Source organism: Anabas testudineus, chromosome 18, assembly GCF_900324465.2.
Source record: "Anabas testudineus chromosome 18, fAnaTes1.2, whole genome shotgun sequence".
NCBI lineage: Eukaryota > Metazoa > Chordata > Actinopteri > Anabantiformes > Anabantidae > Anabas > Anabas testudineus.
This window is the reverse complement of record NC_046627.1, coordinates 25,248,671-25,498,038: the sequence shown is the minus strand read 5'-3', so window position 1 is coordinate 25,498,038 and position 249,368 is coordinate 25,248,671. Positions and strand designations below refer to the sequence as shown.

General features: G+C 40.3%; 16 protein-coding genes, 2 long non-coding RNA genes and 7 other non-coding genes across 42 annotated transcripts; 18 read left to right on the top strand and 7 right to left on the bottom strand.

Annotated features, from left to right (window-relative positions):
* Positions 1-5,660: 5,660 nt before the first annotated feature.
* On the top strand, positions 5,661-19,874 carry hspa12b (heat shock protein 12B). Its single transcript, XM_026352987.1, has 15 exons — positions 5,661-5,768; positions 5,864-6,099; positions 7,927-7,990; positions 8,497-8,579; positions 8,900-9,024; positions 9,105-9,291; positions 9,495-9,599; positions 9,802-9,918; positions 11,460-11,637; positions 15,137-15,223; positions 16,332-16,436; positions 16,517-16,775; positions 16,946-17,049; positions 17,457-17,647; positions 17,721-19,874. The coding sequence occupies exons 3-15, from the start codon at positions 7,945-7,947 to the stop codon at positions 18,192-18,194; spliced, it is 2,061 nt and encodes a 686-aa protein (XP_026208772.1). The 5' UTR covers positions 5,661-5,768; positions 5,864-6,099; positions 7,927-7,944; the 3' UTR covers positions 18,195-19,874.
* On the bottom strand, positions 19,570-24,629 carry cct7 (chaperonin containing TCP1, subunit 7 (eta)). Its single transcript, XM_026352988.1, has 12 exons — positions 24,572-24,629; positions 23,335-23,418; positions 23,153-23,222; positions 22,964-23,070; positions 22,634-22,812; positions 22,289-22,460; positions 21,997-22,161; positions 21,708-21,896; positions 21,430-21,527; positions 21,179-21,311; positions 20,505-20,711; positions 19,570-20,392 (listed from the first exon to the last, which is right to left on the bottom strand). The coding sequence occupies exons 1-12, from the start codon at positions 24,575-24,577 to the stop codon at positions 20,162-20,164; spliced, it is 1,641 nt and encodes a 546-aa protein (XP_026208773.1). The 5' UTR covers positions 24,578-24,629; the 3' UTR covers positions 19,570-20,161.
* A 1,275-nt stretch (positions 24,630-25,904) lies between these two features.
* Positions 25,905-32,466, top strand: krcp (kelch repeat-containing protein). Its single transcript, XM_026352368.1, has 13 exons — positions 25,905-26,122; positions 26,434-26,595; positions 26,680-26,761; positions 27,022-27,081; positions 28,164-28,392; positions 28,663-28,761; positions 29,835-29,966; positions 30,069-30,256; positions 30,355-30,551; positions 30,629-30,723; positions 30,836-30,890; positions 31,098-31,195; positions 31,615-32,466. The coding sequence occupies exons 1-13, from the start codon at positions 26,061-26,063 to the stop codon at positions 31,851-31,853; spliced, it is 1,698 nt and encodes a 565-aa protein (XP_026208153.1). The 5' UTR covers positions 25,905-26,060; the 3' UTR covers positions 31,854-32,466.
* Positions 32,467-36,385: 3,919 nt separating this feature from the next.
* On the top strand, positions 36,386-82,867 carry mark2b (MAP/microtubule affinity-regulating kinase 2b). 13 transcript variants are annotated; one of them, XM_026352934.1, is made up of 21 exons: positions 36,386-37,858; positions 53,575-53,742; positions 55,296-55,349; positions 57,295-57,343; positions 57,569-57,634; positions 58,118-58,188; positions 59,201-59,257; positions 60,924-61,160; positions 62,403-62,522; positions 63,284-63,386; positions 63,539-63,651; positions 64,879-64,917; positions 65,221-65,287; positions 65,694-65,842; positions 67,257-67,351; positions 70,227-70,370; positions 74,652-74,918; positions 77,205-77,231; positions 80,040-80,078; positions 80,846-80,955; positions 81,617-82,867. In XM_026352934.1, exons 1-21 carry the CDS (start codon positions 37,808-37,810, stop codon positions 81,964-81,966), a joined length of 2,376 nt encoding a protein of 791 aa, XP_026208719.1. In that variant the 5' UTR covers positions 36,386-37,807; the 3' UTR covers positions 81,967-82,867. The 13 variants fall into 13 exon arrangements, with proteins under 13 accessions (XP_026208719.1, XP_026208714.1, XP_026208711.1 ...); XM_026352929.1 differs by having other exon boundaries at positions 36,387-37,858; positions 64,879-64,953; positions 80,043-80,078; XM_026352926.1 differs by having other exon boundaries at positions 36,387-37,858; positions 64,879-64,953.
* LOC113157448 lies at positions 82,450-83,001 on the bottom strand. The gene is made up of 2 exons (XR_003298482.1): positions 82,864-83,001; positions 82,450-82,742 (listed from the first exon to the last, which is right to left on the bottom strand). It is a non-coding gene; the product is annotated as an uncharacterized LOC113157448 (long non-coding RNA).
* Positions 83,002-87,302: 4,301 nt separating this feature from the next.
* Positions 87,303-100,704, bottom strand: rcor2 (REST corepressor 2). The gene is made up of 14 exons (XM_026352940.1): positions 100,505-100,704; positions 96,643-96,768; positions 94,696-94,752; positions 93,380-93,460; positions 93,106-93,158; positions 92,764-92,925; positions 92,535-92,659; positions 91,843-91,909; positions 91,372-91,611; positions 90,804-90,881; positions 90,452-90,509; positions 88,901-88,968; positions 88,594-88,755; positions 87,303-87,665 (listed from the first exon to the last, which is right to left on the bottom strand). Exons 2-14 carry the CDS (start codon positions 96,764-96,766, stop codon positions 87,321-87,323), a joined length of 1,620 nt encoding a protein of 539 aa, XP_026208725.1. The 5' UTR covers positions 96,767-96,768; positions 100,505-100,704; the 3' UTR covers positions 87,303-87,320.
* An 8,322-nt stretch (positions 100,705-109,026) lies between these two features.
* On the top strand, positions 109,027-109,108 carry trnal-aag. Its single transcript has one exon. It is a non-coding gene; the product is annotated as a tRNA-Leu (tRNA).
* An 834-nt stretch (positions 109,109-109,942) lies between these two features.
* Positions 109,943-121,194, top strand: naa40 (N-alpha-acetyltransferase 40, NatD catalytic subunit). Its single transcript, XM_026353238.1, has 8 exons — positions 109,943-110,279; positions 113,558-113,653; positions 115,539-115,591; positions 115,788-115,883; positions 116,241-116,399; positions 116,498-116,581; positions 116,732-116,809; positions 117,778-121,194. The coding sequence occupies exons 1-8, from the start codon at positions 110,274-110,276 to the stop codon at positions 117,923-117,925; spliced, it is 720 nt and encodes a 239-aa protein (XP_026209023.1). The 5' UTR covers positions 109,943-110,273; the 3' UTR covers positions 117,926-121,194.
* Positions 121,195-121,511: 317 nt separating this feature from the next.
* Positions 121,512-124,804, top strand: b3gat3 (beta-1,3-glucuronyltransferase 3 (glucuronosyltransferase I)). The gene is made up of 8 exons (XM_026352438.1): positions 121,512-121,646; positions 122,038-122,145; positions 122,541-122,721; positions 122,802-122,985; positions 123,112-123,273; positions 123,402-123,488; positions 123,613-123,816; positions 123,988-124,804. Exons 2-8 carry the CDS (start codon positions 122,052-122,054, stop codon positions 124,084-124,086), a joined length of 1,011 nt encoding a protein of 336 aa, XP_026208223.1. The 5' UTR covers positions 121,512-121,646; positions 122,038-122,051; the 3' UTR covers positions 124,087-124,804.
* A 4,302-nt stretch (positions 124,805-129,106) lies between these two features.
* sb:cb1058 lies at positions 129,107-133,026 on the top strand. Its single transcript, XM_026352369.1, has 3 exons — positions 129,107-129,180; positions 130,555-131,332; positions 132,272-133,026. Exons 2-3 carry the CDS (start codon positions 130,652-130,654, stop codon positions 132,419-132,421), a joined length of 831 nt encoding a protein of 276 aa, XP_026208154.1. The 5' UTR covers positions 129,107-129,180; positions 130,555-130,651; the 3' UTR covers positions 132,422-133,026.
* Positions 133,027-134,992: 1,966 nt separating this feature from the next.
* Positions 134,993-139,562, top strand: LOC113157694. Of its 2 annotated transcripts, none has more exons than XR_003298517.1 (15): positions 134,993-135,009; positions 135,601-135,637; positions 135,871-135,910; positions 136,191-136,235; positions 136,418-136,469; positions 136,655-136,702; positions 136,973-137,041; positions 137,308-137,355; positions 137,540-137,592; positions 137,950-137,995; positions 138,293-138,385; positions 138,726-138,766; positions 138,973-139,011; positions 139,185-139,240; positions 139,414-139,562. It is a non-coding gene; the product is annotated as an uncharacterized LOC113157694 (long non-coding RNA). The 2 variants fall into 2 exon arrangements; XR_003298516.1 differs by having other exon boundaries at positions 138,721-138,766.
* On the top strand, positions 137,109-137,173 carry LOC113157942. Its single transcript, XR_003298542.1, has one exon. It is a non-coding gene; the product is annotated as a small nucleolar RNA SNORD29 (small nucleolar RNA).
* Positions 137,401-137,470, top strand: LOC113157943. The gene has a single exon (XR_003298543.1). It is a non-coding gene; the product is annotated as a small nucleolar RNA SNORD30 (small nucleolar RNA).
* LOC113157936 lies at positions 137,666-137,791 on the top strand. The gene has a single exon (XR_003298536.1). It is a non-coding gene; the product is annotated as a small nucleolar RNA SNORD22 (small nucleolar RNA).
* On the top strand, positions 138,826-138,896 carry LOC113157934. Its single transcript, XR_003298535.1, has one exon. It is a non-coding gene; the product is annotated as a small nucleolar RNA SNORD31 (small nucleolar RNA).
* Positions 139,043-139,115, top strand: LOC113157933. The gene has a single exon (XR_003298534.1). It is a non-coding gene; the product is annotated as a small nucleolar RNA SNORD31 (small nucleolar RNA).
* On the top strand, positions 139,273-139,347 carry LOC113157944. The gene has a single exon (XR_003298544.1). It is a non-coding gene; the product is annotated as a small nucleolar RNA SNORD31 (small nucleolar RNA).
* Positions 139,563-139,969: 407 nt separating the features above from the next.
* On the bottom strand, positions 139,970-142,840 carry arl2 (ADP-ribosylation factor-like 2). Its single transcript, XM_026353293.1, has 5 exons — positions 142,751-142,840; positions 142,293-142,403; positions 141,611-141,773; positions 141,302-141,382; positions 139,970-141,101 (listed from the first exon to the last, which is right to left on the bottom strand). The coding sequence occupies exons 1-5, from the start codon at positions 142,813-142,815 to the stop codon at positions 140,967-140,969; spliced, it is 555 nt and encodes a 184-aa protein (XP_026209078.1). The 5' UTR covers positions 142,816-142,840; the 3' UTR covers positions 139,970-140,966.
* Positions 142,841-144,515: 1,675 nt separating this feature from the next.
* Positions 144,516-151,696, top strand: batf2 (basic leucine zipper ATF-like transcription factor 2). The gene is made up of 3 exons (XM_026353504.1): positions 144,516-145,590; positions 146,766-146,885; positions 149,118-151,696. The coding sequence occupies exons 1-3, from the start codon at positions 145,501-145,503 to the stop codon at positions 150,249-150,251; spliced, it is 1,344 nt and encodes a 447-aa protein (XP_026209289.1). The 5' UTR covers positions 144,516-145,500; the 3' UTR covers positions 150,252-151,696.
* Positions 151,697-179,489: 27,793 nt separating this feature from the next.
* Positions 179,490-214,762, top strand: ppp2r5b (protein phosphatase 2, regulatory subunit B', beta). Its single transcript, XM_026353343.1, has 13 exons — positions 179,490-180,910; positions 195,120-195,316; positions 197,313-197,414; positions 198,262-198,354; positions 198,570-198,700; positions 199,749-199,808; positions 203,881-203,989; positions 207,494-207,547; positions 208,635-208,685; positions 208,941-209,060; positions 209,278-209,405; positions 209,991-210,092; positions 210,928-214,762. The coding sequence occupies exons 1-13, from the start codon at positions 180,718-180,720 to the stop codon at positions 211,154-211,156; spliced, it is 1,569 nt and encodes a 522-aa protein (XP_026209128.1). The 5' UTR covers positions 179,490-180,717; the 3' UTR covers positions 211,157-214,762.
* A 976-nt stretch (positions 214,763-215,738) lies between these two features.
* LOC113157598 (glycoprotein hormone beta-5-like) lies at positions 215,739-217,514 on the top strand. Its single transcript, XM_026353174.1, has 3 exons — positions 215,739-215,801; positions 216,535-216,736; positions 217,143-217,514. The coding sequence occupies exons 2-3, from the start codon at positions 216,536-216,538 to the stop codon at positions 217,329-217,331; spliced, it is 390 nt and encodes a 129-aa protein (XP_026208959.1). The 5' UTR covers positions 215,739-215,801; position 216,535; the 3' UTR covers positions 217,332-217,514.
* A 1,550-nt stretch (positions 217,515-219,064) lies between these two features.
* gpha2 (glycoprotein hormone subunit alpha 2) lies at positions 219,065-219,704 on the bottom strand. Its single transcript, XM_026353431.1, has 3 exons — positions 219,632-219,704; positions 219,336-219,520; positions 219,065-219,169 (listed from the first exon to the last, which is right to left on the bottom strand). The coding sequence occupies exons 1-3, from the start codon at positions 219,702-219,704 to the stop codon at positions 219,065-219,067; spliced, it is 363 nt and encodes a 120-aa protein (XP_026209216.1).
* Positions 219,705-225,121: 5,417 nt separating this feature from the next.
* LOC113157195 (membrane-anchored junction protein) lies at positions 225,122-232,524 on the bottom strand. 3 transcript variants are annotated; one of them, XM_026352518.1, is made up of 10 exons: positions 232,440-232,524; positions 232,092-232,204; positions 231,148-231,190; positions 230,811-230,886; positions 230,476-230,586; positions 230,025-230,050; positions 229,733-229,833; positions 227,419-227,479; positions 225,904-226,091; positions 225,122-225,344 (listed from the first exon to the last, which is right to left on the bottom strand). In XM_026352518.1, the coding sequence occupies exons 2-10, from the start codon at positions 232,190-232,192 to the stop codon at positions 225,305-225,307; spliced, it is 747 nt and encodes a 248-aa protein (XP_026208303.1). In that variant the 5' UTR covers positions 232,193-232,204; positions 232,440-232,524; the 3' UTR covers positions 225,122-225,304. The 3 variants fall into 3 exon arrangements, with proteins under 3 accessions (XP_026208303.1, XP_026208305.1, XP_026208304.1); XM_026352520.1 differs by having other exon boundaries at positions 229,733-229,827; XM_026352519.1 differs by lacking the exon at positions 232,440-232,524 and having other exon boundaries at positions 232,092-232,430.
* Positions 232,525-232,700: 176 nt separating this feature from the next.
* Positions 232,701-235,716, top strand: zgc:101765 (aldo/keto reductase). The gene is made up of 6 exons (XM_026353061.1): positions 232,701-232,852; positions 233,308-233,581; positions 233,902-234,047; positions 234,460-234,599; positions 234,721-234,879; positions 234,990-235,716. The coding sequence occupies exons 2-6, from the start codon at positions 233,334-233,336 to the stop codon at positions 235,167-235,169; spliced, it is 873 nt and encodes a 290-aa protein (XP_026208846.1). The 5' UTR covers positions 232,701-232,852; positions 233,308-233,333; the 3' UTR covers positions 235,170-235,716.
* A 297-nt stretch (positions 235,717-236,013) lies between these two features.
* badb (BCL2 associated agonist of cell death b) lies at positions 236,014-242,043 on the bottom strand. 3 transcript variants are annotated; one of them, XR_003298498.1, is made up of 5 exons: positions 240,678-240,862; positions 239,861-240,007; positions 238,885-239,105; positions 237,683-238,612; positions 236,014-236,769 (listed from the first exon to the last, which is right to left on the bottom strand). XR_003298498.1 is itself a non-coding variant. In XM_026353063.1 (4 exons), exons 2-4 carry the CDS (start codon positions 239,997-239,999, stop codon positions 238,475-238,477), a joined length of 498 nt encoding a protein of 165 aa, XP_026208848.1. In that variant the 5' UTR covers positions 240,000-240,007; positions 241,924-242,043; the 3' UTR covers positions 236,014-238,474. The 3 variants fall into 3 exon arrangements, 2 of the variants coding, with proteins under 2 accessions (XP_026208848.1, XP_026208847.1); XM_026353063.1 differs by lacking the exon at positions 240,678-240,862 and adding an exon at positions 241,924-242,043 and having other exon boundaries at positions 236,014-238,612; XM_026353062.1 differs by having other exon boundaries at positions 236,014-238,612.
* Between the last annotated feature and the right edge of the window lie 7,325 nt (positions 242,044-249,368).

Here is a 249,368-nt window from a genome sequence, read left to right as displayed (position 1 = left end):
TAACACTATATTTCTGATTTAAGCAACATTACAAAAGCATGTGAAAGAACTTGACAGTGCTCCAATGTTGTTTATCACAGTGCAACTCTTTCTAATGGACGATTAGATTATTATTTGTATTGTCTTTTCAGTGTGATATATGAAGGTTTACGGTGAACTAGTAATGTTAAACTACTGTGACATTGTCGATATCAAGAAACAGGCTCAAGACAACAGCATGAGTTAGTAGCTTTTTAACTGACATGATTTACACTTAGCCCTTTAGGCTACTCTTTCTTTCTTTCTCTCTTTCTTTCTTTCTTTCTTTCTTTCTCTCTTTCTTTCTTTCTTTCTTTCTCATAACAAACAGCTAAAGTAGCTTCTTGCTTTACAGACTCACCAGTCAACTTCAAATGCAAACGGGGGGGGGGGGGGGGGGGGGTGCGCAAACCAGCTGTCGCGACGAAAACGACACTTTTCCGGTCTCCGGTGTCACAAGAAAAACCCCCAGTAAAGGTTTCTCTCCGATGTGCTAAACGAACACTTGTCGCCTTTGTCGGTTTTCTCGTGTTAATGGCTAAAAAAGTCGATAAAAGCGCAGTTTTATGGCTAAACGCTGAGAGGGAAAACCGCGGCGTCGTGGTCGTGTTTGTCCAGCTGTACAGTTCACTCATTGGTCGCAGTGTACGTCCGTCATGGCTTTCTGACGCTACTATTGGTCCAAATGGCTGCATGCCCCGCCTCATCCCTCCATTCACGTAGGTAAACAAAGTGTGACCAGTTTGTCTCACTCCCCTTTAGTAATCGATATGAGCGGTTAATAATTAATAAAGGGGCTGTAATAACTAGGTCTGGCTTTACTTAATGGACCCAACACTAGCTTTTTGTTTGTTAAGGCCGTTTTGGGTTTAGAGACGAGCAGACAAGGGCACTGTGAAAGTGAATGCAAGAGTTGAAAATGTGGGTGTGAGCAGTGGTGTGCACATGGGAGCGATCAGGCAGCTCGGGCCTCATGAAGCCTCCAACCACAGCCATCACTGAAGCAGCAGTAAATGACAACCGCTGCTTTGTTTTTGCACAGAAGCCCCGTTAGGAGCTGTAACAGACTTTGGGCAGGTGATCAGCTTCTCACCTGGGTTTGGGCAATTTATCCCCCGAGAGGTGTCTGTGAACTGTCATCTTAATGTGTCTGGGCCCATCCAAGGACCTCCAGTCCTGTCTGACCTCCAGACCTCAAGTCATCGTTGGGACCCTAATCTCAGGTCCTGCAGCCCCTGCTGCTGAGAGTCACCCATATAGCAAGATGAACCACCATGCATCAGTGCAGGGATGAGTCCAGAATATTCAAAGTCTGTGTCATTGGACCAGATAACCCTTTTCCTCATGCACTCAGAGCCAACTTTTTTTTTTTATCCAGACTGTTAAAAAAGTCTTAGAAATATCTTCAGAAATTAAATGTCATTATATAAACCGTTATAAAGAAACATTGACAGTGCTACTGATCCAAATATAGAAAATGATCAAGCGGAGCTGTGCCAGTATGGCATAGTCAGACAAAACAGCCACCTCATTTGCATCAGAGCCTTTTATAGCCTCAGTGACGGCTGATTTTTTCTATTTTCGATCAGAGCACAAAACCAAACTTCACCTGTTCAGTGTTTGAGAGCTGAGAAAGTTCTTAGTAATGAAAGTTCATCTCATCTGACACAGTTTCTCATTAAGAACATGACAGTGATGTGTTTGTTGGTGTCTGCAGAGAGAGATTTAATGTTCTCAACCATTTCACCCATTTCACCAAGCAGTAAACTTAGTTAGTTAGAATAATAGTAAACTGTAAGTTTACATTTCTAGATTTAATTTCTTAATCAGCTGTACGAAAGAGGGTGCATTACCCTAAAACCACTGTGGAGGGCGACTAGAGCACACTGTGTGGTTGCTGGGCGATTATGGTGTATCCGCTGACAGAAACATTAGAGTGTGGTAAATGTGGATCCAAGTGGTTTTGCTAAAACTTAGGATGCCTATACTGCACCCTGATCCCACTCCCGAAACCACTAATGTCTTTTAAAGCACAGAATAACACTAAAGTACTGCACAATAGTAGAGCAGTGAAGTGATTGCTTTATACTGTATACATGATTACTGTACATTCAGTGAAACTGGAAATATGTGACCATGCTGCATATTCTTGTTTATATTGGACGTTACATCTCTGCTAAGTCTTTTTAGGCAGTTAAGTCAGAGAAGCTCTACATCACCCTCAATCACCATTCCAGCAGATTTTCAGCTTGCTACGTTATTTCCACGTTGGATGCAAGATACATGGATGTGCATATTCAAAAGGAGGTGGGGATATTAAATCTATGTTTAAGAATGCCAGATATTCCTCAGAGCATCAACATAGTTGCGTATGCGTGCACCTCCTCACCTGATTTATTCACACTGATCTGGGATACCTCTGCTTGGGAAAGAGCTACAGTGCCTGTTTCCACAGAAATATAATGCATGAACACAACATAAACTATTTTCCCCTCTTTCCTTCTCCCCACTTCTGCTAGATGACGTCCCCTTCCGTCTTCTCTCTCCATTGACTATAAATTTCACCCCGTGTCTTTGCTATTGAATCATAAATCATAAATTCCCTTCCTCTCTCTCTAGCTTTCCCTCTCTTTTTATTACACAATAGCCCAGACCTTATGTCAGAGGGCGGTCATGTTTAAAATGTTTGTGTGTGTGTGCGTGTGTGTGTGTGTGTGTGTGTGTGTGTGTATCTTCTACCCCAACCCTTCCTGTCGCCCTGTGTCCCCACCCGAGGCTGCATCAGTAGGTTTGTCCAGTGTTACACTCACACACGAACACACATACATTCAGCTAAATGTGCACACACTGGATTAAGCCAACACACACACAGACTGCACAGTACGTACACTCAAGGGTACAACAGTGAAACCTAATACTCCTGCATGCACCAGTGCTTATAGTCTGATGTTCTGTTAAAACTCAGCCTGAAAAAGCTACAGGTCCACAATATGTTCACTTTTAACAACGACTGTGTTGAACATTTATTCCTGCTACACATTTGTTCCAAAAGGTTAAGTTCATACGGCACAAACAGATTCATTGTCACCTGATTGTGTAACTACAGCCCTGTATGTTCAGACTGTGGACCCCTCACATGTTTCATGCTTTAAAATGTTGGCGGGAGATTTATCTTAGGTGTAGACAGTAAGTATAACCACTTTATAGAAACCCATGCTAACACGCTGTACATGGATTTGCACTGTTGTGACCGTTATTCATCTTAATGAGAGAAAACAAAAGAAAATACATTTTTCCATTCATCTGTGCTGTTTAAAAGAACCTAAGCATTACATTTTATTTCTTGACCTTAGAAACAGCAGGTCACAAACCAAACTCAGCTTTAAGTTTACTTTCTTGCTTATTGTGTGCAAATCTGTGTTGTTTTCATGGAATTGTGCATTAAAACCTTTACATTATTTGGAGAACCTTCACAATTTCTCATCTAACTCTATACATTAATTCTTTCATCTGTGCAAAATCAAAAGTGTGTACTGCAGTACAAATTGGGGTTATGTGACAGGCTAGAGGGTTTTCCCATCTCTAGCTAAGCTAAGGTACAGTAACCATCTCCTAACTGTAGTTTCATGTTTAGCATACAAATACAGTTATTAAAGTGGTATAGATTTTCTTATCTAACCCACAATTAAGTGTATTTAAAGTGTATTGGCCAAAATGTCAACAATGTTTTTAAACATGCACTAACATTAATATAAGTTAAGCTTTTAACCTTAGGAAACTCCTAATATTGTCACTGTATGAACAGGTTGTCGAGACTGTGGGCTATTTTAAGGAGCCGTGTGGAGACCAGCATCTTGGATTGTGTGTGTGTATATGTTATGGGTGTGTTTCTGTTGCTCGACGACCTCCTCAGTCTCAGCGAGGAATGCCGCATAGAGGTTTTTTCCTGTCACCTGACCCCATCACTTCCTGCATTGGGCTTCCTGTATCAGGACTCCCAAGGAAAAAGGGTGAAGCTGCACCTAGACAGCGACTCAAAATCTATTTCATGATTGGGCCTCTCTGAGGTGATGGAGAACAGTGGAGCTTGACTGCAGCCTCCAGTTGATTTTATGCAGCGCTAACAACTAAACAAAGATGTCAGGCAAATGCCCAAATAAATTAGTGAACCAAATCTAACAGCAAGGCTCTTGAAATGTTGCCACACCACTGTTAATGTTAGTCATTTGAAAACTAACTGGAGCAAATTAATGCGGGCAAGTGATCAAATGAAATGGATGAAATAAAACAACATTAAAGAAAAGAACAGAGAAAAAGGGTCGAGGCAAGACACATGTGTAGCACAATAAAAGAGGCAATAAAGAGAAAGAAAGGAGAAACAGAAAGAGAGAGGTGATGGCAGGATCCATGTGGGGCCTCTTGGTTTTTGGACAGCAAGGGGAGACATGCCAGGTAATGGCTTCCAGACACACACACACACACAAGCACATACACAAACTCTCTAATTGAATTGGAAATCTGACAGCACAAAGAGATTGAGTGTATGTGGATGTGTGTGTATATACCAGAGGCCTTTTCTATTGCATGTTCAAGAGATCTAACTTCCTCTGCCCATTGGGAGCAGGGCTGGTTGGTCTCATGGTGTACGTATGCGTGTGAGTGTGTGTGTGTGTGTGTGTGTGTGTGTGTGTGTGTGTGTGTGTGTGTGTGTGTGTGTGTGTGTGTGTGTGTGCACGTGCGCTAGGGGTTAATGTATGCTTTCAATCATAGCTGTAGTGGGGAGAAATCAGATCCCTGCAGCGTTAAATCCACACACATACACAAATCTACACACACAGGGCATTAGAAAGCTTATAAACATCAAAAGAGTGAAGCAAATGCATTTATCTATGATTTAACTATTAACCAGACAGATATTATCCAGAAGGGAATAGTTTGATATTCTGGGAAATGTGCCTATTTACTAGCTAACATTGACATGAGAAGACTGATACCACTCTCATGTAGGAGACATAAGAGCTTAGCAACAGATATAAATTAGAAATAACCGTAATAAACGGAAACATATGAAAATAGTATCAGTGCTATTATTTAGCTCAACAAGGATGCAAAAGCACATATTTCTTAAAGCCAGAGTGAGTCACCGCTTTTCCTCCCTTTTATCAAAGCACTTTCAGAGGTGTTCACTGAAAAGATGAAGCGGTGGAATGACGTTTATTTGTTTTAGGTTGACCCATCACACCTGGCTGCTTCCTGCTTTTCTTTGCAGAGTTAGAAGGCTGTTCATAAATGTTAACTGAGACGCTATCTAGGTATGAAAACAAACAATCGGAAGGAGTCAAACAGAGGAATGAGCAACAAAACGAAGCAACAAGTGAAGAGAAAAAGGGAAATGCAAGATTTAAAGTTGTGCGAGATGAAAAAGAGAAGCGGTGGGGAAGACAGGAAGAGCTAATTAAACAGAGGAAGGATAGATGGGGAGGAGCGGGAGGGAAAGGCGAGGTCAAGATGACTTAACTGGGATACACTGCCCACTCAAGATTACTCCACCCTCAGCAATTTCCCTGTGAGGTAAACCCTCCAGCACCCCCCCCCCCCCCTCCACCTCCTATGTGCTGTCACAACCCTCCCACTCCTGCATATGTGCGTGTGTGTGTGCGTTCATGTGTGGGTCACCGCTTTTCCCTGACATTCCTGTGCACCAGCGGAGAGACGGGCTGCAGATCTAACTCAGAACTTCATTTGGAAAAGTAAGGATTTTAAAGATAAGACAATGAATCCTCTTCCTTAAAGCAGCGGCTCGTCCGTCCATTCATCACCTCTCACTGTGGTTTCTTTTCATTAGGGAATTCCAGCTTTAGGAAATCCGCCTACAAATCAGCTGGGAAGTCTTACATTTCTAACAAGGGGTTTCTAGAAAAGCATCCCCTTTCTAGGCACAGTTTCCTCTTGTTTCTTCTAGTCTCCATCCCTTTAACTGGAAGTGGGTGGAAAAGAGTTTAGAAAAGAGTAGAGGTTGGAAATACATTTGGAGAGGCAACAAAAGGACAAGGTCGTAGTGTTGCAACAGCAAAAAAAGAGGTGAGTTAACATTAAAGAAAGCTATTGCACTCATAATGTTGATGACATGTCGTTCTTGTACTGGTTTCTTTTTATTTTCTTAACTATAAACTTGCATTTTTGTACATTTATGCATGTATGACTTTGCTGTAACTGTCCTGCCAGTAAATGCATAGTTATGTTTACAAAATGTCTCCGTAAACTTCAACGGGCAAGAGTTCTATTGTTAATGGTGCATAAAAGTGGAGCGTGTTGCCCAGTCTGTCCCTAAAGTCTAATGTAACGTCTCGTGGGAGTTATAGCTGATTCTTGGTCTGATCTCCTGCTACATGTCTGACAAAGAGAAAAATTAAGAAAAGGTTGCGGGTGTAAAACATCTATTGCACATCAAGCTTAAAGAGATGATATATAAGAGAAAATAAAGTAGCCCGTATGAAAGAGACATAAGTGGAGAGATGTAGAGTTTCATGCTCGAGGTTCTGGTTTTAACATCCAATAGTAAGGACAGCCACTAGGAAAAGAATACAAAGGACGCACACATGCACGATCAGACATTATATTTGAATGTTTCAGCTGCATGCTTGAATAAATGCACACAGATGTTGCAATGCAATTTACGTAAAGAGAGGACGTCAAGCGAACTTATGGTTCCTTTGTCTGTCTGTCTCTCTCTCAATAGACACACACACACACACATTTACGCACAGGCACTCACAAGAACGAGATTTAAACAAAACTCATCTTTGTTTCATTGCACTCGTGTCTTAAGTCTGCTCCTGGTTCAGATCACAGAGTGATGCGATGATTCCCAGTGCTGCAATTCCATACAGAGAAACACACGCTCACAGTGCTGCTTTCACTGTATATACAAGGACACTCAAAGACAACAAAGTAGATTATATAAACATACAGAATAAATGCACACACATGCGCTGGATAAGTCTTTACTAATTGTATGTTGTGTAACAACACAGAAACATGCAGCTTCTCTGACTTGTCCACATGTTTCTTGTTATGGTCTTGGTTTAATGTGATATTTGGCAGACATTCCAGTTCATAAAGTTACATCTGAAAGCTTCCATGGGCTGACGGTCATAGTAGCTGCAATTTAAATTCAAGTGCACTGTGACATTTGCTGTGAAAAATGGTTGGGGTGTGTCTTTTTGACTTCCTCTCCCTGGCTGCTGAGCATCTTCGTCCAAAATTGTTTCTCTCTTTACCATCTAATGCGCTACGTTTATTTTCCAGCATTATGTTAAAGGGTCGAATTCTACACTTGTTGTTGATACAACAAATAAGTCTTTAGTTCCCACTCATTAATCTTAATTTACTGTTCAATATAGAGTGCTTATAATGTTGAAGATAGTGAACGAGGAGATCTCTGAGGACACAGCACAGGTCATAACTGTGTGCCTGTGCAATGGCTTTCTCTATTTGTCTTTCTCTTATTAAGATTATTGTTTATTGGTATCTATTTACCACTCGATAAAATAATCATTAACTTAAAGGTGCACTAATCAATACTTTAATTCTTGCATTGTATTACTCAAAGTTATAATAAGCAATTTAGTACTAGCATGAGACACAAAGTCAATCCACTCTGCTCCTCCCTGCTCTGCAGTTCACCTTAGCACCAAGCCACATTTTGGTATCTTTCATCTGTTTTGGTTTGGAGGCCCGACAACTATTGTGCTGGTTCACTCTAGCTCAGAAGTAGTTCGTTTTATCAGAAGTGAAAGAGACCATCAAATTCTTTCTCTCTGTCAAACCGATAAGATCATTTATAAGACACGAAGCGACGTTTTCTGCATAACTGCGTCATGTTGCTGTCGGTGTGTTTCTCTGCAGATCCTGGCTCCTGTAAAGATGGCTGACATGGTGCAGCCAGACTCAAACAGCCTGCAGATACTGGGTGAGGCACATCCACCAAATTACTACGGCAACACAGTTAAAATGATTCACTTCTCCTTTATCTTTTGGAGCATGAACACGTTGACCTTTCCATGTGCCTCTCCCACTTGGGAATATTACTCACATCAGATTCCAGTGACATTCCAGTCATTCCACTTCATTACAAATATTCAACTTCAGGTCTTGTGTGTGTGTGTTTATGTCTGAACCTCTGTTTGTTTTCTATGTTTTTGTTGCGTGTGCACTTATATGTGTTATGATCAGGCGTCTGATGACAGTAGTAGAGAGTTTTCCAATGGCTGCATATCATATTTAACCAAACAGGTTATTTGGCTATTGTGTTCATTTTCCAGTGGAGTACGTGTGGCCCTTTTCCAACACTGAAACACATTTATAGTGAGATGTTAATAGTTTAATGCAGTTTTAAAAGCCACCGTTAGGTGCTGCATATTAGTTTTATATCTCTCTTCTTCTCTTCTCATCTCCTTGTACTGAATTTATTTCTAGGTGATGATTCGTCAGTCCCATCATCGCCTGCCACAGTTAGAAATGACTGCAGCATCACACCCCTCACACCTTCACCCTCACCGGTAGCTATGCACACACACACACACACACACACACACACACCACAGACATTCCTCTGCACCCTTTCTACTTGTTTTTCTTTATATAGCGCTCTTAAACATGACCTACACAGCCACATCCACTTCACACTGTCATTAGTGGTTTATAATAACACTTGCAGTATACTCACAGTTTAAAGTGATGTGTAGACTTGACGCATGTACCCAATAACTCTGTAGTAGAGAGATATAACAGACCATTTTAGGCATAGTTTTTGAATTTTCCTAAACCTACTCTGCATTGAATCAGATGTACTCTTTTTTTCTGTCTCTCTTTCTCTCAGAGGGTGGAAGTTAGACCCAGGATGGCGTGTCCATTCTCAGTTGTTGTGGCGATAGACTTCGGGACGACCTCCAGTGGCTATGCTTTCAGCTTCACGCAGGACTCGGAGGCCATACACATGATGAAGTATGAGTTCATATTCCTACATTCACTTTAGCTCCTATTTTTATTTTCAGATGATTGATTTTTTCCTTCAATCCATGCAGGCGCTGGGAGGGCGGTGACCCTGGAGTGGCCAACCAGAAGAGCCCGACGTGCCTGCTGCTGACTCCTGAATTGCGCTTCCACAGTTTTGGGTTTGCAGCCAGGGATTTTTATCATGACCTGGACCCAGAGGAGGCCCGGCACTGGCTCTATTTCGATAAATTCAAAATGAAGATCCACAGCACAAGTGTAAGAGAATGAGAGAGGGGACAAAAGTTTACATGATATATGCAGATTTAAAATTGCACTCAATTGTAATGTAATCACTGCAACAAGATGAAAAATGACATTTCTACAGGTTAAAAAAATAAGAGTTAACCACTGTCACACTTAAAGCAGAAGGACAACTTTGCGCAGCAGTGTTTCAGCAAATGTGGTTGTTTACGCTGCAGGACCTCACCATGGAAAAAGAGCTGGAAGCAGTCAATGGTCGGAGGGTCAGGGCCATTGAGGTGTTTGCTCACGCCCTGCGCTTCTTCAGAGAACATGCTCTAAAGGTCAAGTTTAAAACTCTAACTTACATTATCGTTGCTTTCATATTTGCATTCAGACTAATGAAATACAAGATTGATTAAATCAATACTCTACAGTATGTTGGGGGGTTTATGAGTTTATGTTTGAGTCCAGGAGAAAATAGGTTCATATTTGGATACGTTTTTTAGCAAATGTCACTGACATTTTCATTAATTCATGTTACAGGAGGTGAAGGACCAGTCGTCATCAGTGCTGGAAGGAGACGAGATAAGATGGGTGATCACTGTTCCTGCTGTGTGGAGACAACCTGCCAAACAGTTCATGAGAGAGGCTGCATACCTGGTAGGGACACACGTTGTACTGCAACAGATAGGTGGATCCAGGCAAAGTAATTGTAAAGCTCCTCCAAATCATGTCATCATCATGTACAGTAATCACTTTGCTCATACTACAGAGTTTGTAGTCTTTGTTGACCTGCTCCTCCAGACTCTAGATGACATAATGACAAACTTTAAACTGATGATGTCATCTCCAGAAGAGTGTTTCTTCTTGAAACAGAGAGATATTTTAAAACAGGAAACACTGAACTAGACCCACAGAAAGGAAGTTGAAAATCACTGAAGTTGCCCTTTAAGTTATTTTTAAGTTTCCAGTGAGTTCAGTTCAGTTTTAGGTTTTGGTTTTTATAATATTATAACTATTATATATAAATTTTACTTCTTTTGCACAGTTAATTTTTACATATTTATACACCCAAATAAACAGGGTTGTCTCTCTTATCTCATGAAAAGTGATTGGAGACGCATGGTTTTGGCAGTAATGATTGTCCAAAGTGTGGTCACCATCGTGTTATTTGAATAAAACTTTCCACAATCAGAGGACTGAGAACCTAGACTCAAGATATCCGCACACACATTCACACGGAGGATAGCTGTACACTTGCATGTGTGAGTGTGTGTGTGAGAGAGAGAAACAGACAAAGAGGAGCATGAGATAAGGGACTTCTGATTAATGTTCCCATGAAGATCACTTACTATACACACACAGTCCTCCTCAGTGTGCAGCGCATGTTACAATGACTTGTGGGAAGTGTGCGTACATGGACAGGAATGCAGGAGTCCTGTCACAGTGCACATGAATGAGAACAGACCAACCTGTGTCCATGAATTTAAATCCAGTTGTGCAGTGCACATTTTTCAATTAACGCCATACATTTCCTTTTACTTTTTTATTCTCATTCACACACACTCACACACAAACACATCTATTATCATGTACGCCGTCCACCGTGAACTCACCATGGTACACACAGTACATAAATAGTCTCGTGCATGCACACTTTTACATCCACAGACATACACACACACCCTGTGTTGTATCCTGGCTGTCGGGGTGTGAGTGCTTCCTGGTGATGATGTCATCAGGGGTGAACAATGAGCGAGACTGGCGTACAAACACAGGAAGTGGAGCCCAGACCCGCCCTGCAGACACACGCACGCACACACACATGCTCACACACATGCACACATCATTTTAAACACTCTAGTTCACTCCTAACGAGTCAAGACCAAAGCTTCTATGCTGTACATCTTCTTGAAGCCTGTTTTTTATAACCATCTCTAATTTGAGTCAGTTTCTCTCCCTTCTCCACCTTTCGCATCTGTTAATATTCCTCCATATTTTTTTTATGTTGCACAGCTGGCCATCAGGGCATGCAGGTGTTTTGCTCCATGAGCCATCTTCTATTGTTTTCATTTCCATCTCCTCCTCTTTAGCTCTCTTCTTCAGTCCCCTCAGTACCCCAATAAAAATAAGAGAATAACAGGATAGTAAAATGCTGCTTGTAAATGTTTCTCTCCCTCTTTGTGCTTTGCCCCATCCAGGCTGGTCTGGTGTCTCCCGACAGCCCGGAACAGCTCCTCATTGCCCTGGAACCAGAGGCTGCATCCATTTACTGCCGCAAGCTCCGTCTTCACCAGGTTCTTGACCTGAGCCTGCAGCCAATCACCAACGGCCTTGAGCTTGATGAGTCCCGGCCCTTTGACTCCAGCTTCAGGCAAGGTAGTGAAGAAAGAGACTGCGTGTGATCCATCTTGTAGATGTTGTGGTAGCATAGGCATGAAACCAAACTGTGTTTCTGGAAATGCTGTTGTTTGGTTTCACTTGGGGATTGTGGTTTTTGCAAAAGATGGATCTGTGTGCGTCTGAGAGAAGCAGAGGCTTGAGAGAAGCGAGATCACTGGGGGTGAAGATCTGATTTCTAATGCTTTTCAAAGTATTGCCTCAGATGACTTTGCAGTTGTGTATGTGTGTGTGGTTAAACCCAGGCCCGTATGACCCTGGACAGGCCATATGTGTTATGTAGAGCAAACAGAGAAATGGGGGGAGATGGAAACATGAACAGTGGGAGAATGAGGAGGAGAGTTGTGTTGTAACAGGCCACAGAAGGACTCTTTCTGCAGGACCAGTTGCCCCTGAGTGGGCCAGCTATTTTCTTCGATAAACTTTATACCGTGCAAGAAATGTTATAACACTTTCTTCAGTGTTGCAGCTGTAAGAAATGTTATGTTTTGCAGAATCAGGAAGAGAAGAAAGATATTCCTACAGCTCAGCAAAGAACTACCAGGGGAACAAAAAGAGGAAAATATGTCTTAAACACACTGTATCTTCAGACACCAACTTAATTTAGCTTAGTGGCTCTGTTTCAAATGAATCTCAGCTGAGGTTTGGAGTGCATTTTGCACAGAACGAGGGCTGTGTGTGTTGACACTTATACACACATTCGACAGAGTGTGTGTAATTTACACAGGCAGTTGTAGCAAACAAGAGCTACTTTCAAATACACACATACAATATGTTAGTATTGTATCAAGCTTTAAAAAACCCAAATAATACCTTTAATTGGTTTGTGAGCAATGAATAAAAATTTGAAAAGTTGAAAAAAGTTGCATTCAACTATGATAGAGCTTAATCTGTGTATACACGTATTCACGTTTATTTTAATGTGATAATTATCTGATGTAAAATCAAATGAAGTGCTCCAAAGAGCTGAAAGATGCTACAGTGACAATTCTCCCCAGGTTCATTTGATCCATTGCTAACATTACGATTTTGAATGGAGTAGTCTTAAAAAAACATTTTTGGGACATTTTTTAATGAGGGAAAAACAAATCTACCAAAAGCGAGTGCACGACAAAAGTGTGAACTTTAAAATATTCTAATTGCCTGATTGGTCTCTCAGACATATTGTCGTAGTGTAAGTGTAAAGTAGAGCGGCACTGAAATCAAACAGTTCTGCTACAGAGAAATGCCACTAAAATACAGCACTGGAACAAAGAGCAATTTCATGCTGGGGAAAAAAAGCAGGCCGATGCATAATTCAGCGAGCAAACACGCTGTCCAAAATCCCCTGCACAGGCCCACTTATACATATGCAGAGAGTGACACACACAAGAGGCACACACTCAACACAGGATATTGTAATTGGAACAAGGTGCAGGGAGACTATGATCTCACCACCTCCTGCCCTCTCCTTCACTCACTTTCATTTTTCATTCTTTTCCCTCCATCTTCCTAACATTTGTGCTCACGTCCTCTCACACTCTCTCTCTCCTAAGCTTTGTTTTGCCAGGTTGTACTCTTTGCAACAAGTCTGCAAAAACAAGCCACACACACACACAAATACACACTCATGGAGACATGTTTGCATACAGGCTCACATTTGGCATCACAGTCAAGGTTTTTTACTATCTTTAGCTTTTCTTCCACCCCATTTCTTTTCCAAATATAGCACCGGGGAGCCATTAACACACACACACACACACACACAAATGCACAGTGGTTGTCTTTTTCTGCTGTTTCATGTAAATGGTTTCCAGATTTGCGTTCCATTCATCACCCCCATACAAACACGCACACACACACACACACACGGATGAAATCAAGGCCTGCATGATTGTGGTGTTCTTTGTTCAGCTTCATTTACTATCTACACACACACACTCATACATTCACATACATGCCGTCCTGAATCATCACAGGCCTTACACAACTGTAAGAGAACTTTCTTTCGGCCTAATGTAGGTCACTGTTGCTCAACAAGTCTATAGCTGTTATAATTATTCGGTTCTTTCTCTCCTCTTCAGATTTTTGCGGTGTGTGTGGCGCCCATGCGATTTGATGAAACCGAGTAAAAAACGCTTTTACTTAAATCATACAAACACTTTGCTTCAGGCTGTCAAACCTATGATTTACAATATGACTTCCCTACTTTAACATCAGGGCCAGCACTGCCCTCACTGCGTTTGCAAACAGGGTGTTCAGTTGCGTGGATGGAGGCGTATAAGTGTATCTGCTCTGTCAAACAGGCTGTCAGGTATTTAGTATTTCTGTCAGCTTTATTTGAATGTGTTCTGTTTTTGTTGGTCTCCAGCCATAATATTAACCTGCCAGTCAGGCACTTTACTTGTCAAGAAGAAAGAGACAGTTGAAATGTGAGTGTTTTTCATTTCCAGCATATTGTTTCCATCATGCAGAAACATTATGACTCTTTTGGTACATTTTCCTTGTTTTACTTGGACTGAAAGACCTACACTTGAAATGAGGTATAGTAAAACATTCATCTTGTAAGTTGAACTTTAAAGATGAGTCCGTTTTCGTTTAAGCAAGTTTGCAATGGGCAATAACTGAAATGTTTGAATAAGAGTAGAGCAGTGCAAGGTGGTGAAATGGTGATGACTCTGAGGACCTGCAGTTGGAGAGAGTCCATGAAAAGTCTTGATGAATCATTTTATTTAGAAAAGGGGGCCTAGGGGGGCTGTGCCCTCTGAAGCAGTCAGTATGGAGAACTAGAAGCAATAGGCACATGTTTTAATTTAGGCTCACTTGATCTGAACTTTTTAAGCAAAGTCAGAAATACTGCAGGAAACCAATTAGCTTAAATGAATCATGTGTGTGAGCAATATAGCTGCAATAACTGATATATTTGTACTGTATATACAGTACCCTGCAAACTAAACACTGACGCGTGATCACCTTTGAAGTTGTTACAGTGAATAGTTTCATTTACACATCAAGCAGATATGGAGCAACATAAGTCGTCCTTTAAATTCAGGGTTAGCCAGTGACGACTTTACTTTAATTTTATTTCCACCATCTCGAAAGACAAACTGTTGCTGTTGGTGCTAAGTAGGTAGAGTGTGGATCTTATGGCTTTTATGAGATGATCTTTAGTATAAATAAAAATATTTCTGTTCTTTACCAAGAAATAGTTTCACCAATTTGTTTTTAAATTTAAACATTTAAACCTCACATATATGAACTAAGTAAGACAGGACGCTGTGCTTACTGTCTGAAACTTGAACCTTTTGTGGATTATTAACATTATTGTGATTTCCTTTGAACTGCTTTCAATTCATTACAAGTGCATGTGAAACAAAAATCCTATCCAAATATCAAAGGGATAAAAGCTTGAATATGCTCTGTGTTTGTGTGTATTTATCTTGATGTGTGTGTGTGTGTGTGTGTGTGTGTGTGTGTGTGTGTGTGTGTTTGTGTGCAGCGCGGGAGCAATTGAGGCGATCCAGACACAGCAGGACCTTCCTGGTGGAGAGTGGAACCGGAGAGTTGTGGTCAGAGCTGCAGACTGGTAAGGCTGAGTATGTGTGTGTGTGTGTGTGTGTGTGTGTGTGTGTGTGTGTGTGTGTGTGTGTGTGTGTGTGTGTGTGTGTGTGTGTGTGTGTGTGTGTGTTTGAGACAGACTGAAGGACCACACATGTTTGAAATGTTGATTGATGACCCTTTAACCCCAGCCGGCTGACTATGGGAATCAGACACACCTACTTCCACACATTTCTACTGACCCTGTATCATTTCCTCTTTCTCCTCCATTCGCCGTGCTCTTGATCGCCCATATCTGCAGTATCTGCACACCAGTTTGACTTGATGTGCTCAATAACAGATCACACAGCTTGTTGTTGTGGTTTATTTAACTGCCTCTGACATGGGAGCGTCCTTATGCAAATCATAACACCTGTCACTTATGATATTGTCATACAACAGAACTTAAGTATGAGATCTGACGTGGGACACAAAGGCCTCTTAAGTTTTTTAAAGTCATATTGCAAGAGAACTACACTACAACACTACACACAACTATTAGGGACAAAATCTGGACAATCCAACTCTTCCACTTCACTGATTTCACACAGTCTTTTCTCTCTGTTGAGCTGTGACAAAGATTTGAAGCGCCACATTCCCCTGCAGACCCTGTTGACCTGCAGACCCTTTACACCCTGCTCCCTTTCCTGTCCGCACAACCACACACACTCTTGCATTTTCTTCTCTCAGCTCATCACTACCTGTATTTCACGGTTTTGTTCATTTCTGTTCGTTGCATTCGTTCTCTTTTCAGTCACTGGCATACTCGCTCTTACACTGGCGCTTAGGGTGTGGTCAGTTGTACCAGGGAAAAACGTTGCAGATCTTTATCACACACACACACACACACACACACACGCTCACAGAAGGGCGCGCAGTAATCACCGATGCCTGGAGGTTGTTTATGTTTGACAGTCTGTTTCAGAGGAAACACACACACACACACACACATTCTGAAAATATGACTGTTAGACATGCCACAGAAATTAAAATACCTCATCTTACTGCACTGCATAAACAGAATCTATGAAAATACGAAATGTTTCCCGAGCACATGAGCATCAGTAGATTGTGTTTTTTTTTCTGCCATGGTTTAGGTGACAGGTACATTGTTGCAGACTGTGGAGGAGGAACAGTTGATCTGACAGTCCATCAGATTGAGCAGCCACAGGGAACTCTTAAAGAGCTCTACAAGGCTTCAGGTACAGTATTTCACATCACACGCTAATACACAAAATTCCCAGTTTCCAGCAGTGTCCAGTGCCATGTTTCTCTCTCCCAGGTGGACCCTATGGCGCTGTCGGTGTAGACCTGGCCTTCGAAGCCATGCTGTGCCAGATCTTCGGTGAGGACTTCATCCAGAGCTTCAAAGCCAAGCGGCCGGCAGCCTGGGTTGACCTCACCATCGCATTTGAGGCGAGGAAGCGGACGGCGGCGCCGGGCAGAGCCAACGCCCTCAACATCTCCCTGCCCTTCTCTTTCATCGACTACTACAAGAGGCACAGAGGGCAGAGTGTGGAGGCCGCCCTGAGGAGGAGCAAGTGAGTCTGTCTGTGAGAGATGTGTGTGTGTGTGTGTGTGTGTGTGTGTGTGTGTGTGTGTGTGTGTGTGTGTGTGTGTGTGTGTGTGCGAGGGTTGAGTTTGTGATGGAGTGATTTTACCAAAACTGCGTCTGTAACAGTGTCCGTTCTCACTCTCTCGTGTGTGTCAGCATGAACATAGTGAAGTGGTCGTCCCAGGGGATGCTGCGTCTGACACAGGAAGCCATGAACGAGCTCTTCCAACCCACCATCGTCAACATTGTCAAACACATTGGTGAGAAATATGCAAACGCAGTTCTGCACATGCACAAACGCTGACATGCAGATATTAGCACAGACGCAAAGGTGTGTAAAACAAACTGTTCTCCATCTCACTCCTCTTCCTTCCCTTTCTCCCAACATTCTCCTATTTTAACTACAACCGCTCAACCCTTAAATGCAAAGGTACAGAGCAGCAGGACAGCAAAACATATTTAACACATTTTTTATGGTTTACAGACGAGCTGTTGTCTATTTACAACAAACAGCAGCTTTTTTTAGGGTTATGTTTCTGTTTTTATTCCTGATGGATAGTTCAAGCCCAGCATTGGTCACTTTGTCTTCACTCTGTTTTCATCTGACCCTCGTTTTAAGAGCCAAAGTGAACTTAATAGATCTTCCTCTTTCTCATTCCTCCGACAGAGGAGCTGATGGCGAAGCCGGAGGTGCATGGCGTGCGCTTCCTCTTTTTGGTTGGAGGTTTTGCAGAGTCGCCCATGCTGCAGAAAGCTGTCCAGAAGTCACTGGGGCAGACGTGTCGCATCATCATCCCCCATGACGTTGGTCTGACCATCCTGAAGGGCGCTGTGCTCTTCGGGCTAGATCCCACTGTGGTGAGGGCTCAGGAATAGCTGTTAGTGTGAGGGTATCTCTTCAAAGCATCATCTAACCACCTCTCTGCTGCAGGTGCGAGTGCGTCGGTGCCCCCTGACGTATGGCGTTGGCGTCTTGAACCGTTTCATTGAGGGGCGCCACCCTCGTGACAAACTCCTCATCAAGGATGGCCGTGAGTGGTGCACCGACATCCTTGACCGCTTCGTCTCCGTCGACCAGTCTGTGGCTCTGGGCGAGGTCGTGAGGCGGAGCTACACGCCAGCTCGTCTTGGACAGCGAAAAATCATCATCAACATCTACTGCAGCGCCACAGACGATGTCACATACATCTCTGACCCTGGCGTCAGGAAATGCGGGACGATAACTTTAGACTTACCGGAACCGTTGCCGCTTCCAGGCGCAGTGGGAGGGGCAGGAGGAGGAGTCCCAGAAAGGAGGGAGATCAGAGCGACCATGCAGTTTGGAGACACGGAGATTAAAGTCACAGCTGTCGATGTCATGTCTAACCGCTCTGTCCGCGCATCCATAGACTTCCTGTCTAATTGAGGGGGAACAGGAAGTGGACACAAATGTTTAAAAACACAAAAATAACTGACTCCAAAGATGATGATTTTAAAAAAAGCGGTACTGGGCCCTACATTTTTTTTTAACTCACATCTAAAAATTCTGATTTTTATGCTTTACATTTACTCATTCTCAAAAGATCTTGAGAGAAAACATTTTTAAAGTCCTGAAAAGAGCTTTAACGGACTGAGCAGTAAGGATGACCGGGCTCTGCACAGGAAAAGAAGAAGTGAGTTTGTCTGCCTTCTGGCTCCAGTAAAGAGTTTGTCATGTCACGCCACATAATGCGGTCCCAGGTATTTCCTGCCTAAAATATCTTCAGAGGAACACTTGCCTGAAGCCAAAGTCAAGCTGGAAGCGAAATACAACTTTCTAGTGCAGTGAACGAAAGAGATCCTGCAGAATACTTCAACCTGGAAAAAGCTAATACTACCTAGAGTGAGACTCACTCGTGTCTAGTGCTACAGAAACTGTTATCCCTGCCCTCACGTTATTATTAATACCTCGTTTAAATCCTATTCCACTATCTATATATGAACTCTCATTACCACTTGCACTGTGGCCTTATGTAATGTGATTGGGATAGTGCGCCCCCCAGTGCAGAATGAACTGAACTACAAGCTGAAAAACAGTACCACATCAGAAGATCCTTTGCTCGTCCTTAGAAGCACTGTTTTCTTATTACATCATTTGAGTGTCTCTAACAAAGTCTAAAATAAGGAATATTTTATCCATTTGTCTGAAATAAGACTTAGCAAATGTGTTATCCTGGGAGCCTAAACTGTACAAACAACAGAAAAAAATATTAAAGCTGCATTGATTAATTTTTGTGATTTGGGGAAAACAAATCAAAGTGTAAATATTGACATTAGTTGCCTTGTCTGATAATTCTAGGTAGGTTCATCAAACCGAGCACCACCCTTCACATTACACTTGACTAAGTGCAGCTTTAAGGTGAATTTTTGCACCTGGAGACATGATATATCACATCTAACCCTGTGACTAGCTTTGTTTAATCATGTGTATGCTGTAGTAAACTGAAGCCATGTATAGAGTTACAACCAAGGTGAGAACCACACCACCTTCACAGTGACTTGTTTGTTTTGACCTCATCTCTGTTTTGTTTTTTTAAACTGCACTGGTTGCAAAGAGAAAATGTCTTTCCTCTTCTTGTCTAATACATGGCTATACAGTTTTCAAATACATATAAATAATAAATTCACTATTTGTGACTGAGCCATTTTTAATAATCACATTCTTCTTTTAACAATAAAAGAAGCATTTACCATACACCACAGATAAAAAACATGCATTGTCCCACCTTTACCATATACACATAAATGACACGAGTCAACAGTATGATTTAAGCTGTGAATTTATTGATAAGACTGATCCAATAAATAGCTTCACACAGCGTAACCGATGATGGTCCAGAACTGCTCCACATCCTATCAGTGCTTTACTTTTCATGTTACAGAACTCATATGCAATGGCACCTTCAGCTCAGAGAGGACAAGCTGACCTAAAGGGAGACGAGTATTTCAAAAGAGGGAATGATTTCAACATCCTTTTTGTGTAAAATGGCTACAAGTGGAAGATACAGAGCTTGAAATGTTGAACAGACAATACCATGTCAAAGCCTAAGTAAGAAAAAAAAAAAAACTACAGATGAAAAACACAAGAAATGTCAGCCATTTTCGACAAAGTCAAGAATCTGCCTTGGAACTGTAAGATGCACTCCTCATTTCCCCCTTTTGTTTGTTTCATTACACCTGCCATTCGCAACGTTTCTATCCTCACGTTATCCAGAATTCAAATCCAAATGCAGGTCAAACGTGCTAAGCTGCATTCAACACAACCTTCATTTACACATAGCCGTAGACAAAAATCATCAACCTACATTTGGATTTTAATCCCAGTTAAAAATGGGGTTTTGTTCCTGCCTCGTCTTAGTGAGCGTGGGGTCTCCCACGGCCTCTGCCCCTGCCGACACCACCCGGAGGTGCATCCACAGAGCTCCGTGGGTTCTTGATCGTTTCATCCACCGATAGGATAAGGCAGGCTGCCTCGGACGCCGCTGTTAGCGCATTGATCCGCACAACGGATGGTTCCCAGACACAGGCAATGAAGTTGTCTGCAATGTCTTCATTATTGATGTCCACACCGTACCACATACCACTCTGCAATAAGATGAAAGAGAATAGACACATTTCTAAAACTGGTCCATAAAAGCACCTATACACCAAATGTGCTTCAGTCAAAGTGTTGATCAGGACTAATTGTGTGTCCTACCTGTGCGTGTTTGGCGCGCAGTTTGTTCAGGATGTTGGTGGCGTCAAAGCCAGCATTGTCACACAGCTGTCTGGGAATGACCTCCAGGGCCTTGGCGTATGCTCCAATCAACAGCTGTTGTTTTCCAGGGATGGTCCTGGAATAATCCCGCAGGTACTTGGACAGCTCCATCTCTATGGCTCCTCCACCTGCTACGATGGAGTCGTTCTGGAAATGGCGTTCACAAAACAGTCAGCGCCTTGCATTATGTTAATCAATTGAAAGCCAAAACAATAAAAATCTATATGGTGGAGAAATTAATTTTGCACACAGTACAAATAACGTATCTATGTTCCTCCGCTTATTATGTTACCCACACATCACTATCTAATAATATTAATTTTAGATAATATTATTAATATTAGATACTAATATTGTTGAGAACACAGACACTGCCTAAAACGTTGGCAGGTGTATCTATCAGTGTTTAGTGCTTTTACTGTGGGCTATATTCAGAAGACACAGGTTTTAAGCTGTTCATTTCAATAATAAAAATCTAAACATACTCAAAGTAAAACTTTTATAGATGTGTATGCTTAATGTTTGGGAATAGTCCTGTTTTTTTCTGGACAACTAAACTGAACACAGAGCTCTCACGTTAGCTGCACACAATAAGAACCCGGCTGTCCACTGACCTTAATTGCTCTGCGTACGATCATGATAGCATCGTGCAGTGAGCGCTCTGTTTCCTCTGTGAACTGTTCTGCCCCACCCCTCAGGATGATGGTGCAAGTCTTTGCTTTGGGACAGCCCTTAAAGAAGTTATACCTGCAAGTACCCACAAGGTAAAGAATGTGATCATAAAGAAGACATTTAAAGTAACAAATAAAACAGATTAAAAAAAATAACATAGAATTCACGTCAGATGTAAATTTGTCCTCCTAACCTCTCGCCTCCAACCTGGACCTCCTCAAAGAGTTCACATTGTCCCAGGACGTCGTCAGTCAGTGCTCCTACTGAGGTCTGGATGGAGCCTCCACAGGCCTGCAAGTCACATTACACACAGTCAAACTAGGATGATCATTCTTTAAAGTACCCAAATCACTGCAGCTGCGTCTGGATTTATAATCACAGAAGTCAATTAAATCAGGCAACAATTTCTTTAAACTGAATCTCATGAAACTAAGACTGGTTTAACCCTATTTGTCTGTGCATGTCTCCTACCATCATGGTCCTCCTCAGATCTTCCTCCTGCACTCTGCCTGCACAAAACAGGTCTCGGTCAGCGAAGTACTGGGTGGCCACATCACCAATGGGCAACTTGGACAAAACCACCTTAGCTCCTGACTGATAGATCTTCTCCAGTTTGTCATACAAAATGTTCCACTCTGCATCCACAATGGCCTGGTAGTCCTGGTACACAGATACAGCAGGGAATGAGGTAAACAGACTCATTACAAACATTTCAGACATTAGTTTGGCATCTTAATCCTGTGATATGATCTCCTCATACCTCCACGGATTTCACGCGGACCTCAGCATTATCCTTCTCAGCTTTCAGCTCCAGCTCCACATTAAGCAAAGCAATCTTTGGATTCTCGTAGTGTTTTGGCTGCATCTCAAACCCAGCATAGGAGAAGGTCTTCTTGAATGCAACCCCAGAGATCAACTGGGAATCCTGCATGGTACATTTTTAAGAGGAATTTGAAATAGGGGGTTGTGATGTTTTTACTTCTTGTTTAACTTTCTTTTTAACTTTTCCTCATTAACAACCAGGTCTCCGACTGATGAACTCAAACACCAACCTCGAGAGCTCCGCCTTGGACCTTCTTGATGCCAATCATTTTCAGGGACATCAGCTCATCTAGAGACATGACAGCATCCACCACCATTTTGGAGAAGAAGTCTTTCTGTCCTGCAATTAACTTTGAGTTCAGGGCTGTGGCTGCACATTTCTCCAGCAGCTCCCTCTGCTCTCTGAGAGGACAGAGAGAGAGAAAAGACACTTATAAACATGTTCAACAACATCATTGATTTTATAATATAAAATGTAACTATCCATGGATATAAACCAAACATCTTGCTACTATGACACATTGAGTTTTGTGGCTGCCCTGTAAATAAATTATTATTAAAAACTCAGCACTCACTGTTTGTCATCTTTCTTCACAGAGACAGCGATCTCCTTGATCTTGCTGACAGCGAGGTTGGTGGCAGTGCGGAACGCTCTGATGATGGTCTGAGGGTGGAGACCCTCTTCCACATACGGCTTCAGCTGCTTCAGGAACTCAGCAGCCAGGAGGGTGACGGAGGTGGTACCATCTCCAACCTAAAACATGTTACAAAACATAAATACATAAACAATAACAATATTTAAAATTTTAACAGGTTAAAGCATTCATTTAGAGATGTTGTACTGTCCCTTATTACCACATAACTAGTATTAACCCTTTACACAAACACCAACACAAACTATTCACCTCAGCATCCTGAGAGCGAGCGATGTCCACCAGGGTTTTGGCTGCAGGATGAACCACATCCAGCAGTTTCAAGATGGTGGCTCCATCATTGGAGATTACGGCTTTCCCTGGAAAACACAAAAGGTTTTATAAGGGAATTTCAAACCAAATAATATTGTAATCCATTCACTGTTCAACACTGTCTATCACCTCTGCCATCCACCATCAGTTTGTCCATTCCTCTGGGCCCCAGGGTGGTCCTGACAGCCTCGGCAATCACCTGGGTAGGAAACATGAAAAGCATATTCAGACAAACTTTCTCAAAGAATGTTAAAACGCCTGCTACAAATAGGACATCTACACTTAAGAGAAAGACAGGGTTGTTTTCTGACCTGGCAGGCATTGATGTTACTGACGAGCTGGGAAATGCCCTGAGACGTGTCTGTCCCTTCCTTCAGCAGGATAATCGGTGTGGGCTGGAGGGGAGAAAAGGGATGAAGAAAGAGAGAAAATAAAAGTTTAAACAGAGAAACAACTTAAAATAATTCACATACACTTATATCACAATAATATTCTGAGTAACGCTTGTACACTTGTGCAGTGTTAGTTTGCTTCTTCAGGACAATAACAAAGAGAATGGTTAAAAAAGAAGAAAAAACTGTGAGAAGCTTTACGAACCAAATTCAGTTTTAGTGCAAGCTGCAAAACAACTGTTGTGTGAATAATGTGTTTTTCATTGATAACACCACATCTGAGACATACACCGTCTTTCAATAAAATTAATTTGTGACGTTTATTATGATTATTATGATGTCATTATACAATCATGACATCTAATAACCTTGCGTGACTGCTTTTTGTACAGCATCTATCAAACTTAGTTAACGTGCACAAATAAACAACAAATGTGATTCACTTTTGAACTTAGAAGTACTAGTTTTTTTTATGCTGTCAAAGTAAATTTGACCTTCTTTCATTTACAGTTTTAGGTGTGTGGAAAAACACTGACTGTGATGCTTCTGTTACCATCAGACATGCAGCTCTGTGTCACTGTCAAGCATTAGCTCGTTCAATAATACTTGTACCTTTACTTGTCAAACACCTTTTAATCGTGTATCACCTTTTTCTGATTATTGCTTGGCAGATCTTTAATGGCCAATGTTAAATGTTGCATTATTTATAGATCTGTAGCAGTCCAACACTGATATTTCCAATGCAGCTATTCATACAAAGAGTTTTGGCATTACAGCTAATTCATCACGTCACAACACCAATGGACTTTATTTGAACTCATAATATAAAAGTAAATGTCTTCAAAATACCGGTCCAAAGAGTTATCAACCGAATGCAGTATATATTATCTACATCGTATTTGCTGAAACATTAGCTAAAGTCACCGTTAGCATCGTATACGCCCATTGATACATGGTGACGCTAAGATGCTAGCAGTGTCTGGTTAAAATTAAAATCATTTTAAAATATTTTTTCACGGGAATACTTGCTTCGTAACACTATCAACACATGGTCTGCTAAACTAAGAATGATCCCAAAGTAAATGCTCGCTGAAAAAGTGAAGGATGGACATGGATTGTAAGTTAGAGTTCAACACATAAATGCTAGCTCACTCACCATCATCTTTGCAGTTCCTTCGAGAAGCTTTCGACCGGCATCCTATCCCACAATGCTTTTCGACAGCGACAGTCGTTGGGGATATGTTCAAGAACATACTATAATATTTTATCAACGATTTGAATTTTCTTTGTTTTCGTTTTCTGCACTAAAACACAGTCTTACTAATGAACAACCAAACGTGTTTAGTCACTAGTATGTGTTCAGTTGCCTATTAAACAAACGGTATGGATTAAGTTATCATGTGGGAAATGTAGTCATAAAAGAATGTGACCAATTTTTTCTTAAATGCTAAAATCTTTTTACATCACCTCTGATCACAGAACAACATTTATTCTAAGTGTCATCATCACTCTGGCTGTGGCTGGCTGCCATGTGGTCCGGAAAAGGGACCTGGCAAGTAAATTGGACCCTACAACATAACATAAAAAAAGACTTTTGAGGACACTGTGTGTCGTATCGTATTTTAATAGGAGTAGTATTAGTAGTTATCAAGGATGTCAACGTTTTATAGGATTATTTTTATAATCTATGTCCATATGTAACTGCGTTCTTTGCAGATCACAATCTATTGTCTACTTTTGCTGAATTCACCTTGTGCAAATGAACTAATACATTCAGACATGCTACAAATAATCATTAACACTGAACTCATCATTACTTTTCTTCATCGTTTTATTTATTACAATTCAATTGTGAGATTATGTAGAAATATTTATTTCAAAATGAAAGTCTATTACATGATGACGGATTTATTTTCCACAGTTTCTTTTTTATTGAAATGTATTTAATAACGTCTTCTTTGTTCATGTAATACTGAACACTTGTGGTTCTATTACACTGGTACTTACATAGCTCAATATCACACACATGCCATGAGGCTTTACAGTCTGGTCAATAAGCATAAGGACAAATGACAAATATCCATATCATCATACTGTGACTTGACATCATCAATTCTTTCATGAGCAAACACTAAGTGAAAATACTCTCTGCTAATATAATATTAAAAACAACAGCATTTAACCGAAATGAGTAAAATTTTAAAAAAGAAAAACAAATGGTGCAGCTGCACAGTAAATCCACAAACGTCAGACGGTGTTGTTGAACGCAGCCTCTGTTACGCTTCGCAGCGCAGCTGAATGCAGCCTCTGATTGGCCCACAGCTTGTGACTGACACCCTGCAGTGCGCTCGATTTGGGCGTCGGGATGCACCAGGCGGGCGGAGCTCTCGTTTCCCGTGCATGCGACAACGCAGACTCCGCACGTGCGGACAGAGTGATCCGCAAAACACGCGCACACAACGTTTCACCGGGGACAGAAGTCGCGCGGAGTTTAGAAGCTGTACACACTTCTGTGGCGGGAGACTTTGGATGGAGTCAAAGGGAAATAATATCGTTATTTCGATGTTTGAAACGGTGCCAACTACAGCAGAACTCCTTAATTTGCTTTGAGAAAAAAAATTGCCTTTGTTAGAGGAAAACGCGAAATGAATGATTTCGGAGTTTATGCGGTTTTTGGAGTAAACGGTCCGCCTCAAAGGCTGCTGGGGTAAGAGTAACATCACCTGCGTTAGAGCAGCTAACGTTCATGCTAACTTGTATTTCACCTCGAAACATGAATTCTCTGAGCTTTAATGTGTATACGCTACTGTGGTCACTGTGGTCATGTCTTAAACCTTTAGCTATCTAGCGTTACTGCTCGTCATTGGCGCCTCTTTAGTTTATCTGTGTTTATAGCGATGCGTACGTCGTTTATCTTGTCTGTTATTGTGGAACACACATCAGGAACGACTTGTCTATGTGTAAATAGTTTGCTGAGCTGCAAGAGACCAATATTTCACCAGTTGTACGTATTTTCAGTGCCGATGGGTCGTCCAGGGTGTGCGTTGCCGTTCCGCCAAGTGTCCACCAGGTGGTGCTGTTCAGCAGCGGGCAGTGGGGGGACAGGCTCTGCGTCAACGCGGAGCTCAATGATGCTGACCGGATCCCCATCACCATCGGCAAACTGACTCCCTATAACAAGTGGGTTCACGGTGTCAAGGCAAGAGACGCTCTGTCTGCTCAGATGCATTTGTAGCCTTTCAATGAGTATACTTTCTCCTCCAGGTGTCTGTCGTGGGAGCAGTGGGAAGAAGAGACCTGGACAGACAGTGTGACACTACATGTCTCTCTGGAGGGAGGAAACCTGGTAAACATGTTAATAAACAGACCTCTCAGCTTTAGGATTAAACAAAGTGTTTCTGGTTAAAAACCAAGTCACATTTGGAGCAGTGACCCAGGTGTCACAGTAAAACAGCAGTGTTGGTGGAGAACTTAGATGTTATCATTACTTATTAAAAAAAGGAAAGCCTAAAATCTAAAAGTTGGTTACAACCCAAGGCTTTTATTCATGGACGGAGTCACGTGTTAATGTTATTGTTTCTGCATTTGTTCCTTTTGCTCTTGTAGATGAAAGCAGATTGGTCAGAACCAGAAGTCGTCCTCGCTGTGAAGGAATACACGCCAAAGGTAATCAGATTATTACTGAAATAATCTTTTCACTAGTCAAAACCCTAAGGGAAAACAAATCTAACATTCATATTCTACATGATGGTCAGTATTTGTCAGAGGCTTTGAATTAAGTCTCAGTGTGTTTCCAACATTTTCCTACATTAGTTGTACAGACTTTCTGCACATTTGGTAGTGCAGAAAGTCTGTACAACTAATGTAGGAAATTGTTGGAAACACACTGAGACTCAAGAAAAATCAAGAGCAGAGTGAGAGTTCTCTCTTGTCTTGACTTCAGAGGGTACATCTCAAGTCTTTAAAATGATTATTCTTTGATCCTCACTCAGCCTGGAACTCTCTCTGATCCTTTTATACCAGCTCTTAAGAGTGAAGAGAGATGTTTGAGGACCAAAGATGCACAAGGCAATCTATCACAGAAGTGTTTTAACCAGTAAACACAGCTGTTTATTGAAAACCTGTTGACAATTGGACACTGCCTGCCACTTTTCAGGCTCATCTGTGCATCGTAACACAGTTAAATGTTATAGATCTGCATTCTGTTGGTCTGAATGAACCACAAGCCACTACATTTACTAGAAAGTCTTTCTACAAGATCTGTAATTCGCTACTGTGAGTAAAACCTCTGTGTGTCAAATAGAAATTGTGCTACGTACAGTGTAATAGAACCTACATAATTTACATCTGTCTAAAACATCTGTGCTAATAATTGACTTGAAGTGGTAGGACTTTGTAATGGTAACATGGATTATACTTTTAAAAATGATATTTACAAACAAAACATTGCAGATCCCAATACAAATTATCAGATTAATGTAATTATTATTATTTTGATTATTATGTATTATTATTATTACACACTATACACTTTTAGGCATAGGCAGACTGGAAAGAAATGACATGCTGTGTTGATGGTAGTAAATGTGTTTACAGACTATTATTTAGACAGTATGTACATTAGCAAATACAAATTTCAAATGAACATAAGTCACCGCAAAACCCACTGAGCAGCACACACCAGAGTATCACCTTAAAATAATGTTTCAAACTATACTAAATACTCATTGAACTCCTGTCGCCTTTAGGACACTGTGGCTCACCTCACAGCCCGAGAGCTCAACGGCAAGAGGAAGAGAGAGCGAATGGCAGATGAAGACAGTGACAGAAAAAAGGCCACAAAGACAGAAGGGGAAGAGAACACGTGTCCAAACAGTTCTCCGGAGAAGACCACACCTGTACGAAAAGGCAGAGGTCAAGCCAAAGGGGGACAGAAGCTGTTCGCCAGTGGAGATCCCACCAAGATGAAGGGAACTGGTAAGAGAGACTATAAGGAGAATGATAATTCTGTTTATTGTCCTAATGTCCTAGTGACTTAATTTTACTACCTACCAGCTGTGTAAAAAGCAATTTTTATTTATACATGTGATAAAAGATGTTTTTGGATGAAATGTGGCCAAAACAACCAGATTTGTGCGGGTGTGGACAAACAGAATAGTATTGCTTATAACAATTAGTGCTAAATACTCAGTGTGGAGGAGTGAAGCATCTCTGTGTCCTGTTTCTTCTACCAAATCTTTTCTTCAGCTAATGAAGCAGAAGAGGCGCAGGGGATTGTGGGAAGAACGCCTCCTCAGAGTGCAGCCAGGGCGAAGAGTAGGCAGGCCAAGACTCCCACACAGGCCGGTGAGTTTGTGCATACACATTACATACCATGTTGGCTGTCTTTTATCTTTACTTTTTGTCATGTTTATTCACTTGTCAGTCCCATAACTGGTACGAGGATGCTGATCTGATCGCCCACCTGAGTTCACAGAATGAAGTTTTCTGTTTGTCTGTCTCTGGCAGTGAGAAGTGTTCAGTGCAGGAATGTAACAGATGTGTGACTCACACAGGTCACGGCCTATCAAGGTGTTTGTAGGTAACAGATCCCTGGGTAACACTGTTGGCTTTATACCTGTAAAAGAACAGTTCTGATATTTCAGAAAATCTGTTAGATGAGAAACCTGTCTCTCTCTCTCTCTCTCTCATGTCTCTCCAACATATATTTAAAACTGCACCCTAGAAATCACAATAAAAAACTCTCTACCCTTGACTTGTTTTAATACCATATCAGGACCTGTATTTATCAAGCTTCTCAGAATCACTCCTAGGAATTGCATTCGAGCACACTCTCACCAAAACAGCCATCATATGTTGCATTGATGACGCATTTTCTTGTGATGTTTTTGTCAGAGATCCATCAGAATATTTTGGCACTTACGCTACAAATGCCTCCAAACCCACCTAAACAAGTGGTTTGTGCTAACACTTGTGATCCGATTGCCCAAGATGCATTGTAAAACCAAATGTAAATAAGATCACTGCAATAAGATAAAATGTTTTTGTTTTTTAAAGGCACGTTGAACATGTAGCTGTATAAATGTCTCAGTCTAATTGTCTGGTTTGTGTTAGCTGCCTTTATGTGGCATGCACTGTAACCATTTAGCTACCAAGGCATTAACCAAGGTCCAAATAGTATCTTTAAATGAGCTCCTAAGCAGTTAGGTAATCTTCAGAGCTGTCCTTTTGTTGGAGATGTAAGTGATTTTTATAATGTTGAGAAGGACCAGTTTTGAACCTCACTTTGAATCTGGTGTGAATTTGCAGCGACACTTATCTGAAATTTGAAACTCCATTGGATGTTGACATTCAGATTGTTATTCTGAGGTTGTATATGAGGCATTTTTAGGTATAATACATCTCTGGTTGTCCTGCAGTCCCACTGGTCAGCCCATCTGGACGCTGGGGTCAGACACTATGTCCCATTGATGCTCAGACAGCAATTCTTATTGGAGGACAGGGAGCCAGGATGCATTTCTGCAAAGATCCCATGTGGAAACTCTGTACAGGTCAGTCACATTACGTTTTAAAACTTAAATATTTGCAGCCAGTTGGGAACCCTATCCTCTGATGTTTATGTCATATTGAAGTGTCTCTTCTCCGCTACACAGAGGACCTGTCCTGGGTGGCTGCAGAGACCTTAGCAGAGGGTCCGACTCCTGAAGCCAGAATTGGCCACACAGCCATTTATGACCCTCACTCCAAGCGGATCTTTGTGTTCGGAGGCTCTAAGAACAAGAAATGGTTCAATGACGTTCACATCCTGGACACGCAGAGCTGGAAGTGGACCATGGTGGAGGTATGTATGTCGACTTTGTTTAAACTCCACACCTCTTTGAGGACTTGTTTTGTTTAAACCCCTCTCTACATGTCCTGCTCCGCACTTGTCTCCCGCAGGCTCAAGGTAAGGTTCCTCCTCTAGCATACCACAGCTGCAGTATGTTTCGTGGTGAACTCTTCGTGTTGGGAGGGGTGTTTCCTCGTCCAAACCCGGAGCCAGATGGTTGCAGTGACTCACTGTACATCTTCGATCCCCACCTCTCCATCTGGTACGAGCCCATTGTCACAGGAGACAAACCCTCCCCACGATCAGGGTAAGACAGCTTAATTTGAGCATCATCGCAGCAGTCAAGCTTTCACAGATCACTGATTCTCAGTGTTTGTCTTCCAGTCACTCTGCATGTGTGATGCAGGAGAGGAAGATTTACGTCTTTGGTGGATGGGACACTCCTGTATGCTACAATGACATGTACATGTTGGACCTTGGTAAGACGAACACACATGCACATACATTATCTACAGCATCTGTACATACACAGGCCTGCACATCTGTCTAACAATTTACATCAACATTTTTGTTTACTTGTTTGTTTCTAAGGTCTGATGGAGTTTTCTGCAGTCAAAACAAGTGGAAAAGCCCCCTCCCCTCGAAGGTACTCGCACATTCATGTCGTTAGCAAACCACTGATTTGTTAAATAATTTATTTTAGCAAACAAGAGGTTTGAGATTCAAAAGCTGCCATTAAATGTTTTTTGAGGAACCTGCATATATCATATAAAGAAATGCTGAGCTACTTTATGTGAGTTGCAGAACTTGTTTTTGTTTTTAAAGAATTTACATGTATACATGTGTTTTCCAGCTGGCATGGCAGTGCTGTGCTGTCAGACACAAAGTTCCTGATTCATGGAGGTTACAACGGAAACAACGCTCTCAGTGATACCTTCATCTTTGATACCGGTGAGAGGCAGCTCGCCATTACAAACTCACTTAACACATCCTAGAAAGAGGCCTGCTAGAACCTTTGTTGTCTAGCTTAGAGCTTGATAGATAGATAGATTAATAGATAGCTTTTTCCATAAGTGTCCAAAAAAAAGTAAAACTTCCTCATCTCTTTGCCCTGTTTTCATTTTCATTCATGTTTGTGTTTACTGTGAAGGATAAGACAACCAGACATCGATCATATTTAAGAAATGTTCCTTTGCCTTCTCAAAAAATACCCTCACTTCTTCAAAGTATCCCACTAGTTTTCTGTACATTGTCAGTTAATCAACTAGTGGTTTCTGCTCCCACTGTACCAAACCATTACATTATCCTACATGTTACACTTTGACTTTTACATAATTTAAGGCATGATGTGTTTCACTTTGTCGATTCAGACACCAACAGCTGGACAGAGGTGACGCTCCCTCAGCTCTCTGTCCCCAGAGCGGGGCACTCCATCATCACTATGGAGACAGCAGGTCCCCACCGTTTCTCAGAGGAGGATGAAGACGTGGATATGGACGCCGGCCCCGTCAGCAAATCGCTGCTGGTGTTTGGAGGCGGAGACAACGAGGGCAATTTTTACTCCGACCTGACGACTGTCAGTGTGGGGGAGCTGCTCTCTGCTATTTAAAGAGAGTGAGTCAGAGGTGAATCCTCACTTCCTGACTGGATGTGAAGCTATTTCAACAACCACCTTTATTATTTATATTCCTACAGTTTGTGTGCTTTTCTTTTGTGGAATGAGCCTTTTCTTCTTTTGTCTTTTAAAGTATTTGTGTTTGGAAGATCTGCGTTCAAGTTGTGTATATTTTGGATATTTTCTTGAATGCAGATTCTCAAAATTTCAACCATATTTCTCATGTAGTGCAAACTGGTATTAATAAACCTTTGCTGATTTCTAAACAACCCTTTTCAAATTGTAATAATTATTTTTTTTACATCAAAATCAGGACTGATATGTCAGACTTTCTGTACATAGTTAAACATTCTTCCTCAGGTAAATTGTATATTTTTATTCTGGAACATCAATAACTGGGGCTATCACCATTTGAAATCTGTTGCCTTTGGACAGCTGCAAGTGCATAAACTGTTTTTATGTCTATCCTCATGGTCAAAGAAATTTTGTATTTGCTGTTGTCTTCAAAATGATGTTTGTGATTTAGTATAAAAGTCTATATTCATGTTTGTGTTCTGTTCCATTTTGCACTTGGCATCTGTTTTACTTAATAAAGACATTTATTGCGGCCCTGTCTCTGATGTGTAATCTTCCACTAAATGACATTTTTGCATGTTATTCAGGTTATTACATCCCCACAAAGAAAGGAAGCAAATACACAGAAGCAAGAAGCACAGTTGGCCTCAATTTACAACATTTTCAGAATAATTAACCCATCTTTTTATTCTGACTTAAAACTAGGTAGCATCATACGGATGTGAATTAAATTAAGTTTGACACTAAGTGGAAAAGTGCATTAACATCCCAGTGGGTCCAGGAACTCTACACTAACATGAGCTAATGTCAGACTATCAGAGTAACTCTGATGTTATCTTAGCCAGAGCTAAAAGGAGACTTTTAAATAAATGATTAGCAGAATATCTTCGTTTCCACTGAAATTGCTGATAATGATGTCATGAATGATGTTTTTATTGGACTAAACAGCCAGTCTGAGATAATATGAGGTCCACACAAATCACAAAGTGCACCTTTACTTCATGTACAAACAGGCATTGTTCTTAGTGCTTCATGGTAGAACTGTCCCACTTAATACAATGAATAATATATATAATCTACTTGTTTTTTTTTTTTTTTACTTGTACGTGTGACTACTTCAAATTTTAGTCACGTCCCTGTTTATGGAATAATCACTCCTCACTGCTGTCAGTGTTATATGGGGATAAAGATTGTCATGATCATGATCTTTGTGTGTGATTAGATCTCTGCAGAGCACGGCGATGCCTGAGTGAGCTGAAACACACAGAAACTGAAGTGTATGTGTGTGGATAGTTTCTAACTGTGACCTTCTGACCTCCTCCACTTCTGCAGAAGCAGGAAAGGCAAAAGACAAAGGGGCCCTGGCAAAAGCAAGTAAACTGTCAAAGAAGAAGACAGGCAAAGTCTATTCTCTATTCTGTCTTGTTCTAGAAAACAGATGGCCAAAAATCAGATGATACTGTTTTCACTTAGTCCGTGGTATTTCCTCTGGTGATACACAGGAAAGTCTGGCTTCCTCAGAAATCCAAATAAAAAAAGAAATCAGCCTCCTCATTTCCTTTGATGACTTCTGGATATATGGATTTTTCCACTTGATTCTTTCACTGCGAATCATAAAATATGCAACGCACTTAATAGACTTCATTACTCTTGTCAGAATTACCCAGTAACATAGCTGCATTCATCTTTTTTTTATACGTTTGAAGAGTTTTCAACCCTTCAATTAATAAAGTACACATCATTGCACCTCCTGTGACTGCAGCACAGTCTGTACAGAAGCCTAATTTAGGCCTTGCTTCTTACTTCCTCACTAATTTAACCCACGCTGTGAGTCAGCACCTATCACGTTGCCAGGTTAAGCAAAGATTTTCACCCTTTCGGACTGCTAGGCCACAGATTAGGTGAAAGACATACGATCCATACACCGTGCACATTCACTCCTTTGTTTGCCCGTGTGCTCCGTGGCTCTTTGACTTAGATTGGATCGTCTCTTCACTCCACATGTTCAGTACTTGTTATTTCACCATGTTAAAAGGCAAATGTATACGTGCGCCTGCTGCAGTTAGGTAAGAGTAGCTTCTAGTGCAGCGTATGAACAGCTGGAGAGAAAAATCACTTCTTCTAATGGACTCCCTACAATATGGAGTGGGCAGTATTTGGCAGTCGTGGCCTAAGGCTCAGTCAGATGAGCTCAGATATGTTCATTTATATATTATATTGTGAATATGTTACTACTGCAGAATAACCAGCAGTACAAATGATGCATATTCTAATGGAGACGAACTGCCTGACTTGTATCAATGCACTAAAAGTCTGGTGGTGTGAATAGCTTGCCAGCCTCTACAGAGACTATTCTTGGCCTACATAGGAAAAATAACAATTATTAAAGGCTCAATCTGGCTACATACATTTGGCACCATGAAATAGGCGACTTCAGATAAAAAGGCTAGTTTTTTATTGTTCATCCAATGGGACATAAAACACAATCAAGTAGGCTGCAATTAGCAGTCTGTAGTTTACCCTCCTACTCAGTGTGTTGTTTCTTCACCAAAGCAAAGATAGATAGATAGATGGATAGATAGATAGATAGATAGATAGATAGATAGATAGATAGATAGATAGATAGATAGATAGATAGATAGATAGATAGATAGATGGATAGATAGATAGATAGATAGATAGATAGATAGATAGATAGATAGATAGGCCTCTGTAATATTTGCAGGCGTCCTGCAGATGGCGACACTTGAGCACATTTCCTCCAGCATCACACTGGACTCTGATGCAAACAGCTTAGTGCAAATCTTAAAAAATGCAGAGTCACTGAGTTCACGTGAAAAACTTTCAGCGTTATCAGTTGTGGTATTCAATCACTGTGATCCACCATCAAATTGCACATGCTCCAGGACACTGAGAACAAAAAGAGGACATATTTGTCCATGTTATTTGCTTTGGTTTGTGGGTCTACTGACATATAAGTTGCCTCACATGCCCGGTGAATAAATAAATAGACCAGTTAAGTGTTTGTCTCCAGTAACAGTGTACACACCTATGACTACACTCCCTCCATCATCAGGGATGTGATTCATGGAGAAATCCTGCCAGTTGGATGCACTCCCAGTCAACACTAACAAGCCTCTTATTCCCCCTCATTTCCTGATTTCTTTTTTATTTTTCCCACCGTGGGCTCACGTTGTTATGTGTAAATGGTGCATTTTTGGTATTATGACTGGGATTCGCACATCTGCTGACTGACAGAGTTCAGACATCCCCAACAGCAGCCATATTATCTTTGTCAGTCCATGGCTGTTGCTAAGTAACTTGAAAATGTCTCTGCCAGCTGGTCGGCATCTCATAGCCACACTCACGGATTGTACATCTTTTTTTTTTATACAGCTGTGGTGGCAACACATAACAAAGCCGGATCAGGGCATAGTTTTATAATTGGCTATGGACTTAGATAAATTATATACAAAACAGTTGGGATTGCAGAGAAGAAAATTATATTCTCCTCATAAATTCTCTGGCGTTAACAAAAGGAGGAGTTGTTTTATGGTGTATAATAGTTAAAGCGTGGGATTGCCTCTGTCAGCAAAGATTCATCCTGTCTGTCAGCAAGACACCAGCACACGCTCTGCTGATGAAAATCCTATAAACAGCATCTTTAAGTTGGACAGGAACTGGCATATACTGTCGGTAATGAGTGGGAGAAGCCATAAAACCGGCTGCACCTGATATTTGCTCTGATGTGCTCCGAGTTGTTCGACATGACACCATGAGTCTGGAATATGTGTAAAAATCCTCTGATGTATGAAGAAAAAAAGGCTGCGTATGCCAGGTGAATGGATATGAGGGTATGACTCCACAGTAGAAATATCTGTCAGCTCCTGCAGATCACGTGTTTCACCGGCAGAACTGGAGTTTCCAGAGACACGGAAAGAGGAAAAAGAGTGTGTGCACACAAATGTGTGTATGTGGAACTAATTGCAAGAGACAAACAGATGCTTTGTTGGAGATTGTAGCCTCTCTGAAAGGCTACAGACACTGAGCGCCTTTATTGATCCTACTGGGGATGTTGGTTTTCTCCACCCATGGGCCCCTGGAATCACCATTTTCTCCCCCGTAGCTACAGCAATAGCCTACTACACAAGACACAACCTCTCTGGGAAACTGTTGGTCATTCCCATGTAACATTTAAAGTTGTATAGTCCAACAAGTTTAACTGCATCTACAAACAATGTACCTCTATGAAACAGGCCACAAGTTTAAGTAACACTGCAGGAGCCAGGTGATGTTGTGTGTTAGTGATGTCAATTTGCAAGCAAATGATCAAAAGCAACTCCTACACAAGTGGCCTCCGGGTTCTGGGGGTTTAGCTTCAGTGAGACAGTCTACATCTAACATCAGGAACATGCTGCAGCTGTGAAGACGTCCTGCAGCAGTGTTTGGTGCAGACCAATGAAATGCGGGACGTTTCCCTGGAAAACCCTGAGTCCCTGGAGAGACTGCACCTGCTCGTCACCAACCTGGGAGAAAAGCCTTTTCAGTAACAGGTCGGAAAGAGTCGAGTGGAGCCGAACAAAGAGCGAGCCATCTCCCTCCCGAGTCCTCCTCTTTCGTGGTGCAAGCAGCCATGTTGCTGTGAGCTTGTTCCGGTATCAGGACAGGATCGTGCGCATAGACTGCATTCGGGCGCAGCTCCTCGTCTCTCTCCCCCTGTCGCCCGTGACACGCAGCTCCGAACAACAAACCCCGGTTCACCGGTAATAATGGATTTTACAACTTGATGATTGCTCCTTCCGTCGGCTGGTCGCGGGAATATTAGCAGTCGGTGTTCCGACAGGACGAAGTGGTGAATCGCCACACTGCAGTGCAGCAGCGGTGAACGACCTCCTTCCAGTCACGCAACACAAGGAAGAGCGCCGGTGATTTCCGTGGATTTTGAGTTTTGTGGGCTGCTCTGTGGCAGTCACCGCCGCTGTGGCCGCTGGAGGAGAAGCTAACTAGCTAGCTTTGCTTCGAAAGAAACGCCGAATTGGCTAGCTACATGGGCTAATATCGGCCAGCCAGATAGCTAGCACAACACATAAATTCGTATTTCTCACCTGCCATGTGCGCATTTTACACGGCGCTGCTTTTATTTTTCGGATACCAAACCCTCGATATATCACTGGGAACATTTTGAATAGTTTTGCGTGAGTTGGGAAGGTCGAGACCTCGCCGGGACTAACTTTGGCCTGAAAGTTTGTAGACCTCAGACCTGGTTTCAGCCCTGAAAGGAAACATCTCTGCCACTAAACAGAAAGATAAGTGACGACGCTGCGTTGTGAAAACGACGCTGGATAAACATTTGTCGTAGATTTCGACGACAGCCGGAGCCTCCTCAGACGACACTTAGCTACCTACAGGTTAGCATGCTAGCCACCTAATTGAACCTCGTCTTGATAAGTACAACCATTGCCCAACTTTTCTTCAGGCCAGCTCCAGCAGTCAACTGCCAATAACGTCGCACCATCACGTCGATATTTCTCCGGTCGCCACCAGAACTGATCAGTGATATTTGGGAACTGGATGTTTTCACATTCAGTCCGAAGCTAAAGACGATATTTGGGTTTTCCTGTTTTGTGCTTGTTGACAAACATGGGACGTGCGATTGCTGCTAGCTAGTTCTAGCTAGCTGGCTAATTCGGCTAGCCGCTGATGTGGGATTCAACTTGTTGATTCACAGGCTATCTGTCGTGCTGCTAGCTGGCTAGCACTGGACATCTGTTGGAAATCGCCCTCTGCCACCAGCTACCCGGGTTTTAAATGCACAATAGACCCTGAAGAATTGGTTTTGTTCCACTGCTCCTTTCCCTCAACGCTCTTCAAAAATGTCAACCAGGACTCCATTGGTGCAAGTCATAGAAAATTCGGCTGGGCCGGTAAGATGTTTCTCTAAAACTCTTCTCTAAGCCCCACATTTGCTTGATTTGAGAAATGTTCACAGCCGTGATGTGAGGCTCTGTTTGGCTTTACTGGGTTTCTGGTTGTCTCTTTGCTTTGCTTCGCTTCTGAGTCTGTTGTCTTTGCTTCACAGCAGTGATTCATCAGCTTGCCTACGCACTCGCACTGGATTTCCCACTCCTTGCAGGATAAGAGAACAAATTTAGGTTTCTGTTCAGCCTGTGTGTTAGGACATGTCCTCCTCCTGACTTTTGACCACTTTGACCTATTGCTATACGGACAGCCCTGTCAGCCACGTGGATAATATGTACTTAACAGTACAGAAGCCACTTCCCCCCATATCACCTTCATACATTAATGTCTAGTTATTGTACACTAGTGAGGAAGAAGTTTTCATGTTGCTATCAAAAATTAAAATCAAATATTGAAATCAATCTAGTTGTATTGGTTATGAAGTTATATTTTTCAAAGTGGAAAGAAGATAGACTATAACTGAAGACTTCTACGAAATGTATACTTGACTTGCACAACTATTGTGCCTCTCTGGACAGATGGTCTATTTAAATTACTGCAAAGTTATAGTTTTAAGTCTGCTGTTGGAAAGCAGCAGCCTTGGTGGCTGTTTAATAACATCAATGTGTTTTAATTATTTTCTAATTTTTGGTGCAAATACAAACTTGGGGCAAACACTGTGTGTAGTTCTGTGATTAATCTATTAAATGTACACAGAGGTCCTGAACAGACAGATGTCAACCTAAATTCTGATGTATTTTCTGTCTCTTAGACATCCTTAGTTGCAGTGGTGATTTCTGTGTGCAGGGACTAAAACTCCTGGGCCTACCCAGAGGCAGGAAGGCTTCTAAACAAACTATAAATACTATCTTCATTAATACATGTGTCAAAATACTTCTGTAAGACGGAGACTTAGCTTTAGGTTTCCATTCAGTTACTAGAGACATGCTTTTGCGGTGTCCTCAGTAGTTTAAAAGATAAAGAAAGCCCTTGTGTGTGTTCTGTAATTCATTATTAGAAGGCTGAATCAAACCCCATGCTTCCAATATTATAGTATGTGTCTTAACCCTGTGGGCAGCTTTATCTTTGGATTCATTGTAATTATGAAGAAGACACACATGCTCACATGAAAACCAGTATAGTTTCAAGACCATCTTCAATTGCTTGGGCAGCTGTTGACAAGCATCATGTGGTGTGCCTGTCTTTGAATGCAAAATAGCCGGTGAGTGTGGAAAATTTTGTACGTCTCCGTGTTGACATTGTACCCAGTAGATGATGTCTACTGGGTACAAGCTAAATCCATGTTTGTATTTGTATACTTGTATTCTGAGAATATCTATAGGTAGATTAATGTAGCTGGAGTGACAGGTTGCTAAGTGGTTGGTTAGAAGTTTTGATAAGTGCAAACATATAAATAGAGTCAACTCCAAAAGAAACCTTGGTTAAAAGCATTCTGAACGTGTCTTTTTTTATTCTATCGCAACAACTACACTCCTTGTTAAACAGTTTTCTACCAGAAACATTTTAAGCCCATCCCAGGTGTGTAAATGCCAGCACTTTGACCAACCAGACTGCAGATCAGCTCTTATCAGCCAGTAGGTAGAGACTTGGTGGAGGAGACTCAAAGGTTGGAAAATTGAGTCTGGTTTTGCATGTAATACAAATAAAGTGCTGACGGAAGTTATCTGTTGATACCATGATCTCACTGTATGTGTGTCTGTGCGTATGCACATGCTGGCTTGTCTCACACAATGGATTACTGCTTTTATTAGAAAAGAAAACAGATCAACAGCTGAACTGGTATGTAAGTAGATAGCGTAGGTGTAGGCAAAAACAAAATACACATACAGTGAGACATTCATATTCTTGCATGGCTACACCCTTACCTGGAACAGAGGTCAGAAACAGTACAGATGATTATGTAAGTCATCCACTAATCCAACTAATGCTCAGAGAGCCCCTGTTTCCAGTGGATTTTAAGGTTAATATTATAGTTAAAGTTTTGTGTGCTCTGAACATATTGTAACATGCAGTTGTACAAACACATTAATATTCACCTTCAAACTTAACAGACTTCCCCATTGAGTTCAATGAAACCACTGTCACTGTGGATGTTCTTGGCAACAAAACAGTAGCCCATCAAAAAAAGTTAGACCTGCCTTTGCTTTTGCCTCAGCACAGTGAAATATTATCCAACAAGACACTGAATCAACCAATTCAATGTTCGCAAGTGTATCTGTCTAATAAAATACCATGTAGTGTGTAGCATTATGCCACAAGCCACATGAAGATGGAAGGCAGATACGCTGCTGCAGTAACTTTTCACAGTTGTACACTCGAGCTCACATAAGTATACAACTGAAGTGCATTATCTTGATGATTAATTATCCTATAACTGAACTTCCCAGTAGGCCCTGTTTGTGTACTGTTTAGCAGCATGTCTGTAATAACATAGTCCTTTGTGATGTTGTGCTGTAGTGTTGTGGCTGGTCTGAATGGGACTTTACTCATCCCACATCTAGGGAGGCTTTAGGGGTAGGAGAAAAAAGTTTGGGGTCATGGCAAGTGCTTTATTGGGTTTGTAGGCAAAAGGTCATGGATGGAAACTCTCACACAGTCTGTTTTAAAGGCCATGTATAGAAAGCCCTTGGTGTCAGGTCTCAAGATGCAGGACCAAATGGCACCAGACATGAGGACAGACTAAGTGTTGACACGACTGTCTGTGTTCCTGTCAGAAGTATGTATTTGGATCTGATTTACATTTACATTTAGTCATTTGGCAGATGCTTTTATCCAAAGCGACTTACAAGTGAGGTTACAAGGTACAAGGCAGTGTAAGCATAAGGAGGTCTAGCCTGAGGACCCCTAATCGGGGTAGGCCACAGCTGGTGTTCGAACCCTGGTCTCGGGTGAGCTTACCACTACACTATCCAGCCACCACTGATTTGTTGATGAGCATATTTGTCTCATTCTCACCTTGTTACTGCAGAAAAACTACTTGATAGGAATAGACAGGCAGTATATTTTAATATTAATATACTTGACTTAGATGAAAAGTTTCAGTTTTTTTTTTAAATTTATTTTTTGGCAAGTGTAGCTTTAAGTTAATGGGTATAAAAGTCAATGGTGTGTGTGGAGTAAAAGTTACTGACCAAGACAGGCTGCTAATCCCAAACAATGATGAGGCACGTATCATAAGAGAGCTGCCAGCTGTAGAGGAGTGACTTGTGACATCCTTTTGCTGGTGTGAAATGGCAGAAATGTTGTGTCTTAAATGTCTCTGAAATGTTGACATGTTACACAAGTTTTTTTTTTTTTTGCGCTTGCTGTTAAATTGAGGAACTTCAACATCAGTGTGATACAATTTCAACGTCAGATACCTGGACTTTGTATGCAATCGGTTGTCAAGCAGAAACCTTTCTTTTAGATATTTACTTTATTACATTACTGGTGCACATTTGTTCAAATGGAGTTCTGCATTATTTGTATATGTGTACTGCTGTTTGCTGTGGGTTTGTACTTTTTGTGGACTTCCCCAGACATGGTCACTTGCTTACCTTAAATGTTTTTATGGAAGTTTTTGAACAATTAAAAAAAAAAAAGAATTTGGCCATATTTACTTCAACTATAGCTGGCAGTTCTTTTTTTTAATTTTCAAGTTACACTTGTGTGTGGAACATTGTAAAACTTAGTGCCACATATTGATAGTTGTGTTTGCATGTCCTGTGTGATGGCATGTTATAAAAAACATGACGGTATCCAGTTGAAACTACTTTAGTGCTATTAGTGCTTACAATCTCCTAATACATTAAATAATTATAATTAATATAAAAAAACTAATTGTGCGGAACATCAAGAATTAAATATAAGAAACCAACCATAGCATGCATATCATTTGTGCAACGGAAAAATGTAGGAACAGTGAATCTTTATTATGTGGGTAAAGAACTCTCTTCCGGTTTGACCTTTGTAATATTCACCGGGCCTGAAATGGTGACGGTTGCAGATTGAAGCACCATAAAAGACAAAGCAAACAGTTTTGGAAATTTGATCATAGCTGAGCACAGTTTGATATATTTCACATGACACCTTGGGAGTGCAAAAGCCTGGCAGAGACTCCCATCAAGCTGCTGATCTCAAATTCAATATAGATGGGAGAGGAGCACCGGATGTGACTGTACCGATACAGATGTGTTGGTCAAGACGTTTTTATATTCTAGCTTTCACCTTTTTGTCCGTTTTCATTCATGATCCTCTTCAGTGAGTCATTGCATACGCAATCAATAACACACATGCACATGTACACGTTGCTGTTACGCCCAGGAAACCATAAATTATGCCTCTCTCCTTACCAGAACAGTCACTAGGCAGATGAACAGAGAGACAAGGCTAGCCAGGGCCCTAGCAACAGAGAACCTGCCTCAAACACACACACACACACACACACACACACACACACACACACACACACACACACACACACACACACACACACACAGAAAATCCTTCACTCCTTCATGTTCACATTTGTTCATACCAACACACACATAAGCCTGTCATTTTCCCATCAAACACAGTCCACACGGCTAGTTGTTAATTAGATTGGAATTATATTTTGACTAAATTAGTTCTGTTGGCCATTTATACATTGAATTCTAGTCGACATAAATGTAGGACAAGCAGGTTCTAGCTGGGTGTTAAACCCAACAATGCAGTGAAGTTAACTGCTTTGTGTGTGTGTGTTGGATTGTCTGAGGGAGCAGGATGAAACAGGCCTTTCCAGTTGAGCTGAGTGGTAGGTGTGGCAGCTAACTGCAGTCCTTCGATTTGAACGGTTTGACGTCATTCAGGTGAAGGAGTGTGGATTTCTCTATTAATGCATTGATGTAATTCTTTCGGTTTAGACATCTGATGTCCGTGTATGATTTTTGTTTCCTGAAAAGAAGGATATATTATATATATAATTATTATAATATTAATTATATTATATTATAATATTATATGATTTATATATATATATATATATATATATATATATATATATATATATATATATATATATATATATATATATATATATATATATATATATATATATATATATATAATATAAACGCTTGCAACAATTTTGGTTATTGTGAAATTTTCATGGCAGTCACCATTCAAGCTGCCATTATTTGTTCACTAAAGTTGTGCTATCCATGTTGTACCGTAATAATTCCTCTATGATAACAATTTGTCATATTGCAGTAATAACAATATAACTGCATGATGATGTGTGTCCATACCAAGAGGCACCATGCATAGGATGGATTCAGGTGAATGAGGAACAAATGGATCACAAATGGTGCAGGAAGGAAGGAAATAAGGAAATATCATATTTACATCTCATATTCTATTTTTAGTTTTTCAGTTAGTTTAATATTTGTAAATGTTTAGGCATATTATTTAAATCAATTATCCTATTTACTCAGAGCTAAAGTCTGTATGCTAATGTGACTTATGCCCAAAAAAATATTGAATTGTACTATTGTCATTTCGTAACTAAGACTATATCACTCACCCCTAATGTCCACTCAGTGCTGTAACCACATGGTAGTAATGGCACTAATAATTCAACATGTATTTCTCTAGGTTAAGGTGTGTGTGTGTGTGTGTGTGTGTGTCAGAGCTGTTTATTGTGGTGTATCTTACACAACTTGATTTTCCTTTTTTTCTGTCACTGTCTTTCACCATGTCAACATCAGAAATGTGTAAGGCACATTTTAAAGCACTTCCTTTTTTTTAATCAATCTTTTACATTTTTTCTAAGTCTATGTTCTTGGGTCTAAAGTATTTCTGAAGAATATAGAAAATAATTTCAAGTAAACACATCTCAATCAGTCCAGTGCTGTTGGGGCAGCTAGTTACTACTCATAGAGCAGGGATTACAATACATAAACAATTTTGCCTCTGTTCTGTAAACTTTTCTAGTCACATCTACATGATACAGATAAAAATAGAAAAATATAGTAACACTGAATGACACTAGTTTTGAACTGAAGTTTTCTCTTTTCCAGTTTCTTCCTGTAGGCTCTTTTCTGTACTCCTTATAAACAAAGCTCCTTTAATGCACAAGTGAACGTGCACCCAGTATAAACAGGAACATGAATCTTGTGCAAGGTTCACGTGAGATTGTATGTGCTACTTGCACTACGCTTCTGCCATAGACACGGCACTAGAAACAAACTACATTAAAATGTTTGTCAGTTGGTGCCCAATGTGATTCTGAGGCTTTTTGTCAAACGTCCTGTATGCATTGTTTTCCATGTAAGTCCGCACACTGGTGGCGAATTGTCAGACTACGTCCCTGTCCTATTTTATGGTGATGTGTGTCAAAAAAGCATTTGCTCTAAGGATTGAAATTTCACAGCTTTCATACCTTTACTACTAATTAATAAAGAGCATGACCTCTACCTTTGTATTGGTTACAGTCACATTGGAAGAAGAGAAATTTGTTATTGAGATCAAGGAAAAGCTGTTATTATTATTATTATTATTATTATTATTATTATTATTATTATTATTATTATTATTATTATTATTATTGTACATTAACACATTTAAAACTCAGTTTTATGCTTCAGATTTTTTATTCTATGTTGACGTATGCTCTGTTTATTTCTCACTTTTCTGTACTAAATTTGTTTTTTTACTTTTTACAGCAAATGGATCAGACTTTTACTTAAGCCTACAGTCAAATAGAAATATGCCAGCAGCTCTCATATAGTGAAGGCTCAACACGAGGAATGCAACAATTTAACAAATGATTCGACTGTGCCTCATATACTGTGAATCTGTGTGACAGTGTACAGATTTAAGTGTACAGTGCATTTTGTCATTAGATCCTGACAGATCCTGTGTCTGTGGAGTAATAATTAGCCTATACTGTAAGTAGCTTGAAGTTGCAACTGTTGGGTGTTGGTGTGCATTACAGTTCTCTCATTTTGGAGATGTTCACACGAATCCTTATGCTGAGTGATGACTACAGATATAATCATCTAAAAAAAACAGCTGCAAACAAGCAAAACCTCAGTGGAAGTTGTTTTGGCAAAACCTGGATTACAAGTTTTTTATGTTGTCTTCTGCCAAGCCATACATGCACTCACTAGTTTTTCTAATTATCCACCATGTGAAAGCTACACAGTCCTGTTTACCTTGGTGTTTAACATGTGTTGCTCCCACATACAGAATGCATAGCAGCAGATAGAGGGCATGCAAGGAAGTGCAGTGTGTCCCAACTGTGACAGCAAAACCAAACTGAAGCTTTGAATTGAATTGAGACACAAGCACACACACACACATACACATACACACACACATACCCTGGGAGTCTTGCTAATGCAGTTTTAAGAGAACACACATAAATAAATAACAGTACATTCACAGCACTCAGTGTAACACTAGCTTGCTAAAGTAAGGGGCGTCTCACAATTTACTTAGCCTTGTATGTCTGTGGCTGAGTTTTTATTACTAGTATACATAAACTGGCTACAATATGTATTAACCCTGCACAGTTATAGTTGAGGTGAAAAAAGAGCATGCAAACAAGAAATTGAACTGAACTATGTAGTATTGTCTAAGTCGGAGATATTAAATTACTTTTTGTCCTCGGTTACAGTGATGCTGTTAGAGCTGAGCTGTATCCCAGTTCATCCGGTATACACCTGGTCTACTGGTTGATCTGGTTTATTGCTTGTAATTTCCTGTGCAGTATGACTCTTTTCACATACTGCTTTTCTGTCACATAGCTGGTCAACAACTGTAATACTTCAGTAAGCAGATAATTGCATAATACTGTTCACCACTAGAAGTTGCACATAGTGTGTGGAGAGAATTCAGTTTTCTGTGCCTCCCCTTGTTGGACACTGTTATGTTATAACATGACAAATACTTACCCACAGCTTAACTGTTGTTAACAGTGAATGCACCATGGAATACAGCCTTTTGTGACACATGAACAATTAGTAAAATATTGATAATAAAAGTACACCTAAAGGCATGCTGCTTCTAGCCCGCTAGCTAGTTAGGTAGCTGTTAACAGTTGGGAGAGGCAAGGCTATGTCACATGTGACTGGAAAAGCAAGTGGAAGAACTCACGCATGCATAAAAAACAATATTATATACATAAAATATGGTGATACTGATTAGATTACATTGTACGGATTATAAATGTTATATGTAAAGGCTACAATCTTTGTAGGTCAATCTAGTGACCCATACCAGTAGTTTACACCATCTACCCTTCATCACTGAAACAGAGGCATGATAAAATAATGTTAATAACAATGTCTTCAAAGTTATAAAGGGGTGTGATGACAGCCTAGTGAAAATTGTCATCTCAAGTGCTTATGCTGCATGTTACACAGTTTAAATAAACAAACACAAACCTGGACTGTGTTCAAGTAAATAAAAGAAGGTCACAGAGGACTTTGTGGAAACTGTTTGTGTGGCTGTTGGTTAAAAACTGCTGCTCATATTGTTATTTTTTTTCTCAATTCTCTGCCAGAACTGCACTCCTGAAGTTCGTAGAATCCCTTCAGGCGGTAAAAGCTGCAGCTCAATCTTCTGTCTTAATTCTACTTGATCTATCTGCAGCGTTTGACACAGTCAACCACCAGATCCTCCTTTCTACACTTTCTGATTTTGGCATCATTGGGACAACTCTGGATTGGCTTAAGTCCTACTTTTCTGGACATACCTTCAAAGTGTCTTGGCAGGGGCAGGTTTCTAACTCACTGCCTCTACACTGCCATGCTGCAATTCTTGGTCGTCTACTCTTTTCCATTTATACTACATCCCTAGGTTCCATCATCCCGTCGCATGGCCTTTCCTATTGCTATTCTGACGACAAACAGCTATTCCTGTAAATTTCACCGGATGTGATCTGGGGGTGATCATTGATGATCGACTGAGCTTTACTGACCACATCTCCAAGGTCTCAAGAGCATGAAGATTTGCCCTTTTCAACATCTGAATAATCAGACCCTACCTATTGGACTCTACAACAAAACTCATTGTGCAGGCTCTGGTCATACTGACAGGATTATAAGCATGTACCATCAAATCCCTCCAGATGATATATAATGCAGCTGCACGTCTCACTTTTGATCAGCCAGAAAGGAAAAATTACTACTACACACCACTTTTCGAGATCTAAAAAGTGGTGTAACAAGTCCTTTTTGGCTGATCAAAAAAGACACGTGTATATGTATCTGTGTGTGCGCGTGTTTATGTATGTATGTATGTATGTATTTATGTATGTATGTATGTATATAATATAGTGTGTGTGTGTGTGTGTGTGTGTGTGTGTGTGTGTGTGTGTATGTATATATATATTGCACTTATACCCTGAACCTGAAACAGCTATGTCTAGACGTTACACTTGTCAAACGAGTGCAGTAGCATTTCTATTAGGTGTTTAACTTATGCCCTTTTAATTTGCCTCTCATTCAAGCGCTTGTTTCACATAAGCCCTTCTGGGGTTTCCATGTCATTAGCTAGTTGTTCCAGTTAGTAGCTGTTGTTGCAGCCCTAATTGGATTTTATGTAGGAGTTCATATATACAGTAGCAAGCAAAATATGTTAATTATAAAGACAACAAAATCTGACTGTGATAAGTTGGTCCATCTTCATATGCCACAGTATAATGTGTGCTACATGCTCACACTTAAACACAGCTTTGTCACTTGTTTTTTTTTTTCTGGAAACCCATCTTGGCATTAAGAGGGGAGTATAAATAAAAACAAACATATGAATAGCAGGCTGGGAAAAAAGCGATGGTAGGAGGGAGCAAAAGAAAATGAAGGAAGAATGAAAGAGATTCAAACCAGTATCAAGATAGAGGGCAGGATTCAGCAAGCGACAAATCTCCATAGCAACACAGTCATCACGACCTAGACTTGTGAGGTGTGTGTGTCTCCCACCCACAAATTTCAGTATAATGCTGCAGCTTTTGTGTGTTGTTATGTATTGAGTAAATACCCTGTTTGTACTGAGACTTGTTCCTCCACACATAGCTGTGGATGCTAAATAAATGGAAGAGAAATATTTAAAAAAGATACAACTGAGGATTAAATACTTGCATTTTGTGTCATAAAGGTTTTTTTCAGGCAAAAAAATAGAATTGCATAATAGCTATTTTTGCTACACTGGATCTTACAATAGTTCATATAGCTACCCATTTTTGTAGTAGTGCTACCCTTTAAATAGTTTGCCCATGTGGATGGAATTAACAATTAAACAAGATTCAGATCGAGTGTAGTTAACAAGGATCACATTTTAATTAACTGCACTCATTTTTCTAGCAGATTACCAGAGGGACGTGGTTATAGACAACGGGCTATAACATGTCAGATTATTTACACAAAGGCAGACTACAGGCTTGATATCACTGCACCTCACGTGGTCTAGTTGACGTCGTGGTTACAGTTTTCCTGATTTTCTCTTAAATATACAGGATTCTAACAAGCACTGTGCATTCATGTCAGTGGTTTCCTTATTTCTTCTACATCAGATAGGTGAAAATCTTTACAGTTCTGCCATAGACCCATGCAACAACACCAAAAAATACCTTTAAATGGTCATCATCTTTATTTAGTAGTTTTTTTCATAATTGTTCTTAATGTAGAGTTCTTGTGTTTAATGCAAACGTAAACATTTTTCCCCTTTGGGAATCCAGTGCTGTTGGGGCAGCTAGTTACTACTCATAGAGCAGGGATTACAATACATAAACAATTTTGCCTCTGTTCTGTAAAAAGGCATTTTGCATAAACATATTGTAATAATAGCTCTTGTCGCTCTGCTGGTGCCAATTTGGCAAAAAAAAAAAAAACTCACCATATTTTAATTGTACATAACTGGTGTAATAATAGGTCTGTGTAATTATACCTCATATTTAAGAAATGAAAAACTCATACAAAATGATGATACATTTTGCACAACACAGTATTGTTTGTTGTCTCACCACCATCTAAAAAAAACTGGTAAGCAATAATAGACAAATGTGATTTCCTATTGCTATAATTAGGTAATGTGGTTTAAAACTGGTGAAAATTAGACCATATTCAAAGCTGACAAATGATTTATTTGATACATACATAGCTTTATGTGTGACTCTTTTATAACATTACTTTTTGAAATTTACTGTGGTGAATTCTGTTTTGTTGTATCTGGGTGCCCCCCACCTTCTCAACAACTCAGATTAGTGAAGGTCAGTGATAATAAGGTCTGAGTCAAAACACAACCAGTGCTGCTTTGGATTAACATTATTCCTTTGTATGTGTGTTGGTCATGTGCACATGCTTGTGTTTTCAGTTTGGCAGTTAAGGTTTCTCAGCTGCAAAAATCTTGTCAGTGGGTTTTTTAGTTTTTGTGTGTGTGGTGGTGGGGGGTGTCTGGATATAAACATTAATACTAATGGTCCTGCCACACTGTAGGCAATGGATAAAAAGATCTGTCCACATGACATGCTTTGCAAGTATCTAAGCTGCCATTACATAAAGATCAAATCAGATAAAGGAAATATGTCTTGAGATGTTTGTGTCCTCAAATTATATCTATATATACGTATATTACTTAGTAGGAGATTCAGCAGTTTGACTTTCTCAGTTGTGATGCTGATACCTGGACTTTGCATTGGTCAAAGCACAGTGCCAATCAGATACGTTAGTTGAATTAATAAACTGTGCCATGTGAAGGCACCATCTTAGACTTACAACATGTCTTTCCTAGTTTTGTTAAAAAAAAGTTTAACAACAATTAACAAATTATGACAGACATAATAATAATAATAATGTCTTTAATTCACTGCTGTCCGAGGGCCCAAAGATAACTGGCATCCACTACTACATTTTCAACTTTTTGGAATTATATATAATATGTAATAACAGGTCAAAGATTCATTATTAATATCGGATAGATGTTCCTAGTCTTTAAATGTGTTTTTAATTTACTACTGTTAGTTCCACCAGAAGTCTCCATCAGGAGTGGATGTCTTTAACAGATGCCTCACTGAGTAATTATTCAATTTGGTATTTAACTGTAGTTATGCAGCCATAAATAAGATTTTCTCAAGTATATTGAAGCCCTAAGTTAGCAAAATCTTGTAAAACTGCGTATGCTAGCAGTTCTAAGTTAGCATTCATGAGTCACACGCAGCATCCAAGAGCAATGTGAGAACAAAACAATGATGTCACTTATTGTCCTCCGAAACATCTATAATTATAACTGAGTGGAGAGGTGGGCATGCGCATTTGTATGTGTGTTTGTTGGGGGAAGGGGGGTTGCTTAGCATGCAGCTGCCCAAAAATGAAGGAAGAATCACAAGACAAAAATAGTTGGAGAGAAGAAAGACTAAAGTTGAGTTGAGGAGCGTGGAAGTAGAAATTAATTTAAAGGAAACATTTTAAAATGTAGCTTGTTGCAGTCTGGATAGAACGTTAGGATACTACTTAATAAAAAGTAAGCTCTTGGTTCTCTCTGCTGACCTGCAAAAGCAAAAAGTACCTCTGGTGTTTTGTTACAGGTTTTAACTAGTTATGTATAAGCTGCTGTGTTTATTTAATTTTGCCCTCACATCTTTTATCAGATGTGAGGGCAATGCTTCCCTCATTGCACCTGTGTGGTTTGAAGATTTTGCTGTCAGGCTGACAAGATAGTCCTTCAGATGGTTGTTGTGTCATTGTCAAGTAGAGCTGCGACAGTTGATGAGTTGGCGTGTGAGTCGACAAGACAACAAGTTGACTTACATTTAGTCATTTGACTTGTTGCACTTTTTTTCAGCTGCATCATTGTAGATGGAGTGATGCAGAAGCAGCGCTGTGACGGGCCAAAAACTGTACAGACGTAGTCTTGTGTCAACCTAAGTGAATCACAAAGCTGTGATGGAAACTGAGTCAAGTATTGGAAAGAAATATCACCACAATGCAGGGCAGCGTGACTTTTGCTGCTCCAACCTGGGTTGGTTATTAAACCCGCATCATGGATCCATTCAACTACACCGTGTATATTCTGTGAGAAGTTGAATAAAACCTGATTAGGTGTGTACATGGCCAAGAAATCCACTTTTAGAGGACATGTGATATATTTATATATCTGATGGGATGTTTCTTCAATCCTCTACCATCAGTGTTTTGTGTGTGTGTGTGTGTGTGTGTGAGTGTGTGTGTACAGAAAAGGTAGAAACACTTCCTAGAAGCCCTTGGGGAAACTCAAATGTTTACATCACTGCGAAGTTGAGCGAATGACAGAGGGAGATTGATCACATAGACCTCAGGCTGCTTGATCTGAAAATCAACTTTGTATAGTCAGGTTGGGTCTCATTGTCTCCAACAGTTTCCACATATGACATATTGTCTACCTCCCTCTCCCCCTCTCCCACATGATCCAAAAATAAAAATGATTTGCCCCCACGCCACTCACACAAGGCCACATAAAGCCCTCCCCCTGCTCTCTGAGATTAATGTAACCGTCATTTGTTTTTAATCCCAGTTCCCCCACTTGTGTTCAAACTTAATCTGGCCTATTACACTTGATACAGGTTTGCACTGTCAGCATTAAGGATGTGGGTGGTGGCGTGGATGCAGACATTAGATCATACCATCTGGAACAAGAAGCACACGAACACAATGAAGCAATCATGAGTATCCTTGTTTCCCATGGCCCACAAAAGGTAATAGAGGGAGGAAGATGTTGATAAAAAATGTGGTCTGTGGGTCACAGAGTGAGCCTCTAATTTGTTCAGGCCAGAGAGATAATTAGGTGAAAAAAGAGCAGCTACTGCTAAAGGGAGAGAAAAAGAGAAATTATTTGTGCTATCTCCACCTCTCCACCACAACAGTGTGATCGTTGCTGTACTGGTCTATGGCTTTGGTTTCAGATCTCTGAGAGGTCTGTGCTGCTGCGTATGTCTGTGCACATCTCTGCATACCACCACCTTTGTATACACCAGTGTATATTCTCGGATCTGTGCCCTGCTGTTTGTGTCACAGCCCGTGTGTGTTTGCGTCTCGTCACCCTGGAGCCAGTCGTCCTCTCTTCTGACCCTGATCTCCGTCACCTGTCCGCTCAGATCACAGACGCTCATGCGCACGCGCACACACACACACACACACACACACAATTGCTGTGACCCTTTTCTGGAGTTGAAACCCAATCGCAGTTGACAACCATGCAAAACTTGCTAGCACAGCAAGGATTTTTCTTTTAGTGGGTGTGCGTATGACTCGAAAGACCTACTGTAAGATGAACGGAAGTACTTTTACTTACATAGACGGGCTAGATATTATTTTATATATTGATTCACCTGAAACACACTTCTGAAAATGAATGATGATCAGTGTAAAATGTTAAGCATAGCAAAGCAGTGACTTTGTGAAAATTAACACAAAGCTTCTAGTTACTACTGCACCTGCAAAAGTACAAAAACATTTAGAAAAAAACCTCTACCTGTGATATCAGACTGTTTGTGTTTCAGTGACTTTTACTGATGTGCGCATATCCAGATATTAAGTAGCAAATGTTATACGTTTTTTACAAGGAACTATTAAAAGGAGGAACACATGCAATCCATCAGTATAATTGGTAGTCAGATCTTTAACTACTAGTTCATAAAACAAAACAGGGAAGAAAATTGCAGCTTTTCGTGCAGCTTCACTAAAATTTAGAATCGGTGCTTTTGCTCAGATCATTCACAGCTTTCTGTGTCTAAAGCAGTGAATCTGTTTGCTTTCCCCAAATGATGTTGTGGCTAGTCAAATAAGTTTAGACTGCAACCTTGAAGAAGAGATGTAGATTTTTGGTTACGAAAGATTTAAATTTGTGTAGCAATGTTAAAAACAATCCTGTGTTCAATACACTTATTAGTATCTTCTTTAGCCGTTTAGGTATCTCCAGAATCCTGGGAGATCCTAATTGTTATTGGCCATCTGCATCTTAATCTTAACCACCAGATTAAAATGCTGATCTTTTGACATCCTACTATGGGAATACAGCTTTAGCCCCACGCGCCAGATCTCTGCTGTCTGCTTTTAATCAGTATTTAAAGAGACTTATAAAAAAGACATTTGGGCCACTGTAATCTGGACCTGTAGACCTGTATTCTGTTTAGTTTTTCTGTCTAGTTTTAGGTATAAAATAGAATACTGACATTGTTTAAAGTAGTGTTACTCCGTTGTTAAACATTGTGTGCACTTTTGATGTGCCTACGTTTGTCAGAATGTGTCTGTTTCCACTTTTTATAATATATTAGATCCATTAGTTACATTTTATAATTTTTAAAAGCTTAAACAATAATAACTTCAAAAGTGCTGTATATGTAGAGTCTACATAGTGTCAAACCCATTCTTTCTTACAGATTATTATTAATCATGTTTTGTTACTTGTGCTTGTATGCTCTGGAGAAATGGACCGGTCATTGGTCACCGGCAATGAATGGCTTTTTAAAAAACATATCTGTGCTTATAAGTCTTGAATATCTTTGTTCCTTTTATACCAAGTGTTCAGGACAGATGGAGTAGCAGCACTTTGGAATGTAAAACCTTTCCTTCATTTTTGCTCAATCACATTTTTCCTGTCAAGTTCTCTCTCTGCCCACACGTCATCGTGTCCTCTTGTACTTACATGCTGCCTTTACTCTTCATAGGACTCCAAGCCATCTAGCCGCTCCAGCATGCAGCGATGTCGGAACTCCGTCACCACGACCACATCAGATGACCAGCCGCACATTGGTAACTATCGGTTGCTGAAAACCATCGGCAAAGGCAACTTTGCCAAGGTCAAACTGGCACGACACGTCCTCACCGGAAAAGAGGTAGGCATACATGCAAACATGCTAGATTTGACTGAAAGTTTTAATCTTATCCTTTAGTTCCACTTGCAGAGTCACCCTGACTCTGTGAACTTGGCTCTTTTATATTTAGACTCTTTAGTCACAGTGTAAAGCTTTACAATTGACTATTTAACCAAGCTTTTCAGTTTTTCAGTTACAAATACAGACTTTTTAGGGAAGAAGAAATACAATACAGCAAACTAAATCCTTTGTCTCACACAACAGTTTCTGCTTTATACCAAACACCATGAGAATTTTTTTTAGTAGAGACAAATGGACTTCATTTATTAGGAAGAATTTAGTCACCAAAACCTTTTAAGAATAGAAAAAGTCTTAGATGGTTTTTAATTAGCCATAATACTAGAAATACTATAAATGTTTAGCCCATGTCTAAAAGTTAATCTTCCTTCCTGGTTGCTGAGGGATAAGGAAGGTTTCACGCTGTGATACACAATAGGTCTGAGTCTGAACTGAGGCTCGCGTGGTTTTGGAGACGGTACATCTGCTGTAGGAGATTATATCACCATTGTCAACTTGAACAGAGAAGCCTAAATGTCTCTGGCTTACTGCAAATTCCAGATGTGATGTAACATAGCAGACTGTACCTTTAAGGGGAAAGCTGGGTCTGCAGTGAGCCCATGCTGCGCTCAGTCCGAGGCCCAGGCAAATCCCCCTTTCTCTCTCTCTCTCTTTCTTGTTCTCTCTTTATCTCTGTGTGTGTGTGTGTGTGTGTGTGTGTGTGTCTGTGTGTGTTAGAGAGAGAGTGTTTGAGAGAAAGAAAAGGGTGGGCACGCTCTGTCAATGTGTGACAGCTTTGTGCCTGACACCCTGATAACACTACATGTGACTCGCCAGCAAACACACATACACACAAAGAAAACAAGGGAACGTCAGAGGGCATGAAAGAGTCAGACAGACGAGCACAACCAGAAGAGGACTGGAAGAAAGGAGTTATTTGACAGTGAAAGACAGAAATGGGAGAGAAAGAAGTAGTCCTCCCTTTTTTGTGTGAAAGATAATTGTTTGTTACCTTGTCTCTTCTCTTTATGTCCTCTTTTCTCGTGTTCTGTTCATCCCTTTTTTCTATTTCTCACTTTGTACCTCTCCCATCTGTCCTTTTCTCTATTTATATTTTCTTCTGCTTCTCTTTAGATATCCGTCTCTCTTTCCTTTCTGTGGTCTGATCTCTTTCTTCCCTTGCTGGTGTCCACTGTTGGATTATGAACTATAGACCTCATTATGGCCTCTGTATAAACCATGTTTTGGCTGTGTGTCTCTCTGTGTTCTGTCCTATTATACAACTGTCGCCTGCTGTGATTGTGTGTTTATTACTTAATACTGTGAGATTGTATCTTGTTGTGTGTGTGTGTGTCTGTCTGTGTGTGAATGTGTTGTATCCAAAAAGATAGCAGTTGGTGTGTGATTGTGCTGTTTTTGCAGGCCGTGAAGGTCTGTGTGAGATGCTTCAAACCCACTGCACCAAGTGTAATAAATGAATAAAAGTATAATAATGACTGAATACATTCTTCTTCCAGGTGGCTGTAAAGATCATTGATAAGACACAGCTCAACTCCTCCAGTTTGCAGAAGGTGCGTCTGTCACTCTCCTTCATACAGGCACAAAATTCTTCTTCTTATCCCTTTTCTCAGAAGTCATTTTAAAGTCACTCTTCTTTTGCTCTCTCTCTTGCACACACTCTCTCTCTTCCCCCTCCTCTCTCTCCCTCTCTGTCTTTCTGAAGTGGTCTAGTTTTCAGAGAGAGTTTTAATTACAGGAAACAAGCTGCAATTACTTCCTTTGATCGTGGCAGGGTGGGGTCTGTCCACTTACACGCACACTCTGTCACCACGTATGCTTGCTCACTGAACACATACACCAAACGCTCATGCATCTACCATGGACATAAGACATAAAAAACACACTAAGCACAAGTCAAGTAAATGTTATGATACAGCCAACATGTAAATCTACTAGTTAATACTCTTACACCCTTACATTGAATGTCAGGAAGCATTCCATTGAAATTGGCAGGGAAGTCTTGATATTACGTCCTATAAGGTCTTACAAAGATTTTTTCTTACTGTCAACAAATCTACCTTAGAGGCCAAGACCAACATATCCTGGTCCTGTTAGCTGCACAGGCAGTCAATTTAGGTCAAAGAGATAAATGTATTGTTTGTTTTGCACCTGTTGTGAGCACTTTATGGGTAGTATGAATTGTTAGGATCACCAGTCCTGTGTTTAAGCCAGATTTGTAGCTGTGCATTATTCAAGCTCATGATAGGTTAACTGTTAAGATGTTGATTTAGTAATATGTATTGCACAAGTGAGTGTTGTATTTTGGGTTATTTGTAACTTTAGTAGTTACAGGCTTGTAGGTTTCAGTGAGTGCAGACTGTGTGACTTGTACCTAATTGACCCAAAAACATCCAGTAAGCCTAGTTTGATGGATGAACAAAGAGCTTGTCCTCATGCATTTACCATGGCAATAGATTGGATTAATTTTAGGTACAATTTAGTTGAATTTGTACTTTGTATGCAAATTTTCAAAAAGCTAAAGGCAAATAAATTTAAAATCTCCTTGCAAATAATCTTTTCAAGTTTGTTTTACTCTGAAATCCTAAGTTGTAGCAGACCGTGGATATAAACCTGTACTACCTCAATCTCTGCTGTTATGTCATCACAAAGCACACTTTCCTTCAAGCTATTTGGTCCCACATGCTCACAAGGAAGAGAATGTATGTTTTCAGTGTCATTTAATCCTATACAAATATTGATTGTGGAGTCTTGCAACAAATAAGGAATTAGAACATTGAACTGAAATATTTTTTTCTTTTCCACCCATTTCCTTATGTGCACCTGCATTCATATCAAATGTGGAACAATATACAAATAGCCTGCTTTAATCTAGCTTTACTCTGTTCTTCTTGAAACGTGCTTTTGTAGACTAATGTCTTCAACTAGAATCACAGGTATTTTTTAATCTTGCAATCAGTCATTTTATGAGGGAGGAAGTACTCATTGTACTCTGTTATCGCTGTGTGCACCATAATGAATTTGCACATGAGAAAGAAAAGCCTATTTTAACAAAGCAGTTCTTTAATGTCCTTAGGACCGTAAACAACGAACTAATTGTATTTTACCCAAATACACATTGAGAAGCCACATCACTTCTGGAGAACATCCTTTAGACAGATAACATACAGATAACAGACAAAATTAGAACTTATGTCACATCAGCTAAGAGCTCTGATTCAGAAACATTATAACTCCTCCATCAGGACAGGGACCCAAAACACACAAGCACTGAGAATTGAGAAGAAAAGACTGGATCATTCCTAAGTGACCTGCTAAGAGTCCTGATAGCCACTTAAATGGAACTGTGGCTGATAATTGATTTTGTCAGTTTCAGTTTATTTCACAAAATTGGTGTTTTTTCTTTTAAGAGGAAGGGTATTACCACAACTGTAACTTAAAGCACCCACATCTGAAAGTGTAATTGACACAGCACTCTGTGTGGCTTGTTTCTTAAAGCTCTTCCGGGAGGTGAGGATCATGAAGATGTTGAATCATCCCAACATAGGTGAGTCACACTGAAACGTGAGTTTACACTCTGTCGTCACTCGGACTGAGACAGAAACTTAATTTGACCATCAGAGTCATGTAGTCAAGCCAAATGGTAATAATCCTTCTGCTTTTATCTCTGTTTTTTCGCTTTCACTCTTGCTGTCACTGCTCCTCCCATCTCCCCACACTTTACTTTTCCCTTCTCTTATCCTCTGTACTCTGCCTTTCTCTCTACCTCCAGTCAAGCTCTTTGAGGTGATAGAGACAGAGAAGACTTTGTACCTGGTAATGGAGTACGCTAGTGGAGGTAAGTGCGTGTCACTGTGAAACCATTCCCCCTGTGGCTTGGCACTCCGTATTTTAGAATCACATGGTTCCCCACAGGAAAAAAAAAAAAAAAAAAAAAAAGCCTCTTTAGTCATTTGTAAGTGATTTATCCACAGGGTTGTTACTGGCCTGGTTTTATTTTGTTCATTTGTCTTACTTGTTGGCAACTTCCCTTCTCTTAACATGGGAAAACTCACCGTACAAGCCAGTGCCCATTTCTCTATTAATACCATTCAGATTTTTCAGGCAGCCGATACATCATACAGCTGTAGACGAAATGTAAAATTACATGACACTAGGACAACATTGAAATTATGAAAAATAACAGTGATCATTTTGGGGACATTTTTACATTACTATAAAAAAAAGTTTATTGTGCCATTGACCCAGTATTCTCCTTAAGTAGACAAGTATCAGTTTCCAAGACTGAATCTGTTCTCCTCTTCTTTCTCCTGTCTCCCAGGAGAGGTCTTTGATTACCTGGTGGCTCATGGGAGGATGAAGGAGAAAGAAGCCCGTGCCAAATTCAGACAGGTTTGTGTGTGTGGTTAAAAATGTCAGTGATAATATATTTGAATACTGTCTGCATTGTGTGTATATTTTAAGACAAATTGGACCGAGATTAAAAGCATGCTTCCTATTTAATTCATTCTGATCAGCCACAACATTAAAACACTGAGAGGGGAAGTGCATAACATAGGACAGTGAACTGGTACCCAAGGCTGATAGATTTTTGTGAGGAGAGAAGGGTAACCCATCTGATGTGGTCTCACAGAAGAGCTACTGTAGCTCAAATTACTGAATCATAATCGACCGATGTCAGAACATACAGTGCATCACAGCTTGCTGGGTGTATGGCTGCATAGCTGCAGACCAGTCAGAGTGCCCATGCTGACTCCTGTCTACCTTCAATGGAAAACAGACCACAGAACCCATAATGCATCCTGCCACAATGCAGAAATTGTTCAGGAATGTTTGGAGGAACATGACACGGAGCTAAAGGTGTCTCCATGGCCTCCACATTACCCAGATCTCGATCTGATCAAGCATCTGTGAGATGTGCTGGAAAAACAAGTTTGATTCATTGAGGCCTCACATCACAGCTGATAGCACTTAGGAAGGAAATACTGCTGACGCCTTGGTGCCCACTGGTAGAATACACTATCAGAGTCCATGCTCTAATGGGTCAGAGCTGTTTAGGCAGAACAAGGGGGACCTACACGATATAATGCTTTTGTTTTAATGTTATGGCTGATTGGTGCATTACTCAACTTAATACCCAATGTATTTAGTTGGTAGTTTTAAGTAAAGCTTCAGAACCATTTAAAAGGTGCAGTTTGTCATTTATAGTTTTAATTACTGATTGTTGATCATTACAGTGCTGCTTAAACTTTGCCTAGTACTTCCTCATAGCTCCTTCCTGATGAAATCCTAATGATGAGATCTCAGGGTCCTTTATTTATTGTCTAACCATTTCAACCTCATCTATCTTGTCATCCTTTCTCTCCCCCTCGTTCTCTCATTCAACCACTTTCTCACTCTCCAGATTGTGTCAGCGGTGCAGTATTGCCATCAGAAGCATATAGTACACAGAGACCTCAAGGTGAGAACACACATGCATTATGAGTGTCCAACCACAAGCCCGCTTTCTCTCACTCTTTTACTAACTGAATACACAAAACATGATTTGACTTCGAGACGAAATCCTGCCTCCACGAATAGGACACCCAAAGGTTTATCAGCAATTTCCCTCATCCAGTCATGGGGCTTAAAACATGCATTTGTGCTCAAATTGTGCATCAGTATTTTTTTGCTATTCATCTGTGGGACTCTTCTCTCCTTATGTCTCTTTATTTATTGCTGTAGTCACTTGATTAACATTATTTGCTGCCAAAAATGAAATGCAACACACAGTTGCAGATTAGATGTTTCCGGGTTATTTAGATTCATAGTATTATGCAGAGTTATAAATTATCTTACTTTGTCGGAAGGCAGACCTGTAGACAAGACATTATTACTGTAATAGTAACCACAGAGGAACCTGTATTCTCTGTTGCTTTCTCACTCATGGTTATTTCAGTGTTTGACCAAGGTCAAGAAACTACGGTTCTAGCAGGTTACAATGATTGTCGCATAGTCAAAAGGCTGCATGGGAAGTAAGAGATTTCTGGAGGACAGACAGTTCTCATTATTGTAATGCGTACTATCCTGCACATTATCCTAATCACTCTTGATCTGGGGGCTGTAATATGAAATCCGGCACAGGCTTAACTCTAGCAGGTCCTATGTTGGAAGAGCTGATTTTGATGAGTTTGCATTTCACACGACCCAAAATGTCTGTTATCGTGCTCTATATAATGTTTATACTGCTTTACACGCATTTATAGTGGTGACTCCTTTTACTCTCTAAATTTAATTTTATCATGTTTCCAACTTAAGTTTTTTTTAATTTAGCAGAAAATAGACAATTTAATCTGCCAAAAAAAAAAACAAAGAACTGGTGATCATGTGTTGCCTAGGTCACAGCCTAGAGATGATGTCAGTGTAAATGGATTTAATGTGCACACACACACACACACACACACACACACACACACTCGCTCAAACACACAGTAGCTGCAGAGTATTCAGAGCAAGTAAAAAGGAGAGTTCACCTGTTGCTAGGCAACCCCAGCCTCCTTGCTCACTGGCTCACTTTAGGTTTAAGGATATACACACACACAGGACTAAACTGGTAGCTCACTTTGCCCATTGTGTGCTACTTGTAGGCCCCAAGCGATTACTCTGAAAGCCCCCTCTGTCACCCAGTACGCAGATAATTATTTTATTTATTTATTTATTTTCCCCCCCCCCCAAAGAAAGATGTGTTAGGCAGCAGTCAGGAACAAGGTGCAATGTGTTATCTTCAAAATAATTTCCATGTCAGACAACTTTTGATAGATAGATAGATAGATAGATAGATAGATAGATAGATAGATAGATAGATAGATGACAGGGTAGTGTTGTTTTGTTCAAGCTTTCTTTAAACTTTATATAGCTCTGACCTTGTTATGTAAGAAAACACACAGTATATAATGTATGTATATGGAAAGAAATCATCACATCAAATGCAAAGCATTTGTTTCCTATCTTGGCCCATTTGGAATCCTTGCAAATAATCTTTTCATTTAATCAGTCTTTTTCTTCTTGTTTACCTCTCCATCCTTCTGCACTCTTCTTCATCGGTATGGCTTTCTGCCTGTTTCCTCTCTCTTGCACACTGTCTGCAGGCAGAGAACCTGCTGCTGGACGCAGACATGAACATCAAGATAGCTGACTTTGGATTCAGTAATGAGTTTACCCTGGGGAACAAGCTGGACACGTTCTGCGGTTCCCCTCCCTATGCTGCCCCGGAGCTCTTTCAGGGCAAGAAGTACGACGGGCCTGAGGTGGACGTCTGGAGCCTGGGGGTTATTCTATACACTCTGGTCAGCGGCTCGCTGCCCTTCGATGGACAGAACCTCAAGGTCAGAAAGAGGAGAAAGTGTGTTTGTGTTGATTATGTAAGCATATGTCTGTGTTCTGTGGGTGTTCATAGTATTTGTTATGCTGGTTTCTGATCCCCACAGAATGCACAAACTGAGCTCAGGAAAAAAGTGAATGTGCAAAGTGATTATGTTGGAAATGCCAGTCCAAGTACTTTGTTTTCAGATGGGGACTTGGTGGTGTGATCCACTGAAGCCTGGTACTTTGTTTAATTGTTAAACAAAAGCTTTTATGCTTTCTGCGAACTATGGTTATTCACACCACCTATCACACTGCGCGTTCAGTCAGTATCCTCATGACTCATTCTGGAAGTGCAGACACATTTTGGGTGGGCGATATGACATTGAATGTGATGATATTGATATATTGATATTAATATGCCTGCGAACAGCTATCTAGGTCTATCGAGTGTGCCTTTGCAGTGCCTCCTGCTCTGTGGTGTTTTGTTGAACACCTACATTTCTGATTTTTACTATTTATTTAACAGTTAGGATGTTCTCTATGTTTCAGTCCTTTGTGCTGTGCTGGGTTGTTACTGTAATTTGTTACAGCACAAAAGTGCCAAATGTATAGCTAAGACAGTTTTACTTCAATAATTTAGTATTGCTTCAGTATTGATTAATCCGACATTTGAATTCGACTGGCTTCTACTATTTAATTTATTTTTATGGAAATTGAATACCTCACTGTAGAAGCTATTTGAAAACTGTTTTGTACACTAGTAGTAAAGCCTGTCACTACATGCATTTGTCCTCCATTGAATAACTGATAATTAAAAGACCCATCCAGTGGAATGAGCAATGGTGAAGAGGTTAATTGTGACTGATGGTGTATGAATATTGTGTTTTGCTGATATCATCCTCATGCTACACTATCATTGTGTTTTAATTGCAGCTTTTTGAAAAGCTAAGCAGCTCTTGTTAAATGTGGTACTTGGTAACTAAACAATTAATCATTTTGGGGTGTAACTGGATCTAATGCTGGAGCTTGGCCAGTGCAAGCCATATCAAATTAGTCCCTTTACAAACTGAGTAAATGAATATAGATAAGACAGATTTTTTTTTTTTATTATTATTAATCTAAAAATATCCAATATTTGCACAAATACACAACCTGGCAATTGATCAAAATAGCGAATCGAACACTTCAGGCCATCACTCTGTTTCTTTTGTCAAAATGTAATGTTGTATGTGTTGACTTCCCATGTCCTTCTTGATCTCCAGGAACTGAGGGAGCGTGTGCTGCGTGGTAAATATAGGATTCCTTTCTACATGTCCACTGACTGTGAGAACTTGCTCAAGAAGTTCCTCATCCTGAACCCCTCCAAAAGAGGCAGTCTTGATGTACGCTGCACTTCACTGACACATAAACACAAAAAATACAGATGTTTTAGCTATTGCTGAAACATCTAAATCACCATTTACTTAAACTGTTGTTTGTGTTTTGTGAAACTGAACAATAATTTAAATCCCTTAAATTTAACTCTGTAAATCTTGCAGATATTCTGTGTGTGTGTATAATTGTGCTGAAACACTGAAACATTCACCATCTATATGTGAGTCTCTTGTTTAAGTGTAAAGAGCTTTTTTAAAGCCATAGTCAATCCTTGGAATTTACAGTCACTAAATGTGGTTGCACTAAAGTTAGAAGCATTGTAACATGGGCAGCAAGAGAAAAACAATCATGATTACTGTTTTCATTGATTTTGCACTTTATAGATGTTACTGATCAGTATTCTAATTCATCTTTGCTTTGTCTTCTCTATGCTTGACCTGCTACATTTTAAAGTGGTGCAGCAAAAATACTTTAAATTTGATTGTGTTAGAAGTGTTAGAATTCAGACCAGTAACTGAATTTGTGACTGTTTAGCACAAGCGTGCATCTCAGTCTTTCATTTTGTTTACATCTTAAACTATAAATAGGCAAATCTACTTGCTCATCATTTATGTTTTTTGTGTCTGAGGACACATAAAATAGAGATGTTGTACGCCTCCATTTTTTTCTTTTCTCTTCCCGTAATGTTTCCTCCCTCACTGCTTTTCTCCTTTTCATTCCCTGTGAGGTCTCATGTCTCTTTATATCTGTCTGTTTGGCTTTCTCCCAGCAGCAGATAATGAGGGATCGGTGGATGAATGTGGGCTACGAGGAGGATGAACTCAAACCCTACATTGAACCCCAGCCAGATTATAAGGACCCCAGAAGGACAGGTAGGAATGCGTCAAAAGCAGTGCATTTGTTTGTTTCACTTGAGCACAGATGCTCTTTTTTTTCTACTCACACACAAAGGTAATTCATCTTACGGAGTGTTCTCTACCTACAATGGGCTCACCTAATTATAAACTGGTTTTACTCTGTGCAGACATTATGCTGCAGATGGGATTCTCTCAGGAGGAGATTCAGGACTCACTGGTGAGCCAGAGGTACAACGATGTGATGGCTACGTACCTGCTACTGGACTATAGGAACTCTGAGGTACACAGCTTTTCACACCTACATGCCTTTTTTACATACACCTACAGTATTGTGAGCTCCTATAACTGTAGTTAAGCTGTTGTTATACAGGAAATTTTAAAGCAATATAGCATATATATATGTTAAATAAAAATGTAGGGCTTGACATATATTTTGCATTTAAGTCATCAGAACATTCAAGTTGGTGTGATCTTGGCAGCATAAATTTATTTTCTAAACACTTCAGTAGTCTCATAAAAACATTATACATACAGTGGCCAGAAAAAGTATGAATGTATGTGAGCCTTTTGGAATTTTGTGGTTTTCTGCATTAATTTGTCATAAAACATGATCAGATCTTCATCTAAGTCAAGACTATTAACAAAAAATATGTGCCTAAAATAATATGTATGTCTGTAATATGTAATCTGATCTTTAATGTCTTTATTGAAAACAACCATAAAAATATCATAGTGCTAGTGGAAGTAAGTATAGGAATTTATCTTATCCCCAATCACTGCAAGCTGTCATAGACACCCTGCTTGTTCAATGTTTTGACTCATGACCACAGATGTTAGCCAGTTCCAATGATGCCTTTAAATCTTTGGCTGTCCCTCTGGGTTCTAGTTGCTTCTTTACCTCAATAATGAGTGTTTTTTGTGGAGGAGCCACTGTCCCAAAGTGTCTCCATTTACAGATTGTTTATTGTTATCTAACTGTAGACTGGTGAATTTCTAAAGTCTTAAACATCACTTTGTAATCCTTTCCAGCTTTATGTATATCAACTATTCCTGATTGTAGATCCTCTGAGAGCTCCTTTTGGTGAGGTATAGCTCATATAAGTGTCTTCTTCTTGTGTGAAGCAAACTCAAAAAGTTGTTTTTTGACAGTCAAAGTAGCTCTAGTCCACCTCTTCAAACTAATTTTCCCAACTTATGCTAGCACCTGACTCCAATTCGGTTTTTTGAGGTCTTTATTCCAGTGGTTTAAATACTTTTTACTAGCACTAAGAGGTTTTTATGGTTATTCTCAATAAAGACATGAAAGATCAAATTTTTTTGTGTTATTTTAGGCACATCATATTTAATACTCTTGACTTAAATGTTTTATAACAAATTAATGCAGAAATTCACAAAATTACAAAAGGCTCACATACTTCATGCATATTCTACAGGTTCACAATTTAGTTATGTGCAATCTGTCTCTGAAGCAAACATAATAAGAACATTTTTGTCTTTTCCTCCTCAGCTGGATGAAGGTTGCATCAAGCCCCGGCCAGGAAGTGATGTAAGCAACATAAACGCCCCCTCCCCGCCTCATAAGGTACAATAATAACATCTAATGCTAGCTAACACCCGGTTTGATCATGAGTCGTGCAGGGCACATGAGAAAACTGACTTTGCCCTAACAGAAACACACTATTGGAACCTGCTTTGATGTAGCTACCTTTTAGGCCAAGATTTTTCCCTAAAATACACGAGAACAGATCGAACAGCTCTTCTCACAGGTCACTTACATCCCAACGTATGTGAATACAATCTGTGACATGTACAAACACACTGACCTGTGTGTCTATCTTACCTCTTTAAGGTACAGCGCAGTGTGTCATCCAACCAGAAGCCTCAGAACCGCAGAACCACTGATCAGGGTGAGATTGGTGTGTGTCACAGAAAAAGGGGGTGAAGTATGAAGTGATGTGTGGTAGAGGGTAAGGTAGGAAGAACACAATCACACAGGGTTTAGGCATGATGGTCAAGATTTTTGTAAATAAACCTCACATATATTTTCTAGTGGAACTGTGGAAAAAGCGAGAGCAGACATAAGATAAATGGAAAAATGAATAGAGCAAGGTGAGCTAGATGTTGGTGGAAGAGGGGTGGGTGGAGTTGAAAGAGGACAAGATTGATTTGAGACAGGTGAGCTGGCATATTGAATAAAAGGAAACCACAAAAGAAGGATTCTATTAGAAACTGAGTGAGAAAATCTGGCAGAGCATAAGGTGATGCAGATAGGAAAGGTTTAAGCACAGTGATAACCTTTCTGATACACTTTTTCCCCTACAGGCTCCTCCTACTCTAAGAGGGGAGGTCAAGCAGATAACCGCACTGCAGTGGAGGATTCTGGGAGAAAGGGTTCATCAGGCAGCTCCACCACCAAGGTGCCAGCCAGCCCTCTGGTCTCTGACCGCAAGAAGAGCGCCACACCCTCCACTGTGAGACCAAACTGCCACACTGCTTAAATGACGTTTTAAACACTGAAATGTTTAACAAAAAATCTAATTATTTATTCAGTGTATTCCACTAGACAGTTTCTAAATTACCAACATGAAGTACTACAGACATGTTGCCAAACAAACTGTGGTTCTGGTGAATATGTAGTTTTTCCTATGTTTGAGGTGTACAAAATTTTGAAAAGTTCAAAAGAAGACTTTATTTTTACTTGGAAAGTCATTGTTGCTCCTCAGTGTAAACTGGTGTGTCAGCCATATTTGATTTTATGCTATGGTCCAAAGATCAAAACAATTACTAGTTACTAATTAAACTAAAAATAAATCAACATATGACTATAAAGATCTTCTTACATGTTGTAAGAAAACATAAACCTATGTATCCTGTTATTCAGTTACTTGGTATGCAGTCTGTTTGTATTTTTGTTTATTCTACATACCATCTTTTTTTGTTTTATCACTGCATAACAGTGAAGTTATTTTAAGTGTTTTCACTTGTCACAGGAAAAGTACAGGTGTTAGTTAAATTAACGGTGGGTCCATTTTGTTTAAGGGTAAACCATGACAGTCTGACAGCATGTCCAATATAAAACTGAAGCATCCAAATGAAATTAAACTATTTACTTTAGAACTCTTTTTCATTTTCTCAGTATCATCCAGTTCTGTCTTCCACGCACCAACTAACAGCCCTTACGCCTGTAATTATAAGTTACTGAACAAGTGCCTGTCACCAGTGTCAGCCAACAGAGTTATATAAAATGGATGAAAGTATTGGTCTGAAAGTCTATTGTACCCATGCTGATTTTCTGATATATTTCATAGTTTATCTCACTGTTTTCTGACACTCCATGTGGTATCAATGGTGGGTAGAATTTAATGTGTGCAGTTTACTCCCAACACGTGTTCACTTAAGTTGTTTTACTTAAGGTTCCTGATTACAGTTTTTCTGTGTAAATGTATTGATTAGGGCAGAGTAGCTTTTTAATTTTATTTTAACACTACTTCACATAGTCCCAGTGAAGCTCTGCCCAGCCTCAGGGCTTATTTATAAGGGTAATGGGAAACACCATGTGGGTTTGCATTGGCTTTAAAAGACAATTAAAGGTGGCTGTCGTCAATTGAAATGGATTTGTAATTGTAACTGTGCAGATAATTCTGATAATCTACAAAGACGTTGCTTTGTTACATGAAATACAGTTTTGGGATAATGAGGTGAAGATTGAATTAGTTTTGTTCTTACTGATCGGGAAGATTGGTCAAGACTGTTACAGGAATAATTAATCACAATTAATGTTGTTTGTCCATCCTGTCCACTGCTCTGATCTCTCACCATCTTATCTCTGTCCTCAGCCTCAATCATTTTTAACAGTCTTCTCATTGTCTTCCTCTGTCCCTACAGAATAGCATCCTGTCCACCGGTACAAGTCGCAGTCGGAACTCTCCACTGACCGAAAGAGCCACGCTGGGACAGGGCATCCAGAACGGCAAGGACAGGTACAAAAACACACACTGTAAAATAAGAGGTGTGTTCAAAAGGATAGGGCAGCTGCACCCACATACAGTCGTTCTCAATTTCACTCTCGTCACTGGCAACCCAAGTAGTTGCTGTGAACACACACTTAGTACAAACACACTCACCATGGTTTGTGAATGAAGCTGGCCCGCAGCTGTCTCAGTGACTGAATCCCAGACCTTGGCTGGTACTCTCCAGAGCTGTGCCAGCTGGCTCAGGGAGGCCAAGAGCCTTCCCCCAGGGTGGGGTGAGATCTCCTGGACAAGGAGGCTCTCTTGGGAATTGAGGCGAAACCTTCAATAGATTGCAGATTCCCCGAGATGGTCTAATGGAGGCCTGCCAATCGGAGCAGAGCCAGGTTCACAGACATACTTACCTGCATTCACACATGCAGAATAACACAAGGCAAACTTCATTTGTTCTTCTTTCTAAACTTATCTTTTCTTCTTTTCTCGTAATAAAGTTTACCTCTTTACATTATCACAGAAATAAATTTAAAAGATGCAACACAAAATCAAAATCTTTCAACAAAAAAAGTAGGATTTACTAAAAATGGAGTTTCGAACTATCTCTTCCTCTGTACTGGGATATTGTGGAGTGTGATATTTCCTCCTTTATCACTTTTTATTTTCAACCTGTCTTAATTGCAATTCATCCTTCCAGCTCTCCTTTCTTCTTTGAACACACAAGGCAAATTCCCTAAAGTCAACACTGCTGCAAATTTCTGCAAAACGTTACCTTCTGGCATTGAGTACATCTGATACACGTACACACAAATAGCTCCGTGCCCATCACTCATGCTTAACTAGCTTTATACTTTGTGTGCCTTTTCTCAAGCATTAAACATTAAGCCACACCATAATCCCTACTATGTTGCAGTTTTCATTGTGCATTACTACTTTATCATGTACTCCTTTCAAATGACCCCCTTGTTCCCACAGCAGCGTCTTACCAAAAACATAAAAGTAGTTACCATTTTGTCCATGCTTGTTTCGTCATTTATTCCTATCAGCACTGCGTGGTGTATAAAGGGGTCATCTGAAACAGCATTGCTCTTTTTATTACTGTGGGTCTGTTAGCCATGGCAGGCTCTGCTAACTTAGTGGTTGTCATCTGCTTTGATTTTAAAGTGACTTTATTTGATTATCATTAATGCTTTGAAGTTTGGGCTTTTGAACTTGTTATACCCCCCCACCCAATTATTATTTTCTACCCTTTTTATCCTTTTCAAATTTTCTTATTTTGTTGTTCTTTTATCTCCATCTGAGCTTTTGTCCCTGTGGAGCCCAATTCACTCACATTTCCTTGGCACCTCCTTTCTTTTCCTTTTTTGTCTTTACATTAATCTTTCTTCTCTTTCTGTTCCTCCCTTCTCTGTCTCAGGAGATTAGGAATACTTCTGATGGAAAAATTAACTCTTTAGTGGCACTATTTGGCCCTTATACATGCCTCTTAATAGGCTTAAACACAGAGACGCACACACACCTACGCACACTGACTCCAACTCATTAACACACACAAAGCTTAAACATACATGTCACACATGCTCAAGGTTTTGCCACACACTGGGTTTTCCAGTGAATGCTGTTATTTTTCCATCACTAACTAAGCTAATCCCTGTCAGAAAGTGTATGTTTTCTTTTGGCTCTGTGTAATTAGCAGCTGTTTTGTTGAGCTCTCTACATGTCCCTCTTTCTCTCTTCTGTCTCTCGTTGCTTATTCCTCTGATATTAGTTTCTCTGTGTGGATAAAGTCAAGTTCGAGCTGTCAGTAATGTGCAGAGCTCTGTAGCCCGTAGCAACCCTGCTGATTAAGAGAGAGTTCAGGAAATAGCCGGTGTTGTTTTGCTGAATTAAGTCAATAAAATGTTCTCTGTTCCTGATATAGTCTAAACTCTGTACAGTGAAACAAGATTGATTGGAGAGGAAAAGTCAGGCACTTGACAGGCAGCAGTCAGGAGGCGTGTGAGAACTATAAAATGACAAGCTCACAGGTCAGAGTGATTATCCCATAACAGGAGTAACAGCTTTATATCCGGGCAGACATGTACATGTCTACATGGAAGACTTGCAGCGTCTTACCTGTCCAGTTTAACCTGAAAAATAGCACAAGTTGTAGGACTGCAACTAACAGAAACTAAAGATTATGTGGAAAAATAGAAAAGAAAATAGAAAGAAATTCAACAACTTGTTCTAATATGGAGCCCCGCTACAGATATTTTAGTCCACCAGTGAAGTATGAAGTAGGGTTTCTCATTCTTTGTCACAGTCATCTGGATGTTGTTGCTTTGCACATTTCGGTCTGACTTTATCTATCTATTGAAGCATGTTTTTAGTCTGCCTTAGCCAGAATAAAAATGTGTGTTGGTCTTTTGTGCACTGTCTTCTGTGTCAGGTAGGTTTTTGTACAGAAGTACAATTATCCTGTGATTGTGGTTTGTGCTTTTTCAACCATGATGACGCAGTGATGGCAGCAAAAAAGACCAACTTCTCCTCTTTGTTTAAGTCGTGTTGCTTTAAGTGTTTTCTCTCTTTTCTGTCTACTTCCTGTGTTCTTTCTCCTGTATTTCTGTTCTCTTCCCTCCTCTCTTCCTCACTCCCCCCCCCCAACCCACCCCCCTTACTGTGTTTGATAAGTGCTGCTTCTAACCATGCTTCACCTCACCTCCCTGCCCACCCACACACAAACCCTGCCCGGTGTGTTTGTCTGTCTGTTAATGTTCGAATGTATGTTTGATCGGGTGATTTTACAATGGATGTCTCTTGTGTGGCTCATGTTTATGGGTGTGTTGCGTGCGTGTGTGTGTCGGGCGGGGCACTCCTCCTCTTCCTCCCCTCCTTCCCTCCTCCCCCCCAGCCTAAACACTCCGGGCTCCCGTGCCTCTACTGCCTCGGCTGCTGCCGTCCTCTCCTCCTCCTCCTCCTCGCGTCCCCGCCACCACAAGTCCCTGTCCTCCTCCAATCATCCATGCCCCTCTGACCTGCACGCACCACGGCCCAGGCAAGTCTCTCACTCACCCTCTCTGACATTCACACACACATACACACACTTAGGCAGACATACCCTCTCAGCTCCATCAGCCTCTTTCAACACACAGTACTTTACTCAGCACAGATCATCATCCTTCACACAATGGACAAAGAGGAAAAGGAGAGATGAAGAAGGGATAAAGTGATTTGTTGGCTCTGAAACCTTCCTAAGGAGAGTGAACCACTGTTTTTGAAAACATAAAAGATACTCACTGACTACCTTTTTATTCACACACTGACCGATCTGGGCACACAACACTAAACTGGCTATTATCTGAGCCCAAATTGTTGCATCAATCAGAGAAATGATTGATTTCCTCCCCAAAGAGTTTTATTTAACACAAACTGCCAACAGACACCTCAAACCATTCACATTCACTTGAGCAAAGATAAGTTTTCCTATCTTGAGTAATTTCTGTACCTTGTGTTTTCTTTAATGTTTTATACCCTTTGGTTTGTTGTCTTTTAATTGACTAGAATCACATGCTACAGTTCATACAAGTAATACTGTAACAACAAAAGTTTCTGAAATGGAGAACCATTGAATACAAGGGAATTTGGCATTAATATAGTTGCAAAGACACTACATGATGCTGCTTTATCTAAAGGCAGGTATGTTGAGGTATTGTTCAGTTATGAATTCTTTGATTTGGTCTCTCTCTCCCACCTCACATTTACCCAGTGGACCATAGCTGAATAGTCAGAGGTTGAGAACAAGATAAGCAGGTTTTTCACTGTGTTGTTCCTTTGACAGACTGGTGGTGTTGTTTTTATTGTTTTGTTTCCTGGCAAGGAAAAAAAATAAAAATTTCACACGAGGTGTTTATGGACTAACTTAGGTTTCCACACTCAGTAATTCACTCAATAGTTATCAACTGTCTACAAGTTGAACAGATTAGTCCCTAAAAACATTACAGGGAAATAGTGTTATATACTTTGAGCATGTCAAACATGGATACATCCCTCTTCAGTTTCTAAGCCACTAGACTGAGACTATGTAATATTTTGCCCTTTACAGGTAAGTTTTCAGAATGCTAACTTGTCTGACCTGCAAAATGATGTTAGTGTGTTAGTCAGTGTCACTGTTATGTTGGTTTAAAAAAAAATGCCTGCTACCACTTCAAATTATTCCACATATTATAAAATTCACCTATTTATGTTGATAGTCATCAGCATAAATCGTCATAATTGCACAGAAGGTTGGTGCCTTCATGAGGCCTACAAATATAAAAATGAACCTCTCACTTCTCAGAACGTTTCTGTAATGCTGCTTTAAGTAAGAGTGTCAAACATAAATCACTCACATCATATAATATCTGTGCAGACATTTACAATAGGCTTTGGTTTTTGGTTTTATTTGCACACATGCTTAACACTGAAAAACACAGTTTTATAAGGTTCCTTCAATTGACAACTATACATGTTTGAACCTATTTAATAATCACATTGATGCAGAGATTTCCGGGAAAAAACAGACATAATGCAGTTACAATAGTGTTTATGCATGCTTCTGTGAAAATGCATGTCTATGATCTGTTGCATGGCCTTCATAGATATTTTAATATTATCCTGTATTGGCTTTTGTTGACAAATGGGTTTTCCCTGGCTTGTGCAAGTGAGTTTCAGTTCAGTGTGAAATAAGTAGTGTCTTTTAAGGTTTCCACAGCCTCGGTTTTTGTTCTCATAGTCTCTTTCTGTTTTGTAGAACCACCTTAGTTATTGTGCCACCCGGGAAAAGTTTTAACAATGTTGTAAAATGTCTGCTTGAAAGAATGAAATGAACCAACGATCTGTATCTCATACATCATCTGTGTGAACTGTGTGCTTGATGTGTATGTGTTGCTTTGTTGGCTTACTCCCCTGCTTGACAGTGTTTGTTTCAAGGGCTACTTTGATATTTGAAGCGTTACTCCTGCAGGATATATGGTCTTTGGATATACCATGTTCCTCAGCCAGCTTCGATACTGTGAGGCTGAACTGCGCCACTTGCACAGACAGACCCCTCCCTTCACCCTTTGTGGCAGTTGTTTAATAATAATAAAAAAAAAAAGAAAACATAAATGTCAGGCTAAAATTGCAGAAGAGCAAATGTCAAGGTGGCCCTCTGGCTGTATGTGGGTTTGTCTGCTCTATGTTGAAGTCTTGTTCTGTTGCATGCATCATTCAGCAGTGAGCTTGGGCTGTTCAGAACCTGGTTGGGAACGCTGGAGAGAAGGTACCACTCAAACACATAGACTGTAGCCTGAGTGAGGAATAGGCACCTTATCTCTCAGAACACAGTCTGTGCCCTTCCATTCCTATTTTATCTAGCTGTCCTCAAAATACCCCTCTAAAAAACTTAAATACCATCCAGATAATACCAAATACCATTATCATAAATTTACAATACTTCCAGCCACCAGTCTATAAAGCGAGCGATGCTGAGCACACGTAGCTTCACATTCTTAGAAGTAGAGGTGTAGTGTAAATCAAATGTCTACCATGAAAATAAAAATGACCCAGCTGCACTATAAAGACACGTCAGCCTGTATCTGGCTTATAGCACGCCTTCTTTACAATCTACCGCTGCATTATTTTTAAATCTGTCACAATAAACGTCTTTCCACACACTGAAACACGTCTGAAAATAATGATATTTTCCTCTTTGCAGTATGTATTCCTTTCTAATCAATAGTCATCAGCATTAACTATGAAGTGTCACGCAGGTCGACATTAATCTGCCTGATCCAGCTTTTCTTTCCTTGAATCTGTATCCATAGATGAACTGTATTTGTGCGTGTAGGCACCTGTCCTCGATTTAGGACATAAGCATATCCACAGTTAATTATGAGGACATGCTTCATACAGCTCCACTGAAGCTGATTGTCTTAGAGTCAGCACAGGACAGGAGAATTGTATACCTGCCTGATCACAATGTCCATGACCTCTGCTACTGTTACTGCTCCCACACATTTATTAGAAACTGCATATAAAACCTGCATATGAAACTGTTTGCTTTTAAATCCAAGATATGTTTTAATGCATATTTCTGCACATCTGAAATAATATCAACACAGTTATTTAACTGTTAAATAAAATATGAACTGAAAAGCAGTCTAATTATGTAATATGAATTGTAGAAGGCAGTGGTAGCAAGTAACATAAAAATGTTTTGATTCTTGTTAATGTGGTTAACAAAAAATAAAAACAAAGTTATGTAAAGCTAGACCTCAGAGCATCAGAGATACTGATACAGATTAGTTTGCATGGCAGATGGCAGCTTCTAATGTAAGTGACATTTTAACAAAGCTTTTGTAAGTGTCTACGTCACTGGTCTAAAATGGAAGAGATTACAGTGGAAAAAGAGAATAACTAAACTTTTGCGAGTAGAATATGGTCAGCTCATCTGCAGGCATTTACCTGCCTTTTGCAACTTAATAGTAATGACTTTTGCTACCCTTCACTCTTTGATGACAATATTGAAGTGTACATTTATCCTGCACCAACAACCATTGTGTGGATATGCATGCCCTCTGTCCTGTTGCTGCTTTCTACATAGAAATACCCTCATGTATTAATCACTAAATGATTCCACTCATTCATCTGTCTTGTCTTTAACTGTTTGCACTTTGTGCATTTGCCATGTCTATTTTTTTGTGTGCGTTTGCCATCTGCTGAGGGTGTGCAGATGAAGATGCATGCTCACATCCTTATGAAGCAAATGCAACCTTTTAGCTCAGTGTATAGTTTGTGTGTGGCATGTGTGAGAAGGAGCTGGGGGCCTTGTGATTCTTTGCCTTCCTACCAGGGTGAAGATGATTAACTTTGGGTGTGTGGGTGTGTCTCTCACTGACCTGATGTGGAACCTATGTAATACTGACACAGTAAACTATAGGGTTTATAGGAAACATCAGGGCGAGAAGACAATGAACAGACATAGGTAGTTGTATGACTTTACATTGAGGTAAGAAACACTTCAGATTAATTATGTTTGATCAGTGTCTAATTGTGTGTTTCCTCTTCACCTCTTTTTGTTCATCTACCTCTTGTTGTCTTTCGCTTTTCATTCCATCTTCTCCACCCTTTTCTTTATTTTTTGCTTCTCGTATATCCCATCTTCTCCATCTTGAATTCTTCTTCATTGCACCTTATCTTCCCCCGCCTCTCCTTCTATCACACCTACAAACTTTTCATCCCGCTGCAATATTTTAACACCTTTCTTTACCATGCCTCCTTCCATTTCCCTCCTCTGTCTTCTCGCTCTGCTCTATAGCGCCCCACCTCAGCGGGCGCCTGGTGCCTCCCCATCTGCCCACAACATCAGTAGCGCTGCTGTGTCAGACCGTACCAACTTTCCCAGAGGAACGGTGATCCGGAGCACGTTCCATGCAGGCCAGCAGCGGACTGCCCGGGACCAGCAGGGCTCTACCTTCACCGGCGGCCCTGCGTCTCCGTCACTGTCACACGGTAACAGCCAGGCCCGCAGGACACACGGTGCCACAGGGATTTTCAGCAAGTTCACATCCAAATTTGTACGCAGGTGAGTAAGGCAAAGGTGACTCGCATAAAGCATGGGAAAATGGGACGGCTGAATTGTCAACATTATATTTTGTGTCCGTTAAAAAGCAAACAGGAAGGACATAAAAGGATACAGGACAAATGAATATAGTTTGTTGGTTTGTAAATGTAAAGCAGTCACGATAGCAGCTGTTATTATCCACCTACTTTGTAACTTAAGTGTTGTTTGAAGGTTTGCAGAGTATTGAGGTTTCAGTTTAAACTAGAAAATGAGTAGGTTTACATTACCAGTCATATCATGTGCGCATTTCCCCTCAGGAACATTTTACTGTATGTCTATGTGATCTCTGGCTTTCAGAGTATTTCTTTAAAAGGGCTGGTCTCAGCTCTTCCGTATCACTAAACCCGTGCTGATCTGTAACTCTGCAGAGAGTAGAAAGGGAGAGGAAGGGAACAGCTGCGTCTTCTCTGTAATTTAGTTTGAAGCTGTGGTGACTAAGGAGTAATTCTGGTTTTGGTTCTACGTCTGGCCCAGTTTTCATCTCACTCTTCAACTGCAGGTTGCAGCAGTTAAACTGCTCTCATGGGTACCTGGGTTGTAATGAAAGCTGAAGTCGTAAAGTGTATTTATAAATATCTATAATTTATATATACATATAATATACTGTATATAGTGTTTTTTTTAATAAAGAGGTTAAAATTACAAAACAGCAGGGCAGGACACAACATGTTGGAGCAAACACAGCAGAAAGAAGTTTCAGTTTTGTGTTTTTTAGAGGGACTATTTGTGCCTGCCGATTAATACATGTGACCCTATATACTTGTCAGTTTGGACTTAAATAATGTGAAGGTAAAGGTGATGAAGTCTGTGCTTAGTGGATAAGACAAAAGGAAAAGAGCACTGAGCAGACAAGAAGAGAAGAAGTGAGGCTGGTTCCCATATTATTATCAGAGGTCACTGTCACATTTGAAGAGAGGAAGTATCATGAAGTGAGAGTTTAAATGTGGCAACAAAAAGTGAGCAACGAAAGAATGAAGAGCTTAGAGGGCAGGTAAGGCTCAGGTTTTCATCTTCATTCACACCAGCCATCCCTCAAGGTTCAGTGTACGGTTATATTTATGGTGATTTTGTTTCCTTGAAGACTGGGATTACGAACAATCAAGTATCTTGACTGCATTTGTGGGTGTTGGTGTAGAGTTTGTGTGTGTGTGTGTGTGTGTGTGTGTGTGTGTGTGTGTGTGTGTGTGTGTGTGTGTGTGTGTGTGTGTGTGTGTGTGTGTGTGTGTGTGTGTGTGTGTGTGTGTGTGTGTGTGCGCGCGCGCGCGCGCGCGTGTATAAGAGGCGGAGGTACGTACAGGCACAGAGACTCTCCAGGCCTCCCACTCAGAGATACTGTAGCTCCGTGGCGACAGTATCCATGGTTACACCGGAGATATCACTTTTCCCTCAACTATAAATACCGTTACTGGGGACACCTTGACACACACACACACACACACACACACACACACACACACACACACACACACACACACGTACACGTGTTTGAAGGACAGAGAAACATCACTCTCCAAAGCGGGAAAATGCTGTTATATGATATGTTAATAAAACACACACCTCCACCGGTGTGTGTGTGTGTGTGTGTGTGTGTGTGTGTGGTCAAACTGTACGAACGCAACACAATCTCTCTGTCTCCACAGCTTCGACTTCCTACCAGCATGCCAACTTGTGTGTGTTAATAAGATTAGAGTTCAATACGTGTGAGTGTGTGTGTGTGTGTGTGTGTGTGTGTGCTAGTTAAAGATTAAGTTGTTGCTTAACCTGTACTTTCTCATGTGAAATGCGTCTTTGTGTGTATAGGAGGTGTGTTTTTTTTTTTTTGGTTTTTGTTTTTATGTTTATCACACTTGTACCTTTCACCTCACAAACCCTTCTTTTCAGGATCACCCAGGACTGCTCTGAAAGTGGAGAAACATTTCATTTTATGTTGGCAAAGGGGGTGTTCAGTTGTGCATTTAATAATATCTGTTCACACGTTCGCACCGATAATCCCCAAATTTAATTGCTCTGAGATTAAAAGTCGACAGCAGGAACAGAACTTTTTTTTTTTTTAATATGTTGCTTTGTGCTTGCTGCTTCAATCCTAAGTGTGTCTTGTACTTTGTCTTGGACTTTTTATTTCTGAGAGTTTGCTTTAAAGTTTGGTGCTCAAAGGACAGCTTGTCTTTTACAGGAAAGTCATAAATATATACATTTTATACATGGTTTTTTTCTCTTTCTTTCTTTATCCCTCTTTTGTTTTTGTAGAAATCTCTCGTTCAGGTTTCCGAGAAGGTAGGCAACCTCCCCAAAGTTAAATATAACCCCTTGATATATATATATATACACATATATTCTCTTCCTCATATATATTTTATACACACACATATATATATATGTATATATATGTCGATATATATATATATATATACATATATATATCTCCTCCCCTTTTGGTGTTTCATGCAGCGTTTTGTTGAAATCTTTCGTGCCTTCAGCCTTATCTTTACTCCTATTTTTTTCTGTGGTTGCCCCCACCCCCCTCCTTTTTTTTTTTCATTTGAGACTTCTGGTTTCGAGTGCCGTGTTTTGGCCCATTTTTGATTTTTATTTATTTATTTTTACTAACTCACCCAGCCACCCACTCACTTAACTCACTCACTCACTCACTCCATCATCATGCAGCATAATAACACCTCAATCCTCTTCGTCCCTCCATCGTCCCTCCCGCCCACTTGTACTTCATCCTCATCCCCACTTTTCCCTTTATTTACCAGGTAGAGTGTGTGTGTGTGTGTGTGTGTGTGTGTGTGTGTGTGTGTGTGTGTGTGTGTGTGTGTGTCAGTGGCCGAGCGAGCTTGTAGCATCCCAGTTTTAGGTTGAGACTTAATGATGTGATAGATCAAACGACTCCCTGCTCCTAACGCTTTTGCTTTCTTAGTGGCAGATGCAGGTATATTGTTCTTCTGTTGTGCACCAGAGACCTTCCTCTCCATATGTTAAAAACGGGTGAGGTGATGTAGCAAATGTCATCCTTTTGACCAAACTATATTATTTTCCTCATTCTCTTTAGCGTAAGAGATTAAAGTAGCACTAGGATCGGATATCTTTGTTTTAAATTGGATATCATTATAAGTATAGTTTTGTAATGTTGCTAACCATAACTCACGCTAACGCCATCTACAAAACCCTCTAAACCCATCACCCATCTTACCTTTTTGTTTTCATCAGTGTAATTACAATTTCCGTAACAGTCAAGTTTCTGGACAATCCCTTGGGGAGGTAGCATTTACTAAGACGTGTGTGGCTGCAGTTGTGGACTGAGGTATAGAAGAGGGAAAGGACCCAGGAGGGACGGAGCAGCAGTGTTTCTCAGGCTGCACTCCTTTCTTTCACTGCTCTCTTCTTATTCCCTGGCACTGACTCTTAACAGCAGCATCAACAGAACTGGATGGCTTTGACCTACTCTCTCTGGAAAAGACCTTTATGCTGTGAACACACACAGAGATGACAATCTCTGCACAAATATGTCTATTTGCACGAACACACATTTATATTTGTAAATGCTAAACACGCATTTCACAAGCACATTTCTCTCACACTTCCTGAGTGTGTCGGCTGCTTTTCATCATCAGGTAGAGCAACTTCCTTTAATGTGGAGCATTGCACCACCTGGTGGTTAGAAGCTGTACTACTAATTTATTGTCACAGTGTTGTGATTGAGTTTTTTTATATAGAGGCTATTAAAAGATTCTCATAAGCAATTAAATGCGAAATAAAATCAGTAAAACTATCTGCTTTAAAATAATAATGGTTAACTGGGAGTCTACATTGCTAAAAAAGAGACATATATTTGGGATTAAAGGATCATCTTTTAGTCCTTTGTTTTTCCGTGACCACTTCACTGTGCCCCTTCTCTGTGAGCCATTTTGCATCCCATCATATTTACCTAAATCACAACTGGGCATGCAAAATGGCACAAACTTTTATTATTTAAGAAATTCTTGTGTACCTTTATTTTTGTCCCCTCCCCCCACTTGTCATCTTCCATGTGCTATATTTTAACCATGTTTCTGTTGCAGGAGGCATCATACATGTTGTGTTTGGTTATTTGTTTAATGGGGCAAAACAGGAGTGACACATTTTCCCCCGACAAAAAGGATTTAAGATCACAAAACTGTTGAAATTCCTTCATGTTCCTTTCCTACCATTGTCTGCATGTGTTTTTGTTGTCGTCTGTCTTAGCGTTTTTTTTGTTGTTGTCGTCTGCTTTTCTCCCTTCCCGTTTATCTTTGTGCGTCATGTCCGCTGGTATGTGAGAGAGTATTTCTGTGTGTGTTACATATGTGTTGCAATGGCTGCAGTTATAGTGTTGTTTTCAGGCAGTGTGTGTAGGTCCAGTGTTACTAACACAGGTCTAAATGCAGTGGTGGGATCGTAACGCTCCTAACCTTCTTTAGCCACAGGACTCGCCCTCACCATGCCGACCGTTCTGTTCCAACCCATTCCATATTGTTCCACACACCTCTTTCCATTCTGCACTGGCTCATGTTGTAAACGCTCCAGACCGGTTCCACCTCCACTTGGACCATTCATTTCCAACGAGTTTTGTTTTCACAGCTACATTTAATACAAGCTTTCAAAAAACCCTCATGTTTGGAAGTTATGTAAATGTTTAGCAGCTTTCACCGACCGTCCTAATGCAACCGATTTAATAGGTCACTAAATAGAAATCACTGCATTGGAAAATGGTCCCTAAGACCTTAGGAATGACTTCATACATCAGGTTAGAGAAATGTTTTTAAATACATGGTCCATCTTAGTTTTGTTCTCCATACATCTTTTCATCTGTTAGGACGTCTGCTCAGTGGGGAGCTTGGAACCTGGAGCATAGAAATGCACTGTGGACTGCGAAGTCTCTGGAGGAGCAGTTAGTTTGGAATATTTGGCAAAAGCGTTTAATGTGGTTGGATTGAAACATTCAGGCAGGCATGACGAGCAGCGGGACTGTGTTCAGCCACCTGATTTATTATCTGTGTAAGAATCCAAAATGTTGCGCCTGAACCTTAAAAAAAGACTAAACTTGTGTTGATTTTTCTCGAGGAGTCCGTATGAGGGAGAGGGTCGGGATGAGGGGAGCAGGTGAGATACAGAACAGCCCGAAAAACCCTAGAACCCTAAGAGTCTACCAAAGCCGCCTGTCAATCAGTAGACTGGAGCCAATCAGTAGATGATCTCTGAGCTTGTTGTGAATGGTCGGGAGAGGGGGGGAGCAAGGTGGGGTTATAATTGGTGGTGATGGTGATAATGGCTTGACCAATCAGGGGACGGGAGGTTAGCAGTGAATGGTAGCATCCCAGGGAGTAGATGGGGTGGAGGTTGACTTGCATGGTGGAGTGTGGCTGTGTGTGTGTGTGTGTGTGTGTGTGTGTGTGTGTGTGTGTGTGAGTGTGAGTGTGAGTGTGAGTGGGGAAATCAGATCAAAGTACCCGAATGTGTGTTTGTGTGTCAGTAGACACGTAGCTCGCTGTATCTCGACAAACACACATGAAATCCTACACGTCTTTGTGACCTAAGAAACGTGCACACAAACACACGTGGGTACTTAAAAAAATTTGTTTGCTTTTTGTCTTCATCCATTTCCACAACCTCATCATCTCCCTCTTCCTCTCCTTTCTTCCCCCGCTTGTTTCCTCTTTTTTATTTTGAAACGATTCACTCAATCTCACACTTTTTCTCTCTTTGCTCATTTCGTCTCTCCTCTTTTCTTTGTCCTCCACCTTCCTCCTCTCCTCTCGCTCCTCTCGCTGCCCTCTTCTCTTCCTACCCTCTCTTCCTGTCCTCTGTCCTTTCTATCTCTTCTTGCCCTGCTCCGCCTCTCCCTGCACCCACCCATCCCTCCACCCCAGGTCCATGCTGAGCAGCACAGTTGACAAGACCGAGAAGACATCCGGTGGCGTTCTCTCCTCCTCTTCCAACAATGATGAGAACAACTCCTCTCCAGGATCTGGTAACACTGGTACGTCGAGTTTTGTCTTTGTTTTTTTCTATTGGTAGAAAAAACAAACCCGTCACCTGCTGTGTTTCATGAACTCTTTTATTAACGGCCAATAGAAATGTTTCTCCAATATTGTTTGCAGTTAGATAAATAAAGCGAAATAGGTCTTTACAGACCTTTGAGCCACTCTGTATCCCACACTGGCAGTTAAAAATGAGAACAACTTCCTATTTTACCTCAAACTTTACAGAAGCATGTTTCTGGAGCACTGCAGCATCTTTAAATCAGTTCATCAATAATGACAGCGCTCATTAGCTGCAGCTACTTTCATGGCCTAATTCAATTGTTCTTAATCCAGCGACGGTGCCGTTCAGATTCTGATTATCAATTCTCATTATTGTCTTGATGGGGTTTTATATCGGAGGTCACTGTGGTCATTATCTGATGCCTTATTTGTCATTGCTCTTTGCTCCTGTCTTTCCATTCTCGTCTCCCTCTACACATCTGTTTTTCATTCCTCCTTCTCTTCACATTTATCACCTCACGTCTTCCTGTTGCTGGTTTTTATCCTTTATCGCCTTGTGTAACTTAATAATTGCGTCTTTCCTCCTGACGTCAGATTTTTCCCTGTAGTCTTGTCATGACTGGGATGTTTCACCCTCTCCCCATTTCTCTCCCGCAGGTGGTACCGGCACTCCCCCGGCCATTACCAGCCAGAAGGAATCGGCCAAGCCGCGCTCACTGCGCTTCACCTGGTCCATGAAGACCACGTCATCTATGGAGCCCATGGAGATGATGCGCGAGATCCGCAAGGTGCTCGATTCCAACAGCTGCGAGTACGAGATGCGTGAGCGCTACATGCTGCTGTGTGTGTCAGGAAACCCGGCGCGCGACGACTTCGTCCAGTGGGAGATGGAGGTGTGCAAGCTGCCACGGCTCTCTCTCAATGGCGTGCGCTTCAAACGGATCTCGGGCACGTCCATCGCCTTCAAGAACATTGCCTCAAAGATTGCCAACGAGCTCAAACTGTGAGTGCGGAGGAGCAGCGAGGAGAGACGAGATTAATGGGCAGAGGTGGGAGGGTGAAGGGAGTGATGGCGGGAATGAAGGTGATACTGTAGGTGGGGTGGGGGACGCTGTGGAGGTCACGAGGGAAGCTCCAGCGTGGGGTCACTTTAAAAATAACACGATTATTCCGGTTATCTGGACACAGGTCTGAAGTAGGGCTGTTGGTTGAGTGAGACTAGAAACGCTCTTTTCTAGAAGTTTAGTTCCTCCGTTCCCGAAGCCCTGCAGTTGAAACTCGGAGCTGATTTCCTCGGAGTTGTGAAGTACTTACAGGCCGACGTCTTCTCTCCCTGCTGGGTTTCTTTGGTCACGTTCTACTTAGACGTTCCACTCTTCTGCATGTCCAATCTGCTCTGTTTTTTAGAATTCACACTTTGATCACTTTGACCACTCCTTTCACTTCTTCCTGCTATTTATTCAGTTCCTCTGCACGGTTCTGCTGCCAGGTTTTTGTTTTTTGTTTGTTTGTTTTTGCTAGGGGGGAAACCAGGTGAACACGGAGACTTGGATGGAGGACAAAGAGAGCAGAGGAACGCTGAAATAAAAGTTGTAGTTTGTCTCTCAATGATTGACGCGATGTCTGGAGCCTTATTTTGCTGGAAAACTCAAAGGAGTTTTGATTGAGTTTGTTCTCATTGTCCTCCAAAACTGAATGGACTCCTAACTGAGCCAGGACTTTGGCTGCTGAAGCCCACTCCCCACACACACACACACACACACACACACACACACACACACCCCTACACCTACAGATGGATTTTAGATGGATGAACTCTTGCTGTCATTGGTTAAAGGACCTCCACCTTCCACCTGCCTGCCCTGAAAGGAACTCCTAAAAACCCGTCTGATCCATCCTTCCACACACACACACACACACACTCTCAACCACCCTCTCCCTTATAGTTGAAACCGAACTCGGCACAAACACAACCATCTTCTCACCACTTCACTCCTTTTTTTCTTTCCTTACTTTTAATTTCTCTCTCCATCAAATCGAAGAGGCCAGTTAAGAGTGGGTGTGGTAATCGATCGTACGGACGACATCTTTCAAGTCTGTACTTCTTATTTTTATTTTTTTAAGGTAGTTTCTTCTTTTATTGCTTTTAAAGAGTTGTGCACTGGAAAAGTGGGGCATATTGGAACCTGGGGAGGGGTGGACGAGGTCATTGATGGCTTTTATGTTGCTTTCTCTTTTCTCTTTGGAAGAAATACATTTGGGTTTTGTTTTTGTCGCCTATGTCAGCACATAAAATGATTTGTCCCTTTTTATGTTGGTATCACTTCGGTTGGCATCACGCCTTCATATTCAGAATGTCAGCCCTGAACCGACGCTTTTCTTGTCCCTTTTTTTCCCCTGCACATCGCCCCCTCTGCTCCACCTGTTCCCAAAGAGCAAACTCACAACAAAGGTGTCGTTGGAGTATGTAACAGTGTGTGTGTGTGTGTGTGTGAGAAAGAGACAGAGAGAGAGAGAGAAAGAGAGTGTGAGCTAGTGTGTACTGTAAGAGATCACTGGAAAACAAAAAACAAAAAGAATCGACGACGAATGGTGAATTACTTTCCTCTATTTTTGATTTGATAATATTTTTGTGTCGTTGGAAATTTTGGGTTTGTACAGATTTGGAGTTTTTCTGTTTTTCTGGACGCGGTGTCAAGGGTCATGTAGGATCATATCATTGCTGCCTTTTTGGTGTAGTGCACCTTTAAGACACACGCACACACACATAGCTTGTAGTGTATTGAATTAAACACAGACCCCCCCCTCCCCTCCCCTCCTCTCCCCTGAAGTGCAGGAGTTATCAGTGTATTTAATGATGTGGATGGTGGTGACAACTACTGCTCATTTTTGGCCATTTTTATTTTTCTGTGTCTTGTTTTTATTTTGATATATATATATATAAATATATATAATTTTTTTAAAGGCCTTATCTGTCCCGAATGGCTTGAAGCTGAGAGAGAAAGCAGGTGAGACTTCTTTGTTTTCGTTCTCATGTCGGAGGACGTGTTCACATTCAAAACCACAAACCAAAAGAAGTCGCTTCCTCCTCTCTTTCTCTGCGTTTGATGCTTGTTGAAGCAGAAGAAAAACAGCCAGAGACACGCGGGGTTAGAGCAGGGGGGACAAGGCTGGGTCCCGTCAGCTGGTTGTACTAACTTAACACTTTTCTTTCTAACTATCACAATGACATACTGTCGTTTTTATTTTAGTTCTTTTTTGGTTTTTAATACGTCAGATTTTCCTTTAAGAGCTGATCATTGTATTAAGGTGCTGGGTATTGAATTCTAATTATTATTCTGGCTGTTGCTGTTATATTATCTCTTTCAGGGTTGATTTTATTTTACATTATTCAGTTTTACATTGCTGTAATTTACATTGATTTTAAATGTGTTTTGAGCAAACTGTAACTGTAGTGTTGGGTTTTAGGGTTGGGAGGGGTGATCGACTCCTGAAAAATGTATTATTTGTTTTTTGTTTTTTTTTGTGCAAAGACAAAATGATGAAAAATTACAATGATAGTAATAAAAACAATGATATAATGATAGTGTGGCTCTGAAATCCATTATGTGAAGGTACTCTGTTGTGAACTAAATCTCACCCTAACGTTCGAGTAGCTGTTGTGAATTTGAGCTTGATGAAGATGTTTAAACGTAAAACAACAAATCAAATTGGTTCAAAACACAGAGCATCGAGACAAAGTGATGGGAGAGAAAGTCCTTGTGCTGGGACAGTCGCTCTGCAGTCACTGATTTGTTAAATACTTGTTTGAAAACAGACTCCACTTAAACTCATCATGTACCGTGAAGCTCCAGTTGATCTTTGCACGTTTTAAACTTCTGAGCATCTCATAGCTATCGTGGTGTGTTGTTTCCCCATGACCCTGTAAACTTTTTTCTTTTAACCTAATTTCAGTCAGGTCACACAGGTACAACCCAGCAAAGCTGCTCATGTCCTCAGCCCTGGGGAACTGCAGGAGGCCAAACCTGATTTGGCATTTGATGACGGATGATACACTGCAGCTTTCTGGAATGTGTTTGTGCACTTTTGGTTCATGTTAAACACGTTGCGTGTGGATTAAACCGCGTCAAAACTCAAGACAAAATACTATTCAGTCATTTCTTTATTCTAAAAAACAAACCATCTGTCAAACACAAATAGTTGAGTTTCCACAATGTAAACATCTTCTCACAGAGTACACACAAGCAGTTTTTGGACAACAAAGTGAAAAACAAAGAAAAAAAACGAGAGCAAAGCAAAACACGAGCCACGTTAAAGCCAAATGTAACGACGAGCTGCTTCAATTCTCACACAGAGCTGCGTTCAAGTGGACTGAAGGCCTCTGCTAACTGTGTGAGAGCAGCAGCAGTTCACAGCAAAGGTTTGTGATCAACAGGCAACTGGAATGTGAAGCCAGCAGATTATGTCCAAAAGAAAACAGAAATGAGGTGTTCGGAGAAAATCATTGTTCAGTTCTCTACATTTGTGCAGTTGGCCCGACATCACCTCATTAGGAAGCATCGAGTGACCCGCGCTGCAGACGCAGAAACTGTAACAGGGCCGAGAAGCTAAATGCAGCATTTCTTAACAGTTCATTGACTAAATTAATCAGCTGACTGACATTACAGCAGAAACGTCTTCCAGGTGCCCTCTGACCTCTCTCACCTCCCTCTGTAGTGTCCAGGACTTTGAGCCACCAGGCAGACGACTCAGTAGGCTGTCACCACGTCTCTGTAATTATTCTCACACACTGGCTAATGGAAGAAAAAGCTCAACAGACCAGTGCTAGTTAATGTGTCCTGTGGAAACGTTAAATTAATATTTCTGACATTATTCACTGTTGGCCTGATCCAACACGCTTAAAGCCTGCTCATCAACACTCAGGAAGTTGCTGGTCCCAACTAAGAAACAGTCCCTAAAACATTGTCAAAGTAATGTTTTGACAGTTTTTAAAAACGAGTCCGGCTATTTTCTCATTAGCTTTATAACTAAATCACTTTTCATCTCGTTAACTCGGAATAAGCCAATTTCCCAAAATGTTGACCTCTTGTTTTGACTCCTGTGTCTGACAGGTAACATAAGCAAACAGTCAAATGTAAAAATCAGAAGAAAAATCCCTCTTGCTCAACAGCTAAATGAAGACAACACGTGGATCAATGTGCTTTTAAAGCAAGAACAGACTTTGGCAGAGTAAATCCTCTTCTTTATCTTTGTGTATATGAATCTGCAGGAGGTCTCATTACATAGAAACTGATGTTGCTCTATAGATCAAACACTTCTGGTGAAAAATAACAGTGGGACTTTACAATGAGCCAGTGACAAGACAGGTTGTGAAAAAAGGACTTGTTGAAACATGAGTCCAGTCACACGCGTTAACAAGCTCCTTTTCTCTTTAGTGCTCAGTCAATAATCAGAATAATAAAGTATGCACTATCTAAACTACGTGACTAACCGCCTAACTAGCACTAACCTTTAAAAGTCTAGTTAAAAAAAGGAAACAGCAATCCAGTTAATACTAGTTATACATGGCTATGAGAGAAGAGGGAGAGGGGGCATCTCTTGCTCTTCTTCTTTTACTTTTCTCCAAGTCTGAACCAAAAGATTCAACTAAACAAAAGCCATCAACAACTCTGCTTCAGTCAGAGCCTGGTTTCTCTCGAGCTCCTCTTTGAGGGCCCAAGGTTTAAAGCAAAGCACATAAGGGAGAGGTGTAGTTCTTCATCATCGTTTACGAATCATTCTCAAATTCCCACGTCTTCTCAACAGGAGCAGGTTCCTCCGTCTTTTCTTCCCCTCATTGATTCGTTTTTCCTGAAGGCTGTTTGAATGATTTGGTACCTGCTCAGTGGAACCTATAATACACACACACACACACACATATATAGGTGTGCGTGTGTGTGTGTGTGTTCGTTCAACCACACTCCTCCACAATCCAGATGTTCAACAGTTGCCATGGAGATGAGCAGGGGGGGTTTGCTCTGTGGTTTTTTCAACAGTTTGATGATCCAGTGTCTCGTCTCGTTTTGTTTTGTCTTTATGTTTGTGAGTGCGTGTGGAGGTAGGTGTTTGTTGGTGTTTTAAAGAGGCTCCTGTTTTACACAGTGGACCCTTTTGCTGACACGCTGTAAAGAGCTGTAATGTGTTGACTGAGGACGTCCAATTGATCATGTTGACATGTGATAGTTCCAGAGCCGAATGACTGGAGCGACAAAGTTGCAAGTTGGAGGAATTCTCTCTGAGAAAAGACAGTGTATTGTGCGTGTGTGTGTTTATCTACATGCTAATTTGTGTGTTTCTACTCCTACTGTTGTGTGTATGTGTATCAGTGTGAGTTGGGCTGCTCCACTTTCAGCCCGACCAGTGATGGAGGCATCTGCCCTGCAGTGGAGGAGCAGGAGCTGGGAGGAGAAGCCCTGAGGCCGGAGCTCCCAGTGGAGGAGGTGGTCACCGCAGGCCGGATGAGCGGAGGTGGAGGGTGGTTGTGGGGCGCTCGGTTCTGGAGCGGGCGAGTCTGCAGAGGAGGAGGCTGACGGAGGAGACTGGGGGGAGCAGAGGGAGGTGCAGGGCGCAGCAGTGGAGGAGGCTGTGATAGAGAGGAGTGGGTCTGAGTAGAGGAGGTGGGAGACGAGCTGCTGGCGACATCTGAAGGAGAGTTCTCCATTTTGACCTGAAGGGAGGAGAAGGACAAGCAGAGAACAGCGGGATAAGAAGACAGCTGGATGGCAGATGTGAGTAGGGAAAGAGGTGGGAGGGGACGGGGACACCTGTCCTGCTCGCTCACTGACCAAGAGAAGACACACTCAGATTTAAACCCGAGCAGATGACACTAAACATTACAAACACCTGCTCCTTCTGTTTAATAACCACAGAAATATGATGGATGCATTTCACATTAGTCACAAAGTGCAGTGCAGAAAAGCATCTTCAACTAGGGTTTGGAAACTCCGAGAGCTGAGTCATGCTGAGTGTCAGATCATGGTCCTTATAATGACATGGACCTACTTTCTTGTACGTCTTCCTCGTGGGACTCAGGTTTCATTCAACTGTGAGACAGTTAATTAACTAACAGCTATTTTGTGTCTCAAAGTGTTAAATAACTGTCCTTATTAAATTAAACTAAACAAGTCACACAGAGTTTTTACTAATCACAATATTTACTATTAAAAGATTATGTATTTATCTGTAGCCAAATCAATGCTGAACTGATCGTTCTGTCTGTGTCGTCTAAGCCTGGTGTCACTGAGTCTGTGCCAAAAAGCTCCACTGTTCAAAACCATTCAAAGCACACGAAACACCTTAAACACGTTTGCTTTCTTGTGTGTTCTCATAAGTCACATTAGATTTAGTAGTATGCTAATACTAACAATCCACCTGGCTGAATAGGAGACCTACGTTGGTTGTTATCAGTAAGTCTATAGACTTTGGAAGAGAATTAAATACTCGGTCTAAAAAGTGAGGATGGAGAAGAAGAGAGAAATTTAAATATACTTTCAAAATGTGGTTTTAATGTGGTAGTGTGGTGGAATATAGATTTTTTTTAACTCACAGGTTTGTACCCCATTCCTTATAACTACACCGTGTCCATCAGGCCTCACCTCTTCCTCCTCAGCAGCTCCATCTGTAGCTGCTGCCATCTCCTCGCCGCTCCTCCTGGGGTCTCTCTGTTCTCGACTGGTGGCCACCTGCTCAGCTGCCCACTCCCTCAGCACCTCATCCAGGTTGAACCTGCGCCGGTAGCTCACGAAGAATGAACTCACCTAACCAGAAAGAGACGGACACAGTTATTGAAGTCAAAGTGGTGCTGCATTCAAGAACACAATAGCTGAAAATGGAGGGTAGAAGAAGACAAATGAAAAAAAGCTGACTGGCTGAGGTCAGATCCTCAGAAATCAAGATGCTCACCTGAGCTGGCGTCTTGGTCCCTATCACCTCTGCAATGGCTGAGAAGTCTTTACCATAGCGACGGATAGCTGGTAAGGAAATAGTAGAAAAACCTCCGGTTAATGTGTCTATACATCACCCACAATCAATTCATTGCCGTCAATGAGCTGCAGAACAGAAGGTACTTCAGCTGTGTTGTTCAGTCATCCCTCTGTCACATGTCTGATGGAGCTAATACACTCTTATTTTAATCACTCCATCTGTCCACACAACCTGTGGAACGGCTCGGTTTAAGCGTCTAACTGCAGCCTGAATAATATTTTTATGCTTCAATTCTACGACACGGCAACTGTGTATTGGGCTCTGAATGGTTCCAAAACACGAATGACCTACACTCTGCACTGTACCTAAACACCTCCAGCAGCTACCGCAGGTAGAAAGAACAAAAAGAGTGAACATGGAGTGAGCAGACATGTTGATGTGGGTCTTCTGTGAGGTCGCCTGCACCTGCTCAGTTATAGGTCTGACCGGCTTCACACTCACTCTTTACACACTTTCATGTCTTTCAGCTTCTGTTTGAACAGGTCTAGTGTATTAACAATTATAGGAAACTTGACCTTCATGTTTCATGCACCGGTTACTGTTTGTGCTTATGAATATAATTTTTGCTGAGCTAAGAGTTCAACACTCCTCACTCCTGCTACACTCACAGTGAACCCAAGAGCAGGTTACAATCCTTGTTTAATTTTAGGAGCAAGAGCAATCTGGTTTTTGTTACTACATCAATCATTAGTGTGCATTTTTTTTCTTCACCTGTCGACTCCAGTGTTTTGATATACTGTAATACCTGTCATTCAGACGTTATCACTTTATGCTGTTGGGAGTCCATAACAACCCAATAATAGTACTTACAATACTCTGACCCATTAGTTTTTCTATAACAAAGTGTCATTTTTAACATTCACGTTTTCTCTCTTTTCTGCTATTTCCCAAGAACAGAGTAGATTGGATCAATTCATCAGATCAGATCAGTAAAGGTGTTTAAGATGCAGTTTTCACACACCAGGTAACAACAACAAAGAGTGATAGCACTGTTCTTGCTATGGCTGAGAGGTCTTTACCATAACAACGGATAACTGAAAAGGAAATAGTAGTAAAAAAGGAATTCAGGGTAATGTGTCTATACATCACCCACAATACACAGTTTCTGTGTCATAGACTTGTATGAACTGTTAAATGGATTAGATATAAGGCATAACATCTGAATGCAAAGAGACATACAGTCTCCAAAAAGACTATTTTCTGTGTGTTCTTGTTATTTTTTACTTTAAAACTTTACACATCTTTAGACTCACGAGAAACTTACTTACAATACATTAAGCATCTCCCTTTACTGCTAAAATGCAAGTCAGGTCCCTGTGGTGGAAACTGGATAACGTCTTATTTTAGACACTGTCTGTAATCTGTGTGTGTAGAATATGAATATGAGGTGAATGTGACATATGTATGGAGTTCCTGTAAAGTGAGGTGACTCTATAGGAAAGGGAGGAGGATGAAGAAGCCTTTACTCACCCTGCACAGCCAGGAGCTGCTCCTCTGTGGTCCAACGAGAGTTCATCTTAGGGGCAGGCTGAGAGAGGGGGAGTGAGGAAGTGGGTGGTAAGACAAAAAAGGAGAGAGGGGTGAAAATGACAGCATGAGAGCAAAGAGCAGATTAAGACTAATCTCAGTCTCACAAGGGATGAAGTAATATCTGGAGGGAGTTGGGGAAGGACAGAGTGAATAAATGACAGGAGAGGGACAAACTGAGCAGAGATCAGAGACAGAGAAAAGTGAACAGAAACCAAAGTCTAAACAGGGTGTGAAGAAAGGAAGGAAATGAAAAAGTGAAAGTGAAAAAACTAAGCTGTACTAAAAGACTTACCTCAGCAGGTCTGAAAACATCGACCCCTTCATTTAGACTCTGTTTCAAACTGCTGTTGTTCTGTTTAATAGACTGAACCTGAAAAAAAGGGAAGGGACAGTGTAGCAAATTCTGGCCTCAAAGTACATGAATACACAAATAATCTTCTGCAGTTAGTAATCAGCCATGTTCTACTGAAGCTGAAAGCTGTTGCAGGTTCAATATATCTCATTTTATAATTTTTCTGGTAATGTTCCCACCAGCTCGTCGGGTTCTCGTGAAGCAACATTTAACTTTGCCAAGCTCCTACTTACAGTAAAAAAAAAAACACCAAAGCATACCTCTCAGACATGAATTCATTGTCATGCATATTTGTTACAGAAAATGTGACAATTTATTATGACGCTGCTGCACCTCGAAGCTCTGGGGGTGGTGTTAACTTGCACAGAATAAATTGTGTTGATGTTCTTTAAAACTACCACTGCAGGTACAGTTTATTGGTCACATCTTATGGTCCATATACATACACATACATGATCACAGATGTGATTAAATGCCAGATTAAACAAACATCAGATAAAGTTCATACCTGTCTCTTGAGCGAAACCAACTGTGTGTCCAGCTGTCGTACAGTTAGCACACCAGCATCGTGAGAGGCTGACAGGGACATGATGTCTCCCTGCTCCAGGTGCATGCCTTTGGGTGGCCTGCGGCGGGCTCTGAGTGGATGGTGGCGGTACTGAGCCCCAATATTCTCCTTCTTCACTGGCCCAGAGCGGCTGGGGGTGGCCTTGTCAGAGCTGGTGCTGCTGGGGTTCTGTTTCACTGCCTGTGTACACAGCATTACAAAAATATTATAAAACAACATTAACAAGAACAGCAAACAAAACCAATACAACAAAAAGGCACTGTTATAATAAACAAAGTTGAAATTCAAGGATATTGCAAGCATTGTTTGGGCTAGGCTATCTCCTCAGGAAAGTACGACTAATAAATCACAAAAGTTTGTTTATGTAAGATTGTACACACTCTGCCAGTCACACTGTTTTCTACTGCTCACCTCCTTCTTGGAGTCAATCTCAAAGTCACTGTCACTGCCGTGTTCGCCTTCCTCCATGTCATCATTACTGCATAAAAAACAAATTAATTCTTCAGCATAGTTAAGCTTTGTGCCCATTCTGCATTCTTAATTTACACCATGATTTAAAATGATTTCTAAAATGCATATCATTTGGAAATGACAATAAATAATATCAAATAATCTTGTATACATGAAACTTGTATTGTGTTGTTGTGTTCCCCAGGATGACATTTCTACCATGCCTTATTTCAAAGGAGGTTTGTAAATGTCAGAGTAAATTCTGGGAACTTAAATTCCCAATAAGCAAGATTTGGTACTTTTGCAGTTTAACTCATCTCGTCTGCAGTTTGCCTGCTTACAGTGTGGTTGTATTAGTGAGGTTTTTATTTTTTAATCACAAATTTGTCTTGTCTACAGAGGTTTAACCATCAGTTAAACTTTCTGATTTTGGCAAAGGTAGTAAACTTTCTAATGAACACATCAGGACATTAGAACTTCTAAGGAGTGCTTTTTAGTTGGTTGCCGTTTGGTAGTGGTCACGTGTCCAGGCTGCGGACTATAATATTTAGTTTTCCCTCTGTCCATCCCTATATCTGTCCCAGACTTCGGTCTCATCTTTCTTCATACCCATTTTCCGCAAGGGATTATTAAAGTTTCACAGTTCTTCATACCTGTCATCTTTCTCTCTCTTGTTGACCAACCTCCTGGCCTGTCGGTCCATGACTGAGGTCCTGGTCCTGGTCTTCTTCCAGCTGTAATAGTACTTTACCAGACTGGAGATCAGCTTGTCTGGAAGCTACACACAAACAGAATGAAAACAAGAGGAGTTAAATATTAATAATGTTTCTGATAACTATAGTGATTATAGTGAGTGTGTGTGTCCTTTCCCACATCTCTTACCATCTGCTGGATGCGGTGGAAGCTCTTGCCATGAAAGCTGAAGGCCTGTTCGAACAACACTTTATCCTCGACCGTCCACTCGTCTGGGAAAGGGGTGAAATTGGCGAGGTCGGCCAGGGAACGCTCCACATCATGTTTGTGCCACAACAACATGCCAAGAGCCTAACAGACAAAAAAAGATATAAATGTTAAATGCTGATGCTAATTTAATCAGCATAGCAGAAAATGAGGCTAGACCTTATTACTATGTAGACGTGTCTATGTCGTTTTATTGATATTTTTAATAAAGCAATTGACTCGTGATGAAAGAAATGAAACAATCCTTCCACAAAATGCAATTACCTGCTCCATGTTGTATCCATGTTTCTCTTTAGCCATAAGGATGTACTCATCCACTAGAATACAAAGAGAGAAAATTGGTTTAAAAGAAAGGAAAATAACAGTAAGAGAAGGAAGAATAAAATGATGGAGAGCAACAAAAAGAGGAGAAAGGCTAGGAGCACAGTAAGGGAAGGGTATGACATTAACACTAGGTAGAGAAGGTGAACAAAAAAATAGAGCACAAAGACAAAAAGACATAGTAAGGAAATCTGTACACATCGTGTGGGGAACTTACACATTGCATCCGACAGCTGACCGTTGGGACACCAGACCAACATGCTCCTCTGGTCCTTCTCATTGTAACGGGAAGGACTGTCTGTTAATGACAACAAAAACAGGCATTAGATCTATAAAATGTAGGTTATGCCAACTGTATATTTGACTCTCTCTCTCTCTCTACACACCTTTACATCATTTCTGTGTACCTCCCAATATCTCTCTCCCTTGTTTTTTTAGTTCCAATCTACTAAAAACATCAAGTTAACTTTTACTCCCCTCCACCGCCCTCTTTTGCATGTGTTCTCCTGTCTACACTCCATTTTTGACTCTCCACTTCGTAAGGAAAAAAAATGAGGAGACAACGACAAGTCAGTCTGGGATTTTTTGGGGGGATTCAACACCTGTGCACTGACAAATTGCAGATGCTAAAAAAGAGGGAGGCATGGTGAATGTTTTCCCCACTGTTCAGCTACTTTACATGTTCTACTTATTCAAGGTATCAGAGTGTTTCCCTCAGAACATCAAGGAAACTGTATTCAACTAAATGTAACTGTTCTGAACCATTAAAAAAAACTGTATTTGAGTCCAGCCTCTGTTTGATGGGGCAGACATAATAAATAAAATAAATAGTCCGAATATTGTAGAGCTAACCCTTTTAATTATTAAAAAAAGACTTCCAATCTCAAAGAAACTTTTCACTGCAATGTCACAAGTAATACTAATTAATTAATTAACCTTTACTTCCACCTTATCTCTATCTGATTAATTTAAGTTGGAGTTAAATAACTTGCTGGCAGATGAATAATAATCACCCATTCAATAATTATCCAGTGGATCATCTTACTTTCTTAGTTAAATCCAGCTGGTCACTTTTTTTCAGACAGGCAGTGTTTATGAACCTGTTAATCCATGTTGTGTAAAAGAAGCATCATTCATCTGTTTTTGATTTTGATTATGATTTTGTATTTTCATTGACTGAACAATGATATTACATCTAGAAATGTCTACAAATATTTTTTTTGAAAAGTGTAAAGTGTTTACACTTTTCAAAAAAGAAAAAAAACCACCTGATTTTTTTCTGTCTGAATGGCCAAACAACTGATGATTTTAAAATTAGTCCGTTTTTTATTTTTATTCTCATATTTTTCCTTTATTTTCTAATTCTACATTTCTCTCCTTCATCCTTTTGACTATCCTCCACACCTCTCTTCACTTCTATGTCTCCTTCTGACCTCTGATTTCCTCGTTCTCTCCATTTATCTTCCTTTTCATTTTAATTCATTTTCCTCATCATCCTCTCTGTTAGGTTCTCTCATGCTTTCTTGAGCTTACCTGGTTTGAACTCTGGAATCTGAGCCTGGTAGTCTCCTCCCACTCTGATCATGCTGTCTATAGAGAGAGATACATGATGAACATCAGTTTCTACAATAATTACAATAACAAGAAAGTAAAACGTGTTCCCATAAAAAGTCAGAAGTTTCACAACAGGTTGCAGGGCTGGATCAACAGGATCAACTGAAAGATGACAGATCACAGAAGTTATGTATAGACTTAGCAGACTAAACAATTAAGAATGATACGCACCATCTATTTTGCATGGGTTTTACAATTGGTAACTGAAGGCTTTGCCTCAGCAATATCAAAACCTCAAAACTGGAGTCCATTCAGGTAACGTGTCCATACACTGCATCAGCTTGATTATTGGAGTACACATTGGAATAACACTGCTTCCTACCAAACAAGGGTACCTTAAAAAGCCAATCCCGTCACCCAGTTCAGTACTAGTGATTTGTAAGACTAACATCTATTATGTCTAAATGTTTCCTAGGTTTTAGTTACCTAGTTAATATTTTCTGCTGAAATATGCTTATTGTGTGATCAGGCTTGGCAGAGTAGATAAGTTCTGCCAACCAAAGTGATTTTTTGAATCACACATAAGCAGCTGATTGTGACCAACTGAGCTGTTTGTCTCCATTTTTAAAACACTTGAGTTTAATTTCCCTCTATTATGATGACGTTATGCACTGATTAATAACTGTTAACTAAACATATAATTTGATCAAGCTGAATCTGGCAGATCCTGACACTGCAGTTCATTATTAATCACTACGTGACAGTAAAAACAATCACTTTTCTCATTAAATGTGGTCTTGTGTCGAGTCACTGCTCAATTTCATATTCCATTAAAATATACAGTAATCATTTATTTAGTAAAGATGCTTTTTATTACAGATGATAACCACAACAAAGAGAGTCTGGTTTTATTCAACAATCTAAAATACAATAGTTCTAATGGTTTAACACAATCAACAAATATCAACAATTGCTGATGATACATATAGCTACATGTGATATTTTAATTATAATAAAGTTTTCATCCAAGTGAGAGAAACCCAGACAGATGGAAGCAAAGGATACTGAAGTATGACTGCTGATGGGTTAATTGGTGCTGTTGTGAAGTCAGCAAGAGATAGAAGAGATGGAGAGAGGGTGAAAGGCGAGGAGTGAAGAGAGGCAATGCGAGAAGAAGCAGACTGGGAGGAGGAAGAGACAGATTACTGCTTCCTCAGGGACAGAAAACAGGAAGGGAGGAGAGGGGGTTGATAGAAACTGGAGTACATGGCAGAAATGGGAGGATGGAGGCAGGATGAGGAACTGTAGAGAAAAAAGAAAACTGGTTATAATGAAAAAAGGAGGAAGAATAGGACATGCTGACTGAATGGAACCAAGAGAGCAATTAAACAAAAGGTTGAGAAAGATGGGGGCATGACTGGAAGAATGAAGAATGGAGGAGGTGGAGGCTTGGATGAAATTGGTGGTTGCAATAATCTGGATAATGCCTTCTGAACAATTCATAACTATTCTAGTTAACTGCTGTGATCAAAATGTGTGTCCCTAGGCCATGAGTGAGATAATAGTTCTGAAATGAAAGATCAACAGCAAGTCAGTGGGTGAAGGAGAGAATGGAGGAAGGACAGATGCATGTGGGCAGAGGATGACAAGGATGAAGAGTGTGGGAAGGGGGTGGAGGAGAGAAGGAGGAGACGACAGAGGAGAGCAGTGTGCAGGGACTAAAGAAACACTGCAGCAATTCAGTGAATGCAAACAGAATACGTCTATATGGGTCTAATGTAAGTACACTTTGCATCATGTCAAACAGCAAACCCAAACATTAAGTAGCTAAATCAACCCCTTACTTAGCCAGGGAATGTAACTCAGATAGCGCAAACTATACTTTAATACGTGTGTGTGTGTGTGTGTGTGTGTGTTTTTCTCTACCGTGAGCGTGCTCCTCATCGCTGCTCTCCTCCTCAGAGTGTGGTTGGCTGTTGCCGTTGGTTACGGTCTTGGCTCTGCTCCTCGATAGGACCCCGGCCCCCGAGCGCTCCATCACTGAGGGCATATCTGCAAATAAATAAATAAAACACAAACACTAGATATAAAATTTCATTACTTACTCCACCATTCAACAACATTCTCAAGCATGATTCAGTCTTCCATAAAATCTGTTTTAATTAGCAAGTCAGCTGCTATTTGACTTCATTTGAAACCCTATAAAAACCTACTTCGCTCTTGTAAAGTCTAAATGCACCTTCTGCAGCTACCTTGGAAGTATTCCCATAATTTTCCCTTGAGCAGAGTTATTTTTCAAACGGGTCCTCTGAATGAGGACTCATTCACACTTGACAACTGTGTTATCTCACCCTGACCTTAATGATCACTCATCTGTCAGTATCACCTTCTAACTAAATATGTTTCAAATCAAAATGGCCTCTGACTGGCACATACTGAGCAGGACAAAATGTGATGAAGATGCCATGACATGGCCTTGACTTGTTAGCTCAATGTAATAACTAGTTTCTGGCTCATGTTTAAATTCTAATCTTCTTCCACTATGTACTGTCCTCAAGAGCACTTCCACATACAATCTACAGGCGCTTCTTCATCTTGCTCTCCACTGAACTTAAACTGATTAACTCAAGCCTGCCTTTGTTACTTCAGCTAACTAAAAACATGCTCCTGTTATGAGGGTGCCCACAATAAACAGAACAGATAACTATTCACTGTTCTCGCTGTTGTTTAAGAAATGGAAGAGCTCAAATAAGTCAAGCAACAATAGTTAACAAATGTAATGATCAATTTGGGGTGAGCTGATTTGACTTTTTCACTTTAATAAAGATTTCTGTCACCTAAACTCAATATCTGCTCATACTGTGCATCCAACCTTATTCAGTACTGTCTTTTTACCCAGATTTGAAATCTCCATTGCTCAATATGCGGAACTCATCTGAGGTATTTTTTGTAAGGTAACAGGGTACCAGGGATTACTGTGGCACTAAAAGCTGAGTTAACAACCTGGCATGACTAAAAGAATGTAACAGTGATTTTATAGTAACATTAATGGAAAAAGGTCCATTCAGTGTGGCTTGATCACATCATGGCTGACACCCAATTAGCTTAGTGAAGTCATTATCTGTGCAGATAGTGATGAGGCATATTGGAACAGTGCATATAATCAATCCAACTAATCACTTTTCCTAACAAAAAACTTTAACATGGTTTTAGATGGTTTCTGTTTCTCATAGTGAATGATGGCAAACTGAATATCTTCCAGTTTTGGACTACTGGTTGGACAAAATAAGCTGTTATGAATATGTTAAACTAGACTGCGGTAAAATGAGCATGTGAATTTTTTTGATATTTTGTTCACAAGTCGATTAATTGATGAAATAACTATTAGATCAATACTGAAAATGTATAATTGATTGCATTAACAGTTCTCTATCTGCACAAGACAAAAGTGCATAAGTGATGTTGCTTTGCCCTACTCTCATACTGAATTGTCTACATATATATAATTTCAGTATCGAGATGTCCAAATGTAATATACTATTTTTAGCTTGACATAACTTCCGGTCTCCAACATGAATCTATGCATCATCAAAAGATGTGACAGACTGTGGTGGATGTGATCAATTCATGTTCCTCTTCATACATGCCAACAAATCAGAATCTGTTTTATGTATGCAAACATACTTGGCCTTCTCCCCACCATTCAACATAGAAGACTAAAATAACAACAGAAAGAAAGTAAGATAATAATAAATAACTAATAATACAATAAATCACAAATAAAGATCAATAAAGACAGATGTAAAATTGGAAAAACAAATTGTATTAGTGGAGGTCAGTTTGAACATGATATGTGCAGGGATTAAATGAGGGGTGTGCAACAAATGAATAAATACCATAATAGTGGAGGTTCACTAAGAAAGCCAGAAAAAACCTTGCCAAAGACGTATCAACACACGAGCAAACAAATGACTGACAAGTGGCTGCACGTGAAAAACAACGTGGAATAAAAAACGTGGCATGGATAACAGGAGAGCACTCCTGCGTGAAGGGGGCTCTCATTGTAAGTGTCATCCACAGTCAGTGCTATGTTATTACGTGGCCGAGCCTCGTTTTCTCCCTCTGTGGAGTCTCACGGCAGCACAAAAGACGACACGGTCTGTTCAGGACGCTGCTGCGCACGATGGAAACCTCAACTCCTTCCTTGTATATGAACAAGGTGCGGTTACAAACGACAGGTGAGCCCGGACATGAGGGCATCGATATCCCTCACACATCGGAGGACATGCGAGAGTAATCTGCGCCGCTTGCACTTGTTTTCTTTACCATCACATCAGCAACTTCATCTCCAGTTTCCTAACTTGAAATGCGTCCAAAACAAAGCAGCGGCTCGGAGTGGCTGACTGGCTCATTCCCTCATGTTAAATAAGACCAGTTTTGTTACCGAAGGGGGGGGGGGGGGGATCTCTGCAGCCCCACAGATTAAATCATTTCTGCCAAACTCCGTGTAGACAATACAAGTGTCTGAGGCTCTCTGGGGGTCTTTGTCTGTCGCAGCACCCGGTGGCCCCGCAGAACCACAACAGCTGTCCCCTCTAAGTTGACTGAAAAGTCACTTCATCCACATCTATACCAACATCTCTGTCTAGCTTAGCCTAACTCGGTGAACTGAAGTTTAGGAAACCGTGGGAGCGCCAGCTACGATGAAATAGAAGCTGTATGATCCCGCCCCGGGTCACTTTCAGGGAGAGTTGCACAGGGGGCTTTGGTAGCCTCGGACACTGCGACGGTAGCCTCGATACCATCCAGAATAATCAATACCTCTGAACTATACAAGTTTATATACATATATATTTATATATATATATAAAATACATAACTCCTATCCCGGCAAGGTGAGGTCTATTTAAAGTAGCCACACAGTTTTTTGTTTTAACAACACCGCACATGATCAGCATATGGAAAGCTTAATTTATGCCACTTTTTATTACTTAAAGCACAACATAAAACAATGCATGCCAAAATGACGACTGGCTAAGGTTTTCTGTAGGCTTTCACAAATTTCAAAATAGGTAGTCAGACTCATCTTTCCTCTTTGCTGCTTCATATTTTGACTCATGCCGACATGTAAGGTTGCCAGTAATGGTCCATAACTGATTAATAATAATGTGTACATGAATCTCAGTCAGTCGTAAGTTCAGTGACCTTACAGTGCCTTATTGTGTTTGTTAAAAGAAACTCCATGTGTGCTGTTGTCTGATAATAATCTGATAAATCTATGTGCGTATTCTAAAAATAAACATTATTTTATCCATTAATTATCAAACTTACAAAAAGTATGAGGTGGTGGCTTTACACTCCGTGTTTTATCTGAGCACATTTGTTAAATAAATCTATATTTACACAGTTTTCCTCGGCCGTCATCTGGGCTCTGTGTCAGACTTTGAAGTCCTTTTGTTTTCCCCACGCTTACGTTGCTGATACTACTACTACTAACGCTACTGTCTGCTGCTGGCAGGGAATAAAAAAACTCGCTTTCTGGGTCATAATAAGTCAAGTTGGCGCTCCGTTAAGCTCCATTTTGGTCCACTCTGGACCCCTGAAGTAATTTCTGAATCCTGGACAACAAAATTGAGGCCACATTTCGCCCCCCACCAAAGTGCACTCTGAAGTCACATCTAGTTGGTCGTTGGGGTGCTAACGTTAGCACAGTTAGCTTGCGGCTAGTACGCTCGCGTTACATTAGTAACGTTAATAGTTGGAAGTCGAGATAATAGTCACGCCGTACCTGTGTTCCGTTTCTCTCCGCTTCCCCGCACTCAAAACTTATGTGCGTCTTTGTCGGCGGTTCAGAGTCCCCTCCGAAGTGCTAAAAGACAACTATGGCAGCTCCAACGCTTTAATTCTTGCCTAATTGATGAGCTCCGTCAGTACAATGAAGTGAACTGCACGGAGAGATGGAAGCAGCCGGGAGAGTGTGCCAGGGAGGCGGACAACACCCGGAGAAAAGGGAGGTGGACATCCGCCCCGATGCGTTCGCCTCTCCCAACCAACCAGCCGTTTGGATTGACGAAAACTAGTCCTGTGAAACTATCAACTGCGGCCCGTTGCTCAGTTTGGATTTTTCTTGGTGACGTGTAGTCTGACACATTTCAGGGCTTCTTTTGCCTGTACATAACATTAAAATGCTTTGGTAAAAAAAAAATTAATTAATGAGACAAATCAAACTACTTACCTAAAATTATTAAGTAATATTATTTTTTAGTTAATCTTGTTTATTTCACGCGAAATACGAGCCTGTTTTAATTTATAACAGAGTAGCTGTTATCAACTCTTAATCTGCCGTCTATCAAAATCCCATAAATTAGGGACTACTTGCCAGTGTGTCGGCGGAGGGATTCGTCAACTGTGCATCCCTGTGCTGAGGCAGGCTGTCCAGACTTGTACTGATGTATGCATGGTGGAGAAAAGGGCAGGAGAGTGTGGCACAACTGAACCGTGTGTGTGTGTGTGTGTGTGTGTGTGTGTGTGTGCTTACGTGTGAATGTGAATAGGAGAGAGTGCACGTGACTGTGTGCATGAACTGACAGTGACTCAGATAAATAGCCTCAATGTACCTTCCTTTAAAAATGCTGAACAATTCAAAGAGTTGTGCCTGGTGTTTGTGTGTGTGTGTGTGTGTGTGTGTGTGTGTGTGTGTGTGTGTGTACACGTGTGCATCAATCTGTGCATCTGTGTGTGAGTGCACAGGTGGATGGGAGCTTGTGTGTGAGCAGAATAAGGAGTGTTTCAGGATTTGTCTCACCTGACGCCGGCAATAAACACAATAACCCCCCTCACACACGGACAAACACACACACAGTAACACATGCACGCACACAAAACCTGATGTAACCCTCACAAGTGCCTGCTGCTGACATGTAACAGCCTGTTACGTACTCCGCTTCCTCTCTTTTCTACTTCCACCTCTGTTCCCCACCTCCTCTTCATCATCCCAGTTCTCTCATTTTCGCACCTTATCTCTGTATCCACTGTGATCTCTCTTGCTCCTTACTGCACCTCTCTTATTTGTTTGCTTCCTATCCCTCGTTTTAATTTCCTTCTCTTTGCCTTCTCCTTTTTCAACACTTTCTCCCTATCCCTCCTCCCACTTCCCCCTTCTTTCTACATTCTGCATATCTGCCCTAATTCTCCTCTTCCTCCCCCTCTTCACTCTGTTTGTGCCCCCCCCCCCTCCCCTTTTTGTTTGTTTCTCCTCCTTTTTTTTTTCTCCCCCCTTGACTCCCTCATTTCTCCTCATCTATTTCCTACGCCTCCTCAGCTTCCCTCCACTCCTCAATATTTCTCCACCTCCCTCCTCGGCTCTTCGACGCCCCTCTCACCACCTCTCCTCAGTGATGACTTCTCTACTGTATCATTCTTGCCTCCCTCCCCTCCTTCCTCCTCTTCATCTCCTTTCTTACCCCTCCTCATCCTCCTCCTCTTCCTCCTTCCTGTCTCTCTCATGTCGCTTTGAGTCTCAACAGTGTGTGTGCGTACGTGCAAATTCTTCCCTTCCCCTCCCCCCATCCTACCCCTATGGTGACACAGTGAAGCAGTTTCGCTTCGCTCACCTCCAGCCCCCCCAAGCCTCCCCCAACCTCTCCTCTTCCTCTCCATCTCCTCTTCCTCTCCCTCCCCTCTCATTTTCCCCCCTGCCACCTCCTCCCTTCCTCTCCTCTCCCCTTGTCTCCTCCCGTCCTCGCCTCTCATTAGTCAGTGTCCATGAAACTCACCATTCCACTGTCTCTCCTCTCGCTCAGTCCTCCAGTCCCTAACACATCCTCTCTAATGAACAACTGCTACTTCTCTCCCTTCCTCCCCCTCTCTCTTCACCTCAAAGCTCTCCCCTTCCATCCTCCTCCTTCCTCTTCCTCTCTCTGTCCTCCTCCTCTGTCCTCCTCTCCATTCATCACTCTGTCTATCTCTCCTCACCCTTACCTCCTCTTCTCGCTCGGTTTCTCTTCGATCTTTCAGAAGTGAGTGTCCCTCCCACTCTGCCTTTAGCTCTCTCTTGTTTCCACTTCTTTCCTCACCCCGTCACCCCTCCCCTCCCCTCTCTTCACCTGTCTTATTCCTTCGTCTTGCCTGTCTCTCTGTCTGTCTGCTCTTCTCACTTTTGCCAAGGTAAAAATGTGTCTGTCTCCTCCGTTGTTTCACTTCACAGTTTCTCTCCACATAACTCACCCTCCTTTCCTTGCACCTTACCCTGACTCCTATCCCTCCATCGCTGCTTCCTGTGAAGTCTGAAATCAGTAAAGACTTTCTCTGTTATCTGGGGAGATGCATTAGTCTAGAATAACATGTGATAGAAAGAACTCTTTGTGCACATTCCTCACTTCAATTCAGACACAGTAAAATGATTGCCTTTGCCACTGCCAACTCATTATCTTATGTTTGTACAAGTTTGACCATATGAAACACACCATATGACTCATTACACGTCTAACACAAGAATTAAGAATCTAAATGGATCAGTGCGTATTTATAAACTGAAATTATGTAAGAATTTAAAAGATAATGTCACTGAATTAATCGGTGTGTCTGTTGATGCTTGCTTTTTTCATGCTAGATAGCCATGTGTTTGAAATATCACAGGTTGTACAAAAGATTAGGAGACAAATGATATGGCACCAATACACAACCTTGTAGGGATGTTTAAGTCTGTGTTGTTCACACTGGAAAATTAACAAAATCCACTATAATAAAAATGCATACTAACAAATAAATAAATTGGTGTTATGAATTGTGTCCCATAGGGACAAACACAACATACATGACTATAAAACAGCCTCTACTGTAGAAACAAAAAATACTATATTGAAATATTTGGTGACTTCAGTGATTTAGACTTCCTTTATGGTTTTAGTTTGGTGAGTAAGTAAACGAATTGTATTAAATTTCCCTCTGTTAAAATGTCTCTCTGCTTCTAACTGAAAACGCCCTTCAGATGATGTTGTCTAGAAGATATTTTCAGTTCAGAGTTCAGAGGATGCAAGTCAAGACTACAACCTCTGTCAACCAGATGACATTATCGGACCTGACAAACTCCTCCTAATTAAACCCTTTGGAGGAGGTTTTTGACTTGGAGGCAGGGGGCTTGTTAAATGTATGAAAAACTGAGGCAGGTTAATACCAACAAACTATGACCATTGGCAGCAGATTGAAGTCGCTCTTTAACTGAGCAACACTATAAAACAGCAGCAGCAGCATTGACAATGCACAACAGCGTCCTGTATGTATAAAACGATTAAGTATGTACTTTTTATGTAATAATTAAAAAAATTAATACTAAGGATATTAGTATGTAGTGCATACTGCATACAATTAGTGCAGACAGGGATTATACAGCAGAAATGTGAAGGCCTTGTGGAGGCCCACGCAAGATGTAGTGTTGAACATGACCAACACAAAACAAAGGTGTTTTAAAGAACAAACAATAAATTGACAAATTTTCTGGGGGCAAAAATATCCTGATTCCTCTTCTGGGGATCATGAATAGGCTATGCTGTGCAAGCATCATGGAAATCCATGTTTTGGTTACCTTGTTGTGGTAATATTTTTCATGGCAATGTGGCGGGTAGCTGTTCAGATCAGCCTCAGAGCATCATCACAATCTCACAGTAGGTCTCACTGCTGGCAGTGCACAACAGCGTCCACATTATCAGTATGTTTGTCTCACTGCAGCTATTAGATATAGATATAGATATTCTGTGCTTCAGTGCCCATTATCATCAATAGGCATTTTCTCCATGAATTGTGCTGTGGATGGAAAGTCTGAGAAAAAGCATTAAAACTACAAAATGGGCCCAAAACTTTGCATTTAATTTCAGAATATTTCATTTATTAAATTTTTTTCTGTGTTGATGCAGACGACGCTGTGAGGCTCATCATGTAAAATCCACAGCTTTAATATATGCAACCATAAATGATTTCCAATTATTGCACAGATATACCGTAGATGTACAGCCACAGGAGACAGAAACAAATGTAGGCCAAGTGCACATATACTGCACACTATGACATCACTGTATAAGCAGCGTGCACGCCCGGTCTATGTGGTATGATTCTGCACTGCAGGACTTGCTGTGTTGAGACAGGCCTCATCCTCATCCACCATTCTCTGGTTCTTTCCACACTGCATCTGTTGATTCCCTCTCCCAGCCTCCCTCTGCCTTACTTTTCTCATTCATCTACTCCCATCCCATCCTTCTTCATCCTTCTTCTCTGTTCTCCTAATCCTCTTTCGTCCCAATTATTTTTTTCTTTTTTTTTTTTTTTTTGGTCTGCATAGCTGAGCTCAAGCAAGGGAGATGTGTATATCTATGAATGCATGTGTCTGTGTGTGTGTGTGCATGTGTGTGTATACCAGTATATGTGTGGGTGGAGGTGGGAGGGAACCAGCTTGAATTTCATTATCTCATCTTAGGAACAAACTCTCTCTGGAGAGCATGTACAGAAAGTCTTACATATCTATAGAGACAGATAATCAAAATGTTGATAAAAAAAAAACTAAGAGTTGGTTGTAATGGTTGTGGTTTGTCAGTCTTGGCTGTGTGCAAGGACAGAGATGCAGAGATCATCAGGCCTCTGGAGCAACTCTTTGGGCCTCATCACGCCCCCTTCTGACACATGAAATAAATAGTTTTTCTACCAACAGCTGAGAGACAGATTCCTGCAAGACAAAAGACTGTAGGCGGGGTTTAGAGACTGGGCCATCTGCGTGCTGGGGAGGGCTGCTCTGTGTGTGCGTGTGTGTGTGTGTGTGTGTGTGTGTGAGAGAGAGAGAGACCCATTATACAAGACATTTATTTGAATTATGAAAAGTGGATAGGCCTGTGAAGGTCGCTATCTCATATCCCACCAACTCTCTGTCATATCAAATGATCTATAGAACAATATTCAACCATGGTGTGAGTCCTGCTGACCCTCCTGCTTAATGTGTAAAAATCTATTTAATACCCACAAAATTAAAGACTGTTACATTTCCTTTTTGTTTCCCTTCTCCTGTTATTACAGTAAAACTCAATCTATAGAAGAGATTGGAAAGCTTAACCTTTCCTTTTGCCGCAAACTGATTAACAGTAACATACATGCACATAACACAGTGCTATCATGTTAATAAGGAGATTATGTACAGACTATGTACAGATAAGAATATATTGTATTTGTTCTAAAAATAGTGGAACGACAAGTCAGTTCATTTGTATTTGCATCATTAGGGCTTAGTATCAAAAGATTCAAAATGTTTATTTTTTTATTTCCACCTGGCATTCTGATTTCTACTACTGAGGAGAGAGTTGCATTTTGTCGTATGGCCTCTGTATTTCTGGTCATAAAGTCTTTGAATGGGGGAATGTGATAACCTCATCCCCGCTCTGTGGAAATTGCAGCTGACTGGTTAGCGACTGTTTCTTGTGTGTTCTTTCAGCTCCCACAGTGACTTTGTCAACAGCTGATGTTGATTTGCTTTACAGCGAGTCCTGTGTATGTTGCTCTGTACACCAGAGGTTTCTTTCTTTTACAGGACTTGTAATGGCTATACCCAGTGTTTGTGCCTCTGGTTAATTCCCCGTTCTTTCTCAGATTCACTTAGCCTTGCTCTTCTCCCACAGATGCCTCTCTGGTCTAGTTGAATAGTGCAGTCTTCACAGGTAAAACCCACTTTTAAAACCAAGAATGATCTTTTACTGTTGGAACATACCTGGGCAACAATTTGGGTGATATGTTTTATATTGTTTCATGTATGTAAATGTAATAAACAAAACAAAACAAACAATAAAAAAAAATTCAGAACTTTATCTGAATTCTTGTTCTGGACTGTGTGGTGGTATTATCTCTGTTTGGGATAAACATTTGCCAGAGAGGTCTAAACTTCTGTTTTAGCAAATTACAAACCCCACAAATCGTCTTCTACATGATCAAAACATCATTAGTCCAAAATGTTCATTTCCATGGGTGAATATGGGTTATACACAAAAAATAACCCAGCTAGCAAATACTGATACTCCCAGCTTCTCACATGGGAGAACTTTTCTTTGATTCATAATAATAAATATGTTTGTTTGGATTATGGCATGTTAGTCAGAACAAGCAATTTGAACACAATTGTGATGGCATTTTGTAAAGTATAGACTACATGAGTACTTAATTATGTACCAGCATAATTATGCATTATGCTGTTAGCTGCAGCTCTTCTGCAGGACTGCGTGCAAATTAGGAAGGTTGTATGACATAATTTTTAATCCACAGAAATATTATGACATTTGTTTATTATGTCATATATTCTTGTAGAGGTAAAAGTGTACTATTACGACATCAGCGATACATGCTTTGATTCTTTTTATTTGACTACATTTGTTAGAACAAAGAAGGGTAAAATGTAGCCTAAAATGGAAGCAGAGGAACTAAAAGTCCAAATAAAAGCCTATATTTTCTATAGCTTCTCATTATGTGTCCTGTCTGGTGCTTAATTGTAGGTTTGCTAAACTGGGCCTCTCTCAGAACTGAGTGATTTGTCACTTCACATTGCCACCAAGTGGTAACTTGCTAGTATGACTACTACTACTTCTACTACTACTACTATTCACTGCTTCTCCAGTTGGGAATTGCAGAAGCCAATTTAACTCTGGGATTTTTAATTGCGTTATTCACTCACCAGAAATTGTTATATTTGAGTATAAACTACACATCTGGGAATATTGAGCTGCTTCACATAAGATTTGTATATTTTACTGAAACCATGAAATGATCCTAAAACATACTGGCAGCTAGTGTAAGGAAGCTAATACAGGAGTGATGTGATCGTATTTTCTTTTTCTAGTTAAGAGTCTTGCAGCTGAATTCTGAACAATCTGGAGCCGATTAATAGATTTCTGGCTGAGACAGGTGAACAGACTGTTGCAATAGTCAAGGCGTGAGGAAATAAATGCATGTAAGATTACTTCAGTGTCATGAAATGAAAGAATTGAACGTATTTTGGAAATATTTCTAAGATGATAAAAACATGCCTGAACAAGCTTTGTGACATGATGCTCGAAGTTAAGTTTACTATCAAACCAAACACCAAGACTTTTTGCAGTGGGCTTAGAATTAGCTAAGAGAGAATCTGTGCAGGGCAGAATATGTTTGGCTATACGATGTGGACTGATAACAACTATTTCTGTTTTGTCAGAATTCAGCTGCAGGAAATTTTGAGCCATCCAGTTTTTTATCTCATTTATGCTTTAGTGCTTTTGCTGGTCTAACAAAATTTGGTGGTCTACTGTATCAAAAGCAGCCTTAAGATCAAGGAGGACAAGAATAGAGCACATACCAGCGTCAGAAGCTAACAGAATGTCATTATTTACCTTCAGTAGGGCGGTCTCTGTGCTGTGGTGTTTGCGAAAACCAGATTGCAATTCGTCAAAAATGTTATAATTGTCTGCAGCTAGAAATAAGTGTTTAGACACGTACTTTTTGTAAGTATTGAAAATAATCAGGAGAGAGGGAGCAAGCGAATCAATGATCGAGATTAAGAACTTAGTTGGGATGACATCAACTGGGCTGGAAGATGGTTTCATTTTAGAGACAGTTTGTAGTAGCTCAAATAAGGTCATGGGAGGAAACTGGCTTAAAGTGCATTCTCTAAAAGGGTGTGAAACTATGACTGGTGAGGAGTTGGGGATGACAGAAGCTCTGATTGATTCTATTTTATCATTAAAATAGGTTAAGAACTTCTCACACTGATGGTTTGGACCACTTAACTTCAAAATATACACAATATTGTGTTAAAGGGAAAATCTACGATAAAATATGAAATATTTTTAATTTGCTGTATGTGAGTCTCTCTTTGCTAAACAGCAACAGGTTTTCTAGAGACAGTTCCTGCAGCTGGTCCTTGCACAGTGAACAACAGGACTACTTCAACATGGAAGCTGTAACAACATAAACCTGCAGACATAAGGGCCTATAATCACCACAAAACCTAGGCCTAGATGGGCCCACATACAATGTAACTGAGGTTGTTGGAACCAAATGAAAGTAATTATGTCGCCTAAAAGACACTGCTGGTTAGGATGATGGGTTCAGCAGCTTAAATTATAGTCTGTCATAGCCAGTGCAGACACCAGAGCTCCTAGTGCAGCGTGTTTCCGGACCACGTACGACGCTCGAGCGTCTGTCGTCACTTTCCAAACAAGGAAACGGTATTCGCGCTAAAGTGGCGCCGCTTTCACGTGCTGTCGGAATAATCACGAACACATACTCAAAACACACCATGGCTCTCCACGTGGTAGCGTGGCCGAGCGGTCTAAGGCGCTGGATTAAGGCTCCAGTCTCTTCGGGGGCGTGGGTTCGAATCCCACCGCTGCCAGATGTTTTTCTTCAACTCGAAACAAAAGGAAACCTTTTAATGGAAATACTCAATTTACTGTGTATTCAGAATATTAATTATATTAATGATGTCGCAGGATTATTATGGTTTCCAACTTTAATAGTTATTATGTCCACAATTAGGATACTGATAACATTTGGTACATTTTCATTTTATGATTTGTTTTTAGGTGTGTGAGTTGTCTAACAATACAAAATATAATTTAGTTATCAGATTTAACTTAATTTTACAATCACATGAATGTCCAGTTTTATGATTACTGTAGAATCTAAGTAGTGCTGTAATCACTGTGGTTACACTTTTTTTCTAGGGTACATGTATTGACCACATTTCTCTTTAGGCTACCACATTTTACTGACAGTGGGAGTGTTGATTTATACTGTGTGTCTTAAAATGATTTAAAAAACACTAAAAGAGGTTTTACCAATTGTAACTACACCTCCTGTTAATACTGACCTATAAATGACCATTCTGTAAAAAATAGTAACACAATTAGTTAAAAAGACTACATCTATACAACATATTCTGATAATGCAGTTCGTTCAATCTTAATTCAAAGTGGAAATATTAAATTGTTCGCAATCAAAGCTTTAAAGACATATATTTTGCACAGAGGGAGGGCTGTGAACTGTGGTTTTATCCCCAGAGATTCGTATCATTTGGAGGGATCTCGTAACGACTTGTGTGGACACTGAATGATGACAGAGTCAAAAATAAATAAATAAGTAAAAAAAAATAATAATTGTGAAACTTCCCTTTACATTGTTAGAAAGGCCACTCGGAAGTGAGTCTCAAACGTCCGAGCTCATGAGGAGCAGTGAATGCAGCACAGTTGGACGCGACGGAGAGCAGAGGAGAGAAAATGGCAAGGAAGAAGGAGCTGTAATAAATTCAGCCGCACTCTTGGCGCCAATCCGACTCAAAGAGGAATAAAAGAGCTACGTTTTCATTGACGTTTTAATCCAAACTGCGTCTACACGCCGCTTCGCTCGCAGCTATCGGCCGGTGATTTAGCCAGCTAGCCTCGTTAGCAACTATCTATCATTGTCATATTAATCTGGCCCCTTGTCTGTAGTCACGATAGTGATCACAGGAACAATAGAGGTGTGTTTCTCCGGGGGGATCGATAAGACACAGCTGCAAAATGGGGGTGAGTTTTCTCTTGTTGTGTTAATGCCTCGATTCACGAGGTGTTGCAATGAAAGGTGGATGTTTGAGCTGGTGGATGCGTGATGGTGAGAGGAGGGAAAGAAAGAAAGAAGGAAGGAGGGATAGAGAGAGAGAGAGAGAGAGAGAGACCATGGTGGATGCGTGTAGCTAAAGGTGTTGTTTGGCAGCGGGGCTTGTCGGGCTGCGTTAGCCGATTAGCTCCCTCCAGATAGCCGCGGTAGCGTTGTAATGTTTGCCTTGGTTTACATCTAACCTTATAGGGTGTATTCAGCGTTAATACTGCGCTGTTTTTTTACCGCCGTGCACAGTTAGCTAACTTCTCCTGTGCGTTAGCCGCTCAGGAATGCCATGTTAATGACGAGTGCTTTGCTAGCTATTAATGCTAATCACTTGTGTGTGTGTGTGTGCGTGTGTGTGCGTGTGTGTGCGTGCGTGTGTGAATGTGTGTGTGCTTTTCTTTACCAACGAGCCACACTGGGATGCATTAGCCAGGATTGCTGGATGTGATTCAGCCAGACCCGCACTCCCTCTAGAAACGAGTCGGTCTCTGTAACTTTAGCTAGCCTCTGTAGGCAGACTTGACTTCATCCTCCACTGTGACTCCAGATAAACCAGTCCACGTGTTTCCACAGTGTCTGCTCAGCCTGCAGCCTCTCTGTGCTTGGTACAGAGTTAATGCTCTGAGCTAATGTTGGCAATTTACTGCATTCCTTCTCATAATAGTTACCTCCTCTGTTCAGGTCTGGATCTGATGAAGTAATTGAACTATTTTCTACATGTTTGTGTAGAATCGGTGCATTATACTACACTGTAAATATGTCTCTGAAAACGTGATGATGCAAGTAGATGGGCTTTCCTAACTTGGATATAGATGTGTATATACACTAGCAGTAGATGTGTATATACACTAGCAGTAGATGTATATACACTAGCAGTAGATGTATATACACTAGCAGTAGATGTATATACACTAGCAGTAGATGTATATACACTAGCAGTAGATGTATATACACTAGCAGTAGATGTATATACACTAGCAGTAGATGTATATACACTAGCAGTAGATGTATGCTACTGATGATTGTTTTCCAGTAATGATTAATCAGTTGTTCTGAGAACTGCCTCTCAGTCCACTTATTAATTGACTAACTAGAAACAAGTAACCTGTTTGTTTCACAAGTACGTAATCAAGTAGATGCAGCGAGCCACACAGCTCCTGATGCATCGTGTCCTGTGGTGGGATTTGCAGACACACTGTTTTTTTTGTCATGAGGTTGTTTCCTCATCTAAAACCCCTAAATTTATGTGTGAAAGGCCGCTCCCATTGTGAGTGAGCGGCTGTTAAACGTCTCAATGAATTACAGGTGTCAGTTAGTGGCAGCTAATAGTTTGTTTGTGATGGCGCCCAGTCTTTGTCAAACACACTCGGAGCAGATGTTGAAGGGTGCGTTCTCTCTGTGTTGCAAGGCACAGATGCAGTTACAGTAATTTCTGTGAATTATGGCTGCAGCACTGCTGATACCAGCATTGGACATCAAGCCGGGAGCGGGATAAATTAAAGTCTCTGAATTTTTCCAATACTCTAATCCCACACTGAGAGCAATTATGCAACATCAGCGATATAAACAGTCCACAGTTTCACACAGCAGAGACAAATGGTGGTGATAACATTTACAGATCTGAACACGAGTGCTCTTTTTAAGCCTATTGTTTTCATAGACAGCAGGACGATCATGTTTAGAATAGTAATACATTGTCGTGTTGTGTAACGAAAACCATTTGTTCTTCATGACTGATCTTCATCTTGTTTTGATGGTTCTGGTTATTCTGAAGTTTGCCTGAATATAACACAGAAACACACAACACTGCTTGTCAACCATATACAAGGGTCTGCAAAAAGTGCTAAATCCAGGTGCAGCTAATTTCGTGTGCTTCCTTAAATTTAGCCTGAGGTCATGGCTCTAACAGGAACTGTTATATAAATATGCATAAGGCTGATGTTCCAGCATCTTCTTTAATCACATTTTCAGCAGCTGGCGAATGGCTATTACTTTTGGCCCTTGACATTTTTGTAAGTTCTCAGTTGTACCCTATCTTCTAACAAGGGCTGAGGTGGTAGAAGTAATAAAAATGACATGCTTTATTGATCCGCATGGGGTATACAACGTTGACACTCAATTAAAAGTGCAAGTACTTGTCTAACAAAGTACTCCACTACAAGTTAAGGTACCCATTCACATCCGCTAGTTAGTTAGTTAATTAGTAAGTTAGTTAGATACTCTAAAATGTACTTAAGTAAAAAAGTACTCTAAAACAACAATATATTTTAAACAATATTGAATTTGATGTTGTTCATGTTGTGACTGAAAAGTCATTGTAGTTATTCAACAAACCAATGAAAATTAGGGCAAATAAATAGTAATTAAAAAAATATGTTTGAAGATCTGTGTTACTATAGCAACTGGGCGTGGAACAAAAACAGCAGCTTGTAAATGTGGAGCTGTTCTCGAGTATAAGGAACAAAAAATGAAAATTATAAGTACAAATATGTCAAAATGTACTCAAGTACATAACTTGAGTAAATGTACTGAGTTACTTACCACCTCTAAACCTTGGTTTGGACTAGTTGATCTTTGTCACTGGGTTTTTAAGTCTTCTTGTTTTTTTGTACCCACAATACTGGAATTCCTTTTCACTGCAGTACTACAGCGTTTTATCAGTTAAAATAAAGGCACAATGAAGAACCGTATCATGCTGAATCTGAGCCGGTGAATAATAAATGATGCTTACAGCCCTACATTTGATATCCAGTCAGGAGGTATCAGTTTGAATGTATGACTGACCATGTGGAATAGAGAGGGGGATTGATTAAGTAGCAGGGGGAAAAGAGAGAATCCCAATGAAATGAATTGGGTATCACAGTTGTTTGTCTGGTTTGGAGGATTATGTACAGATCAGATTTTATTGTATGTAGAGTGTACGTAAGTCTACACACACGTTTTAAAATTGCTGCACATAATTCATGGTCTGTCAGTAAGATGTGCCTAATGAGAGATTGTTGGAATAAGGAGTAATGTGGAAAAACGATCTAACTCTGATATGTTGTTTCTTCTCCCCCTGTCCTTTGTTTTCCTCTATTGTTCCTTTTACGTGCTGTCATCATTCGTCCTGTCTATTTTCAATTCTCCTGTTTCCTTCTTCATCCGTGTCTGCTTTTCTCTTCTCCTTGTCTGCTACTGCCTTATGTTCCGTGTTCAGAGGAAGTCCAACAGAGCAAAGGAGAAGAAAGCCCGGCGTCTGGAGGAGAGGGCAGCTATGGACGCTGTCTGCGCCAAGGTGGACGCAGCCAATAAGGTAGGAGAGGCAGCTGTCATCAGATTGGAGGATGTTTTATGGAAGGTTGGGGGTTGGGATTACAATTTCGGTACACAAACACACACACACTATCAAATTGAAGAAGCAGATTGAGGCGTGAGGCTGCTCGCTGACTGCTATAAAATGAGAAATATTCTGGTTGTGTGGTTCTGGCAGTTGATAATGGCTTTGCATTGATGTTAAAAAAAATGCACTCTTTGTGTTTGTAAGTGCTTCACATGAAGGAATCACTACTTGGCCCTTTTTTACTTGCCGTTTGAGGCTTTCCGGTGGATTCATATTGCGTATTGCACTTGAAGCCTCCACTGTGAGCTGTGATTGTTATCTTAACAGTTACAAATGAAACCAGAACCTGGGGATGCCCCATTTGCACTTGTAATTGATATGCACATGACAGGAAAAGCCAAACAGACTGCCATATGTGTCTTTATGCATAATTAATTAGCATTATTAATCCCTACCCATCAAGCAGAGCACAGAGCAGACACCTCCTGCAGCTCAGAGATGGGCTGGAGCATTAGTAAACCCTCCTGAAGACTGGAGAAGAACAAAGGCCACGATCTGAGCTGTAGCTGCTTCCTCAACAAGCTCTGAACAGGCCCGTCTGGGCTTGTTACTTTTCTGTGTCACTTTGTCCCAAAATGGGGCACTTTGTGTTTCATGCTGTTCTCCCCCCCCCCCTTCCCTCTTCACTGTTGCCAGCAGGGAAGGAATGCAAGAAATTCCCCCAAAGTAACATTTATTTTTGTTTGTGCTGTTTCCAACAGTAATGAATACTGACTTGACTATTGTTTCAAATCAACAAATGGGACATTCACTGCTTTAAAAATAGAAAGTTCTCCTTGGCCTTGAAAAGGCAAAGGGGCATGGATGATTTCTCTACAGGTCTACTGAGCACTATGCAAGAGCATCTGTTTGAAGTGGCTCTTGTAAGCAGTCTGGTTCTGTACATTTTTACGTTATTTAAATGTCGCACATCCAAAAACACTTACAAACTCTTAAATTTGAGTAAAAATGAAGGCTGTTCTATAAATGACTAATAATACACTATAAAATTAGTTCTGTGACCTCAACAGAGTTTAGTGTTTTTCTCATTGTAGTCCCCCACGGGCCTGCCCCTCCTTTTTTGATTTCCCTAAAGGTATCAAGAGCATGGAAGTAAACAAATAATTAAAAATGATGGTAAGTTGTAGACTGGCCCAACAGTCTCTTTAGAAGACGCAAGATGTGATATTATTCATTTCTGCAGCTGCTTTTAACAACCCTGTCAGTTTCCATGTGCACTAGAATTGGACTGTGACACTGTTTGGATTTATAATTTTTTAGTTTTTATTTTATTTTTTTTTATTCATTGAAATTCATTTAAAACTTTTGCAGATGCCAAAAAAACTAACAGTTGAACATTTGAAGCTAGGATAAGGTGCAAAATATTAGGAAAAACAGATGAGGTACTAGGTGCTCAGTGTCTCATAACCTGTCCAAAAAAAGGGGTATATTCTTAATCTGATATGTACACGCTTAGGGCTAGGGTAAAGCAGCCTCTGTGGATGCTTATAATGACCTTTAATGACTATTACACTAATAACCCTGTTATTTTCCTGACTGCATGAGTCCCATTTGGAGTATTTTGGGTCCAGAGATTGAGGGACTCATGGAGTAGAGCTATACTCCTGTTTACTGTATCTTTGATGATTTGATTTAGTATTAGTGACAATACAGTAAGGTTAAAGTATAGAAGATTGTGTAATCATTTTTATTAATTGACATCTAAATGTCAAACTGTGAATATTTCAAATCCATTTGTTATGGCCCAGAATGGACATAGCTTTGTTTTGAAGGCTAATTTTGCTCCTTCTTTTCACAGCTGGAGGATCCACTGGCTGCCTTCCCAGCCTTCAAGAAATATGACAGAAATGGGTACGCCTTGCTTTGTATGCCTACAAAGGACTTTTTCACTGTTTTATGAAATAGATACTTGTTTCATGTGCTAAATGGAGGAAAGAGTGTGTCTGCCAGTGCCATTTCTCCCTCTGTTTCTGCCACTTTGTGATACAGTGCAGACACAACCTCATAAAAACACACATTGTTGATATTAACTTGTCCTCCTGTCCAGGCTGAACCTCCAGATAGAGTGTAAGAGAGTGACCTCCCTCAACCCGCTGTCTGTGGAGTGGGCCTTCGAACTCACCAGAGCCAACATGCAGTCACTGTAAGAAGTCTGTTCTGTTCTGTGCTGGTCTTGTTGGTCTTGTAGAGGGTGTAGTTCAGCACCGCTGTGAGCCAGAAACTCTGTTTGTGATGTCCAGCAGTGACAGATTAAACTTTATGAATGACTGTACACACTAAGGACAATGTGGAAAGGAGAGCAGGTGTGAGATGCAAGGTGACAAAAGCCTTTTATCTCAGAGTTTATGTAGCATTCAATCTCACAGAGACTCAATATGAAGACAGCAACAGAGACTCCTTCTGAATACAAGTAGCAGCCAGGTAATGGGGAGAAATGAGAGAGGGTTAAAATGAGCATGTCGGGCTATGTTTAAGTTGACCCGTTTTCTCTCTGCTGCAGGTACGAGCAGAGTGAGTGGGGGTGGAAAGAGAGGGAAAAGCGGGATGAGATGAACGACGAGAGGGCGTGGTACCTGCTGGCCCGCGACGGCGACTCAGCCCCTGTGGCCTTCTCTCACTTCCGGTTCGACGTGGAGTGTGGGGAGGAGGTTTTATATTGGTAGGGATGCCCGAGCTTGTCGATTTTACAAGGAAAGTTCATAGATGGTTTCTGTTTTTACTTCTTTTTTATTTAAACTTGTTGTCTTGACGCTTCAGCTATGAGGTGCAGTTAGAGAGCAGAGTGCGGAGGAAAGGGCTCGGCAAGTTCCTCATCCAGATACTACAGCTCATTGCCAACAGGTCTGCAGCTCTGATCATGGATGTGTAACTATTGGGAAAATTTAAAATGTAGTGTTTTCACAGTATAAGGAATGAATTGTGTTTTGAAACTAATGTTAATGTTCAAATATGTCTGTACCATTGTTTTTTGTTTTTTTTTTTTCTTTTCAGTACACAGATGAAGAAAGTGATGTTGACAGTTTTCAAACACAACCATGGGGCTTACCAGTTCTTCAGAGAAGCTTTACAGTGAGTACACTGGCTCTACAAAGGGTGTGTTTAGAGTGGGTTATTTGGCTGTGTCCTGCCGTTATTCCACTCATATCTGAGCTCTGTGCCACCTGTTGAGTCAGATATTGACTTGCTTGTCGAACTGTCATTAAAGGGTGTGATAAAACTAAATATTGTATAAACAATGATACTAGATGTCTTTCAAAATCCTACTGTACTTATCTTAACATATCAGGCATATTACACTACATGCAGCTTAAAAAAAGCTGATTTTCTGAGGCTGGAAATTAAGTTATTAGCAATGTTTATCTCCATTTCAATGGATGGTTTATAGAGCTGAGAAGACATTATTAGTACCTGAAATTTGTAAAAATGGTTTGTTTGTTTTTTTGTTGTTTTTTTTTAAATAATTTTTTTCTGAAAAGTTTGTAAACCACTTAGAATTTTCTTTCTACATAAATACGACCTAAATAATTTAATTTCCCTTCCATTTCCTGTACAACTAGATGGAAAAGAAAACAGTTTAAACAAGATCACATGAATTTATTTACTGTAGAAGTTCTCCAATCTTCTTGTGTGTGTGTGTAGCAAAAATACATGAACCTCCAGGATTATCAATTTGTAGGGGAAATTAGAGTGAGGTGTTTCCGTTTATAAGACGACAATTAGCCGGGAGCATAGGAACCTCTGCCTTATTTAGAGAAGTGAAACCGGGGTCTTTAATGTCAAAGTTTGATCTTGACAACAAGTTTGTATGTTAAAGTTTGATTTGTGAAGCCCGAACCAATGGATAACATTCACCATTGATACTAGGGTGTTTTGTTTGTAAAATCTGAATCATTAATAATAATAGTTTATTAACATTGCAGTATTTCTTTAGCTGCTGCACTAGTGTAGAATGCTTTATCGATACGCTCTCACCCTTTCAAGTGCAAAGTACTCTCTTTCATTCTCGTTAAGTAACCTCCCTCTCTCTGTGCTTCTAGGTTTGAGATTGATGAGACTTCGCCTAGCATGTCTGGTTGCTGTGGCGACGACTGCTCTTACGAGATCCTCAGCCGCCGGACCAAACACGGCGAGGCCTCGGCTGGACACACACATGGAGGCGGGCACTGCGGGGGCTGCTGCCACTGATTTAACTTTCTCGGCTGTGTGTGAAAGCTTCTGTCTGTCTGCTATTCTGCGAGCGTTCTGAGTTTGAGTGGCCGTAGCGAATCGTTAAAAATGAACCAGCAGTGGAATACCTGGCTACAGATAGTGATGTCACGATAGTTTATTACTTTTTTACTTTTGTTTTTTGCTTTCTCTCTTTTTTTTTTTTTCTTTTTCTTAGTATATGTGTGTATTCCTGCTACAGACGCTGTATGCAGTGTGAGCTTTCACACATAGCTCTAATTTTTTCTTTTCCTACTTCTTGGTTCAGTGTCCAAGCCATTCTCTTATCCCGGTTAATGATTATTAGTAGTTCCCAGTCAAGAAGAAGCTAAGGCATTGCCGACATTCTCTACCACCGCAATCAACCTCATCCCATCATGGTTTCATCTCCTGATGTGCTGTACTGTGTCAAATCACTCTGCAGTGCTTCTTGAAATCTGGTCTGGGGCCTAAGATGTGTGATGTGGGCTAGACTGTATTATTAAAAACTTGTTACCTCTAGTTTAAGATATTTGACAAAGCTCACTGATGAGTAGAGCCATAGACCATGAATACAAAGCACATACGATTTTTAGAGTGGGTTAGGTTCTGTAATGCGTACCTTTGTGGTACGTCACACTGAGGCTACAAGCCTGTTTCAGAACTAGGGTCCCAGGATTAGCCTTAAACTACACAAGTTGGGTCTCCTTGAAACCAGTCTGAGAAGCTCTGCTTCACTGTAATATTATCTGTTATAACACATATGAATTCTAAGTTCTTTTGTGACAACAACACCACAGCTAAACACCAACTGCAGCATTTTGAACCACATCTGCTCATTATGCTACAGTTACATGATTATGGTACACTATTAGCACTATCCATCAGCTCTATTCAGGTGATGCCTAAATGTATAGACGCTTCCACTGCTTTTATGCTTTTATAACCTATAAGACAAGATGCCCAACATTGCCTTTTTTTTTTCTTTTTTTTTTTTTTTTACTTTCTCTTTTCTCCCAGTGAAATGAGTAAAGAAAATCTCAACTCCATTTCCTTGCTCATTCGGGTGTTTAATTTGCTTTAATTCCCTGACACTCATATTTCCTAATTGGCACATTTAAATGGCTCATTTCATTACTCCTGCTTGCCTCTTTATTCACTTTTTTTCCAAGAGGTACTGATGATAAATAGGTTGATGTTGATGCTACTTTTAAGTGTATTTAAAAACTACTTAACCATCCTTCATTCCATTTCCTTCTTTTTTTGCTAGCATGAGAAAAATCCTGTTGATTTAACATTGGTGAAGATTGGTTGAAGTCACCACTTGATTGTATGGCCGTTCAAAGCTGATGAGTGCTATTAACTCGGAGAAGGGAGCATAGACGGATGGTTGGATAGATGACAGAAGTAACTGCGAAGCACTGAATTTGTTTTTATCGTTGTTGTTGTTCTTCAGTCGTAACTAGTTTTCCCAGCCCAGTGTCGTTAGCTTGCATGACAAAATGGAAAATGCTTAACAGAGCTCATAGTTAAAATTGGGATTACACAACAGCGATGCTGCTTCTTAACTTAATCTGCACTGTTTGAACGCATACCTGACCATGTGGGTCTAACAGCATTACATTAAAATGTCACTTAAATCTCCCATTAACATCAGTGCATGTTAGGACTATATGAACAGTAGAGGTTCTGTGAAAATCTCAGCACAAAGCCAGTACTGTAAGGTGTGGGTGAAGTTGGATAGTACATCTCCTGCCTCAGAATAATCTTACTGCCAAGATGCTTATAGAAGTTCCAGGGAGGATTTTAGATACATTACTCATCAAACTAGACAGGCTGCTGTAACCACTCTGACCTTGTTCCATATCTGTTTACAAAGTTTCAGGGTATTTTTAGGCAGTTTCGAGTGCTACTTTGCTGGGTTACAGGTCCTATCTAGAAACCCCCATACAACCCTTTAATTCCAGTGCTCTGTTCAGCTTGTACAGATTTTATGTGGGCTGGAGTGTGTGAGTTCTTTACACTACTGGAGCTGCAAGTATTCCTCTGTGTCACGTGGCTGAGAGGCCCATAACTTGGTACGCTTTGAGATGTTTAAGAAAAGGTCATATCACACAGGGTAGTGCCTGATTTAAAAAAAAAAACAAATAGATAAAAGAAAAAGAGGAGACTGAAATGTGAAGTAGATGAAACTCTTACTTAGAACCACCAACATACTGAAAAAGATTAGCGTTACACCAGAACAAGGATGTTAGGAAGCCCAGTTACTGGGGTGAAAGTTTCTGGATGTTTCCGGACTGGACACACAGACAAATACAAAAAAGATGAGCAACTGGAGACATAATATCGGTGCTCCATGCTTGTTTGAACTCTGATTATGAATAACAAATACAATTGAAGTACATACTGCTTGTTTTACTTTTCGAATGACTTCTGATGAATACAGTAATTCTGTTTTTGTACTGCATAGGTTTCAATTAAGAGGATGTTGTACATAATGGTAGTATATCAACCAACTGACAGTATCTCTCAGGTTAATCAAATGTAATCAAACCTCATCTATTTCCCTTAACAGCCATGTTGTCAGTTAGGTGTTGGCTGGATTGGATTGACTCGATCTCTGATCTGGAGTCAGGTTTTTGAGTGTCATAGAAACTCTGGTGTGAAGATTTTATCTGAAAAATTAGTTTAGCACAACTGGGAAAGTTGTACACTACTTTTCAAGATTTCTAGTTTTTATGATATGCAATAAAAGGAAAAGGCTCCTGATGCACTATGCCCTGGAATATGACACAGTTTAAACTGACCCCAGATCAGTGCTGAGTAGTTGCATTTAATCCAGACAAATGGGCTATCTTTAAAAAAAAAAAATTAAAAAAAGGCTCACTGGAAGTTAAAAAAATGCTGTTGGGAAATATCTTAAGTTGGTAAACGAGTCTAAATGTACCCAGTTTATTTTAAAGTTGGTGATTAACTTTACTTTAAAAATGGTTACACACTTGCAAAATCACAGATCCTTCTCTTGATCTATGTGTGTAAATATATATATATATATATATATATGCTGTTGTGAATCCATCTTCATTTCTTTGCCTTTTACAGGAAAAAACACTTTTTAAAACATGTATAAAAAAAAGAAATCATGTTTGAGAGTGAGTGTTACAGTCCTGTTCATTAACGACAGTGAAAGGGAAAACTAAGTCATTCTGCCTTGTCAGTGTTTTATTTGTATGTTACGAATAAAGGAAAGTTGTTGACTTTTCAAGATATACCCTTTTGTTTTTTGTCTTCTATGATCTTTAATGTTTCCTTATCCAAGTATAGAATGTAAAAATCTAAATATGCATGTCCAAAAAATATATTATATAATATATCTATATATATCATTTTTTTATAACGTATGTTTTTCAGTATTTTGATATTTTATGTATAAAGTCTTGTCATGTTTTAACATTAAATTGTAAAAAAAACCAAAACCTTTTTCAAAAACGGTCTCATGTGGAACTATTTGTGCCTGTTCGCGTTCTGAGGGGACCCGTTACTGTGTCGCACTAAAAGCGGAAGTTGTTGGTACACTGCTGCAAAAATGTCCTAGCTAGGTCCAATGAATGGATGCTCGGATGTGTTGAGGTGTCTTTGGTCTCATCTGTCCAAGATGACATGAACCTTTAAGGTCATAACTCAGCTCTACCGCTCCTGTATTTTACGTTTTCCGCTATTGGTAAGTGCACGCAAATGATGGTGTTGGCCTATTATGTGTTTTTTCTAATTGTCAGGCTAACATAGCTTAGCTTACACTGATATATCACTAAATGCATATCTATTAGCTTCTAAAGAGCTTCTCATGCCCAGTGTACACAAACCCATACTTAGTTTCAGTGTTTTACTGTTATACTCTGTTTGAATGTTTAAGGTTAACATTGCAGAATGAGAAAACTATAGCTTTTCACTAGTCAACTTAAATGTTAAATGCCTGTAGGGAAACAGGAAAGTGACACATTTCAACACATCTCAAGGTCTACATTTACAATCTTCACATCTCTGATAATTAAAAAAAATAGTAATTCTTTGTGCCTAGTGAAATTTTCCATGTCACATTATTACTCTTTCAGCTGTTTAGGGTACGATGGCAATGAGGATGAAGCTGAAGCTGAAGACTGTGTTTGTGCTCTACTTCATGGTCTCTCTTTTAGGCCTCGTCTATGCACTGATGCAGCTTGGTAAGTTATCCTCAGAGTCTTACACAAGACTTGATTCCTAAGCAGTGCCAATTAAAACATAAGCCTATCTCAGTCTTGCAGAAAAACAAACAACAATGACAGAAAGGGACAAGTCCAAAGTGAACTTAATCAAAAGTTAGTAGAGTGTCAGAAATAAACACATTATATTTTGCTGGAAAAAACCCTTGGGGTTGCTTCTGTGCTCTATAAAATGTGCTCTTGTGTCACCAGTACGCACAGAACATGATATACTGTATGCTAACTAACTAATGTATATAATTAAGGATGTAGAAAATAAAATGTAAGGCTGTACAGGCAAAAACGGCAAACTATTATGTAGGCCAGAACAGAAATCTTTGCAGCTAAAATTGTTGTTGTCTGGTTTATCCTCAAAGGTCAGCGCTGCGACTGCACAGAGCACGACATGGCTAAAGACCGTACCATATCTCGGCTGCGGGGGGAGCTGCACCGTCTTCAGGAGCAGATGAGGAAATCAGAGGCGACCAAACAACCGCAGAAACAGCCAGCCATGCCATCCCTGTCCACCATCTTTGTCATCACTCCAACATATGCAAGGTAGTCTTCCCTGCTCAGTCTCCTTCCCATTCACACGCGAATACACTTTTCCTCTGATTTCTGTCTCTGTTCCTGTTCAGGCTGGTGCAGAAGGCCGAGCTGACTCGTTTGTTACAGACGTTTCTACATGTTCCTCAGCTCCACTGGATTGTGGTGGAGGACTCCCCTCACAAGACACAACTGATAACTGACCTCCTGTTTAAGAGTGGCCTGACATACACACACCTACACATGCCCACCGCCAAGGACCGCAAACTGCAAGAGGTGGATGGGGACAAAAAATCCTCCCAGTCTTTTCACACATTACATTTAATAGTCAGCATTTTTCCTCATTTCAGTATGAACAGAAGCATGTTTGTAAACTTCTTGAATGCTCATTGTCCATCCCAGGGTGATCCCAGCTGGCTGAAGCCTCGTGGAGTTGAGCAGAGGAATGAGGGTCTACGGTGGCTCAGAGAGAACAGAAGAGCTCAGCCAGGAGGAGACAGCCAGCAGGGAGTGGTTTACTTTGCTGATGACGATAACACATACAGCTTGCAGATATTTGAAGAGGTGGGTGTTGGCGTGTGAGTGTGTTTCTTTTTATTATCCTTGATATCTAAGACATTTACAGGGATGGAACTGCATGTAATGTTCTGTGATTGAAGGAGAAAATCAAACATCCTCTTGTCTTGTTTCAGATGAGGAGTACCCAACGGGTATCGGTGTGGCCTGTGGGGCTTGTTGGAGGGATGAAATATGAGAGGCCTGTGGTTGAAGGGGGCAAGGTGGGTGCCCTATATGTTTTGTCTCAGCTGTTCCAACTGTGGGAATAAAGAAATGCATCCAAAGTTGATAATAAAGATAAAGTTATAAAGATTTTTTTAAGTATTTTTTGTTGATTCTTCTAAGGTGGTCCGTTTCCATACCGGCTGGCGTCCCAGTCGCCCCTTCCCGATGGATATGGCTGGCTTCGCTGTGTCCCTCAAACTGGTCTTGGACAATCCAGAGGCTTGTTTTGACGGAGAGGCTCCAATTGGCTTCCTGGAAAGCAGCTTCCTTCAGGGACTGGTTACGATGGATGAACTGGAGCCGAAAGCGGACAACTGCTCTAAAGTATGAGTCAATGTTCTGAAATTTCTAAATACTGTGTAGCAAAAGCAAGGCAAAATCACAATATGTCTCTTTGGAGACGCTTACATGCATATTGGTGAAACTTTATATAATGTAAGCTAAATCTTTCCATATAACTTAATTGTGTGTGTGTGTGTGTGCGCGTGCCTGCAGGTGCTGGTGTGGCACACAAGGACAGAGAAACCGAAGATGAAGCGAGAGGAGGCTTTGCAGGCTCAGGGACTGGGTTCAGACCCTGCTGTAGAGGTCTGAGGAACACACACTGACACACATACACAAACCCATAGTGTAAGGCATACTCTACTGTTAAATGCTGCATATGTAACTCTGCGTTGTAAATACTGTAAAACATAAGATATACTGTAAAACATTGTGTCTGGTTATGATTGTTTTATTTATTTTTTGTCAGGTAGTAAATCTACACGTCTGTATACAATTGGAAAGAAAAAGTTTGTGAACCTTTTGGAATATAATGGTTTTCTGCATTAATTTCTCATAAAATGTGATCTTATCTAAGTCAAGAGAGTATTAACAAATATAATGTGCCTAAAGTAAGAACACAAAACGATTCTGATCTTTCATGTCTTTATTGAGAATAACTATAAAAAAACCTCACTGTGCGAGTGAAAAATTATGTGAATCATTTGAATAATGCACAAGAAGAATATGCTCATGTGAGTCATGCCTCCACAAAAGGAGCTTTCAGAGGATCTACGATCAAGAATTATTGATTTACATAAAGCTTGAAAGTGATCTCAAAGACTTTATAAATTCACCAGTCCACAGTTAGACAAACAATCTACAAAGGGAAACACTTTGACACTGTGGCTCCTCTACCAAGAAGTGGGCGGTCAGTCAAAATGACCCCAAGAGCTCAACGACCACTTATTATTGAGGTAAAGAAGCAACCCAAAGTGACAGTCAGAGATTTGAAGGCATCACTGGAACTGGCTAACATCTGTGTTCATGAGTCTACAGTAGGTAAAACATTTAACAAGCAGGGTGTCTATGACAGGACACCACGAAGGAAGCTGCTGCCTATTAAAAAGAACATTGCTGCACACCTTAAGTTTGTCAAAGAACACATTCACACTCCACATAAGTATTGGCAAAATGTTTTGTACAGCATGGTGGGGGAAACATCATGATTTGTGCCTGATTTGATGCATTAGGGTCTGGCCAGCTTGTAGTGTTCGGGGAGAACATCAATTCCCAGATGGTAAAAAAAATCTTCAGGAGCAAATTCCATGAGGTTCATCTACTTTTTCTTGTTGTGTGTGTGTGTGTGTGTGTGTGTGTGTGTGTGTGTGTGTGTGTGTGTGTGTGTGTGTGTGTTGTTACACCTCTGCTGATTGTGTGTTAATGTGTGTATCAGTTTTTCTTTGGTTTTAGTGAGATACTTTTGTATAGTTTGCTCAGCAGTACAGTGGATACAGACTCGGAAGGTCTGAAATTTAAACATTTGCCTGATGGTGGTGCTAAATTAAACATTTGCTCACCACCCATAAATGCCAAGTTAAAGCTGTTGGGATGATGAAGCTCAATATTTGTATTGCATACTGGTATAATTTGTAGGGATTTATGTGTTTACTTGCACAGTGTAAGTCATTCCTGACCTACTTTATTCTTTTATCATCCCCTTTAACCTCCTGTTTCTGCTGGTGGTTGGATCTGATTCTTTTGTTTAGTCAGTCCCGCCACCGACATTGTGATTGATTTCCGACCTCAATTCAGTTGCAACAGAGCACTTTATTAATGCATGGGTTCTGTTTAACGTAATTAGTGTCTGAACGTTTCTGCCACATAGATGCTTTGAATTTTTTATAGCCTCAAAACAACATTGTCAGCATCACAGACATTCTAATAATCTTCACATAACCTGTCTGTAATTAAAGTTTCTGTATTTGCAGTCAAGCTACTAGTAAGTAAATAGTAAGGAGCCAAGTTAGAGCAAAGTGACATTTATGAAAATATTCATAACATGAAAAGCAGCTATAAAACAAATCTGTCCGTAGTTGTCATTGTGGTGTCACACTCTTGTGTTACAAACATCTCTTGCGCATCTTAGCAACCCCATGCTGCAACACAGACGTGACGAGTGCAGAGATGCGCTGGCTCCACACCCAGTGTAACTTCCGTCTTAAAGCTCAGAGCGCACATGCTGGTTTAGTGTCATAGCACAACTAGTTTCAGCCAGCATTCTTAACATGTATACTCTTAGTGATGCTTTTTAAAACACAAGGCTTGTATCAGTTTAAGAGCTCTGAATAAGGGAACAACACTGTTGTTGTTCATATACATTGTACATACAAACACAAAAAACACCATTTATTTCCACAACACAACACTTGCCAAATGTCTTTGATAGGCATTAAACCCCTAGTACATTACGTAGCAGTATTTTAAGACTGTATTTGACAAAGGCTTCAAATATAAATTAAACTGCTCAAATTGCACTTAATTATCTTCCATTATATCTCAGAAGTAGATGTGAGAATAAAGAGCAGAATAGGTTTAAAAAGTGCTCCTCTACTAGCTACTGTTGTATGATACTGTAAAAACAGCTAGTGCCTGCTTAAGTATAATTAGTGCCTGTAAATCAGTTCTTTATTAGTGTGTAATGTATTTATTCTAATGTTGTTCTTTGCATTGTAGAATGTGTCTGTTCCTGCCTTGAAAATAAACCTAGATCATAAAAAACCTGACTTGCCTGTGCCTCTCTTCAAAGTTAACACTTGCCTTCCTATAAACTCTTACTGTGTTATGTCATAATGCATCAGCAACATTATGTTTGGTTGACCGTCCTCTGGCATGTCTCTGCAAGCCGGAGACTCCGACTCATCGAACAGCACTGACAACGGAGGAGAGACATCTTTGAGACATCAAGGAGTTTCTTATGAGTGCTTATGTGTGGAGTCCAAAAGACAAATGGCACTTCCTGGTAATTTAGAGTGTTAGTTTATCACACTGACACTACATTAAATCGTTACTTTGCGTGAATTGTCCCCTTAAATTGGTCCACCGATTGCCACACACACAATCATAAACACTCCAGATGAAACGTGACCACGTTTGCTGCTTTCAGTTTGTTTGTTTCTTTCTTGTACTTATGGTCATGCATTTGTATCATTGTTTGAATTTGAACTTGTTGAAGAAATGCTGACTAGGCCAAAAAGTGAAATGATAATGTGTTTTACTGAAACTGAACCAACAGCACACCTGTTCTCGGCGTCGTACACCTCAGTAGCCTAAGGCCGAGCTGGGACTCAGTAGTGTCAGGTTTTGTTGTACAGTCAGTCTGTGGCTCTCAGCACTTTTGTCTGTCTCTGTCTGCCTCTTTAATTCGACGTCTTAGTTCTCAGAAATGAAACTTGCTGCTGTAGACCGCTAATTGTCATCAGCCATTACCCATGTAGGTGGGGGTTCTCCAACCCAAACACAGCTGAAGTTTTTACAGGCCTGTGTGATTGACAGCTGTTACACCCTCAGATGCTCGGTGACTCTATATGGAGTGTTAGCGAGGTGTGAGACATCCTCATCACTTAACACATACTCACACGGGACCAAATAAAGATGCACATGGAGGTGAGTAGCTGAAGTCACAGAGCCAAGCACCAACTATTTGATACACAGTGATTCACCTGCAGACAGACATGTGACACCTGCAGACTAGACTTCAGTTGTGACTCTGTAAAGTGGTTTCGTTTCTGTCTGTAACCTTTAAACTGTGATCAACATCACTGCCACGCTTTCACTCATAAACGATTCAAATCACACAACATTTGTTGGGTTTGTTCTTTGCAGAGCGTTGTTACCCAGTGCTGGTGTTTCCTTGTTGAGCAGTATGCATGTATGTGCATGTACAAGAAGGTGTGTGTGTGTGCATGTACTTGACATCCTAAATGACCTAAGCAAAACAGGCATGGAGATAATTACCCAACACACACACTACTGAAATGTTCCCACTCCCTGTCCCACCCAGACACAGTGTTTACCATCCAAACAGTAAGATAACATTTAGCAACATTTATTTTATCTACATACTTGCATACTTTAGATTATATACCTTAGCTTATTAATACAAAGTGTTTTGGACCTATTAGTAGAAAAGAATAAGTCAATAACTTACAATATAAGCCACTGACCTAAAAAATTAACTATTAATTATATTATTATAGATATCATAACATGGTAATTAGGGTTTTCAGGTTTTTTTTTTTTTTTTTTTGAGGAATTGTTTTTTGAGATTTTTAGTGGTTTTATTCATGGTCCATTAAAAGACCTCAGGATAGACAATTTAAAGATATTTAATATTGTCTTTGTGTGCTTTAATTCCTAACCCCTTTAAACTATTTATGTGCTTGTTAACTAAGAGGAAGTGTTAATGACAGTGAGTTTCAATTTGAACTACTGAGTTAATAAGTAAAGTCATAAGTAAAGTCATATTATCTCACTGTGTGTGTTGTGTGTTGCATTACCATGTTTACCAGTTTAAATTTAAACATTAGTGGCGTTAAATTAGACATAAATACGCTGTCCTTCCATTACTAAATGAAGGTGTGTGACATTAGAAATACATAAATTATGTGCTTCATAATGTGAAAACAATGAGTCAGGACAAAGCTTTAAGTAAATAGTTACACGGTATATTAAAGGTTTTAATAGGTCCATGAATTTTGAAGATTTTTTATCCATAACAAGTGTTTAAAGATGTTGAACGCTGAGGTTGAAGTTGAAAGTCTCGTCTCCACGCTGTTGGATAGTTAATGTTTAATAGCAGCTGGTATGAGAATATGTGGTCTGATGTTTTGTGAGGTAAATGTTTTAGTTCTGCTCAGGTGAACCTGCATGTGTGCGACTGTGGGTGTAGACGTGTGCAGCCTTTAATTCTCTCTGTATCCTTTGTTTGTCTGTGTTGAGATTTTAATCAGAACTTTATCTCCGACCCAATGTGTGTTTAAGGATGTAATGAAGAGGTTTGTGTGTGTGTGTGTGTGTGTGTGTGTGTGTGTGTGTGTGTGTGTGTGTGTGTGTGGTTCAGTACAAAGAAGAAAGAAAGACAAAGAGTCCTTCATAGTGAGAGTGCCTGGCTTTGTGTGTGTGTGTGTGTGTGTGTGTGTGTGTGTGTGTGTGTGTGTGTGTGTGTTTGTATGTGCCCCTTTTACATGTGTGTATTTGCTTTTCTGATGACATAGCTGCAGGTTGGGGCAGAGTCGACCTGTGACGTGTGAGGGAAGTATCCTGAGCTCTCAGTCATTCACTCAGCAGACTCAGGAGGGTCATCAGTGCTCTCACTGACACACACACTCGCACACACAAGAAAAGGAACCAAGAACAAGACAGCAGGTAAGACCTGACCCATTATTTTAAGTGTCAAATTACTTTAGAGAGAAAAAGAAACTAACCTTTATTTTACAATTCAATTATCTTAATATCAGGATGTTTCTTTTCTTTCTTTTAGTCCTGTTTTTCCTGATTTTCTCAATAACTTCTTTGCTATTCTGTTCATCATTTGTGTCATTACAAGTTTAAAGGATACTCTTTTTCTCTTTTTCTTTGACATGTTTCCTTTGTTATTTTCTCACGTTAGAAACATTAATCTGGGCCACTGGCAGATGTCGATGCAAATTTTACCAGATCGTGCGAGTGTTTAGAAGAAAGTTTATCATTGCAGAAAACGCATATCTTAAACACTCATTTTATCAGTATGTTAAAAGACATTTTATCCACTCATTTTATCTGTGCAGTCTATCAGTCAATAAGGCACATGAATAAATGCTGTGCCGTAACTTGTTAAAGAGGCTTTCTGCATGTACCAACTTCCAGAAAACAAAATTATGGCCAATTATGGGCTCCTTAAAGAATGATTTAAGTACAGCATAGCATGGCTTTATTATTTATTATTAAATAATAAAAATTAGTTTCTTTTTTTCCTCTAAAGAGTTACATGATTAATTGCTGCTGTCACATTCGTACGGTTCGCTTAGTTTAGAAAAAAGCCTAAAAACCAGAAGAACATCTAACCCAGTTGTGTGAAGTAGCTGCTCCTAGTTGAAGAATTGTCTGTAACACTGTCCGATCTTTTTAAACATATTGTAACTGAGACGAAGCCGACAGTTGACACATTGACAGTGAGAGATAGTGAATGTGAAGTCACTGATTTTGGCTGCTGTTCAGAATCCAACTGGTTAAATCAGTGTCAAAGTCTGACACTGTGACAGTGTGTGTGTGTGTGTGTGTGTGTGTGTGTGCAGATTTGACATCCAGTTATCATCACACCCCCGATAACACTGACTCTGACCTCCAGCCTCATTTACACACACACACATTTAGACACACACAGTCAAAAGTACAGCTACAGGCGCAGGTGCTTTGTTTTAAAAATACATAATAAATTATATCCATTGTTCAGTACGTAACATCCACATCAGCAAATACAGATAAAACATACACATAAAATAAACACATACAGTACCAATGACATGACATTAAGAATAATCTTCTACTGGTGGTCTTATTTCAATCCATGCCTTCTCCACTTTTCTATTCCAGTTTTTACATCTATAACCTTCTCTGGACTTTTACTTACTTAGAAATCTCCCTTAGCTGCTGTGAAATGATTAAGGACTTTGAGTGTGAAACAAGGAGACGGAGTAAGTGAGGGAGAGGACAGGGTTATATAACGGTATTACGCTAATCTCCCTGCCCCTTCTCTTTCAGAGTTAACCAAAAAAAGAAGAAAAAAGTGTGTGAGAAGTAGGAGTGCAACAGAGGACACAAGAAGTAAGACTCACTACACACAACAGAAAGAGGAAAGATGACAATTGGTAAGAACTCCAGAAAGACCTCCGTACGAAGCTCCGTCCGGGCCCCAAAGTTTCTGGACAAAGCCAGTGGCTTCTATGGACGTCTTGATGAGCCTGAGAATATGGAGGATGTGCAGGGAAAACAAGTGGAGCAGAATGGGACAGAAGGCAACAACAGAGAAGGGGGAGTCATGAGCAGCCCAGATCCGGCTATGATGCACAATCCTGGGGCCGATGAGGGGGAAGAGGCTGGAGTGTTTGACTTCAGTGAAGGGATAATGGAAGACGACGGGGAGACTCTGCTCCAGAGGAAACCCAGCCGCCACAGTAGCAGGTGGAGAAGGAGCTCCAGGAGGAAGCAGAAAGAGGGAAAAGGAGAGCAAGACTCTGCCCAAGACGAGAGGCCCAGCTTGGGTAAGGATGACCCCCATATCCTGGAGGACACCAAGGTCATGATCGAGGTAGAAATAGAGAAACTGAAAAAGGTGGAGGAAGAAAATGAGAGGGCAGGGAAAGGAAAAGAACCTGCACTGGTTCACTTCCCGGCTCGGGAGGACGAGGACGACCAGGTCCTGATTAGAGACAAAAAGAGGGGGAGAGAAGAGGAGGGAGAGGAGGAGAGGACTCTGAAGATGGAACAAGAGAAGGGGATGAAGGTGGTGAAGCGGAACTCGATGAAGAATTACCGCAAGGTGAGAAAGAGTCTATTTTAACAGCGTTGTATAGAGGAAGACACTTATTAACTTGTGCTTCCTGTACCTCATATTTACATAAATCATCTGAGTCGGCATCACCCCATCTGGTTAAACTTTAACCCCTTCCAGCTTACATAATTGAGTCCTTAGAGGCTGTGGAACAGATGGGGAAAGTTCTCCATCCACATCCTACTCTGTGGGCTATTAATCACCATGGAAACTATCACATTACATTAATAGTGGACTGCCACAAGGGTCAAGGTACAGTGGGTCTTGGTGCACGTCACCAATTCAGTAGGTAACTTTCTCTGATGGGATTTTGCCTTAATGTCATATGAATGGCATGAAGAAATTAAGCTGCACCAGAGGTTTTACTAACAGGATTTTATTAGTACAAGTAAACCAGGAACGTTTACCGCCATCTTATTCACATGTTCCTAACGATTTTCTGCTTCCATTGAAACACGTGCACAGAGGTGACATTCCTCGTATATCACGTCCTTTGATCAGTGGGACGCTGCACGGCAGTGTTGATCCGCCTACTAAACCCACACCGTAAAAACATTCCACTGCTGTTAACCAGTCAGCTGCGCCCTCAGGCCTAAGGGCATGACCACATGTTAGATTAGATGACAATCACAGCAAGGACACATAGTTTGACCGCAGTTCATTAGTTTCTGTGTCAAGAGTGTCGCAAGAATAGCTGTTCAGAAAACACAATTAACAGGTCTTTAATTTCCTGGGAAGTTCCCTTGAAACAGCAATGTAAACGCTTACAGTGGCAATAGATTAATCTAAGCCGTTTCATATCTGTGGTAATATGTAACAACACTTTATGACAGGATAAAGCTAAATTATTTTCCCTTTACTATATATACATTCATTAATTTCTGTATTTCTGCCCTTTTCTAACCTTTAACCTCTTTTTCCTGTCAGGCCTTGGACAGAGCGTTTCGCCGTGGCTGGGAGGCCTTGATCACCAACCTCTACAGCGTTACACTCATGCCTGTAACACCATCCTCGCCACCATCACCTTCATCTGAAAAGAAGAATCTGCACAAATCTGTGTTGGCTGAGTTTATGTAGAGCTGGAGACATGGACGATAAAATGAAGCCCATTCTAATAATTAGTTTGTTGAAATGATGATGATGCTGAATATTGCTGGACGTCACCATACATCACATGGTGTGTTTGGGTTATGAAATAGGCCTCAGAAACAGTCCTTATTTATGTTAGTTACTGGGTCTAAATGGCTCATTATTAACTTTACTACCTTGTCACATTATGTTGCACATTAGTTTCCACACAGACTGCACATGTTCAGTTTTGTTTTATGAGCCTGGGGAGCTAATCTGTTAATTTTACAATGAAGACTGTAGGACTGGCTTGGATTTTGAAGTCCGACTATCGTGTGATGGAGTTCAGTTGGTCTGGTTCACCCCTTGTTGCTACTTTTAGATTTTTGTCGAGAGTACAACAGCAACTTAGCATCTTAGCTCCTGATCTGCTGGTAAGAGCTTTGAGTACAACTAATCACTTCCTCCTTTGGTTTAGCATTATGAAACTATGAGTGTTGATGTGTAAACTGAAGAAGATTTCTTTAACTGAATAGCGATGACTGACGTTTGTCCTGGAGAGATTCACATTTCTGTTGGAAATCATTTATTGCTGTGTGGCAGCTAATCAGTAATCAGTTTATGAAAAGAGAACAAATGCAAAACAACGTACCCCACTAATCAGTATTTAAACATTGTCACTGTGATTCACATGAACATGAATATATTTATATTTGTATGTTACTATTTATGGAGAAGTTGCAGATTTAGTCTGTTTTAATCTGATTTTCCCATCTTTTAGTGCACAGAAATACACAGTAGTTATCAGGTAGTACAGCTTGACAGTGTTTGACTTCATAACGAGATAGGTCATCAGTCTGCATGTTCTGTTGAAGGTTATTTAACTTGAGGGGACATAGCAGGAGATTGATTTGAAGAGTACCAAATGTAAATGTATAAAACTATTATTGTTGACACTTTGTAATGTTACAAAGGACCTGCTGTAACTTCCTGTCAGCCACTATGTATTTTTTTTATATTACCTCAAGTGCACTTAGTAGTCCTGGAAGAACCAACTGAATAGGTTGGTAAAAAAAAAACAAAACAAAACAAACTAACAAAAACAACAACTTCCTAATATGATAATAACTGTAAAAATATATTTTTTACAGTTAATTTTTATGAACTTCCTTTTGTTTCCCTTATTAAATCTAAAGTTAGTTAGTTACTCTTTAGAATAAATAAAGACTGAGTTTACACCACAGGTTGGAGTCTATTTTTTAATTTGTTGCTATAATATAAACTGAGGTGCCTGCATTTAAATAGACGAGAACTAATGTCCCGTCATTATGAAGATCAGTCAATTAATGAGCCGTCAAAATACGCATCACACAATCCTAGGAAAGCTCGGGAATATGTTTGTCCAAGTACATGACATCATCTGAGTATAATCAAATGTTTGCAGTCTTACATGGCAACAGCACATCTCAGGCAGGGAAAATTAAATCCTACTCTCACAGTATGGTATACTTCCATATCTTCACTACAGGGACACCACCTGAAGTACTGTGTATTTACAGAATTTAACACTCATAGTGGTTTTATAGTAAATATGATAACCCCATCCTTATTATTATGGTTAACAATAGAAATACTAGTAGTATCAAGCTACTACATAGCTAATATATACCATTGGTAATAAATGCTAAAGTTTAATTGTACTCATGGATGCATTACAGAAACTAGGGGTTCAATGGGTTGAGAAGGACCTGACTGTTAATCTTGTCTGGGAGCCGTCAACTTTTTACAGAAGTTAGTCTGTTTGGTATGTTACTCAAGATTATCTCCTTAGCCAGTGGCTTCCCCTGACCCCGAACCACTCATTTTTGTCTTGGGTATTCCCTGACCCATGACAATGATAGTTAATCTTTGTCTTAAGGAGCTTCTGCCTAAATTTACAACTTTAGGTCAATATCGACTACTTTTTGCACAGATCAGCAGCCAGCCATCCTTCATCCATTCACAGATGTGCAAAATACAATCAAAGAATATGTGGGACAGCCATGAAGAGACACACTACAACCAGTTACATGGTGGCGTTATGTATGGTCCTTTGTGTGTCTTTCCTTATATCTTAATCTGTTTGTGATTGCACTTTAAAATATCTGTATTACCACAGGGGCCAGTTACAAAGGGTAGCACTAAATGTAGTGGGAAGACTGACTTTACTCTCGAAGCCCATATTTCAGCCTACTTTTGGGCCTTCGTTGACCTTTACTGGAGTTGTGACCTCCACCATGCTTCAGAGTGTTTGCTTCCATCTTGTGGATGTTACTAACATGACCTCTTATTAGCGGAAGTGACGTAAACTGACGCGCTGCGCGCTCTCTTTAAACGTGCCCTCAGTTTAAAGTCTTCGCTCTGCAAACGGCGAGTTTACAGATACAAAACACTTTTATCTGTCGACGTCCATTTATCTAAAGTTAAATGTAGTTGTTGGAAAGGTAACAGCGGGTTACATCGGTGAACGTATGTCCGGTGGGAGGAGTCCTTCAGGCGGGACATAAAACTTAGACGGACCCGTTTCCTCTTCCACTTCCTCCTCTCTCCTGGCCGAGGTAAGAGCTCCTACACGTCGCAAGCTTACACACATTTAACTGCAAATGTTTCGGTTTTTATTGTTGTATGTCATATTTGAGGGGTATTATTTAAATAGTGCGATGCTTCTTCCGATGTGCTTTATGTTTTCCAACCTATGAACTACTTAAATTAGTGCTTCTTCTGAGAAACTTGGCTGCAGCGTTTCAGTGCAGCATCGAGCGGAGCAGGTTACAATCTTTCACCATCCAGCCATTAAATATCCTAGTTGAATCTAATCTTTTGTATTAATGTAAACTACATTGTATTTGCTAAACCTTTTGTGCAACATTTGTTAAAAAACGTAACGTTTACTCGTGAAACTCGTTATTAGAAATGGCGGCTGCTTCTTTTGGCGCGGTTTTCTGCTAGCGTCTCTCAGTGATGATACTTTTCACAGACCTGTACTGAATGACTGTGATTGTACTTTTATTATTCTGATGTGAGACGCTGTAAAACCACATTTTTACCGACCCGTGCCGTCCTGAGCACGGATCGGTCACGTGTAGCTCGACCACAGGACATTTACCCTACATCCTGCTGAATCACCTTCTGCTCCTTTTCTCCTTCAGATGGATCAGATGGATCCAGAAGCTGTTAGAGACACAGGTAACCAAAACACAACATGGTTCACGTACTGCTAGGTCAGATGTTAATAAAGCTTAAATGTGACTCCTCATGCTGCAATGATGTAGTATTTGAACTCTCTCACTGAATCAGTCTGTTGTGGAAACTTAATATTTCAACTTTCTGAGCAACATGAACCTGGCATAACACATTATTATTATGAAGCGGACCTTAACAAACATGACATTTCTCGTTTTTTTTTTTTTTCCTTTCAGTGCAACTTTGGCAAGAGCAGTGTCAGAATCTCTGCAAAAGGTAAATGAAATGTCGCTGCAGTAGTTCTGCTCAGTAATTTGTTATAGCTCAGTGTTTAACGTCTCTTGCTGGTCAGGAGATCGCTGTGCTGCTGTGATGAGTCTGAACTCTCTCTTACTGAATCAGCCTTTGAAGAAACCTCTTTACCAGATTCTGAGCAGCACATTATCTAGCACACAGCTAAATAGATTTTTGCTAGTACTTTGGTTGAAGTGGTTATATAATTTTAATTTGCTTTCAGTGACCTTTTTAATTAAATGCAAATTTTACCTTTCTTAAGATTTGAGTCTCTTCCAAGATGAGGAAGAATGAAGAGCTTGAGCAGGTGAGGCAGACTGAAGGTGAAAATATTACTTGCCACAAGGGGCACAAATTGATGAGTAACCAAATAGACAAGCATATGCCTGACTTTTGGTGATGCTAGGTTTTTAATCTGATCAGCCTTTCAGAAGCATCCAGGCTCAGAACGATCTCAGTTTATGACTAACCATAGATCTTTCTTTACAGGCTACTCTGCCATATGCTTTCACTAACTTCTGAAGCTTAAAGGTTCACTGAAGTGAGTAAAACATGATTTTAATCCAGTGAAATATAACATTTGGGGTCTAATGTGATGATTTTAAATAATGACAAGCATATGCCTGATCCGAGTGATGTCTACCTTTAATCTGATTACCCACTGTTGAACAAATAAACGTGTAATTTCAGAGACTGTAAATTTTAACCCTGGCGTTTCTCTGACAGGTGGGAGATTGAATTTGTGAAGGGGAATGAGTTCACTACAACATCTCGGTGCGTACATTTTTACACACGTCTGTGTGATTTGTTAGAAATATTAAATGCCTTTCTGTTTTGTAAAACAAATATCTGACTTTTTGAATATTCAAGTGTGTGTAGTATTTCTGACAGTTTGAAAGGATGAAATGGGGTAACACCCATCAAACAGCTGGACGGCTAATGTCCCATGGCAGTTTGTCACCAAAGCCCTGATCAAACACTAGAACTGCAATGTGCCCCAAAGGCTACTGCTGAACTCTATTGACATGCCAGTTTCTCTTGCAGGGTCTTCATGTGCAAGTTCTGGAATGAATAAATATGGCTGAAGAATTGTGCTCCAGTTGAAGACTTCAGGTAAATGGGGTTTTGTCTTGATGCCATGATGAAAATGACACTTAACTTTAGCACCTTCATTATGCAGTTCCAGTGATGATGAAACTTAGCTCACTTTGAACCAATGTGAAACAACACGAACATCTGAGTAACTGCGTTCATGTACAGTTCTTCAACGTTGCCATAAATGTTGAAGTGTATTTTAACTTTTCTAATCAATGTATTAACACTTGTGTGGCTAGGCAGCTTCTACACATGACCTTAGAACAATGAACTTTGTCTTTCAGATAAATCATTGACAGATTCAGCACCATGATTGACCTTTTTGCATTATGGTAAGTTGGTTTTCCAGTGACTAATGTGCGATTATTCCAGATGCTGCAAATGATGAGATATATTTGGAATCTCGTTCGTCTGAACTACTGTTGAGAAACGGAATATCTGACATCAGCAAACATTAATTTTAAAATTTGCCATTTTTATGCTCAGATCTTACATCTCGTTCACTGTCTCTTACAGGTGTCTTCACATGGCCAGTTTGGAAGATGCTGTGACCCACAGATGCTGCTCTGGTAAGTTCTCCTGAACCAACTCCTGGTACTCTAGTCCTGTTTTAAGGGACATTTGGCACATAACACCCAGTTTCCTTCATGATGACACCCGCACGTGTCTTACGCCATGTGTCAATGCCAGACCTGAAAAGGTGAACCCACTGGCGTTACCTTGGCAACAAGGTGAAGACCTGTTGGGGTTACCAACAGTCTGAATGGAAACAAATGCTGACATGATGCTTGGTTCACAAGAACCAGCTCAGTGTGGATGAATGGTTAAATTACAATAGATTAGGAAGTATCAAACTAGACAAATGCATGTGGTTTTAAGCATCATCTTCAATAAATTAACTGTAATTTCTCATCTACACACAATAGGCCCAAGCCACCTGTCCAGCTGTCATCTAGAAACGCAATGACCTAGGTATGTATCTTGAACATCAATCCTACTGGTGTGAAATGATGTATAGCAGCCTACAGTCACCTCGTCATCTTGGTACCAGGCATTTCAGATGCACCCTCATCAGACCTCCTGTGGGCCTAGACACTGAGAACCCTGGAACTTGCCAGGTGTAAAGTGATCTTTGGCTCCCTGAAAGGTGGCTCTGTGAGTTTGGAGTGTTTGGTGCCTGGATGTGTGAGTGAAAAACAATGCTGATCACACTACTCAACAGCATTTCTGTACTAACAGGCAGTGTACTAATCTGTTTAATCTTTTTAGGTCAACATGAGTTTGAGTGGAGGCAGGTCGTCATGGTTCCTGTAGCTTCCCATCGCACTTGAGGTCGGGAGTTGGTGGCCATTCTTGAGCCAGGTGACTCCTCCCAAATGATTTGGTGTAGAGCAAACACCTGAACAAGTAGTAATGCTTCTGGGACTGTTGAAATGAAGAGAATTGCTGTGCAGTCCCTAAATGGTCCAGTTGGGTCTCCCCTCTTGTTGATTCAGTTTGGCACTGAGGACCCTGAGTGTGACAGGTGTAAGGTGACCGCTGTATTTCTGATGGAGAGGGAGAACTGGCTGAGGAAATGACTGAGGTTACGCATCTGATCACATCCCAGAAGCCCAATCCTGAATTTGCACGTCTTAAAGTGGTTGTCATTTGAGTTGGACACTGATGGGGTTTTTTTTTTTTTTCTTCTCTCTAAGGTCAGCTTGAAATCAGTTGCTCTGCTCTCACTGCTGATCCATTATGGTGAGTATTTAAATTAAGATGTTAGGTTTAAAGAATATCAACATGAGTTGATGTCAAAGCTGATGTGATGATTTTTAATTTACCGCCCCAGTCTGAGAATTCATGACTGATTGGTATCCCCTCTGATCAAGCACCAAGCTTTAGACAAGACTGACGATGATGACTTGAACTAAAGTGGGGTTTTTTTTTCTTTTCTTCTTCTTTAGAGTCCAGCTCGATCCCAGACATCTTCCTGCTTTACTGGGGTAAGAATTGAATTTAAATTATCATCATTTATGTGGAAGTGATGAGTTATTTTTACCGCCCCAGTCTGAAGATTCATGACTGATTGGTATCCCCTCTGATCAACGACATTAAACTCTGTAATTTTGGTTTTGACAGTGGAGTCATACGTCTAAAGTGTATTGTCATGTTTCAGGTCGCCTCATGTCAGAGTCCAGCAGGATCCACCAGGCTGATGCTTTAGTGTTTATGGTAAGAATTAAAACTTAAAACTTTAGAAGTTGATCTGGAAGTGATGAGTTATTTCTACCGCCCCAGTCTGAAGATTCATGACTGATTGGTATCCCCTCTGATCAGGAACTAACTTTACACCTTTACCAGGCAGGGTCTTGGTGCCCAGTTTCTAACATGTCCTCTATTTGCAGACTGGACAGAACCAGCTTATTGCACCACCTGTGATGCTCCAGTTTGGGTTTCTGTGGAGTGCTACTCCAGAAGACATGTTTCACATTTGTATACATTCATGCTACCTGTGGAACTTTTTCTAAAATAAAGTTGTCTCATTTGAAAATAAGTATCTGGCCTTTTGTTTTAAAATTTTGCACCCCAGATGTCAAAATGTAAACATCAGCTAGAACTGCCATTGACTATAATGCATATCTGATAAATGTGTACATTTAAAAGTACAGCTGTCTAAATGACCCTCAACAGTTACTGGGCTTCTCAAACTATTAATGCACTACAGTGCAACTGTACCACCCACTGACCACCTCAATTTTACACTGACCAACTTTTAAAAGTCAACTGCTCAAAGAAAATTCAACACTTTAATCAAGTGTAATGTCTCTGAACAGACTTCCACTGCTGGTGTCCTGTACATTTCACCAATGAGAGCAGGTTCACCCTGAACACGTGAGACAGTCTGGAGAAGCTGTGGAGAACATTATGCTGCCTGTCACATTGTTTAGCTTGACCAGTGATGTCAATGGAGGGACGCAGAGACTGCTACAGGTTTAAGCACCCTGAGTGCCACCAGGTTGCACCTCAGACTGTCTGGGAGCTCAGTGATGCCTCGACTAGATCTGGTAGGAACCCCTTGGCCATCCTGCCTCAACATCAGACATGCATACAAGCGTTTAGAGGCCAAACAGTACTAAAAACCATTTTGAGCTGCAGGAATGAAATTTGATTAAAATGGACTAACCTGCTGCAAAATTTTTCCACTTTGATGTTCAGGGTGTCTTTGAATTCAGCCCTCTGTAGGTTGATCATTTTAATTTCCAACAAACTGACATCCTTTCGTTTCTAATGCATCACCCAGCGCATATCAGTAGAAATATCCAGCATTTTTGTCCCCATTGAAATCTGATGTGTTTTCAGTGTGTTCCTTTAATTTGTTTGATCAGTGTACGTTACAATTTGAGTTTCAGTAGATCCTAAAGTAGCCACTGAGTGCAATTAGATAATGCCAAAACAAAATTTAGGGCAGTTTTTTTTTTTGTTTTTTTTACATTGCTGTAGTTCAATGGTTAAGATTTATCCACTTTAAGACAGTGGAATTGTCCAGTGAAGATACACTTAAAAAAAACTGCACATTGGGGGAAAAAAAATCAAAAAGGGCTAAACATTGACCCTTGTCACAGTGTAAAAATACTTAAAACATTTGACAATTAAACAAGCAAATCACTCCATATTATAAGTGTCATTCATTATATTGCATACAGTTTCAAGTTACAAACTTGATTAAGGTTTGAAACAATGGTAGTAAACACCATTGCTCTCCTTACTTTTTACATGCAAGTCACCTGTTAAAAGCCACGTGATTCCAGTGATCATGGATACAGACGGCTCTGTTGTGGATGGAATTAGAGCAGACACTTATTGTGAAGTTGAATGTCCTGCAGTCTATAGATATCTAGTCTGGAGTCAAATCCGCGCTCATCGAACAGGATGCTGTTTCAGAGAATCGGACACAAAATCAGTCAGCGGTGAAGATCCTCGCAGCGATATCGTCTAAGAGCCAATCCACTCCAGCTAATAGGTTCTCTCCGCTTACTGCGCTGCAACCAATGATGCACCAGTGATGACTTTTGATCTCATCCAGAACCAGTGCCTGCAGGAAAACAGTAAGCATGTAGTGATGTGCGGTTACTGGATTCACTATAATCTGGTAAAGAAGTTGAAACTATTAAACATTTTCTTAATTTCATTTCAGTTTTAATTGCTTACTTTAGCACTTAACCACTTTTACATTAGCTCCATGTTAAATTTGTGCTTTAGATTAAGGCTGTTTGAGGTGGGTGTAAGTCTCACCTCCCGTATTGCCTCTTTTGACAGAGCTCCTGGTAAGTCCTGTTTGTTGGCAAAAACCAGCAACGTTGCACCAGCTAACCTCTGCAGGAATTGAAGAGCAAGGAAGACAGCACAATGCAGGACATGTTACATACAAACAGAGGACAGATCAGAGCTTTGGTTTGTCCAACTTGTCTTCAATGCAATCCACTAATATCACACAATACGATAAAGTGTCCCGGGTGCCAAAAAACCCTGATACATTTTTCCCTGTGTGGATTCTTACTAGCTTATCCTGAAATGTGACCACTTGTGTGTATAACTGTATACCTCCTCCAGCAGCAGTGCACTCAGCTCCTTTCTGCAGTCTTCAAGTCTGAGTCTGTCTGCGCTGTCCACTACCCACACCAGCCCGTCTGTGCTCTCAAAGTAGTTCCTCCAGTACGAGCGAAGTGACTTCTGTCCCCCTACATCCCAAATATTCAGTTTAAACCTGGACAACATACAGAAAGAAGAGAACGTGTGAAGAGTGGAGTAAGACGGGGAAAAATACAGTTTGATATTGCAAGTGACACATCACCAAACGACCGCCAGTTTCCATTTTTATTCTCAGTTGCTTTCAATTAGTAACATGTACTCTGGCAGGGATGACACAGAGAACCCTCTGGCCATGTCCCTGAACTCATCAGGGATCATTTCCTATATTTACACCACAAAGATGAAATTTTGTGCAGAAGGGAAGTACAGTAGACAAATGGAAAGTACACTGTTGCTGCCTGTGAGGATACAACAGCACCAGACATGTGGGCTGAATGATGCCACACCTACACACAGATCTTCTTCTGTTGAGTTACTGTCCCCTGATGCACCACAGGAGATGATGATTAACGCCTTCTTAATGAGGGACTATAGTGGGAATGTGACACCTTAGATGAATGTGATGTTGTTCACCTTGTCACAGTATAAGAAGCATAGTTATTAATAACATTAACAGTGGACTTGTGTGTGTTACCCTTTGTGCTCCAGGGTCTTGATGTTGAAGCCCAGTGTTGGAGATATGGTGCTGACGTCTTCCCCGTTAAACTTCTTCAGGATGGTCGTCTTCCCCGCGTTGTCCAGACCTCTGCACGAACCAGGTTAAAGAAAAAACTCTCTCGCACACCTCTCAATTAATTAGTTAATTGATTATTCAAGCAGTTATGTGATTAATTAGATAGATCGTAACTGTCGCCCATTCACCTGCTGTTAGCTAACGATTGTTAATAGCTACTGCTAGCTAGTAGCATGATGCAGCACAAAATGCAAAACATAAACTTCACACGCCTACAAACACAAGTCTAATATTAGTTTAACCTGACTACTGTTGTTTGTAGCTCTGATCGTATAAACACAGGTGAAGTTACATTAACGTGAGTAGTTCAATGCTACTTTGTTCCGAGCTAAGCTAATGGTTTGCTACAAACAGGATACAACATCAACAGCCTCATCTCCCGCTCCTTCTGCTTCATCTTCTTCAGAATCGTCAGCAGTCCCATCGCGACGCTGTCCCGCAGCTGGTATTGTAATAAATTGTTTTAAAGATATAAGATTTTGTCTAAAAGATATTAAGCATCCAAAAGTGGCATTACTATGTAGGAAGCAAATATGAGTTTCGCCCCGCCCTTCGTGGCCAACGATTGGTCTTTTGGTAAAAGAGCGTACATTGATTGGTTGTTGTAGAAGTTCGGCGAAGTCTGATTGGTCAATGTGTACTTTAAGGTGTGGCCGTGCTGTAGAGGCAACAACCGGCGTGTTTGTCGCCGCCGTGTGTGTCTTCCGGGTATTCCACGTTTCAAGATACAGTTCAAGATTCAAATAAATTTATTAACCCCAAAAGGAAATAGTATTTTTTATAGTTACAGTTGCTCTCAAATCAGCCAGAAATAAAAGGAACCACAACCAGTAAAGATCAACATCAACACAAATACAGAATAACATCAAGACAGAAAACTCAGTATGTATACAGAATATGTAAGATGAATGAAAATAAGTCCATAATAATAGTCTGGGATAGAATGACAACAAATATATGACATAAATAATCACTCTGATCATTGCCAGTTCCCCACCTCCTTACAGAGAGGGGAGGAGTTGTACCGTTTGATGGCCACAGGTAGAAAGGATCTCCTATGACGTTCTGTGGAGAACTTGATGTTGATCAGTCTCTGGCTGAACGTGCTCCTCTGTCCAGCAGCACACTGTGCAGTGGGTGGGAGGGATTGTCCAGGATTGAGAGGAGTTTGAACAGCATCCTCCTCTCAGCTACAACACAGAGAGGGTCCAGCTCCACCCCCAGAACAGAGCCAGCCCTCCTGATCAGTTTGTTCAGCCTGTTAGTGTCTGACACCTTCATGTTGCTGCCCCAGCAGACCACAGCATAGAAGATGACACTGGAACCACTCACCACCACTGGTGCGGCAGACGTTGAAGGACCTCAGCCTCCTCAGAAAGCACATCTGGCTCTGAGCCTTTTTGTACAGTGCTGCTAAGTTCTTTGTCCAGTCCAGTTTGTTGTCCAAGTACACTCCAAGGTATTTGTACTTGGATACGATTTAACTTTTGTAATCTGGAGATGTTCTGCCTGTTAGACTTTCAATTCTACAGTTTCCTTGTACAATGACTTCTATAGATTTATGTGCTTTAAACTTTAATATCTAAAACAGGACTGTATATAATACTGTGGAAGAACCGGGTCACCATTTACGCAATCTGTATTTTGTAGATTCTTTTGTGTGTGTGTGTGTGTGTGTGTGTGTGTGTGTGTGTGTGTGTGTGTGTGTGTGTGTGTGAAGTCAACATGTTACTGTACAGAAAGTTTACCAGAAGTGCTGCAATAGTTTCTCAGTCACTGATCACACCCCACCTCTTGTGAGGTGTTTCCCCGAAGCACTTTATGTAATAATCTACACGAAACCACCACTATTGGCTTTACGTGTATGATTTAACACTAGAGAATTGTTTTACAATGTACCTTTATTAATTTTTTGAAGATGGTTCAGCTGAATTAAAAACGTATTTTTTATGTAAGCAGAAGATTATGGTCATTTAACATTATTCTGTTTTTATCTAAAGTTATAGAGAATATTCAGGCCAATATTTTATAGAATGAAGATAAATGTATTAAAGATATAAAAATAAAGCTACTGTATATATATTTACATGGAACAATATCAGCAAACATAGTAGCAACAACACACTTTGGATATCTGTATAAACCCTTTTAGACCTGTCAGTAATGTGGGCTGTATTTAGACTTTTGAGAAAAGGTGAGGCCTTTTTAGTCCAAAAGGAAATCCCTCTTTCTTGCATCATATTCTGCTGGGAACTGGTAAAAAACCTTTGGCTGTTCCATGGGGGCTTGCTTATTCATTTCCAGGCAAATACACTTTTTAGAAATTCCCTGCACATGAAGGAAGCAGACTCCTAAAATGGACTTCAGCTCTGAGCTGTTCCTGTCCCACATTATTGTACCCATCCTTTTCTTGTGATGCCTTCAGGTGTTGTCGAAATCATTAGTATTGCTTGTGGTGGATTAATCCCGAAGTTGATCGCACATTCCCAATCGGACAGATGTAGCTGTGGGATAAAATGGAAATAAAAAGAAGAAAAAGAAACCACACATCGATGGAGTGGGTGGATGAAGAGTGGAACATGGGCAGAAACCTGCTGAGGAGGTTTGACGGGAAAAAAAAAAAAAAAAAAAGCAGCAGCCACGTTGAAGCATTTCAGCCTTGAGCGCTTCGGTATGAAAAGTGAAACTACCGCACTGCATGTGAACGCAACCCCCTCCCAAACCTTTTAACTCACAAAGGGTCAGTTTAAAATAAAGAGAAACTGAAAGCAGTGGCTGCAACATGTTGTGTTGCATCACACCGGCGCTCAGATGCCAAAACCTCCGACGTTCAAAATCCCCGTCACACACTGGGTGACCGCTTCACTCGGAGCTCCACTTGTACAGAATCAACAAGTCACCAAGCCAGCAGCACACTCCGGTTTGGATGTAATCTAAACAGAAAGCAACCTGCAACAAACCTCCTTTGTCATCCTGGGTCATTCCGAGCTGCACGGTGCTTCCCATGCGAGCACGCTGCACAGATGATCCGGGCTGGATGAGGCTTCTTCCTGCCGACGGAGACGCAGTCAGCCTGACGACCGGCTAGTCAGACTCCTGGGGGGGAGATATGTCCCCGTTATTCATGGAAACCGTGTACGAGCCCAACAGCCCTGGCTCCATATCAGCTGAGGATTGCAACAGCCACACGGCTGGATCGGTAAGTCCTCTTTCCCCTTATCAATAGAGCAGTGATTATATATTATAGTGTCATAATAATCTAACTGTTTATTTCCAATCTGACCCTTGCATTTGTTGATTTTATGCCTGGAGAAGATGGAAAATTAAAAGAAGGGGCTGATGTGTAACTAAGCACTACTGCACAGGACACCATCTGTTTTATGTGTATTCCTCAAGCATATTGGGACTAAAAGTAACTGCATCAGTATATTCCCATTTGATTTAGTTTATTAATTTACACATAAAACACAGTGGCATCTGAATAATAACAACACCACAATCAAGGCCTGTCATCAAGAGAAACAAATAACACATCAAAATGTGATGACGATTTCTTTTCATACGTTTCTAAAGATACAGATTATACAGGAACTCTTCAACTAAGGTTCAGTCAGTTTGCACATCATCTCATTAAGGTGGAGGAAAAAGATTCTAGTCAGTGGAGATTTACAAGACTTGTTTCACAATGACAAAATACCATCCAGCCTTTCCACCTTACACATAGTTGGCACTGGTATCATATCTGATAATGATTATTCTTGGCTTCCTACTGTATTTCCACCACCAGCACATGCTGACTGGTGTGTTTTTGTTTAGGCTTCACTGCTTGAACCTGTGGAAGATGAGCACCTACCTAAATTAACAACTTGACTAATAACTTCACCAGCGAATGTGACTCAGAGACGGGTGCACTTCCAGTTTAACGCCGTCACGCTCTGGTTCCTATTGACATTGAATTCACTTAGTTATAGAATAGCTGTCAGGAAAATGACAATTTATTTTCACATCTAACCTTCATTTGTTGCTCGTCAAACTGCTTCGACCAATTGATTTCACCTTGGAAGGCTTTGCTTCTAAATGTCACATCTCACCCTACAAGTTCCTCTCCATCCACCTCCAGGTCTACTGTTCTACTACTTCTTTATTGACCTGTGTGAATCACATTGAAATTCATGTGACAAGTTTGTCTCATGACCTTCTAAACGATAATAACATTATGCAATATTAAAAAAGTCACTGATGTGTGGCCCTTAGAAGAAGACGTGCTCCTTTCAGGACAGTCGGAAATGCCACAGAAGAAGCACGCAGGCCAAAAACATGCACGCGCTTGGGGTACGCTGTAGTGACTGTGGTCCACTGTGTGTATGTCTACAGGAGAGAGAAGGGGAGGGACAGCAGGTGGGAAAAATGGGCACGAAAAGACGAGAGAAGAACAGAGACGCAGCAAGGAAGAGTCGACGGAAACAAACAGAGAGAGCAGATGAGCTTCATGAGGTGAGAGACATTCACTCCTTAACATGTCCCCTCCCTGCTTCCTCACACCATGGCCCTGTGACTCTGTCACTTTCTGTGTCCTTGTCTACCACACACACACACACACACACACCGGCTATGACACTAGTGGTGTGTGTGTGTCTTGTGTAATTTGGCAGCATGCTTGTAGCCGTTTCTTGTAAATAGTCGGCCTTAAGAGAAAGACTTTCACTCTCTCTAGTTTGCCCTCCCCAATGGCCCTCCCTTTCCTTTCTGCCCTCCAGACACACACACACGCACACACACACACACCTCCTCCGTTTTCCCATCCTTGCTTTTTTTTCTCAAGGGGCAAATTCCAAAAGGGATTTCACAAAGTCACACACACACACACACACACACACACACAGACACACACACAGACACACACTCACACTCTCTCTCTCTGACGAAGCAAGAGGCAATGCATTTCTTTTAAGGACTTAACTCTCAGAAATCTTGGTTTTATATGACTCATGGTTCAAATGCAGCATTATAGGATTGTTGAAATATCTTCAAACTTAATAATAATTAATTTAATAATAAATGAGTAAACTTAAAAATAGTTTTAATTATACTACTACTAGTTAACACTTTCTTCTTTTGTCTTAAAAGGTCCCACTGTGAGTGTTCAGTATTCTTTCTTTCACTAGTCTGATAATTAGTGATATTAAACGGACATTTTGGGAAATGCACTAATTTTAATGAGTTAGATAAATAAACTGAAACCACTGTCAAATCTGTGAAGGAATTACTGTTTGAAGCCAAAGGCAGCTGCTAGATCAGTTTAATTTAGCCTACCCTGCTACTTTTGATGTCTGTTGCTTGATCTGTACATCTACTGTAGATCACAGCTTCCGTCTAGCCCGCAACTAACTGACCACTGGGCGTGACTCCATATTTGATGAATAGACATGAGAGCTGTATTGATCTATCACGCACGTTACACAAGACTGAAGAGCACTTCTGAAAATTAGGAAGTGTAACAGTTCACTTATTTTTCCACTGATCATCAATTCACCTCATTAAACATTTCGTTCTGACAGATACAGCAGTCAAGTTGTTATTTCTCAAATAAATATAACAACATTTCAAATGAGGTTTTTACATATCCACAGTCACGTGATTTATTACTTTAAGGCCGTGAATACATCTCGATACACACATCCATAAAATGTGACATACTACTCTCATTATGACCAAACCTAAACCTCTGTAGATGACTGTGCCCAAATACGTTTCAGTTTCACACTAATCACCGTTTGTTTTATTATGCCCGTCTATAAGGAGTATAACAGGTTGGATGAGTGTGTCTTTATTGAATTTGTGAATGGGTGTGTGCGTGCGTTTTTTGTGTGGAAAGTATCCCGGCTTTCATTTTCACTCTCTCGTTCTTCTCTTTCAGTTCTGCTCTCCGTGTGTGTTTCAGGTTTGCTTTGAACATGCATCACAGCCCTATAATTAGGTTGACTTACAAAACACAGGACCGCGGTGTTAGCAGTTTAGGGTCTGTTTAAAAGGTCAGCACATGAGAAATACACAAGAGTACATAAGAGCAGAGTACTGCTGCTGTGACTGTGACCTTGAGGAGAGTAGAGAAAATTAAATGACTTCTGACTGTTACTCATGTCTAAACTTGCCGCCATTGATTCTCAGTCTAGATTAAGTGTTTACAGGCTGCACTGAAACTTAATGGGTCCTCGAGAACAACTGTTTAACTGAAAACTTAAAATGGAAACATATTTTTCTAATTAAACTCGGCATGGATCAGCAGGGTTGGTCTTTTGTTCGGTCTCTCCCACCCCCTTACATTCTGACCTTGCAGCACTGTCACTTAGGGGCCACATTTGAGTTCTCCTTTGGGGGTTCTGACTTCAGCCGTGCATCATCCATACTGTCACTGTGACAGTGCAGCACTCGCGGAGGCTCTTTAAGAAGTTTGTCATTAGTATTGTCTGGCTGTAGTGTTTTATTGCAGCACAAGTTACGGCCTCAGTGTGATATGACGTTGATTGGATGTGATAGTTTATTATTTGTCTTTTGATGTACGTCTTTAATCTCTTTTTATGGCTGTTTTTAATGAATGCTACTCAGCGCGATAATAAAACTCCACCTGACTCCACCTGACATTAACTGTTGTGCTCTTTTCTCCTCTCATGTTCCGTCTCTGCTTGTCTTTCTCCTCATCACTATCACATTTCTCCTTCTCCTTAGGAGCTGCAGAGTATCGAGCGCTCAAACTCAGCCCTTCAAAAGGAGATCGCCACATTGAATAAACAGCTCCACCACTACACGATGGCTCTGAAGCGCCACGAACCCTACTGCTGCCTCAGAGAGTCTGCATCCAGTTCAAGCTCGTCCACCCGCCATTCGGTTTCACCATCAGTTGGCTGTGGGACCAGTTCTAGTCCTCCTAAAGTCCCTCCCCAAGCTTCGAACTCCACTTTGTTGGCTTCACCCTCACTCTCTACCTCCTTGAACTCCTGTCTGGGACTTCAAACCCTCGACTGTGTTAAAAATCCTCACCTATCACCTCCAACATCTGCTCCAACAACTACATTAGCTTCGTCTCCCGGCTCGTCTGCTGCCCTCTTCATCACCTCCTCCTCCTCCAGCCCAGGGACTGTTCCCTGCTCCCACTCTTTTGCCACTCTCCCAGCTCCTCACTCGTTGTTTAGCGACGAGCCTGGAATCACCTCAAGACCCACAAATGTTATGCCTGCGAGTGCCAGTCTTGTTTTAGACGCTGTTCCCCCCAGTGTCCTGAATGTAGCTGCTCATCCACGCTCTGTGCAGGACACCATCCATAAAACCTCTTCACTGTCGGCAGGTGCTAGTTGCTCTGCGTTCATTTCTGACACACTAGATGCATTTCTAACTAAACAAACCTCTTTTGTAACCTCTCCATCTAATGTATTACCCTCTTATTTACATGTAGCAACAGAAAATGTAGGACTAGTGCAAGGTTGTCACCAAAATGCAGGTCTTTACAGTGAAAATCCCAACAACTCAAGTCTGCCGTGTTCTCTTTTACCCCGGACACAAGATGCTGCTCTTCAGTCCTTCTCAGCTTCACCTCAGGCAAGCTTGGAGCCTTTTCTGGCCCCTGACTTTGCCTTAAAGCCAAGTTTCAGTCAACAAATATCACCTAGTCCTGCATCTTTGCTTTCTCTCCTCACTGTCCCCAGTCCGCTTATTGTCCCTCAGACTACTTCCAACAGCTTTGATGGACCCACCGCTCAATCTTCACCCTCGCTGCCAATGTTGGTCGATACCTCAAGAGATGTTTCCCTTTCTGAGCTCCTGGAGGTCAATGATTGGATCCTAAGTGGAACTAACAATCAGTAGCACTACATGCATCATAGCAAAGGACAACCAGCAACTCTACACCCCCAGGGTTATTTAATTTATATGTCCTTGAGTTGTTTAACTCTAGTGGTACAAAATCACATATGATCATTTTGATCATTCAAATAGAAGGATTTTAGCTTAGCTTATTGGGAGTCTAAATATAATGCAGATGTAAAATGCAGGCTGCTATTGGGACAGTTTTTACACGACATCAACCCATGGAAAGCTGACAACAGCAGTTTAGTCAGAAAATTAAAGGTGGCATCATTCTTTGCAGAAAATCTGACTCAGCATTCCAAACTTTGACTTTTTGGTGGAGCTGTTTAATCACTTCCTTGCAGCTTCATGGAAATGCGGTCTGTACCCTGAACCACAGTGTGAACGTACAGCACTGCCAAAGTAAACCACACAGCCCGCTCAATGGCAGCTTGTTACAATCATGCGGACTTGCTTAGCTTTTTTATTTTAATTAAAACATACCTAATCAAACACACACAGTCTCCTCACACACTCTCACATCTTATGCTGCTACTGATAATTTATTTATGGCTTGCAATATTTAAATCCAAGAACAAATGTAAGTCCATCACTTGCTTTTGTTCTTCTTAGCACCTACATATCTGTCTTATCTACTGGTGTCACAGTGTGTCTTTCCAAACAAATTTGTGCTTATTTCAATTTGCACAAAGGCTCAAAAGGCAGCCACAGCTTATTATTAGTCATGACATCATCACAGGACAGTTCCAGGCAACGTCCTTATTCATTGTTATTGCATGCACAGCTCCAGCCAAATGTATGATGTGGATTGCTTATTTTTGAAATAGTTTGCATATTGTTGTTTAAAGTGAGTTTCACCAGTATGTTTTGCGAACTAAGCTGTTTTCAATGTAACACACCAACGACAGGCCTGCACTGATGTGTTAGGGAGAAGCAGCAAATGGCAGGATGAGATGATGTGGTTTCATAAAGAATAGTGATGATCACACATCACATAGTCCATTAACACCTAGACTCACCTGGGAGTCTAACATATGACAAAGATCCTTTACGTATTGTACTCATTTCAAGTGATTCACACGAGAGAAATAAAAACATTTCTTCCATGTGTCACCTTCTCACTGATGATGAGAGAACCTTGAAGCTGCTAAAGTCTATTACAGGGTCTACTGCCATGAGGGAATCACATTTTTTTAAAGGGAGGAATGACAGCAGGGCTTATGCACCATGATTGCATTACCGTGACTTTCTTTTCCAAATGATGATTTATATAGTTTATTCAGCTTTATATAAAGTATATTGATAGGATAGCTAAGGATGTATTAGTTTATAAAGACATTTATGATTGATGGCAGTGTGAGCCTTTGAGTGAGTGTGCTTGTGATTTAAGGCCATTTGATATATATAGATAATGCATTCCATAATTGTATTTATGCTGTAATAAATGTTGCAATAAAAATGTTAATTACAGATAACTTTTTTTTCACTTTTGTGAAATTTTTTAATCTGTTGGCTGATATTGTAATACAACATTTACTGGTCAGCCATAACATGCACATAGAGCTGTGTAGCCACAGACCAGTGCCCATGCTGACCTCGGTCTACCATAACATTAAGACTGCTGATCTGTGAATGAATAAAACAGACCACTGAATAGGCCTTATACAGCAAAGGGTTACTGCTGACAACAGTTTCCAGTCTGTTGTTAATAGGGCGTCATTATTAAAAACCCTCTGCCGACTGAAATATGAGATCTGAGTACATGACACTGATCGTCTCCAAATGATCTTTATAGTTTGATGGTCCAGGCTTCACTTATACTCTGCTTCCATCAACAGCTTGATCTTGTGTTTTGTGCTAATTAACTGATTATATTTTGAATTTGTATAATTTTGACAGAATATATTTTTATGGAGAGAAAAATCTTTTGGGATATTTAAAATTTAGGTTTATTTTTTTATATAAAATTACATAAGAGTAAAGAAATTTGATTTGTTCTTTTAACGTTTACTTTATTTCTAACTTGTATAGTTTAGACAGGATATATTTTTATAGAAAGCAAAATATTATAAGTTATTTAAGGTTTGAGTTGATTTATTCTGGAACAATATTCCTGTCGGTTTTTATTCATATTCATGTTCAAAAAAGTTACGTGTTAAAAGTTTTGAAAGTTTAGTTATAGTGTGTTCAGTAAATGTTTATCCTGTTCGGCCCGCGACCTAAAGTGTGTTTTGGATTTTGGCCCCCTGTGCAATTGAGTTTGAAACCCCTGGACCTAGGACCTTTGAGGTGAGGGTACCGCAACTGTTCGCTGGTGGAGGACAGCAAAGGGGAGGGATTATAGACCTAGATCATGGTGTTCAGGGAGGCCGGGGCTGTTGAGTTGACCACTTTGTAGGCAAGGAATAGGGCTTTGAAACTGATGCAGGCAACAACAAGAAGCCAGTGCAGAGATCTGAAAAGTGGTCTAACCTGTGAAAAATAAGACATGCTGCTGCATTTTGGATCATCAGGAGGGGTTTGATAGTGCATGCTAGTAACCCCGTCAGTAAGACATTGCAGTAGTCAAGCCGACATATGACCAGATCCTGAACAATGGGTTGTGTTGTATAGTCCTAGGATAGGGTCTGATCTCTCTGATGTTGAAAAGGGCAGATCTGCATGCCCTTAAATTAGAAGATTTTTACTTGCCAGACCACATGATAGTTTTAATGGAGTGCAGCATATATAGATTATAGAGATTTCTCACGGTTTTCTAAAACTGAAACTTTCTAAAATAATACACAGGAACACATAATGAAACCCCCAAATTTGTTTCAATTTTACTGTGTTATGCAATTTAAAATGTAATTCTTAATATATACTATACTTCTAAGAAGCTGCTCTTTTTTTATAACCATTGTATTGACATGTCAATTAACCTGAGATCTACAAGAGCTAACATTTAGTGTATATATATGTATGTATATGTCTCTATTAACATCTGTATGCCTCACCCTATGTGCCTTCACACATTCAGTTATTCAGGGCATTTTTCCTGAGAGACTTCTTTGCAGGAATGCCCTTTTCACACAGTTATATATAGTTTAATATGTTGAAGCCAAGTTTAGTTTAGTTTTTTACCTGCTATACTTTCTATATTATGATTGTAGGTAAAAGTGAGGCTGCTACATTAGCACAACACTGTGGTCACTTCTCATCCTGTGTGGCTAAGAGGCACAGGGTACAATGCAGTTTACGATAAGAATGTGATGAAATGAATTTAAACTTTTCTGAGTCAGTTCTCATTTGTTAGAACTTTATTTTTAAACTTTGAAAGTTTTTGAAAAAAGTACCATTTTCTGGACTTTGAAACAGAAACATCTGCTTTGCTGTGTCTTTTATGGTTTGCTGCACCATCAAACCCATTTAAAAAACATGTTTCCTGTTAAGCAGTTTCACACTTGCTGACATTAAGTGGAATGAAAATGTTTCTTCAACTGAGTTGGTGGATTGTAACAGGTAAAATAAAGATTATTTATACTTAATGATATTTTATGCCAGAACCGAGTACTCTGAAGTTTCAAAAATAATCAGGCTGTAACATCCATGAGGGAGTGAACTCTTATTTACCTTTATTTAGTATGTTTTAAAGTAAATGTACAGTAGGATATCTTTTCACTTTGGTTTAATCTTAGATAATTAAATGTGTGTCTAATTCCATGGGTTATCAAGTAACATTATCAAAATATGATGTCTAAAACCTGCAGCCAATTATTTTCACTTTTAGTAGCAATGATGCTACAAAATATTTAGGAAGGGGATTTAATTTAGCATTGAAGGCCTGCTGTAGTCTCCGTATGTCTTTTGTTTTTAGGATGATACATTTTTTCTGATGATGTAAACCCTCCAGTGGTTCATTACAAACTGAAAAACACCTCAGTATGTCTACATGTTAAAAAATCAACGGCATATAGTAGAACTCAGTGGCGTTTTGAGAAAAATTTTATTGCTATGGATGAAATTACCCCCAAGTATCCAAAAAAGTGGATTATTTTCCCGGAAACTTCTCCTTGTGCATAAAAGAGCTGATTGACGCAGACAATGGAACCTATACATTCTTGTATGTTAACTCCCAATACAATTCAATATCTGAAACGCACACAGTCCTTGTTAAAGGTAAGTTCTATGTAATACTTGAATCTTCTTTAATGCTTTTACACTGCCTATAAAGTATTCACCTTCTTTTTAATTTATTTTTTACAGCAATTAATATTTTTTCCTTAAATTTGGCTTTTTTGAGAAAAAATAAAAAATAAATAAAAATAAACCTCCTTTAAAGCATCTCACCTCAATCACTATAGGTCCAGCAAATTGATTTAAGAAATCACACAATTAGTTATTAAATCAAACTTACTTTGTAAAGTTATATGGAGATAAGTGCAGCGAATGCATTTCAACAGTAAAAATACACTGTGTCTAGAAGGTCCATTTACTGAGGAAGCAGTATCTATGCCAAAAACTACACCACAAAGACAAAAGAACACTCCAGAAAACTATAAGTAATAAGGTTGTTGAAATGCACAAATAAGGGAATGATACAGGAAAATGTCCAAATGCCTGAATTTAGAGAAATATACAGTTAAACTCAACATTAGGAAATAGAACAAACATGGACAGAATAAATCTACAAGGATTCAACACTGTAGAAAAACAAACAAAAACTTTCAAGGGGTGAATGATTTTTACAAAGTAGCATTTAATATTCTTTTTTTTTTCATTTAATTAAAAAACAGGTACCGATTGCATTGGTTCATATTGTTGGTGAAGCACTTATTAAGTCATTCTTTCACATCTAAATGTATTTTTTTTATTTTTTTATAATTCCTATACTGAATTAAAAATCTAAATACACACTTCACTTCACTTGTGTCCAGCTGGTGGCCAACAGAGGGTGCTGTTTTTGTATGCATCATTAACTTATCTGTGTGGGGTCGTGATGCAGAAATGGTTCCTACACCTGTCATAGTAACACCAGTGCTGCGCTTCAACTTGTCTGCTGGAGTCTGCAATATCTTAGTCAACTGCTCCATCCAGGAGGACTGGCTGTGGTCTCTCTGTAATGAAGACAGTTGCAGAACAACCCAGACGTCACTGAGTAAGGTCAACATCACCATCTCCATTGACAACAGAACTGTTGTCTGCAGCGGCAACAACCACGTCAGCACTAATAATGTTTATTAAAACACAGCAGCAGCATGTAAGTATAACATGTTTTTTTTTTTAATAGCTAAACAAGGGTGCTTATGTTTCTTTGTCTCTCACTGATGGTAATAAGTCAACGTCTTAATTTAACATCTGTTAATAGAGGTTTCTATCTGTCTTTCTAGGCTTAAGTGTATCTAATGCTGAACACAAAGAGAAAACTTTTCCAGTGTGTTAATTATTAGCATTTATTGTCTTTTGGGGCCAGGAAGCTGTCATCAACAAAATATGACCAGGTAATTTAATTATTATAAAATTATTTTGTATTCTTTTAAAATTGTTTGTTTCTTTCTTCATTTTTTTATAAATAAAAAACAATATTAGATTTTTTATTTTTTTCTACTATAACACAGGTTATTATAGTAACGTTCTATTACCAGAAACATTTATGTGTTCGTTTTTTGCACGACGATTAAAGTTTACTTTGGAAAAACTTTAGAAAATAAATGCTTGTGTTTGCCAACTGCTAGAACATCAGGTATGCTATACATATACAGCCTGTCAGCAGAACAATAAAAGTTTCTACTTTATTACTAAAATGTTAGACTTGTATAACTTAACCAGGAAGTAATGAAGATGTTACCCATTAGTAGTACTGTACCATTATTCACTGCCTGCAACACTATCCAAGCATTGGAGCCTGAACAGGAATCAGGAATCTATTATTTTGAACATGTGCTAATATGATTTGCATACAAAGCTCGGAATCAGAGTTTAACTCTCAATCAAATACAAATACAACAGGACACAAAATTGATAATTGATCAGTCCTTCCTTAAAACCCTGTTTTCCAATTTGTGAAAATGTCTTTACAGAACAGATATGCTTGAAGGACTTTATTTATTTTTTCATAATCCTAAAAGTCAAGACAAACAGAACAACATCCCTACATGTGTCATTTATTGACCTAAAGAATAATGTATGTGAAGGTTGGAAACGGGTGCATGGCATCTATAGATGCGCATGTTTAATTGTTTGACATACAATACAACCTCACAAAGCGACTTACTAGTACCAATATAAAAAATGTGAATAGCAAAGCCAGGGAGAAGACACTGAAGTGAAAAGAAATGTTTGTTTTACTAGGCATGAATACCAGAAAGTGAAGAAAAAACATATTTTATACAATTGTTAGATCAGCATTATTAGCACAAAATTCAGAATTGAGTGAAGCAGAGAGTCGAAGTCGGAGAAGTAGTTGGGGTAATGGTGTGTGGAGGATGACAGCTTTCAAAGGCCTGGTAGCGATATTATCATTGCTACTAATTATTTAATTTGAGTCGGGATAAGAGCTTTAACAGCATGGAGTTTAGAGGGGGGGAAGGACAGGCGTGTTGGGAAAAGGTGACAGGGATGAGGAATGCAACTAAAAGGAAAAAGAAAAGTGGCTGTAGTAGTGGAAGTCTAACGAGTAAAGAAAAAGAAGAGGGACAGGATGAAAGCTGCTGAATGTCGTAGCGATGTTTAAAGGGTGATGAGGGTGTAAAGAAAATGAATCCTTTCAAATTGACTACAATAATATTGGGGCGGCAGTAGCTCAGGTGGTAGAGCAGTGAGTGCAACTCAGCAACTTGCTGAGGTGTTCTTGGACAAGACACTGAAACCCCGTAGTAGCATCGACACAGTCTGGCAGCTGTCCAACTGCAATTTCCCCAAGGGGATCAATAAAGTGTACATTATTAAGAGCACACGTGGGAAAGGTGAAGTTTGCAAGGGTGTTGGGTGATGGGAATCTGCTCATTGGTTTTAATAAATAGGTGCAGTGAAAGGGAAAGGAAGTTGGACTCACAGTCCTCACAGTGTACAGAGGATCACAAGAGGAATTAAGAAGAGGGAAACAGAAGTGGTCAAAATTACATTTGAGGGAGAGGAAGTATCAAAATAATTTTTTGGGGTTTATGAAGAACAATGTGAGGTAGTATGTGCAGAAGCCAATGGGATGTGTTACCTGTCAAGGGTTTGGTCATATTTCAAAGGTGTAAAGCGGAAAGGATTTGGGTGAGATGAAGGAATGAGCATGAGTATGGTAAATGTGAAGTTGGAACTAAACCTGAGCTGCAACTGTGGAGGGGGACATAGTGCAGCACATTGGGGATGTGAAGCGATGAGGAAGCAGGTGGAGATTCAGCAAGTTAAAATTAAGGAACAAATATCTTACCAGAGGAAGCTAAAGGGTGGGAAATGAGTAAGGGCTGAGGAAGAGAGGAAGCAGGAGGGGGGGATATGTGTTGTTATGTTAGAGAGCAGCACAAATCAACTTGTCACTTGCTCAAATTAATTAATGAATCTCATAAAAATTTGTTTTTTTTTATCTTTCTAGGCTTCTGAATTCTCCTAATTCTGGACCTTCATTTTGATTTATTAATGACTAAAAAGTGAATGAAGTGTACTGTAGGTTCTGCAGCGTTACAGCACATCTGTCATGTGATCTATCCTACTATCCTTTTTTACCTTGGTTACTCTGATAGCTATTGTTCTTTCTATTGTACCCTATTGTTTTCACTGTTATTATTCTTTGATTCACTCATCTTTTTAATTATTTTGGACTGAAATATTACAAATATATAAAATAATAATAATAGAAAAACAGATATATTGAATAATTTTGATTAAATAATGACAGAGAATGCAATTAATTAGAATATTTTTGGTTAATCGCTTTAAATGTATCATTATTTATCACACTATTTGATGACAAATAAAATAAGTGCAAAAAAGTATGAAGTGATAATGCAGAAAATTAACTTTCAACATGAGGATGCATTTAATAGACTATGCAGTTATGTTGTAAAGTGTTTGTGCATTGCTTGTATTTTTTGAATATTTTTTATGAATACAGATACCGTTCCATTAAAGGTCACTGAAAAAAGAATTTAAAATTAACTGGTGTTTCCACAGATGTCCAACATGATTTAGGTCAGGACTCACAGAAGGCCACTTCAGAATGGTCCAATGATTTGTCATTCATGGGTGTTTTTAGCTGTGTGGTTTGGATCATTGTCCTTTAGGAGGACAAATGACGTAGGACTGAGAAAAAGCTTTATGACACACACCTGCAACACCATGGTTGCTTTAATCAGCTTGAAAAGTTACTTCCTCGAGTTTCAGGGTTGGAAACTACTACTTGTTCATACTGTTCAATAAAAGTATCACATCAATGCTAATTTAAAATGACAGGGTACAGACCTGAAAACTGTTGATAGTCACTGGGCTGGTTAGCAGGATTTTAATGACTGTTGTGTTTCTGCAGAAAGATAAAAGGTGAGACCTCTTCTTGTTGATGATTTACCAAAAGCTACTGGTTAATTCGAACAAGATTAAATGATGCTTCTGAACTCGATGAATACAATGTTAATCATTTTATTTTAATTTTCATAGATTTGTTTTCTAGCACGTTGGTACACTGTCTCTTATTTCACTTTGACCATAAGAAAACGTCTCAGTCTCTGAGCATTGATGAAGGCTCTGCTACACAGCAAACAGTCAACCAGAATGAAACTCAAGTTAATGTCTCTCTTCTTCAAGGTCCAGGTCTTAAAGTCATTACCTTCACAACTATTTCTAACACTCACATTTCACTGACAGGTAGGTGACAATTGTGTCTGTGAATCAATCAGAGACAATGAAAATACACTGGAAGCTGTCCAGTGTAATTTCTAATTAATGTTGTCAGAGTTGTCATTTATTTTTAATTTAATGATTTACATGAAATAAATCCCCTTTATTATTTCAGGTGGATGTGTCTTTATCATTAAGCAGATAATGAGTTACATGAAAACGGTGTCCATAGAATAAAAACATGCATTTGCTGCTGCTGGTGTTATTTCATTACAGTTCCCTCCTCCGACCAGCTGAGGCAGTGTCCCCGGAAGCCTTTGTTTTTTTGTTTACTAGTTTTTGTTTTTTTCTCTTACTTCCGGGGGCGTGTCTCAGCTGGTTTGAGTAGTTTCAGGTGTGTGTTTTTAGCAGGTGTTTTGTGTTTGTCATTACTGTTTGTATTTAGGTTGGTGTCTGTCTGTTAGTCATTTGTGCCACTTGTCTGCCTCATTTGATTCCTGTTCCTCACCTTTTACTGACCTCTAGCTTTCTTCTACACAGTTTGTTTGTACCTAACTATCAAGTGAGGTACAAGGTAGGAGAGTATCTAGGAGGAGAAGAAAATAACTTTGACTTAAGGACTTTCTGTTCCATGAGATGTGCTTTTTTTTAAGATCGCGGGTTTGCAAAAGTTTAATAATCAGTAATTTTCCGTTTCCGTGGGTCTACATGTGCTCGGATATTTTACACCATAACAGAAAACGTTTTCTAGAACAGTCTGCGTAGTCATTAACATCAGTTCGGTTTGGGAACTTTCTCTTATATTCTCTCATATTATTTAATTATATTGCTACTTCAAGCAAGAAAATCATTCATTGTAAGTTCTGCTGTTGAAACAGAATCTACAGATCACAATAGGACATGTAGCATTTATAAAAAATTACCAATAAAATTTACACTTAAAGATCAATAAACCTAAAAAAGTTCATTAGAACATTACATTGTCTGTACAATTTATTATAATACCCAAAATATTATATAACAATAATAATATGTTTAATAATAATAATCATGTCTGTATAGGTCGATCCCTCTTTCGAAACATGGCTGGAGGAGGATGTGATGCTCCTTTCTGGAGGCGGCAGGTTGTTGCTCACCATGTGTTCCTCCTACAAAGGCAGAAGTTAGTATGTGTTTTGACTAAAATATTCTGTTACCTCCAGTCAGTATTTGGCTTTTGACTTGACTTTGGTTTTTTAAGTCTGTGTTCAGCAAAACAATGTCTCTATTTCCCTTATAAACTGTACTAAGATATGTTCATAAAGTACACATGCTTGTGTTGAAGACTGTTTGTGTGCTTTCTCACTCTGGGTATTTGTAGTAGCTATTTATTTATAATAGTAGCGATGCAACCACCAAATTCACAAGCACAAAATGGGCAATGATCACAAACTATCAGATAGAGTGGACCGACCCACTTCATGTAGCCCAAACAGTGGTGGTGCTCATCAGAATGACGTTCCCTTAATGTGTCCTTGAGAGACAGAGACAGAGCAAGAGTCAGAAAAGAAGAGTCATTGGCCCAAAGTCTGAATGCTGAGATAAAAAAAAAAAAAACAAAACATATTTATATTCATAAAAGTTGATTTTATGGGAAACAATGACTTTACCCATGGCCCTTTAGTGGACAAGCGGTTAGGAAAATATATGGATGGACAATGACTTTACTTTTTATTCAGTTGGAGCTCATGCTGTAAAATAACTTGAACTTTATGACTCCTCAAAGAGAAATTCGGGTAGTCTTAGATAACGATAGTAAAAGTAGTTAGTAGGTTGTTATAGAGCCTGAACGATCTTTCAGTCCTGCTTGCAGTGATGTGAGTCGTCCACTGCAGCTACTTCTCTGGTCCATCAGGACGTTGTGTAGAGGACGGTCGGTGTACTGTAGAATGGTCGGTGTCTTTTTCTGTGTGCGTTTCTCCACCTCAGCCTCTAGTGAGTTCAACGTCATTCCAATCACTGAACAAGTTCTTTGGACAAGTTTGTCCATAATAAAACTGTTGTAGCATCTTCCTGCAAATGTCTAATGACCTGAGCCGCCTTAGGAGGAAAATACATCTCTGCCCTTATTTATACTGCACATCTGTGTAAAGTGACCAGTGCAACTTATTGTGCAGGTGCCCACCTAGATATTTGTAGGCTGGCACCACTTCACTGTCCGCACCACAAATGCTAACTGGATGAGGAAGGGGTTTAGACCTTTGAAGATCTGCTAACATCTCCTTGGTTGGTGTTCAGTATTATCGGAGTACTTCTGAAGGTGGCAACACTTGAATTGTACTTGATGTCTGCTGTGTACAGTGTGTGCAGGAACAGAACCAAACAGTCCCCTGTGAAGCCCCAGTGCTGCTAAGGACTGTACCAGAGATGCAGGTCCCCAGTCTGACCAACTGTGTCTTTCTGTCAGGTGATCAGTGGTCCAGAAAACAAATGAGGGGTCAACCCCCAACCTTTTCAGTTTTTCTCTAAGGTTGATTGGTTGGATGATATTGAAGGCACTTGAAAAATCCAAGACCATAATCCTCACATAACCTGCAGGTTCTTGACTTTAAAAGTATACACACTCCTAATTTAGTATTGAACATAAACCCCAGGCACCACAGTCTCAGGTCTCACGCACTCCGGAGCAGGTTCATCGCAAAGAGCTTCTTGCATTTGGCTGCATTCATTCTTCTCTCACTTCTGAACAGTCTCCATTTGATGGTCTAAGAAGAGTCCTGGTGGTTCCAGACTGAGTTGGTCCCATTTCACAATTACTGAGGTCACTGTTCTCCTAGGAACGAGAAATGGTTTTGATCCACATCTCACCCCACAATGTTACTGTGGAGGGCTACAGGCTTCGCATTTTTGTCTTCGGGTTCTGTACTGAAGAAGCTGGTCATAGAGTTACACTTAATTTGTAAAGAGCTTGCATCATGTTGAGTGTGACAGCTTGTGTATTTGGATATGTGAGTGTGTGCTTACTTTCATAATTGTGCTCCAGCTATCAGCGGTACAGACTCGATAGAGGGTTATCAGGGCCATCCCAAAGTTCCTGAAGCTGATGTACTCATTAAAGGCCTCGCATGGGTTCGAGGCAGTGCATTCTGATAAACACAGAGGCACACAAGATATAGATTTATTGAGAGATAAGAGACATTTGTTTCAACCAATAAATCCTTATGATTCATTTGAATCAGGAACTAGGAATCAGGAAGGAGGAAACATAACATTTAACATATTCATAGAGTGTATCAACCTATTGATAAGAGTATGTTAGTGGTATATAGAAGAGTATTTAACACAGTTCAGCTAGCTAGGTGAAATGACACTGACAAAATGATTCTCTGGGTCAGCTGTAGAATCAGTTAATACTTTTTTGTTTCTCCTGAATGACATGCTGCAAGTGTGTTGTGCCTAACATGCATTAATATTCAGACTACCTAATAATAAATCTGCTGTAGGATTTCAAGGTTGCAAAGAGGAATCTGCAAACTGTAATGTTTGCAAACTAAATCCAGCTGGAAGATTCTTCTCCCGTTGCAAAACAAACTCATTTATATTCATTTTAGATTTGTAATGAATCAGACATAAAATTCAATTTGCACAACACAATCTGTGTTTACTGTACCTGTGACAGTGTCTTGACAATTGTCTTCAGGAAAACTTGCATCCTTTTGGCCCTAAGTACTGAAGAGACACATGCTAGTTGTCACAAATAAATTTGCACGCACAACACACACCTAACTAGGAACCAGTCAGACTTCAGTTTGACGTACTACTGAACATTTACTGTGTCTGTATGTGTGTTTGTACCATGTGCCAGTCTGAGGACTCGACAGGTCATAGGATGGAGGGATTAAAGTGTATTTGTTCTGCCATATTGACAAGCTGATATCAATGATGCAAACCAACAAAACAGTGACATCCAGCAGGTTCCATCTAAACACACACACACACACACAAACATCATGTTACACTTAAGACACTTCCAATAAGTGACTAAAAGAACAGACAAAGAATGAAATTCTCGCCTGAACGTGTGTCACCTGAACTTTATGAACCTCTGTACGGTCCATATTGTCACTGGTACACAGAGTACGTATAGACCACCGTACATAGGAGTAGTGTTCATAATACAGCATCTGCTCAAGCTCTGAAACACACACACACACACACAGATGCCAATATTATGTACACAGATAGAAAACAGAAATGCAACAAACATTCAAAGCATTTAGCCATCAGGGTTTTTATATCAATAAGAGATCAAATAAATGTAGCGATAAACCTGCAGAGAATTATCACATAAAATTGAAAATTGTGAGCTCTAAAAAACATGTCCTCTAAAAAACGTATTCCTTTTACTGTAATGTAATGTATGGCCCACACTCTGCTGCTTTGCTTCACTCTCCATGTCTTGTTTTCAGTTTAAAAAGTTCTTTATTTTAAAATTGAAAAAGGAATTAATTAATTTATTTATGCATTTATTTATTTCGAATCCAAAAAGCAACACTCCTAACCTTCACATGGGCCTTGTATTACTGGTGTTTGTTTTGCCCAGTGTCCACCATCCACCAATAAACATGTCGAGGAGAAAGAAGTTTATAATCATGAAGTAGATGAAGTAGACAAGCATCCACTCATTGTGGTTCCTCTTAGGCTAAGAAAAAAATGACACGTCACATTTTAATTGTCAAGTTCTTAAGTAACTGAAATAATAAAGTCAATATAAATGAGGTATACTGCCATCAAAAATACCTGCTGGTCAAGTCCCACTGCGTCGAGCCCATCATACATGATGTACAACCCAGAGTACATCACAAACAACGTCATCAGAGCCTGAATGAGAAACAGAGATGTCCTTGTTTAGACAACATGCAGATATTTACAGTACAAATACTAGTACTATCTATACTACTACTAATCCTACAGAATAGTATGTTTCTTCATGATGCAGATTCATTACACTTGGATAAATATGGATAAAGCAAACACTAGATAAAGCAAAACTCATCCTAAACTGCTCCATTCTCTCCTCTAAATGTGACTGACCTGATAGACATGTTCGACATAGACTAATGTTTGGATGTGTTAATTTTCATAACATGCATCAAGATAGCGCATGTAATTATTCTGATCAGCTGATTACGAGTTTTAGAAGAATATGCAAAACCTGTCCTGGAGCATTTACAGGAAAATGCATCATAATTAACCTTTGTATATTCACAACTGTGTATCAACACATTCACTCAGTAAAAATCAGATTGTTTTGCCATGAATGCTAATCAGCTGTGTACAACTCTTCCCTATGTTCCTCTCCCTTCATCACTATGAGCCCATTAGTCAGTACCTGGAGCAGATTGTCAAAGTTGTAGTCCTTTCTGATCCAGCGATGGTTGGCCGACAGACATTCAGTCTTGTTGGTGATGTTTCTCGTGTCATCACCAACACAGTAATAGAACTTCCCTTGGAACAACTACAGTATTGGTGTAAAACAGAGACAGAGTGTTATTTTGCCATTATCCTCACATGATCTCAACTGCATCAAAGCTAGCAGGCTATTCTCAACAGAGGTGTTTACTGTGAATGGGCGGCTAAGAAGCAGCTCTGAGTAATATTTGGGAAAAGAAACCTTTATGTGCGTGCTCATCAAATATACCTGCACCCCGAGGATACCAAAGAAAACACAGGAAATGATAACACATACTGAATCTGTGACGACTACTCACTGGCAAAGACAAGTAAGGGATGAAGGGCTGAGGAGATACGTGTGGAATTCAGGGGCACTTGGAAATTCCAGCCTTTTGACAAAGTCTAGTTTTTAGGCAATTCAAGCACACATGAAAAAAAACATTATAAAGTGAATTTTAACATCCAAAACACGAATTAATGCTTTATTTGAAAGAGGCTCAGTGGGTTAATTTTACAGTAATTAAATACATAGGTGTAGGCTTATGTCTTATTAATATTTAATGGCAATTTTTGCTTTTATTTACTATATACCTCCTATTTTAATGAAATACATATAAATACACACACACACACACACACACACACACACACACACACACACACATATAATAGTAAAAGTTAACTTAACATTTCTAATAAAACAGCTTAACTTTACCTTATAAATAAATTCAGCTATGTTTTATTAACTTCAGCAAATCGTTTTCAGCTTTTTTAAGTTGACATTCAGCTGTTTTATCTTTTTCTTTATATGTTTAGCTCTGTTAAAACGGTTCCTGTTTCTCTTCAGCTAATTTCAGCAGCGTTTTAAAACGTTTCAGCAACTTACAGCAGTTCTTCAGGAATTAATTCAGCATTACAGCATTCACAGTGTATTTTAAAATCTTCAGGAAATGCTTTATCTAGTATATCATTATCATTCTTCCGTACATTTTTTGGACTTTAACTACTTCTGCATACTTTGAGCTACAGAAACTGTTCAGGTATCAAAATGTTCAGCTTTTTAAGGACTAGTGTGCTTCCATTCAGAATTTTTATGACATTTTTCTAAACATCTTTCTGAATAATTTTTTCACAAAAATGTAGGAATACTTGTCCTGATTCTGATAAGATATTTGTCTAAGCTCAGAGACAAATCGTCTTTTCTGTGAGCCTCAGAGTGACGGGAGTCCCCCTCCGCTCTCCCATTAACCCCAATGTTAAATTCGGTCTGAGATTCTGTCCGACAAGCTGAAGGGTCCACTTGGATCTCTCGCTCCTGTGACCACAATTTTCATACCTTAAACATAAAATTCAGCCTAGTGGTTCATTAAAGTCTTGGCTCTCAGGTGGTTCACTTTTTTTGACGACATCTGTTGTGGTTTGGCTGAAAAAAGCCTGTTTGTAAGGGCTCCAAATCAGTTTTTACATGAGTGAAAATCTTGGCAGTTGCAGTTTCCCGCCTCTCCCCAACAGTCACGTGATCAGGGCTGTTTATAAATCAGCGTCAGACACTTGTACAGGCTCGTGTGTAGTTAGTCTGTTTATGTTAGCGTCTCTTTATTAACCTGCTTCAGTTTCTTCTACATACTTTCAGCTATTTTTAAAAAAACAGTTTAACTTTTCTTTTAACTTTCATATTTTACTGTTTAGATAAATTCAGCTATGTTTTATAAATTTTCAATTCAATTTTATTGTCTAGCATCAAATCACAGATCATTCTAACACTGTTGCTCTTTTTTAGTGTATAAGGTTTAAGACCTTACAAAATATAACTTCAGCTCTTTTTAACTAAACATCTTAACTTTACCTTTAACCGGAATATTTTACTGTTTAGATAAATTCAGCTATGTTTTATTAACTTCAGCAAATCGTTTTCAGCTTTTTTAAGTTGACATTCAGCTGTTTTCTTCGTATGTTTAGCTCTGTTTAAACTGTTCCTGTTTCTCTTCAGCTAATTTCAGCAGCGTTTTAAAACGTTTCAGCAACTTTCAGCAGTTCTTCAGGAATCGATACAGCATTACAGCATTCACAGTGCATTTTAAAATCTTCAGGAAATACTTTGTCTAGCTTAACTCCTTCTGCATACTTTGAGCTACAGAAACTGTTCAGGTATCAAAATGTTCAGCTTTTTAAGGACTAGTGTACTTCCATTCAGATTTTATAACATTTATATTTTTTATAATATTTAGCTTTTTTTTTTTAACAATTTTTTATAACGGATTTCTATGGGAGAGTCTCTTCAGCAACTCTTTAAGTTCCTCCACTTTCAGCTTTAACTACTTCAGCATACTTTCATCTACAGAAATTATTAAGGTATCACAATGTTCAGCTTTTTAAGCTCTTTTAATCTTCCATTCAGTTTTTTAATATCTTTCATGGTTTTTCCATAATTACAATTTTTGTGACATGATGTTTTTGGCTGATTTTGGACTTTATAATGGGAGTGAATGATGAAATGTTGGTGTAGCTAGAGTGGATGACGTCACAGATTAGAGTGGAGAGGCAGATTTTTATAAACCAAAATCTTTCTCAATAAACTGTCAGCACCGCCACAGTTTTCACTCTTTCTCAATAATTTCTTCACAAAAATCTAGGAGTACTTGTCCTGATTCTGAACTTATTGCATTGGATTACTTTTCGACTTGATGACGACACAAACTAACCTGGAACACAGTCAGTCACCATGGCCCAGAGAAGGCTGTAAAAGTTTTTGTGATCGTGGATTACATTTCCATTCGGAGTCTTAAACTCAAATTTACAACCACAGGTGCAAGAAACGACAGAATAATTGATTATTTCATTCTTTGTGGGTGATAACTGTATTAATAGAATAAAGCTTGTGACATTACAGGTGGTGGAATGGTTTCTGTGTGCACTTTGCACTGATGTACTTGCCTAAAAATGAAAATCCCAAAGAAGAGCAGCCTGAAGAGCGGGGCCGTCCCCTCTATGGTCCTCCGTAGCACAGTCAGCTCTCTCTTCATGTAAGGGAACCAGCCGTACAAACCTCAGAAGACGAAATGTTCTGACAACTGACAGCTTGCTATCAGTGTTGGCAGTGATGTCCCACAGACTGAAAACCACAAAAACAATGAATTTTGATTTCTGAAAAAACACATATTTCATAAAATTTAAATACAATGCTGCTAAGATCAATGGGCAAAGGAAAAGCCAGACTTCATAGGATCATCTCACCCAGTAATAGCATGACAACGTCAAAGAGCTTGCTTCGGTCACTGAAGTACTCCCACTGAAGAGCAAGCAGCTTTGTGGACATCTCCACAACAAATAAGTTGGTGAAGATCACATTACTGATAAAAACAAAAACTTGCATAAGCCTGCAGTAGACAACACAAAAGTGGACGCTCCTCCTCACCTGTTCATAGTCCTCAATGGCCATTGTGAGTATACTGATAAAACCACCAACATGACTCCTCGGTCAAAAGCTTTGCTCTTGACAATCCCCTGAAGTTTTTTGTTGACAGGCACCCAGGCAGGTGTCTGTTAGATATGGAGTCAGTTATAGCTACAACACTGCTGCTTATGTATTACTCCTTAAAGTGCTGAATAATCTCACCAATAAAACATTTCTCCTGCTCCTGATGCATCTGGGATACGCCCTGTTGCCATGCCTATGCCAATTAGAGCTTGTTGCATTTTTATTTGTTGAACCTTTGCTTGAAACTTAATTGTGTTGCTGTTTTACATGCAGTCTATAAAGTATGTGACCTGTTGTGTCTACAGAAGATGTTTTTAATTCAGCCGGTTATCTCCTGTTTCTCCTCCCATGTTGTCCGAGAATTTAGTGGTGATGTCAATTGAACAGACATTCATCATGATAAATGAGCATGATCTGGTTGGAGAAAAAAGAGCAGCTACTTAGAGCAAGGGTAAATGGCTAGATTAGATTAGAGATTAATTTATATTTACAATTATTACACAGCTGATTTTGAGATTAAAATTAGCCTATTTCATAACTGAATTTGACATTTATTAATAACGTTTTAATAACTTTGAAAATGCATAATAAATAAATACATTTCAACCACAGTATCTTGGCCCTGTCTTTTGTTGACACATAAGAACATGCTAAAACTTTGAAGTTCCTAATTAAAACACAAAAACAAAAAAGTGAGTACTTACAATAGTGATGGGAATAAAAATAATAATATTCCAGAAGGAATCAGTGCCCATAACATAAAACATGATCTCCGACCATCCTTTCGTTGTGACAACCTGTAGGTAGAGAGTCAGGGAGCAATAGAAATAGAATTAGTTTTAAGTAACATTTCAATTAGCTTCTAGTTAGAACCCAAAATCCACAAGCTATGGACTGCCACAATGAACATCCTAATACAATCTCAGGGTCCAAATGAAATCTCTTCCTAATATTACCTGCACATAGTGAAGCCTTTCTTATCTGGAATATGGTTATCCAGGCGTAGCCGGTGTTATCAAAATGGGTGCTTCCCATATGTGGGTTGAGCTCTCCGGCGCGACAGACATTGTAGAATACATTCCAGTCCACACAGTTGTTATGACCGGACCCAGTCAGTGCAGGCACAGCTGGTTTGGAGGAGGGAGCAGGCAATGAGCAGGGTTCCCCATGCATACTGTAAGGTGGTACATTGTGGCAGTGCAGCATCCCTCCCTTGTTATCAGCTGAACAGAAGAATGGTGTTTCTTCATCAAAACTGGACATATAGTACGGCTTTAGGGACACATTTTAAGTTCTGGATAGAAAAAGAATGAGATACGTTTAAAGATATTAGTTAAAGGTACCTAGTAACACAGTAAGTTAGTAAAGTCATTTAATTAACATAATTATTATGTTTTAACTATATTTATTACGTATCTGAGGTCATAATCATAAGATGAAGAAATGCAAGAAAAATCATAGTGGAACTGAGTTCACTCATCAATAGATGAATTGACTTATATGACTGATGTTTTTATTCTTTTTCTGTTCTTTTTTAGAAACATTTCTTTTCTTAATAGTTGCATACGGGTAAAGGTAAAACCTGTGTTTTCATGATAATCATATTGTAATAACTTTTTATTATGACAACATTTATTCATGAAAACACATCTAGAATACATTTTCTTTCTTACACTTTCTTCATAATGCTGTAGCATTTTGTAAAACAATATATTTAATTAGTTCGCGTCTAAATAATTCAGGCTCAAACTATTTAGTAATTTGAATATATGTTTGTTTGTTTTTTGTTTTTCCAATTCTCTCACAGCCTCTACACTGACTTAATGGGTAGAATAAAAGACAACATAGCTCTGGGAAACAAGTTTAAAGGAACATAAGTGATCATTAGTAAACCTGGAAAAAAAGAGTGAATGACCCTTTCAGATGGATAATTTTGGAGTCCTCAGTCTCGCAAACTAACGGGCAATTTGACTTACTTGGTACTCTGCTGATCAGAGCTTAATAATGTAGACAATTTACAATTGGATGTTGAAAGAAGCCAGCAAATACTCCAGCATCCTGATGAGGACAGTTTAAGACATAAACAGAAAAAAATGTTTCACATATATATTTTTTTTGAATACTGAATATGAAAAAAGGACTGTTCGTAAGCAAGCAACAGGAGTCTGGGGCTTTTGTGGAAGAAAACTTTGCTCAGATCAGCCTGAATATAGTTGCCACAATGTTTAAATTGGTTTAAAACTAAGAGCCCTGATCTGGTGATGCTTTAATGAGCTTAAACCTGGGAGAAGATGATAACTCAGATATAATGTTTTTCTACATTGTTGTTGCCTATGTGCGAGAGGCACTGTGGGATACTACTCTCCATAGATGATAAAGGTATCCACTCTATTTTAGTTGTTGCTCAGAAAACTTCCTTCATAGCCCAGGATTCCCAGGGCCATCATCTTGACTAACATTTCCAAGACAAAGTAAACAAAAATGATAGATTCCAGCACCTGGTCCTGCATGATGAAAACAAATGTACAGTTAAATTACAAGATAATAACAATGCTAATGCAGAGTCAAAAATACTACTGTGTTTTCATTAGTGCACATGTGTATTTGAAATGCACATGCCCTTAAAACCAAACTGGTCTCAAATGTCGCTCTGAGTGAAGTTCACTGTCAGTGGCCATTTATAAGATTACAGGAAAGACACTCACCTCCAGGTTCCAGGCTCCAAGATTGATCGCATCACAGTGCGTGTACATGCCCAGAATCCCACAGTTAACCAGGACCATGACTATGGACATATAATCCAAATATGTGGAGGAACAGGTTAAGGTCGAAACACAAATAAGATCCATTACTCATTTGTATACAGTTTACCAACAAGAAAGAATAAGGGAATGTTATATTTAATATATTTTGATATTTCTCCACTGCTTTACGTCTTAAGTACATGTTATAATTGACATTTTTTGTTCCACACAGATGTATAAGGAGGAGTTCAGCAAAACAAGAAACACAAGTACAACAACATAAAAATGTTTACATTTGTTAACATTTAGAAAACATTTTGTGTGTCTATCCAAGCTATCCTAACATCAGTGCATAGTATTTGTACAGATTGATAGCAGATTATGTGAAAGAGCATGTTTCATAGAGACTAAGACATATGCTGTATGGGGTTTGATTTGCTGTTTTTGCCACTTATTTATTGTGGTTTCATTTTGTGTTTTTTATTATATTCTTTGCGGAATGAGGAATGGGCATTGGGGGGAAGGATATGGTTATTTAAAATATGACTGGCTTTTATTTTAGAAGTTGTTATGTCTTAAAATCCCATTAAAAAATGGTAAAAACAAACAAACAAACAAAAAAAAAAGATTTTGGAAGAAGTTTACTGCTCATCTACACTGTAGATACATGACACACAGAGCAGAGACCTTTAGTCTGGCACCATCATAATATCGTGAATGACAGATTTACGTACCTGGTACATAGTAAAACACTGAAACCTACACACTGAAACCTACACACCCAGAATATAGTATAGAATATTACTCTGTGTAGAAGTCATCTCAAAAAAATTAAGACAAGCAAAGAAGCTATGAATTGACAATGAATGTGAAACAAAAAGATTTTTTAAATGTACAAGTTAACCCTATTAATATGTAATTCTCTGATTTGTTTCTATTTCTTATTTTGCCTCTCATTTGCTAAGCACAACTCAACCTAACATTTTACAAGTATTGTCATGGTTCCTGCCTCGTCCGCGTTCTGTTGGTGTTTTTGTCTCTCCCTGGTGTTCACCTTCTCACTCCCCTCTACATCCACTTCCTAATGCCCTCATTTCGGCCACCTGCACTCTTCACTTTCCTGGACTTCGATTATGTTATGTGGTTATGTTATGTATATTATGTGGACTTCGAGTTGTTTCACCTGTGTGTCCCTATGTCCCTAAGAGCTCCCTCAGTCATCACTCTCGTTGCCAGTTTCTTGCCAATACACACACGTCCTCCTGGTTGGTTTGTATGTTGCTTGTTTCACACAGTTTGTTTGTACATGGACTTGAGTTCACACCTTTGTTTCATCCAGGATCTTGTCTTTTTGTTTATCCCTCCTTGTGAGTTTGCAGCACTTTTCAGTTGGTACTTTTTATGTCTAGTTAAGTGAGTTCATGTATATTTTGTCGGCCTTAGTGCTTTTGATTTTCGCTGTTACTTTGTGTTTCTGGTTATTGTGTATCTCGTCTGCAGTTGTGCATTTCTGTTGGTACTTTATTTTTGGTGTTACTTCGTAGTTTGCCTGCGTCAGCGCAGCACTTTCTGTTGCGACTTTGTATGCGGGTTTGCTAGTTAATATCTTGTTGTCACTTTGTTTTTCACCATGCTTCTGGTCGCTTTTAGTTGTCAGTTTGTTGTTCCATTCATTGAGCCTGTATTTTTGTAGTGTGCATTTATTTCTCCACCTTGTTGTTTCCCTGTATTGATAAAAAACCTCTTTCATTCGTTATACTCGTGTCCCCTTTGTTGATTCCTCACAAGTCTAGTGTAGAGTACAAAGTATAATTTTTTTTTTTTTTTTAAATACAGATCATGACACCAACGAACAAGCTAACAGCATGTTTGAGTTTCCTGTGTTTAGCTTTTGCTGCATCCTGGCAATTCTTTCCTGTCATTAGTCTTATTTAATGCAGCACTGCCACCATGTGTCACAATTGTAGTTTAGTCACAATCAGTGGAAATGAGATCTATAAGGGTTTTTACTTGTTGGCTCCCAAAGACAACTGACTGCCTTTATTGAGACACATGGTGGGGTTGAGAGGAGCAAGACGCTGAAACTGGTCTCGCACCGGAACTAGAGAACCTCTTCTGGATGACGAAATTGTTGTTCAGGAAGGTGGACAGATACTGGATGATAAGTACGTTTGATTCGCAGGCGAGTATGGACTGAGACAACGTGAGTTGGGAAGAAGTGTTGACAGGTTAACAAGATGCTGGGGTCCAGGAGTCTGGAGGAAAGGTTACAGCTGGCACGTGGAGAGAACTGAGGGGATCCAGTCTGGCAACAGGAAGTAGTTGCAGAGGTAAATGGAGGTCAGAGTAATTTAGTATACACCGAAACTGAGTACTCAAAACCAAGTCCACAATCCAGAAATCCAAATAACCATCTGTTGTGACAAACTGACAACGGACGAGGGAGAGCAAATTCAAACAAAAGGTTATTTATTAAGAGGACAGGGGACAACAGGAACTACCAAAAACTAACAAAGTATCAACTTAAAGAGAGCCGAAAACACGGATAAGTACAAACAAAACCATATGGACATACAAAGTGACAACAGATCAAAGCACAAAAACATGAACTAGAAACTATCACAAAACAAGACAAGGCACAAACGAACTCCAGATAAGAAATGCAAAGTAACAACGAAAATCCACTGTGGAAGGCAGGCAACTCACAAACCGGGACACAAAGCCCAAAGAAATCCAGCAAACTAACGAGTGAGTGCAACGAACACAATGTATGAAGTCAACAAACCAGCACTGGACTGAGGGGAACTTATGAACCAAAGGGATGCACAGGTGAAACAAGTCATTAGTCAGGTAAGTGGAGGAAGAGGAAGTCCATATCTGGGTGTGGCAGGAGAGTGAGAAACAAAACAAAAACAAAACCCACAGACACGGGCGAAGGGAGGAATCGTAACAAAGATATGCTTTACGTGCTTGACAGACATGATGGGAGGACTGTATCATAAATGTGGAGCCCAAAAAGACTGTTAAATGTACAAATGTGGTGTTTCTGCCCTGTTAGGAGCTGCACTGGGTCTGGGTTAGAGTAAGGACTATTTAAACCGACGAGTCTGCATTCTGAGTGAGCTCTGTTGATACAGGTGTCTGTCTTTTTAAGGGTCTTTTACTGAGTCTTAAAGAGGGGGGAGGTGCACTGACAGAATGACAGACATGTTCTGCATATATTGTTAATATACTGCATTTTGAGCATCTCATTTACAATTCTCTTAAAGTTTTTAACTTATAACAGAGTCGGTGTGTGTGTCTGTGAAAACCGGTCAGATTTTTGAGTCAGCTTATGTCTGTGTGTGTGTGTGTGTGTGTGTGTGTGTGTGTGTGTGTGTGCCCCAATTTGTTTGTCTTTGAACTACGCTGTTTAAAGTACCTTTAAGGCTGCTAGGTGTTATAATTCATTAACACGTTAACACCTATAAACATCAATACCTCTATTAATGACATGACTCAAGTAGAGAAGCAGAGTTTGATTTTGAATCAGTAGCTCGATTCCCCAAATTTGCACTTTATAGATTTAAAGTTGCTGATTTATAACTAATGTGCAGTGTCATTGTATCATCAGTGAAATATCATGTCTTCATTACTCCTGATCTCTCATTGTCTTGGTTTACTGAGCCTTTCTCTGTCTGTATTGTTCTGTGTTCTTGCAAACTTGTTAAACCTTTAATGTGGTCATTCTAACGACTATATAAGTTGCCATGCTGTTGCCAAAGACATGCAGCTTGTAAATGAAGTGATTTTGTACAGCTTTGAGTTCAGTGACACATAACCAAATGTCTGTTGTCTCCTTGTCCCCCTCAGGAAAATATGTGGCTGATTTTGCCTTCTTTGACAAAGAAGCCAAAACCAAAACTCCTCCCTTATTCAAGCAGGCCCTTCCTCAAGCACAAGTGCCCCATTACTATGGAGGAAAGGAGGACGGGACCGACCTAGAGAAGATGAGACTGGAGGAGAGCTACAGAGGAGAGGAGAGGGGACGAGAGGGGGCGATTCAGAGATAACAGCCCACTGAGTGTGCGCATAAGCAATGTTTAATGTCACAGTTACGATTTGGTATTTGGATTCTGGATTGAGAACCAATCAGGGAAGAAAACCCCTAGCTTTATTTGTTATGCTCAAACCCCTCTAGACCGGGGGTATAACAAAGAGGTAACAAAAAGTTGATGTGAAACTGAGAAAAGAAACAAGCTGCTCAGTCAAGTCACATTCTCACATGAAAACCCCTCCACTAGAGAAGGGGGTAAACATATTTAAATTATGGACCATGTGGTGGAAATGAAACACCTGGGTGCTGCTTTACTGTATCCACTAACCACACACTCCACCATGTACTACTGCGACCACAAGACTGTAGTGGAATTACTGAAGACACCTGTGTCTGCAATCAAGCACAAATGTACAGCACAACATCAAGTCATTCACTGAGACATTTTCTAAATCTACATTCATTTTTTGCTTTTTTGAAATGACTTTTCAAACATTGCAGATGTCTACTTCCATTTATAGGTAGTATCTGTCTATAATTTAGCCACAGGTGAGCAGCAATGATTCAACCTAACTTCCGCAGAAAGTTATTTGAAGAGTTCTCTAGAAAAGGGTGTCTATTCCTCGATTCAAGACGGAGGAACAAGAAGAATGTATCTCATTTCATGTACAAAGGAGTTAATAACAACATCATTACATGTTAAAAAATGAAAATAATGTGCTCTTGGATATGAATGTTTTCCTTATGTACATATGTTTAGTAATATTACTAAAAGCCCTTTAAAGAAAAGTGGCCATTCACAAAAGGGCAATAGCTGAACTAACTCTGGTACCTTATACACTATAAATGATTTATTCTTGGTTTAGTTGATATGTTTGTTACAAATAAGTAGATTTGGGTCTGTTACAACAATGTTAGTATCTGTTTGTGAACTGTTTAAATTTCATGTACATAACATGTTTTAACATTTTTTTAAAATGGTGAAATAAACATGCTACTAAAATCATGAATGAAAAACCAACTAGTGTTAATTTCTAATATCTTAAAAGCATAACACACCAAGGTTTTCTTTAGAGAAATCAATAACTCATAATTATTGCTATTAACTAGTATATTAACTAGTATATCTGTAATTAATTTGCGCTCTTGTTTATTTGAATATAAAATGAAATTCTCTGCTGTTTCCTTCAAGCCCAATGGAAGGTATAGTCAAAATAGCTGAAAATAAGAAATTGTGCTTGTTTGAATTACAAGTACAGTGACTGTATATACTAAATCATTCATATAACTGAAAGGTATCTAACTGGTAACGTACATCATAAGTGGCAATTAATACATTTATTTGCAACATGCACATATGTGTGTACAAACTAAATTATTTACTTTGTAGTAGCCTCTAAAAATGTATATATAAAGTCTCAAATAACAACAATAGTCAGCATTTTGTCCTTACATTACACAGATTTGATTATAGAACAAGTATTTTTAATTTCTTATAAAACCTGCAGATTGATTTTATTTTACTTTTAATTTCAGCAACAGTATGTCACTTTTGTTAGATATTTATTTAGTGGTAATAACTCCTAGAAATGATTGTTAAGAGATGCTGTTAAGCTGCTCCCCCCGCGACCCGGCCCCGGATAAGCGGAAGAAAATGGATGGATCTTTAGAACTGTAGTGGCACAGATCATGAGCTATGAGATCTTGCCACCATTTCATGTCAATAACTGTGTCTCCTCGCTCCCATAGTTGTGCTTCCTCCTCTCTGTCTCTCTCTCTGGACTTTTCTGCAGGTATCCTTGGCCTCGGACCTGTATATCTTCACAGTGCAGTTACTCGTTCTACTGCCTTCCGAGTGTTTATCCTGCTTGTTCTTGTTGTTTTTTGTTGTCTGCTGTTATTTTCTCTCTCCTCTTTCCACTCATCCCAACCGATCCAGGCAGATGACCGCCCACCCTGAGCCTGGTTCTGCTGGAAGTTTCTTCCTGTAAAGGGAGTCTTTCCTCTCCTCTCTTTCTGCTATTTGGCAGATGCTTATATCAAAAGTGACTTACAAGTGGGGTACAAAGCAAGCAAAATATCTAAGTCAAGGAGAAGAACTTTAAAGTGCTCTAAAAAGAGTTGCTTAAGTGCAGCTTTGGAAGAGTTTTGTTTGCAGCTAGTTTTTAAAAATTGAGAGTGAGGCAGCTAAGCGTGCAAAGGTTGGTAGATCATTTCACCAACATGGAACCACTGACATGAAAAGTTTTGCCTAGGACATATGTGTCAAACTCAAGATCCGCGGGCCGCATCGCACAAACCTTCACACCAAACATAAACGAACATGTTGCCAAAAACAGATGCCAGGCGTCCAGCTCTGATAAAATGACATAAGAGCAAAGACAACTGAATGATTTGATTTGTTTTTGCTGAAACGCGCAAATGTGTTTATATTTCTAGGTTTTGTTATGCAGCATGTAAATGTAAATGTACATGTAAATTCATGAATGGAAACATTGGTGGCAAAGCCCCAAATTCCTTAGTATCTAATAATAGAAAATGAAAACAATTGCACCATTTGTCTCTCTAGCTATTGCATTATCTGTTCCTGTCGTGAAAGGACGACTTTGGCTGCAGAAATCAGAGGGAGAGTGGTTAGTTTCTATCTACAAGTGAAGTTATTTAAAAAACTACAACTGAAAAAATTTCTATGACAATTTCTTGTCATATCTGAAGGTTGCATCATTTGGTGTTTCTTACATTTCCTAAAAGCTTTAAATTGTATTTTAATTTTAGTTTTCCAAATGTACATTTAGCATTAAGTGCACAGCTTCAACAGAACTGATAGCATTTGTTGGAGACTTTTAATTTAGTATTAAAATAGACAGATGTTAGTAGATTGTTTTAAATGTTTATATAAATAATTGTTTTCTAATGTTATGTCTTAGGTCTAAAACACAATGGCAAAGTGCTAAGGGTTTCTAAATGTTACTGTCTTGATAGCAACTGAAGCAGCCCAGCAGCAGCCAACTATTACTAACAGTGCCAACCATTAACAGGGCTGCTGAGCTCACCTGGAACTAACACAGAGGAGCACGGGAGTAGGAGTGCGCAGGCGCAGAGCAGCCTTCCTATAAGCTATAAGGTGATAATAAAACTAAAGAGTGTTTCATGGTGAGAAGAACAGTGAAAAGGGTTCAAGGCCAAACACATTCACTGGATAATTGCGCCTTTGAATGCTTGAGCGCGCATGTGTGTGTTTGTGTGTGTGTGTGTGTGTGTGTGGGACCTGATCCTCAACACTAAATACAACCCCGCACAAACACACACACACACACACACACACACACACAGAAATTGGGAAGGGGAGGGGGAAATGGGGGGTGAGGAGGGGTGTGGGTGGGGGTCAGACAGAAACCCTGCTGAGCGTCAAAGCGGCGTGCTGATGGAGCACAGGCGCTGTGGAGAGGTGCTGCAGATGGAGCAGAGCACTTCTGCTGCATCTGTTTAAAATTAACCGGGTTTAAAAAGCAAAGCCAGGCCACATAAATAAAAGCAATTAAATAAATAAGTCCATCCTATAGCGTCATCCGCAGTGAGGAGCCTCATTCCTCTCTCTCCTTGCACCACCTTTAAATCCGAGGAACAAACAGCAACACGGTCAGAGTGAGATAACAGAGCGTCCGGTGGAGGTTTTCAAAATAAAACGCACCTGCCTCAGCCTTGTCCTTCATGTGATCTGCTCAAAGAAAGTGTGCATCAAAATGAGCATTTCTTTTCAATCGTTTTCTTTTTAATTTCTTTTTTTTCGTACTTTTATGGGACAAGGCTCAGAGAGGAGTGAACAAAAGAGCCAGGTGAACCTCTCTTTTAATCATATTAAAATTCACTGATCTTTTTATTGGCTGCACAAACTATTCATAGCCACACATTTCACACAAAATAAAGAGCAGAATAACACTGAAATGTAACAAAAAAGACAATTTTATGAGTGTTCTTATTATCATGATCTGGGTATACCAACACCTTTTGCTAACATGATTACATTATTTGGCTTTACCCACAGTAAGTCCAGATTGGAGCACTTGTTAAAGGCTCAGTCATATCAGGCACATGCAGAGGGGGTGGCTCTGGGGGCCCACGCCCCTGCCCTTAATCAGAGGTGTTCCTCTCAAGATTAAGGAACCCTCTGGGGTCTTAGACATTTTTTCTTTTTGCTGATGCCTCTGCTCTCTTGAAATATAAATATTTGTATAAACCCAGTATTGTAAGGTACAACAAAGCAATGAGTATTGGTTTTAAACACCACATGGGTTGAAACACAGGTGGTGTAGAGCGGGATGCTGCAAACAGCGGAGCAGCTTTAGTCATAGACTTCTCCAGCACTGTTGTGAGAAGGAACAGTACAGGAAGCCATTCCTGCCAGCAGCCATCACCCTGTACAATGACCATATCATGTCAGCATAGAGCTCTGCTCCAACAATTTAACTGTCTGTTTCTTGTTATTGCCCTTCCTCCTCAGTCCACACAATCACACAGTGATCTATCTATCTATCTATCTATCTATCTATCTATCTATCTATCTATCTATCTATCTATTATGTACATGTAATTATAAGTATTTTTTTATTAGTTAATAGTGAAGTCCAAATTAGTTTAAGCACGCGTCTGCCTTGCATTTTATTTTGAAAGGCAGGTGACTCATTTCCTGCCTTCTCCTGACTCCCTGGCTGCGTCTTGACGCATGTGTCGCCGTAGGACGACCGGATAACGGGAACCGGAGAGGGGGGAAACGCATCAGTCTGGCAGACACAGACGTGGTGCAATTGTGTAACACAGGCCTTCAGGAGGAGCGGCGCCTTTCTGTCTCCTTTATCCGTGCTCCCTCTTTTTCTCGCGGCGGAGGCAGAGACGGAGCGGAGCGGCGGAGGAGCCGCACATGTCTGCGCGCTGAGGCGCCGTTTGTTTCCCCGCCCTGATACGGTTGGAGGACGGCAGCGGGAGGAGGAGGAGGAGGCGGCTCTGTGGAGGGATAGAAACCGAGACGAGAACAACATCCTCACCCAACGGGGTAAAACAGAAAACAAAATACAAATAAGAAGCAGGTGGAGGCGTTAAAGGTGGAGAGAGGATCCGTCAAAAAAAAACGAGCGAGGACAACAGTGATGCGGCAGCCGAGGTGGGCCCAGATTGATGATTTTATGATATCATCATCCACCGCCAGGACCGATCACTGATTGTATTGATAACGAGCACCAAGGAGGAGAATAAGCTGTAAACGGAGCCGGAGTCCGTTGGTTTGTTTGTGCTCCGGATAAACAGGAGGAGTTTGATCAACCCCGGTGATTTGTCTTTACCCGAGGAGCTCAGCTAGGCCTGTGTGATCAGTTTGAGAAAGAAATATCCCGATTTAGGCCGATGACTTAGTCTGTGCGTGCGTGTGTGTGTGTGTGTGTGTGACGCCAATACAGCAGCAGTGAGGTGTGCGTGCGTGCGTGCTTGTGTGCGTGTGTATATATGAGGAGACGCGCCTGTCTGAGCATCATCTGGAAGCTGTACAGGCTGCTCCTCCACGGGGATGATACACAAGCGATCTGCGTGAAAAACACAAGAGACCAGGGATGCTGCTGATGCTGCTGTTGCCATTTCCAGTGCGGCTCTGATAGAGACAGCAAGGCGCTCAGCACGGCACTGGACATCCAGAAAATAGCTCTCCTCACCTCTCCGCCTCTGCACCTTTCTCTCCCCCCTTTATCTCTCACCCCTTCTCCTCCTCCTCTTCCTCCTCCACCACCACCACCACCACCACCACCTCTGGAGCGTCTATTCATTCTGAACAATTGCTAATCTGTGATTCAGAAAGCCACCCACTCCTGCATCCTCTCCTCCATTCACCCATACGTCCTCTTGAACGCCTCTTTACGCACTCACACGCGCAAAGGCAGGCAGGCAGGCGCGCACCGCCGCATCACCACCGCCATCATCACAGCCATCATGGAGACGACCAAGCTGCCTCCATCCAGCCCGTCCTCGCCGACCACCAGCTTCTCGGTGCCGTCCGCGGAGAAGGTGGACGGCTTCCCGCGCAGGTCCATGCGCAGAGCCCGGCAGAGGAGGTCCCACAGCTCGTCCCAGTTCCGCTACCAGAGCTCCCAGGTGGAGCTCACCGCACTGCCCCTGCTCAAAGGTGAGCCACTAATTTACTGTAGCAGCATGGGTCAAGGAACAACAGTGTGGAAATATTGTGAGAGTTATAAGTTTTCTAAAAAAGCTCTGAAATATTCAATAACACCATTATGAACTATTTTTACTGTGTATGTGTCAAAGTGGAAACCATCTTCCTGTCCATAGACTCTCACTGATCCGTGCAGTCTGTTGGTGTGTTGTAGTTTCTGTTCACAGATGTTGTCCTCTCTGTCCTTGTCCTGACAGAGGTGACAACACAGTGAGGTGTTTGATTCTTTGGAGTGACAAAGACACATTGCTGGACTATTCTGACAGTCATTTTCTGTACTGAGCCATCTGACCTTTATTAAATCAATTAACTGAGATTAACTATGCACAGTTAAATATTGGGAGACAGGGAGAAAATGCCCCGTTTTCAGAGAGTCGAAGGCGATGTCTGCACATTTCTTTTATAGTCCAAAGCCTGTAGGAATGGGTTTGTCCAAAGGATCAAGTTCAAATTGACATCACTGAGCTTGGTCTCGACCACTCACAAACTCAGTTAAGAGGAAGCCATCTCTGAGGAGACAGAGGAGGCCTTTACCCTTGATGGGACTCAATGGCTCATTAAATAAACCTGTAACAAAAATACACGTATGTCCAAATTGTGGCTGAAATGTCAACCCCTTATGAAGGCAGTAAGAGCTGCACTATTTGTGGGTCTGTTGTTGCCATAGCTCTGATCCGAGAGCTGCTGTTACTACACAGAAGACACTTTGATCTGCTGTACGTGAGCGTCATCGGTAACCTCTCTCAGAATAAAAGCATGCAAGGATTTGGGCTTTTATTTTGAATACAGTGTTTCATGGAGACCAGACTGGTTGGTTTTAGTGTGATACAGTTTGACACAGTCAGAATAATGGCCACAGTAGGAGCAACTGCTGAATCAGTATGCAAGAACTTAAATGATCAGCTGATTGACAGTAAACTAATTTGCAGCTATTTGAATAGATTTAAGCAAATTATCAAGCAACCGTTTAGATTCAGCTTCTCACAGCCTTAATGTAGCGTGGCCAGTAGCATTTAAAGGCTACACAGCTAATGTTACCAAACCTAAACATTACTTAGACATTATACTTCTTCAATATACAGTATGGGCTGCGGTGACACTGTGCGTTATCATTTAGGGACTGGAAACAGTTCAGCATTGTCCAGATCAGTGTTTGTGTTCCTTAATTTGGTTCACACAGTCTACATGTCGTTTCATGTTACTTACTGTTCTCTGTACTTGCTGTTCTGTATCTCCAGCTACGCCTCTTCCTCACCTTGCACTCTTCCTTCCCTTTCTTGCTAATGTGTGTGTAGTACAAGGGCACATTGTAAGTCCTCATCTGTGCCACTGACCTCTCTTTATAAGGTTACTCTCCCTTTCATGTAGCCTGCAATCGCTTCCTATTAACCCTCTATGAAGAGAAGACCTTTCTACTTTTAGACATGCTATGAGGCTCGTGCTCTTTATCTTTTTTTACACCTCATTTCTTGGGTTCGGCTTCCTCTCAGGCCAGCGTGCAAAATTGTGATAAAAGTTTTTTTCATCGCATCTTTACGGTGCCTTCAGTTCTGACCTCATGTGTGCTGTAGCCTTCACAGACAGAAGTCCCAGTTATCCCATGGCTGCTGCACTGCTGCAGCGCTGTTTCTGGATCCCCAGGAGGAACTGATAGTAAGACCCTGCAGCACCAGCTCAATAGAAAAGCCTGGTGTGGGGAAGTCTGTTACGGGCAGTATGTAGGCCAAGTGTAGACAGAATTGTGGGTGTCTTGTCCTCCGGGGAATCACATTCCCATTGTTAATTTGAACTACTCCTCCTGTTAGCGACGGCACATCTCTTTCACTTTAAGTTTCACAGTTTAACAGTTTCAGCTAAATATGAAACACAACAGACAAAGGAAGACACGGCTTCTTACGGCGAGGAACAAACGATAAAAGAAGTAGCAGCAGTGAGTGTAAAAACAACACGGGCAGGAAACAGCTGCTGGAGTGCACGGTGCCGTCTTATGGATCCATTTAGTTGCTGATGCTCTATTTGTTATTCCACAGATGACTCGTCAAATGAAAATTTGGAGATCAAGAGCAAAAATGTTTGAGCTGATCAACAGAAAACACAGATTTATACAATATCTAATATTTTATCTCTGGACCTCAGTATTTTGGACGAGTATCAACAATAAAAAAGACATCATGAAAGAGACATTCCAAGCTTTAAACAACCACAATGCAATGCAGTTGCAGCTTGCACAAACATCACCTCTGAAGCAGCTCAGCTGAGATAACCAGATATTTTTCTCTTTCTGGTTCCAGTTTTTCTGGACATGAAACATCTGCTATGGGAAATGTTGCTAAATGTAGTATAAATACCTGAAGCAGATTTAGGGAAATTTGAAATGAACATCATAAAATGTTATTTAACACTGCCTGGTAGAGTTAAATGGTTAATTTACTGGCCAGGTCCTCTGCAGTAGTTTAGTTTAGGATCTTTTTTCACTTGTGTGTGAAATATATCAGCCTTTAAAAATAACTTTTATTTTCTAAGTGGAACAGCAAGACAAGAGACACAGAGACATTTTTGTAGTCTGAGAACATGATGCAGGTTTGAAGATGTTTTGAAGAACAAAAACAAGCCAACTCATTGGTCAGTCCCTCTGCTAAATGCAGCCCTGAATCCCTCAAAATCACTAGGCACAAATCTACACCTCTCGATTCATGTCTAATGTGCAGGATGTAGAGTGCTCTTCATGTAGCGAGGCAGACATTAATGGTCTACGAGTCGAAGTATACAATGAGCACATACTCTGTCTTACTTGTATAGAGGGGCTTTAGTTGCCTAACGCTCATCATAAACCGTGAACCGAAAACATAGTTTACAGTCTTTCCCTAACTGGAGATACTAACTGGAGCTGAAGAAGTCACCCTGGCTGCCGTGCTGAAGTGTCTCTGAGGGGCTTTGACTTTTCTTCCAGTTTCATGACTGCTGTTACAGCCGACCTTTAAACAGATACAAATCAAAGAAATGAAGTGAGAACAAGCAGACACGTGCTGCACATAAACAACAAACGTCATAGTAAATATTAGGAAATCTTTATTTTGTCCTCAGCAGTATCTACAATTTGATAATACAGGGTAACTTGTGGATATGGATAAAATCATTTTGAGGGCAGATGACTGTAGTAAAGCAGTCAATAGACCAGAAACCATCATTAAATAGTAAAGCTTGATGACTGCCTTTATCACCATTAGTGGTTGCTCCTTTTCAAATAGTTTCTCCTTTTTCAGTGTCTAAATATTCATGTTCAAATGGGGCTTTAATGTAAGTACTGCTTCAATTTTTCAGACTGGGCCCCAGATGAGCCGGTGATTAAGTCACGCTGAGACACCAGGGCTCGATAAACTCAGTGTTTCTCTGGGACCCAGGCAAATTAAAATATTTAATATCTGCTGTCACACAGTTACAGAACCACCAGATTGGTATCAAAAATGTTTTTAGACATGGCGAAAGCATTCCCTTTCCTGTCCCTCTGCACTTTAATTGTCACATTAAATAATAAAATACTTGAGGATGGTGTCCAGTAAAGATGGTGCTGAGAGTTAATGGTTCTGGAAACAGGCCCAGTGGAGCTAAGTCTTTACTCTTTCCATTAGTACAGAAGCAGAAACAGTGCAACTAAGCAAAAAATGGTTTGACAGACGGGTGACAAATGTTCACACTGTTGAGAACAGGTTATATGGAAGATGCACACAATGGACTTGCATCATGGCAAGAATTTGCCAAAAGGATTATTATTAAATTGGATCATGGATGAGAAAACAGACATTTAAGGAATTATCTGTTGCAGATTTGTCAGAGTTGATTATAAGGTTGGTCCTTGTCTTTCTCCTGGTTGTCCTCCTCCATGTCTTCAGTTACACTGCAGCTCTGTCCAAGCAGAGGACGGGCTGTTAGCCCTGCACTCCTCTCCAGCTGCGATGCTCTCCCCTGGGGCCAAAGACACCAGTCAGGCTTCCCGGTCACGGGTGTTGTGCTGTCGCTGGCAGGCTAACCAGGCTAAGGTCACATTCCTGCCCGACATCAAGTCAGCAGATAAAGAAACGTATGATCATAATTTATGTCTTGTTCCCACAACAAATAGAGTTACAAGTGTAGTTCAGGATGAGTTTTTGTCTATCAAGAGAGGATCCTGCAGCACTGGACTCACTGCTTTTGACCTTGATATTGACTCAATCTCAGTTTGCTTGTTGTCGTCGTGGACTTTTCCCTTTCTCCTTGTGCTGTTGTCTCCATTGGGTCTTAAAATACAAACTGTGTCTGAATTGTATCTGCATAATAAAAAACACACATTAGTATGTGTTATGTATGCTCTCAGCGTGCACTGCAATCAGACTGTGATCAGCTTTTTCAGACCACTAGGTTTGCATTCTGATTTAAGTGTGAGTCATCCAGGTGCAAATACACATAGAGTGACTGCATCTGGGTGTATTCACCTGAGCAATAAACAAGGACAGAAACATTATCACCACAGGTACCAATGTTGTCATTGCATCTAAATGTCACGTTGATAGGTATAACTCAGCAGAGAGGCCCTTGTAGTGGGTTGACATATAATGTAACATTCATAAGTAAAACACTTCCATAACAGGTAGATAAAGTAAAAAAAAAATCAACATAACTTCTGTAATTTTGGGAATAGACTTGACTGAGGGTTTTACCCAGCAGCAGGCCTGCGACAGACGATTAAAACTTACTAAAAACAATGTAGTCATGCAGTATTTATTAAGGGCTGAGTGGGTCTTTGTGTAAAATATGTACGTATGCAGGGCGATCATGGGATATTTTCTGGTCTATCTTGAGGAACATTCTTGCTGCCAGCAGCTACCTCAGCAGGGGCTGAAAGAGAAGATACACCAAACAGATTTTCTGCTCAGCTCGGCCCAGCGGCGCACTCTGCCAGCCTCTGCTGCTGAACAGTTTTACTAAGCTCGCCCTAGACGTTTGACTACAGTACAGTAAATGGTATAGACTTGAGGAGACTTGACATCACAAGAGGAGCAGTACTTAGGAAAAAGATGTCCCCACAGGGTGCCTCATTTTCTACATTTAAAATTAGGACATTAGGAAACATGTATCTGTATTTGGAAGTCACAAGATGATCATACTAAAACTATTCCTGTAAAGTCTGTGTCATGAGAAGCTCTAGTTTTGTTGTCCTAGTTAAAAAAAAATTACATTTTGTCAGGCATCTGATCTGAAAGACAGCTGCAGATGAGGCAAAAAAATTAAATAAAAGTTTAAATAGTCAATTTTTTCCACAGCTGTTTCTGTGGTGTTGGATATCTTCTCATTAAAAATTGATACCTAGTTGTTTATTATTATCTCCCGCACCAATCTGAAAGCAGCAGAGCTGCAGAGCAGCAGCAGGCCTAATTGCTGTTTTGAAAATGAATCAACATGCTCAGCTCTAGTACACTGATCTGGGTGCTGAATCCTCAAAAGAGCTCCACAAAAAATCATTAATAGCACTCCCATCAAGTGATTAATAGATAGATGTTTTATGCAAACACCCTTCAGGATGGAAACTAGCACCCACATTTCTAATTGCTATTTTAACTGTACAAAAGAAATTTCTATGGAAGTCAGTAGCCATGCATGATGTTTTCTGTCCCTGATATTTCCATAGGTCGCAGCCAGCAGCGGTGGCTTTTCATAGTGCTGCTGAGTGGCTTCAAATAACTCTGTCAGGGCCTAAATGACGTTGTGTGAGCTTAGAGAGTGTTAAATCTTCCATACCTGCACGAAATCCATCCTGCTGGTTGGCGGTAGCATTTAAGCATCTCTAAAAGCCACGAAATGCCCTGCGGACAAGCAGTACACATGACGAATAAGGCAGAGGTTAACGAAGCGACTGGCATCGAATTAGGTAAAATGATCACATGAATTATCTACACATCTCTTAAAGGCTTTCTTGCACTATTCCATCTCAACGTTGTCCTGATTATGCTGTCAGCCTTCAGGATGCTGTTTATCAGGTCAAAACACGCTTTTCAATCCCTCTGTTTCTATGGGATGATAGGAAATGCATTTGAAATGCACCCACCACTCCGTCTGCAGAAGAACAAAAATACACTGCTGCTTGTGTTTCATAATGTACTCAAAGCGGGCCATTTTTACTTCTAACAATGAAGGGATTAGGAGAAAAACATGCCGTCAGACATGCACTCAAAAACACGAATGACGGAAAAGTATAATTTTGAGTTGTTTTTTTTTTTTTTCAGTCAAAATTTGGTGAAGAAAGCTGGAGGAAACTTAGAGGAAATGTATAGCTGAAATGTATAGTTTTTTTTGTAAACATTAGCTAACATATGTTTCTGGCCTTACAGGACTAAATAAGGAGCTTTGTAAATTTGATTAATGTGAAAACGTCTTCAATTAGAGTGACTCAGTTGAGAAAACAATTGTAGTACACTGGAATATTGCAACAGCAAAAGCTGCTAATAATAATTCACGTGGTAAAAGCTGACCAAAGTTGGTGTTTCTTACAAAGACCCTGATTTCAGGTGTATTTCTCTGCTTAGAAACCATTACTCTCGTTCATCATGCCGCAAAGGTGTAATTTGTCTAAAAGGATGTAGTGCCCATGTGATATGTAACATAACCCCACATGAGCTAACTGATGCATTAACCTGTGTTTTCATTTTTATTTGGTCTAGTTCGCGTGTTTGTCCACATTATTGTAATGAATGTAAGGCTCTTTTTTAAATGTGCTGTTTACTGTAAAACAGTCACCTTCTCTCACAGATTGCATGTGGGAGATTGAATGACTCTGTGTGTGTGTGTGTGTGTGTGTGTAAGAGAGGCCAGCTGGATGGGTCTGGTGTTGGGTTACAGAAGGCATGGAGTATTTTGCTCTATGACTGTCTGAGATCAATTAAGAGGGAGAGTGGGGGAGGAAGTGGTGGTGGTGGTGGGGGGGTTCTGAAAGAAATGGAGTGGATCGGGAAAGAGGAAATGACTGAACATTAAGTTGACAGGTGGAGGAGGAACGGTGGGAGGAGGGGAGATAAAAAATGAAAAATGGAGGATATTGCAGTGGAGGAAATATAATGAAACAACTAGCGATGTAATAACTACAACCACTGCTGTGTCACTAAAGAACGAGCTGATTCTTGAAGGAATACGCTGATGCTCGGGCAAATAAGCCCTCGGATTGAATCATCACAGAGTTTTACCTTTGTGTATGTTCACCATTAAATACAGCAGGCTCTTGTGGTTCTGAGGCAGTGCAGAGCAAAGAGGAAAATCAAATACTGGACATGCAGAGGTGAAGTGTGGTGAACGGGTCCAAAGGGAAAATGGTAAGGAATATTATGATGGGATGAGATATTGAAAGAAGAAAATATGAGCAAAGACTTTTGTTCTTTTCTGGAGCGATGAATCACAGCCAGCTTAAAAATCAAATCGGCCTTAATCAAAGACAAGGAAATATGATTTTTTTTTTTTTCATTTATCACATTTCCTTGTTTATGAAGCAGCAGCATCAGTGTGGAAGGCACCATGCCAGATGTATATCCTGCAGAGCAAACCGACAGATTCGAACTCAACAAGTGAGGGCTACAAAGCTGCTAATCAAATGTTGAGGATGTCTCCAGCTGGGATAACCGTCTCCCATATTTGTTTACTAACTGTCTCCAATTTGTGTTTATATTTTGCACAGCAAATGCTGCTTTTCAGAGGAGAATTTTAATATCTTAAATTGCTTCAGAGTCACTGTGTGGTCAAGGAGAAATTAGACCTTAAGTGTGAAGAGGAGACATGTCCAGTAGGTGAGACAGTGTAAATCAGGCTCATTTTATTGATACCAATGGAAACCTGTTTCTTGATAGTGACTCAGCTGATTACAGGGAGAGTACGCAACAAAAAGACAGATATAACCCACAGCCTGGAACACCCAACTGGTCTCCGCTCATTATGCTGTGTGGTGTAAATGTGTATTATTAGTAACATTGGATTATTTAAAGATGGGCTAAGTACACCACCTAATCTCATGCCATGACTTAGCCTTGTCTCCCAGTCTGTGTCACAGATTGAATGAGACCCATTCGATACAGCATGTATAAGACATTTGTGCTGTGTTTTGAACACTCCCTCCCTAAAGCACAGTGCTGCTTTAAGTGCCTCAGTAGCTTTCACATTCATTGTTATACATTGATATCTATCATTTAAATCGATAGACATCTTAACTTGGAATAAAACTATTTTCTTTTTTTACACATTTTATTAACAAGGATCAAAAGCTCTGAGAAAGACAAGATAATCGACCCTTTTTAAGTCTTTCAGCCAACACTGAATTCAAGGACAGTGGAATTTGTGATTCATTCTCAAACATTAACAAAATAATCTTTAACAAAAACAGTTAATGCAACTGACTGACCTCCAGTTTTTTTAATAACTTATAAGGTTGGTATGGTGAAAGCAGTAGCAGACAGTTGCCTGTTGCCTTTTTACACAATTAGTTAAGTCACTTTTTTTAGCCCTGTTTTGGTCTCCACCAGCACTTGAAACATTTCTTTATGTATTTATTAACAAAATACATATACCTAGTATTACAAATGTATGTGTAGCCCACTGGTAGTTTAGTTTCATTAGTCATCTTTGATTAATTTGGTAATGGGCTGGGGCTTCAGCTACCAGAGCCACCCCCACTTCCTGATTTCATGAAAACCTAATCAGTAAAGTTACATATGGGTCTGTAGATCTCAGGTATGTAGGTCGGTGGGTTCTGAACAAACGTAGGTATTTTACGTAGGTGAGATATTTTTTTTGACCCAGACAACTTATGTTAGATTTTGGAAGCCAGTTTCCGTTTCAGATCCACATAGAAATGTAAACTTAATGAATTGTTCTTTGGTCCAGCACAGATCTCTCCACCAAATGTCATAAAAGTCTGTTCATAATTTAGTGAGATCTCCTTCTGACAGACAGGCCGGCTAACAGAGAGGAAAAGAACATCCCCATCAGAGAAAAATGTGCTCATGTTTCCATTACTGTCATCCAGATAGATTTCATTATCGGAAACAGACCGTACATACAACTCTATTTACATGTTATATGCTAATACCCAGCCGGTCTCATCGTTTATTCTCTGTATCATCACCAAGTGGTGACTTCCAAGTATTTCCTGCTCTGATTTAAGGCGGCGGGATGATTCGGGTTGTTTTTTTCTGAGCAGGTGAAATGGTGTTAACCCTTAAGGCTCCTTAAAAATCTGACGTGTTACCAGAAGATGTAGTTAATCACGCATGATAACATCCCACCTCATCCCTCTTTTTAATCATACTGTTAATGAGCAGGATAATGGATAATGTGTTGTACATGTTTCCTAGACAGTTTGTCATACCGCGGATGGATCCTGTGTGTTAGGGGGATTAGATTATGTAGAGATGGACTTAAAGCACGTCACTTAAACCTGTTAAGGTGATATTTATACTGTCCTGACTTTTGAGAGCTGCTGTTGCTCTCTTCTACTATTTATAACTGTCTTTCTCTTCTTTATCTGCTTCTATCCTTTTCTGTCTCTCCCCCCTTACCCCTCCCTCCCCATCTTCCTCTCTGCGTCACTGTATCTGTGCATTGAGCATCCGTGTGTGTGTGTGTGTGTGTGCTTAATGACAGAGGTGCAGAGGCGGCTTGGATGGGAGCTAAAACAGAAGCTTTCCTCCTCTCTTTTCTGTCTCTCCCTGTCACACACTCAGCCCCAAACAGAATAACTGTTATTTAAAGACTAGAGCTGTGCTTGCTCTACTGAAGGATGGATGGGTAGAGGAGAGGAAGGGAAAGATGGAGGGAGTGAGGAGAGGGACGAAGAGAGGAAAGCAAGGGAGGTACCTAGTGATGGAGAGATGAGAGAGAAGCAGGAGGAGGAGGAAGGAGATGATGTCATCTTTTAACCCTATACTGCTCCCTACTCTCCTCCCTCCTGTTTCCTTCACAGATTCTTCTCCTCTCCTCCTCTCTCTCTCTCAGTCTCTCTCCAACAGGACTATATTTAGTTTCGTGCAGCTGTGTATGTGTTTGTGCTAGTCACTGCTCAGTTTTATATGTTACAGCTCAGTTTACCAAATCCATCCACCCCCTTCCCCTGCTGGATCTCACCATCTTCTACGTCACATGTTGTCTTTCCCCTCTCTGTGGTTCAGGTCTGTTTTTCACCCTTCTCCTCTGTCTGTTTTACAGATAAGTCTGGAGCTTACTGTTAACAAATCCCATTGATCAAAAGATCCCAGTTTTGATCACCCAGTATTATGTTTCTTGTTTACGATCATACCCCGTCCTGCTACCATAAATACTACACTGAATGTGTTTCAATCCGCTGCTGAAAGTATTCCCTGACAAATGCATTATTTCCTCTTTTTAAGTGTAAAGCACTTGTGCCAAGCTATTTCAGGAAATGATGAGTCTTTCGTTAAGATGAAATTATATCTATGTTGAAAGTTTAGAAAGTTGAATATGTTGTGTAAGAACCAATAGGCAGGATATAGTTGGTAACAATGGAGAGACGCAGTAACACATGTTGGTTTCAATATTTTCATGGACTTTTACAGATACTAAGAAAAGTAAAGTGTGGTATCCAGTGTTGATCCTTCAGTGGGAAAATCCATCCAGAGATACTGCTGCAGTGTCTAAGAAGAAAAAAAAATCTGAAGCAAAAACAACCAATCACGACTTCGGATAGATCAAGATAGTTTTAGCATAATTGAATTAATAATTAATCAATAATTCAGTTGAGTTGGAAATAAAAATAGGTAGCTAATTTGATACAGTCTAGTCTGGGGAAAATCACCAGACTAATATTTTCTTAGTTCTAGGCAGGTGGCACACAGCTGCCTGCATCTTGAAATAAGGTTGAACCAAAACAGTAAAATAATGAGCTGAAAGGTGCTAAAATGCTTTATGATGCTGAGAGGAACAATAATTAAATAATAGTAATGATTAGACTAAATGAAAATATTGATTAAATCAGCTTTAGAAAGTAAAAATAGAGTTAGTACATATTGTATTGTGTTGTATTGTAATATAGGGACATTGTCTCCAGCACTTTGTATCGACACCGACAGCCTACTGTTTAGAATAATTTAGACCATGATTGTAATAACTTTCTTAGGCTGCATTGTGTGGCTGCTGTCTGTGACAGATTGTTTTACCAGGCTTTTATAACTGTGGGAATGTAAGTTTGGTGAAGGTGTGCCATGTTGACAGTAGAAGTTTTAATCTCAGCTGCCTTTCCGAGCCAGTAAAGATGAAATAGACAAAATAAAATGTAGCTACATGCTTTTAATGTTGCATTTTAAATCAGTAGTCGCAGCTCATCTTGACAGTTACTCAAAATATCAGTTTGGATTGTCAAAAACATGGAAATAGCTCAGTCACCAATGACTCACTTGCTGTGATTAAGATCTTATTTAATATTCTAATCACTGCACTGACATGATATTTAAAGCTGCTTGAAATGAATGAGTCTGGAGCGACCTGTGTTGACCTAATAATAGCACAGCCAAAAGGAAAACTGAAATTCACTCCACTCACTGTTACCTTTGCTACCATTTCTCCACTGTGTCATAATGCACTTTTTTCTTGTTTATATATAAATATATATCTTTTGACATTTTTCTTCCAAATTGAAGCACTTTCAAGCTGTACGAGACACAATAATGAGTTAAGATTGGTGACAAATTTAACAAACTCCAACAACCATAAACAGTGTCAGCCTGGAGCCTTAAATTGTGGCTCTGTTTGTGCTTGTCATCTCCTCACTTTCATGTTCTTTTCCTTCTCTCTCTCCCACACTTGCTCTCACATGACCCAGCGAGTCTCTTCATCCTGTTCATCCTTCCTCTCTTTCGCTTTCACCTTCTTTCTTGCTCTCTATTTCCACGGAGCACACAGTAAACACAGTTTTCCTTTTTCCCTCGCCTTTTCACCTTGCATGTTCTGTCTTTTCTCTGTCCCATCACGGCACGTAGTCATATAATTACTCTCCGTTAAAAATGGATTCGATTTCACCATTACAGTCAGCCTAAAGAGGGAGAACAGGAGGGAGGGAGCGAGGGAGGGAGCAGGCAGAGATTGAGAGAGGCTTTGTGAAAAACAAGACTATGGATGTGAAAGGGTGGATTGGAAAGGTGCAGAGCAGGAATGGAAGAAACGGAGAAGGAAAATAAAGGAGTGGAGGAAGAATTAGTAAAAATGGTTGAAGGAGGCGAATCTGTAGAAAAATGATGAAGGGTCAGGAGGTTGAAAATACTGAAGCTGCAGCTTTCTCAAGCCAGAATACAGAGGTGATTTGTGGCCAGCGTGCAGATTTATCCTCACATTCATTCTCCCAGCAAAGTCAGAAGAAGTAGTTCACCCTGCTGAAGTTTTCACACTTCATTTTCATGGTTGTTGTTTTTTTTTTTTTAACTGTCAGAAAATTGTGTGAACTCTACTGTCACACATTTGTCCAGTCAAAGAAATGGACGCAATTCAAGAACAAATTGACCGCCCAGCACGGCGCAATAGGCAGGGTGCTAGATGTCAACAGTGGATGTGAAATGGGCAAACTAAAGTTTAACGGCAAGATAGAAGTTTATAGAAAAACCACAGCGAAGTTGTTATGCAGCTCATGTTATCAAGGTTATTCAGGGAGTGGACCAGAAATAAATGGATCAGTATTCTGTGCTATTCTGAGGCCTAAATAACCTGATCTCCTGTGTGAGTAACAATAAAAAGATTAAAGGAATGACTTTAAGAAAGCCATCTTGATTTCAAGCTTTAATCCCTGGTTTGAAAATCAGAAAATTATGCAACAGACTCTGGATGTGTCAGTGTTTCATGGTTCTCAAGAGTTTCTTGACACATCGGCTAAAAGGGCAGTACTTGTCTTTTTGTAGTTCAGCTCGGTGCCAAAGGGAGCAGATGGTCCCGGTATGTCCACAAGAGGTGAGGGGCTCTGAGGCTGGAGGGGCTCCAGTCATCCCCCTTCACCCTCCTGTGTTTCCCACCTGGGGGTTAAGAAGGGTTAAATCTAATCCTCTCCTGCTGTGTGTGTGTGTGTGTGTGTGTGAGTGAGAGAGAGCCTTGGATCATCCTCTTTCCACCTGCATAGCCAGTCTAGACAACTCCGCAGCCGTCACTAAAGCTGCATTGTTCTTAGGGAGGAAAACAAAGCTACAAACCCACTGAGTTACCAGATCATCAGATATCTACACAATCTAACACAATCCAACACGATGATGCTGCAGTTAAGCCGGTCTGTGTGACGCTCCTTTTTTTAAAATGTAGGATCAACGGAAAAACATCAACGCAACAAGAGAAAGAAAAGAGCAATGCAAACTGTGCTGTGTGTGTATTTTTCTGTATATTTATGCCATTTATCCAAATATAGATCAGCATGTTAGTGTTCACATATATCTCCCTTATGCAGGAAACTAAAATCTGGGTATTTCACTGCAACTTTTAGCCAATGAGTCATCAATCATCTGGTTACTTAGAAAAAGACCAAGGCATTCCCATTTGGCTGCTGTCAAAGTGTGTAACCCTCTAATATGGTGTTTAATTTATTTCTTACTTTTATTTTTCACAATGCTTTACAAGCTGAGCTGCTGAATTTCACTCTCCCTTAGACCTGAGGAATCAATTTAAAATTCATCGTATGTATTCAGTAATCCATGCTTATCAGCTTGTTTTTGTACTTGTGTGAAAAGTGAGGTACAAAGTTTTAATCTGCTGGCCAGCAGCAGGCTGCTTCATTGTGACAAACAGGTCCAGAAAGTGAATCTGACAGCTAATAGGACTGAGATACAATACAGCCCCCTGGAGGAAGGTGCATGTGGACATGTGTGTCACTATGGATGCTAGGCCCTGTGTGTGGGGGTGTGAACAAATGTGTTTGTAGAGTAATAGTCTGTTGTCTCTCCCTCATTACTTCTGAGAAAAGATCTAGCCTGTGAAATACATCTCTATATACTCCTTGCTTGCTTTCTCACAGTCCCACTTTTCCAAATGACTCACTACCAAACACAAAGCACCTTTCAGAATCACCAATGGATTTGGCCGAGCTACATGACCTTTTTTGCCCTTTAACCTCTTCTAAAATGCATCTTTCCCTCTCTGTCTTTCTCCCCTCCTCTCCATCATACAGACGCCCCGGTGGCAGAGTTACATGATCTGTTCTGTAAGAAGTTGCAGCAGTGCTGCGTGCTGTTTGATTTCCTGGACTGTGTGGCCGACCTGAAGGGGAAGGAGATCAAACGTGCGGCGCTCAATGAGTTGGTGGAGAGCGTGGCCACTAGCAGAGGAGTCCTCATAGAGCCTCTCTACCCAGAGGCTATAAAGATGGTAGGAGAAGGGGGGGTGAAGGGGTTCAAATGATAAATAAAGAAAGATGAAAGACACGTGTACATTTGCCCAGGTTATATCCAGGTTCCTAAAAATGTAACATATGAGCACAGATGGTGACAAACAGTGGTCATGGTAATTGAAAAAATGGATCAGTAGCTAAATAGATGGAGGGAGAAGAGAAATAGAAAGCCAGAAATATATTTACTCAACAAATAAACACCTGGAAGCTCTACCCAGAGCAAGAGAAAAACAAGGAGCGAAAGATGAAAGGGTGGATGAAGGAGGGAAAGAGAGAGAGAGAGAAGGCAGACAGTGTGATATCCAACTGAGGAGCTCCAGTGAAGTCACCAGAGGCTATAAACAAAGGGCAGAGGAGAAGAGAGGAGATGAGCAGAGAGAGAGAGAGATAGACAGATAAGGAGAGAAAAGGAAGAGAGAGAATGTTTGCAAAGGGTGCTAAGCAGCAAGAGGCTGCACAGATGGCGAGGAAGAGGAGGACAGAAACGAGAGTAGAGTGTGGACACCAACACAGAGCCCAGACTTCAGAGGATATAAGGAGGAGGAGAGGTGGAGGGGACTGAGAATAGAAGGTAAAGTGAGCAGAGGATATAGCTTACGTTATACAGTCCCTATACCCAGGGGATAAGAAACTGCTGAGATGACGGGGTGAGGTAGAAGGAAAGTGGAGGGAAGCTTTAATGTGTGGCCACAAGGTAAAAATTAACTTAAGTTATTAGATCACCAATAATAGAACCAGTGGATAGTACTGTAGAGATAGAGAAAGAGAGAACAGAGAGCTAAAGTGCAGCAAAGCAGAATGATAATGTAAAGCGTGGTGAACGATGGGGTTTTATTCAACAAATCTATGACAAATGAGGAAAGGAAAACACCGAAAAGTGAGTTATTGCTAACAAGCAAATAGCAAACTAATGAGTCCACATTAGCATTTCTGCCTTAGTTTGGCACTGTTTAACTGGGCAAAACTTAACAACTGTGGTCTCCGTTTAAGTGAAATGTAACCATTATACAATACAAATATAGTCTACTTTGTTTCAGTAGCTTGCATCAGATCAGTGTCTCATCATGAAAATACTGCTGCTGACAGATTTGTGACCATGTGCTTTAAGTTCATTACATTTGAAATGATTTTCCATAATCAACATATGTAATAAATGATTGTCATGCTACTTTATTAACTGTATTACCCCTAAACTGTCCCACATGCCGTATCTGTGTGTTTCAGGTCCTATTTTTATTGTCGTTAGTTTTAAGCATTAGTCGGGCTGTGATTAGACTCAGTGGAAGCTAAATGCTAATGTTACTATGTTAGCATAGTTGCATCCTGCAACCACAAAACATGAGCATTGAATAATCTATAAACATCCTGCCTATTAAAATAATAATAACATAATATTAATGTAGCAGTGGAATTAACCATGTCTGCTTTTTGCAGTATAGTTTATGAACAGATTGGCCAGTTGAAATGCATTTGCTGAATAAATCAAGGCCTAGTGTACTGAGCAGCAAGTTTCATTACTTCATCATTGGTTTTTATAACACAGCGTCCAATATGGCTGACAAATAGCTGATGCTATTTTCCATGACAACATGAAAACTGAAAGCAGATACTGAAGACCACACCTCATGTTATTTCCTGATGCAACAGTTTTCTCTTTCGACTGGCCAGTTTTCATCTGATATAGTGGTGCAATACTGCCACCAACCCAACGCACATCGATGTTGTATCTATTACATTTACATCTTGCATTATTTGCTTCAGTTGTGTGCGACCCACCATTTTAAGTTTATTGTTTTCCAACATCAAGTACTCATTTCAGATCTATCCTTTAAAGCACATTGTTGTAGTGACACAGAGCTCCTCAAACAGGTGACCTGTTAACTGTCAACAACAGTGTCACAATGATGGTGAAGTCAAGGAACATGTTTTTTCCTATAAAAATGTCAATTTTATGACTTCATGTGGTCTTTGCAGATCTCTGTAAATATCTTCCGGACTCTCCCACCCAGCGAGAATCCAGAGTTTGACCCCGAGGAAGATGAGCCAACACTGGAAGCCTCTTGGCCTCATCTGCAGGTACACACCTACAAATTAGACACACAGAAATTGAGATGAACTATATTCTGACAGTTTATATAATGCGGTGTGTTTTTCCTGCAGAGGTAAAAAAGGAAAAAGGATATGTTCAGCAAAATATGTTGACACTATCTTTTTTTTTACCAAAAAACTGTCTGGGAATTGCTGTGATGTAATTAAACACAATGTAATGTCAGGATGTGCCATGAAAAATGGGTTCTACTATATATTATGTAAGAGCCAATGGGCGGACAAAGCCATAACACTCACAACTCCCACCAGGTGTTGCTTTGACTGCAGCGGTCAGCACTTATGTGCGCATAAACATACTGTACCTCAGCCTGAGATCCTTTAGATCAGTTAAAGCTGCTGTTTGAAGCTAAATTTTAGGCCAAAACGTACATTTGTCAGCATGAATCACACAATGACGCTCTAGCAGAGACAACTGTAATTAGTCTTGTGAGGTTTGCCCAGATGACATTTGGGTGTGGTGTACAGTCACTTCTGCACCTTCAGGAGATAGATGAGTAAAAATGGAAGTGTGAAATTGAAACAGTCTTATGAAGAGATTATTTTCCCTTACCAATATTTTGGTATAAAATATTACTGTCTCTAAACTTAAGTCACATTTTATGAGACATCACTGTCTAAGCGTGATCGATGTTAATCTTGTCATCTCACTCATAAAAAGAAAGGAAGTTCTTACCTTATTTGAAAGATTTAAGTAGCATTATTTCACGTAATAATAATAAAAACAATAATTGATACTTCCCATTGGGAAAATGTAATTTAAGATGATGCATTGATAAAAACTAAATACGTATTTTGTTGTTTGTGTCACTCTCAGCTGGTGTACGAGTTCTTTCTGCGTTTCCTGGAGAGCCCAGATTTCCAGCCCTCCATGGCCAAACGCTATGTCGACCAAAAGTTTGTCCTGCAGGTAATCTTCACTCCATTTTCTAACTAACGAGATGCTTCTGAAATCCTCACATCCTATACGTACACTCCAGGTGCTCCTAAAATATGGTTTCTAGGTTTGACTTATAGGCACAGTCCTTGTCCTACAACTTATTTGCTTTATTTTAGAAATTATAGGGAAAAATGTGCATAGATACAAACATGTTGTATTTGATGTCTGTAATTATGTACGTGCAGCTTCTGGAGCTGTTTGACAGTGAAGACCCCAGGGAGAGGGAGTACCTCAAGACCATCTTGCACCGTGTCTATGGAAAACTACTGGGCCTCCGAGCCTACATCCGTAAACAGATCAACAACATCTTCCTCAGGTACAAGCTGCAATTTGCCTAATTCTAACTCACAGGATTTAAATGAGCTATTTAGAACTTTTTATCATGTACTGTATCAATCTGACATTAGTACAAAAACAACCGAAAGTAGAAGCTAGAAATGTAGTAGAAACTCAGAAAGTAATTTATGGTTTGTTAATTTAAGTTCCTTTTTCATTTGCCAAAATAAATTTGGCAAAAACAAAAAACGTGCACCAGGAAGCACAGGGGTTAATTTTAAAAAGGAGCCTTAATACCAAGAAACACCAAATGCTGCATGTTGCTTTTTAAATTTGTTGTTAGGCTAAGAATAGAAAGTATACAGTAGTATGCACTAATGCATACGAGAGTTTTTCCTCTCCACTGTTGCCTAAAGCTTGCTCTAATGGGATTGTTGGGTTTTCTCTATAATTTTTTTGTATAAATATTTTCTGTAAGGTCTTAAACCTTACACTGTAAAGTGCCTTGAGATAACTTCTGTTGTAAATTGGCGCTATACAAATAAAATTGAATTGAATTGAATTGAATTAATGCATGATTGTGCACATTGGTCATGAAAACACTCATTGACAGCCATGTTTCATAATGCTGCAGAGCTAAGTCACTGCATAGTGACAGATGTCCTCACATCATTGATTGAACGGCTAACAGCTACTAACATGAATGCTGCCATGGCCAAACTTTCACCAGTTGCAGCTGAAGCGCCAACATGGGACAGCTCTGTTTCTGCCCCAGCTGACAGCTACATAATAGGATATGAGCACATATCTGGTTCAGCTGTTGGAAAACTTGTTGTTCCTCTCATTCCTCTCTCATGTGATAGCATCACAGACATTACAGGTGTCTTCCACAGAGGAGGTTTCAGGGAAATGATAAATTCTTTAGGAAAGTCAGGAATGTATAGATGCTGTATTTGTCAGGACTAAAACAATGATTTTGACTTTTTCTATTCAAAGTTCTTCTCTTTGTTTCTTTTATGTTTGTTGATCCAGAAACATTTCCGTGATCTATTGATGCATTGCTTTAATTCATTTTCTTTTTGTTTCAGGTTCATATATGAAACTGAGCACTTCAATGGGGTTGCAGAGCTGCTGGAAATCCTTGGCAGGTATGTTCATATTAGCACAAACACATTTTGGAGCAATTTGTCCTACTCTGGAGGAAGGTATAGCAAGAAAAAGTATGTGAACCTTTCTGCATTAATTTGTCATAAAACGTTATCTGGTCTTCATCTAAGTCAAGCGTATTAAATATAAGGTGCCTAAAATAATAACACAAAAATTGTGCTCTTTCACGTCTTTACTGAGAACAACCATAAAAACCTCATAGTGCGAGTGAAAAAAAGAATGTGAACCCTTGGAATAAAGAACTGTAGACAAGTGCTAGCATACTGGACCTGGAGTCTTGTTAAGAAAATTAGTTTGGTGGTGTAGAGTAAAGGTACTTCAACTAACAGAAACCACTCAAACCTTTTTAGTTTGATCCACACAAGAAAAGATGTGCTTATGTGAGCCATGTCTCTCCAAAAGAAGCTTTTAGAGGATCTACGTTCAAGAAATGTTGATTTAAATAAAAAGCTGGAAAGGGATACAAAGTGATGTTGAAGACTTGAAAATTCACCAGTCTACATTTTTCTAAGGTAAACAATCTATAAATGGAGACACTTTGGGACTTTTGAACTAACAGGGTGACTATGCTAGGACACCACGAAGGAAGCAGCTAATTACTAAAAAGAACATTGCTGCACGCCTGAAGTTTGCATATTCCCAGACAGAAAACATATTCCTAACTGTAAAGTATGGTGGAGAAAACATCATGATTTGGGCCTGCTTTGCTGCATCAGGGCCTGACCAGCTGGCAGTGATTGGGGGGAAGATGAATTCCCAAGTGTATCAAAAAATCCTTCAGGATAATGTGAGAATGTCTGTATGTATCAGCTGAAACTCTGTAGAAGTTTATGTACAAGTTTATGCTAAAGGGCAATAACAGAATGTTCCTTTGGAAGTGGCCAAGTCAGAGTCAATTTAGGCACATCATATTTTTAATACTTTTGACTTAAATGAAGATCAGATTATATTTTATGACAAATTAATGCAGAAAACCAGGAAATTTCAAAAGGTTAAAATACTTTTTTTGCCTTCATAGTATATATGGCCTGTGAACATTTAGAATAACACTGAATTGCAGATAGACACAGTCATGCGTCTGCATACTGTACATGCAGTATACCAGTAGACCTAGCTGACAACCTAGTGTGTTACTACACACAACTATGAAAAGTGACGACAAAGCACTACCATACCACGATGATCATGTTAAACATTCATATCAGCTAAATACAAATTTGCACAGCCCAGTGAAATGAGAACTGAAGGATGAAGAAGCAGGGGAAATGACTAAAAGTGGATGGGGTGGCAGGAAGAAGACAGAGACATCACAGGGGTGGTTAAAGACATAAATGAGAGATGACTCAGAGGTTGTAGTTGGTTGCTTTGTCTCTGAGACCAGTAAGAGGTATACAGGGCAATGGAAACGTAGGGAGAGCAAGGAAGGAAGCCAAACGGATAAACAAACATGTTTTGCTCTCTGCCTGAGGATATAAACAAATCAATAAGAACAAGAGCATAAAGAGAGCAATAATAAAAAGAAAGAGACAGAGAGGAAAAATGAGGGACGGAGCAAACTATTGACATTACCTAGTTTGTTTTCCTTGCAACCCCTGTATGCAAAATGAACATTGTGGGAAACATTTGCTGTTTTCTTTGTAAGATTAAAATATCAATATTAACCTTGCTGCCTTGCCTTAAAAGTGTAGTCCTTGATTCTCATGAAAGATTAATGATATTTGCCAACAACCATATAAATACACCCCTGCTCCAGAGCTACTAGCTACTGAACACGGAGGAAACTTGTGACTGAATCAGAGCTCACAGGGTCAGCTAACTATTGTTACTGCTGCTCTAGAGTGCATGGTAATGTTCAGAGCCACACGATCTCCACCACTCTCTCTCTACAGCCTTCAGCTGCAGTAGCTAATGTCCAAACAACAGCAATAATGTGCAAACGAGCAAAGTAGCTGAATGTCCGTGGAAAACAGATTGCCCACCTGAACTGCAGCAACAGAGCTCATCCTGTCTGTCTGAGCAAAGTGTGTTTGATATCTGGCTTCATGGCTTTTAATTGTCAGAGGTCTCTTCAACATCGAAAAGCAGCATAGTAGAGTGTCTCTTGTCTTAAAGACCTTATTTTTCCCTCGAGGCAGCGAGATAGGTACTTTCTTGGCTACCTCTCTTTCTTGGCAGCATAGTCAGTAATGTTGTTAGTCATGGTTCGACAACCAGGCAGAATCAGTGAAACCAGCAAACAGGTACTTACAGTCCAAGTAACAGAACACGGGGGGGGGGGGGGGGGGGGGGAAACAGTAGGCAAAGTCAGGGTATGGTCTGTGGTCATTAACAGGCAAGCAGGTTCTCATAGAAGCACCTTATAAGGGACAGGTGAAATCTGAAGAGTAAGGAGTTGAAAATCAGGCAGTTAAAACAAGTTTCATTTCGGTTAGATGTTCAAAGAGAAAAAAAAGCATCAGCAGGGACAAAGAATAACTAGTCTGCATATGTACTAGGGTACTGATTAGTAGAGAAGTGGCTGTGGGAATCCAGTCTGAGCCATTAGGCGCTGCAGGACAAGTGTGAGGATGAGGGAAAGGGAAAGAGTCGAGGACATCTGGTGGTTGGCCAGGGAACTGACAGGAGGCAGAAGAACACACTCACAGGACAGAACGGTGACAGGGTGAATCCAAGCTACATGACAACCTAACTAGCTAAACGTCTTACAGTAGTCAGCTTAGTTGATAGCAATCAACATGCTGAGGGAGCATAGAGAATAGATCTTGTATGTGGGTTGATTTGTTTTCTTTCTCGGACAGACCTTTATCACTTCCGGCTCAGGTGTCCTACAACAGAACTAGCAGTGACAAGACTAATACCTCTGCTACATAAACAGACACATGTTGACAGTGCTGCGAGATTGAGGACACGAAGAGGCAGACAGAAGCAGGATAAATAAACAAAACGAAACTGAAGACAAGAAAAACATAAATCAGTTGCCTATTAGACTCAATAAATACTAATTCCGCTCAAGGGCATTCTCGTGCCCCCTCTGTCTTTGTCTTTCATTATCCTACATGAATAACAAACAAATACCTTTAAATAATCGTTACTGATGTTATACATAGACAAATAGGAAATTTAGGGACACAAGGGTTTCTTACATAACGAGGCTTTTTCTAACTCAACATCACCATGTCAACTATTTATGATCAAAAAGTGAGATCAAAAGTGCACAATGACTTTTGAGGTTTGGGAATTACGGGTTAATAGAAAAAGGCGGAGGTGAGAAAAGAGGGATGAATGGAGGGATGAAAGACGAAGGGTTACATGGAGATAGAGGGAGGATGAGTGAGTCAGAAGTGGAGGAAAGAGGGAGGAGGGAAACCAGGAGGGGAGAGAGAGAGGTTTGTATTCATGTTGGTGGTAACAGAGGTATTTATAGCTCCTCCCACACACACAGAGAGGGAAAGAGGGATGGGTGAGAGAGGATGCATTGTACAGAAAGAGAGCAAGAGAGAGGAAGACGACAGAGGTGTTGAGAGAAATGATGACAGAGAGGCAGAAAGACAGATTAGAGGAACAGCAGGAGGGAGATACTATTGAGGGAATGATCTGTTATCATGTAAAGATGCTGCTGGAGAAAACGAAGGTAGATGGACAGACAGGTGGACCGAGTGACACAAACTGACAAACAGCTCAGAGTGCTGCTAAATAAGTGTGATACTTTCCAAGTTTAGTTCCCACTTTCCTGCTGCTTTACTTTTCTGACTGTAGGCTGAACTGTGATTATGTCAGTCAGTGGAGTAGTGAACAGGAGGAGACCACGCATTTGTCCAGTCGCTTGGAAATGGACTCAGTACGAGAATAGACTTCACCACACAGACGACTGCAGGAGCTCACACACATGTAATATACATATATATTTATACTTCACTACAGAGGATACGGATCTGTGGAGCCCTGTAGGAGATCAAGAGTTTGTAACGTTTTATATTGATGATCGGATTAACTTCAGCAGGTAATGTGAATGTAGCCTATCGCTAATCTAGATCACTTACTTCTCTCCCCCAGCATCATAAACGGCTTTGCTCTGCCTCTAAAGGCCGAACATAAGCAGTTCCTGGTCCGGGTCCTCATCCCGCTACACACGGCAAAGTCCCTTTCCATCTTCCACGCACAGGTGAGTGACATAATCCTGCACACAGGACAGCATTCCCAACTGGCCCTCCTGACATTAAGACCTATACACTATGTGTTTGATGCATCGACAGAGAGACAGTGTTGCTTACATGTACTTTTATTCCAAATCAACATGCAGAGACAAATGTGCCCTTTACAACTGCTTCTTTAAGTGTGTTAATATGAGTTTTTAAGGGCAATATGGTACTACTTTCTGATATTTGGCACCAGCAATATAATATAATTATTTGGAATGTGTTTGCGAAGGTGCGAATGTCACAGAAACTGTGAAACTGTATATTTAGTTATTGGTAAGCTAAATTAACTCCAGTTGGATTTGTAATTTGCAAGTTTTACAGATTTGCTGTACCCGCTACAAAATCTGATTGGCTCTGTTGGATGCTTTACTATTTCTCTCAGCCTGGCAGTAATTTGAAGGACGTAGTTTCAGTGAGCATCTTTTTTTTTAATGCAACAGTTAGTGCCTAAAGCGGTCATCTCAAATCAGATTGATCAGTAATGTAATTCTATTCTATTCTTAAACACAGGGATCAAATGAGTATCTCTCAAAACCAAGCTGTTGAGTACAACACATCGACGGTAGATAAGGGCTCCTGCAGTGGGTCACACACACCACTAGGAGGCAGAGTGTAGTCACAGATAAAGCTGCAGAGAGACGCACTCAACTTTGAATTACACAGTCTGTGCTGTGTGTCTGTGCTTTGATGTAAGGGTATGTGTGTTTGGCTTATATTTGATGACACTGGTGGAAGCTGGTCTTCTGTACATGTTTGTGCCTGTGCATTTTGTTTGTGTCACACATTATTTGATTTATGCAGAAGGTTCTGTTTGTTCTGCGCAAACTGGTTTCAGGTGTGTGTGTGTGTGTACTTTGGGTCTCAGCATCAACATGCCCTACATTTCTCCTCTCCGTCTCTCTCCCTGTGGTTCACACACATACATTATTCACACACTCAAACACACACTTAGTTTGACAGGGTCACAGGGGAAACTGTGCTAGTGGACAGGAGGGATGCGCTCAGTGTGTAGCTGTGCAGGCGTGACCTAGTTCAGGATCTAAACATGTAAATATCTAAATATAATAGACCAGCAGCGCCTTTTAATGTTATCATCGTAAAGGTTTGTGAAGACTGTGAAATATATTTTAATCTTTTCTTGTAGTCTGTGGACATTTTCTCATTTATATTCATGTCACACAGCATTCATAGTGTTTAGCCTCAGCATGGTTTAAGTACTAACAATAATCTTACAGTAGGTTTCCAAAGAGGGAATGCATTGTAAAAATAAAAATGAATCATTAAGAAACCAAATATAATAAACCAAGTATATATATAGTAAATATATTTGTTACAAATGTGAGGTTTCACTCACAAGGGGACCCAATAATGCCGGACACAAAGAGGTTAAATAAGGTTTTAGTGATAACAAAAATCTAGAGCAAAGGAACAACCAAAAACACGGTGGAAACAAAAGAACACGAGGCAAAGACAAAATAATAACCAAAAATCAATGCAAAACGCGCAGGTGAATAAAAGAGCATGGAAAGATCCAAGAGAGGAAGCAAGGTAGGTCAGTCCAGGAACACACAACGAACGAACAGGAAACACACAGGCTGCAAGACTAATGAAACAAACAAACTGGCAAGGTGGTGTTGACAGAGGGGGACTTCTAAAGGTAGGCTGGTGCACAGGTAAAACTGATCTGATGATTGAGGTGAGTAATAACTAATAAGATGATAATGAGAGCGAGGCAGACTGAAAGAGCAGGGACAATATCTGTATCTTTTTTGACTTGTGTACATATGGTGTTGCACAGTAACTAATTAAAAGGAGAAATTGAATTTTGTTATTTTGCAAACGCAGCACAAACATTAGTGTTAACCAATGTGTTGGCCACACCACTTCAGGGATAACGTTTTAAGCTGCTGCACAGTCCCATTTGTGATTACGGCACAAAGGGGACAAATGGCTCGCTAAGCTAAGTAGCTAATTATAGCTACTTATTTTTAAATTAAGCTACGTACCTAAGTAGCCAATTAAAGGTGCTTCTTCCAAATATTTAATGTTTTAAAGGAACATAAATCAACTTAAATTGCTAATTTTAAAATATACAAGAATTTCTTTGTCTACACAGAGGCTACGATGTGCTCCCGTAGTTAAATACATAAAGTGAGGCGAATTCAAATTCTAATTTGATTTAAAGATTGCGAGTATGCTTATATATAACAGAATAATACAAAGCACGAAAGGTTATTTTTTGACGTTGAAGTCGTAACAAATTCACAGGCAAGCTCATCCCCAAAAATAGAGCGTCCCACCTTGACAGATCATTATTGGTAAAACCTCAGCTTTAAAAAGGCAACAAAATCCATAATCCTTAGCCTAACAATGGCCTTCTACCCACACAAAGCTCGGCCTGACAACAGAATCCAACATCATATTTACTCCATACCATCTCTTTAATGCCTCCCTAATACTTTAAACAGATTGACCTCTCTGCACCTTCATCTTAATGCCTGCTTTTTCCCTGCTTTTCTTTTTATTAAAGCTTGACATCCTTTTCTTTCACCTGCCCCTTTTTATAGCTTCCGCTCCCTCTTTCTCTCTCCCTCTGTAACCATGTTGTGGTGTGAGTTACACGACATAAAAACTGGGGATGGACTGAGAGGAGAAGGTAAACCTGAAAGGTGCACTGTAAGAAAGACAAAAGGACTGGAAGATGAAAGCTGTGAAGGATGTGAAACCCAGACAGACGCAGAGATAGACAAAGGAGGTACAGGTCAAGAGAGAGACAAAGAAAGAAACAAAGAACGAACAGATGTGTCCTACAAACAATCCGCCATGTGACAGTACACAGCCTTTGCTAACTCTAACTATAAATTTGTACAAAAACACAATTATTTCATTGACATTTGAACATATTTATCTGTGTGTTGTAAAATGGATCAGTACAGTAACAATGTGAACAAGGCAAAGGTATAAACAGAACAGAAGAGAAAAGCGGCAGAGACAAGAGGTCTAAACTCTATCTCACATTGCCCTTAAGGGACTTTATGTGTGTGACATCACTCCTTCCGAAGTAAACACACTCACACACAGTCTCCGTCGCCACGGTGCACGCTCGCCACGGCAACCGGTCTGGGTGGAAAGGGGCAACCACAAAACACACAAGTGCACACATATGCACACACACACACACACGTGCTCACACATTTGGTGAATAATAGGGAATGATTGCAGGTCATATAAGAGGAGGTGAGAGCTGATGTCGAAGGACACACACACACACACACACACTGGTACATCCCTGTGACACACACATCTCCCCTCTGGAAAACTTGTCTTTCCGATCTTTTCCGAACGGTTGTAATCCTCGGGGATAAGTGCTGAGATCCCCATTGTCTCCTTGACAGCATCGGGGAACGTGTGGTTTTGTGTAAGTGTGATGAGTGTGTGTCCTAACCGTGTCTCCTCTGTCCTTACAGCTGGCCTACTGTGTGGTGCAGTTTATGGAGAAAGATGCGACGGTCACTGAATATGTAAGACTGGTTTTATGACCTCACTATTCTGCTAATCAAATCAAAGTTGTTTTGTTAAACATTGGTTCTTATTTTTGTAATTTTTACCTTTTCTTTTACAATCACACACAAGTTCACTGTAAGTTTTAAAGCTGCACAAAACAGTAATTGTTGATGTAAAAGATGAACACACTCAATCACCAGCATTTTGGCACCTTTAAACACATTGATTTCAGAACCCTTGACACTATTTTGGCTCACATTTACTCCACAGGATGCTGCAGCTTTTTAAATGAACATGGTACAAGTTTCCTTTACAAAGGCCGTCATGTTGCAATGCTCTGTAAACTTGATAAGTTTATTGGGTGGACTATCAGGTCTTTGACTCTGCAAACAGATGAAATGATATGCATCTTGCTTATGCTAGCTTGAAACTGGACAAAACTCTTAGAATAAAGCAGCTTTTGCCCAATACTTTGCTAATGTTAGCTTGTATTAGCATGAGAAATAGCTATATAAATAAATAGATAAAATAAATTCAATTTCTAAATATGGGGCTATCAATAGTGACCTGATCATTTGACATATTGCCACTGGTGGCCACTACAGACTCTCTCAGGCTTGAAAAGGTAGGAGAGAGGGGTATGAAGGTGGTTAAAATCTGTGACCCCACTGCCAGGTGTCACTAAATCTTACAAAGTGCACCTTTAAATGAGAGTTAACATTGGACATTCTATCACATGGACAAAAAATCCAAATTTACATTTAGTTATTTAAGCACTTTTATCCAAAGTGACACGCACATGCAGCACAGCAAGGGTAACATGGGAAGCAAAGAATTATATAAGCTAAATTAATGCTTATACTAATATTAATGTAAATGCTGCACTCACTGGTGTGGAGTTATTAAGTGAAATCATTGTTGCTATTGTCACTCATTAGTAGTTGCTATAACTTGCTTTTTTAATACAATAAAATGAGATGAGTGCCATGACAGCAACATAAAAATGAATGGAGACACTACCATACCGCCTGGATTTTAGCCAGTTAGCTGGGCTAAAACCTGCAATGTTCATTAATATGAATGCAACTAATATTTTCTCTGCAGATCATCAGGGGGCTGCTCAAATACTGGCCTAAAACCTGCACGCAGAAAGAGGTGAGACGGCTGAGAATAAAAAGAACTAATATTTCTGTGTTGCTCTCGTTCGTCAATGACGACAAGCAGCTGATACATTTTCTCGTGTGACTTGAATATTTGTTATTCTTGTTGGACTTCTGTATTTTGTGTATCTCAGTTTCTGATTCTTACTGAACAGTCAAAGCTGGGAACATGTTTTATTTAACAGTGGAAGCTGTGTGAATGGCTTCTCTGCCTTTCATGTGTTGTATAAAGGTGTGTCTGTGTATTCAGGTGATGTTCCTCGGGGAGATTGAGGAGATCCTGGATGTGATTGAGCCGTCTCAGTTCATCCGGGTTCAGGAGCCACTCTTCAAACAGATCGCAGCTTGTATCTCCAGCCCTCACTTTCAGGTGACACAATTTTGGATTAATCTAAAAACAGATTGACTCACCACAGCATTAAAACTTATTTAACAACATATTTACTGTGTTTTGTAGACAAAACTCTGCTCAAGGAGAAATATGTTGATTGGATATTTTGATTTATATCTTCTTTTCTAAGAGAATGCTGCTCATCTTTGATGAATAAAATCCATATCTGCTCTTTGTGTGTATGTTTGTGTTTTAGGTAGCCGAGCGGGCTCTTTACTTCTGGAACAATGAATACATCCTCAGTCTGATTGAGGAAAACTGTCAAGTCATCCTGCCGCTGGTGTTCGCCACCCTGTACAGAGTCTCCAAGGAGCACTGGAACCAGTCAGTGGCACACATGAACACACACACACACACACACACACACACACACACACACACACACACACACACACACACACACACACACACACACACACACACACACACACACACACACACACATATACCCTGGAGCTCTATCACTATTTGGATAGAAAATTGTCACCTTAAACATTTTAAGGTGCTCTCAGTTTGTCTTCTGTCCAGTCAGGGGGACTTCTTATAACATTATTATTACTGATACATTAACATATAGGCCACCTTGTAATGTCGTGCCAGATTATTTCCTTACCATTGCCTGATAAAAGGAAGGGAAGTTTAAAGTAACATAAAAATTGAAAAACGTACTTCAAAATGCTACACTGATTAATTTCACTGGTAGTAGTTGAGAAGATTATCGTTTAGCCTAACAGCTGTTACAAAACTCTTATTTCCCAGCAGTGAGATAAATGTACAATTAGATCACTAACCCTCCAGGGACACATGAATGACCCAAGTATTATTATTTGGACAAGACATGCACTTGCTCAGCCTCCTCACCCATAGTCCCATGGCCAGATTGATTACGTTCTATCTCTGCTCCTCCAGGACCATCGTGTCTCTGATCTACAACGTGCTGAAGACCTTCATGGAGATGAACAGCAAGCTGTTTGATGACCTCACTGCCTCCTACAAAGTGGAGAAACAGAAGTGAGTGTGACTCACCCTCTTTGTGTGTGTGTTTGTGTCACTGGATACAACGATGACAACAAGAGGAAGAAACAGAAAGCTCTTAAGTCATGTTTTAGACGGTATTTGTTCCATTATCATAAGTATGTGTCACTTAGGTCATCCTGTGAACACGGCTGACATCATGATTCAGTGAGAGTACAGGTTTTGGACTCTCTGGTGTGTAAACTCAGGTATGTGGCATATACTGAACCCACCTCTGGGCAGGAGGATTTACCACATACCTACTAAAAAATATAGTGTATAGTTACAGTGTTTCACATAATCTGTGCCGTTGATTGCACACAAGAGACTTTGGTTCCCTGACCTTAGCCTTTCAGGCATGGTCTCCTACCAGGCAGCATTATTATGCCTGAAAACTGAACCAAGCCTGTGAAGAAGTGCTGACTTATGGAAGAAGAAGCTAATCAAACACATACATATATGTGGTGAACATGCCACGAAGCATCCCCAAAAAGTCACAGTAAGACAGAGACAGGTAGGCTTCTTCATGCCACAAAAAGGCTAAAAACATGAGACTGAGACTGATGTTCTTGTCTTGCCGTTTTAAGAAATTTGAAGGGCTGTAATAAGAATCGTAAAGTTTATAAATCCATTTTATTTCTCTCCATTATCCTCTGTTTCTCACTTCCCTTGTCTTTACAACCACTATAACCTCTGCTCAACTAGGGAGAGAAACATAAATGTGTTGCCTTCGAGTCAGCGGATGCATCATTAACTTGCTCACGGGTTCCCTCTCTCTTTTCTGTCTTTTTCTCTTTCTGTCTCTTTTTCTCCCACCATCCTGTGTCTCCAGGGAGCTGAAGCGAGAGAGGGAGCGCGCGGAGCTCTGGCGAGGCCTGGAAGAATACCAGGATCGTCGGATGCAGATGCTCACAGAGGCTGCCAGGAACCAGCGCAACCTGCAGGAGCGAGGAGAGAGAGGGGACCTGTCGACCCCCTCGTCCCCGCAGACAACTCAGTCCGACCAGCCGGAGCTGAAACCCAGCGGAGCCTCCTCTGGTGCTGGGGAAAGCGCCACCTAGGTGGTGCTTCACAGAGATTGCATAACACAGGGGTTAGGGGTCAGGGAGAAGACGTGAATTTTATGGCGATAGTGAAGGGAGACAGAAAAAGGTAGAAAACAAACCTTCTGTTTTTTTTATCTTGTATCACCTAGGGGTAGCTTTTTATTTAAAAAAATACTCACACTTAGTGATCCAAGGTAAAAAATGTACCTTTTTCCTGACAGAGTTGTGTGAAACTGGTTCATTTTTTGCTGTACACACATTATGTTGCAGATCAGAAGATGAATATTGTCCTAAAGTGCAGGCTAAATAACAGCTAATTTATTAAACTGCAGGTCAGTACCTACAGCTGGTAGCTGGCCTGCTTCAAATCAGCCTCAATGTAAGAGATAAAAATTCTCTTTTGGTGCAACACTATCCAAGTTTTCACGTGTCGAACTTGTCTTAACATATAAGCAACTGAATTTGTACCGTGGCCTCGCATTAATCTTTTGGTCAGAGATGCTTATTTCATGTGTGGATAGCACAATACATTAATACGCAAAAGAAGCAATTTCACACAAATGTCCCAAGACTATTGCCACACAGACCAGACCCACAAAGCCTCACTCACACACACAGACACAAACACACACACACATATATGCAGTGACATATGTAATGTAAATATGAGAAGACAAAGCTACAGAGTGTATCCAGGTCAAACAAATCTCACACACCCTCAACTGATTAATGCACCACAATATTTCATATAAACACACAGACACATACATACTCATTCACACTGCTGGTTTTGGCACTAACTCCTCTCCCATTCTGTCGGGTTCCACCAAAGGATGAGCCTAAAGTCTCTCAAGGTTAAATAACCACTGATGAAGATGAGTATAATGATATAAAGTACAATAATGTTCCTTCTTCTTACTTGTTACTTAACTACTACTACTCTACTCTAAGTACTACTGATGATGATGATGATGATGATGATACTGTTTTTATATATATATACATATGTCTCTGGATATTTCTGTAGTGTATTATGGGAGAAACACTAGTGTAGCAGATACCATAAAGGGGAAGGATGACTTGAATTCTGAATTCACATCACGTTGACTGTATGAGGCCATAATGTGAGTGCTGAAATTCAGCGGAATTCCCCTTTAACAGACCTTAAAGAGGGAGCATTGAACTGGATTGGAAGTGGTTTTTCTTTTATTTTGAAATTCTTTTGTTTGTCATGCCGTGGATGGATTTTAGGGGTATTTTATAGAAATCCAAAAAACATTCCATGTTCAAAGCGCATTACTGTGTGTTTTCTCTGCCGTTATCTCAACATTATTCTGTGTCATGGTTTCTGTTTATGTTGTGCAAAGGCGGAAGATCACAAGGACGAAATCTTGAAGTCGGTCAGGGATGATTAGGCTCTAGGGTGCCCCTTCGTGGCTCAACCTTTTAAATCCTCCAAACATACTGGGCAAGAAACTACGCCATGAAGTGTGCAAACAATTACTACTCATTGGTAATTAGCAAGAATCACCATCTAAAACATTTGCCAGGCTAATTTTTTTTTTCATACTTTAACGTTAGCATTGTATACATTTGCGCTTTCTAGGGAATGCTCTTCTGTAATTGCTTTGTGATTTTTTGGGGGGAAATAATTTGGTTAAAAATTTGTCTAGGTTGTATTTTATGAAATTTAATTCAGCATTCTGCAGCAAGCAACCAAATATTAATCACCTAAACCAGAAATCCCCCACGCTACTCAGATTTTACTGGATGATGAATGAAGTGCACCACAAGTATTTCAAACCAAAAGAAAACCATAGTAATCCAGTTGGATTTCTGAACCCAGAGTGTCTGTTCCTTTAGGCTCAGCAGACCCGATGCTGCTAGATGGCGACCATGACGATTACTTTTCTCTGTGTGAACCAACAAAAATCTTTTCATTCTTGTCTGATCATTATGATAGAGTGATGGAATAGAGAGGGTGGAAAAAAAAAACAGAAAAAAAATATTTTAGCAATATTTTCATTCTTTCAGGATATTCTGTGTTTTTTAGGGGGGTTAAACGGGAACTCTGTTTACCCTCCACTCTTGTTTTTAATCCTGTTGCGTCCTTGATATTCACATTGTCTTAAAGGTACTTTCTGTGTAAATTTATTTGATGAAAAATAATTTTGCTTTGTAATTATGTTATTTTCTTGGTTTTTGTATGATCTTGTTCATTTTGTGGAAAACTGATACTGATGCTATTTATTTTGTATTTGATCAGGAACTGTAACCTTATTTGAAGATGATGGTCAGGTTGTGTATGTGTGAGTGTGCAAGTGTGTGTGTGTGTGTGTGTGTGTGTGTGTGTGAGTGTGAGTGTGTGTGTCGGTGTGAATCAAGTGAGTGATCGGTGAGCAGGAGATGTGTAGATAGAGTGACAGAGAACGAGGGAAACCTGTTCTTTCTTTGCTTCTTTTTCTCTCTCTCTCCTTCTCTCCTTTCTGAAGGACAGGGTTTGAATCCGAATGTATCGTAAAACAAATTGATTGTTTCTTTGACGCTTGAGACGCAGAGCTACCTGTCCGCTGCTTCGTAACCAAACATTCAAAAGTCCTTCAGACCAGCAGTTTTCTCAAAACACTCACCTCGAATCTTGCCTGGGTTAACAGGGTTTTGAAATCCATTTGACTTGCACCTATCAGATAGGCATTTGAGGTCAAATCGAGCTACTGTGTTAATGAGTGATTTATCACTTCGAACAGTGGTCCGCTTTATGTTTTTGTTTGTGCAGATGCCTTCAGGCTGCCATCACACCTGATTCGCCGTTGTTTCTTCAATTACAAATAATGTACAAAAGAAAAAAGTCAGTGTTCAAACTTTGTTTTGATTCAGGCAAGTAAAACTCAAAAACACAACTGGAAAGAGACTAAACTTGACCTAAGTGTCATAAAACCCAGCTTCCTTTATGATTTTTGTTTTGGCTAGCTTACTCACAAACCCTCTTGATTGTTATTGTCTGTCACTTAGCTGACTCGGGGGGTAATGGAACCCCAGCTCCCACTATTCTAGAGTTCTCACTGGTACCCATCAGTAATGTTCCTCAATTCCAGAATCCTGTCGTTCATTCCAGATCTGCTCCAGAACAGGAAGTGAGAGAAGGGAGCGTGTTTGTAGAGAGCTGTGGTGTCGCCTCGCAGACAGCCACCAGACGCTGGTTTCATTCACAGTCACATGTCCTCTCTGTGGCCATGTCCATGTGGCCAAACTGTAACAAATGCTTTAAATCAGAGGGGAGGCGTGAAAGGATTTGATGAAATCAGCCAGGGAAGATAAAAAAAAAACAGAGGAGGAGAAAGAAAGAGGAAAGAAAAGACATAGTTAGACATGATAGAATGGCAATAAGTCAGAGCAACAGTACCGAAACTTACAACCGAATTTCGTAGCAATTTCACTGAATTTCTAGATTTGCACTGCCCAATGGTCTGTGTTTGTTGTGTTGAAGAAAAACCTTAGAGAGGATGATAAAGATGATGCAGAAGAAGAAGATGTATATTTTGGGGACCAACACAACAGTGGGGGTGGGGGTGGGGTGGTTTGAATGTAGAGAGGCATACTACTGTACGTAACATTACAGGGGATGTAGAATGGAGAAAAAAACCTATGTGCTAAAAATGAAACTTCACTTTGAGAAAACACTCTGTGAGTCTGTGCCGTTTTTTTTTTGTGTCACTTCTTTTGCCTCCTGTCTTTAATACTTGATCGGTAGGAAAGTCATGCATATGCACATTAAAGCTGCACTAATTAATATATGTTATATTACCATTTTGTTAAAATAATCTTTGTAATGTGACTGTTGTCACTTGTAGTGGAGGATTCACAGGGAATTGGCAGCCAATGTAGCAGCTTAGCCTTTTAGCCTCTTTTAGCACCTTGCTTTGTATTTTGGTCTCTTGAACTATATTGTTATAAAACGTTATTTCCTGTTGCAGTGAAGCAACTTTTATTGGCAATAAACCACTACTGTACAGTACAGTACAGTATAGTATAAAAGCTAATCTTATTCCACATATATCTACTCATATGTGTGGTAACGCTGTGTTTCGTTTATGTTTGTTTTTCTTTCCCTCAAGTGACCAAAAGGTAAATTAATGCAGCTTTAATCTCTCATCGTGTATTTATAAGACTGCACAACACAAGAACAACAAGTACAGTACTACTTTAAATTTTTGCAAGTGTTCTTCTGATGATGTAGTTTCTGAGAGACTTCAGTTAAGTTTCATATCTTGTCGAAATCAATGAGCAACTCTTGGAACATTTACAGGGTTTTAAATTACTCCGATAAAATCTTTTTTGTCAGACTTGTATACTGACCCCCCAGTAGACCAAAGTTGGATAAAGTACTGTTCTCACACACACAGATAGATACAAGATGAAGTTAACAAAACATAGACAAGCATCAGTTTTTTCCAGGGAGTCTCCATTATTTCTGGCTTGGGGTCTCTAATGGCATTTCATTGTAATTGCTATGATGTCAGAGTGTCCGTCCGCCCTAATGGCCTTCCTAAAAACAACAACAAGGACAGATTAGTTCCATTCACTGGTTGCTGTCCAGGCAGAGAGACACAGACACAGCAGTCCAGCAGCTCCAATCTCTGCTTAATCTTCACACGAGCAGGTGAGAGGATTTGTTTTTCTCTAAAACATTCATTATACAATACCGTGTATTTACTTAGCATTGACATTTTTAAGAGACTGAATTGCTATAGTTATAAAAAAGCATACACACAGAACCGTAGTTAGTTATAGTTTCACAGTCTGCGTGCACTCAAGCATTCTGCTGAGTTGAGGTGCTTTTGCTAGTTTTAGTACAGTTTTAAGTGGTTTGCTCAAAAACCTTGAATTATTGAACAGTTATTGTTAAAAAAAAATGCTCTTGATTGTGATTTTGACAAGAGGACAAAATACCAGCAGAATAAAGTCACTGTAGCGTCATTTAGAAATGTTTACTTTTGTGTTGAATGAAACTTTGGACTTTTAACCTACGATAAGAAATATTTTTGGATAAACAGGGCAGTGTTGTTATTGACTAAAACAGACAGTAGAGGGAGTTGTGTGTTGTGTAACACTACTATAGCTAATCACCCTCTCCTATAGATGTGAAGTATTAGCAAAAGGTTCTCAATAGAGAGGAACTGAGTTAGTATTAGGTCCAACAACTTACTGAGTTTTGCTTAATAGGCTGATAGGATGTTTTTTTTACTAGTAGTGTAAACATATCAAAATTTTTCCTTTATCATTTGTATATCTTTATACCTTTATAGCTGTATCACGTGCAGGCAGGTGTGAGGTTTGTAGCTGATGAACAATGGACATAATAACTTCAACCAAATTTCCTTTTATTTGCACAGCATGTATCTCCATCCGCTGTTCCTCTCCCTCCTCCTCCTCCTGGTTGCCAGGGCAGCCGTGGTGTGTGTTACCATGACGACCCCGCTCCGCGATTTCCGAGGCTGCGCGTTGCGAGAGTTCTCCTTTGTGGCCCAGAAGTCTGGCTGTAAGGGACTGCGCATCACCACGGAGGCCTGCTGGGGGCGATGCCGCACCTGGGAGGTAACACTGATAAACAGACACACAGGAGAGTGGCAGTGACATCATCAAAACCAGTGTCGCTATTTCTGGAAGCTTCCATAACACTGGAATTGTGTAACATCAGATAAATGATGAATGACCCATATGTCATTGAATGTCTAAATTGGGAAGGTTACTGACCTTTTGACTGAGCTTGTTCTGGTGTGTAGGGGTTAAATGTCACCTCACACAACTCTTAAGAGGAGAGAATGAGCTGAGTCAGCAACAGAACTGAATCATCCTTACAACAGAAAGTTAATGTTAGAGTTTAATCAACATGGTAAACGAATCAGTTGCCTTACTGTGTTTTTTTTTTTTACCACATGTCATGGTCTTTCTGGGTAGATGGATTTGGTTCATTGTGTTTCTTTACATGTGAATCCTGCAGAGACCTGTTCCAGACCCCCCTTACATCGAAAGATACCACCGGGTGTGTATGTACAGTCATATCCGCTACATGACCGCCCGGCTGCCAGGCTGCCGGTCTAATGTCTCCCCTCTTTACCACTACCCAGTGGCTCTGCGCTGCGAATGTGAAATCTGCTCCACACTGGACACTGAGTGTGAGACCTTCTGACAGTGTCGCCGGGTGTTTCCTCGTATGAATGATACTGATTAAAATGATGAAGTCAAGATGTTCGAACAGAAACTCTTTGTACATAAGCTTTCTACCCAATAACAGAGAAATCCTCAGAGAAGGATACTAGTTACCTAAAAATGAAGACTGTGTGTGATGGTGTAAATGATTTAAATAAAGAAAGCAACAAATACATTTCAGATAAAGTGTTTTGTCATTAATTGCCGTGATGTTACCAGTACTGAATTTCACAAATCAAACAACAAATCAAACAAACTGTCATGTAAGGGTTAATTCAGTCCCACTATCAGCTGCTGTATCTTAACATTAACATGTGCATAGCAATATTTGGCTTCACTCTTCATTGTCAACACGCTATAATAACAGACAATTTGATGTAGGGTAAAATCAGTCACTACAGGAACTCACTTTATAGAACATAAAATACTCACAATGTAAATGATTAAATAAAAGTCTTAAACTTGGTTTAAAGTTACAGCATAGAACTTGTTTTCAAGTATTTCTTGGTAGAAATATGCTCCCTAACTTATGTGAAAGTGAAGTGGTGTCGATGATAGCAGTGTGGAGACAGTCACTTCTAAAAATATCTTTGATTGACGCTCACAAATTTACCTAGTCAGATAATTTGAATGATTTCTGCTTGATTAATATGTTTTGCAGCTTCTTATTTATTGTGATTTGACAAACAGCTGTGCAGAGTGTGACGGAGCAGGGAGAGCGAGGGCAGGGTGGAGCGCAGTGGATTGATTTCAAGTCTCATCGGGTTAAGGGCAGGGTTCATGTAGGAGTTAGAGGTGTGGGTTGAAGTGAAGGAATACGAGAGAGACAAAAAGTGTCCACACAAACCACTTTACAGTTGCAGGATAGAAATTTATTGAACAAACTGTACAGTGCATTCTTTCACTTGTCATTTCGACATTTTCAACATTCGTAGATTTCATCAATAGATATTATTTACAAAATGTTTTTTCAGCTCAGATCCATAAATATAAATAAATTTTGTACATTCTTTAGTCTCTCGTCTGTATTTAGTGGTTATTGCAAAGAATGAAACAACTTGTTGATCCTGTATCATCTTTGTGTTGATGCCAATAGTTGAAAATATTTTTAATTTATTTAATTTATTTAAATGCAAAAGTCATTTTCAGTCAGTTGACTGGCTGATTGGTTCCAGTCCTGACATCTGTGCGTACTTACTGACTCAGTGTGAATGATTGGTACTTTTTAGTTCCAGCTGCTTACAATGTCAAGCTTCAAAGCAAAAGTATAAAAAGGTTCGGTTTGCACGACAGAATGTGTGAATGTGTGTTACATCAAGTTTTCTATAAGATCCTCCCTCACACACAAAGAAACATGCAGACAAACGCAACGCACGAAACACAGCCAAACACACGAAGAAGTCTGAATTTCTCATTTCAGTATTATACTGTAAAGTACTGAGAGCAGGTTTCGCTCTACCTCAGTGTTTCCACAAGTCTTCTTCTTCTTTTTTTTTTTGAGGAAACCGTGGTTTAGACCACAACATGGCAGAAGACGCCTTTTATCAGTTTAACACTGTCTGTTAGTTTGGTTTCTCTTTAAGGTTTAAAGCAGTATAGGCAGAAAAGCGATAGTTATGGGATAGTCACTGAAACTCCACCTTACAGTTTAACTGACTACATCTGGTGTTATCCCTGATGAACATTTGATAAGCAGCTAACCGTCTTGATGTGTTAGTAGCGGGACTTGCGGCACATGTCACAGCGACACGCTTTAGCTGTCAGGATCTCTATTTCGTCATGATGGCGACCTCGGGGACAGTCCAGCCGCACTTTGACCTGAGGGGAGACCACAGCACATGAACACCTGTCAACATTCATTCCAGTTGTCTCCTATGGTTCTGATTTGGAAAGTACCAGTATTAAACTTTAAACTTCTCTGTCATGGGGAACCACAGGGGAACTTTTAAAAAGACCGCTGCCTCTCAGACCTCGCTCTCCTCACCTTGGCGTCCTTGCTGATGGTGCAGCACCGTGAAGCAGAGGTGATGTTGTGGGTGAAGTTGGAGGCCACCAGCACAGAGTATCTGGACGGGAAGGCGCTCGACTCGCAGTAGCCCACGCAGGCGTAGACCAGGTGGGTGCCTTTACACGTGCCGCGTCGATCACTGCGGATGGACACGTTGAAGGCTGGAGGGGAGGTGAAATAAGTGTTTGGTTTATAGAAAAGTATAAAATTACTGCGACACCTTGATGAGACTCAACTGGATGAGCTATTATAAAAAGAATAATAAAACTCACGGTATAGGTGACAGCCTGGGGTCAGGGCATCGTAGCTCCAACCAATAGGAGAGAAGAGCAACAAGAGTGACATCACTGGTAGGACCAGCAGGCAGAGATGTGAGGTCAAGCACAGTGACATCAGGATGGCAGCCTGAAGGGCCCAAACAGAACCCCAAAGTCACAATGGTTCAGTTTGTTTTAAGAGATTTTCAGCAAAACAATTTCCACTTTTTAAAAAGTTGTATGAAATATTTTTTTAGACATTTAATAACAAACAAAAAGCTGCTGCGCGTTCCCCTCAAGTCAAAGCCCTGCCCTGAGCCCCCTCCTCCACCGAGGTGGTTTCCCACCCTCTGCGCCTGCCTGTGTGCCACAGCTAATGTGAATAAAAACAATGCTGCCTCTATCTTTTCGATCTCCCTCATTTAACAGCTACCTGCTGACACAGGTACGTACGGTACACAAGTTTGGCTCAGACTGACATGAACGCGTAGCTGAACCCGTGACACAGCGCCGCGGCCACGACATGAATAAAAGAGAGGCAGTGAGCCGTATGTGCAAGCATGCATTCGCGATCTAGAGTGAGTGTCCATGGATGCATGTGCACGTGTTTCCTCCTGACACACACACACACACACACTCTCTCTAACACGTGTGTAAACACTACAGTCATGTTTTCCTGAGAATTGGGTGATCCTGACCTTTGCCCTCTAAAATTGGTGGAATCATGACCACTGGTGATGGTGGATGGCCCCTCTGGACGCCATTAATGCTGTTATATGAGCAAATTAACGTCTCACAACTGTGTGTGTGTGTGTGTCTATGCGTGTGTGTGTGTGAGGCTATTGACCCCGTGTCAGCTGGTGGGCCAGGGGAAATGACCAGCTTTTTTCCTCCTGTGTGTGGTTTCCACGCCTGAAGGATCGGTTTGTCTTTGAGGAAAGTGGGTTGTAACACACCACTTTGGAAATGATAGCAGGATGGGGGGGGGGGCTGCCATTCAAGACCCCTGAAACTGCCTGGAACACCCTGGAAAAGTTAAGGTCCTTGAAGTGCTCGTTACAATGCTCCATTCACATAAACACCTTGTCAGAAACATTAATATCAGTGCTGCCTGTAGAAATAATAACGTGTAGAAGGTACTTATTCATACATCAGTTGTGTGTTGTAACCTACTGCACCACGATTTAGGTTCATGCAACGTTTGTGCAATAAATTCATAAAAGTGCTGGATGAGTTTTTTTAAACTACCTTCAGACCTCTGGCTCACTCACCCCTGCTAAAAGGACCAACTTTTAATTGCTGAGTTACTGACCGGGAATTTGCAGTTGATATAACAAATAAAAAGTAATTGCCAAGAACCTGAACCTCTGATTCTTAACGACTTAACTTCATACTGAGTTGTGCCAGTAGTGTGTAATTTTTAATATAACCTCACCCCATGATGCTTTTAACATTATAATAATATAATAATGCATAGTTTTGCTAAACGCATCATCTAAATTCATCCAAACACACAAATTGCAGCATTTTACTGTAAAAATCGGTGACAGCAAACAAACATCTGCACAATTAGTGATGCAAAGTAGTTTAAAACAACGAAGGGCACTAAATGCGTGTCCACTTAATTTAATTCCAACTATATCTGAATGAAGAACCACTAAAATGCACAACGAAGTGGCAAAAGCAGTCACAAAACTCGGGTCTTACCTGTAGCAGTAGAGCGGAGAATGCAGCTTCTCGAGTGCAGGGCAGGTGTGTCGGCTGACAGGTGTGTGTCAGTGTGTCTGTTCTGAGCCTCATGCAGGCATATAAGTAACACAGGTAAGAGCGAAGGCGCTTATAGCTGTGGACACACCCACAATTAGAGAGCTGCCTTTTTGGTTTTCTTTTCTACAGGTCCTCCTCTCTCTTATATCCTCACTCCTTCCACCTGTGCAGCCAAAACACCTGATATATATGAATATGAATTATTATTAATATCGAAGTCGCCCAGAACTTCTTTGTTAACAAGCTGTTCTCCTGGAGCGTGTTCACATCTCTGCGTCCCTGCACCCTCCCCATCCCTTGCGCTGCGTTTTAAACCTTTAGGGGGACCGCCGCTGTGACACAGAGGAAAACTAGATAGGTTTTCCATCAACGCACCGCCACAATAGTGAGAGCGCACACAGCTTTACATCACACACATGCATGGAGACGCACACACACACACACACACGCTCACATAAAAGCACACCAGGCAAGTCTAACAAATAATAGTCAAGGCCTCAGTTGCCAGTTGATACAAATGCAAGTCAACTATTAGGCTGAACTGAACGGGAGCCCTCACACACACACACACACACACGCACACATTAATACAGAGTGTGTCTGGGTTTTCCATTTGCGGCTGCAGGAGGAAGGGCAGGGCAGGGTCAAAAGATATTGTGGGTTTGGGTCAACTGTGTGTGTGTGTGTGTGTGTGTGTGGCACATAATGGGTATATTTAGGGAATCTGGGCTGTGCTTCTCTTCTTCTTTGTCCTAAAGGGAGGAAGTCAGCTTAGCAACCACCCTCTTCAAACCCCATCGGGTTCTTTAAATAGACTCTTAGATGATTTGTCTGATTTTTGCAGGTACCTGAAGCTTCAGACCCATGTCACAAAGTTCTCAAACCGCCACATCAGACCACTGGTCGCTGTTTAAGAGTGCCTACAAAGACGCACAGTGGTTTTGCTTTGTTCTTTTGGTGGCTCTCTGCTAGACTGGGTTTCAGGGGTGAAGGAACAAATGTCTTACTCCCTGGATCAGTCACCCAGGAATCTGAGGAGAGGGTGGCGGGGTAGCTTAGCTCCCCTCCCGAGGCTACTTCGGTGTTCTTAGTCCTTCAGTGAGTTTTTCCATGGCTTCCTGGAGATTTTATGCTGAGTTGGGAATCACTATAATACCCACTGAGGCACTGTGCGTGACATCACTGACATTATTAAGCCGCTACATTTTAGGAGCCAAACAAATCATCCATCTGTTTCATCCTCTATAGTCAGTCAGATTACAGCAGGAGGTGAGGTGAGTCCCTGAGGGCTTCAAACACACATTTTGTTTTACTTGCTGTGCTTCGGTTCAGTCCCTGCGTCTTTGTGCATTAACTATCCTCATTTCAGTTTATGTTTTTGGTTGGACGGTGTCTGTTCTAAAAGACAAAGGGTGCTGCTGTGGACTTTTGTCTTGTTAAAACTTACTGTCACACAACATACAACTAATTTATCCTTGTGTGCTCAAAACTTGATATTAATTAATTCATCATTTCTGTATGTTATCCAGTTCCACTGTCTTGTACATTATCATTAAAAACACATCTGTGAGCCCCACAGTGACACCCGCTTCCTTCGTGAACACACACTGTAGTTTATCCCACATACACTCATTAGAGCGCTAAATGTGTCTTAATGCCGAGTGGGGAAAAATGCCCCCAGCTAATGCAGTAACTGCTTATTCTACAAGCTGATTTTAAGACATTTTAGCCTTTAAAAAAAAGAAAAGAAAGAAAGAATTTCAGCTTAGGCAAAAAAAAAAAAAAAAAATACTTCAAGACTAACAAACTATTAATTTTCGGTCTATTCATAGCATTTATGGACATTGGTGGTAACTTTATCTTTTAAACTCTCCCTCTGCTCTAGTGAGGATTATTAAAACCGCGTTTAGCTTTTTAGGAACTAGGATTTTAATGCAGCTTTTTCTGTAAACACACATTTACTGACAGTATGAGAAAGATAAACAGCTCAGTTCAATTCAAACATTTAAGGAACCGGGTTCAGTGTTTGCTGTGTTGCTAATGCAGGATAGATGCTGGATGGGCTTCCAGTGCTGCAACACACACACACACACACACACACACACACACACACACACACACACACACACACACACACACACACACACACACACACACTCATGTGCCTTCTAAGGAAAACACAATTATCATCTTATGGCCCCTCTACCCCAAACATTCCCAGTCTGGTTATGTCAATGGAAAACAGAATGTGTGACATCAGTGCTTAACCCCCCACCCGCACACCCACACCCACCCTTACACACACACACACAAACACACAAACTATTAGTGTGTTCAATGTAAGTTGCACAGACGGCTGCGGTGTATGTTTCTTCGGGTTCCATGCCAACCGGAGAGACACTCGGGGCGCGACTATAAATCCGAATGGGTCGCAGCACCTCATCAGGAGGGAGAGACGTGAATGAACTTTGTCAAATTGGACACTCTTGTACAGTTGAACACACACATTACCCCAGTGTGACTCAGTGGGGTAACTGATGTTTGTATCACTCAGAGGCCCCGTCGCTCCCGGCTGCCGTGGAAACCATGGAGTCTTGAATAACTATAATATCATTAATGAGTCCACTTCCACTTCTGCCCTGTTATTTTAATCTCGGTGTGTGTGGATGAATATCATGTATGTGTGTGTCTGTAGGAAGTATATGAACTTCCTATAGGCACGGTAAAATTGTGTGTGATTCTAAGTACTATGTATGTGTATATCATTATGTCTGACAGGGTAGTGTGTGTGTGGTCAAGTCTAAGATAAATTATGTGTGTGTTATTTCAGGCTCCATGACAATATAAGTAGAGCATTGGGCCAAGTTTTCCTGTTACTAAGATGGTGTTTTAGTCCAGTTTACCCATTTCACCACATGCATAAACACACATGTGCAAAATTGCACACATGCATGCAGGAGCACATGCACACAATAATGTTTAATCAATTATTTGGAAGTTATTTGGACACACAAAAAGTTATTTTGTGTTTTTTAATAGTCGTGATAGGTAACAAACATCAGTTGCAAATACCTTAAAATTGTCTGTGTGTGTGTGTGTGTGTGGTACATATGACTTAGAACATACAGTAACAAACACAGACAGGACACTTGGCTAATTTAGATTGACAGGAGGAAAGTGGAGTTTCCACAAGGTGGTACTCATTGAAGCTCAAGATGTGCACTTAGGACACGCACAGACACACACACACACACACACACATAGTGGAGTGGAAATATTAAGAGCAAGCTGCCATTGTCTACAACAATTACCAGTGTAAAGTGTTCTTGTGAACTCGTCTGACAGTCTGCACGCTGGATGAAGGTTTTAACATTTTACACCATAATGCTATCAGCTGCTTTAAACCACTTTATTATTGTATCAGCACTAGAAAACATTTATGGGGAAACTGATGCAGACAGTTCCAAAGAAGTTCAGTCTTTTATTTTATTGATGTTTATCATTTGGTGTTTCTTCATTTCCTTGTTCATATACATACACTCACATGTGGGATGACAGTGTTTGTATTTGTGGCTTGATATGTTGCTGTTTTAGATTTTTTAGGCTCTTATATCACTTGATATTTTAGTAGCTTAACACTTGATTACAGACTCTTGTTTATTATCTGTATTCCTGTGATCTGTGTAGTTTAATGCCTGTCTGACAAAGAAAAAACACTAAGTTCAGTACAAGCAACAAAAGATATTTATTGTATAAAACGCAGAGAACATGTCAAACAATCCAACAACGACTCAACAATAAAATAACACAACATAAAAAAAAGAAAACGTTTTTGTGCTCAGAGCAGAGCTTTTACTAACAACCAGTAGTGAGGCTCCACTACTGGATCCAGTAGGACCTCTGGTCTACATGCTGCAGCTCTCAGGGGTCTTTGTAGAACCAAGAGAAAGGGAACATATAACTGCAAAGACAGACACGTACAGTATAAAGACCGTTTCAGTCAACAGATGTTTAAGGCATCTTGATGCAGCTACTGTGTGTCACTGTTACTTTAAAAAGACATTTGTAGTATGGTTTGGCAAGTTCCTTCAATGCAGAGTTCCTTTTGTCAGCCTTTGTTTTGCCTGAGGACATTAAGTGTTTTAGCTTGTCTTAACACACACTTCACCATATTGTAATTTCTGTGTGTATATAAGAGCTGGATTTCCCCGGCGCATGTTATTCTTTGACAGCTTTTTTCCCTTCCAGATCTGCAGGATTAATCAGCTTTTGTTTCTCCTGTGACTGTCAAACTCAATCAAATCTACAAATGAGAGAGTGACTTCACCGTCATCTCCACAGATCTGAGTCTTACTGCCGTAATGTGCAGATTTCCTGATCTGCTGTTACCATATGTACGGTTTTCAGCTTTCTCCTCTTGTAAGCAAGAAACGCTGTTTGCCAGCGGTGCGGCCGCTCTGAACATGAGTATTCAGGTTTAAAGTGTGCCTGCTCTCTGCATATTGTGCTGTCATACCAACCTGGCCAGTCGACTCAGAACCCCTGAACTCCCTGACGGTGTCCCATGGCCACTGTCTGTAATTTCTTCCTCCTCACCAAACTGCTGCTCTCCTTCTTCATCCTGCATTGTCTGAGGCTCCACTTTACCTGGACTACCACTTCCTGTCACCGTGCTGTCGCCTGATTGCAGCTGGGGGTTTATCTCTTTCTGTGGGAGAGAATTAGAAGAAATTAAAATGATAGAGAAACAGATTATTTTTTTATGGTAATACAAATGTAACTGTGTTCACATTTTCTGTTCTTTTCAAACCAGAAAGCAATGAATTAAACACTAATGTAAAAGAGACTAATGTTTGCATACCTGGCTAACTACTACTTATGGTGGTAATGTAGTACCACAGTACTTGGTACTAGTAGGCTTTTAAGTCAAGGGGTTTAAGAGACACTGCTTCTCACTGACAATGCAAGGCTATTGTTAAGTGCCTTGCTTGTGATCGAACCAAAACTCATGACTGGGGGAAGAATACTGCTCTACCTCCTGATCCTGATCCTGATCCTGTGCCCCCGGTGTAGCACTAGCACCTAGCACCAGATGGTACTGTGTCAATTTGGGATAATGTCACACAGAACCAAGTCACATGCTGACTCCTCTTCAGGATTCTCTTTGTCCTATGATTAAGCTAAAAACCACATAAAAGAAGTGATTTCTTTTCACAGGGTTACCTAACTAGTCATAGCGAGTAAAAAAGTTAATAATAATAACTAGTTTTTAAATGACAACTAATTTAAAGCAGTAAATCTGCTGCTGTTACTGTATCATTGCACACTGGGACTCATTCATAATAAATTATTATTGTTCCCTAGAACTAATTTGTGCAAGAAAAAAACTAAAAATCACCTTGAGATCACCACAATGTTTTAACTTGATCTGTGTTAAAGCTTTGTAGACTGGCACTTCCTCCTCAGTGTTAAGAAAATAAATAACTCAATGGGCTGACATGATTAGTTTAAATCATTTTTTCCGCTTGAAACAAACGCGGGGATAAAAAGCAAAGCAAGATGAGGAAGAGGTGGAAAAAAGTCAGAGAGGACAAAAGAAGTGTAAAAAAAACCCAAAGGTTCAGATGAGATAAAGAGCCATGGATGAGATGGGAGTGGGATGGAGGGTAACTTGGGGACTAATCAAACTCACGCACATCACAAGAAACACACACATTTCCTCACACACACACACACACACACACACACACACAACCTGCCTGATGTAATGCTATTATTAACCTTAATCACGCTCGTTATCCTACCTGTCTGCACTAATGTTAGCCTCGGGCTGCAATAAAGACAGAGAAACTAAAAGTGTGTATGTGTGAAAAGAAAGGGTGACATTAAAACTGGGAGATGAGTTGCTGGATTGAATTATTTCCAAACAACTGTGGGCTGAAATGACTGACTCCTTCATTTGTTACTCAGGATTGTGACAAATCAGTTAACACGTTAAATATGATGAGTAAAAGGCTGAATAAACCAAACATCACCTTGTCAACAGCATCTTCTTGGACTACTGTCTCTGCATGTGGATTGTTCACGTTTAGCAGGCTGGAAGGTGGAAACAACCAAATACATTAACAGAATAATTACTGGTTCAGTAATGGACGTGTCATACTTCTATAATGTTACTATTACGAAATCTTCACAAGTAATATATAGAAGAATGAAAAGAGGCACAGTGGAAACTGTCTTAAATATTTATACGTGTATTTAGGTTCTTTATTTCTAACTGTGTTTTGAAATTCTATATAATACAATCAGCGGAAAAATCAGTGTTGTAATACTGGTGATGGTAGATTAGTTGCATGATCAAATCCCTATATTGAGTGAATCAAACCTTCATGAAGCCTTTTCAGCATTTCCAGACTGGACTGGTATATGTATATATAAATGTATATCACATGAAAAAGAAGTGGCAGAGTAAGAAAGACAGACAATTCTCAGTTTTTCCTATTCACGCGTGGTGTCTAAATTTAGTTGATGTAGCATTTTAAGTATAGAACATTTAGCCCAATGAAATACATAAGAACTGAAAAAGGAAAATTCAACTGCAAGACAATGACAATTAGTGCTTATCTGTCAATGTTGATTTTGCATAATATGGGCACTTGAATATTTTAATTGGTAGGTGTCATGCCTCAAAGTGCATCGTTCACAAGGGTGAATTAAAGAAAACCTGCCTGAAGTAGAAAAAGTTAAAACTGTCAGCTCAACAGGAGGGAGAGAGTACCAACAAGTGCAGGACAAGGTCATGAAATAGTCACATGCTGCTCCTGCGCTGAGTCATGTAGGAGCAGGAGCAACAGTGGCCTGGCCATGATAGGGAAGAAGAGAAGGTAAGAAAGGAGACAGAGTACACCTCTGTCCAGGACTTTACCACTTTCCTCCAATTCATCAAGTGAAGGACCTGAGCATAGAACACTGTCAACTCTCTACAACCCCATCACTCCTGGGAAATTCCCGATGTTTCTTTCCTCACAAATAAAACATATAAGAAATATCCTTAAAATAATAATATTTTCTGCCATATTTCCATATTTCCTTCCTCCTGTGTGGTAAAAAGTTCAACTCATGAATTCAACATTAAATACAGCAGAACAGTAAAGTGTTGAACACATGTACGTCCACACTTAGTCTTTGAAACTCGCTAATTTCCACTTAACACAATTGCACCATCTGTAGAGACACATTCAACACACACACACACACACACACACACACACACACACACACACACACACACACACACACACACACACACACACACACACACACACACACACACACACACACAGTATGTGAGAAGCCACTGAGAACAAAATGGGAGTGAATACTGCCAACAAAGTGTGAACTCACACTGTGTGTGTGTACTGTGTGATTGTCTTTGTGCAGTATGTATGCTACACATGTTCTTTGAACTTTTATCACTGGGCGTTTATGCGTAGCCTCTGTAAGGACATGTAATGTAACGGTCAATGTGGTGAATGTAATTCGGTGAGATTTGCTCAATGACACTTGATTTCCTGTGAATTGGTAATGATGCTTGGGGCCTCCGCTGTGCGCAGGATGTTTACACAGTTTGTGCATCTGAGTGTGTGAGCCTCAAGTTTGAAGAAAGCGGACAATTGTGTTTACATAAGCTGCATATAAACTAGGCAAAGGACCAGGATGGTGCTTGTGTGTGTGTAGGTTTGTGTGAACGTGCATTTTGAATGATCATTTTCGCCCCACTGATCTGACTGTCTGAGTGATTGAGGTGGCGCCCGTTCGCCTCTTGTCTGTTTCATAACTGCTACAATCACTGGAGCGTGTGTGTGAATCAGGCCGGTTGTCAGGATGGATATTTTTAGTGGTTTTTTTGAACAAGAACACTTATTTTCATCTGCTCACCACATTAACGTGTACAATGCTATTATGAACAAGCTTCCTCTTGTTGCTCTAATTGTCTTAAGTGGCACATTAACACTTCACCACAACAATACACAGTGTTCACAACATTTGGATCCATGGGAAGGCTACTGTCATAATAATGCACTTGTGCCAGTAATTGCAGCTATACTGCTTTTCTAAATACCTACTTACTCCCAGAGGCAGTACTGTACGTTTAAACACAATCACAACAGCAATTCAAGCCTGCAGTAATAGCAGGGGAGAATTCAGTGGGATTTAAAGTTACTCACTACATTTATTTGTTAAGATTTAGTCATGATTCACTGGAACATTATAAGAGCTACAAATAAAAGTTGAATTGTGACAAACCTAGAAGAAACATAGCGGATGACAACAGACATCAGTACTCACCGCACTACAGACACTTCTCTGTCAGCCTCGATGTCCTCAGATAATCCCTTTAGTGTGGCGTCCTCTACTGGTGAGCGTCTCTTACAGCGCTTTGACTGGGGCTCACAAACACACAACCAATCAATACAGCAGCTCTTCACCATCTTTGTAAAGTTTCTGTTGCTGCCAGGGGGGCGTTAATTAACTCTGAATGGCTTGAATATCACACAGGCAGTATTACTGGTGACATATTGTATGAGACAAGACAGGTACAGTCTCACTTTGTCATGTTAGTAATGGAACAAAGACTCACTGGGCTCAACTCCTCTGCCTGCTTTTCTGAAACAAGAACAACAAACCAGGTGAGACGTCATTGTGTCCGTCTCTTCCTTTGTAAGAATAACAGTAGTCTGAAAGTTAATATCACACAGACGACGTCTGCTGACAGGAATGGTTGATAAATTACGACTGACTTTAAGATTATTTGTGGCTGAACTATTGGATCTACTCTATAGTGTGTCTGTGGAGCCCTGACAGGTGACAGATGGTTTTTCTGTGCTCACAAAGCTTAAATTCAATTTGTACCGTATAAGTACTGCATGCATGTCTCTATTCATACTCTCCTGTGACACCAAGCACACTGAGTGCAATAATAATTGGTAAGTCATACATGTCTTTATACACACTCACAACATGAGATGCTTTGCAAGTAAACTGTGTGTTTTCATCACAGTAATTGGACAAATTCTGTTTTTCATTCTCACCATTCTGTGTGTTTTTCTCCACATAGAGGATAAGAACAAAAGGATAAGCACTCAGCTTCTTCTGACTGTGTTTGCACATCACCTTGGACATTCCCTCCCACCGCTGCTTATCTGAAAGCTACAGTTAACAAAATACAGTCGACTACTAGCAAAAAAGTACTTCTAACATAGTACTATCCAAGCAGGTGATCAGTCCCTGTAGTAGAATTATTTGATTAGTATTTCGCAATAGACAAAACAGGTAACAGTTGCAGTACAACACATGTATTACATGTGACTCGAACATTCAAAAATGGTGATGGAGAATTAAACTAATGAATAACTGGAAAGGATACAAGGGAAGATAATGAAATGTGTACTAGAGAAGGGATGAAGATTGTCCAGGTTGCCAAGCACAGTTCTGATAGTGTCCTGAGAACAAAAAATAGGCAGAAATGAAGGCATCAACTATAAAAAATGGGTGGGTTTAAATCAAAGGAGCTATCTCCTAAGTTGTGTATTGGATCTAGTTGTAAACACCTGGAAATAAAAGTTTAAATGTTGATCTTTTGTCTCAATGTTTTCATCCTACAGCAAAAATAAAGGCACTGCCCCTAAATAGTTTTAGAGGGGGGTGTAGCGTGAATGACTGAGAGCCAACACTACAAATGTGAGTGGTATCATTACAATTACCTCCAGTTCCTGACAGAAGTTTCCTCCCACCATCTCCTCTCCACTGATGAAATACAGCACACAAATTATGATATCTTCACAATACATTTGTATCTTTGTTAAAAAAAAGAAGGTTTTCATGCTAAAAGACTAATTACAGTATCAGCCATTGTATCTATCAGTGAGAGCATTGTGCTGATGCAGCAGATGCATTAAAAGACTCTGACTGAAAGTTCAAATGGGAACGCTGGAATGCTGCTGAACCTCCAGTGTCAAAAATATTATTATTAAGTATATTTAGATTAAAATACAAGGATCTTTGTTAGTCACAAGGTAAAAACTGCTCTAACATATTCCAGGATCAGTCAGCACTATCAGTCTTAGTCTATAGGAAGTTATCCCTAAACAAAGGCAGACAGATCCTCCTTATTTCAGCTGATGAAATGAAACGTCAAGACAAACTTAGGTACCACACATCAGAGCATGTAATAGTAGCCATAATGGCCGGGTTAGTGTTATGTTAAGAATTACAAGGAGAAAAAAAAATCCAATCTTGCCTTGTCACCCCAATTATTTTTCAGACTGAAGAACATATACAACGCTTCAGTACTGAGTCTTCAAACAGGGGAACAAACAGAGGGAGCCATCTAGTGGCTGCACCTTCACTCAGCAATCCATCTAATACCTGTACTAAAATATGTTGTGGATTTTTGTGTTAAAGAGAAAAGACAAAGATCCAGAGTGACAGAAAAAAAATGACTCATGTCATGTTTGATTTGCCTTTTTTTTTTTTGGTCTCGGATGTGTGTCATGCTTGGAGATAGATAAAAAGTAAGATCACTGAAATGACTGACTTTGTTTTCTTGGACATCATCTCAGTAGATTATACCACACTGCTTGTGTAGAACAGCACAAATAGGGGGTGAGCAGTAAGATATACAGGTAATCAGCTCTTCCTCTCTTGCCTGTAGCTGCTGCCTGCTCTGATCTTGAACTTGTAGATGAGCCTGCCAGCTCTGAAGAATCGAGTCTCAGGGAATGGGAAGGAGAAGGGCTGCAGGGACATGGCTCACCTGACCTGTCTCAACAGATTCAATCAGTAAATCAACAACTGAGTCCATTCACGAAGTGGCTGTTCACAAATTAGAAATAGCACTCAACATAAAGGCTAGGAAATGTTGACTTTGTTGAGCTAGCTAGCAAAGAAAACTATTCAGCTGCAGTTGAACCTGTGTTTAGCCTGTTACTCTTGCAGTAAGCACTATCTGTGCATGTTAATAAATGTACTCTGTCTCCCTCTCTCTAAAAAATACCGTAATGTTTCCAGAAAATGAAAAAGCACCGAGTTGCTAACTAGCAGCAGCACAGCAACAGTTAAACCGAGTCCGTCAATCAAACACTCGACTCTTCTCGCGATTGGTCGAACGGGGCGAATGCCCGCCTCCCTGTGCTTTGAGCGTCGTGGATTGGCTAGATTCTCTTCCAATCAGCGGCGTCAAGAGCAGGTGTCACTATGGTGACGGCGAAAACCGCCCAGACCCACATGACTGTCAGCTGACCACGTGTCGTAGAGACCGGAAGCTGTGAATATTCATGTGTGGGAAACTGCTCAAGTTAGTGGAGGTGATGTCTGAAGTCTCTTTAAAGTTCTCCTGACTAACATTTATTATTTATGTGTATGAAAAGCTAGGACACGGCTAAGCTGACAGCTAAACGGACCTGGAAGGTGAGCTCTTTCTACTGTTCAGTGCTGTCTCTGTGACTTTCCAGCGTCATAATATATATATACTGCGTCATTTTGATGTGATCACATTCCCAATGTTCACTGCGTCATTGCCGGGTTATAGACTCCTGTGCTGTGACGTAGGCGCTCTCTGAAGAGCGTCATTGTACCAATGCTACGTTGTGACGTTACAGCAGGCCACTGCACCAGGTTGCACTGTGATGCTCCAGCGTTTAAACACTGCATCAGTGCAATATTTGTACTTATTTGTGACGCCCTGCAGTGTTTGTATGTCATCATTATGAGCATTATGAATTCATATTTACATTTAGATTAAGTTAGTTCTCAGGTGCAGTTGCCACTGAACAGCAGTTTATGAATAACCATGACCTGGATGACTGAGAATCTCATTTCTTTATTTTTAACTCTACTCTCTCTCTTCAAATCTTTAAATGCAGAGTAACTAGATTAACAAGATGCAGAGATGGCCTCCTCCTCTTCCACTCTTTCTGTTGTCCTAAATACGGGGGCCCAAATGCCCCTTGTGGGTTTGGGGACCTACAAGTTGTGGGGTCCTGAAGATGTCTATCGGGCTGTGGATGCTGCCCTCGCTGCTGGTTATCGGGCTTTTGACAGCGCTGCCGTCTACCGCAATGAAGCTGACTTGGGCCGTGCTCTAAAGGAGCTGCTGCCCAAATACGGCTTGACCAGAGAGGATGTATTCATAACCAGGTGGTGTATACAGAAACTTGTGTGCCTTCCGAAAGAGCATAGCATGTCATGTCAGCATGGATGTTATGGTAAATAAGAATAATATAAGAAGAATATTTTGTTTCACCACTTTCATGACTATGCTTGAATACCACATCACACTTTTTGCTGTGAAACGTATTTTATTGCAAAACTGTGACACACTTAAATGTACTCTACCACCTTATCATACTCACGTCTCATGTTTTTCTTTTCTTGCAGAACATTCAAGCTCTCTTTTTAGAAGGCAACTGTGCAAATCCTTCCTTTAACACTCTTCTTTTTTCACCTTCTTGATTCAGTAAGCTGGGCCCTAAAGATCAGGGGGACAAGGCCATGGAAGGAGCCCTCCGCAGCCTGTCTCAGCTGGATCTGGGTTACATAGACCTCTACTTGATCCACTGGCCTGGCACACAGGGTCTGGCAGTGGATGACCAACGCAACCCAGGTAAAGTTAGTGTTTTTTTCAGTCGAAGTAGCTCTAGTCCACACATCCAACAACTGACTACAATTAGCTTTTTTGAGGTAATTATTCCAAGGATTCACATACTTTTTCCACTAACACTATACGGTTTTTATGGTCGTTCTCAATAATAACAGATCCGATTTTTTTGGTGTTACTATTTTAGGCACATTATATTTATTAATAATATTGTATTAGATGATGATCAGATGATGTTGTATGACAAATAAATGCAGAAAACCACAACATTTTAAAACCCATAATAATGTATAATATGGATGTGTTTTATAAATAAATGCTTAAGTAATTAAGATTAGGATTCCCACAGTACTTCCTTACAATATAATTGTACTTGAGCACCAGCAATGATGAGGCCCTAATGAATATATGAATCTAGGCAACCGAGCTCAGAGTTGGGCCACACTGGAGGAGTTGCATGCCCAGGGAAAGCTGAAGGCCATAGGAGTGTCTAATTACACACCAAAACACATGAAAGAACTGATACAAAGCTGCAAAGTCCGTCCTGCTGTGCTACAGGTATCGTATGAGAGTGAAAGGAGGAGAGATCATGTTTCAAATGCAAAAAATATTTATATGGTGTGTGTGCTTGGTTTTTCACAAATGTCATTAAGGGGCATGCACATGTTTTATTTCTCAGGTAGAGTTTCACCCACGACTGTGCCAGACAGAGCTGAGGAGTGTTTGTGAGGAGTATGGAGTGTGTTTCCAAGCCTACTCCTCTTTAGGGAAAGGAGAGCTGGTGACTGACCCTGTAGTTATGGAGGTAGCAAAGAACTGTGAACGCACAGCTGCACAGGTAATCACAGTTGGAAAGCATCTGAATAAATATCTTTTCTGAGTTTTATGGAGTTTCACATATTCAGTGTGTGACATTTTAAGCACCAAGACTTGGTTATTCTTCTCCAGGTACTGTTGCGCTGGGCAGTGCAGCAGGGCGTCCCAGTGCTCCCCAAATCTTCCAATCCAGACAGAATAAAGGAAAACGCCAAGCTTTTTGACTTCACCCTGCCGGACACAGACATGGACGGACTGTCAGCTTTGGACTGTGGACACAAGTACTGCTGGGACCCATCAGATGTGGCATGACAGGCCACTACGTTCCTGCCTTTCCTGTCGTTCAGACCGGCAGTGGTGCAGTGTAACACTGTAGACCAAGTGTGGGAAATGATACAAACAACTCAAATTACAAGTATACAGGGAGTTTGAGTACCATTTAGAGTATTGGCCAACATGTTTCCCTGTTTATTACACCCAAAATGTCATTACACAAGCACCTCTTAGCTTTTAGCCTAATGATTGACAGACACGTCAGTGTGCCTCCATATAAAGACCATTTCCTTACTATTTGTTGGCTCATATTCTTTCACCACACTGCTATTTAGCAAGGTTTGGGGTTTTATACTCTTGGTTTCACTTGTAAATGACTATGACAGATTTACAATGAAAAGAAATGTCTCAAAGCTTTTCAAAGTGTCCTTGTACAAGAACATATTAAGAATTATTTTAACATCCTCACCTGTCAGTATCTTTTCCTGATTAGCTATATTTAATGACTGCTAATGGAATTGTGACTATATGAATTGTCCATTGTCACTATATTGTCTGCACTCTGGTTGTTTTTTTAAAGCTAGATCCAGAGAATATTTTCATCATCATTTACCAAATCAGCTAGTGTTGTGCATTTCCTGTAAGTCAACTGTTTACCTAGAAATTACACAAGTGACTCACTTTAAAACCTCTCTTTAAATTATTTATTCAGAACAGCATATATCAGAAGTTTCACAGCTGTAGAGAAAAATACAAAAGTCATTAAAAAAAAAAAAAAAAAGGAAAAAACAAAAAAAGGAAATATTAAAAATTTTTTTTCTCTACACAAATCTCCAGATTCAAGTAATACCAAGGATTGAATAAAACCCCAGGTACCCAGGCAGGTTTTTCCTCTGGAGTGTGTTCACTGCCACAAATGTTTAAAAACCAAAAACCATTAACGGTCACATGACCACTACCCTTTCCCTTCCAGCTGTGACAGTGAATGCACCTCCATGTTATTGTGCTTTTTCTTTTCTCCTTTTTTGCATGTAAGATGCCACAGCGAGCTGTAAAGTTTAAGGCGGTAAACAGACAAGGCTGGCTATGCGGTGTTACACAGGTTAAAGCATGTTCAAGACAGTCTGTAAGAATATCATTTCACTTTCAAATTCCAGCTGAGCTTTATTTCCATCTGTACTACTCCAGTTAAAGGATGAGTGGATATATAAAGAGTTATTGCAGCACGATTACTTAATACTCATCCTTTTTTTCCCTGTTAATATCGGATACACGGTGGCAGGATTACACCTTTTCCCGTATACATAAATATAGTAGTTAAAATTTCTGTCTAGTCTAACTTTATTAGTTGCAATAGGAGCTTTGATATTAATTCATCTTAAAGGGTTACAAAAATATTTCAGCCAATTAATCTAACAGTCAGGGTGTTACATACAGTGCATTCAGCATGTTGCCAAACCCTGGCAGTCGTGGATGAGGAAAGAGGTGGTGTCATTGAGGTTGTCTGGGATTCTCTGAATCACCTTAGCCACGTTAAGTGGTTATGTTTTTTAAGGAAAAAGCTTTAAAAAACATGGAGTGAAGTTTAAAGACAATGCAGTCCGTCAGTCTGCACACCGGAGCATTTCACGACTCAAGCCTACAGGTCAAGGGGAGGAGAATAAGACAAGTATGAACGAACCTATCACCATTTTCAATAGTCACATATTGATTCAAAAAACTAACAAACAGCCTAATCATATTAACAAGCTGTGTAGAGGTGCTGACTTTTGTTTCTAATGATCAGTATGAATAATAACCAACGTCCATAAAGATCACATCATGTATATTATGTGCCAAGTAATCCTCAAAAGACTGATCAGAACATAAATAGCAAATCTTCAGATCTGCACTTCTAGGCCTGAAGCCTGACAGATTAAGATCCACATTTATTCACATCCAAATGCAGATAAAAGCCAAAAACACATTAAAACAAGTAGAAACGCAGCTGGACTGGAAGCGGACTTTCCTCAAGAGGCTCCGTAATTTGAAAAATCCAGTGAACTTTTAAGTAGTTTACACTTGTGTCTAAATCCATGTTCTCTATGCACTGGGTACAGTGTAAAAGGGAATGGATGCTAACGTATTGGCTCCTCGTACAGCAGTTAATCCATCTCCACATCTTTAAATACACATAAACATTTATCACAACATCTACGGATTGTACACTGCCTATTGCTGATTGGCCAGACTTATTAAATAGCATGGTAACCTTGTAAAATAAAAATTCTGGCTCAACCATGCTGCTTATAACCCTCACCCCTGGCATCTGATAAAATATTTACACATAAAAAAATCCAAAGTTTCTTATTTTTGCTCATCCAAGGCTTTAAAATTATAGATTCATATTGGATTGTGCTTTTTTATATGTATGTTTAATGTCATTTTCTAAAGATAAAATCTAACCCTGAAGTTTTTACAAAAGATATTTCTGCATCATCAGAGATTGTCCTTGTACAAGATTGTTCTTTTGATAAATTTGAAATATAAAGCAGTTAATGATAGTCACGTACAGTGGTTTGATGGTACTGGCTCACAGGTAGTAGAACAGGAAGCTGGATAAAGGCCCAAGTTGAATGCTAAAAAACAAACAAACAAAAACTTCTCCTCTGTTGCCTGAAGATTGTGTTGGCACACCATTACAGTGATCTCCATGAGCTGGCGTCTGCACAAACAAGCATTAGCGACACACGGACATCTGTGATTTCCTGAAAATGAAATGGGGAGGAAGGCAGGAAGAAAGGAAGTAACAGCATTCAAGGTGGCCTAAAATACTCAGGTGTTTTGATTTCAGCACATGCATCTCTCCATCTACAGTATATTGCATAGTGTTGACGTGAGAGACAGCTCGAATGTGATAGGCATCTGTTTACTGAGTGTTCTCTTAAATCCCCTCGTTTTCTTTATATTACTTCTTTGTGTTTTAAACTGCTCTCGATTCAGCCCATCCTTTTATCCAGTTCAGTTTGTCATCGTGCTTTTCTCACTATCTACCATTTCACAGTGGGCTGCCCAACGATGTTGCGTACATCACAACCAACACAAATACAAAAGATATAGAAATGTAGTTAACAATGTGTAAAAATGACTAGGATCTCAGACTTCCAGGCTTTTTACTGTTGGTTCCATTTAGCCACATCTTTGTGTTTGCATCTCTCTCCTTTGGATCAACCTTTTTACCCCATCACCAGATCTTGTTGTTGTTCTTTTGGCTTCCCCGATGTTGCTGCACACTTGTTCCCAACGATCTCTCCGTCCGTCGAATCTTGTACTGTCACTTCTATTGACCTGTCTTCCGTCAGAGCCTACTCAGTGCGGTGTGTGTGGCTTTCGTGGTGATTGTTCTCTCCCTCAGTCTCCTGGTGACTAAAGAGGTAGCTCCACCAGCTCTTAGAGTGGTGCATCTGTCTGGCCGTGCCAGCGCTCCTCACCTTCCTCATCTCCTGCAAGGAAAAAATTTACTAATCTTAGTAAAGTAAAAAACTTAGTTTGACTCCCCGGTAGGTTTAAGGTGATACCACATCAACTTATTTCGACATGACCCTTTTCCCCAGAACACATCCATTATCACCACTTATATGCTTCCCAGTTTAGTCATTTTCCTCTATCCCTCTTGCCCCCTTTTCCCCAACCGCACAATTTAAACCACAAAGGCTTTGATCTCTCTTTTTAACCCTTGCAACACCTTCTTCCATCTTTGACCCCTAATTCTTACCCCTTTGTCTAGCAGGCTGTCAAACTCGTCACTCATTCTTCTGAGCTGCTGGCCGTATTTCTTTGCTGCCCACAGGGCTGGTGGAGCAGACTTGGACCGTGCCCTGAATGGAGCTCCATCTGTGGGCGTACCAGCTTCCTCATCTGCCTTGGCCTGGAGTTCTTCGTCTCTGTAGACGGTGGAAGCGTGAGACTCTGAGTTCAGCCTGATTCGACCACTAGCTACATGGGAAAGAGAGCAATGAGAAAGTGGTTTGTAGTTCTTCATAGGGGCAATATAATATCAATATGGGGCAATAATAATATCACCGGAGTGACATGTTCACATACATCAAACAGATACAAACAACATACCTCTATTATGAATGAAAAACTGGCTAACCAACATTTACACCAATAATGCAATCTCATTTAATCTCCCAAGTACATCAAAGCAAAATAAGTGAGAAAATATGCCAAGATTCAAAATGAAAAAAAGAAAGGATGAGGGGACAATCAGGAGAGATAAACAGACAGAAAGGTTGGAGAAAGGATGAATAAGTGGTGCAGTGGCAAAATAGATTTCTCTCTTTTTGTAAAACTAGGTTTCACACTGCATCAGCTATGATTAAAAATGAAAGTGGAGCAGATAAGATGGAAAAAAAAATTACTTCGTTTGTTTACGTCAATAATAGCAACCGTCACGATATGCTGACACACAGGATTTGAAGTTAAAACACTTCACAAAGTAATGAGCACGACTCGGCTGACAGCTGGACCAGAAATCTGACGAACCATCAACAAGCTTCTTTCTCATTTATAGTGATTTCTCTACTTAACCACCTCCAATGCATAAGGTTTTGCAGTCATGTTTTAGCCACTGAAATCTCCTGTGGCAATATAGATGCTAAACAGTGCCAACTAGAACTAAATAACTGCTGCTAAAACTGTGGCTATCTTGTACTGTCTGGTTTCTGTAAACCTTTGTGGTATCCCACCTCTGAGTTCCGGTAAGGTAAGGGTGTGGCGTGGAAAAACTTGCTGCTCTTGCCCTGGTGGTGACTGGTTGTGTCCTTCTTCCTCCATCCCCTCTGATGGGTCTGAGTCGCTGTCTGAAATGGTGAATCTTGCTGCCATCGTGACATCTGGAGAATCGAGATTCAGAAAATATTGGAAAACAGAGGTTAAATTAAAACAACTGTGTACTGCAAACAAGGAAATGACCACACATCTAGATGCACCAACAAATAAGGTGCAAAGTTAGGAAGAGCACAGCTGGTTCACTTGCAGATGAGCCGTCTGACATGCTGTCCATTCATAAAATGACCAAAACAACATTGGTTTCTATGCACCATCACTAATCTTAAGGAAACTCTGGCGTTAAAACGCGGCACTACGGCAGCTGTGCTACCATTTTCCGAACAAACAGCACATTAGCTAATTATTCAACTCTCGTAAAATGGCATCAGCCATTGTGTGGCCGGTGTTGCCCCTATCTAACACACCCAGCAGGCTATCTGCCTCGCTTTACTGCCCCTGATACTGGCCAGTCCAAAGGTATTCACAGTGCAGCCTAACTAGCCGAGAGCTGACCGATTTGTTTTCACAACACAAGCCCACATTTATTATTAATAACAATTTGTTGTTACACCGTTTCTAAGCCGGACAAAAACCACCTTGCTCGGCCAAGACCCCGACTCGTCTTGTTTTGTTGTTGTTGACTGAGGAGGACAAAAGAAACTTCCTACAGGGCGGAAGCTGCTGCGGGGCTGTGTTAGCGTCGGCCAGAGAAGGACCGCGGAGAGGTTTCCTTACCCGAGGGGTTCACAGTGTGCGGCCGAGAGGAGCGAGCGTGTCTTTGGTTCGCCTCATGCGGCCTCAGCTGTTGTTGTTGTTGTTATTGTCGGTGTCTTGAGTCTTTTTTCCTGCTCCACACTTCACTTTAGCTCGGTCTTCGCCCAATTGTCGCGCGTCACTGCAGCGCCGCTGCGCGCTGACGTCACTGTTGCGAGCTAAGACCGGGCCGGGGCCTTGTTTGTGTCGCCGGTTTTACCGTAACGTGCGGTGCAGACGCGCAGGCGGGATCTAAGACGTGCCAGCGGTCGAGGGACTTGCGGTCATGTCAGTGTGTTTACAGTGGATCTGCTAGAAGAGGGGATGCCACAGCTTCTTTAAGCTCCCTTACAAGATAGTGTCCCTGTATTTAAATATACACTGTGTGATTTTTTTATTTTGGCCTACATTTCTCACTTTATACTAAAAATATTCTCCAACTCCTGGTGGTAGAATTATCAAAGCTTTCCTTGATCCAGACACACTGAACAGCACTGACAGCAATTCTGAGATATTCACCTGTTCTTCTTTTGGAGTGAGGCTCACCCTTCTAACCAATCAGAGAATTGGAAAATGATTTCTGCTAGATTGCTAGGTTTTGAAGCATTCTTGTTTACTGTAATTTCATTATGACAAAGTACCTATGTGGCATTAGACTGTAGCATAGCAGAGTGGGGGAGAGAGAGGTCTAGGTGTAGCAGAGTAGATGAACTAGTGCTATCTTTATAAATAATAAAACATATCACTGTATATTGCATTCTTGGAATATTATTACTAATGTAGGCTGCTAATGTGTAAGCAGCTTTTTGAAGTTGGTAGAAACTGAAGGTGAAGCAAACACATTTTGAAACTTCAGATTGTTTAACCTCCCACAACACATAAAATTTTATAATTGGCCATGCTGTATTTTCATATTGAAAATACATAATCTATGTATGCATAACCCATGTTGCTAAAACAGTTACAATACAATGATATAATAAGTGAAGCCCTTCAGATGAGAGGTGAATCATCATTAAGCGCCTCAAGCAAGTCTACCTTCAGACAGCACAGCACAGACTGTATTTTTACACTGAGCTTGCACTTGTATTTTTTGTTATAATTCAGTTTTGCTGAACATTTTGATGATTTCTCAAGCATGGTGAGTTAATAGTGAAGTTTCTTGATGCATGGCCTTTAATAAGCACATAACAAAATAACTAAGTAAATGCATGTTTACTGTACATACCTGTTTGGTCTTGGTTGCCTGCTGATATTAAATGAATGTCAGTCTTCTGAAAAACTATTTTTTTTCCATTATTAATGTCTTTGCAGACAGCAAAAACTAAGCACTAACAATCAAAAGGGAATAGACAGAAAAGGCAGGACCAGTGTTACACAACAGTTATGAGAGATTTGCTTTTGCCAGATGTTGAACCTGATAAGAAGGGGGTGGGGCCAAGACAAGTGTAAACACACACAAACGATAGTGTCTCTTACTGTACTGAACGTGACAGCCATCCAGTGAAGTAGATGTAATTGTCCAATACTTATATAGAGACATAGTGAAAATCAAGGTGGAAGCACATCCGCACTGAATTTAATTTAGTCTTCTATTTTTTTTCTTTCGTCCTCTCAAGAAGCCAAGAAAACGGAGAGGATGTGTTTAGCTGTCATTCCCTGTGTGAGCACCAGATGGGGGAGCAGCACTACAAACAGAGATGCTGCAAGTTTTGCTGAGCTGTGCTCCGCTGTGGTCAGACTGTCTCATCTCCTGTTACAGGCTGTGTGAAAAATAGGAAAAATCCCTAAGGCCAGGTTTTTCTTGCAATTACAACTGAAAAACGTTTCTTTTTGTTTGTTTCACATTTCCTGAGATACTTCAGAAATATTTCAAATGGAGTACTATTTGTGTTAGAAAATATACTCTATGTCCTTTACCATTTGTATAAAGACCTTACAGTACAGCACAACTGTACAGATGCAGTTGTGTACAGTACTGTACATATACTCCAGTAATTGTTTTTCTATTTTGCACTTTTGCACTTTCCTCCCATCAGGCAGTAAAGTCAACCATGTAATTATCTACCATTTATATCTAGAGCTGTTTCCTCTTCTCCTCCACTGCATCATTTCTCCCTCATCTTGCAACTAGAGACTCTGGTGAGAATAGAACCCGTATACTGTAGTTTTAGTTGGAGAAGCAGTGCTTTCTTTTTTTTGCAGGAAACTGTGCAGCTCTCTCTATTTCGGTGCATCTAAATAGAACTTAAATGAGTTTCTAAGCTTAGACAAACATGCAAAGCAAAGTCCACACAGGCAGCCTCTCATAGAGTGGTGTTAAGGATGGAGCAGCTTGAGAAAATGACTGCTTTTATTGAACTCTATATTTGGAAAGATTACATAAATAATACATGGGGAAAGGCGGTTATGATCCGTCTTAATCTGTATGTGTTTTGTATATGTTTGAGACAGAGTAAACCATGTGTGCACTAACTCTGCAGCAATCAAGAGTCACAAAGGAAGCAACCATTGGAGGCTTAGAGTGTAAGAAAGACTGATCAAGCAGGATGGTTGAACAGACAGTGTATGTTTGTGTGTAATCTGAAGGAGCCATACAATTAGCATCCATTTATATCTCCCTGTGCCAACCTCGCCCTGCCTCTGTGCCCCTCATCTGGCGGTTATTTTGGGAAACCAAGGCATATGCAGTCAAACACTGTCTCCAAACCACCACTCAGTGTGTGTGTGTCTGTGTACGGCTGTTTTAAACCAAATACAGCAGTTTTTCCAAGCGCCTGAAATGTTTCTTCCATCTCAATGCCAGAACACTGCGTGTCTGCCACCACCACTGCAGCTTCACTCACTGTCCTTTCAAATATTTTCCTCTGTCCCCTCAGCCAGGTTCAGTCAGTTAGCTCAGGAGCGGAAGAAGAAGCAGAGCAGGTTCTGAATTATTTGAAGTGGAAGAGCTTAGAGAGAAGAAAAGGAAAGCAGGTGTGAAAAAAAAGAGTTTTCATCAATTGTGAAAAAGATGAGAAGCACATCCGAAGTACAGACACAGTGTACCAGACATGGTGAGAGGGAGGGAGGGAGATAATTGAAGCTGCAAAAGCAGCAGATGAAGAATCAAAAGTAAAGTCAGTCCGTGAGATGAGAGAAGTGTCTGAGGGTGCAGGGAGAGAATTAGGGTAGAAGAGCAGGTAAGGTGGCAATAAATGTTAGGCTCAGAGACCGAAATAAGAGAAAATGCCCAGGTGAAAGAGACAAGAACATGGAAAGAGCAAACTTAACCAACATCAGCGTGAATACACCCCTCCAGTCTGCTCGTTCAACTCGAGCCTTTTCATCATTGCTCCCAGTACGTGCTCATTATATACGGGCCGCTCCCTCGCTGTATTACTGAGTTACTCTGTGATCACAAGGCTGACATATGGCAGCTTTCTAATTTGATCCACTCCACCCTTGTGCAGCCTGCTGCTCTTATAACCCAGCTCCACTTAAAGTAAAGTTTGGGACTAAAAATGGGTTGCTGACTTTTTCTCCAGTGGATAAAATGTCCGGCTCAACAAGGCATTTGATCTGATGGTGAAATCTGAGGAAACTCTCTTTTTCCCAGTGCAAATAAAGTTGTGTGCCAAGGGGCTAACTCTTGTTTCTTGAAAATCTTCAATCAAACTTAGAGAGAGAGGTTCTGGTAGGAGGATTGTCCCTTGGACCAAGCTAGACTAGCTGATGCCTCATCTTAAACTTTAAGATTAGCCATAATCCAAGTCACGATTACTGTATCCTGACTGTAGCTTCTTATTCAGGTAATAGACACACATTTGTGTTTCACTGTCTGGCCTGGACCAGGGTTAAAATCATGTTAAAAGCTATAAATTATCTAAATTATCTCTGCTTTGACTTAAATGGACACAAACACACAGACACTTCTCTATCTTGCTCTCTTACAAGCCACACACAGTCTCGACCAACCCAAACCCATTAATATCCTCAATTATGGTTGGCTTGTTTTAATGTGGCTGAAGTGGTATGCTTTGAGAGAGCTACTGTGGAAATGTATACAAGCTGTCCTGAAACATATGTACTCCATATGTACACGTGTATATGCCTGTCATTATATTGTCTAATCACAGTTGTATTTTTCCACATTAAAAGTGCACTTTGACTGACTCAGGCTGTGGAAACAAGATCATGATTTTCACATCATTTGTTTCCTAAAGCTTCACCTTTAATTGGGTGCTTCCTGAAATAGGCTCATAAATGTGCACAGGTTCAGGTTTTTAATAATTCACAGTTTGCTGCTTAATACATCATTAAGTAAGCACGGACTACACACATTTTATTACATGTGCAGTTAATCCAGATCTTTGTTGGATAATGATTTCGTGTTTACTAGCGCTAGAGGATTCGTGTGCAGCTTCACTTAGTTATCACGTTAGAACCATCATATGTTTGTCTACCGTGAAATATGGTAAAGTAGGGCCAGTTGTCATAAATTGTGCTTGTGCTGACATCTTATATTATTATAGTAGTTATTAATTATTGTTACAGTTATAGTTACATAGGCCATTTCAAGCTTAGAGACTATAGGTCACGACTCATTTGTGGTCAAAACTACAACAGAAGATATACATTACAGAGAAACAGCTTTGATGATAGTGATAAAGAATATTATTACTTTTTTCTGCTTTTATTGGAGCGTACCTTGTAATTATACTTTTATCTTGAATATCGTCATACCAATCGCAGCCATTATCACAAATAATGCTGGTATTCTGTATCGCAGTCATAATGTCAGCCGCTCTGCTTCTCGTCTCTGTTTTTTCTTTCCATCTTTCACCAGAAGAGAGGGTAATCCATCCTCCTTAAAGATTTTATTTGTTTTGTTTTGACACTGACGAGAGGCAGGAAATTGGATGGCGAGGAGCAACATGATACAGAACACGTCACATTTTCAGCCCAAATGAAAGTACATGGTATCTGCATTAGCAGATTCGTTGCCTTGATTGTCTCCTCCATCTTTCTCATTTCACCTACTCCCTAACATTTTCCTTTTTATTCTTTCATCATCTTGCTTCGTCCATTTCTCTGCTATCATGCCTCCATCACTTTCTGTCCATCCGAGTCTTTCCCTCCTTCTCCCATCTATCCCTTCCCTCACCCTCTCACACTCTTCATCCTCCTCCTTTTCCCAATTTCAGTTATGCCCACCTTTCCTCTCTCTCCCATCCATTCCCCATCCCTTGTGTATCTGGCTTGCGTACTCAACTAGTTCATGTGGAGCTTGCTAGCTGATGCCTTCATTGTCCCTGCGTAACTGATGTTGTTTGATAGAAACAAGCTGAATGTTGGATTCAGTCAGGTGGTAACACAATCTTAAGAGCCTAACCAGGAAGAAGAACAAGCTAAAATCAAGAAGTAAGTAAAGCTTTTTGGGGTGAGTATAATTTCACGTGTGAATTTTGTTTTCCATCATGCACGGTGTCTGGAGATGAAATGGCGTAGTTTGTTAGTAATTGCGTTCAGCTGTTTCTCACTGTGTACAACTTTTGCTTCTTCCTGATTGAACTTTTAGCAAAGTTGGGAAAGTGCTGTCAAATAGCGTAGAAGGAGCAGCACAATTACATTAACAAACCATTCAATGTTAATGAGAACTTACACTGACTGCTGGCTCCAGGAAGCCTCAGTCAGCAGAACAGAAATGGGATAAGTAACTGTGACATTAGCATAACAATACAAATCTGCATAGAAATAATCAAATCCCGACTTTGATAGATGGCCATCGTTACAAGGAAAGGAGCTGGAAAACATTTGCCAACACTCCAATAAATTATTATTTTTTTTATAGTACAGCTACTTTTTAAAACTCATTGGATTTAACTGGACTTGTGTGTTCCCGCTTCAGGCTGTTAAACATTTCAGTCAACTCCAAATGTCTGCAAAGAGGAATAAAAAATTATAAACCACACTGGGATGTTAGCACATACATACAAAACAGCAAATGTACAGTTTATGTGTTACACAGTGTGTGTGTGTGTGTGTGTATGTGTGTCTGTGTTAGTGTGTGTGCACTTGTGTGTAGTGTGATATGAATCACAGTGAGAGGTCAGTATTGCTTAAGGGGAGAAGAAACAGATGAGACAGAAGTGATGAATTGCACTTTGTGACCATTTTCCTTGCAACACCCTAGGTTACATCGAACTGCACGAACGTGTCTGTGAGACGTGGAAAGAAAAATGTGCAGGTGCATGTGAATATGTTTGCACATTTAGTTGTTTCTATGATTTGTGTTTTTTTTTATCTGTATGGAGCAAACGTGTGTCTTTTTCATAGTTTGCATCCATTTAAATTACAATGTAAATAAATATGATGTGTATGTTAAGAAGTCTGTAAGTGCTGAAGTGCTGTATAATAATACACACAATGATTGGGTTTTATTTAAGATTTTTTTAGGTGCATGTTTCAAAACTTCATGTGCAAGTTACGAAAGTGCAGGATAATGAAAATCTGTAAACCTCCCAGATATGACGCATTTCACTTGCAGCAACTTGTCGAGTCAAATTACATAACAAACTGTAGAAGATGATACAGTATGGTTAGGGCTACAGTCAGAGAAGAAATATTTGTGTGTGTGGTGAAGATTTACTCCGTAGATGATTGATTCTAAGAAAAACACTTCTGTTTTTGTTGTTGATATTTTGCTTCAGACGACAACTCAATGTCCTCTTTGGCAACCAGGCATCATCTGGCCTACAGGGCGCATTTTCATTTTCACGTTTTTGCAAGTTAAAATGAGATCTGGCAGTATGCACAGGGGTTCTCTGTGTGTTTGTGCTTTTTACATAGAGTGTCAGTGTTTCTTCCATTGAATTTGATTTGTTTCTACCACCTAGTTAATCAGCTGTTCCATTTGAACAGTGATCAATAAGCCAGCAGGCCAATGGAGGTAGTCCACATCTCGTCTGACTCCTGTGTGCATTTCTTGAGAGTGTGTGTGTGTGTGTTCATGTTAAAGAATCACCCAGTGTGAACACATGCATTGGCTAAACTTGTCCGTGAGTCTTTCAGTGGATGGACACAACCATAAAGGCTTACTATGCGTATTGTGTGTTTCTGTAAACAACTAACTTCTGTTGTGACTGACAACAAGCTTAATGACCATAACGCCGCCACAGCAAAAGATGCTTTAATGCACTCGTGTGTGACCATTATCCCCATGGTAATCTCAAGTGGACAGAAAACGATCAACCAGTGGAGCAGAGACGGTTTCTGTGATCCCTTTGTGTGCTCTCGTGTGTCCTGACTGTGGGTACAAGCGTGCAAGAATATATCATCCTGCATATTTCAGCAGTTGTGAGAGAGAAACAGTGTCGTTTGGCTGTGACGCTCATCTTTTCCCTTTCAAATTATCAAGGCTCATTTGCTTGCAGTCCTCCTCATCATCATTTAGTTCTGTTTCACAGCTCCCCTATGGACTATACCCAGCATGACTTACAATTGCTTTGGTGGTCTGACACAATGAATATGAGGCAGCTCATGAATAATCAGGAGCCAACAAAGCTTTATAAGGCTGGAGATAAAGCAGGATGCCTTGATTAGTGGGCTATTGTGTAATCATGTCCAGTATTTGAGCTGCCTACATGAGAGGATTCTGAAATGGTATTTGGGGAATTTGACCTCTATTAGCCTTTATTTACTGAAGGCATTTTCTCTAATCACATGTCTTTCCAACAAAAGCCTGTAATAAACCTATACTATCAGTGTGTGCTGGGTTCTCATGGTTAAAGTTTGTTGAAACATGTTTTTCCACAAAGTGAAAGTCATACACTCCCCGTCCAAATAAAAGTCACTACCTGGATTTAACTAAGCAAATAGGTAAGAGCCTCCCACCGGATAATTACTGCATGGATGATTATGTTTCAGCTGGCAACAAGTTATTTAACCCTAATTGATGCAGTGAGTAGCTTCTCATTACTTAAACAATCATGTCTGAAGACACATCCTGTGGTCGTGGAAAAGATGTTAATCTGTTTCAGAAGGGTCAAATTATTGACATGAATCCAGCAAAAAAAAAAAAAAAAAAGGAAATGCTGAAACTACTAGAAAGGGGTTAAGAACTGTCCAATGCATTATTAAAAACTGGAAGGATACTGGGGAACCATCATCTTCGAGGAAGAAATGTGGTCAAAAAAAAAATCTTGAGTGATTGTGATCGGCGATCACGTAAACGTTTGGGTGGGCTAATGCTTCAATTTGCTAGGGATCATAAAGATTGGACTCTGGAGCAATGGAAGGAGGTCATGTGGTCTGATAAGTGCAGATTCACCCTGTTCCAGAGTGATGGGGGCATTAGGGTAAGAAGAGATTCCTAGTACAAGCCTGTGGGGGCAGTGCTATGACCTGGTAAATGATCTGCACTTATATAGCACTTTTCTACCAAGCTGGCACTCAAAGCACTGCTCATTCACACACACAGGCACACACCAATGGCAGAGCTGACTCACCGGGGGCAACTTTGGGTTCTTCTGGGGTTGCTTCTTTGATATGTATCACAGCAATGCTCAAAATATTCCTACATGCAATAGAACTAATACATGTTGAATACAAAACATGTTAAATTTCTGAATACAATACAGCCGCAAATGTGTTGTGTGAATGCTGCCAGTGTAGACCAGCTTATATCAATCA

Coding starts and splice junctions, on each gene's coding strand:
- LOC113157195 (XM_026352518.1), bottom strand. CDS start 232,192: ATGTCCCTGCAGCCCTTCTCCTTCCCATTCCCTGAGACTCGATTCTTC. Junction 230,051..230,475: donor GGAGAAAAACACACAGAATG/GTGAGAATGAAA, acceptor TTCTTGTTTCAG/AAAAGCAGGCAGAGGAGTTG. Junction 225,345..225,903: donor GTTCTGAGTCGACTGGCCAG/GTTGGTATGACA, acceptor CTGTCTTTGCAG/TTATATGTTCCCTTTCTCTT.
- LOC113157598 (XM_026353174.1), top strand. CDS start 216,536: ATGTATCTCCATCCGCTGTTCCTCTCCCTCCTCCTCCTCCTGGTTGCC. Junction 216,737..217,142: donor GGCGATGCCGCACCTGGGAG/GTAACACTGATA, acceptor TGAATCCTGCAG/AGACCTGTTCCAGACCCCCC.
- badb (XM_026353063.1), bottom strand. CDS start 239,999: ATGGCAGCAAGATTCACCATTTCAGACAGCGACTCAGACCCATCAGAG. Junction 239,106..239,860: donor TACCTTACCGGAACTCAGAG/GTGGGATACCAC, acceptor TTTCCCATGTAG/CTAGTGGTCGAATCAGGCTG. Junction 238,613..238,884: donor ACAGCCTGCTAGACAAAGGG/GTAAGAATTAGG, acceptor TTTTCCTTGCAG/GAGATGAGGAAGGTGAGGAG.
- rcor2 (XM_026352940.1), bottom strand. CDS start 96,766: ATGCCCTCAGTGATGGAGCGCTCGGGGGCCGGGGTCCTATCGAGGAGC. Junction 91,910..92,534: donor AAGAGAGAGAAAGATGACAG/GTATGAAGAACT, acceptor TTTTTTATGCAG/TAATGATGACATGGAGGAAG. Junction 88,969..90,451: donor GCAGCTCCTGGCTGTGCAGG/GTGAGTAAAGGC, acceptor TTTCCTTACCAG/CTATCCGTCGCTATGGTAAA.
- krcp (XM_026352368.1), top strand. CDS start 26,061: ATGAATGATTTCGGAGTTTATGCGGTTTTTGGAGTAAACGGTCCGCCT. Junction 26,596..26,679: donor AAACTGACTCCCTATAACAA/GTGGGTTCACGG, acceptor TTTCTCCTCCAG/GTGTCTGTCGTGGGAGCAGT. Junction 28,393..28,662: donor CACCAAGATGAAGGGAACTG/GTAAGAGAGACT, acceptor TCTTTTCTTCAG/CTAATGAAGCAGAAGAGGCG.
- b3gat3 (XM_026352438.1), top strand. CDS start 122,052: ATGGCAATGAGGATGAAGCTGAAGCTGAAGACTGTGTTTGTGCTCTAC. Junction 123,274..123,401: donor GCTTGCAGATATTTGAAGAG/GTGGGTGTTGGC, acceptor GTCTTGTTTCAG/ATGAGGAGTACCCAACGGGT. Junction 123,489..123,612: donor CTGTGGTTGAAGGGGGCAAG/GTGGGTGCCCTA, acceptor GATTCTTCTAAG/GTGGTCCGTTTCCATACCGG.
- hspa12b (XM_026352987.1), top strand. CDS start 7,945: ATGGCTGACATGGTGCAGCCAGACTCAAACAGCCTGCAGATACTGG. Junction 16,437..16,516: donor AGAGCTCTACAAGGCTTCAG/GTACAGTATTTC, acceptor TCTCTCTCCCAG/GTGGACCCTATGGCGCTGTC. Junction 17,050..17,456: donor CAACATTGTCAAACACATTG/GTGAGAAATATG, acceptor TTCCTCCGACAG/AGGAGCTGATGGCGAAGCCG.
- ppp2r5b (XM_026353343.1), top strand. CDS start 180,718: ATGGAGACGACCAAGCTGCCTCCATCCAGCCCGTCCTCGCCGACCACC. Junction 195,317..197,312: donor ACCCAGAGGCTATAAAGATG/GTAGGAGAAGGG, acceptor TGGTCTTTGCAG/ATCTCTGTAAATATCTTCCG. Junction 198,701..199,748: donor ATCAACAACATCTTCCTCAG/GTACAAGCTGCA, acceptor TTTTTGTTTCAG/GTTCATATATGAAACTGAGC.
- gpha2 (XM_026353431.1), bottom strand. CDS start 219,704: ATGTCACTCTTGTTGCTCTTCTCTCCTATTGGTTGGAGCTACGATGCC. Junction 219,521..219,631: donor CCCAGGCTGTCACCTATACC/GTGAGTTTTATT, acceptor CCTCCCCTCCAG/CCTTCAACGTGTCCATCCGC. Junction 219,170..219,335: donor CCATCAGCAAGGACGCCAAG/GTGAGGAGAGCG, acceptor GTCTCCCCTCAG/GTCAAAGTGCGGCTGGACTG.
- batf2 (XM_026353504.1), top strand. CDS start 145,501: ATGTCCCCGTTATTCATGGAAACCGTGTACGAGCCCAACAGCCCTGGC. Junction 145,591..146,765: donor ACAGCCACACGGCTGGATCG/GTAAGTCCTCTT, acceptor GTATGTCTACAG/GAGAGAGAAGGGGAGGGACA. Junction 146,886..149,117: donor GAGCAGATGAGCTTCATGAG/GTGAGAGACATT, acceptor CCTTCTCCTTAG/GAGCTGCAGAGTATCGAGCG.
- arl2 (XM_026353293.1), bottom strand. CDS start 142,815: ATGGGACTGCTGACGATTCTGAAGAAGATGAAGCAGAAGGAGCGGGAG. Junction 142,404..142,750: donor GAGATGAGGCTGTTGATGTT/GTATCCTGTTTG, acceptor TGGTTCGTGCAG/AGGTCTGGACAACGCGGGGA. Junction 141,383..141,610: donor GTGCACTGCTGCTGGAGGAG/GTATACAGTTAT, acceptor CAATTCCTGCAG/AGGTTAGCTGGTGCAACGTT.
- cct7 (XM_026352988.1), bottom strand. Junction 21,897..21,996: donor TCCGCGTGAAATCCGTGGAG/GTATGAGGAGAT, acceptor TCTGTGTACCAG/GACTACCAGGCCATTGTGGA. Junction 20,712..21,178: donor TCGTACGCAGAGCAATTAAG/GTCAGTGGACAG, acceptor CGCCATTTCCAG/AACGACTCCATCGTAGCAGG.
- sb:cb1058 (XM_026352369.1), top strand. CDS start 130,652: ATGACAATTGGTAAGAACTCCAGAAAGACCTCCGTACGAAGCTCCGTC. Junction 131,333..132,271: donor CGATGAAGAATTACCGCAAG/GTGAGAAAGAGT, acceptor TTTTCCTGTCAG/GCCTTGGACAGAGCGTTTCG.
- naa40 (XM_026353238.1), top strand. Junction 113,654..115,538: donor AGGTGGACGCAGCCAATAAG/GTAGGAGAGGCA, acceptor TTCTTTTCACAG/CTGGAGGATCCACTGGCTGC. Junction 115,884..116,240: donor AGAGCCAACATGCAGTCACT/GTAAGAAGTCTG, acceptor TCTCTGCTGCAG/GTACGAGCAGAGTGAGTGGG.
- zgc:101765 (XM_026353061.1), top strand. CDS start 233,334: ATGGCCTCCTCCTCTTCCACTCTTTCTGTTGTCCTAAATACGGGGGCC. Junction 234,600..234,720: donor TCCGTCCTGCTGTGCTACAG/GTATCGTATGAG, acceptor TTTATTTCTCAG/GTAGAGTTTCACCCACGACT. Junction 234,880..234,989: donor GTGAACGCACAGCTGCACAG/GTAATCACAGTT, acceptor ATTCTTCTCCAG/GTACTGTTGCGCTGGGCAGT.
- mark2b (XM_026352926.1), top strand. CDS start 37,808: ATGTCAACCAGGACTCCATTGGTGCAAGTCATAGAAAATTCGGCTGGG. Junction 62,523..63,283: donor CCAAAAGAGGCAGTCTTGAT/GTACGCTGCACT, acceptor GCTTTCTCCCAG/CAGCAGATAATGAGGGATCG. Junction 80,079..80,845: donor GGTCGGGATGAGGGGAGCAG/GTGAGATACAGA, acceptor CCTCCACCCCAG/GTCCATGCTGAGCAGCACAG.